This window comes from Vicugna pacos, chromosome 1 (genome assembly GCF_048564905.1).
Source record: "Vicugna pacos chromosome 1, VicPac4, whole genome shotgun sequence".
NCBI lineage: Eukaryota > Metazoa > Chordata > Mammalia > Artiodactyla > Camelidae > Vicugna > Vicugna pacos.
The window spans coordinates 32,756,559-33,044,916 of NC_132987.1; the positions used below are offsets into that span (position 1 = coordinate 32,756,559).

Sequence of the window (288,358 nt, forward strand, 5' to 3'; positions counted from 1 at the left end):
TGAGCAGGCATTCCATAAACATTGGATCAAACACTGTGGAGTGGACTGACCTGTGGGTGTGGGCATGGCTGGGAGGGGCCCCCAGGGCAGATGTCCCTCTCCCGTCCGCCGAGGTGATGGGCTGTGATGAGGCCTGCAGCTACTCTCCAGACAGCACGTCTCTGTTCGGGGACTGTGCCGCTGCCGGCTGTTGCCCGGAGCTGCTTTGTTTGGAAAGTTACTTTATTATTCCTCAAGCCTTAGGTCTGTCAGCTGCTATCCAGAGCTTAGCAAATTCTGTAGGCGGCTCTTGTGCCTTCTTTGTTTATGGAAACCACACCTCAGTACAATCCTTCATCGACATGGCAGCTCATTCAAGGGGTTCCTCTTAGCTTGTGCAAGAGGGATGGGGAGTTGGATCATTGATTGGAAACAGTAGATAAAATGAAGAGTCATTTAAAAAAACTAATACATACATACCATGGACATTTTCTTTGAGTTTAAAATATAAAACTGTGTATTCATTCAGGAATCATTTGATGTAGGAGGGAAAAAGTCTTTACTTAAAATCTGGGTCTGTTATTGGTCTTGTCTTTCACAAACCACATTTATAAAGCATCATCTACACTTCTCAGTTTTGGGTTCCTTTAAAGTTATAGCTACATTAGAGTAGATCAAGTATTTAAAGACACTCATATAATAATCTGATAGCAGAGGCCTCCAGATTGTAATTGTCATTTTTTACCTTGATTCTTATAGTTATCTCACTCACATATAATCGAACAATATTTTTAGGAGCTCCCTTTTGGCAAGCCTTCCCAAAGTAGCCACCTTCATTTTTGTAGGAATAATCCCTTCCTTTTGCACGCATCTTTCATGGCTTCAAATAACATTTAGTTAAATTGTGTAACTGTATTAAATTCAACAGGGCATACACAGGTGTTGAATCAAAAACAAGTGATTCTTAAAAGACACCTGCACCTCAATGTACACAGCAGCACTATTTACAACAGCCAAGGTATGGAAGCAACCCAAGTACCTATCAACAGGTAACTGGACTAAGAAGATGCACTCTCTCTCTCTCTCAGAATATTACTCAGCCATAAAAAATAATGAAATACTGCCATTTGCAACAATGTAGATAGACCTGGAGAATATTATGCCCATGACTTATGAAATAACTCAGAGAAAGACAAATATTATATGGTATCACTTATATGTTAAATCTAAAAGTAATACAAATGACTGTGTATGCAAGACAAAATCAGACTCACAGACACAGAAAACAAACTTTTGATTACCAAAGGGAAGAGGGCAGGGGAGAGGGGTGAATCAAGGGAGCAGGATCAAGAGATACAAACTACTATATATAAAACAGATGAGCAACAAGGATATACTGTGCAGCACAGGGAACTATACCCATTATCTTGTAATAACCTATAATGGAATATAATCTGAAAAATACTGAATCACTATGCTGTACACCCGAAACTAATACAATATTTTAAATCAACTATACTTCAATTAAAAAAAATTGATTCCTGGTGAACTTACAACTCAGCCAGTGGCAGCAGGGGGAGGCCTGTTCCCTTTTGGCCCCCCAGGCTGGGTGCCAGGAGCAAGGAGGCTTACCCAGGGCATGAGTGAGTGACCACACCTCTTCAGAACTTGTAGCTGGGGGTCACTAAGCCGCTTCTACTCTGATGTACTCTTACCATGTCAAATGCAATGTGACAATCTTTAGCTGGGGAACAAAGATTGAAGTCCAGTTGCTGCTGAGTGTTCTGTGCAGTGGAGACAGTCAGCACACAGGAAGAGAGATCACTTCTGGCTAAAATGAGCAACCAGAAGGCAGCTGTTACGTGCTGAACTGCATTCCCCCAAAGTTCGTATGTTGAAGTCCTAATTCCTAGTGCCTCGGACTGTAACTGTATTTGGAGATAGGTCTGTGAAGGTAATTAAATTAAAATGAGATCTTTAGAGTGGGCCCTCAGTCAGTATGACTGGTTTTATAAGAGGAAATTTGGACATAGACTCCAACAGAGGGGGGATGACGTGAAGACACAGGGAGAAAACGGCCATCTATAACTCAAGGAGAGAGTGTCCTCCCCTCCATGCCCTTAGAAGGAATCAACTCGGCTGATCCCTTGCCCTCAGTCTTCTAACCTTCAGAACTGTGAGAAAATAATATCTGATGTCTAAGCCACTCAGTCTGTGGTGCTTCGAATGGCAGCCCTAGCAAACTAATGCTGAAAGCTTTAAGGAAGACGGAATATTTGGTGTGGGCTTAAAAGGATGGGTAGGTTAGCAGTAGATCAAGGTAAGAGGAAGAAAATTCCAGGCAGATGGAAGAGCAAGGCTTGGAGGAGGGTAAGTATTTGAGCGCTAATGAGAAGACTGGCTAGAGGAGGGCTACTGTAGGGCAGTCGTAGAAGACTAGAAGAGGTGGGTCAGAGTCCAGAGTCTTGAGCGCCACCTGTGGGCAGTGGGACTCACTGACGGCTCTGGAGAAATGACATGATCAAAGCAGCATATCTAGTGTGGCGCTGTTGGAGAAGGCTGCTCCGCACCTGCTAAGGTCCCTGTGTCCATCAGCCGTGTGAGCCTGACCTGCTTCTAGGGGTGGCTGACGACACTGCTTGGAAGTCGGGTGAGCAGCACCGGCAGGAGAGTCAGGACTCACTGCTACATGTGAGTGAGAAGGCATTCCTGCCTTATTAACTTCCATCCCTTACTATGCCCATCACTCATGCCCCCCGCCAACACACACGCTCAAGAAAAAAAGAGGCTTGTCGGGCGTCTTGACATTATTTGCTTCTTCGTTGTGCAAAGAGTGGACAGTGTGAGTGGCAGAAGTCAGGAGGCACACTTAAGCTTGGGATTTCTGATGAAAGTCCCAGCCCAACTCAGGAGGGAGGAACTAAACTTTAGTTCATCTTTGGGTTAATGTGATGTTTCTCACATTGAGGTGTTGAAACTGAAATAGCATTTTATCTGGCTTGTAAGTCTTAAAAGCCTATTTAACTGTATATAGTAACTCCTGGAGAGCCTTTCAAATCATTGGTGCTTAGCATTTGTGAATAAATGCAGTAATGCTCATTTCCATGGTTTCTGATAATGCTCGCAGCCTGTTGCATTTGAAGAGGTTTCTCAGGCCTCCACCCATGCTAGCTGTTCCAGAGCCTCATGACATTTTAAAAAATGATTTGCTCAGGAAAGATTGTTAAGAACAAGGCCCCACCAGGAGAGAGTCTGATTCAGTAGGTCTGGGATAAGGTCTGGGTACATTTATTTATAAAAAGTTCTGCAGATGATTTTGACATATCGCTGAGGTTGAAAAATCACTGATTACATTCAACTTTTCAAACTTTTATAACAGCTTTAAGAGCAAGGTTAAATTTGATACCAAAGAATTTTAATCCTTATGCTTCTAATTTTATCAAACTGAATTAGCTTATCTAGAAAAAGTCTTTGCCAATCCAGGAACCAAAGTAGTGACTTCAAAACAGCCATGTCTGCTTTCAACCCTGATTTAAAGAGATGCCCTTCTCTTTCTCTTAACTGCCTCAAATCAAACAAGCAAAACAAAACCACCTGAACAAAAGACAGAAAATCTATTTACCTAAACAAGTCTCTTCCCAGAACCACCCCCAACTAACATCAATTAAGCTGAAATATCAGTCTTTATCAAAACTTGTCCATAAACTTGGGTGTGCAAGAAACGGGACTTGACTTTTCTATAACTCAACTCAGTTTCTATTTCAAGATCTCATTCCATAGGAAGCAAATCTCAGTTTCAGTCAATAAAGAGTATTTCCTACCTCTTTCCCAGGAGCTGCACTAAGTCACTAGGAATTTAAATGGTAGCAGGGTATGGGAGTAGATGGTCAACAGGGAGGTCTGAGTCATCATTTGCTCCTGGTGGTATCACTGAAATGTCCCCCTTTCTGTCTGGTCCTTGCTGCTATGTCATCCCTCACATCATCTGCAAGGCTTTGGGCATCCACTAATTTCCACGCTTCTCCTGCATACAAGATGAGGCTGTTGCTTCCACCCTACATTGGGCAAGGGTCAACTACGTGGTTGCCTTTGGTGAACTTATGTTGTTATAAGAGGCAGCCATTTCTACTGCTCTCCACACTCTGCCTGGGAAAGAGGGATGCGTTTCCTCCGTTTCATTGTGTTTTCAATTGCAAGTCCCCTTCCCTCAAGGGCCCCAGCATCTAAGCCTCATTGCCCCTCGTTCTGCTGTGGAGAATCCCTTCTAATCCCTGGGGCAGCAAACCTTGTATTTACACAGTCAAGAATCCGCACAAATCTGTTGTATTGTTGCTGCCCTAGCATCCTTTCAATTTTCCTTTGAAAGTTGGACTTTTGAAGGAATCAGAGAAAATGCCTCGCTCACCTCTTCAGGTACTATCACTTGTTCCCCGAGGCAATAAGCAGCCAGCTAAAAGCATCAGGAACAAGGAGGAATGGAAATAGATAGTTAGACTTTCTCTGAAATTCATTTGCTTCAGCCTTGGTTGAAATTATGACCAAAGCCAGAAGATTATAAGCTTCAGTGATTAATTTAATAAAGAACTCTGAAGAATGTTGGCACAGGGTTTGGTGAATACAATGCACCAAATTAGCTAGAACATCTTAATATATCATAGCAGGAAAATGGAAGATGTTTACCTTACACACACTGAGAATATAAACAGCAGGGTTGAGGTGAAGATCTTTTTTTCTTCATACTTGTATTTATTCTGTATCTTGTTATCATTAAACCATTCTCTGCCTGGATTGCAAGAATTTCCTTGGGGAAATATACTGACTCTAAACTTTATTGTTATATTCTGTGGACTACATCCATCCTTAATCTCAGAAACATGGTTGCTTGGAATGGGAAATTGCATTTACTCACCCTAAGTTTGTGAAAGGAAATTGAGTTTGATAGAATGTTTATTGCTAGAAACCAAGTTCACTCACCTGAAGTTGTAATGTACACACCAGCTTGGCCTCTCTAATTTCGTTCTGTTACTTTATTCTTATATAAGGGCCTTGACTTCATTTAGTTAGAAGGCATCAAGCCCTTTACTTAGATTTCTCCCTATAAGCCTGTTTGAAAAACTCCAAGACTCTCTAACAGAAGTAGTTTTAAAGAGCAATATGAACTTAAGTTTTCTTCCACAAGTGAAAAAAAGGAAATACCAAGGAAAAACCCATTAATACTTGATGCTAATACTCTGCCACAAAAGTTGGTGCTTTTCTAACATGTCTTCGTGTCAAATACACAACTTCTGAGTGATGTCACTGAAGAGGATACAGACCAGAGAAAAGTCAAGGAATTAGGACACATATATGCAGTTTCCCAGGTCACGTGCTCAGTTCTATCTTGGTATCCAAGATGCTACCACCGTAAAATAAAGTACCTTGGTAAAATTCACTCACATGAACTCACTGGTTATGTATACTATCTTTGTCTCCCCATTAGTATATATATGTCATTAGGGGAGAGATTTTGTTTATTGTATCCCCAAGATATCCTACCAGGATGGCGTAGGCAGTCGATAAATATTTGCTGAAATAAGAAAATGAATGAACGAATGAATTCTCCCAGGATTCTGTGTGGACTTTCACCCTATATTTTTGGAAGTACAGTCAGAGAGAAATGTCAGATTTTAGTACACAGGTGTTAAAACAATCAGCATGCCAACATTAGCCATGCTGCTTTTAGAGCAAGAATCCTTTCCTAAATATTCTAGACACACAACTTACTGGTGTGGTACAAGACTCTATGGAAAGCTTGTCCCGTGCCCACTTTGAGGAGGTGGGCTCAGTCCCTCTATCTGGTAGGATACACCTGTATATTTGCAAAAGGATACTTTCCTACGAGTAGTTGATACAATTTTGCTATGTGGATGATCACTGAGATTTGGAGGTGGGGCCCAGAGGGGAAGGAGCAAAAACACCCTGCCTGCTTTCATCCCTCTGGCAGTATATCCCCAAGGAATCAAGTAGTCTACAAAAGCAATTACAGCTTCTGGGGCATTCTACATGGACATGTGAAGAGTTTAAAAAAAACACAACAAACATACACAGAAATCTTCCTACTTCCCAGTTGTGTAGTGGGTGTAAAGGACTTAACATTTCGGTTGGCACATGGTGGGTCCTCAATGAAAGGTTACTATTATCATTACAAACCATAGAGGCTCCTGTTATTGGAGGCTTGTATCTTTGTCTTGACTGGTGGAGGTGCTTTGCGAGGGATATGTCACCCAATCTAGAAAGCCAGAGCTGAAAGTCATGAACCAATCAATCTCCCTCATTTCACAGGCAAGGACACTGAGGCCTCAGGAAGCTAAACGACTTAGACAAAGTCATACAGGGAGACTGGAAGGCCTGAGCCGAATCCCCAGGCCCTGAGCCTGCTGCGATTTCCACCAGCCCAGCCTGGGACTTTTCAGACAGACAGAGCCTACAGGTATATCTGAGCAAGGCCTCTGGCACTGCTCGTATCATTTACAGACACTGGGGAAGAGCAAGGGTGGGTTAAACATCTTAAAGGAAGAGAAAAACATCCCATGAGACCCAGCGAAAACTCTGTATCTGTTTGGGCCTCAATTTTAGAGCCTGAATAAAAGTATAGTCTTTTGGAATCACTTAATTTTTGGTAAGGAAAGAACAGTTCATTGATTTAGATGAATCAATTGCCAGCAGTCTCTTCTGTCTATAAATTTAAGTAAACTAAGTCATCATCAAGTGTAAACACAAGATAATGCTCCCCTATTCCATTTTCTTTTTTCCTGAGACCTTCACATCCAGCATTATTTGGGGGGAAAAATTAAATTAGCCAGCACTTTTTATGAGGAAAGCTATCCCCTCACCCCCTGTAGATCTGATCCAGAGAAACTGAGGCCCATGGAGATTATGTTCTGAAGTTGATTTTTCTTCTACTTTTGCTCTCACTGGGGTTCATTCTGAAAAACGTGATTCTTTTTAGGTTTCGGATGCTCACTAGTCACTTTATTTTTAAATCAGCGTCTTTTCAGAGTATTCTTCAACATCAAGGGAAATTGAAATGTTATATTTTCTTTGGTCTTTTAACCTTGGGATTTAGAGTTTGATTTAGTTATTCCTCTCAAGATATGTGATTAGTCCTAATCTGACTCCTCATGGGGACAGAATAGATTAAGACACAGTTAGCAGATGAACAGTAAACTTGTCTCCAACATTTCAGAGCAGCATTTCTGAAGAGTAGATGCAAAGTTTGGAGAACTTTCGACAGGGCATGGTGGGAAGACCTTGGTAAGGAAGGCTCTTGAGTGTTTTGAATTTTTAATTATTCTTATTTTGGAATGAGAATCACATAGATGTTACTTTAGAATGTTTTGCCTTGGCTTTTGAACGAAATTTTTGTAAAAAGGGAAATAAGTTTACTTTAGCTCACCAAACTGTCAGGTGGCTCAGTTTGGGGCTGTACAATAATTTGATTATGAAGTCACAATATAACAAATGGATTTCTAGGCAGAATTTCTTGAAAATAATGGATAAAAACCGCCAGCAATTCACTAACACCAGAAGATGCTATAATAGTTGGTAAATACCTTGTCTGATGCCCTGTAATGACTTACAGAGCAAATCACGTAAGTCCTTTGTTAATTTATTTTTTCTTGGTCTCACAAGATGTTAGAGAAACATATGCTTCCTATTGTTTTCTTCATCTTTTAAAACTTTGGTGTAAGTGTAAAAATAATGACTGTCACAAAAACTGGCAGAAGAACCCTAGGATTTTATTTTTATATTTTAAGAGGAGATCCTAGATTTCCCAGATTCTATCAGATTGCAGTTTCTGCCATCTCTATGATGCTTGGGAGGTCTCATGATTACAAAAATGACTGTTGGATTTATTTTGAATTTGGGTGCTATGAATCTTTCTAGTCAGTTCTTTTGCTGACATTGCAAATATTGAAAGGCTTCTACATTATCAGGAAAGGGAAATCCAGTGTTTCTTTTAAGCTGGTATCTTTTTCGTTGCTCGAAGTCTCTGCAAAGGGACTATTGTTTCTGAGTCTATCTCTCAGTCTGTTTCCTAACAGTTCATGCAAAATACTTGGGGAATGTTGCTGGTGCTTTTCTAAAACAGACTGCTGATTGAGCAACTTCTCCTTTAACACACAACTTTTGGATCCTTAAGAAAACAAACAAAACTAGGAACAATGTCTGAGAAAGGTGGTATTAAGGATCAATACCAGCGATCATTAAAATAAGCCTAGTCTGAAGTAGTCATAGAATTTTCCAAATAGTGTGTATTTGCAGTAGGAGGATAGAAATGGCCTTAATTTTCACTCAGCAGAGTGAAATTTTTTTTTTTTTTTTTTTTTTTTTTTTTTACCAAGGGCTTGTCACTCACAAGGGACTGGAAAGAATTCAAGAACATATGTCATTGCTTCTGAGCATCTCAGAGTAGGGTCTACAGAACATCAGTACTGAACCTGTATTCAAAATGCAGGTCCAAGGGCCCTACCCAGACCTATTGAATCAGAACATCTTGGGGTGAAACCCAGGAGCCTGCATTTAGCCACAGTCATATGCATTACAGTTGCAGAATGATTACGCTGGGGCCTCACATTTTCTACACGGGGAAACAGACTTGTGGGTAAATGATGCAAATTCTTGAAAGGCAGGCAAATGAACTGAGCTGTAATAAAGTTACAAAACCTTTTAGGACACAACAACTCAAGAGGAGAAGGAAGCATGGTTCTAAGTTAGCTGCTCTCAGGGAACACTGAAAGGTGAGGCTTTATCCAGGTGTAAGCGGGGTATCAAAGTCAATATTAAACCATGCTGGGAAGTTGAGTACTGTACCCCATGGAGGATAGTAGATTTCCAAAATCATCCCAGTCAGGGGACCAGCACTAGCTCTGGTCCACAGTCCCCCTTTCTGTCAGTGACACTGTCAGTCTGCTACCTCTAGCCTAAAGCTTCATCCAAACAGAATCTCCCCTTTTCAAGCCAAAATCCATGGAAGTAAGAGAGTGGGAGAATTGGAAAGGGAAAAGCAACGTACTGTGTATATTTAGGCTGGGAGGTAGCATGGTATAAGCAGAAAGAGAGCTGGTTTCTTAATCCAGCAGTAGCTGCATGATTGTTGGCGCAGTAATTCCTCAGGGTCTCAGCATCATTCCTTGTGAATGAAGTTCTTTATGATTCCTCAGCTGCATTTCAGCTGAGGCTAATTTGATTTGTGAGCCTCAGTGTCCTATCTAATTGACTTGCAAGGGACAGTGTCTTATCTAATTGCATGGTTGTTTAGACAAGCAAAGCCTAGAAAACTCACTGGCCTTAAGCCTGTCCTGTAATCCAGTCAGGAATCAGCGTCCCCTTCTGCAGGTGCAACGGTTAGGAGAACCAGCTTTACAACCAGGTCATCCACAGTGTCAGCTCCAGCTCTGTCACTCACTAGCTGTGTGACCTGGAACGGACTTCTTCCACCCTCAGCTCTTCTCTGTTTACATCAGGATAATAACACCCATCTCAGTGTACTGTTAAGAGTACTACTGTTTATGAGATGCCAGCTCCGTGCCTGATAGATACTGTTAAAAAATGACTAATTTAGGTCAAAATTAGATACAAACAAACTTTAACCCTTCATGAAGCTGACAGGCTCCATTCCAAGAACTGCAAAATGGGGCAGAAGAAGGAAAGCTTTTACAAGATAAAGAATTAAAAAATTAAGAAAGAATGGTGATCATTTTGTAATATATAGAAATATTGAATCATTATGCTGGGGTCCTGAAACTAACACAGTGTTGTAGATCAGTTATATTTCAATTAAAGAGAAAAAAAAAGAAAGAAAAGAATAAGGAAGGGAAAAACAGAAAATATCTGACTGGCTGGAGCCACAAAGTCAACTTTGTTTGGGGTGTGAAGGAGGAAGGAAATAAAGCTAGAGCCCAGAGCAGGCTTGGGTTTGTGGAATGGCTGACTGGATATATTGGGCTTCTGGTCAAGTAGAACAATTACAGGGACACTAAAGTTATTTAAGTTTTGATTTGCTGACATGGTGCCCCCAGCAGGAGTGCTCCCTCTTGGGCTTGGGCATAGAAGCTTCTTCTGTAGTTCTTCTGTATGAACGTCTATCTTAGAGGAGTGTCATATTCAAAAAGGAAGGGCCACCATTTATGTCCATCAAAAATTTAAAAAACATAATGTGTAATCCATTGCAGTGACATACCTCAAATATTTGACATCTGGAGTGGATCCTTTTTTAACATTCCCTCCTCTATGATAAAATCATTTTTATCAATGATCACATAGTAATCACCAACAATCATTATTTTCTCCATTCATTCTTTGGTTTGGAAACAAATAATTAATCCTCCCACCCCTTCCCCTTTGGTAACTATAAATTTGTTTTCTATGGGGTGGGGGAAGAGGACAGGAGGAAATAAATTGAGAGTACAGGATTAGCAGAGGATGCACACTACCATGTATAGAATAGATAAACAACAAGGATTCACTGTGTAGCACAGGGAATCATAGTCAATATCTTATAATAAACCATAATGGAAAAGAATAAAGGAAAGAATATAGATATATACATACATAGATGTATAACTGAATGACTGCTGTACACTTGAAACTAACACAATATTGTAAAGCAACAAAAAAGAAAAAATCCCAAATAATTAACAATTTTAAAAAGAGCAAATTGCAATTTTAAAGACATTCAAAGTCAGTAAAATATTTCACGTCTGACTAAAACATTACTTGACAAACAAAATTATTATACCTCCAGTTCACAGAACCTCCAAGTTGTTACACAGAAATGACAGAATTCAAGATGTAATTCAAAATCTTTGTTTCTTTGTTTTATAATCACTCAGAGACTATTATTTATTTTGAATCTATTGTTTAAATGCAGGAAGAGGTACCACCAGGTCTGGAGGCAAAACCTTGTCAACTAAAAATTGTCACTCACCTCTGCCTCTACAAGAATGAAGTTACATGCCACTGCAGTCGCTGACCTTCAACACACCCTGAAAAGAGTTCAGGGCCGAGACCAGGAATGAGACACTCCACGCTCTGGGAAAAATGAGCCGGACAGGTCTTCAGATAGATATTTTTCAGGAGAAGATTTTTATGAGCCCAATTTCTTGAACCTTCTCATACCTAGAAAAGCACCAAAATCATTAATGGAGACATCTGCTCCTTGAGACTAGCAGCAAGCCTCTGCCTAAATGTGCGCTTGCTTGCATATATCCCCTTGGCCAAAATCACACGTATACTGACCTCTCCCTACCTCTTCAGAGCAGTTCCTCAGAGCCATCTGAGAGGCTGTTTCCGGGGCTATAGTCTTCATTTTGCCCCAGAAACTCAATTCTCATATTGTGCATTTTTTTTTCAGTCAATGCTTGTACTACCATCAACTGCTCCAGTAATTTCAAAGGTTGAGAACTTGCTCTAGAACAAACTCCTGTGGTTGAGTCCACATAGTTTGAGGTTATAGGGAAGGCAAGGAGGAGACCCATTGTATAACTGGGAGTTCTTCAAATTAATTTCCATATAGAATACAATGTTGGAGGATAAGTAATTTAAAGGCTGAGATACTATGAAGCTTACATCTATATATTAGGAAAACTCAATAGGAACCACAATAGTTCTCCAGAACTTAGATGAATAAGGGATTTTGGTTGGGGGGGAAAGACACTGACATTGTTTAGATACATTATTGGCCCGTGTTGATGATAAAAAGGCAAATCAACTTTAGTCAGCTTTATTACTGTTTTTAAATCCTCTGCAGATAATACACCTCCCTACTGCCTAAGCCTGGCAGGCTCTCTCTGTTCCACACATGACACACCATGGGTCTCTTTGACCTATGAATTTGCAGAATCCACCTGGTACTGCCCTTTCACACAACAGGTACATAATTATTTGTGGACTTAACAATGCTGATAACGCCACATTTCCCCATGCACATTATTTTTAAAATGCCCAAGGGCAAGTATTATTATCTACCTTTTACCGTCAAGTTTTGAGACATCATATAACCTGTTCAAAATCACACGGCTTATTAGAGGCAGAGCTGGGATTCAAACCCAGGGCTCCCTGGCTCCTATGCAGTCAGCACAAGGCCATGTACACAGCTTCTCATCTGTGCCATAATTTGCTGACACCTGACTACTGACTAAAATTTATAATGCATAATTAATGAAGTAACCTTTGTGGGTACTATTCAAGCTTGTTTTCATCCTAAATGCAAGTTGCAAAAATATTTGGCACTGGTGACTGTCACATTCATTAGGCGCCTTAAACCCATCTGCAGCTCTATTGATATTCATCAGCCCTGCTAAATCATTTACACCATCAGGAAATTAGTCTAGAATGACACTCCTTTTCAGAGGAAGGAACCAGGAAAATCCAGAGAGGCAAGGAGCTGAGCTCTGATGGGAGGTGAATAATAGCAGGTAACTGCTCCAGGCCCCTCTGCCAGGGGGGCCTGGGAGCCACTGTCATCCATAGGTTGGAGAAATAAAAACCCAGTCGCAGTGGGATTTTCATTCATATGGCAACACAATCCAGCGCCTGGCAAGTCACCGAGCCAGCACGGCCAACCATCTGTTTCAAAGCTTCCTGCATTTCCCCATTCATGTAGCCATTTAATCTGCCCTTGGCAGGACTGGAAATAAAGTTGGGGGATTCGCTGAGAAATGCACAGCTCAGAGAAGCCCTGACTGCGATGAACTCAGGCCTGGCACACCAGGACCACTACAGGAAGCAGCATAGAGGCCCTGCTGGCCCCCTGCTTTTTTCTAATCAGAAATTATCCCATAAGATGTCACTAGGGGGAGCCCCCACAGGACACAGCTGGTCTGCAACTGCACCCAAGAGATGGTTCTTGGAACTTCACAGAACTTTCTGATTCAGGACTTTTATTTATTTATTTATTCATTCATTCATTCATTCATTCATTCATTTCTGTTGTGGTGATTGGGAGGGGAAGGGAGATTTGAACCTTTTCTTGCTCTGGCTAGAAGTGGCACCAAGAAGCAGAAGCAACTTGAACGACTGAGTTATCTTACCATATCTTCTAATTGAGGGCTCAAGAGTTAAGGGAACAACAGGTTAGAAATTTAGAGTATAACATTTATCTGATAATTTCCACTCATCAAACTTTTTTTAACAAAAACTTTAAAAAATTAAAATATGTCTAGAAATGCTTAGTTACCATTACATTTTCTTCTAGCAGAGCCCAAACCCTCATGTTTCATACATAATTATAAATCAAAAGATTCAACTTTTTATAAATTCTCTAAAGTCACCAGCTCCCAGACACTGAGGAGCAGCTCAGCAACCTATGGGGCCTTTAAGAAACATACAGAAACGGACCCGTGAATTTGAGATGAGGTCTGAGAAGCTGTATTAGAAAAATACACCAACTAGGTGACTCTAATATAAGTCAGGTTTCAGAACAACTGCTTAGAAACAGCCCCCATAACACAATTTTGTCCACCTAAACCATCGGGGACTCTGAATTCCAGTCTGCTCATGACAAATAAATGAGGCCCTTGGTTCTCTGAATGAGGCGTTCATCCCTGGATCTCTATTTCCCAGGCCTGCCTGATTTGCAAATTATCTGGGCATTGGTCATACTTGACCACTCATTGCCATCACCTGGAGCTCTTTAAAAAGCCTCCATGCCCGGGAGTCACTCATAGTGGCTCTGATTTTGTTGGTCTGGGCTGGGCCGTGGGCATTGAGATACTTGAAAGTTCCCGTGACTCTAATGTACAGCAGTTTGAGAGCCATTGACCAAGGGAGTCTGTTACAGCACAGATGCCCAGGCCTCCAGATCAACCCACTGAATCAATACCTTTAGGGCAGAATCCAGGGCATCTGAATTGTTAACATGTACAACGAGGGGGCCTTTTGGCCTGGTAAGTCTGTGAATGGAAAGGACCTCACATTTCTTTAGCAATAGACTGTGGCCTCCCCTGTCCAGTCATTTTGCTAGAGCTGTGGCTGCGGCTGCCACTGGTCCACTGGAGCAGAGATGTGCAGAGTGGCAGTGAGGTCTGGGGCCAAGCCCAAAGCTCCCTCCCTCCCTCTGCCGCCCATCCACATACATGTGGATGCTTCTATAAATCACTTCTGATATGTGGTTCGTATTCAGGAAGTGTTCTGACTGCTTACCCCTGTAATGATGGAGTGGAGGAAAGGTCTAATTTTGGAATGACTGTGGCTTAGGCAGCGCCGTGTTCCCTGCAAGTCTAAATTTCCTCAACACAGTGGCTCCACCGCCCTGACTGCTCACCACAATTACACGGGCCGTTGGAGGCACGCTATCCATCACAGCAAATTACTGGTGTGATCCGCTCGAGAACAAGGCTGGACGGCCTTGCTGATGGCAATCTTTGCAGAACCTTCTCCATAACCAAGACAAAGGCCAGGTGGGAGGAAGAGCTTTGCAGGCCAAGGCTACTGAATCAATTAACAAGATCTCTGCCTGACTCAGAGCCTGAGAGACAGGTGTTGTGAAAGCTACTAGTACACAGATAGCATTATACCAGGGTGCATGTTCTTGTCCCCTTGGCTTTGCTGGTGCAGTACAGTCAGGAAAGGGAATTAGCATTTGTGAAGCCCTTTAGTAGGGCCACACTCTGTTAGGCCTTCGTGTGCATTATTTCAGGAAATTCATTCAATAGCCTCATGAGGCACCATTTCTCTCATTTTCTAGGAAAAAAAACTGAAGCTCATCTATCTAGGATCACACAGGTAGAGGCAGAACAAGGTTTAAGCCCAGATTGCTCTGGCCTCAAAGCTCTTGTTGCCCTCCCCAATTGTCTTAGGCCAGGTGGAATTACATACACCCTGGGATCCACTACCTCAGAGATCAGCTTGGTGGAGAGCTGGGGAGGCCAGGCAGCTGATGGATCAGCATGATAACCTGTGAATGGGTTGCTGGGTTACAGTCCCAGAAGGACAGGACAGGAAGTGGAACTCCATCCACCTTTGCTTGAACACAGACACTGGCTCTTCCAATCCAGGGCCCTTGGTTTGATAAACTGGCAATGGGACAGCCATCCTGAGCCCTTCTCCAGAAGTGTCTCCCCAGCTCTCAAGGACCTTCTTTTTCAGGTACTGGAGTCTTTGCAAATCTCAGCAGCCAGTGTGTTAGGACTCCTGACATCATCCTTGGGTTCCTGGTTCTACATCTTCTGGAAAGTACTCTGTGAGTCTAACCTTTGGCGATCTGTAGGCTGGGGGGTTCTGTAATAAGAGAAAGGTCAATCAGCTTTGACCTAGGTGGGGGCCCTGCAGAAACCAACCATGAGTCGTAGGTCTGAGTGCAGGAAGTTCATTTGGGAGGTGGCTCCAGAAGCACTGGTAGAAGAGCCAGAAAGAGAGACAGAAAGGAAAAGAGAGAAGCTCATAAAGGGTACATCGTTAGTGGTTACTGGGGCTCAGTCAGGGACCTGGGGTCAGTACAGGAGAGAACACCCACCTTCGGTTCATTACCTGCCCCAGCCAGGTAGGAGAGAGCTGAGGTATTGATCCTCCAGCTCCAACCCATCACTGGCTGAGTGCTGTACCCCGGGTGAGGGGAGAACTAACTTCCTGCATGACAGGGGCCCTGGGCTGAGAGAAGCCCCTCAGCTGTTGGTGTTTCCTGGCCAGGGAATGAGTAATAGAGGAGATAGAAATGAGGCCCTCAAAATATCTGTGACAAACCCCAAATCTGCTCATAGCTGGAGAGAGTTTTGTCAGTCTGTGGCCCTGAAGACACTATCATGAAGATATCTGAGCTACGTGATGTGAACCCACTGTACGCCTAGGAGTGACATGAAATATATAGCTCCCAGTTAAATCTGAATTTCAGACGAGTCATTTTTAATAATGAGAAGGGCCTGTGCAATTATTTGTTGTTCATCTGAAATTCAGATTTAACTGGATGTCCTGTATATGTATTTGCTGAATCTGGCAATGCTCCCTATGCCTCCTCTCCGAGTCAGGGGTGGGTGTGGGGAAAGGCCACTCTGGTCTCCAGCCCTGGTGTCTCTTACACAAAGCAGAGGCTGTAAGACTCAAGGCAGCAGGGACATTCCTCAGTTCTGTGAGGAGATGGGAGTGTCTAAAGGTAAGAGAATGAGGTTTTGAAGGGAGAAAGATACTGATCTTTGGAAATAGAAAGAGAGGAATCACAGAGTTGTAGAACCTAGGAATAAGCTTTGTAGCTCATGGTACCACTTATTATTCTTTTTAGAATTCACATTCAACTAACAGTTCTTGAACACCTACTATGTACAAGGTTCTTCCCAAGGATCTTGTCAGCTCACCTTTACAACCAAGCTCATTTTACACTTGAGGAAAATGGAGTCTCCCAGAGGACTGCAATGTCCAATGTGGACCAATTCACAGTTGAACCCAAGTCCCGGGATCCTCTCTGCTGCCTCACAGCTGTTGGTGATGAGGGCATGTCTGACTGCACATCTTACACTGCCCATGGCTGTTTATGTCAAGCCTAAGGTGGAGGCTTAGCTCAGACAGTAGGATTGTGGGCCCCTTGTGCAAAACTGTATTATAGGCAGCTTTCAGCCCACTAAGTGGTTATCATCAAGACAATCCCACAGACACCATAATGCAGGTGAACTGTATTCCTCCTATTAATAAGCAACCCAAATTCCTTTGAAAACATTGGTTCTAGGAGAGACACACCCTGAATTTGAACTGGGAGTGCAGCCAACTTGCTCCTTACGTGGGCCCTGTAAAAATAAGACTTTCTCATCCCACAAGGCAGACTCATCCAGGGAGTCTCACAGGGAAGGGCTGAGGAAGAGGGGACATGCCTGGTTAAAGGCTCCTGCAAGCAGGGCTGGAGGGTGTGAGGCGAGGGGCCAAGAGGCGGTGACCTGGGCAGGGAGGTTAGAGACTCCAGACACATAGCCCCTGTGCGATGAGGCCTGGAGGAAATGCAGACCTGATGTCCAGGCTCTACTAGTAACAAGAAGGAGGCCTCTGCTGTGGGCCTTGGGGTTCTCACCTGTAACTTTCAGAATTCTATGGCTTTCCTTGGGAAGAGAAAGGGAGAGGGGGCTGAGACAGTTGAGGGTCCCTCTAGCAGTGGTTTGTTCTGGCAAAGAATAGAGGGACAGACATTTCCAGAAAAGGAAGAAGGGGTGCATGGCCTTGCAGCAGCTGCTGCACATGCTGCAGCCTGACCCACCCTATGAAGAGGAGGCAGGAATGCTGATTTGGAAAAGCAGAGGCTGTTTTTATGGCTCATTCCCAGGTGAATGCTTTTCACCTAGAAATTTGCAATGACTGACTGGATTGAATATTAAGGGTTGTTCCTGGATCCTGAATAAACAGATGGGCTCAAGGAGCCTGATGTCAAAAAAAAAAAAAAAAATCTGCAACCATTCCTAGCACCCTAAACCAAATTCTGAAATAAACAAACCAGTCAATGATGGGGTGCCTAATGGGGACAGGGACAACCCTGTGTCAGGTACTGATGAATTCAGAGAGTCACTTTACATCAGAAAAGGATGAGTCATGAGCTCAGCCTTCCAAGAAGGTTTGTGAAGAGGGAGAATGCAATTATCTAATGCAATGGCAGCTTCAATGAAGGATGACAAGGGAGTGGTCAATAAAAGAAAGATACCCAAGCATGATTAAGGCCCCAAATGTAAAAACAATAGTGATCATTCTCTAGAGAGTCACAACAAAGCTCCTTCTAGGGGAGCTGAAGTGTACAGCCCCTAGGCCTCTCTTTCTCACCCTCTTGTCTGAGACCCCCATGGACCCACCAGGAAGGAAGCTGCAATGAGTTTTAAATCCAATATCAAGGTTTGCAGGAAGGAGAGACTGGCTCAAAGTTACAGGATTCAGGGGCCAAAGATTTTTGGCTTTGACAAGTCAGGTAAAATATTTATCCTGAAGGAGGAGGTAGCACCAGATGTCTTTCTTCTCAAGGGTAATCCAGGTAAGGCTGATGACAGCTTCCTGTTCCATAAGGTGTCCTTGAGGGAGGACAGAAAATGAAAGGGAGGTCTGCCAATCTTCCTGGCACCCTCCCAGTTCTGAGACTCAGAAAACAGGCTTATTGCAAAGTAGATCAGCACCTGTGAAGGAGCAGGAGTCACAGGAGCTTAGAGATGTATCCCAGCCCTGGCTGCTCACGGACAGGCTGCTGTGGCTCTTTTTTGCCTGTTACAGGCCAGGGACTCATGTCTCTTCTGTTCTGGTGCTATAAGGACCAATGACGCACCTGAGGGGTCTGCTCCCTCACCTGCTGGGGGCTCAGAGTGTGGACTGTTTCCTGTACAGCCTGGGCCAGGAAGCGAGGGCTGCTGCAAAGTCAGTGGGAAGGACCCTGGGACACTCACTGGGCCAGTCCCTGCCTCCTTCCTCCATGAAGTAAAGTAGGCCAGCAGGCACTGGGTGGACACTGAGCTGTGGTAGGCTGTGGAAGGACTGTGGCTATTTTGGTGAGGGGGGATCTGAATCCCCCTCACTGAGGCAGGCATGAGTTCTTTTGCTAGTGAGTGGGCCCAGCTGGCTGCCCGGCATCCCGTCTGGTTCGCTTTCCCTGCTGAGCTGTAGGGCAGGCAGTAGGTAAATGTCTATCCAGGAATGTGCCATGTTCTGAGCTAGTGCCCCTCGGGCCAAGTGTCTGCTGCAACGTTCCCTAAAGATTCTAAGACTGAGACTCATTTCCCACCATTTCAGGGGGCCTAGCGAAGGCTGTGTTCTCAGCTGCCATCAAAAGCTCCTGGCACCACCCTCTATGTATTATTGTAAGTCTGAGACAGAGATTTGGGAAAAAAAATGTTCCTTATTTGATAAAGATGTGGATGATGACGATAATTGTCCTTGAAAACAATCTTCCAGAGTCATAGGTTTATTTTTTCTGTGGTTTGGGGATCAAACAGAGGGAAAGACATCCATCTAATAGCTGCCCCCTCAGGGAGTCAGCCTCGCCCACTCTGTCGTCCAGAAGCCTGTGAGCGTCAGAGCAGGGGAGCCGAGGGGCAGCTCCCGGGTCCAGGAGAGCCAGTTCTCTTGACTGTGCTTTCCTTTCCCACAGTCCCAAATCTGGCCTCCCGAGTTATCAGTGAGGGAAAAGGACTGGGAATAAAACTAAAACCGACCCTAGGACCATGTATGTTGTTTGCTATTCTAAGACTGAAACTGAATTTTAGACTGCAAGGACCCCCAGACCCCATCATTATGCAGAAGAGGATCAGGATGGGGGAATGTCTCCCCAAGAGGTACCACAAGCACTGGCAGTGCCCAGGGGCCCAACACCTTATCCCAACTCTGTGTCCAGTGGCCTTTCCATGGCTATACCACGTGGCTCTCTTATTTGATTCTATTAGAAGGAAACAGGAAGAGGAGGGATTTAAGATAATCACTGACTGTCCTTTTTTTTTTTTTTTTAAAGATCTAGAATCCAAACATTCTGAAGTGGGGAACTGACAGTCTTTCCACATGAAAACTGACCAATCCATAGATGTGAAAATGGATATTTTGGCTTTAACTATTTTCTACCCCAATCCCATTCATGAGCCACACTGAAATCATTGAACAACTACCTAAGCATTTTAAGAGACCCTCTCAAAAGACTCCTCCCTCTATCCTATAGCCATATTGGGGAGGGAGGAGACCAATAGAGAAAAGAGGATGGTCGGGCAGCTGGGAGGGGAGAGAGCTCCGGGACTGGCCACTCCTGAAGCCCTTCTCCATCTCTCATGAGGGGACTTGTCCTATCAGCCATGTCTCAGGCTCACCCACCAATCACAAGCGTGGGGAAAGGAAAGGAGGGGTCTCCTGAGACAGGCTGTCCTCAGACCAGGAGCTGGCTGCATACTGTGATCCTCACTGCATTTGGAAAGATCAGCCTGGTGCTGTACAACCCTTCATCTGAACTTGGTCTCTGAGAAGGACTTTGAGCTACACGGTCTTAGAGGGAATGAACTTGGAATTTTCATTAAATTTCTCTTGTGGAGCATTGGGCAGTGGGCATGTGAGTTCAGCTGCTGGTGATGGGGACTCCCACTGCTCCATCTGAGTAAAAGCCACACTTCAGAGGAGAAAGAGCAGGGAGTAATGGTGTCTACATCCCTGAGTCACCACCAGATCAGCCTGTCATGTGGACGCCATAACTGCCACCTGACTGGTCTCCCATCCCCCGATTTTCCTCTCTCTGTCCTTACACAAGGGCCGATTTTGTCTTAACCCAGTCCAAAGACTTCAGGGGTGGATCTCCACTGCTCATCAATTCAAACAAACTCTCACCTCTGAATTACAGGATCTCCATCCCACAGGCTCACCACTCCCTCCACAGATCTGCCCTCCTGCCAAGCCATATTTCTCTGAGTTTCCTAAGCTTATGCTTTCTCTCTTGAGCTTTCTCACCTCCTGTTTTTTCAGCTCTCTGTGCCCCACTGCCTGTGTCAGTTGTGGAGAATACAGGGAACCACAGCTTTCCAAAGTAGAGCCCAGACCTGTACCACCTGGTGGTGGAATCAGCATTCCTAGGATCACAGAGCGATCTAGACTCAAACTTGTCATTGCCACTTATAAGCCAGATGACCTCTGGCAAGTAACTGACTGATTCTGAGCCCCAGTTTCCACTTCTGTTAACACAGGTAACATCCTGCATTTCAGGGCTGAAGTCAGGGCTAGAGGAGACTATGTACACAGACCATGAGCACAGGGCCTGGCCCCCACTGCTCAGTTAACCCTGGCCACTGGCAGCTCAGTGAAGGGAGAAGATGGAGCCACATCTCAAACTCTAGGAGCCCCAGTTTACCTGGATGGGGCAAAGCACTGCCTTGTTTGCACATAGTGCCTCTCCGCTGTGAAGGACCTAGCTGGTCCCCTTCCACCCAGCACTCCCCAGCAAGCTCTCCCCTGCAAAAGGAGCACTATAAGGTGCATTATATTCCCACTGGACAGTCCTTTGCATGGCTTTAAGGGGCAGGAGATCACTCTTCTCCTGATACCCTATAATAAGAAATGATATACTTTGATAGTTCTTTGATTTGATGGGTCCTTAGTACACATGAGCTAGAATTTGGGAGCACATGACTATAATTTGGGGCTTGTGGTTAAGTACAACTCAGATGCTGGATGTAATTCACCACCAGCCTGTCCTCTTGGGTCTTCCACGTGTCCCCTTCATTCTTTCATGAAGGCTTTTTAAGGATGTTCTATTTATCTCTTTTCATCTCCTGAATTTAGGCAAAGAATAATTTCACTATAAAAATTGCTCTAAGAACCTCTGCTTTGATTTGTGTCTTCGGGCTCACCTAGAACCAAACCCTTACTCTACAGATGAGAAAAATTAAGGTCCAAAGAGATTAAGTAACACACCCAGGTAATTACAGAGGGCAGGTGGCAGATCCAGATGAGAGAGCAGGCCCAGTGTTCCCAAAGCACGGCCTGTCCTCACACTGTGGTTCCAATCATCCTGTATCCATGTCCACTCATGATTTCTCCTATATTCATATATCTCCCATAATATTATTATCATTACTATTTATCCAGCACTTCTTTTTTAAACTGATTAGCATTATTTAAATAAATTTATTTTAAAAGGGAAATTTTATATCATCACCCAATGAATTAGCAATATCTCTTGCCATTGATAGCAAGTTAACTAAAGACAATGCAAAATACAATTATATGGAATTCTAACTAGATATTACTGCCTGGGTAAAGAAAACCAGCTGAAACATGTTCTCTTTGATTATAAAGGACTATTGGCTAGCTTCAAAGATGTCCACGACCTAGTAGGACTAAATGAAAATGGATTCTGGGCCTGATTCCAACGTTATCTAATGCCACCTTTCTGTCATTAAGAAGAATATACGTCAGTAGGATCTTCTCACACTTTGAGACCATTGCAGTCCACAGTGCTGCCACGCCAGGCCTCTGTCACTCCTTAGAGATCCAAAGACTCCCTTCCTCTCCTGCACAGCAAGGCCTTTCAAGGAAAGTACACCAAGATAGCTTCAGGCACATTCTGTTTGGTCACCAGATGCCAAATAAATATCCATCTCTCCTTCATTTTCATAGTAGAATAGACAGTGAATTTAAGCATTAATTTTGGTAAAACTTTTTAAGGGACTATCTTTTTCACCCCAGAAACAACATCAAGATAATTAAATTTTAGATCATAATGAATCATGGAAGTTGATCTCAGCAGTGGAAAAAATGCTATGATTTAAATTGCCAATATATAGATACTTTTAGTTCTTGGAAGCCAATGCCAACTGTGCCTGCTGGAAGTTAAACTCTCAGTAGCTTGTTATGAGTGATGCAGGTTTTAGTCATTAAAAAAAAAAAAAACTTCAACTAAATAATTTGCATCCAAAGGATGACATCAGTTAACATTGTGAACTTGTTGTTTCAGGAATTGACCACTAGATGGAGCACTTGCAATTCAAAAATAAAAATCTTAGCCCTGGAGGTACAAGCATTTTACCAAAGGTTCTATTGTACTTATAAACCCTGCCTGTACACAAGCGAGAAGGCACTGCTTGCCCTGAAGATGGTATTCTTTTCTTTCCTCCCAGACTTTGATATGCCTCTGCCTCTTTCCTCAGGACAGGTCACTTCTCCCCACAGGCAGTTTCTCTGTATGAGTTCACCTTTTTAAACTTCTAGTGTGTCATTATTCTATTCCTAGCTCTGCGACTGAGTAGGAAAATGTGTTCCTTAAGATGTGGTTTCTTTCTTCCATCTACCTTGCGACTACTCACTTCTGAGTGCTAAGACACTGCTTCCTTAAGTCCCATTCCTAGATGCTAATCCGATGCTGCCCGCAAAAGCACCTTGATTTGGAGGACATTCATTCTTCTCCATAAATTACACCCCACTTTTATTCTCCCCCATGATGATAGCAATAAATCTTCTTTACAGTTTTTTTTAAATAAAGTCTATATCAATGGAGTAGTTGTTCTTATACCAACTCTTTAAATACGGCCATAATGAGGTATGTGAGCCCAGTTCTCAGAGTGAGGACAGGAAATGGGAGTGACACCTCTAAGCAGTAAGGTCTAAAACAAGAGAATACATTGAGACCATTGCAGCAAATCTGTGTTTATTTGCAAGTTCTAATTCAGGGCTGTACTTTCCCCAGGAGGTTAATGGCTTGTGTGTGTACATGTGCACGTATGTGTGTGTGTGTCATAAAGGGGGAAGACATCAGAAGAACTGAAATATTGACTTATTCCCTACACAAATAGGTATGCCAACAAAATCACGCACAAAAGAGCCTCTTTATGGCTGGGGTTTCCTGGCTGCCGCCCCAGAACCTAAGAACCCAGAGCTCTACTCCCAGGAGGCCCCTCCTAATTTTCTAAATAACCTTGGGCAAGTCACTTAACCTTCCCAAACCTCAGCTTCTTCGGCTATAAAAGGAGGATGCCAACAGCTGTCTCTTCACTGCTTCTCCGGGAAGTTCTGAGGATTAATGATGAGAGAAAGGCCATCAAGGGTCTGGAGTTTCTTTAAGAAAGGTGCTGCTTACTCTTGGATTGGAGTCATAAAAATAAGAGGGATAAACACACACCAGCAACCCAGGTCAAGACTGTCACGAGGGCTCTGTGTCCTGCGGGTTTCCAATTTTCCTCCCTTCAAAGAGGGTTGACAGGGACCAAACCAAACAAAAAATACCTAATAACGCCTTTGTTTGACAAAATTCTCACTGGATCTTTATCTGATTAGGCTGTGTCTGTAGATGAAATGACTTTAAACATCCGGAAAGAACTGAAAGGAAAAATCGGGTCTGCCCAAAGACGCGGGGCACTCCTGCCCACCCCTTCATGAGAGTGAAACGCATTTCTCTGCAGAGAGGAGCAAACTCCTCTGACAATTAGCCTTCCAGCTCAGTGGCAGTAATTATCACCATTAGAGGCTTTTCTTTCCCTCTTATGATGAAAAATGTATTCATGCCGCGGTGGCCCCAATCTGTGGATGGCTTGGGCAGAACCCAAAATGCAAGGAAAGGATCGATTTTAACCTATTTTAAAACATTTGATCTAATTTGATATCTCTAGTTTTCCACAGCTTACAGCAAATAGATGAAAATAAATGTCTTGTCACATGTGGTGCTGCGAACTATGCCTTTTGGTTTTCAAAGACTCCTGAAAACAGGAGGAGAATCCTCTATTAGCTATGTCTGATGCCTCGGGATTTTCCAGCTGTCATTGTTCAAAGGTCTATTTTTTGGAGCCTTGAGGAATGACCAAGTGGATTATCTGCTCTAAAATGCTGTAAGTGATCTGCTTCTCCAAGTCTTTCAGCTGGAATAATGGGAAGGGATGGAGCAGAAGGGCGAGTAGCAGGTCCTCTCAAGAATATGAGGAGTATGTATGCATTTCTATGTATTTCAGGCCTACAGAGCTAATTCTGATATTTGAAGAGGAGGAGGCACAATAAGTAATCACAGATTGTGCTGCCGTTAGCTTCCTTTTCTGAAGTCTAATTACTGAAGTGGCCCACTGCCTTGATTAAGCCTTTCCTCCCTAAATAATTAATTTGCACTTATGCAAGTGTATTTGCCTCTTCCAAATCTTAACAGATAACACTGAGAACCCAAACTCAGCAAACCTTCTTTCAAGAAGATAAATAATTGCCTTGGAATTCTCCTTGGTAAAGGTGGGCTAAACTTTAGTATACCATGTTAATTCAAAGCAGATATTAGCTATTTGGTGTTAGAAAATGTTATAAACTCATAAACATTTGTAAATGTACATGGTCTATAAGTTTAGTTAGCTGGAATATATTAACTAGTCCAAAGGAATAGTTTCAATGTAAATATTTAACCAATTTGTTTCAATCTATTTCACAAACACTGATGCCAACCAGATAATGTTTTTAAATGAAGGCTCTGGAATCAAGAAGAACTGGGATTGAGAGTGTTAAGTGGATGATCAGGGTTCTTTGCACCATCTGCAGCCAAAACTGAACACACATAGTTTATCAATGGCGGTGGGTAGCAACTTCTTCATATGTCAAGAATTCGGGTGTGAAGTACGCATGAGCATAATCCCACCCACTGGGCTGTTTGATTCTTGTTGGGCAGGGCTTTTGTAAAGGAATACAGTAAGAGAAATCATTGTTTTCTTGATGCTTATCTTTCTCTGGGTCCATTCTCATTGGGGAACATGTGTGCACCTCCTTACTACACAGGTGAGGAGATGGTTCCCATCCCTGGCACCCTTCCCATTCCCATAACCGCTCCGTATTGGGATATTACTTCCTTCCTTTTCAACCCAGTCAAGAGAGCTTGGGAAGGAGTGGGACAGGGCAAGAGGACACTCCCAAGGGGGTTGTGGAGTACCCCACCGTCCCCAGGGTCCCCAAGCCCTCAGCCAGGGTCCTGAAACTGACTCCTTCACACTGACTCTCTGTGATGTGGTGTTTGACTTCCACATTATCTCATGCTTTTGAGAAGTGTCACTGTTTTTCTGACATCTTGGGGTTCAGTTTTGGCACTGCCTTATTTCCCAGCTCAGATCTGAGGTTACAATGCCTGAAAGGCTATATCTACTGCAGGTATTCCAGGCCACTCATTCGAGGAAGAGCAGTTTCCAACCACAGCTGGACCAGCTGGTCAAGCCCAGCCCCCTCCCCACCAGTTACCAAATTTCTGGTGTTAGAAGAGTTGCACTGGTGTTGGGATTTCCACTCCAGGTGGAAGAGACTCTTCCTGCAAGTATAAAGTCAGGCCATGCCTCTGTGCATCTCAGCGTTTTTTTGTGTGCGTATGTGGTGGTGGGTTTGGTGTTTTCTTCTTTCATTTTATTATTCATGTTATTTTCATTTTGGGATGTTATCCTTATAAACTGAAATCCCAGATGAGTGTATACCAGGCAGAATCATGAGACTCATGCTATGAAAAAGCCCATGCAGCCTCTTTTTTTTTTTTCCCCCAGAGGAACTTTCTTTCCGCCCTTGGAGTCAATCCTTCAAGATAGGAGCACGAGGTAAATAATGACCTGGGGAAACATCTTGCACTGGGTGTGTTTCCCCATGCTCAAAGATTTTTCAACAGGTCAGCTTTCAGGAAACTGCCATCTTAAAATTCTTGGTAAACTCACCACTTTCTTAAATGGATTTTAGTTGGTCTGTGTCAGGAGCAGGGCAAGGAGAGAGGCTGAATGAATTTCCCATGGACAAGCTGTATCCTGAAGTAGTGTTCCCAGTAAGAGAAAGGGGCAAATGGAGAGAGCCAGGAATCATCAGCATTGATAAGCAGTATTGATTGTGTGTCTACCTGGTGCTGGACAGCTAAGGAACAGGGCTGAAGATCAGAATGCAAGAGGACAGGGTAGTTTGGAAACTTTATAAATGGCTGTGCTAAACAGAGGAAGCTCATGAGCCTGGAAATAGGAATCAAAGGGAAATGGGGCAGGCAGACTCTTTCAGGCCAAAAATTTCAAGGTATTTTTTGAATAACTGGAATGATGAAGGAAGGAATGAGTTGGGGAGTGTGGAATAATGTATTAGCTGGTGGTTCACCTACTGTAATATACAGTTCTTTTTTTGTTGTTTATTTATTTGCTTTTTTTTCCCCCACCAGATTGCATGTTTGAAATTTCCTTTTTTGATCTTTAAATAGTCCTGGGGGAAACACTTATAAGGCAGACAAGATGTTTCCAAACTTCTGTATGTTTCATTAAAAATAAATATTACAGTGGAGGTTGTAGATCAAATCAGTCTTTGTAGCATAATTAGCCAAGCAAATCCACCTTCCCTCTGCCATGATTATAGTGAGGTCATTCACCTTAGGTTTTCCACCAGTAAATTGTGGACACTACCTTTCACCAACCAGCTGAGTTGGTATTTAAAATAATTTTAAGCATATCTAGAACTCTGTTCTGTTATAATAAGATTTATAGCTCTGTACATTTTCTGCAGTGATAGAAAGTTACTGCTCTATATCATCATTATTCTGAAATCTTGAGGTCTTTGCAATAATTCAAGAGTTTGACAATGAGGGATTTAGCCAAAGAATCTGGCATATTGCTTTGCTCTTATTCTGGGTAAGGTTTTGAATGAATCCAATTGAAATTTTAAGGAAAGGTACCTATATTTTTCTGATATCAAGTGTGATTATTAAATTTTTGTGCTTCTGCTATACTTCTTAACCCTTTATGAACATTTAAAAACATTCTCTTTCTATGGTTTCTTCTCAGTAGGTTTTTGTGACTATTACTAAAGCCCTATTGGTCTCATTGACTAACTGCCATTCAATATTTGCCGATAAGTAGAGAGACATGAAAGGCCAGATTTGTTCCTATGACAGAGATGCTTGCTGTAATAAACATATGTAGCACATTGTTTTTTCAACTTGAAGGCTATTTCAATTCCACCAGAAGGAATAGCTGAGTCTCAGATATTTATTTAAATCTTACTACAGCTTTCCTATTACATCCCTAAATAAGATGAAAAAATTCTTTTTTCAGAGTTCCGGACAAATAACAGTTTTATGCCTGTATTTTAGAAATACAATCTGATGGTTATGCTAATTACAGAACAGGTCAAAGGTGCATTTTTTAAAAGGTCATATTACCAGGAGAAAGGAAGGAGCACTTATTGAATACCTACTGTGAGCTAGGCACTAAGTTAAATGCTTTCTTGAATTGTCAAAATACTAACTACAAGTCTATGGCAGGGTGTGATGAATTGAACTGCATCACCCTAAAAGGTGCATATATAATATATATATATGCAAGTCCTAACCCTCCAGCACCTGTGAGTATGGCCTTATTTGAAAATAGGGTCTTTACAGACGTAATCAAGTTAAAATAAGGCACACTAGATTAGGGAGGGCCCTAAATCCAGTGACCAGTGTCCTGGTCAGACACTGAGGATATACACAGGGGAAAATGTTCTGTGACAACAGAAGCAGAGATTGAGGTGATCCAGTTACAAGTGAAGGATGCTGAAGATTACCAGCAACCACCAAAAGCTAGGAGAGAGGCACGGACCAGATTCTACCTCAGAACCTCCAGAAGGAACCTACCCTGCCGACATCTTGATTTTGGATTTTTGGCTCCTGACCTGTGAGAGAATAAATTGCTGTTGTTTTAAGTCATCAAGTTTGTGGTAGTTTGTTACAACAGCCCTGGGAAGTGAATACATGTGCCTACTGTGATATTACCTCTACTTCACACAAGAAACTTGCCATGAACATCTTGTTAGTAAGTGATGGGTGCTGGATTCAAATCCAGGGCCATTATGCTTTTACTAACACTTGCCTGATCGCTGTGCACATGACTCTGCAAATTTGATTTCTTCTCTTGTTAGTCTAAACTCTGTGGGAATACATGTTATAGCCTCATGTCCGTAGGTGGGAAAATCATGTTGTAACACACTGAACTGTTTCCAGTACTTGAAATAACAAACACTGCAGCCGACCCCTAGCACATCATAGTGTCCCTGATGTCAGCAAAGTGATGTGAAGTTATGCATGAATCAGTTAAATATTTGAAATATGCCAACTACACTCATCAAATTGTCCACCTTTGATGAGGCCTATAAAGCTGTTTGTTACTGTCATCAATCCCTATACTGGTTGAGTTCCTAGGACAAACAGCAGATTCATAGAAAACTACTCTTACTTTTTTAGATGTCAGATATTTTGTTTTCAGTGTATCCTGCCTCTTCTAAAAGATTTAATTCTTGTTTCCTAAGGCATATTTAAACATATAAGATTCATTTAATGCATCTGTAAATGATGCATGATATGTATTCAGAAGTAGCTATACATAAAATAATACATTTAATGGGGACCTTTTTGGTATTGTCATTAACTTTCCCAAACTTGAATAAATCCAAAACATTTAATTTTGACAACTAAAGACTGACTTTCTAGTTCCAGGAGGGCTTGCTACAGCCAGTCATTTTCTAAGTGAGGGGACCCATAGATCATGAGTGAAACATAAGCAGACTTCAGTGCTTGTGGAGAAGGAGGAGGAGGACCTAGCACAGAAGGACTCTCGGGGGTGTGGTTTCTCTCTGCTTGAGCAGGGGAACAAGGCCTGCGGATGGTGTAGGAGGGCAGGTGGGGTGGAGCACTTCTGATAGCTTTGTGATCTCCAAAACAACTAGATCCTCCACCGCCCGTCAGTGAGGATCAGGGGGAACCAGGATTCTACAGCCAAAATAAATCCCAGTCCTTTAAAAGCTTATAGAAAATGCCAATCATAAGGCCAACTTTTCAAAACACAGCACTGCCAACTAGCTTCAGACTGGGGTATGATACTCAGGTTGTATCAACAAGCTGAATATTATTTCAGGTCCACAAATTTCTATGTTTCTATCACTTTAGGAAACAAAAAAGTAACCAAAAACGAAAACCTTGGAACAGAGAAGCACCTGTTTGGAGAATTTCAGGTTCCACAAAAGAGTTTCCTGAAGATCCTACCAGAACACCAGTACAGAATTTTTAATCTTTTATTCCCCAACCTCAACTCATCCTTGTGTGCGCCACAAGTCTCTATCAGACATACATTTGACCAGATAGTCCCTCTTTACAAGTTCTCCTGCAGCATCATTTTCCCCCCTACTTGCTCCACATTTCCCAGCAGGAGGGCAGGCAGGTCTACCCTCTTCTCCAGCAGTCTGTGGACCAGCCTCTGGCATTCTGTGCTGAGTATCGCTGAAGTAGCTCTAGGTCAAGCTACTCAGCTGGGCAGAGGTGGGAGCAGTGATGTCGGAGTTCCCTGGAAGAGCATTTATGAGTACACTGGCATCCTGGGGTGCGGGGGGAATGAATGTGCAAATGCTTCAACACCCTCCAGGTGCTTCTGGACTGCTTTCCCCTCTTCCACCAGCTAAGAATGATTCCTGCTCCTTTAGTAGCAAATCTTGTCAGGTAAGGAGCTCCAGAACGACAAACCCTAGCCTCTTAGTGGCTTTATAGTGCAAGGGAAAAACAGAGGAAAAATAAATCCTTTCTTGGTCAATATTTTTTTATTTGATAGTTATGAGATTATATATTGGGCAGGCAGATGGTTTGCTTAAAGAGGCATATGCATTTTCAAATGCAATTGGGGGAAACACTGCCTGTATTATCTCCCTCTTCCTGAATGTTTCTCCACATCCTCTCTCTGCTATCATTCTCCGCCCACTGGCTCCTTGACTTCTGCTTTTCGATTTAGACAAGTAATAGAGAATCTTAAAGCTAGCACTCCTTATACTTATCTCCAGGGATAAATGAACATTTTGTCATATTTCCTTCAGATCTTTCTTTAAAAGTTTTATTGAGGTATAATTCACATACTGTACAATTCACTCATTTAAAATGTACAATTCAGTGGGTTTGGGAATACTATGTTGTTAATTTTTTAAAATAGTGGTAAAATATTTGACATAAAATTTGCCATTTTAATTATTTTTCAGTATTCAATTCAGTGGCATTAGTTACGTTTACAATATTGTGCAATCCCCACCACTATCAGAAGCCCTGTAACCACTGAACAAAATCTCCCATCTCTCTCCCCCCCAAACCCTGGTAAACTCTAATCTACCTTCGATCTCTATGAATTTACCTGTTCTACATATGTCATACAAGTGGAATCATAAATATGAGCTCTTCGTGTCTGGCTTATTTTAGTTAGCAAAATGTTTTCAAGGTTGATCCATGTGGTAGCAGGTAGAAGAACACTGCTTTTTTTGGCTAAATAATATTCCCACTGTGTGGTATACACTACTTTTTTTTTTAATCCACTTGTTTGTTGATGGACACTTAGGTTATTTCCATCTTTTGCTATCGTGAATAATGCTGTAGTGAACATTGACATACAAGGATCTGTTCAAATCCCTGCTTTCAGCTCCTTTGGGTATATAACTAGGAGTGGAACTGCTGGGTCATATGGTAATTCTATGCTTAGCTTTTTGAGGAGCTGCCAAACTGTTTTCCATAGTGGGTACCACCTTACATTCCTACCAGCAAGGCATGAGGGTTCCAACTTCTCCATATCTTCACCAAAACTTAATTTTTTCCTTTTTTAAAAAAATGCTGTTCTAATAGGTGTGAAGTATCTTACTGTGGTCTTGGTTTGGCATTTCTCTTACGACTAATGATGTTGAGTATCTTTTCATGTGCTTGTGAGCCATTTGTATGTCTTCTTTGGAAAAATGTTCATTCAAGTTCTTTGTCCTTTTAAAAATTGAGTTGTTTGTCTTTTTATTGTTGAGTTGTAGGAGTCATTTATATATGCCAGATGCTAACTTTTTATCAGACATATGATTTCTAAATATTTCCTCCTATTGTCTAGGTAGGGTGTTTTTTCACTTCCTTGAAAACGTCCTTTAAAGCACAAGTTTTTAATTTCGATTAAGTCCATTATACCTATTTTTCTTTGGTTGCTCTTACTTTTGGTGTACAGATTTTTTTTAAGATAAGAAATATAGCTGATAAAGATGCTGCCTTCTCTCTACCATTCTCCAATCAAGCTCCCCTCTCTCCTCAGAGGCTATCACTATCATGAATTTGGTGTTCCATTTCTTATAGAATATAAGGAGTGCTAGCTTCAGGATTCTCTATACTTGTCTAAATGTTCAAAAGCATTTTTCTAAATCAAACAGGTTCCACCCACATTTTATACGCATATTGTATTTATATTAATTATAAATACTATAATTCATATTACATTAATAAGATATTATATTATAGACATGTATACAATAACTAGCATCCTGTTGTATGCTTTTAAAACTAAATATAAATGGAATCATTTTTCTTTTGGCAGTTTTTCCTTTGAGCCTACATTTGAGATCTATCCATGTGGATCCATATTTACGTAGTTCCTTAATTTTCACTGCTGTAACTGTACTCAATCAAATGATCAGGGAGTGATATTCAAATTACTGAACAACTGGCATGGTTCTGGCATCAAGCAGCACACACAGGTGCTCGTCATAAACAACAGCAGCCCTGGGTAGCCGTGCACATCCAGGTGCGCTTGTGCTCACCAGGCTAAATACCAAACCAGCCTCCACATTTGATCTATCTGCTCCATTATTGTGAAATTTAGATCGTTTCCAACTTTTCATTGTTATAAACAATACTGCTAGAAACATTTTGGTAGCCATATCTTCATGCACATCTGTGAGAACTTCTCTAGGATACACCCTTAGGAGCAGAACTGATGGGCAGTCTGCTAGCACATGTTCTATTTCATCTTTCCTGTTGTATCAGAATTGTGGCTAAGCCCTAAAGCTGAGGACAAAAGATGTTAAGTGCCCACATTTCATATAACCACCATGACGTCATAGCAGTTGTGAGCAGCTACCTCCCAGGAAGGCATATTGAGAGGCACCAGTGCTGAGAGTAAGTCTTTTCTCTGACACTCCATCCCAGTCAGGCTAAGGGAAAACAGACAGAGGAGAGGGTCCTTCAGAGAACACCAAGTTCACAAAGAAAGGATATTCTCTCTACACTTCCACAATATCCTCCAGAAAAGCCAAGGGAGGAAGAAAGATAGTCATGATAAAGGTTTTCTGGGCATCTGTCAGAATCATTCCCCTTCCCTACTGCACACAAACAAAGTCAGAGCCTGGTGTTCCTCTCTTATGGAAGTTGGGGTTGAAGGCTTGGACTTGCAGAGCACCTAATGCTCCAGGGGGTAGAGAAAGAGGCAGGAGAGAGAAGACAGGAATGAGAGGCAGCGGCATTCGTACTACTGGGCACACAAATACCCTACGCTGGAGACACTGAGGCATGGTGGAAGAAGCTCAGGCAGATTCAATCCCATGTCAGGCAACTTCTCAGGGCACAAGCCCCCATGGAGCCCTTCAAAGAAGACACACGCATGCCCCATGACAGCTCAGCGTGTGGATCCTTCCAAGTAGAGGCAAGATGCTGTGGGCCAGAGAAGCAGCAAAACACACCAAGCAAAGTCTACAGAGAGAAGTCTACTGTCCCCTCACCCAATCGTGCAAGAAGGAACTTTGCCATTTTCCTTTTCCTCTTCCCCATCCAACTTAAGAGGAAGAAGAGAGAGGAGAAGGTGGTGCCTGAGTCCCCACCTCCCTAACAAAAGCTTCTGCTGAGAGAGGAGGAAAAGAGCTTTGCATCAGATAAGGGATGAAAGCTTCAAAACAAGCAGAACTGAGTTTTTAAAATTTTAATTTTAAAATCTAACACTGAGTCAATGTGACTGCTCCAATAAGTGAAAGTGGCCAAAAGCTGAAGAAAACAGCCAAAGGATATTCAGGGAGCCTATTCCTCAGCTGGCAGGGAGGATCAACATGTTATCATAGGGCATTTGTTGGACAGAATAAAATCTCGCCAGGTTTATAACCCAATGAGACTAGACTGTTTGATGAACTACTGATACTCCATCAACTAGCAGTAATGGGAACTGCCAAGGTGCTCTCCAAGTGGAGAATTCATTTATACTCCCCTCAGCAGGGAATGAGAGTTCCTCTGCCAATCAGCTGGGTGTGCAATGGTATCTGTGTTGTTTCTACTTGCTTATGTTTTTTATTTCACAAAAATCATCAATTTTGAGCAAAACACACACACACACACGAAAACAACCAATTTTTTTTTAGCTGGAACTGACATCTTTATGATGTTGACCTGTCCTATCTAAGAACGAGAGATGTCTTTCCATTATGCTAGTCTATTTTTGCGTCTTTCAGAGGTGTTTTAAAGTCTTCCTCTTTAGAGTTTTGCACACTTCTTGTTAAGATTATTCCTAAAGTGGGGCTTTTTCTACTTTATATCTTCTAGTTATTATTTATGTATATTAAGGCTATTGATTTCTGTATGTTAATTTTTTAAACATTTGAGTTAGGGTTGTTACTCATTCTCTAGGGTTTTAGACATAGTATCAGATCATCTTCAAATAGAGATAGTTTTACCTCTTTTTTTCCAATTTGCCTGCCTTTAGTTGAGTTCTCCTATCTAGTTGCTTTGGCTAATGTCACCAGTAACATGTTGAATAGTGGTGGAGACAGTAGGCAACCTTGCCTTGTTCCTGATCTTAATTAGTGCCTCCAGTGTTTCCCCACCAAATGAAATACTGGCTTCAATACTGGCTTAATTCCTATTTCCTTGAATGTTTTAACAGGAAAGCATGTTCAATTTTGTCCAAACCCAAGAAAATTACCAAAAAAGCCATCACTATATAAATGGGCCTGGGCCCATTTTCACTTTCACAGTGAGAAATCACCTAGCCCCGAAATATTAACATTGAAAATAGCCCAGAAAACTTAGGTATTTTTCCTTCATCGAAATCTTGACTTCCTAGGGCCCTTAAAAGGTCCCACCCTCACTCTCTCCCTTCCCATCTCCCCCCTCTCAGTGGTGATCAGAAGCATCTGTGATATGAGCCTGTGGCCTTGGGAGGCCCAGAGGCCTGAGGAAACAGGACTACCTCCACCTCTGGCCTTTTGTTCAGAACCTTCTTGGCCTCAATCTTCCTTCCGTGTGCCTCACACCTAGGTCCTGTGTCTCAGCCCATGCTTAGCTTCTTTAGATGGTGAGGCAGTTGGAATATCAGCCTGGTTTTCAACTGCAGATTTGCCTCCACGGGGATGACTTTTCACTGATGCCCATGGGCTGAGTCTGCATCCCGCCTCCTCTGTTCCATCCCCAAACCCCGCTGTCCAGCCTCCTCCATTGGGTCTAGAGGGTTGGACACACCCTGAATCCACCGGAAGGGAGTCTGAACACACCCTGCCCACGATCCCCCTGCATTTTATTTCTATCCTAAACTTGCAGGCTAATTGTTATCCTGCCACCCTTAGCTGACAGAATGTATAAAGGGAATGGCCCTTGAAGGTAAAAGAGCATTACGACTGGATTTAAGTAATAACTCGTCTCTCACAAGCCTGCACAAGTTGCAGTTTGGTGAAAATTACAGTCAAACCCTGTGTTGTAAACTGCTGTTTACTGGAGAAAAGAGAAAGCAAGGGGAAAAAAAAGATCCTGTAAGATACAGAAACAGCAACTGAGACCACCTGGCGGGGTGCTTGGAATCATTATGATGAGTAAAGAAAGCCTTGACAGTGACAGATAACCTCGGGAAGATCTGAACAGGGCCTTTTGTTTATCTTCACTTGCCTTTGCATTTAAGTCATGTCTTTCACTTGGGGCTGAGATTTCATCTTTGAAAGCTGAAACGATTTTTAACTCAAGAAAGAGGTTTACTGAGTTTTCCATGGACTTGTTTCCCCCGTTCGCCCCCCACCCCCTACTTCTCCTTGCCTCCCTTCCTGCCTGCCCTCCTTCCCTTCCAGCTGGGGTGTGTCAGTCCTGGGTGCCAGATGCAAAATGATTAAGCCCGTGCAGTTCCCCAAGTTGGACTTGTTATTGATTAGCACTTCCTAAATCAAACAGAATCTCTGATCACTATTGCAGGGTGGCCACCACTGGCTTGGGATCCAAGAGCTGCTAGAGTGTTTGAGCCTGAGCAGGCAGAGGGGGAGTTTTGAGGTGTCCTCTCCTACTTCATCACTTCTGTAGCCTGCAAGGAGGAAGAATAGCAACTTTCATCGCCAATTCATGTTTCTTAAGCACTGACTGGGTGTGTGGCAGTGTGCAGTCACAGAGGGGATTTTGACAATTAGCAGGAGCTGCCGTCTTTACTCTCCTTGGCTGTGATAATTAATGCCTTAGGACATTTTTATGAGTTGGTATGTGCCTGGCACATGACACATAGTACTGAGAGCATCAATTACATCTGACCCTTTTCAAAGAATGGGGAATTCAACAAAGAGGCCATTTTGCCCATTTGGGTTGCAGATATTCTGGCAGGTAATTTGAAATATTAGTGAAATAAAATTAGAAGAGAGGGTCTGTTTGCAAACCAACCACTACCTAGTCATCTGTCCAAAGGCATGAGGTACAACCTCACTCTGTGTCACCTGCCCTCAATTCCTGCCCTTGCTGATGTATCAAGATACAAGTCAGTGATCTCCACATGTACACGTGTCTGTCTTTTCATCTCTACACCCAGTCCAACCTCCCTTCCTTTCTCTCTACGTATACATATAAACGTACACATGCACACACACACAAACAGAATTGCTTTTCTTAACTATTTAAGTAGGTTGTATACACCAAGCCCCCTTGCCCTTAAATACTTCAATGTGTTTACAGAAGAATATTCTTTTACATAATCATATGATTATTAAATTCAAGACATTTAACATTGTTACAATACTATTATGCAAACTTAGCCCATATTCAAATTTTATCAACTGTCCCAATAACGTCCTTTATACTGTCTACCAGCCCAAGATCTAATCATGAATCACACATTACATTTAGTTATCATGTCTCCTTAGTCTCCTCTAATCTGGGAGAATTCCTCAGCCTTTCAGTATTTCATCTTTTATGACACTGGCATTTTTGAAGACTACAGGTCAGTTGTTTTGTATATTATCTCTCAATTTGGCCTTGTCTGATATTTCTTCATGATTGGATTCAGGTTATGCATTTGGGGAAGGAATTCTACATAAGCAGAATTATTTCCATCTGAGGGCATGATATTAGGGAACACATGATATCAGTTTGTCTCCTTTTTTGCAATGTTATCTAAGACAAGTTTTTTAAAGAGTTTGTAAACTCACCTTTTTAAAAGCTGTTAGTATAGCCAGCTAGTGGGCAATATTAAAGACCTTGAGTTCCAGCTCTAAGGATTAAAGAGAAATTAGAAATATGTGTTGTAGGGGCCTGAAACTTGAGACTGGCCTAAAATATCAAAGAACAAACAAACAAACAAAACACACCTCTTTTGCTTAAGATAGCACAAATCCAAAAGCTTACAGATTGAACCCACTGAGTCTGACTAACAGTTCCCAAACATGGTTAAAGCCTAAAGAGAGAGTAACAGTCTTCTTTTTAAAAAATTTATTTATTTTGCGGGGTAATTAGGTTTATTTATTTATCTTTAGAGGAGGTACTGGGAACTGAGCCCAGGACCTTGTGTGTGCTAAGCATGTGCTCTACCACTTGAGCTATACTCTCCCCCACCAGTAATAGTCATCTTTTCTCTTTCTTGTTCACCTTTCTCTTTATCAACATGCACTGAATATTACTGTTGTTGTTGTTGTTAATTCTGGGCTTCACCTTCCTCATCTTTTAAGTAAAGAGGTTGGACTTAATGATTCATTAAGTTCTCCCAGTATCTGTGTTCTCAATAATATAGGCAAAGCACATGGAATTTATAAAACATAGAGCATGGGACTTAGGAAGTAGAAAAAAATATACCTACAAGAAAGAAATTATGGAGAAGAACTTTCCTTAATGTTCAGCAGCCAGAAAGGAAGGGCTCGAAGTCAGAGGTTGTCTCGACATAATTTGAAACTGTTCTTAACTGTCTCTCTGCTTTCTTGGTCACCAGAGTATCTAACAAGACATGAACCTTTTGCTTAAAAGGGCATGGAAGTTCTCATTTTATGAAATTTTTAAGGTAGCTACTATGAGAATCTAGAAAATAAAAATTCTAAGTTATTTTCTATTCTTATTGGAGATGACCTGATATGTCCTTTAAATCTTCTATTGTGGAAATGTTTGATGTCTGAGTTTTTTTGTTTATTTATTTGGTGTGTTAACTTTTCCCTTTGACATAAATCTTTGGTTTATTCACTTTGAACCAGAGCCTGACATGCTCTCCAAGGCTGATGCCAGGCTTTCCAGGCAGTTGTTGGGGAAGAGTTGGCCAGTGGGTGATTTCCTTATGACTGCCAGATTTCCAGATAAGGAAGAATCCCACTTTATTTTAGAACAGCCTCAGCTCAGGGGCAGAGCATGAACAACAAAGGAGAGCTACTGGGCTCAAGAGAAGTTCTGAGATATCTTCTCAGTGTGTCCTAGAGACTGGAACAGGTAGACCAAAGCTAGGAATTTGTGCAAATTCATGGCCTTTGCAGAACTTCTGAAAGGGATCTTACAAATAATCATATTATAGACAAGTAAACTGAAGTCCAGGAGGTTGTCTTGCCTAAGATCAAACAGCAAGGAATAATAGGTACTTTTCTAAGCACCTACTATGACCCCTGCACTTTACATTACATTATCTTTAATTCTCACAGTACCCTTATGATATATTGACTCTTATTTCAAGGTTAAAAGTCAGACTGAGAAAAGTTAAAAAACTTGCCCATGCTATATAGATAGTAGGTAGCAGAGCCTGGTCTTGAACCAGGCCTGTCAGATAATAAACTCCCTGCATGTTTCTACACCACGTTATGGGCAAAAGGGAGGCTGGCCAGGGTACTTGTTCCTTCCTCCTGTCTCTTACTTTTGGGTGAGAGCTGTGTGAAGCTTGAGTGGGTTGATGCTATCAGAATTCTTCAAATGTACTTCCCCTGTCAGAGTACTTATTATCTATTGTTATTACTTATAGGATTTTCTCTCTGCCCCGCCCTGGTCACAAGTTCCTCTGGGGCAGGAATCCTGCCTTTTGTTCAGAATTACAACTGATGCATCAGCACAGTGCCTGGAACATAGAAGATGTTCAATAAATGCTTATCAGGAGGCATAAAGGAAGGGAAGGAGGGAGACAGAGAAAGGAGAATGAAAAACAGAGAATGAGAGTAAGGAAGGAAAAAATAAAAAAAGAAAACTGTAGAGAAATTAAGTGGAGCTCTGACTTTATTACATCGCTAAGGCCTTCATCCCTGTCACAAATTGCAAAGGAACCTAATTGGGTGATTTTTACACACACACACACACACACACATACACAAATGATACTTCATTTTGGTTTTATCTTAGCAGAGAAAATTGCAAACAACCTAATTACTCAAAAATAAATGCATGAGTAAGTAAATTAGGTACATCCACTCAATGGAAGAATATGCAAATATTAAAAATAATTGTGTCAAATACTAGAAGGAAATGCAAGAAAATATGTTGTCTAGGATACAATTATTGGTTTAAAAAGGAAGAAGAATATTAAAATGTAGATATGTGCAGATGGATAAAGACAAAAGAATATATACACAGATATGGGAGTTTCCAGTTTTATTATATAATTTTTAAAATCCATAGGGCCTAATATAATGTTGGGTACACAGTAAAAGTTAAAAATAAGAACAACTACGGTTTGGTACAGCCATTATGGAAAACTGTATGGAGTTTCCTAAAAAAAGAAAAGAACTACCATATGATCCAGCAATTCCACTCCTAGATATACATCCAAGGAAATAAAATTGCTCTCTTAAAGAGATATCTGTCCTCCCATGTTCATTTCAGCATTATTCACAGTAGCCAAGATGCAGAAACAACCTAAGTGTTCATTCACAGGAGAATGGATAAAGAAAATGTAAGCTTTTCATTTGGAATATCATTCAGTCTGAAAAAGGAAGAAAATTCTGTCATTTGTGACAACATGGGTGATTCTGGAGAACATTATACCAAGTGAAATAAGCCAGAGACAGAAAGACAAATACTGCATAATCTCATATGTAGAGTCTAAAAAAGTCAACTGCAGAGAAACAGAGTAGAATGGTGGTTTCCAGGGGCTAGGGGTGCCGGGTAGAAGAAATGGGGAGATGTTGGTCAAAGGGTGCTTTAAGATATAAGATGAATAATATCTGAAGACCTAATGTACAGCATGGTGACTATAGTTAACAAGATAGTGTACATTTCAAGTTTGCAAGGAGAGTAGAGCTCAAGTGTTCTCACCACACACATACATACAAAGGTAACTATGTGACATGATGGATACATTAATTAGCTTGATTGTGGTAATCATTTCATAATGTATACATACATCAAAACATCACACTGTACACCTTAAAGATATGCCATTTTTTGGCTTAATGACTTAAATATAAGACAAGACACTATAAACCTCCTAGAAGAAAACATAGGCAATAGATTTTCTGACAATACATCTTAGCAATGTTCTCCTAGGGCAGTCTACCCAGACAACAGAAATAAAAGCAAAAATAAGCAAATGGGATCTAACTAAACTTGTAAGCTTTTGCATAGCAAAGGAAACCATAAACAAAACAAAATGACAACCTACAGAATGGGAGAAAATATTTGCAAATGATGTGACTGACAAATGCTTAATTTCCAGAATATATGAACAGTTCATACAACTTAAAAACAACAACAACAAAAAACACCCCACAAAACAATCCAAAAATGGGTAGAAGACCTAAACAAGCAATTCTCCAATGAAGACATACAAATGGCCTACACGCACATGAAAAATTGCTCAGTATCACTAGTTATCAGATAAATGCAAATTAAAACTACAATGAGGTATCACCTCACACCAGTCAGGATGGCTGTCATTCAAAAGTTCACAAATGACAAATGCTGGAGAGAATGTGGAGAAAAGGAAACTCTCCTACATTGCTGGTGGGAATGTAGTTTGGTGCAGCCATTATGGAAAACAGTATGAAGACTCCTCAAAAAACTAAAAATAGACTTACCATATGATCCAGCAATTCCATTCCTGTGCATACATCTGGAGGGAACTCAAATTTGAAAAGATACATGAACCCCAATGTTCATAACAGCACTATTTAGAATAGCCAAGACATGGAAACCACCTAAATGTTCATCAACAAATGACTGGATAAACAAGCTGTGATACAGTTACACAATGGAATACTACTCAGTCATAAAAAATAATAAAATAATGCCATTTGCAGCAACATGGATGGACCTGGAGATCATCGTTCTAAGTGAAGTAAGCCAGAAAGAGAAAGAAAAATGCCATAAGATATCACTCATATGTGGAATCTAAAAAAAGAAAAAAGAAGACACTAATGAACTTATCTATAAAACAGAAACAGACTCACAGAAATAGTAAACAAACTTATGGTTACTGGGGGAAAGAGGGTGGGAAGGGAAAATTGGGAGTTTGAGATTTGCTAATATTAACCACTATATATAAAATAGATGAACAGTAAGTTTCTACTGTATAGCACAGGGAACTATATTCAATAGCTGACAGTAACCTATAATGAAAAAGAATATGAAAAGGAATATACTTATGTATATGTATGACTGAAATATTATATTGTACACCAGAAACTAACACACTGTAAACTGACTATACTTTAATAAAAAAAGATACACAAGTTTTACTTGTCAAATATACTTCAGTAAAGCTGGAAAAAAACTAAACCACACACAGAAAATTGAAAACAAAAAATAATCATGGTTTACTGACCATTTACACTGATTGCCAAGATGGAATAATAGGGATTGGATTTGCCAATTGCCTTAAACAACAAATAACAAAAACAAAATGTATGAAACAATAATTTTCAGAGAATGGGCAATAGGCTGCAGAGTTCAATAATCCCTGAGAGAAGGAAAACAAACCAGATAAACCCTATAATCATCCCAGCTTACTGCCTGGAGAGTTTCAATGTCACAGTGCAGGGAGGGAGAACCAAAACAGAACCTGGAAGTCTCTCTGAGTTGAGGAGACAAAGCTGAGAAGCAAGGAATGGCAAAGCAACTAATATTTTCAGGTCAGAGTAACCAATAATAGAGAGCTACACAGAAAGAAAGCTCTGGAGATATTTCCCCTAGAGTCTCCAGCTGAGTACTGATCAGTGCATGCAAGTAAGGAAGCCACCCAAGGGCAGGGCACAGAACTACTGGAAAGAAACAGACCATGTTCTCACTGGCCAGAGTGGAGAGATATTATGATAAATGGAGCATTGGATACAGTACTCAGAAGCGTATTGTCTCAGTAGACTAGATTAAAATCTAGGCTAAAAGCTGTTCTAGTCTGCCTAAGAAATCTTAAAGGCAAGTCTTGAAAGGATCATATTGTTTCCAAGTAACTTCCTTGCATCTCAAGGGGAAAAAAAAAGCTCAAGAATGTTCAGAGAAATATTAAAATAGTTAGTACCCTACAAGGTAAGATTCACATGGTCTGGTATCCAACTAAAAATCACCAGGCATGCAAAGAGGAGGAAAATAGGACTCATAATAAGGCCAAAAAACAATCAGTAGAAAAGATTCAGAACTGACACTGATGATAGAATCAGCAGACAAGGATTTAAGAAAAATTATTATAACTCAGTCCACATATTGAAAAAGCTAGAGGAAAGCATAAGCATATTAAGTAGAGAAAGATATAAAATGATGCAATTTGAACTTCTGGACATGAAAACTGTAATGTCTGATAGGACAAATCCACTGGATAGAATTAACAGCAGACTAGACATTGCCAAAGTAAGGATTAGTGAACTTCAGGACTAGCAAGAGGAATTATCCCAAATGAAACACAGGGAGACAAAAGACTGAAATAAAATGAAAAGAGACTTGGTGGACAGTGGGACAACTTTGAGGAGCCTGATATTTATGTAATCGGAGTCCTTGAAGGAGGGGTTGGAATAAAAAAAATACTTGAAGAAATAATGGCTAAAATTTTTCAAATTGTAACCTATAAACCCGCAGATCTAAGAAGCTCATTCAATTGACCTTCAAACCCAAGACAGCTACTCGAAGCTTTCACATAATCAAAGTATTTTAAAATAGTGATAAAGAGAGAATCTTAAAACCAGCCAGAGGAAAAAAGACTATGTACAAAGGAACAAAGATAAGAATGACAGCAAACTTCTTATTAGATAAAATGCAAGCCAGAAGACAGTGGATTAACATCTACTAGCGGCAAAGAAAAGAATGATCATTCTAGAACCTTATACCCAGCAATATCTTTCATGAGTGAAGGTGAAATAAAGACTTTTCAGGCATACAAAAGCTGAAAGAACTCATTACAAACAGACCTGCTGTATAAGAAATGTTAAAGGAAGTCCATTAGGCAGAAGGAAAATCTTATTAGATGGAAATCTAGGTGCATAAAAAGGAATGAAGAGCATTGAGCATGGGAATTGGTAAATATACGGGTAAAAAGATACAAAGATTTTTTTCTTCTCTTTTCTGTCGTTTGTCTGAGCATTTACTGTGTGGCAGGTACTCTGTTAGTTGTTCTGCATACATAACTCATATCCTTATATTGCCTGTGTAAGGTGGGAATTACTATCTCAGTTGCACTGAAGGGGAAACTTTGACTTAATGAGCTCAAGGCCATAGATCCTAGCTAGTGGGGAAGTCAGGGCTGGTAGCCAAGAATGATTCCCAAACACACAGAAGGCCTTCAATAAATAGATGTTGTTTGAAAATGTGATGAAAGCCATAGCAAAAATCAAACCTGTAAGGTGACTACATCATTTGACAACCTCTAGGCAAGCCTTGAATAAAAATATTTCTAAAGGTTTTTACATAATATTTCCTGGAGAAGTAGAAGCATGTACAAAAATAACTCTTGGTTTTAGGACAAGGTGATAAACCGAGCACACTATAATATATGCCCCCGGACACCCCAAACACTGTGGGGGATGATCAATAAACCGGAATCTATGAGAATTTTTAAGAAATAATACCATGATTAGGTAGCTACAATTAAAAGTTTCCATTCTGGTGGTTAGTGGAGAAGTCTACGGAGAAAAAAATGTATATACGACCAAGAATCATTAACATTTGGGAAAGTCAATGTCTTGAAAAAGGGAATAGGCAAAACAAACAAATAAATAAAAGAACCTACATATAAGGGAAAAGAATTAATAGGGCAATCAGAACAAGATTTTTAAATAATTAGATTTAATATCCTTAGTGAGATAAAGGAAAGAATTGCATCTGTTAAACAAGAAGAGGAGGTCCTGAAACAAGAACAGATTGTTATGAAAAAGAATAAATTAGCAATCTTGGAAAGAGAAGTAACTCCAAATTTATAGGAAGTAAAAACAGTTTGAGTGTCAATGGGTAGTGTTTTTCAACTTTCCAATGGGAAAGAAACAATTTTTCTAGTAGCTATAGCCAACCTGATGGAAAATCAGAAAACTATAAAGTTTTACCAGAACCAATTAGCTAATGAGGCTCTTACCAGAGGCTGCCTTGTTAACCTTCCGTCCAATGTGCAAAAAACAGTAATTATAACAAGTCATTTTTCTAGGAGTTCTAGTTCTAGTTTCTAGCGTTCTCTTTAATAGCAGACACAAAACATGGCAAAAATCTGGCCAGTGGTGTCGTGCACCCACAGAGCTGATGTGATTCAGCAATGCATAGGAGTGAAATGCTGTGTGAAGTCGTTCCATGCTATTCTTAACCCTCTTATCATGATAAGCCATGGAAATTAATGCCCAGAAAGGAAGAAGGAAATGAAAAGAGATCCTAGAATTTTAATGAGACCTCAAATGAAGGCTTTTGAGGTTGTTTTATACCTCCAAATTAGCAAAAAGGAAAACGAACACAGCAGTGGGGGAAAGTTTGAGATTAAGTAGTTGAATTCAAACATGCTGAGACACAAGACTGTCAGGGCTTTGTATTTCTACTGGCTCTGAGGCAACAACTTGCTCTCGCCTGAGCTGAACCAACATCCCCGAGAATGCAGGGAGCTAAAGCTAGTTGTGTGATCTCAGGAATAACCCTAGAATGCTAATGACAACCTTACTCCACAGGTGGGTGGGGAGATGCGTGTGATTCACTGCAGTTCTCCTCCACAATGACGTGGCCTGAGCCTCCAAGATTTGGGGGACCTCACTTCCCACATGCTGTCCATGAAATGTGATTCTGATAAAGTTTCAGCAACTGGCTCAAAGGAGATGATCCAAATATTTGGGGAAAGCATCTTATGTAATTCAGATTGGGTTGATTTCTTATCAAAACAAAACAGAAAAAAATGTGAAGATACTTTAGGAATCCATAAACAAGTCTTCCCTATGTAGTTTTGATATTAAAATATTGTCATGTCTACATAATGGTAATTATATTCTAACTATTCCAGGTAATAGAGGTAAGAAACAATCAACCAGGAGTGGGCAAAATCCCTTTTTTCTATCTGTATTTGCAAAACACTGGTCCCTATAAAATCCTCGAAGTAAAAAAAAGAGTTTTGTAAACCAGTAATTTGGGGCAGTGCTATGTAAGTTTTTCTTAGAGAGTCAGACTGTACATTCAAATATTAAAGGCCCTGTTAAGGCCTGCAACAACAACAACAACAAAAAGTGTGAACTTTGTTAACTCAGCATTTCTGAAACTAATTTGTTCATGGATCTATTTGTTTGTCCATCCATTCATCCATCCACCCACCCAACCATCCATCCACCTATATAACAATGATTACATCTCATGAAACTAGTGTTCCATGGAGTACAATTTGGAAAGCATGGTACACTAGACACATTTCCACTGCTTTTCTCACCTCTGTGGAGCTTTCCTCAGTGCTCCAACCAGAAAGATCCACATGGTCCTCTGTGGTCCCATAGAAATTTCCACAAACCACTTAAAGAATGCCTAATGAGGTTAAACAAAGGTTGAGGAAAAAAATTTGATGACTATAATAGCTTCTCAGACTACACACTCCTCCAGGCATGAGGTATTTTCTTATTCATTTTAATATTCTCAGCACATGGTAGATGGTTAAATATTTGTGCAATCATCTGGTTACATCATCTCTCATCTTTGTTTTCCCCTGTATTTCTGCTCCATTCTCTTGATGACCGATTTCCTCTGTTGGGTTCCTAGTTTCTGCTTTCCCGTGACTTCAGCTCACGCTTTGACTTTGAGCCAGTTTTGGCCCTGTCTCTGAATGATTTTTGAAATCTAGAGTATACCACTCTTTGATTACTGGCTGTGTCTCTTGGTTCAAGTTATAAAGAAAAATCTAGTTTAACCCAACCCATGTTTTGCCTCCTCTTTTATCGGCTATCTACCCTTGGTCTAATCATCTGGATCCAGTCACGTATAATGAATGGCTGATCCTCTAAATGTCCTGTTTTCCTTACTAGGAAAATAAGAACTAGAGGATTTCAGAGGGTTAACTCAGGGCCACACCGCTATTAAGTGATGGAGCTAGGACTTGACTCAGTATCTTAGGGAAAGTCTTCATAAAGGAGGGGATGGGCCTGAGTTGAATCTTGAGGGATGGGTAGCCTAACAATAGGCGATTGCCTTCTCATCAGGAAATGTCTTCTCCTGTCTTTGCTTATTTTTTATACATATAAAATCAGCCAAAATGTGGAGAAAGTGGTGTATAGTAGGATTTAAGCACCAGCCCCCATATTCCAACTTCTGAGAATATCTTCAGTTTATATCATCGGGGAGGGGGAATTAACACTTAATAAATGGAATCTGGTAGATGAAGATGTTAAAAACATTATAGCCACTTGGAAAGAAGGGGCTTAAAAGGTGGACTTTGATGATAAAAGTTTAGAAAACACTAATCTAGTCTAATTTTTTTCATTTCTCAGACTAGAAAGCTGAGATCCAGTATACCTAAGTCAAGGTAGATCACATTTTCAGTGAGCAGCAGAGTTAGATATGGAGTCCTGATCTCTTGGCCACACTCTGTGGGGTCTCTTTACACCCCACCGGCTTGTCTCAAATCCAGCTGGTGAATTGGGTCAGGAGGATCTTGGGAACTTAACATTGTTTGAACTAATGATTCTGATCACCAGTCTACAAGAAGCAATTTGGGGGCCAGACTCCTGAACACAGTGGTTTTTAATCTTGCTTGCACATATGGTCTACTTGGGGAAATTTAAAAAATCCCAATGTCCAGGTGATATCCCAGACCAATTAAATAGAATGCAGGAGGTGGGACACAGGCACCACTAGTTTTAAAATCTCCCCAGGGGATTCCAATGTGCTGCCCAGTAGTGAAGCACTGCTCTACCACTTTCCTCAGTAAAGACAGATGCAAAGGTTTTGATTAAGAATTACTTTAACCTCAGCCAGCCAAAGGGCAATTAGGAAGCACTTAAAATTAACTCAACTCCCACCAGAACAATGCCTTGTGCATAGAGATAATCAATAAATATTTGTAGCTGTCAGAATATGTGACACTTAAACATCAGCTTTGACTTAAATAAACCACCAAAAATAAGAGTTACCCTTTATTGAAATTTTAAGAGAATTTGGATTGGTGAGGCAGACTGAAGCCTGTTCTCTTGAACACAACCTTTGTGGAGAACAAAAAACCTCATTCACTCTGTGGGAGCTCAGAATTTGTTCCTGAAATCTACAAAGACCAGACAGGAACTAAATTTGGGTGATTCTCTCTCCCTTTCTATTCTTCAAATGGTCCCTTTTTAAAACAGAGGAGACATTTTAGCTAAGTGCCCCCCTTAATCCCAAAGAAACAGATGATGGATTCACTGTATCTCCCCATAAGAGGGGTCATGGTGAGCAGATGAAAGTCAATACTGAGAAGGCTTTGGGTGAAGAGGAATAGTTATTTTCTGTCTTCTCTGGGATTGGGGTCACAGGTAGAATGGAAAAAAAACCCTGAACTGGGCACCAGAAAGTCAAAACTTTCATTTTTTTCTTTGCTGTTAAATAGCTATGTGATCATAGAAGTAAAAAAAATCTCTCTGACATCAGCTTTCTCATTTACAAAAATGGTGATACCTCTTTATCTTCCAGAGTCGTGTGTGATAATTGAATTTGCCAGAATTGTGTAAAAATGCAAATGTTGTGTGACAAGAATAATATTTTCAAAATATGTAACCAATCTGGACCTTGGAAAGGTTGATATTCAACCTAGTATTCAAGAAAACAAAAAGTACACATCCCAACAGTCACTGGACAGAACTTAATGAGGAATGACCAGTGTTGGGCACTGCTCTGGGAACTAGAGACACAAGGGTGATTGAGAGAGACATGCTCCCTGACCTCAGTTGTTTACTGTACTATGAAATAAAGGCTATTACACAGCAGCAGTCAGCCTTCACTGGGTTATCTTGCAGTAACAACTCCCAGATCTCAGGTGGCCTACAACCACAACTGCTTTTTTTTTTCCATTTATGTTATATGATATTGGCCATGACTTTGCCCACATGTCTTTTCATTCTGAGATTCAGACTGAAAGAGAAGACGTTGTCATGGGATATGCTATTCTCATGACCAAGAAAAAGCAGTTGAGCTGGTGCAGATACCCCAAGGCTCATAAAGCTTCCATCAGACACAGTGTACATTATATTCCCTTCCACTGGCTACAGCAAGTCATGCAGCCACACTTGCCATCAATAGGGCAGACAATAATACTCCTCAAAATCCTGCAAGTTACGTGGCAGCAGGCAGGGATATAAAATCCTTATGCAGAAGCAATGAATAACTCAGAGGGATAATACAATCTGTCCCAGAGCAGACAGTGTGGCCATGTCAAGATGGTGTTGATAAGCAAACGTAAGGAAAGTTTAGGGTATCATGAGAGGCCAAAGGAGGGCCATCTAACTCTGATAGATTTGGGGATTCTGAGAAGGCTTTGCAGAACGAATAGGAATTAGCCAAGTAAATGAGGTTAAAGGAGGGAAAATATTTCAGGCAAGAAAGAAAAATGCATGAATAAAGGGTCCTGGGTATATCTGTATTCTGGAGTGTGGAATTGAAGGGTGGGGTAGGGATATCTAAGGCTGGAGGGTTTGAGGCCTTATAAATAGGATGCCCACATAATTTGTCTTCCACTGTATCTTCTCAATATAATCACTTTTAGAGCAGAAGGAGACACTGTTAATAAATACACTGGGGCAACAGGCATGAATCAGGACTATCTCAGGCAAACCAGGGAGAAGGCCATCTGACTGACAAGCCATGTTACAGCTTTATCCTATGAAGAAGACTTTGAAGGGTTTTAAGCAAGGAAGAGGCAGGAAGCTCATTCTGACTATAATGTGGAGGGTGGAACAGCAGGGGGAGGAACAGAGTCAAGGAGACCACAGATCCTACTAACGATTCACATGAGAGAAGATGGAGGGATGGACATATGTGCACACACATGTGCACAAACACACACATACAGACACTAGTGTTATCTGTTATATATAAAAGATGGGATCACTTCTGCCAAATGAAACATTCATGGCCTACAAAACTCTCATAAAGTCATGTGTTTGTTTCCAGAGTCATCAGGAACAAAAGAGACTAAAATTTTCAGGTCATAGTATACAGTCTAATATACATAATATACAGTATAAGAATATTTTGGTGGCTATGGGAGTCCTTCCAGTCACTAAACATGAGAGAAGGACTCAAAAACACTTACACATGACTTTTTTGTTCCAAAATATGGTTACTATGCACATCTATTAGAAGTACTATTGTGCTTTGTGCCCGAGACAGCTCAAAACTGGGGTGGGTTCCAGCTGTCTGGATTGGTAGCACTACTGATGCATGTCTGAGATCTGCTGGGTGTTTATGCTGAGAGCCCTAAAGTGAAAGGGATCAGCATTATTGTCTGGACCCTTTCAGCTGGAGCATCTTTAAGATGAACACACTTGCTTCTCTGTGGTTTGAGGTAACCAGCCAAGACTGGGGAGGATCAGGCTGTGAGGTTGAACTGCCTTCTGGGTGAAAACCTGGAGGTGAGTAGAAATTTCTAGGTGAGCAATTCTGAATACGGAGAATTAACTCTAAGAGTGGGCAGAATGGAGCACAGAAAAGGAATGATTTAAAGGCTCCAGGAGGCCTCCCCACTACCTAGATGCTGTCATTCTTTTCATGTCAGGCTTGGCTTCCTTTCTCTGTGTCTCTGGTTTTTGGTTTTTGTTTGTTTGGTTTTTGCTTGGTTTTTTTTTTTTTTTTGCACATTTTGTTTTTAACACATATTCCATTCTAGCAGCTATATACTGAGGTCTTTGAAATCAAAGTATAGCAAGAATATCCACCCATTCATGCCAAGTGTTGACTGACGGCAGCGATTCCCATTTTTAATAATCCTAGTCCCATCAAACACCACACTGTACATGGATGGCTTCTTTTGCTTGTTTTGCAGTTTTGTGGCTCTGTGTGACATGCCCACAACGCTACACTAGGCAGCTCTCCCCCTCGCCTCTGCAGTTCTGCCCCTTCTTTTCCTCCCTGGGCCTTCCCAGTCAGGCTTTGTAGCTGTTACAATCCCATGGAGCTTCCTAGTCCACATTTCCAGCCCCCTTCTACCAGCAGCTCCATTGCTGACCCTCTTGCCCCTTTTCCTTTCCTACCAGCCAAGCTAAGCAGTTCTCCAAATATTTCAAACCAAATGCTGTTGAACAGTAATAACAGCTCCCACTCTCTGACATCTTGCATTGTGACAGAATGAGCAATGAGCTCTTTGCCCGTAATGCTCATTCCATCCTCACCGCAGTCAAAGAGGTGGGTGTTTTTACTAGCTTTGTTCTATAGAACTGAAAACTGAGGTCAGGTACAAACCCATAAAGTGCAGAACTGGGTAACCAAAGCACCATTTTCAGTGCCTGACATGGAGAATGTGTGTAAGTTAGAATTCTGTATGGCTGCAAGTAATAGGAAGAAAACACAACTCCAAAGTTTTAAATAGAAGTGTACTTTTCTCACATGACAAGAAATCCAGAGGTAGTAGTTGCCCTGATTGGTTCATGAACAAAACAATGCAAGGACTGACATCTTCCAAGATAGCTGAACGGATCCAGTGACACATCTACTTCCAGAACTGGAAGGAAAAGTATTTCCTTCTTGAGTCCTTGTCTTTAGGGAAAGGGGACTATCCTCTCAAGTCTATCCCCCCAACCCTCCACCCTCAGCCTCTACCACCACCAGCAAACTTCCCTTACTTCTCAGTGGCTAGAACTGGGCAAAACCCCCCACCACCATAGATCATCTACTGTCCAGTGGCGAGATTTCCAGGACTGATTCAGATCAATAATAATTTGTTCCATGGAGTTGGGGTGGAGAACTACACTCTGTGAGCTTAAAGTATCTCTCCTCAGTAACTGAATAAACTGGGATTATGTTGCAGGGAAGAATAGGTGGAAATGGCTGTTGGAGAGACAATTTACAGCATCTGCCAACTCAATGGCTGTTAGTTCTCAACCTCCTTTAGAGCAGAGAGGAATCAATTCCAGGTGAACTCTCCATGTGAATTTTCACTATTGCCTCTGGATTCAGGTGGATGGCCCTATGGATGACATAAAGTAAATCTAAATCCTAGGTATGGTCAGTCAAATTTTCAGAAAACACACTTACAACTTGACTCCATTCAGCCGAATATTTGAGAGTGTCTCATTCAAAGGACATTCATATATCAACATATTTTAAGAACTCTAAGTACCTTGTGGGAGTCACTGCAAGTTGATTCTCTGGTCACATGAACCACCAAAGACTAAATATATTCCCCTGGCTCATTTTGATCTCTGATTATCTGATGTTTATTAAAGAACAATCGGTCATCTTGGCAGCCAATGGACTAGCCATCCTTTTTTGTGGTTTTCCTATCCAACAGTTATTTTCTTCTTCCTTGGGAGATAAAATGCTCAACAAAAAGATTCAATTTTCCAGCCTCTGTTTGAGACTAGCAGAATGTGGATGTGAATCTTGGACATACAGTAACCATGAAACAGCAAGCGTGAAGAAGAAACCAATACTAAGGGAAGCAAAGCAAAAAACTAGAAGGAAGCTGAGACACTGGTGACATCATATATCTGCTGAACAGGCCTGGACCGTCTACCCACAGAATTTCTAACAGCTGGGAAAACAATATATGTTAAAGTTGGGTGGGTGGGTTTGCGTTCCCCGCAGCCTGATACAATTGTAATTGATGTCCTTTCCAATTGTGTTACAGTTAAAATAATTGCCATGTGGACAAGGGTGAGATTTCAGAATACCTGGGATAAAGGAAAACTTGGACCTCATCCTAAGAAGTAATTTTCATTCAATATTAGTGCCTAGCCCACAGTGGAAGTGGTCAGCCCTAAATGACCTTTGGGGCTCATCCTTTCTTTATTGGTCCCTCTTCCTTAATAAAGAGATCATCACTGAAAGTCCCTTAGCTTAGCGTCTGACCTGTAGCAACACTCAGAAAATATATCAATTTATAAGTTATTTAAGTTATTTCAGTTTTGTTTTCACTGTCTTTAAAATAATGGCACTATTATTTTGAGGAATGGTCGGGGTGAACGGAAGTGATGTATGAAGCAGCTGGAATATTCAGTCATCAATTCAAGAAACATTAACAGAGCATCCACTACAGGCCAGGCACTGTTCTCGACACTTAGGATGTAGCAGCAAGCAGGGCAGAGTGGGACCCTGTTCTCATCCTAGTTTGGGATGCAGATCACAAACTACAAATGTATGAGCCAACCAGACTGTGTCCACTGGTGATTAGTGCTACTGAGAAACCAGAACAGGTGCTGGGATAGAGAGGTATGAGCAGGAGTTTATTTCAGTCCAGGTCAGGGAAAGCCTCAGGGAGGAGGTGACATCTTTCTTGAATGATAAGAGAGTCCAAAGGGAGGCACTGAACTTAGTAAATAGTCACTCTATTATTTATTTACATCATTTTCTCCCTTAAGCCTCAAAACAACTTTATCATATTAGTCCCATTTTACAAATTGGGAAAATTGAGGTCTGAGGATGTTAAGTAACCTGCTTGAGATTACAAGGTAAATAAGTGGCAAAGCCACCTACATTCCAAAAATCCTGAAGGGAGAGCCACTTAGCCACGACATTTTTGTGCTATTGCAAGTACAAGCATAAGAGAAAGAGTCTCTTGGGCTGGTGGGCCTCAGTGAAGGTCAGGATCAAGCCTCAGAAATAATGAGTCAGAGTAGCCAGGGCACAGGGGCCTGGCCTTCTAGGAACCTCTGATCCTTGGCTGCTCCATGAACAGGATAGGGAACTTGATGAGATTATAAGACATCGCCAAGATGGCCTGCGTTCCCAGAGACTCTGGAAGGATATGCCATCCATTCTATCCCAACTGCCAACCTCATGCTAAGAGAACTTCTGTCACATCAATGGTACAACAATTCTCGGAAGATTTAAAGACCAGTCCTGCCTCATAAGCAGTTAAAGAGGAAGAATAAATCTTGAGAAGGAAATCTTGATGTCATCACCCGACTTAAAACTCTAACAGTCCTTTCTTCATTCAACAAATATTTTTTGAGCACCTACTGTGTGCCAAATAGTGTTGGAAGAACAGTCAAGTTTTCTGTTTTCATTAAGCTTTCATCTAGAATAAGGGAAGGAGCCAAGAAATAAGAAACAAACAAGAGAAGCTTGGTAATAAAGTGCTGGGGGAGGGTGGCGGGGAATACAATTGGGAAATGAGAAGGACAGGGTGGGAGGGCTACACTGGAGTGGGAGGCAGGGAAGACATGGGCACTGAGGCTTGAGGGCGGAGAGGACGAGGAGCATTCCCAGCTCTGGGAATGTTCAGGCAAGGACTGTTCCACGGTCCTGCCCAACCTCAGCCCAGCCTAGGAAAGAGAAGCCTGTCCACATTCAAGGAACGTAAACAAGAGGCCAGCGGACACGGACAGTGTGAGCAAGGGTGGAAGGAGCGAGATGAAGTGGAAGAGAGAGAGCAAGGCCAGGTCATGTGGCCTCATTAGCCTCAGTGAAAAAGCAGAATTGACTCAGCACAACAAAAGCCATTGGGGTGCTGCCATGGGGAACACTCCCATGGGCTTGAAGAGTTTGGGGGACTCCAGACCCAACCTCCACTCACCCACAAGGGGCTGCTATGAATGCCTTGGCGTCCCCTTCTGCTGTGGTCTATGAGAGATCCCTGCTAAGATAATTGGCATCAGAATGAAGCTCTCCAGATGGCGTGGGGCTCCATCTTCTCACCCTGCATGGCCATCCATCACTGGGAGGTGACAAACACTCCAGGAGGCTTGAAGCCAAGTGAAAAATATCCCTGTATTTCTTGCTGCACTTCAGCATATATACATCAAGAAATAGCCTTTTCCTCACCAGCCTGTCCCACAGCCATCCTGAGCTCCTCTGGGGTAAAAGAGCGTATTTTTTTCATGCTAAACAGATAGAATACACTGAGTACTGATAAAGCAAGTCCTTGGTACAGCCCCATGGAGTCATTTGTCGAGAATATCTTTGGGTAGAAAATGCCGTGCTGAGGTTCTTTATCTCTTATCAGAAGTTATCCCAAGGATACTCTCAAGAACCCAGAAAGGACAGATATTTTAGTTCAAGCCCCATCTCTACTTAATTGCAGTATTTCTGTTTAAATAGATCAATAGCCAAGTTCAACCTCAGTGTACAACATGAACTATGACAATATCATTGCAATGCGAAGGGAGCTGCAATCTGTGGGTCAGATGAGCCACTCATATTAAACCCAGCAATGCAGACGAGAAGCTTTTGTTCTAATAAATGCTTATTTCAGTGTTAAAAGTGGGAAGGTCGCCCTCAGGCTCCACCCCCAGCTGATTGCTGGGCCGAAAAGGAGCAGAAAAACCCAGGCGAAGCCTTGAGCTCCTCAGAGCAGAAAGATGAACTGGCGAGGTGGAACCACAGCCATGGCTCTGGGGCAGTTTGTCCTCTTGAAGAGAAAAGAAGAGAGAAAAATGAACAACTCCTTTACAACCTATACATTATTTTGTTGTATTTCACGGTTATTTTTAAAATGCCTTTTCAATGAACCATCTTTGTGAGAAAGTGGAACCCCAGCAAGGTGGGATGGGACCAAATTGAATTGAGAAGAAATGTCAGTATCCTTACAAGAATATTGACTTTGTTGGAAGGTCCCAGAGACAAGGAGCCCTACCCAAAGAAGCAGCTGGCAGGGAAGAGGGCAGCACTCAGTCTCTGGTTCTCTGTCTGAAATTGTACCTTTAAAACTCTTTACTTTGGATTTTCACTTTGGGTCTGTTTTCTGGAGACATTTACTAAGATGCAAATGTTCTTGGGGAAGAGTAATCAACTTCCACCAACTACCAGGTTATTGATGAAGAATTTAGGCAGAAAATATGACTTTATACAGGAGCAGGCACTTGTGTGCACGTGTATATCTGTGTGTTCTTGCCTGTATCCTGGTCCATGTGTACATGTGTGTATCTGTATGCATGTGTGTACATGCAGGATTCTGTATGTGTGTCCATCTGTCCCTGTGTGAATGTGTGTGGATGTGGTTAGTATATGTGTATGTTCTGAGTAGCTCTGGACTAGGAGTCCAGATAATAGGGTTTTCTAATTGGAGCAAATTACATGCATTCTCTGGACTCAGTTTTCTCATCTCTAAAATCAGGAGATCGGTAAATGTATCACTATGCTGCTGTACACCAGAAATTAACACAACATTGTAAATTGACCATACTTCAATTAAAAAAAAACAGAGAACGTCTTTTAGGTCCCTCCGTGCCCAAGTGTTCTAGGATTGTGTAAAACTATGTAAAGAGAAACAGGAGGCCCAGATCCCAGCTCCACTCTTCCCAGTTTCATCCAAAGCTAGTCTTTCTTGGCATGTGTAATAAACTTTATTGTCTGATTAGAAACTAGATCATTACTTCCATCTCCCACCAATAATGAGCACAGATCATTCAATAATTGTGGGAGGAAATCTTCATGGAGACACTAACTTTTTTAAAGGCAGAGAGCAAAATGAATGACATCCTTCTATTAATTTTAATTTCTCTTCTGCACTTCCTGGAAGTTGATGAGTCTGTTTCTGAGAAGAGATGCAAAAATCTTCCCCCCTATTCTGTTGTATCCCTTCAGGAAAGAAATACTATGTCAGCGCTCCAGGCAGATCTGTGTAGGTGAAGGCTGCTAAACAAGTTCAGAACTGACTTATGTCTGAGGAAATGGGAAGGTGGAGTGAGGTGAAACTGTCACGGCTCCCTTCCCTACAACTTACCAAGAAAAGAATATTAGCAAAATCGCTTATCCAAGACTGGCCTTTGCTTCCATTTTATTTATCATACTACCTGTATGATTCCCAGGGCTACCATTCATTAACTAGATGATCTTGGGCAAATTTCTTAGCCTTTCAGTGCCTCAGTTTCTTCATACATGAAATGTGTTTAATAATTGTACCCACCTTATAGGATTGGTATAAAGTTTCAATGAGTTATTTTATATAAAGCCTTTAGAATTTTGGCTGGAATCTACTAAACATTATATACTTATTAGCTACAGTGTCTAATTTTGGCATTCAATATATGAGTATTTTCACACTAGCAAAAATACCATTGAAAAGGGTAGACCTGGGAACCAGGAGCCAGGGAATTCCAGGGATTCCTTCTCTCAGCTTTTACATCAATAAATTGTAAATCCATATTTGCATTCCTACACTCTTAACACCAGTTGGGGGCCAAGTGCCAGCAAATCTGGCAACAGTATGGTGTTTCCTGTGGTGTTTACAATAGATTTTTGTGGCCACAAGGCACACCCATTCCAGGGAGCTCACAGCAGCCTATGATCTTAATTGCCTCCTTCACATCACCGATCTGATAAAATACAGAAATGACAGTTCCCCACAGCTTTTGAGCAAATAATGCACTTAATTTTACTAGTATAGAAACAAGTCTTTTTAATGTCACACTTTGATTTTCGATAGCCAGTGAAAGCGCTTTCTTAGAGGATGAATCTGCTCTATGCTGAACAGGGCTGTCCTGGATGAGTAGCCTCCCTCCCATACTCACTGGGTGTGCCTCCAGTCCACTTGCCGGTCTCTTCTCCACCCACTCTTTATAACCAACATAATAGTTTCAGTAGCAGGATGAAAATACAGTTATAATATAGATGTGCCTAAACAGAACATTCTTTGTTTCTCTATGGATTCAGTATAGTTCTTGATAACAGGTTTCCATGTTCAGTTAAAAACTTAATCATCTACTAACTTGGTTCTCTTTGATTGTCCCTTAGGCAAGATAATAGATCTAATTCTCCTTTCTTTCCTTAAGAGTTTATCGCTACGGACTGTTGCCCTGACTTTGGAGTGAGGCATCTCATCCTGCTGCCCTCCTCAGCCCCCTCCGCCCTGACTGAGGAAAGCACGCCTCCTCCTGTTCCACCTTCCCTCCAATGTGAGTCTTTGCTTCTGGTTCTGATGTTCCCTGCTGATGCAATTTGCAGCCTGCTATCACAAACTGTCAACACAGGGGATTTCAAATCCCTGTCACAGGAAGAGAGGGAGTTGAATGAGATCAGCTCCATGGATTCCCCCACCTATGACTTGGCCCTTTAAAGCTGCTGGTCTTCTAAGGCTCAGCCAAGTCCAGCATCAGGTGTGCAGGTCAGAGGGCTCACCGCCCAGCCCAGGACATGGGAAACCTCAACCTGCACTCAATCACCATCAAGACTGAGTATGTCACTCTCAAACCTCAGCTGCCTTCCAAGGTCATCTCCACTAGTCCTGGGAACTTTTTGGATGTTCTCCAGGCCCCAGAATTGAGAGAGCCCAGGAGTGGGGAGCAGGGTAGATAGAAGAGTGAGGGTACATCTCTATCTCAGGACATATCACACCCTCTTTGCCCAAATCCACCAGGCACTCAATTCCATTTTAAGGCTTGTGTGGAGCCAGCTGGGCCCTGCAGGATGCAACTGTAAGCAACTATTCTTTCCTCACGACGGCCCCTTCTGCCGGTTCTGTAAGGGTTTTTTTCCCCCTCCCACCTCCTTAGATGAGAAACAGGCAGGTCCATGACTTAGCTGGTCCCTCTTGGCTAATAAATCCTCTGGTCATCTTAGTCCTCAAAAAGTCTTAGATCAGTAATGAATGTGTCTCACTTGAGCTAATAATCAAGACTCTGAACTCTATTTCAGGTTACTTTCTTTTCTCCTGAAGCTGGATCTCACTGCAAGGGGAAGCCTGTGGTGGCAGAGGGGACTGAGGGCTACCTGGTCCAGGCTATTTCCCCACCCTATCCAATCTTGTGGTCTCAGTTTCTGACTCCTTGTAGGAAAGAGAGCATGAAAGATGTTACTTGACTGGCTTCTATATGGTGTTGGTTCATCCAACTGGCACAGATGGTTAAAGCTAAGTCTTTCTTTTGAGTGGCCCCCATTCCCATCTTCCATGTCACTGCCTTATCTGTGTCAGGTCACTTTCAGTGCCCCCTGCTGTCCCTGCACACTGCTTGTCCAACCAAGGTATCCTCACCTCTACAGAGGGTCTTCTTGGATAGTGTTATGGGTTGAAATGTGTACCCTTCCAAAAAAAGATATGTTGAAGTCCTAACCTCCAGTACTCAGAATTTGCCAATGTTTAAAAATAGGGCCCTTACAGATGTAATCAAGTTAAGATGGGGTCATACTGGATTGCGTGGGCCCTAAATCCGATCTGTGTCCTAATAAGAAAAGGGAAATTTGGATAATGACACACAGAGGGAGAACACCATATGACCACAGCAGAGATTGAAGTTTTGCTGCCACAAACCAAGAAACTCCAAGGACTGAGGGTAATCACCAGAAGCTAGAGACCAGATTCTGCCTCTGAGTTCCCAAAAAGGAGCCAGTCCTGCTGCCACCTTAACTTTGGAATTCTAGCCTCCAGAACTGTGAAGAATAAGCATCTGTTGTTTTAAGCTCCCTGGTTTGTGGTGTTCTGTTGTTTCCCTAGGAAACAAATACTGCAAATTCTCCCTAGACCGAGCTCCTTCTGTGCAGTGATTATACTTTCCTCATTGTGCTTCCCACAGCCCCGTCCAGCGTGGTGTCTGGAACACAGATACTGCAACATTTCTTTAAATGCCGAATGAATGAATGAGATCTACATGATTGGAGAAAACGCTCAGATATTTGGCGATGACCGGATGGCAACTCAAACAGTTTGCTTTTCACTTTGCCAATTTGGTTTCATCCAAAAGAGCCATTCAGTTATAAAACTCTTTTCAAGTCAAGAAAAAAATGCATTACTTATATAATTAAAATAAACCCTTGTTAATTAAGCTTACTGTTAGTTAAATTATCTAATAATCCAATTATTTTTTTTAGTTCCTTATATGCTGCTCCTATTTAAAGAAATCTCTCCTCTAAAAGAAGTGATACATAATATGTAAGTTCTTTAGAAAACTAAAAATAGAGTTACCATATGATCCAGCAATCCCACTCCTGGGCATAGATCTGGATCTAATTAGATCTAGATCTAATTCAAAAAGATACATGCACCCCAATGTTCATAGCAGCAGTATATACAATAGCCAAGACATGGAAGCAACCTAAATGTCCATCAATAGATGAATGGATAAAGAAATTGTGGTATATATATACAATGAAATACTACTTATCCATGAAAATGAATGGAATAATGCCATTTGCAGCAATATGGATTTGGACTTCGAGATTATTATACAAGTGAAGTAAGTCAGACAGAGAAAGACAAATATATCACTTATATACGGAATCTAAAAAAATGACATGAATAAACTCATTTACAAAACAGAAAGAGACTCAAAGACAACAAACTTATGGTTACCACAGAGAAGGGGAGAAGGATAAATTAGGAGTTTTGGATTTACAGATACTAACTACTATATATAAAATAGATAAACAGCAAGGTCTTACTGTATTGCACAGGGAACTATACTGAATGGCTTGTAACCTGTAATCACTATGCTGTACACCAGAAACTAATACAACATTGTAAATCAACTATACTTCAATTTTTTATATTTTTTTAATTTTCAGTAAAAAAAATAAGTGATACATAAAATTATCATTCATCGAATTTTGAATGCCTTTCTAAAAAGAGATGTTATGGTGTCACTAGTAGCTAGTAAAGTAGTGCTAATTCATAGAACTGCTATGAATCGCCTTCTTCCTCTTTCTTTTGTTTTTTAAAATTATTTTCAAACTAAGGCAACCTTGCAGATTGCTAGCAGTCTGAAAGCCTTGCTTGGCTGACTCTTCCAGGAAACTCACACATCTAAGCAAAATGATCATTCCCACCCCCCTGGTAACCATACTGTCCCAAAGATGGATGTGGCAGGGCTCCTTCTCTCTTTCTGGTTCCTTTGACCTCTTTTCTTGCTTCCCTCCATGGTAAACATGTTTACGTTATCAGATGCAAGAACACTGAAATCATGTGAGCCCATCATAGCAACACAGGATCAGAAAAGAAGGAGAGGAACTGAAGTCTGACTTTTTTGCTGAAATTCATCTCTATCCAGCTTGGTAGGCTGAAAAGAGCAGGACAGACAAACCAAGTGGACATATCTTCAGCCCTTTCCTCACCAGATTTCTCAAATAATGCGATTATAAATTATTAACTCCAAAGACAAAAGCTTCAACTGCTCAGAGACTTTCAAGACCCTGGGCAATCTGTCCACAGTCAGTCAACACGTAATGCAGGGAGAAAGCATCACTGTGATATCACAGAGCTAACAGGAGAGAAGATGCAAACAAACTGAGGACGGGATTTGATTGGTAGGGGAGGAAAAGGCTTGGTGGATTTTAGCTTCTCCACCAGGAGGGTGGGTCACTGATGTAACATACTTTTAATTAAGGAAGTTGGAGAGGCTTCTTTATCACATGGGTAAACAATTTCTTAGAGTAATATAGAAGTTGTCAATGATTCTTTTATGTTCAAAAACCCCTATATTGTGCTGTAGGTCAATGAGAAGCTGTGGAAGGTGAGATCTGTTCAATACTCATGGCCTAAGGTCTGCAGAAATTTCCATAATATAAAGAAGGATTCTACAGGGACAAGAATGCTAAACTGCAGATTTTTTTTTCTCCTGGCTATCTCTGCTCCTTTGCCTCATCTTCCATAAACACTGCAAACAACACAGATTGCTAAATTGCCTTCTTTAAAATAAACCCAGGAATTAAAATTAAAACTTTGGCCAATCAATCAAGCTTAATAATAATTAAAAAAAAAACCCGTATCATCCCAAGCATGCACCAAACAGTATGGGGGAAAAATTGTGTGGATAGAATGAGAATTTAAAATGAAATTACAGAAGAGACAGCTGTTTATTTGATTACCTCCTATCTTGGCATCTTGGACTTCAGCTCTATAAATGTCTGGTAGGCTATCGGGTCCTTTTACCCACTGCCAAGATTTCTCTTTGCCCTGTATTTATTTTTTGTCTCCACTGTGTTCCAAACCAATTGTTGTTGGGGCTCTAATGGGGTCAAATAAATATTCTAAGAAGAATCATATTTTCTTAGTTTTCTTTCAAATCATGGCTGCACATCCAGGTCTTTAGCATCCTGGGCCCATCAAAAGAACATGCTGTTCTTAGTTTAAAAGAAAAAAGACAAAAGCATAATAGGAAATTCTACTCAATTTCATATCTGATCAAGATCAGCTCAAAATGAAGAATTCAGACACAAAAGCAACAGATTCCATTCAGCTAAGTTTGATCAAGTACAGCATTTGGTGGGGGGGGGGGGAGAATCTCTTCCTGCATCTACCCCTACTGATGGTGATTTATCCCTTTCTTGAAGGAGGACCAGGCTGCTAGACAGTCTGTGTAGCTCCAGGGGAGGGCCTGACATGTTTCTGTAGCTATGACTGAGGGCACTGGAGGTCCTATGCTGGCAATGCTGATTTGGGGGGACATTTATCTTTTTTTTTCTGCCAAGTGCTTCATACATGTAGGGACTTCCCTGCCTTTTGAGTTTCAGAGACAGGAAGAACCCATCCCAACTCTAAAAGTAGAAACTACCATTTCTTTGCTTTTCTAGCCTCACTTGCAGAGAGGGTGTGAGATCATGAGCTAGCCACCAAGAGTCAGACTCAAGCATACCAAACAGAATCAGAAGCCAAAGATGCAGAGAAGAGAGCACTGCATGAATCCTTTCCCCGGTGGCAATGGTGGTTGATGGTTGCAGGGTCACCATGGTCTAGGATGAAGTGGCCTGAGCCTTACGTGCCATCGTCTTGTGCTTGGTGGGTGCAGCTATGCTTATTCCTATCAGGCTTGCTCTGTGGCAAGATGGTGGCTGTTGTCTCTGGCTACTTAACTGTGTTTCTCCAGCCCTTATGGTGATGTGTAAAGTACTCCATACCCTTTTCATATATGCCTCACTGCTGCAATCAGCTAGAGTTCTGTTGCTTGCAACTATGAGCACTGATGTTCATAAATAAATATCAGCACTTCCTTTGCTCTAACTGCTGTGTAGAGTATGGAAAATTTTTCATTTATATCCCCTAAGGGAATGTTGTTACTGAATGCTGATTGCGTCTCTTTAGTCTAAATTAATTAAATGACACAGTATCCATTGTAGAAAACAAAGAAAGATCATTTTACACAGTATACTGTAAATAGTGATTATAATGTGTGATCTTTCCAGAGAAATAGTAAGAAACAATGTGTTCATTCAGACAGCTCCTGTCGGAAATTGCAAGGCTGTCCTCTACGTTGTAATCCCTTTCCTCCTGAGCTCTAATGCAGCAAACTCTGCAGTGATTTAATAAGAAAGTGACAGCAGTAAAATCCAACGTGAGGATAAGAGTTGGAAATAAAGTGAGTGTACAAATCCTGCTAGTCTATGGAAAACATGTGGGAGGTACAAGCATTTTTCCACAAAAGATAATGAAGACGTGTATTCACGTGGCACCAAGCTATTGTCTCTGATTTATGGACCAAGTAAGGCTATTTTCTATGCTCAGTTCCCGCCTTGGGTCCAATCAAAAGGCAGAGACCTAGGATGCAGAGTGAGCTTGTTTTCAATGCAGTCCCATGCACTGAGACTCTGCTTTTCCTTAAAGCTGACTTGGGGAGAGGCTGTTCCTAAGGCTGACGAAACCCTCTGACCACGCTGCCATACAGAGAGCACCTTCCTCTCATCAAGCACCCTCTGCACTATTTTCATAGCATCTTGCTCACTTGTAACATTTGACTGAATGCTAGTCAGCATCTGTAGGCTCCTTGACTGTGGTCCTGTCTCTTCTACCTGTTGGTCTTCATCCGGAGCACAGCTGATCCTTAATACGCATTTATTGATTGACAAGTCAGAAGAACTCATGGATACATATTCAGAATGGAGCTGAACTTTGGTGAAAAAGACATAATGAAATAAATATCCTAGCCACATAAGGAGATTTGGATTTAGAATCATGCCAAAGGAGAAGATGCCAGCGAGGGTGTTGAGCGTGTGGGCACATACGCGGGTTCTGGGGGAAGACAGGGAGGATAGGGACTTTTGTCCTCTTCCTAAGAAAAGCTGAAGCCAGGTTTTCGGCAATTAGTTAAGTTAGCTGTTGGTTAGTTCGTTAGTTAGTTAGGTTTGATTTACTCTCTCACACAAAGCCGCAGAGCACCAGAGCTAATGCTGTCATCAGCACCTTCTATCAGCTGGCATCAATGAGCTGAGGACATGAGAAGTGGCTTTTCAACACTAGTCTACATTTATCAAATATCTATGAAGCTCCAAGCCCTACAGAATATATTAATTTATTTAATCCTAACAACCTAATGTTGTAGGTTTTCTTTTCATCCCACTTTACAGATACGAAAACTGAGGCTCAGAGATGTCAGCCTCTGCCTAAAGCCCATGGGTAGGAGGTAGCAGCGATGGAACACAGGTCACAGGCCTTCTTAAATCATTTCTTCAACTTTGTTAAATATCTCATTAAATTCCTCTTAGAATACAAAAATGAGTTATTGTGAAAGAATGATGAGAGCTTTTACTCCCTCGTGGACTTGTAATAATTTTCCATACTGGGATAAGAAGGCTTTAATGACTGGGAACTGTGTGAGGGCTAGACAGCTCAAAATACATGGGAACGAATCCAGCTATTTCAGTGTGAAAATCCTGAGGATGGTTCAGTCCTCTCTGCTCTCTTCCCAGAGAACATTCATCCTCTGAGCAGGTACTGCCTGTCTCAGCTTCATCCCAGTCTCGATAACTCTTAAATATCCATCTCCAAGCCTTTTCTGCCCTGTTTCCTTGTGTTCCAACCCTCTGGCTGCCACTCCTGCATTCACTTGGACCCTCTCCAGCCTGTGCCTTGAAAATGGCTTCCCGAGGGAAAGAGCATTTGATGGCTTCATCCTAGAACTCGTTCCTACTCTGGATCACCCCGACTCCATCTTTTGGGGAGCTGGTGGTATCTTTTGTTTAACATCATTCTGAGAAACAGCTGAGTTCCCCAAACCCAGCTTGATCCTAATATGCAGAAAACATCAGAGTAGGTTCTGAACAGGTACAGCAGAGAAAAAAATACAATCGTTATCCAGGTAGTCTCTGGGAAACCCAGCTGGAAAACTATTTAGGATCAATTTTTGTGTGTGGAATAACCTAGTTAATCCTAAAATCTGAAAGAACAGAAAGACTGTTTATTATTTATTTTAAAATAGTTATTTGCACCTACATGTACCAGGTAATTTACACCAGCTATCTTATTTGAGCCTCACAACTTCCCTAGGAGGTATTATTATTTTTATTCCCATATTTATGGATGAAGAAAATCAGGCTCAGAGGGATTTTGTGCTCAAGTGCACCCAGCAGTGAGTGGTAGTGTCAGGACTGGACCCTGGTATGACCCCCCAAAGCCATGCACGCTCCTCCCCTTATTACTGTCGCTGCCATAGTCCCACTTCATCTACTCCACCAGAGAAGAGCATTCACATTTGCCTTACAAAAGTCAAGTCAATATCCATGTAAGATTTATCACCTGAAAATTGATTATTAAACACATTCATCTCTTCCTACTTGATCTCATACCGGCATGAGCTACACTTAACTTGACAATAAGCAAACCTCTTTTCACCCCACTAATGTGTCCCAAGGTTCAAGCTCTGGCATCTCCATATAAGTGGGGAGAATTGAAGGGGTGACACAGGACAGGTCACAGGACGTCTGGACAGAGTCGCACTGAATTACTGGCTTTACTTGGTATTTGTAAATTTACATTATAAATGGGGAGTTGATTTGCCTGAATCTGGCTGATATGGTGCAATGGGATGTTTTCAATTCTGTAGACAGTCCCAGTCTTTGAGTTAGGAGGCTAAGCTACATATGTCTTTCAAAGGAACAACGAGATTCTAAAAACAGCAACATCTGCTTACAGAAAGAAATAAAACAAATAAATAAAACCTTCTGAACTCTTTTTTTGGCTTAAAAATGACAAAACAATAAAACCAATAGTCAATAAAATCAATATCTGAGTTACATATTGGAAGGACTGCTGGAAGATTTTTAAACAATTTAATGAAGTGCAAAACTTGCTGAAGACAGATGATAAAACTGCATCATGGTTCTCTAAATCTCCTCCTCCTCTAACAAATACATGTGGTCACATTTAAGAAATCAAAGAGCACCTTTTAACGAACATTTAAATCTTTCTCCTTTCAGTGTTCCTTACGCCACTTCACCAATTTTCTAAAATTCTAACATTTTAGGCATGTGGAGGCAGTAATTATTCCAGAAAGTTGATAACCCTGATGTTGATGAAGTCAATATGTAATAAGAATTAAAACATACTAGCTCATAAATACTATCAAATTTATTGGGTTTCCAGGAACTGTGCTTACATAATGAGTTCTGTGCCCAGGCTTAATTGGTCAACATTAATTTCAACTTTTCCATTTATTCCCTCTTCCAAATGATGTTTTCCATAATCTGTTTGCAGTATGCAAGAACTCCTCCCTAAGATCTCAAGCATCTCTTTTTTTCCATTGCTTTGTAAAGTTTGTATGGAAAAAGAATTAGAGCAAACATATGCAATATTTCTTTGACTGAAATCAATGAGAATAAGGATATAGCTATATGTGAGCGAAGTACAAGCATTACGTATGCAGTATACACCCTCATGCTCTGTATCCACATGGTCAAACTTCTTTCTGTGTTTCAGCACATTTCATAACATTTATGAAAGGTCTCTGTAAGATAATATATCTTTCCAGTTTATGGTTTTATAATTGTAAATATTGCAAAGCAATGTTTAACAAAAGCAGACCTTTTCAAATGAAAAGGAAAGTCATTCATAATTCCACTTCCCAACAAATCATGCTTTCATTTTTCCTTTTCCCTTCCATCTCTGTCCATGTACATATGTAGTATTTTCCTTAGTTGTAATTCTTCTCTAAGGCAAATCTTGCCAATTCATGTATTATGTAACATTGTGACATATTTTTACACATAATACTGGGCTGTTCATAATCAAATTAACCTTGCCCATTGCAACCTGAATACTTTGAGAGGCAGTTATTTTAATTGCTCCCAAAGGTTGTCATTGCTCAACAATTTTTGAGCTTCCACTTTGTAAACTACTTTCGAACTTGCTGTTACGCTTTTGATCTATCTCAGGTGTGATAAATCTTTGTATTCTGAAGGTGGGTTTGATTTTTGGACTTAAATTTTGTCAAGTCAAGTTTGATAGATAATGTTGAAGTTAGTTAGAAAAACAAGTTGAAGTAAAAAGCAATGCAGCTAGTGAGTAATATCTTGAGACACTGAGTTTTCTTACGTGACACATAGATTGGCTTCAAAGATCATTTCCAAAGAGAAGTTCAAAAGAAATGGCAGAATCAGTGCAACAATGGTGGCTTCTCACAGAACCACCCGGAAGGGTACAATGCTTATTTGGAAATCCTAACCCTTGCGTGTGATTTGTAAAAGCAGTTCTATTAATTCATAACTTGACACCCCAGCCCTCATGCCGCTGATGGCTGCCTCATGTCTGGCTCTGAAGGAACAGCTGCCTCTGAAATTCTGGGGTCCCAGTAGTACATACACCTCAAACCTCTCAGGTGTAAAGCTCAAACATCTGCTGTTAGAGAAACCAGAATCTCCCCAGATTAGCTACACTCAGCGAGAGCATTCAAAGGGTCATCTCTGACATTCTTTGCAACTCATCTTAGTCTTGGAGGGTCTGTTTATCTGTAGGTGAGAGCATGGTAGTTCGTGCATAGAACCTCAGTGTGTGAGAATCAAAAGACTAGATTCTAGTCTTAGCCCTAAACCAGCTGGCCTTTGGGATGTCATTTCTCCTCTCTCGCTGCTGAGCTGGTGATTCTCCACTGATCTCCCCCTAGCTTTGTCCTCTGGCCTGCTGTGGTCCCTGGGAGCTGACCTTTGTGGTGTGTTTCTTACCCTCTGGCTTCTCATTAGGTTTGGCAAAAAAGAATTACCTGTAGATCAAAGGGTGCGAGGAATGAGGTTGGGGTATTGATCCTATAATTTCCCCTCTCTCAATCTCTCTCTTTCCCCACCTCCCTCCTTCCCTCAGGGGCAGTGGTTTGCCAGTGGCTGTGTTCCCCTATGGTTGCTGCTCCCATTAGGTGACCTCCATCCACATCTGCTCTTGCCAGTTTCTGGTAACAGCTCTCTTTTGCCCCTTAAGCTAAGGAGTAGTTAAAGCCTTCTCTTGTTGTTAGTCCCAGAGAGCTTCAACATCCCTAACTCTGCCTAGACCTCTGAAACACTTCCGTCAAAAAATTCCCTTTAATTAAACCGCCCTGATGTACCTTCTACACCCTGTGGGAGCCCTGGCTGATGAGGTCGTCGAATATATATAATGAAAGATTCAGACATGCTGAACTTTAAGGTCCCGTTAAGCCCTTCTGTTCGCTGGCCATACTGTTTGCTGCTTGAAGCAGGGTAATTTTACAACCACAGACTTGCTCGAAGAACAGTCACCCGCTTTTCTAAGGAGGCCTTGCTTTCGATTTTATTATTTTTAAACTCAACCTAAGATGGTTGTAATAGTCAGTAGTCATCATCCATTATAGGAAACCACTTATTCAAAATATTTGGCTTAGAGTTGGCAAATAGACCCCAAAGCAAGTTCTTTCTATCCACGTCTTATTTAAGAATCTCTAAAAGCCTATAATTAATTAGGCCACTTCTTCTTTTGCCTGATTCATGAAGTCCACCTTGCCCCAGTCATGCCCCTGCTGACCTGTCTGCAAGTTTGTCAGTCTGTCTTGCTGGACCCCATCCATCTGGCCTATCTAATTGTAACCACTGGGATGTAACTAGACACCAACGGCATTCTCCTTTTTGAGTAATCACATCAATGAGTTATATTAGCTGTCATATTAAAGTAGCTCTCTGCTAACCTCTGGTAATATGAGATCATAGTCACCATTAGCCTTTTTTTTTCAGTTGAGTAACACCATCTCCCTAGTGTTTTTGCCTTCTTTATCCAAACGGATAAAATCCAAGAAAAAGAACAGAAAAATAAAGGAGTTCGGAAATGAGTCAATATTTCATTTCTGTGGGTAATATTTTTTCCTCAAAATACAAAAACAAATATGTTAAGCAGAGATCTCATGGAGCACCCACAATGGTCAATTCCTGGGAGAGTAATCACACCTTTTCTTAGGAAGTAAGGATGGGGCTTTGGGAACATCAAACTTAACTTGGAAATAATCAAACTTAACTTGGAAATAACTGGGGTGGGGAAAAACAGATGTGATCATTCCATCAATTTTACCATCTTTGCCCCTTCTCCAAAAATATTAGACCAAAATTAAAATAAATATTAGCAGTTTACTTAACTGCCATATTTTATTACTCAACCATGATGAAAAAGTAAGTGGTTTCCAGTTTTTCATCTCTTGAAACATGGATTCAAAGTCGTTTTAGTGGATTTTGAAGGCATGTTTACAAAAATGCCTGGGATCTCATTTTTTCCTATTTAAAATGGATCAAATATACTTTGTTTTCAATGTCTTGTGACTCCAATATAGTTCTCAATGAATCTGATTTGAAAATAACAAACACTGATTTCATAAGCTGATGTCACCTGTCATAAATTCAATTCTCAAACCTTGTTAAACTCAGACTTGCTATTTGGCATTGTCATTGCCCCGGCCATCTTTCTGCACTTGTCCTGAAGGCAGGAAGATGGGAAACAGGAAAGTCAAACTGATAGGAAGTGAGAAGAACTTGAGAGGACTTTGGTGTACACAATTTAAAGTAGCAGTCCTCTGTCTACATGCACAGTCACTTTCCCTCCCTGTGTGGCTCCAGCTGTGGAGAAAGACGGGTTAACCACACGCTTAAGGAGGGGAAACAACAGAAGCATTCAGTGCAGTAAAAATGCGTCTAATCAAAAGTTATAAATTTTGGTAATTCTTCTCTTCCTTTTCTTTCCCTTTCTTTTTCTTTCTTTCCGTCCTCCCTCCCCACCCTTTCCCTCTCCCCTTTCTTCCTCCCATCCATTTACATTCAGTAAAGTGGCCAGTGCCAGAACAATAAAAAAACAACAGTTATATAAACAGGAACATTGAGATAGACTTGGGCTTCTTAAAAACTTATTAATCAGATTCCAATCATAGCATCTTGGGTATTATGCCTCATTTGAATGTTGAGGAAAGGGTGACTCTATGTTTGGCGTGACCTGCTTATGTCCCTTTAATACAAATACCCAGATTGAATTTCCGCTCTCTTGGCAGACCACTTCTGCTGCTTTTAGCAGCAGCTGCTGCTCCTACCACTGCTACAATTTGCTACTGCCACCCCTGCTCTGCCGTTCTTGGTGGAAAGTCAGTTTGGTCAATTGCCAACTCCAGAGATGACTTTTATAGTAATAGGATGCCCAAGGCCACGAAATTACACACAGGATCGTCAACTTCTGTCTAAACTGAACAACTGTGATAACTACTGTAAAATAAAGCCTTTATAATTAAATGCTTAAAAAACAGAGCCAAGCAAAGAATGAGAAGAGGCAGGAAATCTCCTTAATGAATGAAATTCTAGTCACTTAATGTAGTTTTCTTACTTCCAGCAATCTATTTGTTATAAACAAGACATGGAAGTAATTCCTATTTTAGTCTTTTTCTATTTGAAAATATCTTTCTAGCCATGTGCTTGAATACACTAAGCCGTGGTTTAAACTCCTACTTTTAACCCAAATAGGATTTAGTGACATTGTAATGCCTACATTCATGGCATCACAGAACTTCAAGGAGTCTGAAGTAGTCATTTGGTTCAAGAAAATGGGACCTTCCAGAATAGAACTTTACTAGTCTCTCCTTGAAACTCTCCAAGATTTCAGATTCCATAACCTCTCTCAGTGATCTGTTTCAACATCACATGATCCTGGGACACAGTGCATCTGCTCTAATTTAAAGAGGGATCCATTTACTCTGAGAAAGAGAAGACAATGACCACATCGTATCTTGTCTTCTCCTTTTCTCCTAAATGAAAATGACTGATGAGATGGTCTACAAATCCTCCACTTCAAAGATTCAGATTCCCTTGCATTGATATTTTGGCTTCTCTTGAAGAGCAAGCAACACTCTACCTGAAGACAGAAGGAACCTGTCACATAGAAGGAGCCACTAATGTTTGTTGAATGAATGAATGAACACATGCCCCTTCTAAACCCTGTTCTCTTAACCAAGTAATTAAATTTCCCTCAATTTTTTTCTTCATTTGACTAATTTTTCATCATAAACACTATGGAGACAAGGATGCATACTGGAAAGAAAATGAGTTTCCATACCATATTGACTAAGTATATAATAAACCGGAACAAGTTGCTGGAATCCCTCTGCAGCTTTGTTTTTATCTTGGTAATATGCACTAGTGAAGCTGACCTCAGGGTTACTGTATAACATATGTAAAGAGCCCAGTGCAAGTTGAAAAAACACAACACATTCTTTCCCCCCATGCTCTAAAACTCTCGAGTTACTCCATTCTTTTTAAAGGAGAGCATGAAACTACATCCTTCCCTTCCTTCTAATAAAAAGGCCTTAATTTTGAGCTAGCCCAGCTGAAGACTACATTTGCTAGCCTTTCTTGCAGGTATGTATAGCCATATGAAAAAATCTGCCAATGAATATAAACCAAAGCATCAAGTGTCTTCTTTCAGAAGGTCTCCTCAAAAAGAGAATGAGCATCTTCCCTTCCTTCTTTCCTTCCTTGTTCGTTCGTTCCTTCCTTCCTTCCCTCCCTCCTTCTTTCTCCCTTCCTTTCCTGTTGCTTGGAACATGGATGTTATAGCTGGAACTTCTGCTTTTGTCTTCAACCCCAGGGATGCAAGTCAGGTAGGGATGTCAGAATAAAAGGCTGAAAGGGGTTTGGGTGACTTTTTGAGGTCTATGAAGGCCTCACCTGCCTGCATCCAGACTTGTTTTGTTGAAGATACAAACTTCTATCTTGTTTAGATCATTGTTACGTGGGCAGTTTCTATTACACGCAGCCAGGCCCAGAAGATAACCTCAAGTGGATAAAATACATATTAAACTTTAATCCTAGCTCATAAATGATCAGTGTATATTCCTTAACCACTTATAAATTATGTTTCTTTTCATCACTGTTATCATGTTGACTTAGACTACAGTAAAACTACAGTGATGGTTAACACTTCACTTGCAATATTTATCTTTTTCCTTTAGTATTTATAACTAGCCTCTGTTAAGTTTCATGCTTCTTTTGGTCTCTTCCTCAGCAGGTCAAGGTCATTTCTATTTGAAGTAATGTTTTCAGCATTATTAATAATATTACTAATTCATAGCAGTTTAGAAAACAATATGGTAGAGTTGAATGGCCTAGGATTTGTAGTTTGAAGGCCTACACCAACCCTGGTATTAGTACCATTAGTTGTGTGACCTTGAACAAGTCATTTAATCTCTCTGAGCCTCTGTTTTATCCACAACAAAGAGGCGTAATAATAATCCTGCCTTACTGACTTACTGGAGTTAGTGAGAATCAGGTAGGAGAATACATTTGAAAGTACTTTGTAAGAAATGAAGCACCATGTGAATGTTGCTTGTTATGAACACTACTAGAAGAGACACATTATAACATTCTTTATCTATACAGATCCTAGAATTATCAGAGAGATAATTTTAAAGATTCCAACATATGGTAGTTTCCAATCTCTTCTTTTGAGGTAAAATAAATCTTTGATTAGAGACCTTACTGTAAAATGTAAATGAATCACAATAATGATCATAGGCTATATATATTTTATATTTATATTTATAGTTGTTTAGGCAAAGAAGGAATAAAGATTTAAGATTCTTGAATTCTAAGCAATGAATCTGAGGATCTTTGTACCCTCGGTTCTCTCTGTCTCCTTTCTTCTCACACCATGCTGGTATGGATCAGTGGAATCTGAGTACATTGCCCTTGAAAAGCATGACAGAAAGGTCAAAGTACATTCTTTTATAGCTTGGCAATCATTTGGGACACAACTGAAAGTGTCAGTAAAAACCAAGATAACTTATATCTGTTACTACCTCATTGTCCAGGTGGGCAATCATAGCAAGAATTATTCAAGCTCAATTTTCCCTTCAAAAGCTGTATTGATTATGGCATAATGTTTTCTGATGGTCCAAGGATCTTATGTTAACTTCCCAAATGAACTGGGAACACCCATTTGACTCTCATCAGTTAGGTAAAAATTCCAATTACAAAGAAGGCTCTGATAATGAATATGTTTCAGTGGAAGAAATAAACTTAAAATCATACGCATTTAACTTGCACCGATTGTGATTTTACCGAATCTAGCATAGCGATGCACACTTTCAGGGTGACCACACATCTTGGTTTGTCTGGGACAGCCCTAGTTTATTATGCCTGCTGTTTCAGTCTAATTATTAATAGTGTCCCTTTTAGTTTCTAAAGCACTCAGGTTTGGATGATAAATTATATGCTCACCCTAATTTAGAGGCATTTTATTGTCCTGGTTGAATAATATGAGGCATCTTTATAAATTCTAGGCAGGAATCATTTGTGAACAATCTGCCCTGTTGTGGAGCCTTTAAAACAACACCTCTGATAAACGTTTTCTTAGACCCATGAGCAAGATCTACTGAACCTCTTCTTAGGAAAGAAAGGCTTTAAAATATCACCACCTCTGAACAAATGTATCAGGGGTTGACAAACTTTTTGTAAAGGACCAGATAGTATGTATTTCAGTCTCTGTGGGCCATACAATCTCTGTCTCAACTACTCAATCCTGCTACTGTAGCATGATAATCCACACAATACGTAAACTGAGGGGCATGGCTCTCACCCCACAAAACTGCATTTTCAAAGAGGAAGAGGAAAAGATCTGGTCTGTGGGCCGTAGAGCGCTGGCCCCCGCCCTAGTGTTTTAAGATTTTTCTCTTGATAACTGACTAAAGGGAATCCGTGTTTTCCAGATTTCTTTTCAAGTGTTAAAAGGAGCAGAAGACAAATAGTTGGCTCTGTTTAGATTGCTAACTATTATCATGGAAAGACGCTCTCATTTCTTACAAACAAAGCTCTTAAACTTTCTGTCATCGATACAACCTGTTCAGTCCAAAGAGTCACAGTCCACATTCAATCTAAAGAGATGCAATGAAGATGTTCCCTCTTCAAATGAGTCAACAGAAAGATGTGTCCTTCACGTGCTGTGGAATGGACAGGCAGCTAGATTTGATTGCCTAGGTGTCTTAACAATTGCTTGGTTTCCAACATGTATTATAGAGAAGTTTCGGGAGATTTTTGTTTTATTCTGTACCTTCTTGTGTTCTCATATAATGGGGATAAGGTATAAATCTATCCTTGAGAGAGACGTCTGAAATGCTTAGATAAACAAGCTTGCATCTGGAAAAGAGGAATTAGAGAGAGAGAGAATTGAAAACATGCCAGTAGTTAAAACACAAGAGGAAAGTCCATTGCCCTTTAAATTGAAACAGAAGGAAAGACATGAAGGAAAGCCTTGAATAAAATTAAATAAATGCTGAAACTATACTAAGAATTACATCAAAGCACAGGATTTTCTCGCTATGTTGAGAACTGTGATAGTATGATATGGTGCACAGTGGGTGTGAGTATGTGTGTGTGTGTATGTGTGGGGGTGTGTGCACGTGTGTGAACAAGAATTAAAACTAGACAGCAGCAAAATGTTAAGACCAAGACATTGGACATATTAAGCAAAGAAATGTATTCAGTCAGTGTAAATAGACAAAGTGTGACATGCTCTAAATGACGATGAGTTGATGAATTCTTTGCTGTCTGACCTGTAATATCAAGCCCCAATCAGAAATGAGTGGTCTGTCTCTCCTGGAGAGGTAGACTCTAGTTGCAGCCTGGGGAAAGAGGACACATAAAAGCAGATCTAGATTTGCCTTGCAATGACAGCTGCATATTAATCTAAAGAAATTCTAAAAAAATCAAAAAGACATTTTCCAGCAAAATACACCCCTAGAGCCTCAATCATAAGGCAGGGGAATAAACTTGAAACAGGATTGATTTCATCTTAAAGGGAATATTTCTTTGAAATGCTACCAACTGTAGTTGTCTTATTTGGTTTTCAATCCTATAACAAAATTGTGCCATATTGTGTCAAATAAGAAGATAATATAACAGCTTTAAACAAATTTTGTAATTATGGGTTCAATCAAAAGTACATTAAATTTGTGTGTATTTGGGAAGTTATGCCACTGAATACTAAGTAGCTCTAAATATCAACCTCCATTTTTCACTTTGGTTTTAAGACTTTCACTCTTAAAGAGTTAGATTTCCCCACCAGAAACTAGAGACTAGAAGAGAACCTGTACATTTCAGTGGTTTGCTGTTCTCTTTAGAAAATGCCAAGCACTGCCCTGGTAGAGATTGAGGATATTTAGGCATGAATGAGTATCCACGGTCTAATGCCTTTCATCAGATCCTAAGATCAGTTCTCACCTTTGGGCATCTTCACATTTTGCTGGAACATAGTTTCCAGACTCATGAAAAACTGGGTTGCTGTGTTAAGAGAAGACTTGATAACTGGATCCAATTTGGTTTGACTTTTATAAAACTATTTCTGTAGTATTTGGTGTCCTTTGAGTGGAGAGGGAAAGATGTGAATAGGTTAGAAAGGCCTTGTAGATTTTCAATGTGTCAGGCAGGCCTGAGTTCAAGTTCTGAGTGTCTAGTTCTTACAAACTGGGCAGGGTGTTTTATTCTCCAGGCTTCAGTTTCCTCAACTGTAAATTGGGGGAAATTTTAGTACCTCTGTTCTAGGTTGTTGTGAGAATTATCTAAGACAATGTACACAAAATACATAGCCTCAAGTCTGGCAAATAATAATGGCTCAATAAAACAGAGCTGTTGATAAAGACCTTGATGTCACAATTAACTAAAACTGTTTGGGCTTTTGAGTAAGCTTGGCAGGAAGTAAGTGTGGGAGGCAGTCTCTTTAAGGCTTTTGTTTGTTTGTTTTTACCAGCACTGAGAGCAGGATTCATAATCTCGACTGGATTTGAGAAGGCAGAGGATGTGAACACAGAGAATTGGATGACTCCATACCCTTTCACACTCTTCTTTCCAGAACCTCCTTTTGTCACTGAGCTGTTGAGTTTAAAATATTTTTTCCTGTAGTCTTTTGGTGTAAATTGGATTTGTATTCCAGCTTTCAATGCACAAATTTAGAAAGTAGTACTACATCAGTTTTTCCTCCCTGCACTAACATGTTTCCATGGAAGAAAGTAAATTTGGAGCTTTCTAGTTTCTTTTTTCTTTTTATTAAAAAAGTTCCCTGCATGCAAAGTCCCTGGCAAAGTAAAGTTTATCCTTTAGTTCTTAAGACTTGATTCACCTTAAGCAAATCTTTTTAAGGGATGCTCTGTATCATAAAGCAAACTGTGCCTGACATTCATCACATGAGCATTATGTGAACCCTGAGGAATAAATAAATCACTCAAAAGTGCCCAAGGAAATGCAGGGAGAAGTGTGAGGGAGAAAAAAAAGTGGGCTCTCCCGCACTGGACACTAGAGCATGTCACTCCTTATTCTAGGGATTTATGCAGCCTCACAGCAGTCTTGTGAAGCCCATGCCCCCATTTGATGGATGATGACACTGAGAATCACAGACCGAGTAATCAGCCCAAGGGCACAGAATGACCAAGTGGCAAAACAGGGATTTGAGCCCAGCTTTTGCATCCCTTCTACCTGAATCATGTCCATTAGCAGCTATTTCATCTAGCAAAATAAGTGTCTAAGGCTGATTCTCTCCCTTGACCTCCACTACAAAAGCTGTGCTCCTACTGCCTTAAGGAGTGGAGGTAAGAGGAGAATAAAAGAGCTTCTCTGAAGCAGTGTCCTCAAAGCATGGTCTCCAGACCAGCACCACCAGCTACATCCAAGGAACTTTGTTAGATGTGCAAGTTCTTGGGACTCATCCCAGACCTACTGAATCAGAAACTTTGGGGTAGGGCCAGCAGGCTGTTTTAACAGGCCCTCCAAGGGACTCTGATGAATGCTAAAGTTTGAGAATCACCACTCTATAGCTCCAGACAACCTGTCTTCAAAATAATGTGCAAGCCATGTATTTGTTGCTGCCCTTCCTCTTCAATCAATGGCGGACAACTGAGCCTGTCCTGGAAGGGCAGAAATGAGAGGAATCCTGTGAGTAACGCTGAAAACGTTTCCACATAGAACCCAATGTTAGCTTTCAGTTTCTCCAAAAAGTACTACAAAACATACTTTGTCTATTCCTGACAACAGCATGGAAGACTTTTAATTAGTCCACCCTGGAGGAAATAGAGATGTGCTCGTTAAGTAATTGCTCTGATGACTAGTGGGCAGGGGTGTGCATTGTTTTATGATGCATTTGTTTGGAGTGAGCAGTGCTACCAAACTGAAGGCTCCTTACAGAGGGTGTTAACATAAAAGGACTCCAACAAGCCGTGTGGGAGAGAAGGAGGTGGCATTCATGGCAGGAATAGTCACAGAGCCCAACACATACACAGACTCACAAATACCAGTTCACACTGTGCAGACTAATCAATGCCCTGTATCTCAGGAAAGTGAGCATTAATATTCCTGATACTCCCTGAAAGTTTAAAAAATATATCAAAAGTCTGGTGCTTTCTTCCAAGTTGCCATTGCATGTGGTTAAATGTCTATGCTTTACTGAAGGTGACTCAGCCAGTAACAAGATGTAGAGACCCAGGGTATAGGAATATAAGAAACTGAGGTGAATACTGTTTATAGGAATGTCCCAGCTTACAACTATGGGCATCTCATCCTAGCACACATTCAACTCCGGTAGGGAGTCTGAGTAATAGTATCCACACTCTCAGAGTTGGAGAGGAACTCTGAGACTGTCTTCTCCAACTGCTTCTCCAACTAAAGAACCCTCTCTATAAAAGCTCTGTCCCAGCATCATTCAGTATCGTTTTTGATGAGGTCACACAAATCAAATCAGGCTGTTGGAGTCACACACAGGAAGGGTGTGTGGGCCTAAGCCACAGAGGGCAGCTCCACAGATTGCGGTCCCCAAAATCACCCTATCACGAAGGAGGAAACAGGCCATACAAAGTAGCTAGACTTTTTGTCCTTTAGTTCAAAATTCCAAGAATAAGACTTTCCTGGCCCAATCAGTGGTTGACAAAGGCAGTCCCTTCAGGGGGCAGGGGGAGAGTAGATTCTCTGGGTGATATAGGATGATGGGGCTGACTGAAAATCAGGCACCACACTGACTTCAAGTTAATGGTAGATGTATCTGTCTCCTCCTCTAGATCATAAGCATCATCACAACATCTTATTTGTCTCAATAAAGCCACTTTCTAGAGGAATCTCAACCTGTTAAGAGTATAAAAATGAACTAACTTAGATTTTGCCAAGAAAAAAAAATTGGTGTAGACTCTAGAGTAAAAACAAATATTTCAAATTTCCTCCTTGCAGGTTCACAGCAGAATTTCACTCTCTGCTCTGATGAGGTTAAATGTGGCCATGTGACTTTCTTTGGCTAATAAAATGTGAGCAGAAGTAAAGATCACATCTGGGCAGAAGCCGTAAAGGGCCGGTGTTTGTTTCAGCACAGCCCTGCCCCCTGACGTGAGGATTGTGGAAGCATATTTCAAGATGGTACAACATCAACCTGGATCCTTGAGTGACTATGGTGAGTGAGTCCATGGCTGACCCACACAGCACAAGTAGCATGGGAGTACACTACATATGTGTTGTTAAGACACTGAGATTTTGAGGGTGTTTGTGTTAAAGAGAAAGTCTGTACTGGACACTTTTCTAAAATGGCAAGGCAAATTTTATCTGAACTAATGCAGTAGGGGAGAGAGACTTCAGTACAGAACTGAACTCAACCCTCAGTATAGCAAAGACAACTGAGGATTTACTGCCAATGGGTAGAGTGAGAGGAGTTAGCGGATGGAAAATTGCTAAGAAGCACTTCATTAGAGATCAAGGATGGGGTACTTCTCTATAAAGTTTCTGGGTAGGAGTCTTTGTGAAAACTGAGCCCAGGAGGCCAAGGTCAAGATCTAGTTGAGAAGAGGACTCAGAGGAACCTGACTAAAGTTCAGTCAAGGAAGGAGTCCTTGTCATGTTTCACCACAGCCTAGATTATTGATTATCTCTACCACTTTGTTAGGAAATACTTTTCTTTTCTTTTGAAACTTGTAATAGTTTGCAAGAACTATTATAGCAAAATGCCACAGACTGGATGCCTTAAACAACAGAAATTAATTTTTTCACAGTTCTGGAGGCTAGAAGTCCAAGATCAAAGTGTTGACAGGTTTGGTTTCTTCGGAGGTCTCTCTCCTTGGTTTGCAGATGGCCACTTTTCCACTGTGTCCTTACATGGTCTTTCCTCTGTGCACAGGCACCCCTGGTGTTTTCCTCTGTGTCCAAATTTCCTTTTTTATAAGTCAGACTGAATTAGGGCCCTTCCTAATGGCCCCATTTAAATTTAATCACTTCTTTACAGGACCTATCTCCAAATAAGTCACATTCTGAGGTACTGGGGGTTAGGGCTCCAACATACACATTTTGGGGAGACAGAATTCAGCCCACAACTTGCCCCAATTTTGCTCTCTCTAGTCCCCAGAATGTACTGTATGCTTCCCTGCTCATGCCACTCATCCAAATGTGGGCCCTTCTTCTGATGTGGCCTGACCAGTGCATGGGCCACACCACTCTTCCTCCCCTTGCTCCAAATTGTTCTTCTGTAAGCATGAGCTTAATGCCTGTATCACTCAGCTGGCTCTTCGTGATGCTAGAACTTCTTTGGGGTGACTTTTCTGTTAAGCTAAATTTCCCTCATTCAATTGATATTATGAACCTAAACACAGTAGTTTATATTTACATTTGTTTTTGTTTATGATTATAAAACACATTTTTATTACCATCCTCATTACATTTCCTTTTATTTTTGACTTCTTGTTTGTGGCTTTAAAGTAGCTCTTGAATCTTTATGCTGTCATCTTGTATGTCCATTGCTAGTTTCATAAAGTTGCTTTCTCTGCCTTTATCTAAGTTGGGAGATATGCTTAACAGGAAAGGTCCAACAGAGCTCTAGGTCACACCTGAACAGCCCCCTGAAGGTTCTCTGTTGACTCTGACTTAAGAATCCTGTATGTTCTGGATCCTGGTGGTTCAGCAATTACTCAGCTGGATCTGCCCAAGCAGAGCTTGCCCAAGGGGAACCCTGAAGCTCGAGTAAGCCTCAGTTCTGACAGTACGCTGGCATTCTGAAGGGATTTCCCTTCGCCAGGGGTCCCTGGTACTGTATTGTGGCCATTCTCAGATCCATGTAAATAGAATAAAAAACAGCCCCAGTTTAATCTGCTGCTCCAGCTCCTGCGAGGACACAGCTGGTGAGGGTGTACTGACTATTCACAAGCCAGTCCCTTCTCTCCTGCCTTGCAATAATGTTGTTGTCTTTGTTATTCTATATCCTGCGGTGACTTCCCTGAGTGCAGTGAGTGATTAATTTAGCTGGTGTCACAGGCTACAACATGTTGATATAAAGGGAAAAAGAGAGAGAAAATGAAAAGTGTGGAGGGGTGAAAGGCTGCTGCAGCAAACACACACAGGAACCAAGCTCCAGCCCTCACACAAGATGCTCCATTGGCCAGAGTGACCCCGCGACATTGTTTTTGTGAACACGAGTATGAACTTCTGAATGGTTGAGTTCCGAAATTCAAAGCCTGAAACTCTCCCAGGGCTCTCTCACTTCCCCCAATGCCTCAGAAACATCAATAGCTTCAGGAAATAATGAAAAACAAATCAGAAATAAAATCAGAACTTGAAAACCCATGGTTCTCTATGAAAAGGGCTTCTACTGTTCAAATGCTAGTTTACAGGAGAGTGAGATTCAGGATCTTGTGTGAAAACAAACTCTAAGATCTGTGCTGTTTTGATGTCCAATTTAACCCCTTATCCTTCTTGGCTCATGAAGTTGAAAAGGGCTAATTTGGCCATAATTTGTGAGACCTCGTAGTGTTCACCAATCCTACATGGAAGGTTGTCTGCACATATGGTTGTTGATACTGGTGATAACTGTATCTATATCCCACATGGGGCAGTTTTTAAAAAATTAATACCATGAAAAGGGTTTAATTTTATAATTGTGAAACCTCTGATGGCGGGTCTGTGAATAACACAGTTTTTCCCTATGTAGGATCCAACTCCTCCCTCGCCATTTTGTAAACTGGCTTTTAAATATTGGGTTAAGAAGTAACTTAAGAGAGAATGATTTTTTTAGTTTTCACACTAAGCCCAGATTTTGACATTTTTATCCTCAAAAATATTTTTAAGAGATAGCTGTAATAATTTTCATTAAAAAGTGATACAACCTCATTAAAAAAGTGTCTTTGAAAAAGTCACCCAAAATCCCACCACACAGAGATGATCACTTTTAATATATTTAAGCTAATACTTTTCAGGCACAAATGTATGTATGTGAATATATATTTCTATACTTTATTCTAAAAATGAGATAATGTTGGAAGTATTAGTTTGTAACCTATATTTCTTTACTTAGTAAGTCACAAACATCTTTTCTTGGCATTCAATTTTTTTCTCCATTATTTTTAATGTCTACACAGGATTTATTTCATTGAGGGGATATTCTGATCTAATTTTTAAAGATAAGAGAAAATAAAAGTTACCTAAAGTCCTCACACTCAATAAAAACCACTGTAAATGTTTGTACGAGCAACTTTCCTAAGAGCTCTCCTGCACAATATTTTGTGCTCTCCATGGTGTTTTTCAATCCGCTTTTAAGCACTTGACAATGGATCAAGGAGAAACTTGCATGTCTCTGCATGTAGTTCTATATCATTATTTTAAAGGGCTACATTGTATTCCATTGTAATAGGTGCCATTATTTACATTATGGGTACCCTATTGACGAACATTTCAATTGTTTTGTGTGTGTGTGCTATTCTAAACAACATTGTGATGGACATCACTGAGATTTTTTTCAGTGAACTTGAATGATTACCTCTTCAGAGTAAATTCTAAACGTGGGGATGCTGGAATAAATAGTACATTGTACATTTTTACTACTAAAGCGACTTTCAGAAAAGCATCAGTTTTTAATCTCCACCAAATAGTTTGTAAGAGAACTGTTTTTCAACACTGATGAATTATATTAACTCAAAAATTTTATTTCTGTCCAAAGTGAAATGGTGAAAAATGAAATTTATTGTTTTATTCACATTTTAATTAGAATGGTTGTGATGCAAGGGTATAGCTCAAGTGGTAATTAGCATGGGTGAAATCTTTTCATGTGTTGAATGAATGGTCTGTTCATGTCTTATGCTTTTTTTTGTTGGCCTTTTTTATTGATTTGTAAGAATATTTAGTCAATAATATTTTTTGTGATCTATCATTTGTCTTGCAAATATTTTTCCCATTTTGCTTGTCTTTCAATTTTGTTTATACTTTAAACTGAGTCAAAGTTTACTCTTTGTAGTCAAACTGCTCAATTTTTATGTGCTTTCATTACATGATTAGAAAATTCTTTCCCATCCAACACTATAAAAGATTATCACCATCTTCTTCAAGAACAGTAATGATTTTATTTTTTATTACTTTTAAAACTTTAATCAACCCCCAGAATTTATTTATTCTAAATGGCCATCTAGTTGTATCAATATTATCTATGGATAATTCATTGTTTCCTTATTAATTTGAAGTATTACATTTATATATTATAAATTCCCATGTATTTTTAAAAGAACTTGCTTTTAATACAAAAGTAATATGCACATATGATACCAACCCCTCCTAGTTCTTCATTTCCCATCCCTAGAGGGAATTTTTTCCAAAAGTGCTCTAGGCATACATGAGCATGAGAGGTGTATGTGTAAGTGACATACGTACAGATAAGCATACACATGTGTGCATAATACATAGATATATGTATAGATGTACACCTGTGTGTCCCATTTTATGTTTACATAGATTAAAGCTGTTTATATCTACTGCATGGCATCTAGCTTCTTTTTTTTAATTAAACAATATATCTTGGAAATTTTTATAAGATTAACAGAGCTACTTCACCCTTTTTCATAATTGCATAGTATTCTATTGTACTTAGTTACCATTATTTCTTTAGCCAAGTAGCCTGTTTGTTGACAATTTTTTCAGTCTTTTTTCCTATGATCAACAATGCTATAATGAATATTTAATCGCATAGTTCTTGCACATGTGTGTATATAATATGGGACAAATGTCCCAAAGTGTTAGCTGCTGGACCAAAAGGGTATGTGTGTCTTACATTCGGAAGATAATACAAAATTGTCCTCTAAGAGGTGCTGTCTTAGTCCATTTGGGCTGTTACAACAAAATACTGCCTGGGTGGCTTAAAACAACAGAAATTTATTGCTTATGGTTCTGGAGGGTGGGAAGTCTAAGATCAAAGTGTCATCATGATCAGGTGAGGCCCTCTTCCTAGTTACAGACTTCTCATTGTATCATCACCTGGCAGAAAGGGGCAAGGGAGCTCTCTAGGGCCTCTTCCATAAGGGTACTAATATTATTTAAGAAGGTGCCACCCTCCTGACCTAATCACCTCCCAAAGGGCACAGCTCCTAATACAATCACATTGGAGTTTAGGATTTCAACCTAAGAATTTTTGGAGACCACAAACATCCAGATCATAGCAAAGTCAAACCAATTTTGAACTCCCATCTACAGTGAAAGAGCTTGCTTAGATCCTCGTCTCATGTATTTTTTTTAATCTTTCTTTACCTGAAAATTGCAAATGTTACCTATTTATTAAAGTGGATTTCTTTTATTATTAGTGAGAGTGGAAACCTTTCCATGTATTTATAAACCTGTTTTTTTCTTTTTTTAAATGTGAACTCATGTTCCTGTTGCTTATAGAGCTGAGAGAACTTTTTATATATTGAGAAAATTAATCATTTGTCACTAATATATGTTTTAAATGTTTCTCTAGTTGGTCATTTATCTTTTGACTGTATTTATGATATTTTTGCTGTGCAGAAAATTTAATTTTTAGGTAGTGAAATTTATTAACCTTTAACTTTATGGCTTCTGGGTTTATTTTCTTGCTTAGAAAGGCTTCCATCAATTGAAAATTATAAACAAACCTCATGCTTGCTTCTAGAACTTCTGTGGTTTCTTTTTTTATGTTTAAATCTTCGATCCATCTTTCTGTTAGGAGGAATATTGAGTATATTCAGTTTTATTCTTTTCCCAGAGATCTAGATAGTTGTCCCTAAAACCGTTTATTAAAAACCCCATTTTTCCCATTGATTTTAAATCATGGGTTTATCATATATGAAATTTTCATAAAAAGTTAAGTCTACTTCTCAACTCTTCCATTGGTCTAACCTTTCTACTCTATGCTGATCCTGCACAGTTATAATTATTAAGTTTTATAATATATTTTAATGTATGGTAGGTCCCTCCAATATTCTTTTCTTACTTTTTCTCACTATTCTTGACAAGTTCCAAAATAAACAAGCAATGCACTAAAAAACAAAACAAAAACAAAAACAAAACCTCTGGTGGGCTTTTTATTGAGATTGCATCAAGTCTGCAGATTAACTTAGGAATTACTTGCATCTTTACATTGTGGAGTCCCTTTGTCTATTTAGCAGGTCTCCTTTCATGCCCTTGAGTGGTTTTAGAATTTTCTTTATATATTTCCTGCCATTTCTTATTGAGTTTAACTTCAGATGTGTAATGGTGTTTGTTGCTGTTGTGAATGGATAATTTCTTCCATTAAAGTTTCTTTCAGATAGTTTGTCTATTTAAAGCAAACTTAAATGAGACTTTTCCCTTGTCTCACTTCAATACTGATGTTCTTACTTTTATAGAGAATTCAGATATGTAACACCAGATTATCAAACAGGAGTCGTGCCTATGACCTACTCCAAACCCCAACCGGGTGTGAAGTGATGAAGAAATGATAGGAAACACTTACCAAGTAGATTGTTAAAATACAGATAATGGACAATCAATTTAATCTTCAGGTAATTGTACAGTTTTAGAGGGTTTCTATAATTTAGAACATTAAAGCAAAGGACAATGTCATTCTTAGCACAAGATAATAACTTCATATGAATCAATGCTGGTGACCAACGCACTATGAACATTTTGTCACTGACTCCTGCCCCCTCTTCCCTTTCTTCCTGTCTGTGTCAGAGATGTTTTCTCTTAATGCATTCAAAAGGGCTATTTTGGGATTTGAGTCACCTTTTCTCCTTGTGTCTCTGCAACAGACACAATCCATCAACCTCCTATCATACACAAAAGAAAAAAAAATCCACTCTCCAAGATAGCAGTGGCGGTCACTTGGTGCTGTGTGTTATCATAAGGGCTGAGCCCAGGTTCTCTGATGTTTCTGAGTGTGAATTCTCAGCCACCTCAGATGCCCACATTTGGTGCCCTGCCTGGCTCAGTTTAGAACAAAACTCTTTTCCTGACAGGTTGTGTGGTGCTAATTATATTTCAATTAGCAGTTAGACAAAACCCTGCAGAAACCCCAATAACAGCCCTTCATAGTTTTTGATAAGAAGTCATATGAACTAAGGCATAATTATTGCATCATGGATAAAGAGGTCACACCTATGTCATAGATCTTTATGTCAATAAGTGAAGTAGTAAATGCTAATTTGGCTGGGTTTGGAAGCTGACCTCACTAATCAAGAGAGAATAAAGAAAAAGAGAACATTATGGTTTCTCAACTGGGTGGGGATAACCTGCTATGAAGATGAGAAGCCCAAGAAATGCACTGGGCATGATGATTATTCTCTATGAAGTGGAAAACTAACCTTTAACCGGGGGTTAGACCCTCTTTCTTTGAGGAAGCAGCTGCCCCACTCCTAATTTACAACAGCCCTATTGCCCAATACATGGACAGACTGGAAAAGCCTGGAGGTAAACCACACATACCCTGAACTGCAGACTCGTATGACCAACCACCTACTTGACATCCCCATCCAATTTTAACAGGACTAACAATGCAAGCTTCTGTCCTCCCCCAGACCTGCTCCTCCAAGAGCCTCCCCACCGTCAAACTCCATTCATGCTTGATAACTCTTGATCTCTCACAGCCCATAGCTGATCCACCAGCAAATCGGGAAGGCTTTACCTTCAAACTCTTTCCAAAACCCCAACCACTCCTCACATCCACACTGCTACTACCTGGGTCCAAGCTGCCATCATCTCTCCCAGACTGCTACACTGGCCACATAGTGGTCTATTCTCAACAAGCAGCCAGAGTGATTCTGTAAATACTAAATTATGTCCTTTATTCTGCTCAAAATCCTTCAATAGCTCCCCATGACAGAATAAAAGCCGAAGTACTTACCATGTTCTACAGAGCCCCTGGGATCTGGCCACCAGTCACCACTCTGCCATGGCACTCACCTGTTACACTCCCCTCGCTGCCTTCACTCTAGACACCTTGCCACACTGATGTTCCTCCAGGCACCAGGCACGCTCCCACCTGAGCCTTCACACTTGCCACTTCTTATCCCCGTTATCACGTGGCTCACTCTCTCACCTCCTTAAGGTCTTTACGTAAATGTCATTTTATCAGTAAATCCTTCCCTGGATATACTGTCTAAAACTGCAATGCCACACTCTTACTTCTCCCTCTTTCCTTCTTTTTTATCCTCCTCAGTTTTCAGCACCAACATAATTCACATTTTACTTGCTCAGTTATTGCCTGCTTGAGTGTAAGGTTTTGGAGGGCAAGGGTTTTTGCCTGATTTGTATCCCTTACACTCAGAACAGAGCCTAGCACATCATAGGCTTTATATTTGTTGAATAAGAGAATGAAAGAATGGACAGTTGAGAGAAAGAGCACAATAAATTTTTAACATTAAGCTTTAACAATATACTTATATTTTTACTTTTTAGATATTTGGAAGGCTCATTGATAAAGCATATGTTAATGCCTTTTCATCACTTGAAAAAATACTATCAAAGCTTTACAGTTTTAATCATCAACTGTTACCCTTTTGTGTTGTTTTATTTTTTCCTGAAGACTCTGAAAGGCAAAGGAAAGTAGATCTGTGTGGTTCTCAGCTTAAAGTGAAGACTCCTTCATTCTCATTATAGTTATGTTGTCATTGGCAAAGACAACAGTGTCCAATGTTGTTCTTTTCAGTAGGTAGGGGACTAGGGAAGGCTATCACTGGGCCAGTTTAACCCTGAATGTAATGCTGTTAATCCTAAAAGCAAAGTCCAAGATGTTGCAAGTTAACCTGGTTCAAGTGAAGTCAGCCTAAAGAGAGACAGGTGTCAGCAGAGCCAAAAACATTTAGTGCCAATTAGCAATGATATTAAATCTAATGTAAAAAAGAGACCAGAATAATCTAACTAAAGAATGCCTGGTGGCACATCTTAGGGATCCAGAGCCTACAATGATGCATGACATGATGTTCTCAGGATCTCTGCTCATCAGATTGTGGGGTTTATCACCTCGGTCACTTGGAATTTTATCTCCTACTCTTCCTCTTGATGTAAGTCCTCTACTCATTAAGTACATATCTGAAAGTGAAGTTTTGTTAAATGAAAGCTAATTTTTTAAATACCCATGTTTTCTTTTTATTAAACATTTTTATTGAGTTATAGTCATTTTACAATGTTGTGTCAAATTCCAGTGTAGAGCACAATTTTTCAGTTATACATGAACATACATATATTCATTGTCACATTTTTTTTCACTGTGAGCTACTACAAGCTCTAGTATATATTTTCCTATGCTATATAGTATAATATTGTTTATCTATTCTGCATATGCCTGTCAATATCTACAAATTTTGAAATCCCAGTCTGTCCCGTCCCACCCCCCCACCCCCTTGGCAACCACAAGTTTGTATTCTATGTCTGCGAGTCTGTTTCTGTTTTGTATTTATGTTCTTTTTGGGGGGGGATTCCACATATGAGTGATCTCATATGGTATTTTTCTTTCTCTTTCTGGCTTACCTCACTTAGAATAACATTCTTCAGGGACATCCATGTTGCTGCAAATGGCAGTATGTTGTCATAATTATGGCTGAATAGTATTCCACTGTATAAATATACCACTTCTTCTTTATCCACTCACCTGTTGATGGACATTTAGGCTGTTTCCATGTCTTGGCGATTGTAAATAATGCTGCTATGAACATTAGGGTGCAGGTGTCTTTTTGAAGTAGGGTTCCTTCTGGATATATGCCCAGGAGCAGGATTACTGGGTCATCTGGTAAGTCTATTCCTAGTCTTTTGAGGAATCTCCATATTGTTTTCCACAGTGGCTGCACCAAACTGCATTCCCAGCAGCAGTGTAGGAGGGTTTCCTTTTCTCCACAGCCTCTCCAGCATTTGTCATTTGTGGACTTTTGAATAATGGCCATTCTGACTGGTGTGAGGTGATACCTCATTGTAGTTTTGATTTGCATTTCTCTGATAATTAGTGATATTGAGCATTTTCTCATGTGCCTATTGATCATTTGTATGTCTTCCTTGGAGAATTGCTTGTTTAGATCTTCTGACCATTTTTGGATTGGGTTGTTTATTTTTTTCTTATTAAGTCATATTAGCTGCTTATATATTCTGGAGATCAAGTTTTTGTCGGTTTCATTTGCAAAAATTTTCTCCCATTCTGTAGGTTGTCTTTTTGTTTTACTTATGGCTTCCTTTGCAGTGCAGAAGCTTGTAAGTATAATTAGGTTCCATTTGTTTATTCTTGCTTTTATTTCCATTGCTTGGGTAGACTGCCCTAGGAGAACATTTTTGAGATGTATGTCAAATAATGTTTTGCCTATATTTTCTTCTAGGAGGTTTATTATATCTTGTCTTATGTAAGTCTTTGATCCATTTTGAGTTTGTTTTTGTGTATGGCGTAAGGGAGTGTTCTAGCTTCATTGTTTTACATGCTGCTGTCCAGTCTTCCCAACACCATTTGCTGAAGAGACTGTCTTTATTCCATTGTATATTCTTGCCTCCTTTGTCGAAGATGAGTTGACCAAAAGTTTGTGGGTTCATTTCTGGGCTCTCTATTCTGTTCCAGTGGTTCATATGTCTGTTTTTGTACCAATACCATGCTGCCTTGATGACTGTAGCTCTATAGTATTGTCTGAAGTCTGGGAGAGTTATTCCTCCAGCCTCTTTTTCTTTCTTCAGTAATGCTTTGGCAATTCCAGGTCTTTTGTGGTTCCATATAAATTTTATTATGATTTGTTCTAGTTCTGTGGAATATGTCCTGGGTAATTTGATAGGGATTGCATTAAATCTGTAGATTGCCTTGGGCAGTGTGACCATTTTAACAATATTGATTCTTCCAATCCAGAAGCATGGGATATCTTCCCATTTTTTTAAGTCTTCTTTAATTTCCTTCATCAGTGTTTTGTAATTTTCCATGTATAAGTCTTTCACCTCCTTGGTTAGATTTATTCCTACATATTTTATTATTTTGGGTGCTATTTTAAAGGGGATTATTTCTTTGTTTTCTTTTTCTGTTGATTCATTGTTAGTTTAAAGAAATGCAACTGATTTTTGAACGTCAATCTTGTAACCTGCTACCTTTCTGAATTCTTTGATCAGTTCTAGTAGTTTTTGTGTGGACCTTTTAGGGTTTTCTATATATATATAGTATCATGTCATCTGTATATAGTGACACTTTTACCTCTTCTTTTCCAACTTGGATCCCTTTTTTTTCTCTCTCTTGCCTGATTGCTGTGGCTAGGACTTCCAAGATTATGTTGAATAGGAGTGGTGATAGTGGGCAGCCTTGTCTTGTCCCAGATTTTCGTGGTAAGCTTTTGAGTTTTTCACTGTTGAGTATTATGCTGGCTGTAGGTCTGTCATATATAGCTTTTATTATGTTGAGATATGTAAATGAAAGCTAATTTATCCTCATTACACACACGGCTGCTATTTTAATATAGCCAATTTAGGTTTGTTTTACATTGTCTCCCACCAAGTTGTTCATTTTGTAATGTACTTCTAAAGATTAGAAAACCAGCAACTCAAACATAAAGCCAGGTTACTGTAATATTCAACAGTAGACTACAACCACACTATGAAAAATAAACCTTATTCTAACGCTATTTGACTAGTCACTGGAGAGCAGGGAGGGTTTGGAAAGGGTATTCCCAGATTGGATGCTGCACAACTCACTTTACATGTACCATATGATTTGGAGATGTGAATGGGATTTGGTACCTAGAATTCCTCTGCACAGAGCAAAAACATACATATGAATCTTTCCATATACCTGATTTGATTTTTCCCTTCTCAACAAGTCTCTTTACCCCAATTCCCATGTAGACATTCAGTACCTCTGTCATACCAAGCAAGTTCTGTGCAATGAACTATGGAGGCCTGCCTATTTACACTGCAATGTAAATATTCAAGTACAAATAATGTACATCCATGATGCATCCTACAGGAGCAATTTTCCAGTCTCCCTGGTCCATGGGTCACTTTCTTAAAATAGTGGTATCTGAAGAATGAGATATCAATTTCTCACTTGGATGGGGGTGGGGAGATATGGGGTATGAAGTACAGCTAATGAGAAAGGCATTCTGCTTCACAACTTGTAAATGTTGGGGCAGATAAGGAGAAGCATTCACCCAGCATTGGGGCTCTATGTTTAGTTTTGTCCTGCCTTTATTTTTAACTACATTTCAAGGCTGTTGTGTTGAAAGGAAATGTTTGAACACTGTCTCATCCCCGGCTGAACCCTCTACTACACAGGTGGTGTCATGGAATTCTGCTGTCTCTGGACCCATCAATCAGAATATTTTTTTATCACAAGGCCCCCCAGAAAGTGCTTTCAGGCAACCCAGATCCTGATCATTACAGGGAGGGACTCACTCTCTATCTGCAGTAATAACTAGTGGATTATGACATTCAGGTTTATAATCCAGAATAGCAGTTTTCACTCCACCAGGTTGTGAAACTGATTTGATGTAGCACAACCAATATTTTTAAATGAAACACTGTAGAATAGAAAATACCAAATGGTATCATATGTAGTAGGAATAAGTGTTGTTTTGCAAGTTGTTTGTACATTGAATATTGATAGGAAAGTGACTGCTTAGTGTAGGTTGTAGTGAAGTTTAAAAGCCATTTATTGTAAATAATGAGTATTCACTGATATTTGTGTTTTCCCCTCCTTTGTGGTGACATAGCTACATCACTTAAGCCTCTTCTGCAGTTAGGTGAACCCATATGACTGAGTTTTGACCAAGAAAATGTGAACAGAAGTGCCATGCATTCCTTCCGAACTTTGGCCATGAAAATTTCTCAAACATGATCCTTGCTTTTTCCCCAATTGTAACTGAACTGAAAAGACCCAGAGGAAGGTGGAGCCATGAGAAGGGAGGAGTCTGGGTCCCTGAAGGTACATGTGGAAGGCTGCTTGCTCATCAGTCCACACTGAACTGTCAAGGGGGTGAAAAATAAACCATTTGTATTAAGTCACTGCAATTGGGAGTTTGTCATGACATCTAGTTTTACTGGCTCTAACCGACAGAGAACTGATAAAATGGTGAACACCATGGTGAAACGCTCTGCTCTCCTGCCTCATCTTACTCCAGCTCCTTTAAAACACAGCACCCGACAAGCACTAAGCGCCACGTCCACAGAGCATGTGAGGCTTAGTTTTCCTCACAGCCTAGCTGCACTTTTGTGTTTTAACCATGACTGAGACTCCCAGTTGGACCTTGGCTTTTTACTCCATTATGTTCAGACCCTTGGCTCAATGCCTTTTGGTCTGAGTCTCACCAAGCCCCTGGGACCTGCCCCATGGCCAGGTCATTCTTCACCAATCTCCTATGGATCCTTATCTATGGTCTGTGATCTATTTCAGCCTTAGGATGTACGTACTATCTAACAAACAAAATTTATTTCTGATAAAAATTTTAATGTATGTGAGAACATTCTTTTTCCAGGAAAAGAATTTGAATATTCCAACACTAACAATGAATAACAATAGTTAGCATGTACTGAGTGACTACCATCAGGCATATATTATCCCTCAATATCACAAAAATCCAGTAGAGTAGCTATTATTATACTCCTTAAAAGAGGGAGAGATTGAAACTCAGAGAGGTTGGGACTTGCCCCAGGTCACACAGCTAGAATGTGGACTTGAGCTCACATTTGTCTGATGACCAAACCCACACTTTCTCCTTCCTGATGACAAAAAAAAGAACAAATGTCTAATAATGAGAAGTTTAGATTTCTGTACATTGAAGAGGCTTCCTAGGAGCCCGCAGATGACCCTGCATAAGAGGGTACATGTTTGTGGAGGTCCTTCTGTGCACTGAGTCATGCTGAACTTTTATTCAGTCCACTTGTGGTCTGTGGGGGACTAGGGAGATGAGAACTAAACTGAGCAGGTCAGTGGAGGCTGCAGTCATAATTGCTGTGCACACGGCAAGGGAACGCCAAACTTCCAACTAAGTACAGGGCCCAGGACAGCTCTCTGAAGTTTGGTCAAGAAGCTGGAAACTGACAGGAACAAATGAGACCATTCGAGGCTTATTCCAGTCTAGACAGAACTGCAGGTTGTGTCTTCAGATGTAAATCTAAACCAACAGTCTTTGACGGGGACCCTCATGGCTATCCACTGGGGGATGGGAAGAGAACATGAGAGCTTCTCTTAACAGTAATTCTGTTCTAAAATAAGACAGAAATCAAGTGTTTCTAACATCTAATAAACAGGCTAATACCAGCACTCTCATCCCTTCCTTGTGTCACACCAGACAAGCGGCACTATGACAGATCTTGAGGGCAAGTGGGAGCTCCATGGCACAGCAGCCTGAGCACTGGGCTTTACTCATCATTTCACTGTGTTGTTTTGCAACCCAGTTCAGTTTACACCACCTTGTTTAAGTGCATTTATACATTATGTTATCTGGTTGTATTTGTCAGGGTTCTTCAGAGAAACAGAACCAAGAGGATATACAGAGATATATAAGGAGATTTATTACAGGGATTGGCTCATGGGGTCATGGAGGCTGAGAAGTCCTACAATCAATCGACTATCTACAAGCTGAAGAACCAGGAAAGCTGATGGTGTAATTCAGCCTGAGTCTGAAGGCCCGAGAACAAGGTGGAGCCAATGGTGTAACTCCCAGTCCAAGCTCAAAGACTTGAGAACTAGGGCACTGCTGGCGTCAGTTCCAGAGTCTGAAGGCCTGAGAACCAGGGCCTCCAATGTTCAAAGGCAGGAGAAGATGATCACCCCAGATCAAGAGAAGAGAGGAGGGAGTTCACTCTTCATCTGCCTTTTTGTTCTGTCTGATCCTCAATGGATTCGGTGATGTAGGCCCACATTGGTGGATCTCCTTACTCAGTCTACTAATCTTTCCAGAAACTCTCACAGACACACCCAGAAGTAATGTTTTACCAACTATCTGGGCATCACTTAGCCGAGTCAAACTGACACTGGTTATAACAAAACCAATTGTTACCTGGCTCTAACAACAACAATCTTCAAAAAAAAAAAGTCATACAATTTAAAATATTCCTGCCAAAGTATCTGAATGCTGAAGACAGTCCTAATAAGACAAGCACAAGTAAACAAGAAGAAAATGACAGAGCTGACTCATGTCTTACACTTTTACCTTTGTTTGGATCCCAGACACATCATAAGAAATACACGTAGATTTACTTAACTATAATAGACACCATCAAGACCCTTTAAAATAAGTGTGGACTTACTGTCATCGATGATGCACCTCAACCCAAGTATATGTTGTTCTTTGAGATATTAACAAATTACTGAACTGCATGTGGATAATTTACCAAGAAAGTGGGGGTGCTGCTCCACAATCTTTTACTGATAATAACTTCTGGCCAAAAAATGTGGAGAATACTGATAGGGAAGACATTCTGGCCCATCCTAGAGCACATCCCATAATTCAGGAGCTACCAGTAGATATTGAATGGCTAGAGCTAGAGTTTCCATGGGGAAGCCTGGGCCTCTGAAATTACACCTCTTCACCCCTTTCTTTGGGCCTCCAGAGCTGCACTAGCGCAACCCTAATTGCCTTCATAAACACAGGCAAAATCATTTTCAGCTGCCTGGGACTCTGCTGGGCAGATTTTGCTTTCATCAATCTCTTGCTGTTCTCCATCAAGCATGGTTGGAATGATTCGGTCTTGATTTGGATTCAGAAGCTTCATGCACTTACTGCTCTGAGCAAAATTTAATCAAAATATTTATCTCAATAATTTGGTCCAAAAGTTTCCTCAAATTAACTAAGGCAAACTGTTCAGCCAGGTTACTGCAGAAAGCCCTAGAGCGGGACAGAACTGCGGGGGAAAAAAAGGGTGCAGTCAGGAGGGGAGGCCACACGCTGACTAGATGCAGTCAAAAGTATATACAACATTTATTAGCTAAAGTACCATGAAAAGCATTCTAATCAGCTGGTTTCCTCTCATTAAATGTTAATTAGTTCATATAAGCTTCCTGTGTAGGAAAGTATCATGTACTTAGCAAGCATTAGGGAAGAGGCAGGTCACATAGGGAGTCTGTGGGACAACAGACACCAGAGCAATGACATTGTTCCCTCACTGGGTGACATTTTTGTTTGAGGCATATGTGAGCTTCTTGAGGAGGATTCAGAAGGTCTGCCAGGAACAAACACAGATTAGAATTTTCATTCTGGTAATGAGTCTCTGAAATACCATTTGTTGAGTTTCAAAAACACACTTTAATGAGATTAGCTCCTGGACCAAATCATATTCAGATACATTTGCTCACACCATTTAAACCCACAGAAGAGGATAATCATATCGTATTAAATGGTCTTTTATTTTGATTGTTTTAGTGTGCTGGCTTAAAAGCCACATTGTTAAAAAGTTATAAAAGTAAGAACAAAACTAAAGGGCTGTGTGGACCACAAAGTCATTAAGTGATCTGGAAATGGGTCAAGGGATCACACATGTCTGGGGCTAGAAGGAACTATAAAGACAGCTTCTCGAGGCTGTCATGCAGTCAGTTGCAATGAGCATGGCCACACCATGTTTGTGGCAGCCCCTGTTCTGACTGGCTAGTGCCTGACCCCAAGCAGTTGCTAAATATCACAAATCACAAATATCACTCCTGATAAAGTCTAAAGCACTCATTTCACAGATAAAGACACTGTGACCTAGAGAGATGAAGGGACCTGCCCACACTACACATCTTATGAAAAGAAAAACAGAACGTGGATCTGAGCTTTACTCTACAGTGCTCCTTTGGTATCTCCACACCACCATCCTCTTGCCCTAAACTTTGTTGCCATTTCTCTGTATAAATTGGTGGTGCAACAACCACCTTTTTACATAGGGTGACAAAGGTTATTAAGCAGATTGGACCAATGCTTTGATAACAGGTAAAAGAGCTATAAATTGCTATTTTTCAAAAACAGTGTCAAACATTTACTGAGTGCTCACTATGTGACAGGCACAGATACATTACTCGTTTATTAACTTTAATCTTTTTAACAATAATAATTTAATGGCCCTCTTAAGTAGTTATGACTATTAATTCCACTTAACACATGGAAGAACTGAGGTACAGAGAGGTTGAGTAACTTGCTATGGGGGCAGATTTCTAAGATAAGCCCCAACTGATATTCACTCTTTGTGTAATTCCCTCCCTGTGGTTGCTGACTGGACCTAATGACTCACTTCAAACAAATAACAGCACAAAAAGTGATGGGATGTCACTTCCATGGCTAGGTTACAAAAGCCTGTGACATCTGTCTTACTAGCAGACTCTTATTCTGCTGGCTTTGATGGATAGTATATTGGAAATGCCCACGGGGCAAAAAACTGAGGGCAGTCTCCAGCCAACAGCCAGTAGGGAATTTAGACTTCTAATCCAACATCCTCAAGGAACAGTCTTGCCAACAACCACATGAGTGAGCTTGCAAGTGAATCTTCCCCTAGTTGAGCTTCAGATGAGATCCCAGACCTTGGGCCAATGCCTTGAATGCAGTCTTTGTGAGACTATGAAGCAGAAGACACAACTAAGTCATTCTTCAACTCCTGATCCACCAAACCATGACATAATATACATTGTTTTAAGTCACTCATTTTAGGGTAATTTGTTATCAAGCAAAAGATAACTAACACACTTACCCAAGACTACATAACTACATAATTCCTGGTATAACCAGGAGTTGAACCCAAGAAGTCTAGTTCCTAAATCTATGCTCTTAACCACTGAGACCACATTACCTCTCAGAAGGTATACCACGTTCCTCACGAACATCATTATCACTATCATCATCACTGTCACCATGTATCATCATCATCACTACTACTACATGCCAAACACTGGCTAAATGCTTCATATAAATAATTTTGTGTAATCCTCAAAATGACCCTGTGGCCCCAAGTTTATAGTTTAAAAAATGAATCTTACATAATATAAGCAGCTCACCTATGAAATTCAGAACTTGATACAGCTGAGTCCAAAACCAATGCCCTTCCCACTAAACTTTGCTGCTTCTCTGTAATCAAAGAGCTGTATCTAACCAGTTAATGACACTCTGATAAATAATTCTTTGCAACATTGGAAAAAATGTGTAACAGTTTTTTAGTAAATCAATTTTTTAATAAAATAGATAAAAAATCCAACTGCTGCAGATTTTGCTAACTTTACCACAGTTAACAATTCCATGGAGACTTTCAGGATGTGGAAGTGCCAAGGAAAATGGAAGCAAAAAAAATGCTTTATGCTTTATTACATTTATATAGCACTCCTTGTTAGCAAATATAACAAAGAATGAATTGAAGTAACATCAGTTGTATGATACTAAGTTTCTTTCAAGAATAAAAATCATAAGACCTAAATCTAATAAACTAACTTGAATTGCATATAAAATCTTGAGTGATTCCTTATGGTACATTAGATGAGAGAGCTCATACTCCCCATAGCACCATAGCATTAAGGTCCAACCATCTTAGTCCAATTTAGCTTTCAGCTTAATCCTCTACACAGCCACCACCTGAGAAACTCAAATCTGCTCATATCATATCATATCATATCATATCAAGGTGTGCAATCAGAGGCCTAGATTTTTGCTTCTAGGTTGAACACATTGCTTAGCAATAGTGGAAAACAAATTTTTTTTGAGGGAGAAGAGATGGACGAGGGGAGGAAGGAAGGAAAGAGAGAAGAGGGGAAGAGAGAAAGCAAGAGAGGATTTCTCTCTTTTCATCCTAGCAATGAATCTTCAAATGCACTAAAATATTCTAATTCTATCATAAGTGAGACACAAAGTATCCTGACACACTTTGGCTTGTAACAAAGTTCTCTTGCAAGTTAAATAGAAAGAAAGCAGGAACTGTTGGGTACATGGTACATCAAGTTTCAACCTCTGCTCTTTTCCTGCATCCTGTTCATGTGGTCCTAAGATCCCTTCCAAGTTTGCCCCCATGGTTTTCAGTTTCTGAATCATAATTAAACAAAAAGTATTGTATGTACTCTTTTAGGGCAACTAAGAATTCTGCTAGGTCTGATGTGCTTTTGCTGGTGGAAACAGTAGAATAATTAACTGCAATGACTCATAGTGAACCTAATCACATTCTTGAGAATATTTGCAGGGTTAGCTAGGAAGACATAATAAGTACAAAACCATCTAAATAATAGAGGAACCAGTAAGCATCATTTTAAATAGTCCTTGAATTCACATTATAGATGGACTATTGGCATGGTCTCATTCACTGTCACTTCATTAACCATCAGTGCAGGGATTGCTTCTATTTCTGTATTAAGTCTCTGACCCGCTTTTTCGTAGGCCAGCATCACTGCTGTGGTCTTGACAGAGTCCTTCAGACTTCAGCTGTCGGCCTTCGTCTCCAAGCTCACACCCTCTTGTCCCTAATTGCGTTAGAGTGAGGGAAAAGCAAAATGACCTCAGTGGTATTTATTTGGCTCAGTGGGATGGAGACTTGGCTGGAAGAGGAAGTGGTAGGGCTGCTGCTCTTAATTTCAAGGGGAAGCCTTGAAAACCGGTACAAAGCCTGTGGACCCCTCATTTCTTAGGTCTTAAGTCAGGCAGAAAAAGTTAAACTGCAACTTTGCCACTTTTCAGCATGTGATTATACTTGTTTTCATTTTTTTTTTTGTAATTTGCCCACAACTGATTGTTTAAAACAATGTGCCTAGTTCTGTGTAAAGTTAGAGGGTGCAAATAGTACTGTTGACCACTTCGTGTTTTCATCCCCCTCTCAGACCCTCAGTGTTTTTAAATCCCTCGATGTCTCTCTCCTCCCAAGCATCCCTTCTTCTCTCCCTACGAAGCACCTTTTATGCCTTTTAGGTACAAACATTATTTAGTGGCATCTTTTAAAACTTATTTGGATGGAAAGTTGTATAAAATAGATTACGACCTTCCACCCAGGGATGCCCCAAGGACTGTTAAGGTGTGCAGAAATGTCTGCCCCTGCAATAAACAGTCCCAGACGGCTATATTTTTCTAGTTCTTTTGTCTGTTTTCCATTATTTTCTGTCTCCTGTCTGCTGCCAATTCAGTATGCCTATTTCATTTCCCACAAATTCTGATCCACAAAATATGTCTCCCAAAAAATCAATTTTTGCTTTTGGAAATCAGAAATAGCTAGGATCTTAGCCATCACTATTCACTTTCTGACCCAGGAGTTAAAAGTTCACACAATGAGATTCTTTAGTAAGTATTCCAAGGGACTGAAGAAACCTGGTAGTTTAAGATATAAAAGCCAGTCACTCTAGGACTAAAAACAAATACACATATATATACATTTATAATGATGGTCACCATCCATATTTAGCATTTTATTTCAAAAATTGATTTTTCTTTTATTCAGAGTCCTAAAACAGCCAGATTCATTGGAGGTAGTTTTTCCTAGTCACATCTGACTGCCTTTATTGAATTTCCTTTTCTTAATGAATCATGAGGGTTGAGTTAAATGTTAAATATCGGTGTTTATATAAGGAACATGCATGTTTGACTTTTCTTCAATTAAGGAAAAGCTGGTTGACCTTTGTGCCACTGAGTCTTGTGCTTGCTAACTGTGTCACTTTCCCATTTAACAAGCCCTTCTGGTAAGACCCACCACACCATCTCATACGCACAGCTGACTATCTAGTAGATGGCACCTGCAAAAGGAAATGGCGCCCCAGAAACTGAAAGCTGGAAAAGTAGGAAATGTCTTATCATGATTCTGGGAGGTGCTTCTGACTGCACAAATGTACACATTGGGAATCTGGGGGTGACAAAAGGTTACTTCCAACACTCATAGAGTTGTGAGGCAATTCAGAATAAGTTTAACTACCCAGCTGCACATAGAATCATTTGAAGAACTCTTTTTTTACACCTCTGACTCTTCTTCACCCACTTCACCCACTTCACCCACTCCCTACCCACCACCTCTGTGGCAAACACCAATCTGTTCTCTGTGTCTATGAACTTGGGTTTTGTTTGATTCCACAATTAAAAGAGATCATATAGTATTTGTCTTCTTTGTCTGACTCATTTCACTTAGCATAATCCCCTCAAGGTCCATCCATGTTGTCACAAATGGCAAGATTTCATTCTTTTACACGGCTGAGTAATACTTCATTGTATATAAATACCATAATTTTCTTTATCCATTCATGCACTGATGGACACTTAAGTTGTTTCCATATCTTAGCTATTGTAAATAGCACTTCAATGAACATGACAGTAAATAGACCTTTTCAAGTTAGTCTTTGTTTTCTTGACATAAATACCCAGAAGTGGAAACGCTAGCTAATACAGTAGTTTCATTTTTAATTTTTCTGAGAAAACTCCATGCTGTTTTAAATAATGGTTACTGCAATTTACATACCCACCAACAGTGCAAAGGGGTTCCCTTTTCTCCACATCATTAGCAACATTTGTTACTTGCTGTCTGTTTAAATGTTCATTCTGACAGGTATGAGGTGATATTTCATTCTGGTTTTGATTTACATTTTCCTAATGATTAATGATGCTGAGCATCTTTTCATGTGTCTGTGGGCCATATGTATGTCTTCTTGGGAAAAATGTCTATTCAGATCATCTGCCCATCTTTTAATTGAGTTGTTTTTATTTGTTTTGTTTTATTTGCTATTTAGTTGTATGAGTTCTTTATATATTTTGGATATTAACCTCTTATCAGATACATAATTTGCAATTATTTTCTCCTATTCACCCCAGAGGCAAAGTATATTACATTTTATTTTGTTGATGATTTTCTTTGCTGTGCAGAAGCTTTTTAGTTTAATGTAATCTCACTTGTTTATTTTTGCTTTTGTTACTTCTACTTTTGGTATCAGATTCAAAAAATTATCACTAAGACCTTAGTGTGGTCAAGGAGCCTACCACTTCTGTTTTCTTCTAAGAATTTTATGGTTTCTGGTCTTATGTTCAAGTCTTTAATCTATTTTGAGTTAATTTTTCTGTATGGTATAAGACAGTGGTCCAGTTTCATTCTTTTGCATGTGGTTATCCAATTTCCACAATTTAGAAGTTGTTCTTTTCCCATTTTATATTCTTGGCTCCTTTTTCATAAATTAATTGACCGTATATATGTGGGTTTATATCTGGGCTATTTTGTTCCATTGATTTCTGTGTCTGTTTTTAATGCTAATACCACACTGTTTTAATGATTATGGTTTGTAAATTAGGATGTAAGATGCTTCCAGTTTTGTTTTTCTTTCTCAAGATTGCTTTGGATATCCAGGGTCTTTTGTGGTTCCAAACAAATTTTAGAACTGTTTGTTCTATTTCTGTAAAACAATGTCACTGGAATTCTGATAGGGATTGCACTGAATTTATAGGTTGCAGTGGGTAGTATGGTCATTTTAATAATATTAATTCTTCCAATCCATGAACATGGAGTATCTTTCCATTTATTTGTATCTTCTTCAGTTTCTTTTCTTAAAGTCTTGTTTTAACTATACCTCCTTGGATACATTTATTCCTAGGCACTTTTATTATTTTGATACAATTATAAATATGATTGTTTTCTTAATTTCCTTGCTAGTTCATTATTAGTGTACAGCATGGAACAGATTTTTGTGTATTGCTTTTGTATCTTGTAGCAATACTGAATTTGTTTATTAGTCTAATAGTTTTTTGATGGAGGTGTTAGGGTTTTCTATATATGTCATCTGCAAATATTTTACCGAGTTCTCTGTTTCTTAAAACATATTTAGTTCAACAACAGACATTTTAATTCATTATTAACACTTAAAATGATCTCTTCATATGTTATCACATAATTTGCTTTCAAATACCTTATACTAATGGGAGGTCTAACCATACCTGCTGGATAATGTTTCATAAAGGTGAGGACAGAATCTTAAAATTGGTTGAGGAATACTAACATCAAATTTTCTTCCCATGTCGGCAGGTTTGTATTTTCTTTCTGACCTTCCTTGCTCTGGATATGGCTTTAAAGACTTAATTTTGTCATCCCTGACATTTTTACAATCATCTGCTATATATTTGCTGCCCGATATGGTAGCCACTAGCTAGATGTGGCTATTAAGCACTTGAAACGTGGCTATTAAGCACTTGAAACATGGCTAGTGCAAACTGAGATGTGCTGTAAGTCTAAAATACACCCTCAATTTTGAGGACTTGATAAAGAGAAGAATGCAAAATATCTGATTAGTGATTTTTTATACTGGTTACATGTTGAAATGATAACATGCTTGATATGTTGGGTTAAATAAAATATGCTATTACAGTTAATTATCCTTTTTCTTTTTCTTTTTTAACATGGTTACCACAAAATTTTAAATTGTAAGTGGGATTCACATTACATTTCCATTGAACAGTGTTACTCTAGGCTTTAGTCATAAAGATTGTCCTTTCAGTTTTATATTCCTTTAAAAAAAACTCTCCTTTGTAATATGTTCTTTCATGTTTTGTGAAAATCCTACTAAATAGGATTCAGTCAGGAGCTTCCACTGCTGCCACATTGAGCTCTGCACTTCCCTCCTCACTTAATGTTTTATTAGCACCCTTTGCTTAGAATTTGTCGGAAATTCATTTTTAAATGCCTCCCCAAATTCTCAAGTCATTTTTCATTGGCTTGATAATGAAACACCACTGCTACGAATCACACAGTAATGCTAATAACAGTAATCATTTGTTGAAGTATTACTATGTGTCAGGCACTGTGATAAGCGCTTTACATACATCATCTCATGTAATATTTACAAAACCAAATAAGGTAACTTATGATGTCCATCCTGCAGATGGGAAAACTGATGCTCAATGAGGTTATGGCAAAGACTGGCTAGCTATTCCCCTTTCTCTTTCCTTCTCTGCTCATAGCAAGGCTCTCTTTCCCAGTTTTGACAACCAAAAGTGTCTTCCGGAAGGCAAAATTGCTCCTCTTCTCCCTGATGAGAACCACTGGTGTAGAGTAGAAATTACCTTTGTTGTTTCCTTTATATTTGGAGGATGAAATTTTTGGCAACTCGTATGAAGGCTTTACCAGCTACATTCTTTAGGCAAATGAGACTTCTTGCATATCCTCAATAGTTGCAATCTGCCCTCTTTGTCCCTGTGCCAGCTTTAGGCTCTATCTAGTGACCACTTAATTTTTCTGGTGGGGAGTCCCTACAAATAAGCGCTCACAGACCTCGCACCACTGTTGCTCCTCTTTTCCCAAGCACTCTCCAGGGGTAATGCTAGTCCAAAAGTCATAAATGTGAATGATTTTCCTGCCACATATGTGGGCATCTCCATCCCAGGGGCTAGAACCAGCCCAGAGGTTTTTTTTGTTGACTAAAGTGCTGGATTTCTGATGAGTACAAAGAAGAAAAGAAGGTCAAGTGAAACCCTTATCAAAAAAATCTCAATGGGCATAGATGAAAATTTGTTGTATTTAGGTCAAGATTTCATCATCCAATCCTTTTATTTACGCTTGCTCTAAAGCTAGGAGGTTACAAAAGAAAAACAGTTCCAGTGCTCACTCAAATGACTTGGACACCAGCTAGAATCTATTTCTCAGTCTTTTACATAATAATTACTGTTTTGAAATGCACAGTACCTATGTCTGTTTCCCATGACACATGATTTTTTCCTTCTCCCCAGCTGTGTCCTAGAGCCCAGTGACATGACCCATGAACAGACTGCTTATTCAAGCCCCTTCCCTGAGAATCACATCCACCTGAATCCTCACTGGCATGTCCAGCACTCTTCACTGACATCATGATATCATGATCTGGTTAACATTAAGCTAAAAGTTCTACAAAGCAAGGATCATTGTGTGTATACGTGTATGTTCATGCGGATATGCATGTGTGTGTACTAAAATACTGACGTTTTAACAGCAAATTCGGAGTTATGTCTTCTTCACTATTTTTGATTTCGAAGATATATGGTGTAGACAAAGGGATCATTTTATTTCCCCCTACTCTCTTTCAAATCGGGTATAGTTTGGAAGAAAAGTAACAATTTTTTTAGTCCATTTCCTTTTCAATAATAAGGACAATATAGAAAGGTCTCCTGCTGCTTCATGTAGAATTATTTTAAGGCTGTTAAGTTGGTCTATCTAACTTTAATCAGGTACAGATGAGAGCTTGCTGATCTGTGCATTCTGAAATTTCATTGCTCTTACACAAACTCACTGCCTGGAAACAAGGAAGCCTGACACTTGGAGGGCCGTGCTGTCTGACAAACTGAATTAATAATGAATGAATCCATCTTGTATAATCAGGAAAGGGAGAAATGCTACAAATTAGAAATAAGCATGTTCTTCATTATAGGTGGCAGCCAGGATGCTGCTTAGGGTATCACTGGTGCTCAAATTAGCTGTGGGGCACACGAACCACTTGCTGCCTCTCACTGTTCCCTACTTTCCTCTTGAGAGTCTTCTTCTCAAGGGATGTGCAAAATGAGGAATTCTCAAAATTCAAACTTGGGAGATGCATTTGCACTGCATGAGACTGACAACTTATTATTCATTTGGGGTGTACAGATACTGGAAATGGTTCACATTTCCATCTTAAATTAAGTTAAAGCTCTCAAGTTGTTTAATACGAATTAGATCAAAATAATGCCAAGACGGGAATTTTTGCAAGATTTCTGGTATTCTCAAGAGATCCTTACTCTGAATATCATGTGCTTTTAAAGAAAATGAGCTGCCCATCTCAGAACCAGGGAAACATGCTGGTATTTTGTTTCGCTGAAGCTTATTTTGTTCTAAAATATGCTACCAAAGACTAGCCCTGGTATTAGTGTTGTATGCACACCAAAATCTGAACAGGTACAGAAATGTAACAAAATGAAAGATCTCAGGAAAGGTGAAACGGAAAGCCATGGAGCATCACCTCATCGACCAAACCTGAAAATGTATTTCTGCAGGGCAAAGGGCAGACAGCCTGTACATGTCAGCACCACAGATGTCACATAAAATATCACGGGCTCTAGAATGGTCCTTAAGGCTGAGATAAACTGACAACCTGCCCACAGATCTCTGGTGGAGGGTGGATATGGAAGGAAGTGCCTCTGACAAGTGCTACTTGTCATGGTTTCATAAGCACCATCTTGGTTCTCCTTTACCATGCAGGTCTCTTGTGTAAGAGTAGGTTGAGGTCAGTGTCAGTGGCCTGGAAGTGCCTAGTCTTTAATCAATGGAAAGAAAGCATGGAAGCCCCAGTTGTGCCATGTCTGCCTTTCAAGAAAGGTCTATGCTGGGTCAAGGTAGGGACCAATGTATATAACTGATGGAATAGTTCCTGGTCACAATAAAACATGCTGACCAGCTGGGGAGATATTGCTCAGATGTAAACAAAGTAGCCCCCTATTTGTCCACCTTCTGGCAACTAGCATGTGGGTGAGAGTATCAGTTTGGGTCTGGAGGCCTTGAAAAAGGTCAGCCAAAATCAGGACAACATCCACAGCAGCCGACAGATTATGGGATCAGAGGGTCTGAAGCATGGAAAATGTCAAGAAAGAAAGAGTAGATAATGTGTGTAGCAGCAGAGAGCCTTTGCAAGGACAAAAAGTGGCCGCCCTAGTTAGGATAGCCAAACTGTCATTGATGTATGCTCCAGGGACAAGGGCAGGTCTTTTCCTGGGCTTATATCAGGAAGGGCAGAGAAATCCCAAGTTGAACTGACCTACATTCACTCATGTAGTCCATCCTGCCCACTGCTCATGCACAGCGCTCATGAGCAACTATCACTGAGCTCTGCTTTCAAAAAAGTACTTGTGGTAAGTAGAAAAGTGCAAGGTGCCCATGTCCACAATCCCCGGAACCTGTGAATAAGTTATATTACATGGTAAAGAGGACTTATGATTGTAGATGGAATTAAGGATTCAGGTGATCTTGAGATGGAGGGTTATCTTGGATTATCCAGGTGGATACAATGTAATCACATGAGTCCTTATAAATGGAAAAGAGGAAGAAGAGAAAGAACCAGAAAGGTGGCATCATGAGAGACTTGACAAGCCAATGTTGGTGTTGAGGACAGAAGTGGGCCATGGGCCAAAGAATGAGGGCAGCCTCTAGAAGCTGGAGAAGAGAAGAAAAGTGAGTTTCCCCAGAGCCTCCAGAAGAACACAACCCTGCCAACACCTTGGCTCTAACCCAGTGGACCCATTTCAGACTTCTGACCTCTGGAACTATTAGTCAATAAATTTCTGTTGTTCTAAGCCATTAAGTTTACACTAATTTGTTACAGCAGCAATAAAAAACTAATTACCCCCTGTCCAAAATGACTCATAACATATTCTTAAATATGTTCAGAACTTGTGTTAGAGGGAATGATGTAGGCAAGAAGGGCCTCATGGCAAAAACCTCAGATGGGCTGGTGGTCGGGGGAGGCGAGGAAGAGTGCACACGGTGTTTGTCACTGGCTTTTGTTCCCAGTCCAGTTCCCTAGGGAAGAGCTCTTGGGCGCTACAGAGTAATGATTGAAATAACTGTTTTCCATAAAACCAGCAGAAAACAGCAGGCACAAAGAAGTATTGCTTTGGAGCCCTGCTAGCAGGGTGTAACACAGGAGGGCACAGAGACTGTCTGCTTTGTTCTCTGGCCATGGAGTGAGCTGCAGAGTGCCATGGAGCATCCAGAATGCTGCAGAGATGTCTGGCAGTGACTTGGGTCTTGGTGACCAGCGTTTGTGGGGGCATAGGTGAAAGAGCCAAGAAGAAATGGTCATTTGCATGTCAATATAGTAGGAGGCTTTACAAGAGACACTAATACACAGTGACCTGAGGTCCTGAAGCAGCAGCAATGCCCATCAGACCCCCTGTGCTACTGGTCTGATTATTTATGAACAGAGCTGAGCCCTCCTGGAAATCATCAAATGGAACAGAACTTTGCTGACAGCCGGTGGTCCTCCAAAAACAGGTGACACATAAGGTTGTCATTCCTCATATATATGACCCTCCTTTACCAGTAGACTGGGGTGGTCTGGGGTCTCAAAATTTATCTTATAGTACCCAGGACTGTATAATGGTAGGCACAAAAGAAAAGGGAGAATTCACTGGCAGTACTGGGATAAGTCAAAATTTTCCTGGGAACCTTGTGTCTGGGACTTCTAAAAAATTTCTATGTGGTATCTAAACCAGATTTAAGCCTGAGGCAAGCGAGCTGTGAGGCAGATACTCTAAATTGCTTTGTTACCAACTGTTAGCAGAGAATTTTTCATTGACTGTGCTGTCACTGATGTGGTATCAGCCCAAGAGAAACTCATATTGGCAAATAAAAGACATAACATTCTAACTTAGAACCTACATCCTGGAGAATTCAGATGTTTAACATCAAAAGACGATGTGTTCTTATTTTTGTCTGAGAGCAGTTTCCAATAAAAGAGGATTAAAACATGTTCCTAAGAAGAGTACCCTCAAAGTTCCCTCTAGCTTTACAATCTCCGTGCAAAAGAGCACACGGAGGGAGGGGGTCTTGCCTGCCCGCGCCCAAGATGGGCGCTGTGGATTCCTCTTTCTGAGTTGCGTGTTCAGGTCATTCTGCTACAAGGCACCAAGAAGCCAAAGTTTATCTCCTTCAAAGTGTTTTCTCAGTTGATACTGCCGGTGTTGCTGATGGTTTTTCCTCTGGTCCGCCATGTACAAATTGACTTCTTTGTTAGAAGCTTCTCTAGATTCATTCCTGGAGATCTCCTGCCCTTTCTGTTTGGTTTGCCTTATGTGTTAACTAAAAGACCCACCATTTACTTTGATGAGATTTAAGTGTGCCTCTCATGGAGGAAAGGAAAGCCTCTTATTTGACAAAATAAATAGGAAAGAGTACAGATTGGCTGCATATAATCAGAGCTCACACAAACCCCAACCAAAATGAAGTTGAAAATATCCTCTTTTCAACTGATTCAAAGTCAAATTCAGTTACAGGTTTAGGGAAGCTGCAAATCCCAAACCACGAACCGAGGTCCTTCCCCATGAGCTTTTCCACCAGCTTGAACCTTTGAGTTTATTTTCTTTTTGTTAGGATGTAGGCCAGTGGTTCCTTTAATTTAATTTCACAGTCCTTTACTGAAGCAGAACCAGGCAAGGGAAAATTAGAATGTGGAGTCAAAGGACTTGAACTCATGTCTAGAGACTTCAAGTTCCTGGCTGTGTGCCTGAAAGTAAATTGCTTAATCTTTCTGAACCTCAGGTTCTGCTCCTGCAAATCAGAGAAATCACTACCTGTCTACCTGTTCTACCGCCCTCACAAGACCGCTGGGAGGCACAAAGGAAGAAAGGGTATGTGGGTGCTGTGTATTATAGAATGCCATGTAACTGTTGTTGTTGTCGTTACTGTTACTATTATTATTGGCTAGATTCTGTGCCCCTGAAGGAACTTACAATCTAAGAGGAAAGTCAGAGGTGTGTACAACTGACTACAAAATACAGCTAAATGCGATCCCTGCCAAGTGAGCCCAAAGGACCAGAGGCTAGGGGATGTGGGAAGGTCATGAAAAACAGGGTATTGAGGTCAATTCTGAGTGTTGGGTGGCATTCCTGAAGGATGGGGAGATAAGCACCTTGGCAGAAGGAGCAGCATGACCAGAGGTGTCCAGTCTTGTGCTTGAGGGAGACATGCAGGGTGCCAGGCATGGAGGGGCAAGCCACCAGGGGATGGCCTAGAGCCCTAGAACTGGAGAAGCCTGGGAAATATGAGATATTTTGACTGACTACGAGTACGTGCCACAGGTCCTGATGTCCCAGCACAGAGCTTGAGTTTAAACTGGGAGGAAAGTTACTTAAAAACTTCCCTACATTCAGATTCCCTCCCATAAAGCTAATCCTTAGTTATGTTGTCTTTTTTCCTGTTAATTAGAGAGAATGAGTCTTCTCAACTAATATCCCTCTGCATTTTTGTGATTTCTTCACATCTCTCACCAGGTTCAAGCTGAGGAAAGTTTACACTTTAGGGAAAGCCCAAGGTGAATGGTAAATATTCCAGAAGTCACAGTCTATTTATTACCTTCTGTGCAGCTTCTAAACAATGCATGCTAGTTAATTTCCCTGGCCCACACGTGCTCTTTGGTACTGAGAATGCCTGTGGCCAAATGAGGCTTTGCTGCTGTCTTGTAGCTGAGCAGTGAACTGCACTGTGCTCTGTGGTAAGCTGTATTCTTCTTGCACTCCGATCACATTTCCATACACATCTGCATGCAGAACTGTACCCCAACACACACACACACAGCTCTTACTCTGGGCCCACTTCCTATGCTGGGTCGCATTCTTTGCCCCTCTCTGTAGTGTCATCATGGGGAAATTTACTGTTAAATGTTAACTTATCCAAGGTGATTACAAAATCTGAAGAAAGGTGCTACTTGTGTACATTTTAGAGACATTTCACTCCTTTCGGAATTGTTTCCTTTCTCCAACACCCATTATTTACTCTCCCTCAAATATTTTGATTTAATTTTCTATTTCTCCCATAGACAGCACTCTGATGTTTTAATGTAAATAAACCTGTTACAAACTCTAGGGTCAACTATTTTCTCCTTAACTTGTTAAAAGATGCCCCATGTGTTCTTCTAATAATTGTATGCTGACTTAAACTAAACATATTTTTTAAGTTCTCAATTATTTTCTTAAGCAGTGTTTAAAGTCTTAAGCACAACTTTTATTAAGTAATGAGAACTTTAGCTTAGATAATCTGTAACTTATATAGCAAAACTATAAATTTCCCAGGCTTTGTTTGCTTCATGTGTTAAAAATGTGGTAAATAGGGATCTAAAAAAAAGCAACGGTTATTTTTAGGTTTATGGATCAATTCAAGTAAAACACTGTAAGAATTATTAAGTGTAAGAATATTTAAATCATAGTTTAAATTTTATAAGCTTTAATATTTAGGAAATTCTTCTCAGAAAAAAAATTCTTTCATAGCCTATAATTTTTACTTCCATGGATATGTCATTTCCATAGATACAGATACACATAGTAAATTGAACAAAAAACTACAATATCACATAAAAAACTTTCAAGTGTTTGAAATAATATGTTCAACATTTTATTTTCACCAGCACATATGATGAATTTACTACAGAGTTCAGATATCCCATGCCCTCCATGACTTCATCCCCTAAAATGAGTCTATTCAATGAGAAAAAAGGTCCAACATCAAAATAGCTATCTGGCATTTAACAAAAGATTTTTTATCAGCCTTTCAATTGACAATATCAATTAACATCAAATATCTGACATTCTTGCCACTTAAAATGAAGACAAAATAATTATATTGCTTAGTGAAACACTCTCTGTAGCTTGACTGACAGGATCCACCTAAAATATTTTAATTGCTATCTAAGATGGGAAGTCTCAGCATGTGAGCCCTTCTGTTTCCATGGTACGTACATAGGGTGCATAATAGTTAAGAGAGAAATGCTGCAAATAATGACACTTAGCTCAACACATCTAGGACAAAGAGTAAAGAAAGAAACCCAAGAACGAAGCATTCTGGCTGAAACTACTTCCTGCCAAACAACATGAGAAGCATGTTTGCAAAAGAAATGCTTAACGTCTCTAGATTAGAAGCTCCATGAGGGCAATAACTGACTCTTATCTTACTCATTATTGTGTTTCCTAGAAAAGTGCCTGACACATGGCTGGTGATCAGTAAACTCTTGTTGAATGAGTTGAGTGAATGAAAAAAGAATTAGGTGAATGAAGTAACAGTATTGCTGACACATATTCCAAGAAAACATATACTTATTCATTCAACATTATCTATTGAGCTCCTATTATACGCCATGTCCTGCTACGCACTGGTGATAGAAAAGCTCACAGTCTAAAGTAAGAGACAGAGACACAAACAATCAAATGCAATGTGAAAAGTACCATGATTGGGGTTTGCAAAATACTCAATGAGAATATAGATGAGAAAAGTGTTAATTCTGCATAGGGAGAGAGGTCAAGGAATGTTTCCCAGAAAAGGTGACATTTGATTTGGAGTAGAAGGATGAGCAATTAGGTAATTAGGAGGACCCTAAGAAGAATGTTTTTGTGGGGAAAGGCATAGCCCCCAAAACATGAGAAAGCACTGAGAATTGTAATATTGCTTGACAAGGGCATATATGAGGTGGAGAGTGGACCCAGAAACACAGGCATGAACCAGTGTATAAAGGATATCACAGGCAATGCTACTCCATGTATGCCAGACCTGTCAGCAGTGGGGAGCCTTCAGAGGTTCTTAGGCAAGAAAGATAATGTGTGAATGATGTTTTTAAATCGTACTTTCCAGTGTTGGAAGACTGACTCATAGCAGATCAATCCTTTTGTCAAGAACAACTAGAAAAGATAGACTTAATTTAAACATTTAAAAAGGTTTATTTTGAACACACTGGAGAGCTACCAAATCATCCAGGACTTGAAGAACCAAGGTCAGAAAAAAGGGAAACTGTTAGAGTGAACATGATATTTTACACTTCTTTTTCCCTCAAGGTACTTCCAGTTTATAAATATCTTAGGTGGAGAGGAAAAAGAAAAAGATGAAAAAGACAAAAAAGACAAAGAAGCTAAGCAAAGTTTTCAGGAATCTTATAGGGTTGGAGAGACAAAAATTGGAGTTCAGGGATACCAAGGCAGGCAAGACTTGAAGAGTAAAGATTCTGGAGAGAAGGAATGGCAGAAAAGTAAAAACAAGAGTCTAAAATCCTTTCTTACCAAGATTATTTGATTATTTGATGATTTGTAAACTTTGTAGTTAGATAATTTTTAAAGCTTAGCAGAATCATAGTCCTAAATGTAAAACACAAAACTATAAAACTTTTGAAGATAACAGAGGGAAAAATCTACCTGATCTTGGGTTCAGGGATAATTTTTTTAGATATAATACCAAAAAGCATGAGTTATGAAGTAAAAAATTGTTAAGTTGGACTTCATTAAAATTAAAAACTATTCTGTGAAAGATACTATTAAGAGAATGAAAAGCAGAGACTGGGAGAAGATATTTGCAAAACACACATTTGATAAAGGACTGATATCCCAAATATACAAACAACCCTTAAAACTCTACAATACGAAAACAAACTACACAAACTATAAAATAAGAAATTTACCTGAAGAGAGATATAGAGATGGCAAATAAGCATATAAAAAGATGCTCAATAGTCATATGATGTACACAAATGTTTATAGTAGTTTATTGATAACTGCCAAAACTTGGAAGCCATTCTTTAATAGTGAATAGATAAACAAACTGTGTAACTATTCTGTATGATACTATAATGGTGGCTATATGGCATTATACATTTGTTAAAACCCACAGAATATACAACATAAAGAACCTAATGTAAGCTATGGATATTAGTTAATAATAATGTGTCAACATTACCTCATCAATTGTAATAAATGTACCATACTAATGCAAGACGTTAATAACAGGGGATGCTGTATATGTGTGTGAGAGTGGGTGTATATATAGGAACTCTGTACTTGCCACTCAATTTTTCTATAAACCTAAGACTGAAATATAAATTCTGTTAGCTAAAAAAAAAAAAAGCTAAACAAAGTATCAACTAAGAGGCTGATTATCAATTGTCTTATGGTGCTGGGAATATAAACATTGGGATTGAAGGTCTGCTGTGTAGAGATGGCCTGGCAAAAAGCAGGCTTTTGCCTGGGATGCTACATTGATTAAACTGTAAGAGTAAGGTTGAATCAGAAATTGGTCAGGACTTATAAAGACTGAAACTCAAGCCTTAAATCAGGTCAATCACTTAATGGGTTTAAGTTGCATGCTCCTAATGCCTGCTAGAAGCTAAAGAAAATTCTCTGGAGAAAGATAACTTCAACCATAGCTTCTACAATGCATCATACCCAATGCCTGTGATTCAATCAAACTTGTCTGGTATAGCAAGAATAAAAACAAAGGGCAAAAATAGAAAATGAAAATAAAGCCATAGGTAATCTGAAATTCAAAATAACTGTGAAAAGATATAACAAGAATTTTATCAGCGATATGGATCTACCTTTAAAAGAATCAAACAGGCATTTCAGAACTTAAAACATAGATGAGGAGAAAATTAGAGACCTGAAATATAAATTAGCAAAAAGTATGCAGCTTGAAGCAGTTTGAAGGCTAGAACATATAGAAAAGAGGAGGAGACATGAGACTCAATGAATATATCTAATACACATGTAATTATAGTCCAAGAAGAATAGGACAGAGAATATTTTTTAAAGCAATGTTTGAAAAGATAATGGCTGAAGGAAAGTCATTCCGTGCTCATGAATTGAAAGAATTAATATTGTTAAAATGTCCATACTATCTATAGCAATGTATAGATGCAGTGAAATCCCTATCAAAATACCAATGGCATCTGTCACAGAACTAGAACAAATACTCCTAAAATTAGTATGGAACCACAAAAGACACTGAAAAAATAAAGCTATCTTGAGAAAGAAGAACAACGCTGGAAGTATTGGACTTTTATAATAATCAAAGATATAATAATCAAAACAATATGGTATTGGCAAGAAAATAAACACATAGATCAATGGAACAAAATAGAGAGCTCAGAAATAAACCCACACATATACAGTCAGTTAGGCTATGGCAAATGGCAAAGGCAGCAAGGGTATACAATGGATAAAAGACAGCTTCTTCAATAAATGGTGTTGGGAAAACTGCACAGCTACACACAGAAGACTGAAATTGACCACTTTGTTACACCATATACAAAAATAAACAGAAAATTGGCTAAAGACTTAAATGTAAGACCCCAAACCATGAAACTCCTAAAAGAAATAAGTAGTAAACTTTTGAGATCAGTCCTAGTAACATTTTGGGAGATCTGTCTCCTTGGCAAGAGCAACAAAAGCAAAAATGAACAAGTGGAACTACATCAAACTAAAAAAAATCTGCACAGCAAAGGAAACAACAAAATGAAAAGGCAACCTACTCAATGAAAAGAGGCATTTACAAATGATATTTCTCATAAGGTGTTAGTATCCAAAACATATAAAAGATTTACATAACTCTATATCAAAAAACCCCCAATCAACCTAATTTAAAAATGGGTAGAAGTCCTAAATAGACCTATTTTCCAAAGAAGACATACAAATAGCCCACAGCTACATGAAAAGATGCTCAACACCATTAAACATCAGGGAAATGCAAATCAAAACCACAATGAGATATCACTTCACGCCTGTCAGAATGGCAATAATCAAAAAGACAACAAGTGACAAGTGTTGATGAGGACGTGGGAAAAAAGGAACCCTCATACACTGTTGGTAGGAATGTAAATTGCCATAGCCACTACGGAGAACAATATGGAGTTTCCTCAAAAACTTAAAAACAGAACTACCACATGATCCAGCAATTCCACTTCAGGTACTTACTCAAAGAAAACATAAACACTAATTTTAAAAGATATATACTCCCCTTCATTCATTGCAGCATTATTTATAACAGTCAAGATATGGAAGCAACCTAAGTGTCCATCAGTAGGTAAGCAGAATAAGATGTATACATATATAAACATACACACACACAATGCAATATTACTTATCCACAAAAAAGGATGAAATCTTGCCATTTGCAACAACACAGATGAATCTAGAGGGTATATGTTAAGTGGAATAGGTCAGACAGAGAAAGACAAATACTGTATGATTTCATTTGTATGTGGAATCTAAAAAACAAAAAACCAAACAGAACATACCCATAGATACAGAGAACAAACTGGTGGTTGCCAGAGGGGAGGAGGATGGGGTAAATTGGGTACCATAGGTGAAGGTGATTAGGAGGTACAACCTTTCAGTTATGAAATAAATAAGTCATAAGCATGTAATATATAGTACAAGGAATATAGTCAGTAAGACAGTAATAATTTAGAATGGTGACAGATGGTTACTACACTTATCATGGTAATATTTTCATAATGTATTTAAATGTTGAATCACTATGTTGTACACTTGAAACCAACATAATATTGTATGTCAACTATATGTCAATAAAAAGATCTAAATAAATAGACAGCTATACCACATTTATGGATTAGAAGACTCATTAAGATGTCAATTTTCCCAAAATTAATCTATAAATGCAAAACAATCCTCCCTCTTCCCCAAAGCCCTGTCAGTCCTTTGTATTTTTTTCTCCTGAAGAAATTGTCAAGCAGATTCTATAATTTACATAGAAATGCAAAGGGCCTAGAATAGTCAAAATAACCTTGTTTTAAAAAAATTAGAGAATTTGTGAGATTTCAAGACACTGCCGTGAGAAGGCAGTGTGGTACTGGCATAAGGATAAACATACTGATATGGAACAGAATAGAGAGTCTAGAAATAGACCCACATATGCATATGGTAAAGTGATTTTCAAGAAAAATGCGAGAATAATTAAATTGAAATATGAAGGCTTTTGCAATCAATGGTATAGAACATTTAGATATATATGTGCAAAAATACAAATCTTGATCCTTACTAGACATCATATACAAAAATTAGTTTGAAATGAATAAAACCTATATGTGAGAGCTGAAACTATAAAACTCATGGAAGAAAGTAAGATAACATTTAATTTAAGGATGTTCTTGAATTGAAGGTCAGAGATTTCCTAAATAAGAAACAAAAATAAACTATAAAGTAAAAATTGATAAATTGGACTTCATCAGAATTGAAATCTTTACTCTCAAATGACACTGTTAGGAAGATGCAAAGGCAGCTCAGACTGGGAGAATATATTTGCAAAACTTATATCTGATAAAGAACTTATATCCAGAATATATTAAGAAAAAGCTCTTACAATGCAATAATAACAAGATAAACAACCCCCATTCTTAAAACGGGCAAGTGACTTGAACAGATATTTTAAGCAAGAAGATATACAAATAGCAAATAAACACATGAAAAGATTCTCAGCTTCATTAGTCATCAGGAAAATGAATTTAAAGTCACAATGAGATGCCACTACATACCAACTAGAATGGCTAAAATTTAAGACTGAAAATGGAAGGTGTTAGCAAGGATATGAAACAACTGGAGCTCTCATACACCGCTGGTAGGAGGGCAAAATTGTACAGCCATTTTGGAGAGCAGCTTGGCAGTATCTTAGAAAGTTAAACATAGCAAGTACCATATAACTCAGCAATCACAGTCCTGTGTTTTCTACCCAATGAATAAAAGAATATATCCATTTATAAAAAAAGAAAAAAACTTGCATGTAAATGTTCATAGCAATTTTATTTATAATAGCCAAAATCCAGAAATAACCCAAATGTCCATCACTTGGCAAATGGTTAAACAAATTATGGTATATAAAATAATAAAAATAAAAGAATCAGTGATACACATAGTACAATTTCTAAAAAATTACTGATACAAAGCAATATGAAAAGGAGCATACTACTGATACAATAACATGGATGACTCTCAAAAGCATTATGCAAAGTGAAAGAAGGCAGATATTAGACTATATTATATGAGTCCATAAACATGAAATCCTAGAAAAGGGACAGAAAGCAGATCAATGGTTGCTAGGGAGTGGGGCTGTGGGGAGAGGATTGACTGCAGAAAGTCACTAGGGAAATGGAAATGCTTTATATTGTGGCCATGGTGGTTACACAAATGCATATATCTATCAAATCTCATTAAATTATACACTTAAAATTGGTAATTTTATTGTATGTAAATATACCTCATAAACATTTTTGAAAAAAATAAAGTGAAACAAAATTTAAAACAATGAGACAAAAACTGAGCTTATTTGTCACTACCTGGTCCCACATTAAAAGAATATATATATATATATGAAGTTCTTTAGACAAAAGGAGAGTTTTTCACAAGAAAAAGAATATAATACCATATTGGAAACACAAAAGATCAGATGGATTAATGGAGTTAAAGAGCTCTAAGGTCCTTTCATTCTTCTGGAAATGTAAAAAATATAATTTGTATTCAAGTTTATAATTTGAGGATACACATAATTTTAAGATAAACTCCAACAAATCTTTAAGAAATAAAAACACAGACAACTGAGCAAAATATCTGAAATAAGCACTTCTAAAAAGATATCCAAATGGCCAACAAGTATATGAAAAAGTGTTCACCCTGTGAGTCATCAGAGAAATACAAATTAAAAACGCAAGGAACAACAACTACCTATTTACCCACCAAAATGGCTAAAATGTAGGAAAAAGATCAAAGGTTGGCAAAGCTATGAAGTAAATGAAACTTTTCTACCGTGCTGGCTGGAGTATAAATCAGGGCAACCATTCTGGAAAAGTGGTTGGCAGCAGGGGCTAAAGTTAAACACATGCATAGCTTATGAACCAACAAGTCCACTCTAAAATACACATTCAATAGAAATGTGAACATAAAAGTCATGTTCAAGAATACTATAGAAAAAAGAAAGACTATGATAGAGCTTCAGTCATAATAGACAAAAACCAGAATGAACTAAATGCCTATTAATAGAAGAAAGGATAAGTAAATTGTGGTATACCCACAAAATGGAATACTATACAGTGATGAAAATGAATGTTCTGCTACACACATCAACATGAGTGAATCTCACAAAAGTAATGCTGAGTGAAAAACACCAGACATAATGGAGTACACACTGTATGATTTCATATGTATAAAGTTCAACAACAGGCACCAATCCAAGGTGTTAGAAGTTGGAATACTAGTTATATTTGAGGAGGCATGGGTGGATTATAACATGGAAGAGGCACAAACAGAGGTATCTGGGGGTTGGTAGTTCTATGTTTCTTATTCTGGATTGTGATTACCTGAGTATATTCACTTTGTGATAATTAATGTAATAAACACTATTGGTGTCTGACACAGATCCCCTTTACTCAGTATATCCTTCCTTAGCTCCTGTAAGTGTTGGCTACTCGCAGCTCACAGCTGCACCCTTGTTCTGAGAATCAGTCTAGACCAAAAGAAGTGGTTTCCCTTGGAAATACTCCCAAGGTTGTGCCTTCCTAACAGGGTGGTCCACAGCCAAAGGTTGAGTGATGCAGAAGTGCAAAAGCCAGTTCCCTTGGGATCACAAGACTAGACATTAGCTGAGTTGGGAGATAATTCCCCATGGGTCTTTCACATTTCTGCATATCTTGTGAGCCAGAGGCACTGACCACCTTTGTTCTGCATGATCCTTACAAGGTTGTCCATAGAGTGATCACCCTTGAAAGGTAAAAACAGTATCTCCCTGGAACAAAGGGTAAGTTTGTTTACTGTCCAGTATAATAAAGATAGTATCTCCCTCCAGGGCAAAGTTCAGACAGGTTCCTTCCCATTATAAAAGATTCAGTTTCCCTAAGTTTGGGCTCCTCTCCTATAACAACCCACTGACTGTGTGGCATTACTGGCCCCACTCTATCATCATATGGGATGTGAGGCTCAGGGAGCCAGTACAGATGCTGATCCTCTGTCTGCTACTATTGCTATTAGTAATAAAGCCCTTCATCTCTGACTCTCAAGTCTGTCGGCATCTGTGAAACTGAGGCAGGCTAATTTGTTACCTTGCAGATAAGATAAAATCTCCCAGCCTTCCCAGATCTTTATATCTTCTGCCACTTCTCCTGCTTCACTTTTCCTGTCCTCTTACAGGTTTCAGCTGCATGCACTCCCTCACTAAATCTCATAAATAAAAATCTCCGTATCAGGTTCTAGGGAATCTTTTCTAAAACAATACAGTTGTAGACTTAGGATTTGTGCACTTTTCTCTATGTACACTATACTTCTACTTTTTCACAACAGCTGATATAAATATATAAAAATAGTTCATATAAATACCTAAAAATATAAATATAAACTAGAGGGTAGAGCATGGATTAGAGTAGGAGGAGATTGGAGTAAAAACATCCAGTTGAAAGTATACTATTAGAGAAAAAAAAAGAATAACCAGCTAATAATCACCCTAAAAAATTAAAGTCTATTATTAGAGTCTGGGTTAGAGAAAACTAAAATCTGACTGAGGGCAGTAGCACGTCAGTAGAGATAAAAGAGTAGATATCCTAACATTAATATCAAAAGATACTTAAATGATAGGATGCAGGTTGATAGACAAAATATTTAACAACTTGCATGTATGGATGCTGACCCATCAGAATGCTCTGGCAGAACTGGTGCCTGCAGGCAAAATATCGCTAAGTCTGATACAACAGATAGGACTTAACTGGGTGAACTCAATGAGTGAGAAGTGAATTGAGATGCCTCTAAAGTTTTCAGCTTGGTGACAAAGAGAATAATGTTGCCTTTAACTAAGATGGGTAGCATCATTTCCATTTACATAATCTCAATTATTTGATTTTCGCACAAATGACTGCCAAATCTCTCTGACTCTTCTGAAAATCAGAATTATCTGAATATCTTATTCCACACACGCGATTTAGAATGAGATGTGTTTTTCATTTTAAAAATATTTTAAAAATCACACCAATTAGGAGCCATAAAGAAAGGAATGTAGACCAATAAAGTAAGCCACCTTGACAGATGATGTATCACTTTTAATCACACAGCACATGCGGCTGCCAATTGCTATTTTTTTCTGTTAAAGCACACTTTACAAATCATTTGACTTTTTCACAGATCTTCCTAAGGCAGCATAAAAGCAGCTGGATTTTATGGAGTGAGACTCTGAATTGCTAATTCACAGTCTTTTGCCATATATCCCCTTTTAATGCAAACAGCTCAGAATTAACTCTCCTTAAACGATTAAGAACCTATGGCTTTCCATCTTCCCTTCTCCATAATTACCAGTATCTTTTAAAGAGGAAAGTGTGTTTTCTGTTCATTAACGGTAATACTACCTAGAAAGACCAATCAGTAAGTCCATGATCCGCCAGTCACTGTGGAAGTCAAATTACCCTCTACCAGGACAAAATCAATTAACACCACCAGGGATGTCATTATTGTCACATTATGTCACCCGATAGTCTCCAGGGCCTATAAGTGATTTAAATTTTTCTTTTTTACTGCTATGATTCCTCTGTGTGTGTGTGTGTGTGTGTGTGTGTGTGTGTGAAAGAGAGAGAGAGATGTGTGTGTGGGAGGGGAGGAATAAGCTTCGTATTAACAAGGGAAATTAATTTTATGACATAAAAAATGAAGCCACTGTTTTAGATCTTTGGTAGAAAATGGTTTTACAGTAGGATAACCCTGAGGCCTAAAAGATTTCTCGTACTTAAGTATATTTCAAAGATTTGCTTAAACAAAAACCATGTTGGCTGGAGTCATGAGGCACTTTCCTCAGTGCAGAGTAAGCAACGGCTGGAAATCTATCAAACCAACGCAAACTACAAAGCAGTCAGAAGTCCAAGAGGCCAAAGCTGTGATTTCTCTTCTAGTAAAGTCAGCTTGTTTCCCATCATAAAAAATAATATAATTCTAGTTTTTCAAAGTTAGACATATGTCAGAAAAGAGGGTGAAATAAGTGTCTGGAAGAACCAGATCTCATTTAGGAGGGCCAGAACTTACGCTATGAATTCCACGGACATGTCATGAGCAGGGGGTCTAATAGTCTGCATCTTCAGAACTGTTCCAGTTGCTTCGTCTGAAGGGTGGTTGGCTCAGTAGCCAAGAAAACCACATTTGACATCATTCTCTTCTGACAGTTGTCTTATTCTTCCCCATTTCCTTAACTTCTCATCACTCATGGTGAATATTAAATGGGATCTGAGTTTTGTTTTGTTTTTTATTATTGTAGTCTCTATCAGAAAGGAATACAAAATTCCCAAGTAAATTAAGTAGAATGCTTTAAAATGGCTGGTTTCCTTTTTAAAAAGTAGATCCAACTTCTGTATTTTGGCCTCCATCAGGGGGTATTTAATTAAGTCTATTCTGTCTAACATGATCTGATGTCATTGTACAAGGATATGTTCTTTGTTAGCAGCGCTCTTAGTTTCAGACTCCTCTGTGTATTTGAAACCATGGTAACAGAGCAGTAAGCTAAAGCCAATGAGATAATGAGATATTCTCATTGTAATTGTGTTTCATGAGGGCACAAGATCCCACGGGTGGTATCTGACTGTCTTACAACTGCTAACAGAATTTAAGAAGCAGACATATATTAGCATGGTACCATTTTCCATAACAGCCATGTAAACATTTGTGACATGGCATTTTTAGCTGTTTCCAGCACATGAAAGTATGTAATGTGCATTTATGTCACCAAAAGCCACACAATTAATGAATATCAATATTTAAAAATCCTTAGAACTTCAAGGAACTCCAGATTTGAAATGCACCAAGCAGGCTGTGGGAATGCTGTTTTGCATTATAATTATGAGCTGGGCTATGGTTTATGAAGGGAGAAATCCATCAAAGCAAAGAAAAAGAGAGCAGCTAGCCCTTCCTCACCTCCCATCCAACCCACACGCACATCCTGAAGGAGGAATGAAACTAACCCTAAGCAGGGTTCCCTGTGTTTTTTAGGAGGAAAGCCAAGCTGGGGGTTTCTAAAAACATTTTACTTATAAAAGAGAAAAAAAAAACATTTGGAGAATAAAACCAAAATATTTACACGCCTTCTCTTCTTCTGAACTAAAATCCAAAAGGGGAACACCTCACTTTTGAGTTCCTTCTATTCTGTCACTGTTTGAAGTTTCCCTACAGTTTTCATTTGAGTTGCAGATTTTATGCACAAGTCACTGAATCCATGTTCTCCATCCTGATGAGGTTACCCTAAAAGGCATTGTGTCTTTTAATAAATAATTTAAAACCAAAAAGAGAAAGCACAATATAGAATGACTGGTTGATTCAAGCAGGGCTAAGACTTAGTCTTCATATCACCGGCACCTCCCACCAGGAGCTGTGCTTGAGGAAAGAACTGACCTGAGAATGTGCATTTTGTCAGCTTTGTGACACCAGTGGCTCATGGGACAGAGATGGACCAACATCACTGCAACTTTCTAGACAAGGAATTAGCTTGCTTTCCCCTTCATGGACAAGGGGTGTCACTTTTTGGTTTTTTAAATGTACTACTGCCATTTCTAAAATGCTTTGGCATAGGGAGCTAAATTGGTATGAAAATCATATTAAGAGAGAAAGGGAAGTTGGTTTTCTTGAAAGTCATTCAAGTGCCTACAGTTTGGGGGGTAAGAGTTCTCTTTCAATCTGCAGTAGCCACATTCAACTTTGAACGTCACTCAAAGACAGGCAGTTCTTTCTTCTTCTGGTGTGTGTGTGTGTGTGTGTGTGTGTGTGTGTGTCTCTGTCTGTGTGTGTGTGTGTGATGCACATGTGTAGCTGGGAAATGAAATCTATGCCATAAGTGGTTATATAGACAGAAAATGTCACAGTACTGGCGAATATGGTCTTCGTCTCTGTGAGATAAGGGTGGCCTCATCACTCACGGCTACTGCAGCAAAACTAAACCAGAAGTGGCTAATGAGGCCACCCCTACTGTGGGGAGATAACTTCTATATCTGAGCTGTCATGACCCATTAGGTCTTCACTACCTGTTCTTGGATGTGTCTCCCAGCCAGCCCTAAGGACTGTAGAGTCATTTTTATTATTATTTCTACATCTGAAAGGGGGAGACCTTGCTTTCTTTAAAACTCCTTCTTGTTCTTGAAAAACAGGAAATGGTTGTCAGGTTCGCAAAGCACCCTCTGGGCGCCATGTTGAAATGTTCAGTGAAGAGTTTGTTTAAAAATGGTTACAATTATTGCAAAATGGCTTTACTTGTGAAAGCTTGGAAATGGGCTACTGTATTTTAATCTAGATAGGGTTTATAGGAGTTTTTTAGTTAGCCTAGGCTATTACTAGTTTTAGAGGACGAGACAAGAAATAAGAGATCAAATGTTTTTAAAACATTGGAATCAAAAAAGTATTGCTTATAAAACACATTTTGTAATGTACTTTCTTCAGTTTCAAGTGTTTTAACACCAAAATTTAGCCTGAGAGTAGCAGCTGTCTACAGAAGCTGATTCTGTTTTGTTTAAATGATAGCCAGAGGCCAGCATTGATTTTTCCCCCCTTACATCCCTTGCCTTCTACCCTGACTGGAGCCAACATTTCTAGGTTAAAAAAAAAAAAAAGGCTGGAGTTGGGTGAGGAAGGAGATGGTGTGTGTGGTGGAGGGACAAAATCTACATTTTACTGAGTAGCATAGAGCAAGCAGAATGACATAAAGGAGGGAGTCAGAAATTCATAGTCCAGGCCTGTGGTTCCCAGGTGTGGGGGCAAAATGAAATGACTTTAGAGAAATGAAATCGAGGTGATGGGTGAGCGGTAAGCAATAACTGATTACACATGGGCAAAGGCAGCAAAACGTCTGCCTTTGCGAAGAGAGGCACCGACCAGCACCCTTCCGTGTCCCCATCCCAGAATTTCAGAGGCAGTGGGCGCTGTGGGTGAAACATCCTCCCAGTTCCTTATTAAGTGGGAGAATCTGCCATATTGGCCAAATATGCCTCTCAGACACTTTACAGCCATGACTTGGAACAAAGCTGCTGTTTCTGCAGACAGAGGTTAGTGGCGCTTGGAGAAGAAAGAGCCACCAGGGCCAGAACAAACAAGACCGGCCCTCAGTAGGGAGGGTGCAGGTAGGAGCAAGAGCACTGGACTTTGGGGCCCAAGAAACCAAAGCATAGGGCTTTGGGTCCTGGGTTCCCTGTTTAAAAGCTAGGTGAGTTCAACTCATAAAAACATGAATATACAAATAATACCTACTTTACAGTGCTGCTGTAAGAATGATATGAAAAATACATATTGGAATATATATGCATAGATGCACAGAATATTTTTGAGTGACTGGCACAATCCAGGGAGCACATATGTGGACCTCTTCTCCTTTCTTCTGGAGGGAAAAAGGCAATTATGGAGCTGCTCCTATAGCACTACTATGAGGGTCAAATGATGACGTATTATATGAAGGACCTTGGGAATTGTAAAATACCCCATAAATGGTGGTTAAAATAATCTTTAAATATGTTAAATTTAACATTTACATGTAGATAAATATATTTATAACATAAATGCCAATAGTATTTCAAATTTTAATTTCCTATCTTTTCATTTGAAAAAAAAACCCACAATAAATAAGCAAAACTTTATTTCCTAAACAAGGAGTGATTAGAGGAATAACCCGGGGATTCTTTTAGCCACCCTGCTTTGAGTCCATCACTGGGAGCCCAGCGACAGGGGAAGCAGTTGTTTTGCCAGTTTTAATGGTTCTTGGGGAGGCTAAAGGCAAAACTGTGAAAGAAAAGGGATGGGGGATGGGTCTCAAACTCAAAGCACTTTTCTTCCAGGGATTAGTCTAAAAAGCCATACTTTTTTGAGGCGGGAGGACCTGACAAAAACGATTACATATGAAGTGCACTTTCCCAGTTTTAGAATGAAAAACATATTTTAATTCAAGTCAGAATGTGCTTCTAAGCTGTTAGAATTTCTACTCAAAAGACTTAAGTAGTGACTTTTCATAGGTGCAGAATGAGAAGCTTCACCAGAACTGCTCCCAGATGCTTCCGCCTTCTCTCCCATCAGACACATCAGAATCTTCCCCCTCAGATTTATGCATTTTCAGAATAAGCCAAGAATTGAGGAGAGCCTAAAGCCTGTGCCTTTTTCCTGGTCCTGACTGAGTGTCCGAAATCTCCCATTACGAACTCACTTGGGCCACAGCAGCATTAACATCACTTGGTAAAGGGAGAGCTGACTCCGGCCCAGTGACTGCCAGTGACAGATCAGGATGAGTCAGTTTATTTGATGCTTCCTGCTGCCTACCAAGATTCGGAACTGAGATACAGGACAAATAAGGCTGGACTTGTGGAAAGGGTGTCTGCTCCAGGACACATACCTTATGGCACTCGGCAGAGATATTTGGAGAGTAACAGAGAGGGACTCATCACCACAGCTTACTTCCCAATTCTGGCCTGCTTTGCTCTCACTCATTCTTATATCAGAAGACTAAATATTCTGACTGTCCTACAAAATTATTCCAACTCCATGTAAGGATGTTATAAATGTCACCCTACAATTGTTCTCTCCCCAACACAAACAGGTCCGTCTAGTAGAAACAGCCATGAACTATGGCTTGCCAACAGTCTTCCAAAATGTGAAAATTGAAAAGTGCTTCCCCAAACCATAGCTTCTGCAGTGGAAGACCCCAGTGAGCAGGCCTAACAGGAGTGCCTTATGCTCAGGGAAGGGGCATTCATTACTCACAGGAATACCTTCTGGGAGGACTTGGAGGACCCACCTGGTCAGCAGAGTTTCTCTCTTCCTGAGCAAGTCTAGGCATAGAAGGAGCACCTGAATGCACTTCTGAGACTGGCTTTCCCAGGGACCATACATAAGCTCCTCAAGGGCAAGGAGGGTGCCTATTCACTGTTGTATCCACAACAACCAGCACAGTACTGAGCACAAAGCTGGTGCTCAATTTGTTGAATGAATAATCAGTGAATCAATGAGTGTCCTATCCTATGCTTCTCCTTTTTTCTTGCAATTCCAAAAACAAAGTCAAGATCTGCTGTTACTTTGCTACTTTTGCACTCTTCCCTTCCTCTTTTTTCATAGGCCCAACTTCCCTCTTCTCTCTCTGTCTCTCTCGCCTCTCTCTCCCATTCATTGTCTGTCTCTCTCCACCCCCCGTCCCTGCCCTGCCCCATCATGTCTAACCCCCCAGTAAAACTGCCGACTTGTTGTAGTTAAGAAACTGCGAGCAGAGTGGGTGAGCCCATCCGTGTTCCTACCTTGCTCAGTGCATCCTAGCATTTCCTCTCCAGCGCCACTCCTGATCCACGGGGGCTGAAACCCTGATACATGTGCAACTGATTACAGCTCTGCACACTGCACGACACATTCGTCTTGTGAGACTTCAATCCCAGTCAGCTACAACAACCTAGGAGATTACCATGGCAAAGAAAATTATTTTCTTTAAGTGAAGGCTGGTTGACCACCATAGTGTGGTCACAATCACTCCTTTCTCCCCCCATAAGAAGCACTAACTCAAATGTGACAAGGGCTTGTGCTCACATTCAGCCAGCCTTGTCATTTTCCTGCTGCCAGCCCAGTCTCTGAAGGAAACAGAGCTCTCCGAGGTGCCTATCAAGGGAAAGGGGACTTGAAAATTCACAACCCCATTTTCTTCAAGTTCAGCACCAACATCCTAATGGAAATGAGTGTCCTTTTGCTGGAAAACCCACCAAAAGGGAGTTTGGGGAACATGTTTCCTTTTCAAAGTTCAAAACTAAAATTTATAAAGATAGTTTTTACTCCAGATCTGCAACACAGAATGGAGGAACACTCAGCAAACTGAATGCATGCATTAGTAATTCAATCTTCATGGTTTGTTTGAAAGAAAAACAGAATTCTTAGGGAGAGAAAAGGCAGATTTTACCATTTAAGTTATTAACATACAAATTTTGAAAAATTGGTGAAACCCAGAAGTTCACAAATATTGAATAGATTTTGTGTTCCTCCTTGATTTTTCTTTTAGAAACAGAATTCAAGGACAACTTTTTATTGATGCAACATATTTAGTATTTTCCTGAAACATAATAGCATCTTGTCAATTAAATAATATGAATTTCTAAACGGAAGCTATTCATTAGTCAAATACTTTGGAATTGGATGCTAAAAAAAACGCTTGATTATAATGATAAAGGACTAAAATGCCTGCTGGGATTTACAGACATATTTCAGGTTATCCTAGAAAAGATTTCTAGGCCCAGTATTAAGAGTTTGTCTTGGGCATTTTACAGTCATCTATGAAGAGCTGACTATAAGTAGATTGCTTCTTACAACTCTGATTCTTAGCACACCTTGAAGAGCGAGCATAAACTAAAAGCACAGAATTTCAGAGCTAAATGGGACATCAGAGGTCCTTTAGTTAAACACATTAATTTCACAGATGAAGGGGGAAAAAGACCTAGAGAAACTAAATGGTGTGGCCAAGGTCACTCAGCTAATGAGTGGACTCTAGCCCATGTTTTCTGACTTCAGTTCCAACTAGGTTCAGAAATCACCATATCAAAACAATATGTAAACAAGTTTAGATCAACACTCAGTTATTGTTCTTAGCTTTCTTTTGCCACTTTTTAAACACTTTCCATTCTATTTTTTTAAATATATTTAGAACATGAGGGAGTACAATAAATGTTCGTATTTCATTTTACAGTTTTCAAAATTTACTCAATACATTTTCATTTAATACTTGGAATAACACTGTAGAGTACAAAATCTCTATTATACATGAGGGAAATGAGGCTCAGAGAGGCTTAGGGACCTGTCCAATGATACACAGTTAGACAGTGTTAGAAAGAGGCTGACCCTTGGACAGAGGAATTTTAGTGAGCAAAATTCAGTGCCTGGACATCTGGGGCAAAAGTGAAAATTTAGCCAGAACTGAGGGCATGAGAGGTGCTGAGGGTTGTAATTGAAAAATAGATGCACTGTGTGGAAGGAATAGTTGTAAAGATGTCCCATTCTAATCCTCTGTGCCCTTAAAAGAAGAGGAAGGCAGAAAGATGCAGCAGAGGAAATGTGAGGCAAAAGGGAAATTAGAAAGAATCAGAGTATGGATGAGAAGGATTCTACTTGCCACTGTTGCCTTGAAGATGGAAGAAGGGAGCCATGAGACAAGAAATATGGGTGGCCTCTAGAAGCTGGGAGCCTCTGCTGGATGACAGTCAGCAAGGGAACAGGGATCTCAGTCCTACAACCTTATGGAAAGAAACTCTGCCAGCAACTTGAATGAGCTTGGAAGCAGATTCATGCACACACAGAGCCTCTGTAAAGGAAGGCAATTATGCTGGTATCTTGACTTCAGTCTTGTGAGGTCCTAAGCAGAGAATCAGCTGAACCACACTGTGCCAGACTCCTGACCTACAGAACTGTGAGATAACAGATGGGTTAATGTGTGTTAATTTGGTATGGCAATAACAGTGAGCTGATATCACTGAAATGCCACTTTTAGTTTCCAAATTGCTTAAATTATTATGTTAGGAGTTTGGGGCCCTTCCCGTCTTTTCCTCTCAGGACTTCTTACTGGTAATATAGATGCCCAGGTGGTTAACAGCCACTTGAAACACGAAGTACTGCTTTATTAATTTGGCCAAATACCAATAACCTCCTAAAAGCAGGGTTCCTGGTAAACTTATATCCAAGAATATAGCTTTGGTCTGAGGCCAACTTGGAGCATCTATGTCTTCCTTCCTGAACTGGAAATGGCTGGGCCCACAGCAATTCAGAAACTGGGTACAATGGGCTGAAAATACGGCCATGTTCCTGCCTAAGTGTGCTACCAACAAAGGGGTAACTGCCCCCAAGGGCAAGAGGGACATGTGGCAACTGTGAGTACAAGGATACCACCATTAGTAAAAGGTGACCTAGTGAATGTTAGGTGGTACCAATCAGATTAGGAATTTCTGTTTCACTAAGGAAAAGTGAGTTACGGATGTGTGAGAGGAAGGATGGAAGTTTCTTCTATAAAGAAGGCTACAAAATAAGGAGAAGTAGAAAGGACTCTCCCTGCCATTTTACAGACTAAGTACTCCTTCTGGGTGGTCATGGGATGGGGAGGAGAATGTGGAAAACTGTGAATAAGTACCATTTGGCATACCGTGTCTGTATCTGGCACAGTGAGTTCCTTTAAAGCACTAAATCCCAGATGCTTTTAAAGTAATTGTGATGACAGAAACAATCACGGGATATAAGAAAAGGAATAAAGAATTAGATTTTTCTCTATAAGTCTAACATTTGATTCTCACATGTGTTTATAATTCCTGACTGATACAAAAATGGATCATTTGAGAGGAGTCCTTTAGGATGGTATCAATATTCACTATTTTTGTCTACTGAATAGGAGTGAGGGGAAATTATGTTGAGTGCTTTGACACTAGGATCATTGCAAGAGTGGGGTTGATGATTACTTCAGGCACACAGAGTTTGAAGAGTTGGACCATCAAATATTAGTCTGAGAAGTACATGAAGACTTACCACCTAAGGTCAGAGGGCACATGGAGGGAAGACAGAGGGGAAAGTGGAGAGGACTGTGAGTTCCAGGAGTAAGTTGTCAGTTTTAGGAAAAGATTTTCAGAAGTGTTATGGGCATGTGAGATTATCAAGTAGGTGAGACATGTTTCAGTATAAATACATATATATTTACAACTATTTGAAGTGTTCCTGGCCCTGGTATTTGTCCTAAATTTGAGAATATAGTACAATGGCTGCATCTCAAGAATTCACTTGAGTTTACTCTCTTTGAGAAATAAGTTAACTAAGCCCTCTCTTATCTACAGAAAGGGGTATGTCACTTGGTCCTTCTGTCTCCTTTGTAGTTCTTAGACATCCAAGTGGAGATGTTGAGTAGACAGTAGGATAAGTAATCTAGAGCTGGACTAAAGATTCATGTTTGGGATGTGCTGTTGTACATAGGCATTAACGCCGTGGAAGTGGGAGAGAGTGCAGATGGAGGAGTCTGCTGTGATCAGAGCTCTTGCCCATAACATACCTGGTAGAAAAGGAAAAACCAACAATGGAGATGAGATAGGGCTTTCCTGAGGTAGGGAAAACCAGAAGAATGGTGTCACAGAAGCCAGAGAAGAGTGTTTCAAGGAGGGCGTGCTTAAAAAAAGAGAGTGTATTCAGTAAGGTCAGCTGCTACTGACAGACAGAGTAAGATGAGAATGGAAGTTGGCAAATGGCTTTAGCAAGATACAAGTTATTGTGCATGTTATTAGTGACCTTGATAAGGGCCAATTCAATGGAATGATGTGGAGCAAAAGCCAGGATGAAGGCGGGTGGGTATGGAAAGAATGATGAGGAAGTGGAGATACAAAATATAAACAACTCTTTCCATGAGTTTTGTTGGGATAAGGCAAGGAGACATTTAGAATTATCTGAGGAGCATTATGTTGTTCTTTTTGTTTTGCTTTTCAGATGCATGTGCCAATCGGAAATTGTGTGTGTGTGTGTGTGTGTGTAAGAGAGAATGGCAGATTGATTATGGAAAAGAGATGTGCAAACATAAACCTATGCAATATTAAAGAATTTCAGAAAGCACATTAATATATAATGTTTAAGGGTAGTATTTGCTTGGCATTGTCTTTAATGGAATGAAAATACAATCAAGAGCAATCAAGGAGGTCTTCCTAATCTAAAAAGGCAAATTTTACTGTCACTCTTGCCCATGTCTTAAGTTCATTACCCTTTTCAAAAAGATAGGGTGGGGACAGCAGCAAATATAGTAACAGTAAAGGCAGCTGTTGGTTTCACTACCCTCTGCCATCCCTGAAGACAACCTTCTTATCTCGTGTTCAGAGATAGAAAGGAAGAGCACCATAAGGTGGTTTCTCCAACATGCCTCAGAAGCTATGAGCTAGAATTATAGTGCTCACACCCTCTTTTCTTAAACACACACCCTGCCAACCCCTTAAATAAGAAAGAGATGACAAACACAAGAGATTAGTGGCTTGCTAAAGTCTTTATCTTGTCAAATACTTGAAGGCATGAGTAACATGGAAAAAAACTATCCTACAATATACCAGCCACATACGAAACGTGAGAATTTTTTCTGAATTGTATTTTTTTTTTTTTTTGGTCCAAATTGAAGCGTGATGAGAAAATTGTAGGCTGACTGCTGTAGTATGAGTCTCTGCTGATCCCCACATAAACACACAGGGAGGGATTAGGAGGATCACACAAATTTGATAAAGAAATAAATGTCCAGCTTTTGTAGTCTTTGTGATATAGAAGAATTCTGATATGGTTTAATGGAAATTATAACAGAACTATTAATATAAGTAAGAAATTTTTAAAAACCCATTGACTTTGTTCCCTTGAAATGAGTGACTGGTTAATAAATGGTTAGCAAGATTATTCAATTTGAAATATTAGGTTTCTGGTTCCTGTAATTTAGGTCTTACCTATCACTGGAAATTATCTAAATTGCTACATATATATTACTGTGTCATGTCAATAACTAAACATTTTTAAACATGTATATTCAAAGGTTATATTTATTTTTCAATAAGGAAAAAGTTTAATATATTTATAATATAGTTTTGACAAGAGATTAAAAAGGGTATTTTTTTAAAAGGATATTTATCTAATTATTTTCTATCACAGGATATTGTTTATATTACATTTTGGTGAGGTTATGGATATAGATATCTTTTCAACTCTTATTTTTGTTGTTGAATTTTCTTCTTATCAAAGAAATTTTAAAAGATCATCCAGCATACTATTAAATAACTGTAATACTGGGGGTACAGAGATGTTTTAATCTGCAGTGACAGTGTGCCTTATGCCATAACCTTCCAGATCTTACTAAATCCAGATTTGACTGTAGGGAATTCATCTGATTCCATTATTTAGCTAAGTAGAATTTTATAGCCATTAAAAGCAAAGCAATAATTCCTCTCACTGAAGTCAAACATAAGACATTGTTTAATATATTTAATTATAACCTAATTGAGTCCTGGGACACTGCTGGCCCACTGATGGACTTCAAATGTTATTATTAATTTAATAATAACTTTTATTGAGTACTTATTCCTTATTCTGTGCCAGGCACTCAACTATATACTTTACATACATTATCTTGTTTAATCTTTTAAATAACCATGAGAAGTAAGCACTATTTGTGTTCCAAATTTACATCTTAGGAAAAGAGGTTCAGAAAGGTTGTGTAATTTGCCCAAGATTACACAGTTTGTTATTAAAGCCAGAATTGCATCTAGGTCCTGACTTAGGCCACATTATGGTATGTTGAAATAGAGAACTTCTCCATCCCAAAACTGATATCCCTGGAGGTAACATTTACTGTATGATAAAACCTATGCTTTTTGGCCATTCTACCTCTAACAATTTGCTGAGATAAGAGCGCTTATGGCCACTCTGTGGTATTCTTCACTGCTTTTTATTGCTCCAGGATAAAAGAGGGCCAGCACAGAACTGTCACAGCAGACATGCTTGTGGGTACACGATGCTCACTTCTCAATCCAGTCATCTGCTGTTTAGTAAGCACCACTCTACACCAGGCACTGTGCTCGAGTGTGGGACAAAACAGACCTGGGCTTTATCCTCATAGAACTTTCTATCAAATGATTGAGACACACATTAAATAAATAAATTATAGATAAATCAATACAAGAAGTACTTTAGAGGGGGAAAATCTGGTTTCTATGAAACAGAATAACCAATATTTGGTTATTTTATATTAGGAGGTCAAAGGAAGCTCTACAAAGAAGGGGCATTTGAACTAAAGCCATTATAGACATATCTTTAAAAGGGGCAGATGAAAAGGCTATAACAACTCACTCATTCAGCAAATATCTGCTGAGGACTTACTGTCTGCAAAGTACTGTGTTACATGCAAAAACTACAAGACAACAGTGGTGAACAAGGCAGAAATGGTCCTATCACCTGAGAGCTTCCAGTCTTGTGAAAACATCAAATATAAGATCTCATTGAAGCTATAGGAAATTAATATAGAAAAAAGTGAATTTAAAGAGAAAGAAGCCAGTGAATGTAAATACCTGTGTTAGTAATTTTTTTTTTTCTGGTCAATCGAGAGTATTCAAGACCTATTCAGCTCCAACACTCTGAATCATCGTGCTATGTCTAGAAGGCGTTATTATAATTAAGTTCTCAAAAAAACACAAAGGGAGTATTGAAAACGCTATAATCATTCAATTCAGAAGTTAAGGAAAATAAATGATCAGGTTTCTAAGAAAGAAACCTACACTGGGTCATGGTTTCATGCAGCACCCGCACATACCTGTCCTACAGGTGGTGCAGTGCAGCTGGATTATTTTAGGTTCACTTAAGTGGTGGATTCAGTTCAAACCACAGACACAGAAGCATGTTGGTGAATAATTTCTGCTGGCCTAGAAATTAACCATCATTGGTAACATGTCACATACTGCTAGGCTGGGCAGGAGTAGTCTTGTGATTGATGTCAAATTTATAGATCCTGAGAAAAAGCTCAGTTATCTATTCATTTGACCTGGAATTCATTATTTCAGATGTCATTTGATAGATACCATGAACTGCCTAATCTTCAAACAACAGAACACCTGTTTCCTTAATTTTTGTCTTTAAGAAAGAAAAATCCTTCCCAGGAATCCCACTCCTGGGCTTGTATCCAGAAGGAAATCTACTTCAGGATGACACCTGCACTCCAATGTTCATAGCAGCACTATTTACAATAGCCAAAACATGGAAACAGCCTAAATGTCCATCAATAGATGACTGGATAAAGAAGATGTGGTATATTTATACAATGGAATACTACTCAGCCATAAAAACTGACAACATAACGCCATTTGCAGCAACATGGATGCTCCTAGAGAATGTCATTCTAAGTGAAGTAAGCCAGAAAGAGAAAGAAAAATACCATATGAGATCGCTCATATGTGGAATCTAAAGACTCATGGACAGAGAATACAGACTTGTGGTTACCAGGGGGGTAGAGGGTGGGAAGGGATAGACTGGGATTTCAAAATTGTAGAATAGATAAACAAGATTACACTGTATAGCACAGGGAAATATACACAAAATGTTATGATAAATCACAGAGAAAAAAAATGTGACAATGAGTGTGTATATGTCCATGAATGACTGAAAAATTGTGCTGAACACTGGAATTTGACACAACATTGTAAAATGATTATAAATCAATAAAAAATGTTTAAAAAAAAAGAAAAAGAAAAATCCTTGTTTATGATGACCATATAAAGCCAAGGGTTCACTTTCTAGAGATTAAAGAGATCTGCTTCTAACAAGGTGTCTCTGACTGTTCTGTTAAGTTGAAACAATTGTTGCTCAACTCTGCCTAAGTATCTTTGTATCTTTGAAACAAATAAATCAACCAGCCAGATAAACAACAACAAACACTCTAGAAACAAAGTACCAAAGAGCTATTAGGAAGCTGCCTCCTTCCTAAGAAAACACTAGTCAGATGTTCTAATGTGGAGAGAATTCCCTCCAGCAGGGGGCAGTGTCAAGGCCCCGACACTGATTTAGATTCATCCCCTCCCCTGCTTTCCATCTTGGGTATTTCTCCCTAATTCCTGCTGCCACCATAACCCCAATCCAAGGGGCACTGCCCCTTTTATCACTCTAGACGAGCTATTGCCCAAATTTTCCCCTTAATGCCCAGCTGAGACCTGTCCAGGACATTTAAGAAAATACTAAGGATTTTTTTAAACTAAAGGAAAGAGGTTGAGAAAGAAATATGAAACTAGGTCATCCATTCAGCTTGTAAAATAGGGCCTGTTGTCCTGGGTTCAAGACCCGTCCCACTCCAGCCCTGTGTCTGCCACCTTGGACGCCACTATCACAGAGCACATTCCAAAACATCTCAGCAACTAAGAGAGGAAACCCCAGAGGGCAAACTACAGAAGAGGTAGTACCCAGTACTCTGGTGTCCAGTCTCAGGTGAGGCCTCTTCCCCGGGACTGAAGCCTGGATGACCACCTCCTACAGAGGACAAGCTGCTCCCTACTCATGGGGTGAAGCCTAAACAGGACAACCACCTATGAGTACACTCCAGTAATGCTCACACAAGTGGCAGTGGTAAAGAACAGCAGGAAGACCACTCCACAAACAAAAAAAGGGGGGGGCATGAAATGAGGAAAGAAGCAAACTGTTCGCACCACCCATTTTCTGAGTGTGCACAAAGAAGCAAGGTGAGCTTTAAGGGAATGCCCTGGGCCATTGTGGCCAATTCTTTGGTGCTGCTACTCTTTCGGTGGGGTGAGATGGAGGAGGGGGAGCCATTTAAGGGCCCCACCACTGCACAGCTTGGAGAATTAAACTTTGAATTTCAAGTAAAAGCAGAAAATCTGGAGAAGGGCTCTTTGTCTCTCTCCATGTCTGTGATGGTGGTTGACACAAGCACATATTATCTTTTTCACCACCACCCCAGCCATCATTAGGCAACCTGAAAAATCTGAGTAATATTGACTTTCAAGTATATCTCTGGACATAGCTAAAATTAACCCCAGAGAAAGGACTCTCTGAAAAAATTAGAGGTAAGTGACTCTCCAGATACATTTGGGCACATGACATTGGCTTCCTCAGGGACAGGACTTTCATAGTCAGGAAGAGAAGAGGGAAATCAGTAAGGAGCAAAAATCATCCTCTATCCCAATGTATATCCCTTCTCCCAACAATCCTGCAGGTGCTCTGTCTAGAGTACTTCAGTGGAAGGAGCTGACAGCACCTCAACTTCCCCAGTTTCCAGAGGCTACAGCATCTCTTATCAAAAGGATGTATGGGTACCACGGCAATCCCACAGATCAAGTTCCGTAAGACACTTCTGATGCTCTCCACAGACAGTGAGGATGGGCTTGCAAGAAAAAATTCAAACTCTGTATGTGGTTATTACATGTATTTCTATGAAAATTTTTTATATGAAACAATTCTTTTTTTTTTTTAAAAAAAGGTCATTCTCAGCAACTTTTTCTTTCTACTTTAGATGAAAGATGCCAGTAGGAGATATTACTGGGTTTCCCAAAATATAAAATAAGTCAACTAAACATTAACAAGACCTTAAAGGGAATAATAAAGCCAAACCACACTGGATATGGACCACAGCATGATATTCTAATAGAAAACTAACAATTACAGAGCCCAGTGGATTCTAGAAGGCAGCAAAGGAGATCATGACTTGCACTGTTTTCATTCTGTTCTGCAGCTCTCCAGTCAAAACATCTGAAGTCATTCTGCAAATCTATCATAGAAAGGGCCTCTTTTCTCCTTGATGTGCATCTGTGCAAAGTCCAGGATCTAAATACCAAATAGAATAACTATATTAACAACTGTGTTTCTAAGCCGCAGGAAAGGAAAAAGTTCTCTGATCTTGACCAAGTCCACAAATGGAATCTACATCATCCAGCTACACTCGGGACACCCTAATGGCTTTGCGCACTCCCTTTTGAACACAAGAAAAATATCAGACAGATAAACTTCATTGAAAATAGAAACTTCTCTTGTGGCTTTTCACCTAAGACAAGTGAATTCAGCATTGTTGGTATTATCAGTACTAGTATCCCATACATATAAATGTTTTCATCATCAGCTCAGAATATTGTGAAAAACGATGGCTCTCCACGTGGTCATCACAAAAAAAGCTAATTAGTGAAGTATTCTGGAAGGTTTAAGGAAGGTATCTGGGAGGTATAAGGCAACATATAAGCCAACAGATGTAAGCAGTTTTTACAGTAAACATTTTTTTATTATCATTAATAAAGTAAAACATTATTTTATTATCATTATGTATTGCTGTTACTTAAGAGCAAAACCAAATTTCCCTGGGTATGGACTCAAATTGAAGTGGACACTAATTAATAAAATATAATTTAATAGTTTCTCCAAGGGAAGTTTAAATAATAATTTTTTCAGGCCTAGGTCCAAAAGTAGCTGGAACACTATGGAAAGGGATATGGCCTACTGATAATTAATGCTACTTACTCCCTACAGATCTGTCTTCCAACTACCAACTAGCTGAAGTTCTTCTTAGCTTGTAAAAACTGAGGAGTTCACAACCTCAGGAAATATTGTTGTAAGCCGTGTGTGTGTTGAGGGTGGGTAAAGCAAAGGTGACCATTTGTCTCAAATGGTTAAAGCAGTGTGAAAAAACAAAAACTTTGGTGGCACATAGGTAACCCTTACGTATTTTCAAAGTGCTGAGTCAGACCATCACCGCTCAGACAACACTTTCAGATTCTTCCCTACAAAAATTCCCCCTCACTCGGTACCTTTTAAATTCTCATTTATATCCATACCCCTCCCTGTCTGGACACAGTTGCATTTAAGGGGGGAGTGGGGAGGCATAGGCCACAGGAATCTGTATCCACACCTTCCTATATATAAAAAAAGATGAAAGAGAAAGAAATAAGTGTCAATTTGTATTAAAAGTGTGCAGGGTCCTTCTTTCTATTTGTGTGGTGTCATTCTGGCATTCAAAGAAAGCTGATGGCTAACACCCATCACAGAGCTTAGAGCAGCCCCATTGCGACAGAAGGTGCCCTTCCTCTGCTTTTCATTCTTATACTTTAGTGTACCTTAGCTCCTAGTTGCTGGGAGTATGCAATGAAATTGGAAACTAAGAGGCCCTAAAAGGACATGCTCTTCTCATGAAAGAAGCCGTTCTCAAAGGTGCTTCACTCATTTGGCCACCTCAGCTCGGGGCAGAGGGCTACCTCCCATGAGGCAAGGGGGATATGTGGGCTTCAAGACTCAACCATGAATAGAGTTGGTGTCAGCAGGGTGAAGAACGTCAGAGTGAAGGAATGGGTCCCTGACCACAATGTGTTCATGCCATACACTGATTCTTTCTGGTTCCTGCTCCCTAAATCTTCTTTACATTCCATTTTTAATGAGCATCTTCAGTGCCCATTACCTCTGAAATGCCACATCGCATAGGAAAAAAAGCAAGACTGTGACCATGATTGTCTTAAGTTGTTTTAGTACACCAGAATTTCAGGGACTTTACAGAGCTCCACAAATAGAAAAGTGAGGCTGGACCTGTCCAGTATTGGGCATTTCCATAAGATAAAAAAATTCAGATCCCAGTTCTGCTCCAGGTTTGCACATAACCTTGAGCAAGTCCATTTGCCTCCCGGAGTCTCAGTTTTCACCTCTGGAGAAATGCATGGACTAGACTAAATTGTCTCCAGCGTTCCTTCCAGCTCTGAAATTCTATGACCTATAATTATTACATGGGTGGTATATTTCAATGCTTAGCAGAAATTAGAAATGTCAAGAAAAAAAGCCTCTTTAAACACTTCTAAAACTTGAAACTTTGATTTGCAATAATCTTAAAGGCTTAAAACCTGCCAACACTCCCAAGTTTATGTCTTTGTCAACCAAGGATGGAAGAATTGGAAGAAGTCTGGTTTGAACAAATCCCAGTTTACAATATTTTTTTGCCCAGGAGGGTTTTATTTTGCTTAATCTTTTTTACTGATGTTAATTTTGAGGAAAATATGGTCCAATTGTTTCTGAGCCATTTTGAAATTCAACAAAATACAATTTAGTTCCAGTTATTTGCTGTCTAATCCCAAACGCTATAAGCTCATTTATCTTTTCACTAGGTGTTTCTAGATACAACACTGAAAAGGCCCAAATCTGGATTTAGACATGGAACCCAAAGAGTTTGAAAAGACTCTGAAGGGAACTGTGTATAACTCAGTGGTAGGGTGCGTGCTTAGCATGCACAAAGTCCTGGGTTCAATCCCCGGAACCTCCATTTAAATAAGTAAAAAAACCTAATCCTGTGCCACACCCCACCCCACAACCCCCGTGAAAAACAAAATTAAATTAAAAAATAGCTTTTAGAAAGTTTTTAAAAAACTGAGCAATATTTATCAAAAAAAAAAAAAAGACTTTGAATGGGCCCAAACTTTGTCTCCCTTGGCAGGCTTTTATCAGGAGCGTGACTGTTGTCATGGCTGAACTATGAAGTTAATTTTAAAAACGGTTGACCTATCTGTCTTTCTTTTTTCACAGACACTCTCCTACTGGGTCTTCATCAGGACATAATGCTTTTCTTGGAAACTTAAGGCTAAACTACCATCACTTTCCAGCTTCCTTGAAACTCTGCAGAGGTGGCAACATTGGCAGCACGTAACAGATGTGTTCATCTTAAATTCCTACTGAGGGAAATTGTTAGCCAACCTTTTCCATAGCAGGAATAATATCTGTCTGGTTGCCACATGCCCTCCAATGCCAAGGCAAGAGGCTGGTACACAGAAGGTGCACAAAAATATGTGTGATTCAACACATCCTGAGACAACACACACTAAAGTGAATGAATAAGGTATATGAAAAGAATAAAATCATAATCACAAACCTCCCAGATTGGTCATCAGGAATTTTTCCAGAAACAATTATTTTCTGGAAAAGTAGGATATCTATATTCTGTAGTTGTTCCCTTTGTAAAACTTTGATGAGAATAGAGGATTCCAAGAATAATGAGCAGTTCTGGCTTATTTAACCAAAAGATTTGAATAGCTGTAGAACTCTATAGCACCTGCTGTTAATTTATCAAAAGCAAATTACTTTTTATAACTGAATTCATCCTGAACTGGTCATTTTGATTAGTGAAAAACAGTTATTTTGATTATTTTTCTCCATTGAATTGAATTTTACTAGTTGTTTCCACATACTATAAGCATACTCCAAATCACCTTATTGGAAGATTCCCTCTTCTTTTTTTTATTCTCAGTCAATAGTTTCTGCCTTTAGTTAGCACTCATTTGCTCAGCAGATAAATGAGAGCTTCTTCTGTGCCAGGCTCTGGAGAAACAGCAGAGAAAAAAATGTAAAGGCAGTCCCTCCCCTCATGGAACATATATTTGAGCAGGAAGAGATGAATGATAGATCAATAATCACATACCTAAGATAATGTCAGAAAGTAAGAGCTGAAAGCAACTATGGTAAGGGAGGCTGGGGATGTCAGGCAGAGACCAAGCCTGAGGCAGAAAGAAGCTTCAAGCATTTGAAGGATCAAAAAATAAGGCCAGCATAGGAGATGGAGATAGTACAAGTTGAGAGCAAACAGGGCTGGACCTCGTGGGATCTGGCAGGCCATGCTGAGGAACCTGCTGCAGAGTTTGAAGCTAGAGGGGACCTACCATGACTCCTAAAAGATTCCTCTGGCTCCGTGGGAGGTGGATTCTAGGAGGGCGTGAATGCTGCTGCCCAGGTGTGGCATGAGTGGTCACAGACTCAGGTGGTGGCAGTGGGGACAAAGCAAATAGGTAAGAGAGAGATCTCACTGGCAAAGGCAATAGGACTTGCTTTGCTGATTGACTATGGGAGGTGAGAGAAAAAGCCAGAGTGATACCTTATTGAAATTAATGAGATCTCCTAATTAGGATAGCATTTTACCATAAACAAATTATTAAGCACTTTTCCTGCCAGTATCACTGTCCTGCCTTTAGGAATAGGCTTAAAGATCATTAAAAAGGCATCTGACAGGAGTCAAGGGACCTCTAATACTTTATAACCATGGGGAAGGGAACTGCAGAAGTCAAGCTATAATAACATGTCACACACATAAAGCACGTTGCTGTTTACAAAGTGCTTTCATATCCATTGTCTCCCTCACACTTTTTATTCTCCTTCAATTTATATGACATTTCCATAGAATGGGGTGAATTAGTAAGCTGATGCATTCATGTAGAAAAAAAAAACAGATTCTGATGAAGAGTTTGTTGACACTCCACTGCTTATTATAAATTTTTTTTCCTAAAATCTTGCCTGATGACAAGAACACCTCTTCTAACAAAAATCTTCTTCAGTAATTTAAAAGAAATATTTTTTCATTATCTTTTGTTTCAGCACTATCCATAGATCACCCTGACCAGACTTAATAAAAATAAGATTCAATCGGAGCTTTAAGAATTTCAGCATTATGAAAGTTTTGAAATGATTACGCTTTTCCCCAAATGAAAAGGAAATTCAGATTGTTATGCATGAATTAATTAGGGCCATAACCTCCCAGGCCTGCATACAGATCAAAGCAGGCTTTTGCCCCAAAGCAGGCTGAGAGTGGGAGCTGTATGCAAACAAGGGCTATGATCTTTCCAAGTAAATGGTCGTGATGCTCTCAGCCAGACAGCATGAGGAACCCTACCCAGGAGCCTTGGACAAAGGGACTGGTGGGTTCTGCTCCGCCAGAAAAGGACCAACCAAGGTGCCCATCCTATCTAAGGCATTCTCCTGGGAGAAGATGGTGTGGCTGAGAATCATGGAGAGTGCAATGGCTTCAGGGAAGTGCCGACCATCAGAATATGCCTCAGGATAAAGTGGAAAGGGCAGGGACTTCAGGGACCAGTGGCCAGGATTAGAGTGCTAGTTCCATGATGCGAATTCATCCTCCTCTATGAGATGGAGATAATTTACTCTCTTACCAGATTCATGGTAGGATTAAAACCCATAATATAAAACAGATATACTAATGATTGTTGTGAACATGATTAAATGTATCAAAGGCAATCTTTATTAGGCATGAAAAATAAGGAGATTATTGATAAATGTTCTCACTGACCACTCTTCAAGTCAATTCAATGACCGTTTAATCAAGTATGGTCCTAGGCACAGTAAAGATTAAAAAGACATTGTTTCTGCCTTCACATTTCTGTCTCCTGAGGTGTATCTGACTATAATCCAAGATAGACTGTGAGAATACATATCAGAAACACAGGTAAGGACCTATGAAAGCACAGGACTGAGGGAGGCATTCATCCCAGTTGAGAACTGAAGGCCTCACAGAGGAGATGGGAGTGAAGAGTGAGAAGGGTTTCAATAGTATGAGATAAAAGAGAAGACCAGCAGCAAATGCATAAAGAAATCATGATTTTGGGGGGAAAGACTAAGACAGAAGGAATTAGGTGGGAGAGATGGGCTTGAATTTAGCTAAAAATCTAGTTAGGAACTAGGCTGAGCTAGAGGGCTAAAACTCCCCCACAAATCTCTTCAAGATACAAGTTAACTTACAGTAGAAATGCAGGTGGAAGAGTCCAGGCTCAAACAGAATGTTGCTCTTTGGTTTGTGTAAAAGCAGCCAAGCAATACAAGTCCACCACTGGGTTCCCAATGATGGCTCTGACTGGCTGGAGCTGAGCTGGGGTAAAAGGTAGCTGTGCTGTGTTTCAAAGGGGGCAGGGGAGCGTCTGCTCTATCCTAGGTGGGGCTTCCATAGACAGGAAACCATTCCCTAGCCATCACCCCTGCGATACTTTACACATTATGCTAAATTAAACAAGGATGCTTTGTGGTCAAAATTCTCAGATTATTTTAAAAGAGCAAAGACCCCCAAGGTCACCCATTCTACCTGCTGTCTCTCATGAATGAAAAGCACAAAAAGAGACAGAGAGGGTGGGAAGGGAGGGTAGAAAGAAGGAAAGGAGGGAGGGAGAGAGAGAGAGCATGCACTAGAAATAAAACTGCATTTGGTAATAAAAAGATAAGGAGAACCAAAAGGTAAGAAGAGACCAAGCTCTAGATACTAATAAGAAAGAACAAAAACAGGAAATAGAGGAAAGGAAAGAAAGTCAGAGGGAATAGATACCCAAGTATAGAAATAATCAGGCAAAGGAGAGCAGAGGAGAGCAGGGCAATATTGCTAATCACCACAGAAATACAAATCAAAACTACAATGAAGTATCACCTCACACCAGTCATTCAAAAGTCTATAAACAATAAATGCTGGAGGGGGTGTGAAGAAAAGGGGAACCTTCTGACTCTGATGGTAGTTTGGTGCAGTTGTTATGGAAAACAGTATGGAGATTCCTCAAAAAACTAAAAATAGACTTACCATATGATCCAGCAATCCCACTCCTGGGCATATATCCAGAGGGAACTTCAATTCGAAAAGATACATGCACCTCAATGTTCATAGCAGCACTATTTACAATAGACAAGACATGGAAACAACCTAAATGTCCATCAACAGATGACAGGATAAATAAGTTGTGGTATATTTATACAGTGGAATACTACTCATCCATGAAAAAGACTGAAATAACGCCATTTGCAGCAACATGGATGGACCTGGAGATCATCATACTAAGTGCAGTAAGCCAGAATGAGAAAGAAAAACACCATATGATATCACTTACATGTGGAATCTAAAAAAAAAATGACACAAATAAATATATTTACAAAACAGAAACAGACTCACAGACATAGAAAATAAACTATGGTTACCAGGGGGAAACAGGGTGGGAAAAGGACATACGGGGGTTCAGGATTTACAGGTACTAACTACTATATATAAAATAGATAAACAACAAGTTTCTTCTGCATAGCACAGGGAACTATATTCAATATCTTGCAGTAACCTCTAATAAAAAATGAATATGAAAAAGAATATATGTATGTACATGTATGACTGAAACATTATGCTATGCACCAGAAGTTGACACATTGTAAACCAACTATACTTCAATTAAAAAAAAAAAAAAGAAGAAGGGAGAGCAGAGTATTCAGTGGTATTGAGCCCTTGCATTTAACTCGGGGGTCTCCACAAGAAGCAGCAAAGGGAAAGGAAAAGAGATGTGAACAGACAGGAACGTGGATTGTAAGACACACAAGAGATTCAGAGCCTCCACTTAATCCTCTGCAGGTTGCCTGGCCTTTATCACCATCTTCGATCAGCCAGGCAGCAGCCTTGTCTCAAAGCTCCCAGCCACCCCAGACTGACTCCTGGACCAATCTCTTTTCCCTCAGTCCCAGCATTTGAACTCAGTTTCCATCCACCTGAGCTTCAGAGGTGACACAGCACAGTCAACTCTGCCACCTCCACTGGATTGGAAAGAGATCTGCAAGAGCCAGGAAAGCTCTGGTCACCCAGCCTCAACACTAGACCAAAAAGAGGGTGCGGGGCTGCTGCTGCCACCGTATGTCTGCCCCCATCATCTCCACCCCTCTCCCCTATACTCCATAGGATCGAAGACCTGAGCTTGAGAAAAGGGATATGGAGCCCATTTCAAAGCTCTCAGAAGGACCCCGGCAGTCAGGTTTTTCTAGAGCTTTTTCAAAATGAGCAGCAATTGTCTCAGAGAGAACTTCTCGCCTGTCATAAGCCCTTTGTCTTGACATCCTCAGGACTGCAGATATCCAGGTACTCCTTGGAGAACCACTTTCACTGTTTCCTGTGGCCTAGGCAAGCTGGTAAATTGCATTACCCAATATTCCTTCTCAAGCTCTGAAGAAAGTTCTGGATTCTCTCTCCAGAAAGGGAAAAAAAAAAAAAAGCCTGTAAAATCTTGCATGCATTTGAGGGAGGTATGTGCTTTCCTCTTGCCCCCAACAACATCCATGGAACCTAAGGAAGCCACTGACTCCAGATTTAGACTCCCCGGTCTATAACCACTTTTCAGAAATCTGTTTACTTATTTCAGACTTGGAGGATAGTTTCGGTAAATGCTCAAGATGGCAGCAGGAATGAGGCATTCCTGAGCTAGGAGGAACCAAACATTATCAGCCTCTTTCATGTTTTAACCAATTTGTAACTCTGCTTCAACCAAAATCACAAACAGAAAGCAAAGTACCATTGAGACTCAAAAAAGACAGCAACTTTCCTTTCCTTGACCCTCAGAAGAAGTGAAAAAAAATATTGCTTCAAAAATGATACAATTTGGGGTGTTTACCAGACTGGATAAAGCTTTAAAGAAAAAAAATGTGTGCGGATATAAACATAGTATATAAGCCAGATTCAGGCTATTTCGTAATTATATCTTGCCTCTGACTAATCGTATTCACTTTCTATTGGAAAACACTTAATACTTTATAACACTTCAGAACAAGAATTTGCTTTCAACATGAAGGTGTTGCTGTCACTGCCTATTTTTTCCTTGCTTTGTGATTACAAGTGCTGATCACAGCTCAGATAGTTGTAAAAAATAAACCTGCTATCATAGCTTGCATGTAATTAGTTCTAAATGTGTGGCCTATTTACAATAGCAAGCTGCACATTAGGTACCACAAACACTTAAAATGCCAGATACTGCCACACTTTTATGACAGTCATTAACTGAGTCACAGTAGCAAATATTTAATGTGACAGTTACATTAACATACAACTCTGCTGATAAAGAAGCATGTCAAGCAATTTGCATTGCATGATGCAACGCTGAGCTGTACACTCTGACAGTGATGGTCTTCTACTTGGTCCAAAAAGACTTGAGGAAACATGGAGTTCCTGAATCCTCTCCCATGTTGGCAAGCAAAGGAGTCACATTTTCAATACAACACTAACTGAACATCACCTACTTCTGAAAAATACATCTTCCACCTAAAATATATCTTGAACACTTGACACATACCTCTGGGCCTCTGATAAATCTAAATTATAGGGTCTCTCCTTCAGAACAACTGTAATATGAACAACAGAAATCCCTTTTATTTCATGATTTATTTCAAAAGGAGGTGCCAGGACCAGAGTGATGGTTTGGTGGGAGTAAACACAACTATACATAAGATTTAAAATAGATTCCTTGTCCTCCTGGATATACCAAAGATCAGCTCATCACTTCTTTAGCCTTACTGCTTCTAATTCCAGAAATGGAGACTCGATATTCAAGTACTCAAATATCCGACTTCTAAAGCTGTCCCTACAGTTGGATTCCAAATGTCTGGTTTTTATCTCTGGTATTCAAGTAAAACTATTATTTTCAGAAGAATTATATTACAAAGCCATAATAACTGAGAGTACCTGTGTTAAAACATATTTTCTATGACTCTGGAAATACCACCCTAACCTAGGCTACTCTTTTTGGTATTACTTCTTAATGGTTTCCAGCTATGGTGAACATTTTCTGATAGTAACTGCCAGCGACAGACATCAGTTTGGCATACCTGAGGTGTAGGAATCATAAATCAAGACTGGATGAACATTATCTCTTTCCAAATTATGGTGGAAATACGTATTTCTTTTCAATATGGTGGAAATGTACCATCTGCCCTGCATCTCAGCAACATTTCTCTTATATCAGTTTACAGCAGGAGTTGCGAATTCAGAGGCCGACCAAGATCAGGCAATAAGACTGATGAGTGAGGGGAGCCAGATGCAACATATTATAGGGTGGCGGGGACTGTGGAAAAGTAAAAACTGAAAGGACAGTCTAAAATGGGTAGTTCTACACAGCTGAAGCAGATGTTGCCATGTAGGAGAGCAAATTCAGAATTGTAGATCCTCCAACTGTTTGAGAGGTAGAATGTCCAGAGTTTCTTGGAAGCAGCCAAAATTTTAAATTTTGACAATGAATTTGTTTATTTTTACTTGTGTCTGTGGGCACAGTTGGGTCCATTGCTCAAGAGTATGCAAATACAGTCTATGGTATTTAAGAAACTGATAATCCTCTGTCATTCATGGGAGCCTTGGAGGAGGACTTAAAGTCCCAAGCAGCTGAGTACCTTCTGAAGACCAACTTTGGTTGCCACCTTAACCCCTGCTAATAGTTCCTAGTTCTGGTCCTAGAAATCATTCTGAGTCTGAAATTATGGTCAAGAAGCTGGAATTTAGGTTCATGGATCAGAGATCTTTGACCATGTTTTATAGATTATATAACAGTAAAGACAAGAGCTAACATTTATTGAACTCCATTATAAATGCCTTAGATGTATTGACCAAAAGCTAATAACAACAGTCACTTTTACAGGTCTTACTTGATGCCAGGCCCTGGTTTCCATGCTTTATATTTGTAACTCATTTAATCCACAGGACAACCCCATGAGGCAGGTACCATTGTTATATGCCCTCTCCAACTTTGTAATAAGGAAATAGAGGCATTAAGAAGTTAAGAGACTTGCCCAGGATGATGCTGTTAAAAAGGGTGACGCCTGGGTTCAAATCCAGTCAATCTGGTTCCAGAGGCCATGTTCTCACCACTGTGCATTCTGCCACTTACCACGGGGGACTCAATGATCAAGAGCAAGCAAACAAAACATTCACAGCTGAGACCCATGGGCCTCCATTCTGTTCCAAATTCTCTGATATGTACAGAAACATATGCAAACAGAAACAAGCACTAGGAAACAAAAGAAGTAATTCATTGTCAGTTGATGCCACGATGAGGAAGGGAACTGACATTTATTGAGGGGCTCTCCATGTGCAAGTGATTCACCCACATTAGTATCTCATTTAATCTTCACCAAAACATCCTGCAGTATATTCTCCTCCCCTTCTGCACCTCGGGAAAAGGAACCTCTTTGGTTTTGGTGTGTCTGGTCAAGGGAGTACATTAAGGAAAACCACAGAGAAGACTCCAGAGATTATCTTGCCTGGAAACACATCACTCTATTTATGACAAGCAGTCTTTTCTGATCATGTCAGGATTTGGCTTTGAATCTGTTAATCCCCACTGGGGAAGGACCAGGGTGGAACAAGAAGAGTCTATCAGAATTACCAGGGGAGTGTTTCCAAGACACACTTGACCCCACTTCCTCTGGAAGATAGGTCAGTACAGAAGGAAAAGCAACTCAAACCCCTCTCTCCCCGGAGAAAGGATAAATTCCAAAGACAGCATGCCTCCAACAAGAAAGGTGCTGTATGCTTTTGTCCAGGTGATGTTTTTGAAAGTTCAGATGCACGAATGTTTTCACTTCGTCTACCCTAAGGGTGGGCTCCAGTCCAACAATTTAGACTGCTGGGACATCTCATGTCATGCTTCCCCCTTCCATCATGACATCCTAGTTTTCCTAATCTAGCCACATCCCTATACACTTAAAATACTCATCCTCCCATGGTGTTTACACATTTTAAATATTTGTAGCCCATTAAAAAGATATTGAGCACAGAGAAATAGAGGTCCACATTTGGAAAACATAAATCTGAGGCACTGGGGATTGCAGGCTCTCTTTTCAAATTTTTTTTTAAAGATGAGAAAGGTTTTCTTTGATATTAAGCAGAACTCGAAACCCAGCAAGCTGTGCATTCTTTGTAGGACAGCCCTCCCAAAGAGGTTTACCAGCCCTCAGGGAACTTTTAGGAGTGAATGCTATGTCTTCTTATCTCCCCCACTTTGTCTTACATAAGATGGCACTGACTCTGTTCATTCCATCTCTCTGTTGCCTGAAGGTGCCAGAGACTTCTTCCTCCAGGCCCGGAGGGAGCGTGTGCCTTTCCTATACCTCTTCTGTGGTTTCTAACCTTTGCCTCCCAAAGGACCAAATGCAGACACACTTCAAAGTGTAAGCAAACTTTGACAGCACACAGAATATCCAAGTGATCTATGGGAAAAAAATGTCTTACTATCCTCTGAAGCCCATCCAGGCCCAGGCACTCCATTTGGGAACCTGGAAGGTGGGCGTAAGTAGTTGAGAAACCATTTATCTTCAGAGCTCCAGCAATTCACTTTTCCATCCCCCAATGTAGCCCCTTGTCCTACCCTCCTCACCCTCATGCTCCCCCTTACTCCTTCACCAGTAATATTTTTCCCAGAAGAGGAGCTGACCCATCCACACAAAGGCTGGCATCACTTGCTATACCCGCTTCTTGAGGTAGCTACCTTCACAGAAGGCAGACCTTTTTTGAAGGAAAGACCTAGTCGCAATATTGGGGGAGGTATTATTGAACTAGGGGGGTTTTGTAGAGAATTATAAGATGGATGTCCTTGTTGGGAACTCATGAAATCAGCCTCAGACAAAATTAGGTCTTTCCTTCTTTCCTACATAAAAATCACTTCCGCACTGAAAAGGAGAGTAAAAACTCTCATTCTCTCCTCTTCTTCCAAATCCTTACTCCTCAACATGCCCACCTCTGCTCCTGCTCCTGGGCTGCTGAGCATTTGGTAAGAGAAAGACATGTATAACACAACTGTAAAGTGTGGCAGCAGGAAGGTTTTAACCTCACCAGGCTGCCCCTCTCTCCCCACCATTCTGCACGTGGGCTATTTTGAAGCTTACCTCACTTATTTTCCGTTGATGAACTCCCCTCCTTCTCCACAGAGAAACAGAGAAGCCATCAAGCTAAGATGCCTGCATGTCCTTCTACCTGTGCCCAAATATCACCATTCCCTACCACTGCCATCATCTCCACCATCACCACCACAGCCACCATTTTGTTCACAGATACACCAGAAATTGTGTGATACTCTCCCTGCCAACACATCCCCCTCATCCCACAGGCCAAAACCCACCCCTTCTCCTACTTGCTCTGATACACAGTTCGAACAAGTATCTACTTTTTATCCTAAATTTTTAAAATGTGCTCAGCTCTGGCTCCTTCTTTCCAACTATACAACCTTTACTCCACAGGTGCTTTGAAAAATGAACAAAATTGTATTTACTGTCTTAGGGTAAACCCCAAACCTCTGTTGCTTTTGCCATTACAAGCCTCCTAATTCATCTCTCTGCTTTCAGCCTTACCCCTTAATAATCCAGACTCTCTATGGTCAACACAGAGATTTCACACAGACAGCAAGTCTGGTCCTGCCCAAACTCTGAGGAAAATCTTTCAGTGCCACCTGTATGAGTTTACAGTTGCTGCTTTAACAAATTACCACAAATTAGGTGGCATAAAAACGACACAAATTTATTAGCTTACTGTTCTGTAGGTTAGAAGTCTGACACAGGTCTCACTAGGCTAAAACCAGACGTCAGCAAGATTGTTTTCCTTTAGGGAGGCTCTAGGGGAAAAACCATTTCCTTACAGTGGTTAAGGGCACAAACTCTAAGGTGGGATTTCCTGGGTTAAACGCTTAACTCTTGTTAGTTTTTTGATCTTTGCACAAGTTAACATATCTATTTCTCATCTATAAAATGGGAATGATAATGTGCTAAGTAATATACTTCATGAATACAGGTATTCAACAGCCCTGTGGTATAAAAGCAAAATTTCTATGCCCCTCTACTTATTCACATATTTTTCATGCCTTCATAAATGAATGAAAAACAACAACACAGGCTTTGTGGGCAGACAGCCAGGATTCAAATTATTCATTTAACCTTTATGAACATGACTTCTGGCTTTACCCCCATCAGCTTTGGTTTCACCATGAGGCCAATAATATTAACACAAATCTCACAGAGTAGTTTTAAGAAGTATATGACCTAGGTGAATGATCTAGCAATAAATAAATGTTAGATATTATTATTGAGAAGAAACACAAGAGAACCAACGGTATTAAAGGACACAAGGTAAATATGTTCTCAATGTCTGCACAAGAATGACACACACCTGAAAATAAGGGTCAGTATTTTCCTCCCTCTTCATTCCAGGAAGCTCACCTCCCTGGACCCAGAGAAGGTTAGCTGCAAAAGTGGCCCTCCTTGCCTTGCCAGTGAGCTCTGCTAATGAAAAGCCATTATATTCATATCTTAAAAAGTCAAATTTTCTCTCTAAAACTACATCAAACTGTGATTATTAAGAACTCAGGATACAGAACAAGTTCTATCAAAGACTCTGGATTTCATCGTAAAGCGCCAGAGGAAATGGGGTTATAAAAGTTAGGCTGCATTTTTATGCTACTATTACTCTCTGGAATTAGTTTCCTACTATGTAGAAAAATGGCAGTGTGAACGTGAATGAATTCATCCCTTCCTGTTTATTGCTCTGGTGGAACCCAGCCTGGGCAGCCTGTTTGGACGGCTCCATAAGTCGCATTTTGTGGTTTTAGCCTGTCAGGGAGGTCACTCACTGATGACTCAGATATGCTGGCCTGAAGGTATTTATGTGATCTCCCGAAAGCCTGCCCTCAGAACAAGGCAAATATATCCCTGCTCTTGAGGGCTTCAAGCTCTGCAATGGGGGTCTGACCTGACAGCTGCTTGTCCTGGGGGAGAAATAAAGGAAACTGGTGAAACACATGCTATTTCCGTGAATTCCCACTCATCTGCTGTTAGAAAATTCAGCGGAGACCCTGACAATAAAGGTTAGACTTGCAGTGTCACAACAGAAAGGAAAGGAACTTTAACTTGCCTTCAGCATACCAAACAGGCTGCACTTCATGCGATCTGTAACTCATGTAACTCATGGAACTCATGGAAAGCACACCACGGAAAAACTATCAATGGGCATTTGTCTGAATTCATATTTATGGCATCTGTTTGACATGCGGTTTTCATTTAGATGGCAATCCAGATACCGCTTTGCATAAAGTTCTGGCTTTTTGAGCTGTCCATATCAATTGTCTTTTACCAAATATCGAGTTTTCAGATGTTTACAGATGCGCCAAAAGAATATTTTCAAATCGTTCAAAAGAATGGCATCCAAGAAAAAATCTGAAGCAAATGCTAATGAAAAATCTTATGTTTCTTGTAGAGAAATGCTCTAAAATGGAAAAAAAAAATCATCCTATCCAAACTTACTGCAAAAGAATAATTTGTCTGTCTTTGGGAAATGAGTTATATCATTGCCCTTCTCTCCCTCTTCTTAATTTAGGCAAAAGGCCCATATCAAATGCATTAAATCAGAGTTTCATCATTTTTATAACTAGATGTAGTTTGAAAAAAAGCTGTAAAAAAAATTCCTAATGCAATGACACAACAGTCTCTGTGAGTCAACTGGTATTTCAGGGATTTATGATAATTCCTCATCTCGAGGAAAAATGAAGCTAATTGAAACAAACTCCGTGCTTTATATTAATGCCATTTGAATGCAGTGTGCACTGCCAGTTACAAAGTGACATGGAAAACGAGGCCGTTCTCAACAACACCATGGTTTCTCAGTTTTATGTATTTTTTAATTTCCTCTATGGAAAATCTGTTCTTCATAAAAGAACTGCTAGAGAAAAATGTGGAAAAAGTTGATTCATTCCATATTTACATTCTTTCTGGTACCTGGAAATGAACCAATTGCAAAAGTATGCCAAAAAAGAAGTTAGTTAAGTCATTTAGAAAACTCATCTTCCCCCTGGCAAAAGGACAAACTGCCTTGAGAAAGTCTTGCTTTGATAATGTAAAACACCTTCCCGCCTAATGAGTTCTGTCCTCCTAACCTTTTACCCAAGCCTCAGCAAGGCCAACCTTAAGAAATGGCTGATTTTCTTTAACACACAACCTACCCTGCAAACTGCCCACCAACCTGGGACAGTCACTACTCTCCAAATCCAAAAATTCCCCATCTGAGATCTGAACAGATTGGGGCACTTAACACACAAATGCCTCCAACAGCAAAGAAACACCAAGTTTTACTACAAAGCCAACTTAAGTCCTCCCGACCTGATCTGCTAATGCTATTTGCCATTTCACTTTGAAGAGCTGAGCAAAATAAAAGCAAGGTGTTGCTCTCACGGAGTAGAGGGCAGCCTGATGCATACTTCACAAAGCTGCCAGATGCATTTCCCATTCAGCTTGTCATTAACAGCTTCATTTCATTTCATCTAGGATAAAAAACAATTTAGAAGCATGGAAATGACATTACAGTTAGGTTGCCCTGAAACATCACAGCAGTTGAGAAAGCTATTACACAATTGCATCTTTCTTTTTTGAAAGTCCATAGTTTTTCCTGGGTCACAGAGCAATAGAAGTCATGGCTTTTGACTCCAACAGGTGACAACATTTCTCCCAGAACAAAGCAACCCTTCATAACTTTCACATAAAGGCAAAATAAACCCTAACCTAAGGAAAAAGGGAGAAAATCTGGGCTCCAAGATGGTGACCATGCAAATTTGAGTGACTGCTTTCTAGGAAGGCGGGGAGTGAGGATCAGGGACAGTAGCCTCATTTATCATTTAGTGGCAAACTCCTGCTTCTTGCTCTAGTTAATACAGTTTTCTCTTTCATGTTTTTCCTCATTCAGTTCTCTTTTCTACCTCCACTCCAGTACCAATATAGAGCAGAAAGAACACTGGACATAAATTCATAAAGTCTAGGTTTCAGAATCTAACTTGTGTCATTGGGTAAATTTCTTTTCTCTGACTTCAGTATTCTTACCTACTCATTGGTAATCTTATAAATTAGATAGTCCCTGAAGTTCTCTCCAATTCCAAAGAATCCATTGATGTTATTCCTCCATTCATACATTGATATACCTAAACTTACATCTGCATCTTATATGTGCCACACACAAAACAGCATGGACTCATCCTTCAACAGCCAGCTCCAATTTTAGCCCCCTCATTTGAGACATCTTAGCCCACATCCCTCATTCAAACTCCCAACCAGTAAATATCACCACCTACAAGACATTTCCATCACATGGCTCTCCCAGAGACTCCTTTAACTCAATGTACTGAAACTGAATTTACCATCTTCCCACCCACGCCTGTTCCTCCTCCTATTTTTCCCTCTGTAAGTTTAAAAAGTTAAAGCTCTAAACTGTTCTTAGAAACAATGATTAGTACACATATATAAACTAAAAAAAAAGTGCAGTATATTGTATATATGTAGTTACATGCAATATATTGTATATGTGCAGTCAAACTATAACAATTCTACCTAATAACACTGAAAAATGAAAAAAAAGACTCACTGCAGACACCATTTCCTCTGAGAAGCCCCCACTGTCCCTATATGTTCCCTTAGTAAAGATCCATGACCTTACTAATCATGCTGTAGAATAATTGCCTGTTTACTCTTCATCTCCTGCACCAAACTCTAAGATCCCCGACAACGCGGAATATTTTTATTCTTTTTATGTATCATCAGCACATGGTGCTGGCATATAGAGATTGTTCAAAAAAATAGGTTTTATAATCCAAGCAAATTTCATCTACCCTCTTTTTTTTTTCTTGTGCTTTATTCATATTCTGAGTTTTCAGGAAATTCCCTGGCTGACTATGATCTTCAAAAGTATGTAGATAATTGATATACTAATACAAATATTCGGAGGAAAGTGCTAGAAGTTAGTTATGAAAATACTGCTTCTTTAAAGACAAGCAAAAAAGAACAATGATCATATTATCATAATCATTCACCTGGAAGTTTACAAGCTTTTTCTCATATGATATCTCATTAATTTTTAATATTTTATACAAATACTATAATAGAAGTCATTTTTTATAAAATTAACAAAATCTCATGACATTACAAATTCTTTTTGAGAAGAAGCTGGATATGAATAATTAAATTTAAAAAGAACCCACTATGTTAACAAATATGCTATGTTTAATTTTTTCCATTTCCCCTTCTTATATTTATCCATTTCAAACATAATTTTACATAGTTAAAATCACAAAATAGATATAATTTTGTATCCTGCTCTTCTCATGTTCTCATGTTGCTGCTTAGTTTTAATTATTATAATTTAAGCACTGAATAATATTCTACCACAATATACAGGTGCCAGTGACAATTCATAGACCTACAGCTTTAGCCTTCTCTCTCATCCTTTCCGCCACCTCCTGAGCTGCTACACCTGGATTCCTCATAGGAGCCTCCAACTCAAGATGCATCTGATTTAAATCTACTATCGCCCCATTAACTCCTCTTAAACCTGATCCTCCCCCTGGGTTCTCAGTTACAGGGAGTATGGGGCCACCTCCCACCAAGTTCCCTTAGCTTCTCTGTTTCCCATTCCTCAATTTGAATATCCAAGTCAACAATTCTCAACAACGTTATCTTTTAAAATCTTTCCCTTTTTCATCCTCTCTACTGTTATCTTTGTTCTTCAATTCCCTCTTGAGCATGGACACAAGCTTTGAGTATTGACACAGCTTCCTAACTGTTCTCCATGCCTTGTCCATTTTCTACCAAAGCATCATGGTCATCTTTCTAAAATGGATATTGATCTTCTCACTACACTCTTTAAAATCATCCAGTTGCTCACCATGCCTATGGATAGACTTTAAATACCTTAAACTAACAAGCAAGGATCTCAGTAATCTGGCCCTTTCTCACCACTTGTTTTACTTCCTGGGTATTGGATCCCCATCCCAGTCGTACAAAGGGTGAGGTCTGGGACAGAGCTCAGGACAGCTGATGTCACTTGCCTGAAGGCTGCCCCAAAGGAAATTCAATGAAAGCAGAGATTGTTTGGGGGAAAGCCTGAATCAAAATCCTGGCAGACTTCCATGCTAGCAGTTGTCCCCAAGGCTGCACAAGAGGAATGAACTCATCTGAAAGCAAAGGAACAAAATTCAGGAAACCCACATGGAAGTGAAGGCAGGTTTAATACATAAAATGAACAGCAGAGACCAAAGCAATTCTCTGAATTCTCTTTTCAAGCAAGGGACTACCTCACTTGTTTACAGAGATAAACCTGCAGGCTGAGATCTTCCAAGGCTGAGCTTGGAATTATAATGTGCTCAGGTCTTAAAGCACCACTTAAAGTGCCCCAAGGTGTCAGGCTCTCTCCCACCTACATATAAATGCTGTTTCTTCTGGCAGAATACTCTCTGACCCCTTATCTGCCTGGCAAAGCCATTCTTCAAGTATCTGTGAAGTCATCCTTGAATCCTAAGGCAATATTAAGTCTAGATAACATCCTAGAATCAGCAGAGTGTAAAGTATGTATTGCATTTGGTAATGGGCATCCAATTTATATTAGAACCACAGAAAACCATTAGAAATGACTATAAACAGAAGGCCTTTCTTGTGCTACTTAAAAATGGAATTTGCTTTGCCCACTATGATTTTCGTTGTGGTGTGTTGACAAATGCTCTAAAGAAACTTTAAAAGGCTAGATAAACATCAGATGGCATGCCTAACTGATAGTTCTTGTGTATGAATCAAAAGTCATTGATAAACCAATAAATAAATGCTACAAAATATTTAAAATTATTCTTCATTTTTTTTCTATTTAGTTATACTGAATATGGTCCTGATTAGTGGTAAAAATTAAGCCTAAAGCCTACCCACTCCTCTTAGAGAATAACAGATTGGGAAATTCAGACCTGTAGTTGGTTGAGAATAAAGTTAATTTAGAACTTTGAGTAGTTACTCAGAAGCCAATGGATGACTTTATCATCAGTTATTGCTCCTTGTAAATTAGGTTGACTGTTTTTGTTGTCCATTCTACTTTAACTATATCTGAAGATTTAAACCAGTTGGGCCACCACTCAGAAAGGGGTTAAAATCATTCCATGGCTAAAAATCTCTGTATCAAGAGCTTTTTTCAACCTGGGGGAGATTAATAAAAGTGCTACACTGAGTAGGGTTACCTAGTTCTAAAGAAGTAAATCAGGAAAAGACATTTATCTCATTATCAAGGGGATTTTGCTTACATGATCCCTCTCATGAAAGCCATGCTAGGAACACCACAGGACCTACACACAGGTTTACCAAGTGGACTCACCTGGGGAAAGTGTATTGAGTAAGGGGATGTGATTACTTTTTACAATATCTAAACTGTCTTTCTCCTACAGACAGATGGGAAGCCACCAGTTATTTTGATACCAGTAGCCCCTTCATTAGAATACTGTTGAAGTTCCCCTTAGACTAACCCCATGGGTTACTATTTAACACTCTTAAGTTGCAGTTGTAGATTAATTTGATCAAATGTTTTCATCTCTGTCTCCAGAGATCAGTTTTGTGTTGAACCAATCTTTCTAGTTCAGATCTCCTACAGATGAATCTTTAGATTCGACTGCAATTCAGATTCCTAAATGCGCACCTCAAAAGTTCTATAGTTCTAAAGGAGAGAACCAGCCTATACTTCCTATCATTAGAATTATAGTTGTGAGGAAACAAGAGTTGCAGTGAGTGGCCAGATAAAAATGGAGCCCAACACCTTGAACATGAAGGAATTAATTCTTGAAAATTCAGCTTTCTTACAAAGGAATCATTTTGAAGGGTTGTCAGAAGACTATCAGCATAGGGTGTTGAACTTCATTCCTCATCCACCCATGTTCTGAGGAAGAAGGCTGAGTCACTGTGGGCACTGCTCCAGAGAGCCCTGGACATCAAGGGAAATGCAGGTATTGGCCTCATGAGATCTGGCAGCACATGTTTCTTGTACCTGCTAATTTTGCTAACCCTATTTGAGTTGCGTAAGTCCAGCATGCTAAGCCAAGATACAACACTGCCGACTTCATAAGTCTTTGGTCCCTCTTCCCTAGGAAGAGGAGGAATCTGAGCAGGAAGCAAGCCACGATGCTGACATTCTGCAACAGATGAGAATGGCCTGCACATGGGTCAGCAACCCTGCAATCAGAAAATCACCTTACAGACAATTTTCAGACATGGAGGAGAACAAACTAGATAGCAAAGGTGTACTGAAGACCTACATTTATGACACCCTTGCAACAGCCAGCTTAAGAGAAAACAGTTTAAATAGATCCACAATCTCATTCTAGAGGTGAACTGTTTATCTGAAGCAAGAACATCAATTGCCTACAGACCAATGAAATACAACCAGCCTTTTGTTTCTCCCAGAATATTAAAAATAACCAATAAATTATTCCAAAAGAATTCAGCAATATTCTAGGATCAATTCTATGCCAGTTACCTCTGAGAGCCTACAGGAGCTTATAATCTATCTGAGCAGAGAGCAGCCACACAGGAAGTACTAGGAAAGCATCTGGTGCTTACCTGTACCAAACAAACAGGAAATGCACAGTACTTTCCAAAGAAGGTGTATTAGTTTCCTGTGGCTGCTGTGACAGATTACTACAAATTTCATGGCTCAAAACAACAGAAATTTATTCTCTCATAGTTCTGGAGGCCAGTAGTCCAAAGCCGCGGTGTCAGCAGCTGGCACTCCCTATGGAGGCTCTAGGGAGAAGTTATTCCTCACCCCTTCCAACTTCTGGTGACTGTCTATATTCTTCAGTTTGTGCCCACATCACTTCAATCTCTGCCTCTATGGTCATACTGCTTCCTTCTCTCCTGTGTCTCAAACTTTCCTCTCCCTTTCTCTTATAAAGATGCTTGTAATGGCATTGGTCCCACCCAGATAATCCAGGATAATCTCTTCATCTCGACACCATTAAATGCATCAGCAAAGACGTTTTTCCAAATAAGATTATATTCACATGTATGGAAAAATGGAGGCCACTTTTCAGCCTATCACAGAAGCAAACATTTACCATGGGAAGGAACAGAGTTTGCTTCTTATTGCTGAGATGATGGTTCTTGAGCAGCACCTGTAAAGATGGCTAAGATTTAAAGTGGCAGGCAAAAGAAGTTGGGCACTTAATGTGGAGAGATCAGCAGGTGCAAAGGCCATCATGTGTTTTCAGCAAATGAGGCATGAGGCCATATGTGGGGACGGGGAGTGATTATTATCACTGTTTATCAGTCCCTGATGGAGGGCATGTAGTAATGAGCAGGGTCAAATCAGGCTGGGCAGTTGGGATGGAGCCAGATTATGCAACCTCTTGAAACACAAGTAAAGAAGCCCAAACTTGATGTAATAGGCAACAGGGAATCATGGATTTCTAAATGAGGAAGTACCTTGATGGCTAATTTTCTAGGATCTTACTCCATCTTCCCAGCATGTGCTCTTTTATTTCTCCTATTTCATTAGCAAAATCTAAGCCAAAATATTTATCATTTCCCTAAGTTATCTTTTTTTGGGAAACAGAAATTCAGTATAATTCCCATACTGATAGGTTCTGCTACTAGAGTTATCTATCCATTAGGGGGAAAATATACATATATTTATAATCTCTATTACTTTGCTTGAAGAAAAGGCTCTCTTCATGAACAATTATTTATACATCTGGCTTATAATAAAATCATATCATGCAAATAAGCTAGATTGACTCAAAGATGAAATTCTGATTGTAACAATATGAGACTTCGCAGTGTTCCACTGGGGAGAAAGGAAATGCTAGTCAGCAACCCAACCAGGAAAAACTATGTTGGTCCATAAATCATGCAGCTTTGTGTTTATTCAATTAGTCTAATCCTAAATGAATCCTTCTGTGAAAACTCTGCGTAAACACTGCAACACACAACAGGAAAGCAATGCTGAAGGGATGCCTGCAAGAAGGGTTCCCGACTGGACCTGCCGCACCGTTGCTCACTCATTTGACTCCACAGACATCTCCAACAGTGTGAGATCAGGGTTAATAAAAACTCCGTCTGGCTCTGGGGCCGTGCAAATCCAGGTGAGGCCTCACAAGTCCTTAAAATTTGATTGTTTGGGGCTCCAGCAACACCAAAATCTGATGGAACTTTTATTAAACCTGTGAGAGCCTTAAGAATACATATTTTAAAAACCAACATGGAATATAGGGAGGGCTGCCCTTGTGGACATATATTGAAAGCTCCCTTGTATGTGGGAATTGGATGGGCAATTGTCCCTTTTCCTGACTCTACACTGAGTAAAGCAGGCAATGTTGGAATCCTGTACCCATCTGCATTTGCTACAATTCCATTTCTACATTAATAATAAATAATTAACTTAGCCTGGTTAAAACTAAATGTATGAGAGCTTTTACATTTCAGGAAAGAACCTTTACTTCTCTACAATTTGTTTAGTGGCTGGTATCTTCCTCCGGGCCTTAATGACAAGCACCTTGATGCTCACAGATGATGTCTAATTGATAGAGAGGCTCTGTATTATAAACTCAGTCTATTCTTTGTTATCTAGTGATATAGTCAACACTGATTTAACTACCTGGTTACATTGAAAAGCAAGTGGTGTCCCAAATAAGAGAAATAAGGAAGAGGTGGTAACAGAACAGCTGGAAAACATTAACTCTCTCAAGAAAACAACGCTGGTGGTCAGTGAACAGTGTGGAGTTTGGAGATAACAGTAAGTGAAAACCCTTTATGACATTCCCCCCACCACTACCCAAATGTGGGTTATGTTAAAATTCCACAAAACTAAGATTTTAATCTGATGCCTTTGGATACCAAAAGAAACATTTTCAAAATGGTATTCACTGTAGTAATTTAACCCCTCTAAGCCATCTGCAAGACACAACAATTTGGAAATCACCAATGGTAAACACAATATCTTGTTTTTCTTTCTGCCACTACCATTTAAGTTAGTTAGAAAGCCTCTCACAGCCTCTTAAAGATGATATATTTCTGTTAGGATGTAAGAAAAGAGGAAACAACAAATGCATAGTGGTCCCACAGGGAGATAGATCCAATATTTTTGGATGACTCATCAAAGCTCTAAACTCCAACAAACTTTGGAAGCACCAATGGTCCATCTGAAGATGCTATGCTGAAGATCACTAAGTTACTAAACTCAGGAAGTATTTCTGGGTTACTCTGAATAGAATATTGTGCAATTGTAAACCTTTAACTAATGTTTGTAGGTCTCATAAAATAACTACATAGTGCCAGAAATTCCATGTCTCAGGCCCACTGTCAGTTCAGTATTTTGCTACCACAAGATTTGTCCAATTTTTTATAGCACAGAATAAGTGAATGATAATAGAACTGATTTTCATGGTCGTTTAAAATTAGGTATTTGTAGGTGTATAGCTGTCAGATTTTTAATGAACAATTCTGGCAATAGCTCAAACTAAAATTATGTTGTTCTCCTGCTCAGTAACATAAAAGAAAACATCCCATAGTAATTCAGACCAAAGTTCCTGAGGCTCAAGTTGCCTATTATAGTTCTAAGACTGCTCGTTTTCAGGAATTGCTTATCCAGCTAATCAATTCTTGAGTATTTCAGAAATTAAATCATTTAGAAATGAAATGGTGAAGCTGATGATTAGGGACTAGGGTACCATTATGGCCTTGGTCAAATATGGACACTGAAATTTTTCTGACATGAGAAGAATGCTAAAAAACTTCAACATCTTCTTATCCCGGCACACACCCCATTACTTGCTCTGTCTCTTCTCTGTATGTTGATGTGATGTGTGTTTGTGTGCGCATGTGTGTTGCGCACATGCACGTGTGTTGATGTGGTGAATGAGCTGAATGTCTCTCTCTGATGTAAGTGTTCTCAATTAGAGGATGAAAAAGAAGATAGACATGGTGAACTCCAATGCACCAGTTCTTTGTTTAAAAAAAAATTTATGGATATTAACACTGTAGGTCAACCAAGAGGCCATAAGCTCCTCATTCACGTGCTGCATCTTATTCAAAATTCAGAAAGGCAGAATTGTTTCATGTTTGAAGTAAATGGCCCTCTCCCCAGGACAGCCTGTGATCTGGGAGATATGAACACTGATGGGGACCATTCAGAAGTGGACTCTGCGTGGTCTTGCTCCTCCATCCCCTGAAGCATTTTAAGAACACAGACAGAGACCACCGTAAAAGCTTTCTTGCCTTTGCAAATGTTTTTGTTACAAACTTATAAAGCAGTAGAAAAAGTTATCTAAAGCCCTTCATTTGTTTATTCAACAAATACTAATATTTCATTGTGCTGTGCTGTAAATAAAACAAAATCAAGGATGTATAAAATACAGTGCCAGTCCACAAGGCAAACATCAATAAACAGCAAAGAAGCCCAGTGAATTGCCTCCTCTCCTTTGTTGACAATGTTATCAGTTATTCCTTGTGAACTTTTGGCAGAGAACACAATGCTATGGCCCATGGAAAACAAGTCTTCCATGCCCTATGTGGTTATGATCTCTGTTAGAAAGACAAATCTGCTTAGACAACACCCAGAAGGATGGCAATGAACTCTCGGAAAAGCTGTAAACAGCATCATTGGCCATTATTTTGATCAATACTATTGATTCATTCGACCTGACTATAGCAAGCACGATGTCTATCTCCTTTACCATATTCACCCACAACGTTATGTTTTACCATTTTCTATGGTTCCAATTTAAAACTGAAATATAAATATTAACATGCACTTTTTAAAGTTCTTTGAGGGCACAGAACAAGTTTTATTTTCTCTATGTCCTCGCACATCTAAGGAGTGCTTTACACAGAGTATTCATTTAACAAGTAGTTACATTGACTTGGATCTGTTCACAGTTTTCCAAAACACCTAAACAATGACTAAAAATACAGTATAAATCTTAGGAAGAAAGCTCTGGTTTGATAAGGTGAACTACTCATTTCTAATTTAAGAAAAAAAACTGTGGGTAAAAAAATGTAACTCCTCAAAATCAACCCATTTGTGAATAAAACTAATTTTTGTCTGATAAAAATCATCTATAAACTTAGTTATTCTTTCATTGGGTTAACACATTTTTTACTGAACACCTACTATGTACAGATCTTTCACTAAGGTGTAGAGTTCTCAAATTGTCACACATAGGGATAGACAGCTTGTCTGACATACAACCAATCTCCAGGTGATCTTTATGCTTTTTGCACTGGGGTCAGAAGTCAAAATGTCATGTATAAGATGCGGCTGTGAACTTCATTACTGTAGACTTCCTTGCCTTCTCCTCACTGACCTCATCCCTTAATTCACATTCAGTTTCTTTTTCTCTAGCTTTAGGTATATGCCCAGAGGTTAATATTACATTTCGCCTTGGAAGTATCTATATCTGTAAAGAAAGCTAAAGAATCTGTTTATAAAATGTTCAAATTGTTCCCAAAAAAATTGCTCCCCAACACGTCTGGCCTATCACTCTGGTTTCTCTCATCTTCTCAGTCTTAGACTGCTATGACATGGGAGACTCAGAAAGATTACTAGTGACGTGATGGTTACCCTAAATTCTGATCACCTTTGGCTTCTTCAAAAGAGAAAAGATATTCCCAATTATTTTGCCCTCTTCTGTGAACCTTCCCACCCTGCCTTCTCCAAAATACCACCATAAACCCTTTCCCCTAGTTCCATCAGTGCATGGCTCCTCACCAGTTCCCGGGCTCATGGGCCTCTACTGCCTCTTCCCTCAACTCTGACTCCAGCCAGATCACTTTTGGTATGAACTGAAGTATGAGACCAGGTAAATTTATTAATCTCTAAGATGACACTCTTCACTAATTCCTAGTGGCTAATATAAATCTTCTATTCTCTCCTCAGCAGCTTCTAAAACAGGTTTGATAAGCTCGTAATTTAGGCAGCTTTCATGACCACAGTCAGATCTTCCCTGGGCTAATAATTATCTCCCATAGGTAATTTTTTTAGGCTACTGATCATTTGTCTTACTAATCTCTCTATTTGTTCTTGCAACTAATAGCAGATCCCCAAATACCCTCTGTAATTTTCTAACAAGCAGAATTTCAATTCCCCATAAAGAAATCCTGCTTTAAAGTGTAATTAAAGATCATCTAAGAAAAACAGAGCCAATTTTGAACAGCCCAAGAGCAATTTTTTCCCTCTGCCAGGAGGAAGGGTGTTTAGGGGGAATTAAAAATCACTTTGCAAAATTATAAACAGGTTTAATGTAACCATTTTGATCAACGGTCTCATTATCAAGTAATATATCTAAAATTAAGGTAATGGATTTTAAAAGGAGTAGATTGAATAAAAATCATCTGCTATTCAACAGGCATATCAACCATGCAATTACTAATTCTGTTTATAACTACAGCCCTTTACTCTTCTTAAAAGGGCAATGAAAGCAAAACTTGGTTTGTGAGCTCCTATTAAATTAGCATTGATTTTGTTTTACTGCCAAGCCAAAGAAATTTCAACATCAAGGAGTTCTTTAACCCTATTTAAAGTATGCATTTACACAGAATTTAGTCCACACATTGTTTATCTTGCTATTTACAATGAACTAAAAGAAAATTCAGTCCCAGCATAGCTGTTTTATGCATTGGCTATTTGAGAAATTGCTAGAAAACAGCAGTATACTATTAAGCAGAACGTAAGATGGTTGACACTTCAGATATAAACTCACTGAAGTGCAATCCAAAGCTAAATGTTAAGAACTGCCTGCTTTTGATCCATTACAGAAAGGAAGGCTCATTTAAGACAAAGAGTGACAAGTGCTAAAGCTACTTTCTCAATAGTTCTTATGTTTGTAAATATTTAAGGTTGTTTGGAGGAAAATCTAAAAGACAGAGAAAAATATATCTATTAGATTAAATAGTAAATAAAGTACAGCTTTTCTGGTTAAAAAAAATGTCAGTTCAAGTGAGAAATAAAAGCAATGAAACTTTGAAACAAAAATTCCAAAAGCTATGGGGAAATACGGCACAGTGTTGACAGAGGTGTCAAAACCACTCAAGGAAGTCAGCATTTGGTGCAGGCCCCGTGGAAAACACTATGGAGGCTCCTCAAAAAATCAGAATGACCATATGATACAACAATCCCAATTCTGAATATATATCCAAAGGAAATAAAATCACTATCTTGAAGAAATATTTGCACTCTTATGTTGCATGCAACATTACTCACAATAGCCAAGACATGAAACAACTTCAGTGTCCATTGACAGATGAATAAAGAAAATGTGAGATACATATATATATATATATATATACACATATATTTTAATATTATTCAGTCATAAAAAAAGAAGGAAACCCTCCCATTTATAACAACATGGATGGACCCTGAGGGCATTATGCTAAGAGACATAAGTCAGACAGAGAAAGACAAATGCTGTACGATCTCACTTACAGGTGAAATCTAAAAATGTCAGAGTCAAGAAACAAAGTAAACTGATGGTTACCAGGGGCAGGGGGATAGGGGAAAAGGGGGGATGTTACTCAAAGGATACAAACTTTCAGCTGTAAGATGAATAAATTCCCAGAATCTAATGTCCTGCACGATGACTATAGTCAACAGTACTGTATTGTACACTTGGTTGCTATTAGAGTAGATCTTAAATGTTCTCACTATAACAACAGTAACAAAAAAATTAGTAATTATGTGAGAAGAAGGATGTTTTAATTAGCCCTACTGTGGTAAACAATTCACAATTTTTACATGTATCAAATTATTACATGGTATACCTTACCTTACACAATGTTATATGTCAGTTATATCTCAATAAAGCTGGGGGTGGGGCAAGGAAGCCAGCACACTGCAGCTGTCTCGCTGATATCTACAAAGACATCTTGCATGAGGTTTGCTACAAATATAATAGCAATATATTGAACTCTCCTACTTTGCAAGAACATGATCTTTTTCTGATTATGTGAATCTAAAATTGATTCAAAGAAGGACAGCTTTAGACTTATGTCAAAAGGCCTTTCCATAACAGAAATGTACTACTCATTTTGAAATTTAATCATAATGCTTCAGATCTCTCTAAGTCCCTAGAAACAATTTTTTTTAAAGTATGGTAAAACTTTAAATGAGTTCTCCATATTCTGTTTTTCGCTTACATACTATGTTAGGATATGCTGAGCATCTCAGGAGTTTCTTTTATAAGTAAAAACAAGAGAATTGGAGAGTAGAAACAAATTCTATGATCAAGATAACTCAGAGAACTCTCAGTCATTAAAAGGCTCCTTTCCAGAGCCTGTCTGGGCAACCCAAGAAATCAGAGAATGGAAACCATTAACTTGTTTACCAAGTTCTTCCTCAAACATTGTAAGTTCTTCTAGTGATAAAAAAAAAAAAGGGTGGGGGAGCTCAAATTTATCACACCTTTACCATGTCACTGGCATTGTGCTAAGCGTGTTCCATGCATTAACGTAGTCAATCTTCACAACAACTCTATACATATTTCCATTTGACAGAGACTTACACAAAGAGAACCAAACTTAAGGTAATTTCAGTCAGGACAAAAAGCTGTATACTTGTCTATCAGAGAGCAAGATCAGCAGAGATCAAGAAATGTGAGACACTGGAAAATCTTTCCTTATCAGCTACAAAAATTCACTATTGCAGTAAATGATCTCCAAGTTTTCTTAATTGCTTATTGCTCTCGGAAAATAGAAAAATTCTTGTGCATGCACCCACAATACATATATATTCATTTATTATAAATTATATACTATATAGTATATATTGCTGTCAATAGTTAATACCTCAAGATACATTATCGACTGAGGGCAAGTTTCATGATTTTAAAACACGAGATGTAAATCCACATGACAAACAGCCTTCCTGATAATTTTGAATATTTTTGGCTGAACTTGTCAGAGTTTGATTAGCTCAACATTGATCCTACTGTGTGAAGTGGCTGAAGACAAGTCCACCTGGCAGGAAGAAGGTAAGGATTAGCTCCATAGCCTTCTGGTGAGTTACTTGTTCTGCACTGTTAGTACTAGGTTAAAACCAATTCCTTTACAGGAATCTTGTTAAAGTTTGTCTATGTCCTAACTTTTTTAAACAAGACAACATTCATAAACACACTTGACATAAAAAGCAGTGCATCTAAAGACCAATGCGGGGATCAGGAACCCCTACAGGCCCTGCATCCGCCCCCTCCACTTTGAAATGCCTTCTTCAGGTCCAGCCCCAGGAGTCACGTGCTTGTTAGCTATGCGGGGCGGGGAGTGAGCAACAGTGCCAATCCATATCTCAGGTACAAATGAGTGGTTTGATTCTTTTTTTATATAAATTAATACATGTGTTAATATATCCTTTGTACATCTTAATGCCTCATCTGACTCAGCCAGTGTTGGTCTCTGATTTAAGTACTTCAGCTCCAGCAAAGAGGGGTAGACGTCAACATGGACGCATACACACTGCTTTCAACACAAGGTCTTCCTGATTGATTTTCACTAAGTTCCCAACACCCATCCGCCTAAATTCTCAAGACAGGGAGGAGATAGGGATAACATTAGAAAATAGAAGCTTCAGCCCTGCTATATACTAAAGACAAGTTACTGCGCCCATAGGAGGCGTGATACCTACCTTATTTACAATTGTGAGGATTAGTCCATTGCGTACAAAGTATTTAGCTCAGGAGGCATCCAGTAATCACAGTAAATATCAACTGAATTATTACCAAATGTTTAATGCTAAGGAATAATTTAATGGGTAGGCTACTATAGGAAATTTTCTTCCCAGGAATTAGGAAAGCCATATGAAATTACAGTTATTCACATTCTGAGAAAGTCTTTCCACAGGTAAAGCCTGCTTACATCAGCATCATTATGCCAACTGAAGTCCTAAATCTGAGTCCCAACCCTTGACCTGGATTCATAAGAGACAGGTTCAAACAATAATGATTTGATATTTTAAAAAAATAAACAATAATCAAATAACATCTCTCTTTTTTTGCGGGGAGAAGGAGTTAGAATAAATCAGTGGTCCCCAGACCAGCATCATCAGCATCACCAGGGAGCTCGTTAAAAATACAAATTCTCATCCCAACCCTGGACCTTCTAAATCAGAAATTCCAAAGATGGGTCTTGTCTATTAAGTCCTCCAGGTGATTCTTATATATGCTAAAGTTTGAGAACTGCTGGTATAGCTTGAATCTGTGTTCTAAATCAAGGAGGTAAGTAAGATTTAATCTCAACTAACAGGTGCACTATCTTCATCTGTATAACTTCCCCTTTATGAAGTAAGTTTTCTCCCCATGTGAACATTATTTACAACATTAGAACAATGATAGGGATATCCATACTTGTTAAATGTGGTTTGGTTTGGAAAAACTACTCAGAGTTAACTACAAACATTTGACTACAATTCAGAACTGTTATAAATTCAAGATTGTTGCTGTTCATGAGGCATTTTTAAACAAAATTGTATCCCTGAGTTATAATTTCCAATTTGGTACAATAAATAAATAAAGTTCAATATCTATTTTTTCACTGTTCCATGTCCTTGGTAATACATGTATGACTATCTCATAAACCTTTTTGGAATAAAGAAACAAAAAACTCCTCTATTTAACTTTCTCAATATTACATTTGTTAAAAAACATTTTCCCCTTATCTTTTTACTTTTTTCAGTCATTTTAATTTACTGTATATCACTGGGTTTTTTTTAATTTGGCTAATTTAGTTATTCCAGATAGCTGTTTGTTTGTCTTTTATTGCATTCTGTCCATAACAACGTCTACAGCCCCACGGACAAATTCTGTTCTTAAGCATTTGAAAGAAGCGTGAAAGCCCAACAAAATCATAATTGTCCCCTAATGTGGAAAGGAAGACTTGTGCATTTTTCAATAATAAAAATAGACTTCTAGCTAGAGAATTCTGGATAATGTATAGAGCTGGGTCTCCTACATGCACTACCTTCCCTCAATACACATGACCCTCCCTTTGGATCAACCACTATTTATTAATGAGCTGCTCTTTCATTTATTCATGGTTTGGGGCCTGCTGGCAGAGACTTTGGCCCACTCACATGATACTACTTATAAGACAGAATGTGGGTAATTTCAAGGCTTAGATGGCCTTTCAGTATTAGGACTGACAGATGAGATGTTGTAATACATTTGCAAAATTTGATGAAAGCCGAAAAGAACATTCTCAGATAATAAAGTATGGCCCAAGTCCAGACAGCCAGCTGTGAACTTGATTCTTTAAAAATGATTTACATGGTCCAATTGCACTGTCTCTACAATTTTCTTTTTACACATCAGTCTGGATCTAGATTATATATACGTAAGATTTATTTGGTGTTTTTTCTTCATTTTGATTTATTATTACACTATTTGGACTCAACTTTCTCTGAAATGTCTTCTATGAAAAATGATGTAACACTTATTGCATTTATTATACTTAATGATAAACCTTTCAGTAAATTCACCAGTGTAAAAAAATGATCAAAATAACATATACTCAATTTAATACAACACATGCTTTTTCTATAAGAAATTTTACATGCACAAAAATCCCCAAGATTTTGGCCTTTATCTAGGGCAACTTGCTTTCAGCAGGAGACTAGTTTGAATCGATTCTTTTCCCTTTTACATTAGCATCAAAATTCTTACATGAACCTCATGGTTATCTGTGAGTCATGATAGAGAAAGACAAATTCTAACCATTATTTTTAGTTAGAAGGTTTAGATACTTTTCCTTATTTGATTCTACCTCTTCTGCATAGGATTTAAGTGTTTTATTTCTCTTACCAAAAAAACAGTTTATAAATCTAATTCTAAACTGACTTTTTGTGGTCAGATATATACTCCTAAATGTTGTGGAATGGCTTAATCAATTTAAAATGCTTCCCAAATCCCTGGTCATGCCGTAAGACATGTAGTTCTCAGTTGGGGACAGATTAAAAGGGTTAACATATCTTTTCAAGTTAATCAAGACTCAATTTGAACTAACTCAATTCTTTCCCAGCAATTTAATGCTTCCATTTTTTACCAGTGACCTGAAAATATTTGATTTCATAGATGCCAATGTAGACAAAAAGCTTAAAACACCAAAGAATTGGTTTTCATTGCAATGGCAGCTTGTTCATCTTGTTTAAGCTGGTTAGTAAAGTTCACATTTCCATGTCTAACATTCCAAATTTTATACTCATGCAATTTACGTTGCCATGGAATGTTTAAGTTTATTTTCTTGACCTGTGATTAAATTTAAAATTTTGATTATTTCTCCTATAATTTATTTTGAAACCAAAAGTCCCACATTTTCATAAATCTTTTAAGGGTTTGGAAATATGCTACCATAAAATTACCTACTTATATATTTTACAGTTCAACAAACAAAGCAAAAACAATCCATAGCATTAAAAACAAATGAATCTGAAGATGCTTAATTTAGGTGAGGAGGCATCCTAAACTAAGGGCTTTTAAAAGCCCTTACCAAATAAATGGTATCATTTGTATGTGATTGAGAATGTAATTGTTATTCAGAAGACGACAAATTGTGTTTTTAAAGGAAACGAACCTTCCCATATTTTTTGTAAAAGAGAACATCACTTAAACTCAACCCTATCCCAATACATCACCTTCATTTTGACCTTCACCATGGAAAGTTAGACTAACTGACAAATAAATGTTCAGCAGAAAAGGGAGGAAGCAGTGGCAGAGGGGAGAGGGTGGGTAGGGGGAGCTAAGGAGCCTTCAGTGGGTAAAACACTAAGGTCACACAAATGAACCACTGAGCCAAAACAGCTGAGCTCAAAATGGAGGGTATTTCACATTAACTCATCACATCGTAGCGTTGAGTTTTGGTTCAGGTTCCTTTTTTATTTCTGTTCCCCTTTGAAAGCTGAAACTTATTCAGAACTGCAATTTTTACAATAAGTCAGGGAAATATTAAATGGTCAATTTACTTAACTTTGAAAATATCAATGATTTAAAATTTGTTAACCACCCTATTGGCTTTGTTTTGTATATGGACGCCTTCATTTTCATGTTTCTTACTCATTAGCGGAAAGTCCATTTATCATGATTCCAATATTATTGTTACAATGTAACAGAAATTCACTGAACAATTACAGAGTTTCAGATCCCACTCACTGCTGGCAGCTGCACTCTAATCGCCAACCGTTAAACCTGCGTTTGGTCAATAATACACTGAAACATTGCTAATGACATGGAGGTATGACAAGATAAGACCAGCCTCATAATGAATGACTCCACAAAAGCAAAGTGGCAAAAGTAATTATAGAATCACATGGACTGTTGGCCTTGAATTGTCATGGACATCCCATTTCATGTTCAGCTAAAACAACTCAGAGATAACCTTATGTTCAGCAGGAGCAGAGGTTGTATCACAGATGTACTTCAACTGACACATGCTTCTGTCTCAAGAACTAATTGTTCTATAGGAAAACATCTTTAATTTCTTTATTACTGAGACAAATTAAACTGTTTTCCACATTCATATTGCATCCTGACTACACAACAAGCCCTGTGGAAATAGGAGTAAATTATTTTTAAATGTTTTAATAATCTTTAAAAAAATTATACTGGGTTTTGTTAAATACTACCGAGTATGACCAACATCCAATGCATTCTGTAAAACTTTGCAAGAAGCTTTAACTTATACATGATGTGTAACTAGCATAATCACAAAAAACCATTGGGTGTATTTAAATATGTCAAATGTTTATTCTGATACAATTATAGTCAGGAAAAATTTAATCAACAAGTTGAATAAAGATGCTGATAAGCTGTATATAAATATTTTAAATTACTTAATGTTTTAAATATATATTTCAATGCAAATAAAAATCAAGTGAGCAAAATAATAAAATTAGTCCATAATTCTATTAGTCTTAACATGGAAAACTGAAATTTTATTTTTTAACTAAGCAAAAAAAGAACTGCTTCACTGAGGCAGCAGTGCAACAGCCCAGTTGGTCCATCATAAAACTGAGCCCCACAATCCAGCACATGATATTGTCACTTTACTCCAGATGGACATTTTTCTCCACAGCCCATTAATAGACAGTGTCAAGGTGTTGATAAACACCAGAATCTAGGCATATATAGTCTGTTCTGTGATGGGAGGGGAAAAAAAACTGAAATAACCACAAATTCTAAATAGACTTACTGCTATGATAATCTCTACAACAAATGCAACACGTCAAGGCATTTCTAAACATTAACCATTTGTTTGAGTTCTAGTCCTAAAATAGCATCATCCTAATCTTATCAATTTGAGGCTGAGAAAAAAACCATAAAGTCATGGATTTGTTTGCTCTTGTAGCACATGCAATTCCAATTACTAGTTCATCACTGAAAAACACTATTTTTTTTAAGTTAAAATTAATAGGAAGTGACAAATGAGACATAGTAGAGTCAGGGTAAGAAATTTATAAAGGAAAGAAAAATGTTGCCAAGGCATAGGAAAGGGTAAAAGGAAGTTGCTGAGTTCTGGAAAAAAACTTGATATAGGAAACTGTTTTGTATAGAGCATATTTATTGTGTATTAAAGAATTTTACACAGACCTGCACGTTAAGCTTTTGCTAGGAAGAAAGTATCATTCTTTTTTCTTATTTTGCCTCAGACAGCAAGAAAAACAGAGCCAAAATTGGAGCCCACAGCTGCAAACTGACAAGATCTTGTAATATGTTTGTTTAATTTTTAATTCACCTTTCCTTGGTTTCATTTTACTTTTTCATATTATATCTATTTATTTTACCTTATCCTATGTACTTTGATAAACTGCTTCAAATTCCTCTTAGAAAGAAGTGGCCATAAGTTCCCTATCTCAATGAATCTAAGTCTCCCTTTATTGTCAAATGCACCATTTGTGTATGTGCCACTAAGAGGGGGGTAAAAACCAACAAGGAGCACAATGCCTATTGAACTCTGACACGTCGTCAATTATAAGATGCATCCTGATTTCAGAGATGATAAAAGTGAAACAAAAAGTCCATCTTTCATGAGATCTGGTGCGTTCAGGGTGGTATGACCGTGGACAAAAGTCCATCTTTGAATCAGTGAAATACAGAAACCTCATTCTCATTCGTGTATTTGTAAGCATTCATTGACAGTTTAATTTTGCTCCAGCCTTTAGAGGACAAAGCCAAGAATTCAAAATGTGTAGATGAGCAACACGTTAGCCATCATCATGTCCTACCCTCTTGTTTTACAGATGATGATATGCAGAAGAGAAGATGTCATCTGAATCCTTAAGAAACTTATTATCTCATTGCAACTTCAGTGATCACAAGACAATGTAATGTGCATTGACTGTCCATCAGTTACTCAGAGAACGGGGTATATTTACCACAAATGTGTATATTGAGACTAAAACTAAACCTAAACTTACAAAGCTTTTTTCTATGAAAAAAGACATCAACTGAGTATTCTCTTAGATCTCATTTTTTTCTGCAAAATATAAGCTATTTTTATTTCTGGTATCTCAATTATTATTAAAAAGCCCAAATCATTATTATTTAAATGATTAAACTCTGTTGCGTAGTTAGTTAATTAGTTAATGTTAGTGAAACATCTAAGCAGAAAGTGGGAAAAGCAATCTCATGTAGGAGAATCCCATGTTGTAGAGAGAATTTGGCTCCTTAGGTTTTTCATATCGAGAATAAAATTAATTTTACATGGATTTTGTGACACTCTAGTACAAGTGAAGAATAAAATTTCTCTTGAACTTACAGTGTTATGTATGGATACAGAGAAAAGGAGTCTTTTGAGTCAGAATTTCTGATTTTTGTTAAATGGTGGGTATGAAAAGATTTTCATTTTTCCTCACTTAAGGATTATGATACATTATCTTTATCCATGTAACATTTTTAACTGAATGATAAATGTTATAAACATATCTTTAAAACTTCAAGCTACACTAGTCATAATAGAGACAATCCAGTATCATTCATATATATATTGAAAGACTTCCATACTGAAATAAAATCTGAATGTAAGATAATTGGCAATAAGAATATTTGGAAGTGAATAGTGACTTTGCCTGAACACACAACATTTAAACATTAATGATGGTAGAAAACTAATTAGTAAAATTTAATTGGATATATGCAAAGTGGTATAATGAGAAGAGTTAAAGCATACTTAATTTTTAATCCAAATCCAAATTCTGAAGTGGAAAACCAACTAAAACCAATCATTGTAAAAGGTAGAGACTGACACATTTTAAAGATTGCCCTATTAGCACACAGAATGAATTGATGTCTAAAATTAAATACAATATATTCTCTTGGGCTTTAAAACACACACACACACACACACACACACACAAAATGCAATTATCTAAATTGCTTAAAGACAAAAATTTGAAATGGAAGAGTAGACAAATGTATATGGAAAATGACTGCATGGAATATAGTTTGAAATATTAATTTTATTATATGCAGATAAGCACCCACAACAAGCCATTCAGGGGACCAGAGAAACCTAGAAAGCAGCAAAGGTAAAAGGAGACATGTCAGGAGTAGTGCCCAATTTCACAGAATCTGATATCGGGGCAATATGATATGGAAGTCAAAAAGGTCGGTGCTATTTCAAGGAATATATGTTACAGACAAGTCGATAGTCTCTCTCTGTACACATGATACTGAAACCACACCCAGAGCTCAGAGCAAAGAAAAAGGTCCTCTTCAGAGGATCACAATCCTCGCTGCATAGTATGATCATTGGGGAACTTTAAAATACTGATGCCTGGGCCCCCACACCAGGGACTCTCACTGATCTGGGGGTGGGCCCTGGGCATGAGGACTTTTTGAAGGTACCCCAGGGGATTCTAATGGGCATCGAGTGTTGAGAACCTTGGTTTGGAAAGACCTTGAAGCACTTTTTTCTTGCCCTTAATTGGTTCTGCCTTTTGCTGATTGGTAAGTGCGTATCTTTTTCTTGCAAGTGAATGTAATTTTTCATTCGTGCCTGGTATTGTTCAAAGCGGAAATGTGGAGTTCGTGCACAACATGAGTAAAAGACAATGTCACGATTATAAGTCTGACTGGGACACTGTGCTGTACACCAGAGATTGACATATTGTAACTGACTGTACTTCAATTAAAAAAGAAAAAGAAAAAAAAAAGATTATAAGTCACGGATGTGTTATCTTAAGCACCACGATCAAGTCTGCAATGTTTCCCAATATCTTCTCTGTATGATGGACAATTATGCTAAGTATTGAGCATTAAAAATGTCTAGCTTTATGGCTTCTCAGCAGGGAACTTAAAATACAACATAATAAAATATGTGTTGTATTTCTCAGGTTGTTAGTGGCAACAGAAACAACTCTAATTTAGACAGAAAAGAAATTCTTCAAAGGTTTCTCTCCACAGCAAAGGAAACCATAAACAAAATCTATGGAATGGGAGAAAATATTTGCAAATGATGCAACCAATAAGGGATTAATTTCCAAAATACACAAACAGCTCTTACATCTTAATATCAAAAAAAATCTAAAAATGGGCAGAAGACCTAAATAAACATTTCTCCAAAGAAGACATACAGATGGCCAGTAAGTACATGAAAAGATGTTCAACATCACTAATTATTAAACAAATGCAAATCAAAACTAAAATGAGTTAACTATCACCTTACACCTGTCAGAATGGCTATCATCAAAAAGTCTACAAATAATGAATTCTAGAGAGGGTGTGGTGAAAAGGGAACCCTCCTATACTGTTGGTGGGAATGTAAACTGGTGCAGCCACTATGGAGAACAACATGGAAGTTCCTTAAAAAAAACAAAAATAGACTTAACATATGATCCAGCAATCTCACTCCTAGGCATATATCTGGAGAAAACACTGATTCAAAAAGATATATGCACCCCAGTGATCACAGCAGCACTATATACAATAGCCAAGACATGGAAGCAACCTAAATGTCCATGGGCAGATGAATGGATAAAGATGATATGGTATATGTACAATGGAATACTACTCAGCCATAAAAAAGAATGAAATAATGCCATTTACAGCAACATGGATGGACCTAAACATTATCATACTAAGTGAAGTAAGTCAGACAAAGATAAATATCATATCACCTATATATGGAATCTTTAAAAATGATGCAAATGGGGAGGAGCCCAAGATGGCAGAGTAGAAGGACGCTCATAGCTCACCCTCTCCCACAAATGCACCAAGATTCACATCCACAGACCCACTCAGCCAACCAGGGCACCTGCGGAACTCCGACAGAACATCATCCTCTTCAAAAGATAGAGACACCAAAAACCTGGTAGGAGAAAAGGAAAAAAGAAAGAAGAAAAGGCAAAACAGAGCGGGACGGGTCCCACGGGGAGGGAGAGGCAAAGGAGGACTTACGCTCGCTCGCTGGGTCTCCCCTCTCCAACCGAGAGGCCAGTGGGATGGAGAGGCAGCCTCCGAGGCTCGGATCTGTACAGAGCAGCCCTTGACCAATAGAACTAAATTAAACAGGCACAGAGGGTCCCTGCGACACCCAGCCCGAGATGCAGCCCAGAAGCTGGGGGCAGGGCCAGGCTGCCCAAGCCGGGCAGAGGACGGGGGCGGCTGCACTGAGGCAGCCCCAGGAGACTGCAGGGGGCTGCGGCGCCATGGCTGTGGGTGCACAGGGCAGAACAACCTGGGCCCTCCATAAAACAACACGGCTGATGTGCCCTTGGGGGAAGGGTGCATACCCCCATCTCTGAAAACCCGCAGAAAGTTTTCGTGTGAAGAGAGGTGGGGCTCAGGCACAGCCGCCATATCCTCCGGCACTTAGCACCTGGGCGGGGGCGGGGGCGAAAACTGCATCCCCACCTAAGGACTTAGCAGCCTCAAGGGCCAGACAGAGACTTGTCTACAGCCCAAGGCAGATAGGATCCTTCTGTCCTGGTTCCTCAGAGAACTTGCTCTGCCAAGACAAACAAGGAGCTGGGTTCTGGCCCGGAGCAGGGACAAGGCTGCTTCTCGGTCTTCCCCGAGCCCGCCTGTGGAGCACCGACCTGAGGCGGAGCACGCAGCAGAGCAACCGGTGCCGGGAGAGGGTGGGTGGACCCCTGTCTTTTGGGCAGGAACGCAGACCCTGACCACAGTGCTGGGAGGGGGCGTGACCCGCCCTCCTGCCTGGCCAGTCTGCAACATCTGACTGCGGCATCAGGAGGGGCAGTGACCCGCCCACCCAGAGCAAAGAAGAGCTGCACCTGACCCAGTGTTGGGAGGAGGTGCGATCTGCTTGCCAACTGGAACTGAGAGCAGCATAGAAGAGGGCGCCAATGCAGGGCCTCTGGAAATAGCAAGGTGAGCTTCCAAAACAGGACGAAGAGAGAAAGACTTCACATTAAAAGCACACAGTCTCCAGGAGAACACTGACCCCCCCCTTTCTTTTTAATCTGTTTAACCTGTTCTATTTTCTATTACCCTTTTAATTTTTACTTCTTAAACAATAATATATACTCCCAGTTTTAATCCCTTTAAAATTTTTCTAAAATATTATTATTATTATTATTTTTAAATTCTGCTTCAACTTGCTCTTCTATTATTCATTATACACTGTTTTCAAACATTTTTTTCTCCCTTCTTTTAAAAGTCTTTCTCTCTCTCTTTTTTCTTCTCTAAGTTTCATTCCTACATAGGCATTAGATAGATAAACTCCTCAAGGACCACAATAGATAACTGATACTCCATAAACCACAGTGCCAGAGAGGTAGGAGCAAGATGAAGAAGCAGAGAAACCATTCCCAATTAAAAGAACAAGAGAAATCTCCTGAAAGAACGATCAATGAAGTAGATATCAATAGCCTACTAGATCAAGATTTCAAAAAAGAAGTGATCAAAGTACTGAAGGAACTAAAAGAGATAGTGTTTAGAGATATAAAATATGTCAAAAATGAAATTGAAGCTGTAAAGAAGAACCAAGTAGAATTGGTAAACTCATTGGCTGAGATGAGGAATGATCTAAAGGCTGTGCAAAGCCAACTAGACAATGCAGAGGAACAAATTAGTGACCTAGAAGACAGGAAAATAGAAAGCACCCAGTCAGAAGAGCTACAAGATAAACTAATAAAAACAAATGAAAATAGCATAAGGGACCTATGGGATAATATAAAGTGTGCCAATCTTCACATAATAGGGGTCCCAGAAGGGGAAGAAAGATCAAAGGGGATTGAAAAGGTTTTTGAAGAAATCATGACTGAAAACTTCCCAAACTTAAAGAAGGAATCAGATATCCAAGTACAGGAAGCTCAGAGAGTCCCAAACAGGAAGAACCCAAATAGACCCACACCAAGACTTAAATCATAATCAAGATGGCCAGAGTCAAAGATAAAGAAATGATCCTAAAGGCAGCAAGAGAAAAACAAAGAGTCAGTTACTAGGGAACCCCCATAAGGCACTCAGCTGATTTCTACACAAACACTAAAGGCCAGAAGTGAGTGGCAAGATATATTCAAAGCCCTGAATGAAAAAAAGATGCAGCCTAGGATACTTTATCCAGCAAGGCTATCCTTTAGGATAGAAGGAGAGATAAAGAATTTCACAGACAAGAAAAATCTACAAGAGTTTAGCAACACTAAACCCATGCTAAAAGAAATACTGAAACGTCTACTCTAAATAGAAAAGTAGCAGGATGCTACAGAAATGAGAAACTCACAACTGGAAAGGTGATAACTCATGAATTACAAATAAACTAAACACGAAATTATAAAAGAAGACATACAAATCATTGAGAGTGGGAGAGGGAGATAGGATAACATAGAATTTTTTTTTCTTTTTTAAATTTTTTGTTCTCGGTAGGATGGGTTTGAGATCATGATACTATCAGTTTAATACAAACAGTTATACTAATGGGCTAATAGACTTACAAAAAAGGGTAACCACAAGCCAAAAACTTACAAAGGAGTCACAAAAAATAAATAAAATCCATGATAACACAAAGGAAAATTACCAAACCATAAAAGGAAGAAGAAAGGAACAAAGAGGAAATACCAAATCAACTGCAAGGTAAGTTCAAAATGGCAATAAACACACATCCATCATTAATTACTGTAAATGTTAATGGACTAAATGCTCCAGTCAAAAGACGTACAGTGGCAGACTGGATAATAAAGCAAGAACCTTCAATATGCTGCATATAAGAGACCCACTACAGGGAGAAGGACACATATTGATTAAGAGTGAAAGGATTGAGAAGGATATTCCATGCAAATGGAAAAGCCAAAAAAGCAGGTGTTGCAGTACTGATTTCAGACAAAATAGACTTTAAAACAAAGGCCATAAAGAAAGATAAAGAAGGACATTTTATAATGATTAAAGGAGTGATACAAGATGAGATTATTACACTAGTTAATATATATGCACCCAATATAGGAGCATCTAAGTACATAAAACAACTACTAACAGAGATAAAGGGCGATATTGATGAGAATACAATCATAGTTGGAGATTTTAACGCCACATTAACATCACTAGACAGATCTTCCAGACAGAAAATAAATAAGGCAACAGAGAAATTAAATAATACAATAGAAAAATTAGATTTGGTGGATATTTTCAGAGCATTACATCCCCCCAAAATAGAATATACATTCTTTTCAAGTGCACATGGAACATTTTCCAAGATTGATCATGTACTTGGGCACAAAAGAAATCTCAGCAATTTTAAGAAGATAGAAATTATCTCAAGCATCTTTACTGACCACAATGCCATGAAACTAGAAATCAACAACAGAGAAACAAAGGAGAACGAAAGGAAAGCACGGAGATTAAACAATATGTTATTAAAAAACCAATGGGTCAGTGAGGAAGTCAAAGCTGAAATTAAAAAATACCTTGAGACAAATAACAATGAAAGCACAACCACACAAAATTTATGGGACACAGCAAAGGCAGTGTTAACAGGGAAGTTTATAGCGATACAGGCCTTCCTCAAAAAAGAATAACAATCTCAAATAAACAATTTAACCCACCAGCTGAATGAACTAGAAAAAAAAGAACAAAAATCCCCAAAAGGCAGCAGAAGGAAGGAAATTATAAAGATTAGGGAGGAAGTAAATAAAATACAGGTTTAAAAGACCATAGAAAAAATCAACCAAACCAAAAGCTGGTTTTTTGAAAAAGTAAATAAAATTGACAAACCTCTGGCAAAACTCACAAAGAAGAAAAAAGAGAGAGCACAAATTAGCAAAATAAGAAAGGAGAATGGAGAAATTACAACAAATAAAATAGAAATACAGAATATCATATGAGAATATTATGAAAAACTATATGGAACCAAACTGGATAACCTAGAGGAGATGGATAAGTTTCTGGAAACATACTGTCCACTAAGACTGAATCAAGAAGAAACTGCCCACTTGAACAAACCGATCACTAGAAATGAAATCGAATGAGCAAGAAAAAACCTCCCTACAAATAAAAGTCCAGAACCGGACGCCTTCACCAGGGAATTCTACCAAACATACAAAGAAGAACTCATACCAGTCCTTCTCAAACTCTTCCAGACGATTGAAAAGGAGGGAATACTCCCAAACTCATTCTATGAAGCCACCATCACCCTGATACCAAAACCAGGCAAAAACACTACAAAAAAAAGAGAATTATAGGCCAATATCACTGATGAACATAGACACCAAAATCCTCACCAAAATTTTAGCAAATAGAATCCAACAACACATAAAAAAGATTATACATCATGACCAAGTGGGGTTCATCCCAGGGACACAAGGGTGGTTCAACATATGCAAATCAATCAATGTAATACATCACGTCAACAAGAGACAGGACAAAAACCAAATGATCATCTCAATCGATGCAGAAAAAGCATTTGATAAAATTCAACACCCATTTATGATAAAAACTCTCACCAAAGTGGGTATAGAGGGAACATATCCCAACATAATAAAAGCTATATATGACAAACCTACAGCCAGCATAGTACTCAACAGTGAAAAACTCAAAAGCTTCCCACTAAAATCTGGGACAAGACAAGGATGCCCACTCTCACCACTCTTATTCAACATAGTCCTGGGAAGTCCTAGCCACAGCAATCAGGCAAGAGAGAGAAATAAAAGGGATCCAAATTGGAAAAGAAGAGGTAAAAGTGTCACTATATGCCGACAACATGTTACTATATATAGAAAACCCTAAAAGGTCCACACAAAAACTACTAGAGCTGATTGAAGAATTCAGAAAGGTAGCAGGTTACAAGATTAATGTTCAAAAATCAATGCCATTTCTTTACACTAATGATGAATAAACAGAAAAAGAAAGTAAAGAAACAATCCCCTTTAAAACAGCACCCAAAGTAATAAAATATCTAGGAATAAACCTAACCAAGGAGGTGAAAGAACTGTACACAGAAAACTATAAACCACTGATGAAGGAAATTGAAGAAGACTTTAAAAAATGGAAAGATATCCCATGCTCTTGGATTGGAAGAATCAATATTGTTAAAATGGTCACAATGCCCAAGGCAATCTACAGATTTAATGCAATCCCTATCAAATTACCCAGGACATATTTCACAGAACTAGAACAAATCATAATAAAATTTATATGGAACTATCAAAGACCTAGAATTGCCAAAGCATTACTGAAGAGAAAGAAAGAGGCTGGAGGAATAACTCTCCCAGACTTCAGACAATACTATAGAGCTACAGTCATCAAGACAGCATGGTATTGGTACAAAAACATACTTATAGACGAATGGAACAGAATAGAGAGCCCAGAAATGAACCCACAAACTTTTGGTCAACTCATCTTCAACAAAGGAGGCAAGAATATACAATGGAATAAACACAGTCTCTTCAGCAAATGGTGTTGGGAAGACTGGACAGCAGCATGTAAAACAATGAAGCTAGAACACTCCCTTACACCATACACAAAAATCAACTCAAAATGGATTAAAGACTTAAACATAAGACAAGATACAATAAACCTCCTAGAGGAAAATATAGGCAAAACATTATCTGACATACATCTCAAAAATTTTCTCCTAGAAGAAATAAAAGCAAGAATAAACAAATGGGACCTAATGAAACTTACAACCTTCTGCACAGTAAAGGAAACCATAAGTAAAACAAAAAGACAACCTACAGAATGGGAGAAAACTTTTGCAAATGAAACCGACAAAGTCTTGTTCTCCAGAATATATAAGCAGCTCATACGACTCAATCCAAAAATGGGCAGAAGACCTAAACAAGCAATTCTCCAAGGAAGACATACAAATGATCAAAAAGCACATGAAAAAATGTTCAATATCACTAATTATCAGAGAAATGCAAATCAAAACTACAATGAGGTATCACCTCACACCAGTCAGAATGGCCGTCATTCAAAAATCCACAAATGACAAATGCTGGAGAGGCTGTGGAGAAAGGGGAACCCTCCTTCACTGCTGGTGGGAATGCAGTTTGGTGCAGTCACTGTGGAAAACAGTATGGAGATTCCTCAAAAGACTAGGAATACACTTCCCATATGACCCAGGAATCCCACTCCTGGGTATATATCCAGAAGGAACCCTACTTCAAAATGACACCTGCACCCCAATGTTCATAGCAGCACTATTTACAACGGCCAAGACATGGAAGCAGCCTAGATGTCCATCAACAGATGACTGGATAAAGACATTGTGGTATATTTATACAATGGAATACTACTCGGCCATAAAAACTGACAACATAACGCCATTTGCAGCAACCTGGATGCTCCTGGAGAATGACATTCTAAGTGAAGTAAGCCAGAAAGAGAAAGAAAAATACCATATGAGATCGCTCATATGTGGAATTTTAAAAAAAAAAGCATAAATACAAAACAGAAACAGACTTATAGACATAGAATACAAACTTGTGTTTGCCAAGGGGGCAGGGGGTGGGAAGAGATAGACTGGGATTTCAAAATTGTAGAATAGATAAACAAGATTATACTGTATAGCACAGGGAAATAGATACAAGATCTTATGGTAGCTCACAGAGAAAAAAATGTGACAATGAATATATACATGTTCATGTATAACTGAAAAATTGTGCTCTACTCTGGAATTTGACACAACATTGTAAAATGATTATAAATCAATTTTAAAAAAGTTAAAAATGATGCAAATGAATTTATCTACAAATGAAAAACAGACTCACAGGCATAGAAAACAAACTTATGGGTGCCAAAGGGGAAAGGAGGGAGGGATAAATTAGCAATTTGGGATTAATAGACATGCACTACATATCTACATAAGATAGTAAAAAACAAGGACCTACTATATAGCACAGGAAACTATATTCAATATCTTGTAATAACCTATAATGGAAAAGGATCTGAAAAATTATATACATAACTGAATCACTTTGCTGTAAACCTGAAAACTGTAAGTTAGCTATACTTTAATTTTTTTAAATAATAAATATATTTTTTAAAAGGTTTCTCTCTAGAAAGCTAAGAACCAGCTTTGAGGCTGCAAACTGATAGCAGTGCCCCAAATAATACCTCAGCACTGTCCCGTGAGAACCTTGCTGCTCTTGGGCACAGACCTGGCCAGCCACCCGCCACCCTCTTGATCTGCTGGCATTCCAATGCAGGCTGCAGGACCCTGTAGCTAGACCCCCACGCACACCAGAATGGAGTCCTAGCTCCACTGAATGGAGTCCTACTAAATGGAGTCTGTCTACCACCCACAACAGAGTGGAATCCTAGCAGCCCCTGCTTCCATGTCTGCACCTACTGAATCTAAGTCAGTGAAGCCACATGCCCGCTCCTGGCTCTCAGGAGGCTGGCAGAGCCCTCAGCTGGCATTTCCACTCCCATAGTGGAATATGTTCTCTCTTTCTCACTAAGACTCACAAGGTGGGAATTCTTCAAACAGAAAGGGAGTTCACTTACTGAGGAGCCAAAAAAGAATAATAAATGGCCTCCATGAGAATCTTTCACTTTTCCTGGAATTAAGCAAAGCTAAAGGAAATTATTTGGTCTGCATTTTTATTCTGTGTCTATAGTTTGCCGTATTCTGAGACTAGACTTAATTGAAGCTCCCAAGTTCATTTCCATGTGTCTTGGATTCATCAGTCTCTCCAACACAAAAATATTTTATTAAGTACTAAAGTAAAGTTGCTCAGTTCATACCTAGGATACCGAGTTTTTATGCTGGTTTCCCACATTGTGCTATGGTACATTCCTATATCTAAAATTTGCCAAGTGTGGGCAGGTATTATGCATTGCAAAATACTGATGTATCCTTAATTACATGTAGAATGTGAAACAACCATGACAATTACCGTACTCTGGACATTTATCCTAAGTTTTCCATTTTATGTCATGAGTAGATCTTATTTTTAGAGGGCACAAACATTAGGTATATGCCAGGAACTATGAGGTTTAACATGTTTTTGTGGCCCTGACATCCTAACTTGCTCAGGAAAGGAAAGTTTGTGCTGGCTCAAAGACATCTCTAAAATTTCTTTTCCCTGCATGTGATGCTTTGATTATTTCTAAAACATTTTCTGGTCTTATAAATTACAGCTCCTCCTGCCATTAGTTGGCAGATACTTTGAAAGGGGTGGTAATATATACTTTTTCAGAAGTAACTGAATGGTATGATTTCAATCCTACATAGTCAGTGTTTAGCAGTCTTGTTCTGACAGGTGAATCCAAATTTTCTCTTTGGGAATATATTAGGTTATTATCTCAAATAGAAAATCAAGTGAATCCTCAACCAAAGATTTCTCAAGGTCATTTTTTCAACGGGAAACTTTCTTTCCCCATGAGAAGGAAAGAGGACATCTTTACCCAAGAGCAAGCATTCAGCTCAAATCAGAAAAGATAGGAAGTAGTCAATTCCAACATACAGTTAACAGAAACAACTTTGGAGGAGGGACCCCAGTATTCCCATAACCTATCTTCCTAATGCAAAACTCTAAATCTCCTTTTGGGAAAACAAAACAAGAGTCAGGTTAGTTTTGAAACACAGAGTATTTCCAAATGCAAAGGGTCCCACCTGAGTCATCATGAACAAGGCTTTTATGTGTTACCAGGTTCCACCGCCTCTATGCATTTTTCTACGGAGAACGTGCATGGCTTTCAAGAAAATCAAAAAGGGACACATTTCAAAAAATAAAAGTTAAGAAACAATGTTCTGAGAATAAAACAAAGAGCCTCTTACTCCTTCCAAGGGTGAAAGCCACCACCATCTAATTGAAACAGTGAAGGTAAAATCGATTTTCAAAATTCAAAATTTTTCTGGAGTTCTAGTTTCTATATTTCTTAGATACGAGGACACACACTGCAAACATCCTTATTCTAAACGGATTTCTTTATGGGAGTGAATTACTCTTCCATTACTTCCAAAGCAGTGAGTCCTAAGCGGCTACTCCATCCAGTATTTATAGGCATGGCCACCCTCACCATCATTCCCAACCAGAGCCACCACATGGTGGCAGGTGACAGTACTGTTCAAGATGCATAGCTGTCCCACTGCAGTAGGAGATATCGCCATATAGAACGAAGTAATAACCATGAGTGAGGCATTCAAGCCATAAAAATGGCATTTTTTTAATTTTGAAATGCTCCTTGGCAGTTTAAAATTCTAAAGCATAGTCTCTTCTGATGCTTTCCATTGTGTTTCCACAAAACTCAAAGGACATAGCTATCAGGTATGGCTAATTGGTCCTTTTTAACATACTAAAAATATTCTGATTTGTAATCCAGATAGTCCAGTCCTCATCAGTTTGTGATTACAAAATGTCACGACTAAATTAATCATTAGCCTTTTTTTTTTTTCAGAAAGTCATCTGTCTCAAAGTGTCCTCCCTTATTTTCAGGAGTCCCCTACTAACCCCAGTGCACTTTGTTCATCATGGCATTACACCAAACAGTTCCCAAAGTGTGTTCCATGGAACTCTAGACCCAGAAGATGCCCCAGGAAGAAGAAGACTCAAGGTCTCCACGTCCCTCCTTGGAGAGAGGCCATGCACGTTCAGTCAGTACAGGTGCTAAGTCCCATTTTGCCTTCTCTAATCTAAAGTCACTTAACTGATGACCCAGAACAAGAAGAGTTTGTGGTTGAAGTAGATGCTTACTTTCAGCTGTAACCTTCTGCAACTTTTATGACGTCATCCTTGTTAAGTGGGTAGGACGAATATCAACTGCTCCATGTTGGAGATGAGAACGTTGAGGCATGAAAAGGTTAAATGATTTGTTCAATGTTACCCAGGGTATGTGTGACAAAGCTGAGACTCAAGTACAATGCTCTTTCTATTACCCTGATGGTCTGGAGCTTCCAAATAGTCACAAGAGGCTGGGACAGTCACTTACTCAATGCCATCTATACACAGAAAAGCCATTGTAGGAATGATTTCCTGGGTCACAGGATTTTCCTCAAATTCTTGATCTTATTATCCTACCTAATACCTTAGCAAGGTCAGGAAATTCCTACTGATTTCTCTCACCAACCCACAAGCAAACTTTGTCAGCCTTTCTCTATTCACACCGATTAGGAATGATAAACCTGAAAATTTCAAGAAATTATGAAATTTAATGAATTGGAGAGAGAAAATATACAAAAACTTTATATTTAAGGTTTGAAAGACTCTTTTAAACCTTTACAAATATAATATTACTCATTAGTTTATGGAATGGGAAATATATCAGTTGTATTTGATTTGCTCACAAAATCGTTAGGTATCGCTGCAGTTCAAATAAACCATTTAATGGATTAATTGAAATTTACATTTAAATGTATTATATTTTCATATAAATGGAACATTATATTGCAAAACTTTAAACAATTTGGCTGGTTTTTATATTTTTGAATTTTTGAGAAGCAGAACTCTTGGGAATAAGTGAAACATCCCACATTAGTAAAACAGAAGGTTATATTTTCTGGGCAGAGTCTTCCAATATAGGAAAGGAGGCCATAGTTTTTAACAAAAGAATTCAGATTAAAAAAAATTTTTTTGAATGGTGATGTTATCACAACCTGTCAGTCTCTGCTGTCCAGAAACTTCTATAATTTCTGCCTTTCAAAAGTTTCCTTTGCATCGTTTTGTGGACTTCTGAGAATTAGAATTTTGTCCTGAGTGAAACAAGTTTCTTCTTGTCTGTTCTCCAACACAGCTCACTTTCTTCCACCAGAGGCAGCCCTGTGTGGATGTACCTGACTTAGCTACAAAGAAGAACCTGCTCCATGAAAATTCTGTAAGATCGATGCCTCCCTGGCATGCCATGCAGGAGTCCAAAAAACACTAACCAGTCCCCTCTGCCTCCCAGACCCCACCCTCACCAGCCTCTGGGTAGCTCCTTTTCCTGAAACTCCTCAGCTGCATCATCACTTGGGTTCTTTATCTCTTCTCACCTAATCCTCACCCCACAGCTGCCGCTTGTTTTTCAACACAGGTGGGTCTTAAAAACAAAATTGATCAACTATGTGTTTAAGAAGAATCCAAGTGTGTATAACGTCTTTTCCCTGCCATTTCATTCATCCACTCAACAGACTTTTCTTAAGAGCCTGCTCTGGCTAATTTGTGCTGGGTGCCAAGGATACAGAAAGTATTAAAACAGGACCCCTGACCTAGAAGAGCTCCATCTAGCAGAAAAGACACTGTGTCCAAAATAAATTATGACACCACAGAGTACACATAGCATCAAGGGCTGAAGAAATAGAGAAGGAAGCAAATTACTCTACTGGGGGAGTTAGGGAAAAGAGGTGCCTTACAACTAGGTCCTTGAATGTAGAGAGGAGTTTATCAGTCTGAAAATATGATCACAAGTGTATCTGAGGTAATGGCATATTTTAATTGGAATAAATGGGATGGCTACATACATTTTAACACACACATCAATAGAGTTTTGGAAGTACAAATGCTGTCAACCTCCAAACCTCTGTGACAGAAATTTATGCTTTCTGACCCAAAGGAGGGACATCAATCAACTTTTGGCATTCCCTCCACCTTTCCTCACAGTCCTGTCAGGAACCTCTCCACACCTTCACCAACCATGATTTAAGTAAGTTATCCCTTCTCCCAAGTTTTCAGGCCTACCTGTTAACATCCCCTCCATCACACCTGATAAATGAACCAGCAATTCATTCTCGTGGAAATACAGCTGTAAAGGTTCATAAATAATAAATTAAAACTTGCAGTTTCCATCTAGGTAAAAATAATTTTTAGGCTGACTATTGGCAGAGCATTTAGTCATAGCTCAGGGTGGAATATGGTTCTACCACATTCAGATCTAATTTGTCCCTAAGGGGAACTATCCAGGTAAAGGTGGACAGGACAATGTCAAAAGTATCTGAATGTCTGGCATTTTATAGGTCTAATAGCTAACTATAATTTGAGGGTATTTATTAATGGTTTACCCATGATCCTGATTTTCCTCATCTCAAAAACAAATTTTTTTTAATGGACAAAACTTCTGCTCACTGTCTCCTCCATATCTCCTTTATTTCCCCACCAAATTTGGGGTACAAATTATCCCTCCACTGCCATCTCATTACCACCCATTCCCTTCTCCAACCCCTCCTCACCTGCAAACAGTGAGATCTCCATCAGGGCACTCCAATCCTATTCTGATTCTGCTCTTGAAGATCTACAATGACCCCTAATCTGGAATCAAACATTTCCATCAAAGCTTAATATTTTATAATATGTGATGTATTATTCCTGCCCACAGTCCCTCTTTCTCAAAGCCACCTTTTCTCTTAGGTCTGAATGTAGTCATTCATCAAACATCTACTGATGGACCCAAGTTTGTGCCAGGCACTGGGGTTAGCACCATCTCTGCCTTCAAGAAATTTATAATCCAATAGGGAAGTCAGAAAAGAACCCTATAGTTATAAACAGGCAGGGAATGTTATTAGAAGACTCACTGGGTGTATCCTTTTACCCAACAAACCAAAGCCTGGAGAAATGTCCTGGAGAATGTGAACTGGGTTAAGAAGGTCAGGGTTGAGTTCACAAGGAAGGAAAAGCAGGCATAGCATTCCAGGAAAAAAGTACATCTATGCTTCTCCTGTCTTGTTTTCCTCCCTGTCATTCTGTCTACCTCTCTCCTGTTTTCATTCTGGGTATAAACAGAGGCTCAGTCCTCATTCCTCAGGTGCTTTCTCTATCCACTTCAGCTCATCAACAGAGCCTACTTCATAGTTTAACCATCTGCAATATGGGATGATAGTCAAATCTGAGCCTCCCACCCAAGATCCCCAGTTTCCTCAGCCCCACAAGGAGAGCATGCCATCTCCTGGTTATCAGTGTTTTCAGACTCTGGCTCATTACCTACCCATGAACAGTGGCCCTTTCACACCTTAAGAATTTCCAGCAATAGTATCACTCTTTTTCGAGGGACTAAAATTCAAAATCTTGAGAATAATCTTTTCCTTTTCTCTTCCTCCCTACTCAGTTTTTCATGTGTTCATGAATGAATGGAACTACCATTTATCATGGCTTCCCCCTCTTTTAAAACCTCTAATGGACACTGCAGCCTGAGGAAAAACCCATGTTGGTGTAAGGTACAGGAGTGAAGAGCTGAGTGCTGGAAGAAGCTATTTTGAGCCTCAACATTTTCCTCTCTGAGGGAAGCACTTGATGAAAGGAGAATCTTGGATGGACAGTCATGGATAGACTATGAAACTTACTCCCACATCTTGAGAAGCATGTAAAATGTGAAGGGGCTGGCAGCCAGGACGGCAAAGTAGGAGACAGAGCTCACCTCCTCTCCTAAGCACACCAAAATCACAACTGACTACAGAACAATAACAGATGAACACAATTATATATAAAATACTTCAACAACAAGGACCTACTGCATAGCACAGGGAATTATATTCAGTTTCTTATAATAAGCTATAATGGAAAAGAATTTGAAAATATATGTATTTATGTGCATGTATATGTATAACTGAATCGCTTTGCTGTAAACCTGAAACTAACATTGTAAATCAACTACACTTCAGTGAAAAAATAAAACTAAAACAAAAAAGACTGGGAGAGAGAAGCAAGATGGCAGAGCAGAAGGACGCTTGTAGCTCACCCTCTCCCACAAATACACCAAAACTCACATCTACGGACCTACTCAGCCAACCAGAGCACCTGCCGAACTCTGACAGAACATCGTCCTCTTCAAAAGACAAAGACACCAAAAATCTGGTAGAAGAAAAGGAAAAAAGAAGTAAAAGCAAAACAGTGCAGGACCGATCCCGTGGGGAGGGAGCAGCAAAGGAGGACTGGTGCTAATTCACTAGGTCTCCCCTCTCCAACGGAGAGGCCAGTGGGATGGAGGGGGAGCCTCCGAGGCTCAGATCTGCCCTGAGCACCCCTTGACCGAAAGAACTGAGTTAAACGGGCACAAAGGGTCCCTGCAACATCCAGCCCGAGAAGCGAGCCAGCAGCTGAGGCCTGGACAGGCTGCCTGAGCCAGGCGGAGGACTGAGGCGGCTGCACTGAGGCAGCCCCAGGGGACTGCAGGGGGCTGCACGCCGTGGCGGGGAGGGGATACGGAGCAGAACAACCTCGGTCCCCCATAAATAGTGAAAAAAGCAAAGCAACACGGCTGCTGTGCTCTGGGGGGGAGGGGCGCTGTAGCCTTTGTCTCCTTAGACCTGTGCCCCCATTACTGGAGCTTCTCACGAGAAGAGAGGCAGGGCTCAGGCACAGCTGCCATCTCCTCCTGTGCACAGCGCCGGGGCAGGGGTGGGGCCGAGCCCTGAATCCACACCCGGGGGCTCCGCAACCTCCTAGGCAGGACTGAGACTTGTTTATAGCCCAAGGCAGATAGGATCTTTCTGCCCTGGCACCTCAGAAAACTTGCAACACCAAGACAAACAAGGAGCTGAGATTTGGCATGGAGCAGGGGTGGGGCCGTTCCGCGGTCTTCCCCAAGCCTGCCTTCAGAGTGCCGACCCAAGGCGGAGCAGGCTGCTGCATAGAGCAGCAGAGAGACGAGTGCTGGGAGAGGGCCAGCGGCCACCCCCCTTCCTGGCAGGAATGCAGCACCTGACTATGGTGCTGGGAGGGGGCGCAATCCACCCACCTGCCTCCCCAAGCGCAGCATCTGACTGCAGCATCGGGAGGGGGAGTGACCTGCCCGCCCACCGGCTAAGAACTCAGCTCCTGACCCAGTGTTAGGAGGGGGTGCGATCTGCTAGCTGACAGCCAATGGGAGCAGCACAGATGAGGGTGCCAACAGAGGGCCTCTGGAAACAGCAAGCTGAGTTCGTGAAACAGGGCAAAGACAAAAAGACCTCTCGATAAAATCATTAAGAGTACACCGTCTCCAGGAGAACTATATAACTGATACTCCTTAAGCTACACTGCCAGAGAGATATGAGCAATATGAAGGAGCAGAGGAACCACTCCCAATTAAAAGATCAAGAGAAATCTGAAAGCATGATCAAGGAAATAGACATTGATGGCCTACTAGATCAAGATTTCAAAAAAGGAGTGATCAAAGTACTGAAGGAACTAAAAGAAGTAGTGTTTAGAGATATAAAATATGTCAAAAATGAAATAGAAGCTATAAAGAAGAACTAAGTAGAATTAGTAAACTTATTTGCTGAGAGGAGAGCTGAACTACAGACTGTACAAAGCAGGCTACATAATGCAAAGGAACGAATAAGTGACCTAGAAGACAAGACAACAGAAAGCACCCAATCAGAACAGCTGAGAGAAAAACAAATAAAAAACAATGAAAACAATATAAGGGACCTATGGGATAATATAAACCATGTCAAGCTACACATAATAGGAGTTCCAGAAGGGGAAGGAAGAACAAAGGGGATTAAAAAGGTATTTGAAGAAATTATGACTGAAAACTTCCCAAACCTAAAGAAAGAATCAGATATCCAAGTGCGGGAGGCTCAGAGGGTCCCAAACAAGAAGAACCCAAACAGACCCACACCAAGACATATCATAATCAAGACGGCGAGAGTCAAGGATAAAGAAATGATCCTAAAGGCAGCAAGAGAAAAACAGAGTCAGTTACAAGGGAACCCCCATAAGGCTCTCAACTGATTTCTCTACACAAACACTACAGGCCAGAAGAGAGTGGCAAGACATATTCAAAGTCCTGAATGAAAAAAAAGATGCAGCCCAGGATATTCTATCCAGCAAGGCTATCCCTTAGAATAGAAGGAGAGATAAAGAACTTCACAGACAAGCAAAAACGAGAAGAGTTTAGTTACACTAAACCTATGCTAAAAGAAATATTGACAGGTCTACTCTAAATAGAAAAGAAGCAGGATGCTACAAAAACGAGAAACTTATAACTGGAAAGGAGATAACTGCCATGAATTATAAAAAGGATAAACACAAAATTGTAAAAGAAGACATCTAAATCATTAAGAGTGGGAGAGGGAAGCAAAGAAAGCCACTGTGGAAAACAGTATGGAGATTCCTCAAAAGACTAGGAATACACTTCCCATATGACCCAGGAATCCCACTCCTGGGTATATATCCAGAAGGAACCCTACTTCAAAATGACACCTGCACCCCAATGTTCATAGCAGCACTATTTACAACGGCCAAGACATGGAAGCAGCCTAGATGTCCATCAACAGATGAGTGGATAAAAAAGATGTGGTATATTTATACAATGGAATATTACTCAGCCATAAAAACCGAAAACATAACACCATTTGCAGCAACATGGATGTTCCTGGAGAATGTCATTCAAAGTGAAGTAAGCCAGAAAAAGAAAGAAAAATACCACATCAGATCGCTTATATGAGGAATCTAAAACAAACAAACAAACAAACAAACAAAGCATAAATACAAAACAGAAACAGACTTATAGGCATAGAATACAAACTAGTGGTTGCCAAGGGGGTGGGGGTTGGGAAGGGACAGACTGGGATTTTAAAATGCAGAATAGATAAACAAGATATAGCACAGAGAAAAATATACAAGATCTTGTGGTAGCTCATAGTGAAAAAAATGTGACAATGAATATATACATGTTCATGTATGACTGAAAAATTTTGCTCTACACTAGAATTTGACACAACATTGTAAAATAACTATTACTCAATAAAATACATAAAAATAAATTAAATAAATAAATAAATAAAAGAGGTGAACATAAAAAAAAAAAAAAAAGACTGGAATCTACCAGGAAAAAATCTTCCATTATTAAAGACATAAAGGAACCACAATGAGACAGGTAGGAGGAACAGACTCATGATAATCAAATCCTCCCTGGGTGGGTGACCCACAAACTGGAAAATAACTTTATTGGAGAGGTTCTCCCACAGGACTGAGAGTTCTGATTCCCATGTCAGGCTCCAGCCTTAGAGCCTGGCACTGGGAAGATGAGCCCCCAAAGTATTTGGATTTAAAGGCCACTGGGGCTTAATTGCAGGAGCTCAATAAGACTGGGGGAAATAGAGACTTCACTCTTAACAGATGCATGCAAAAATCTCATGCTCACTGGGCCCAAGAGCCAAAGCAGTAATTTTATAGGAGCCTGGGCCAGATCTACCTGCTGGCCTTGGAGGGTCTCCTGGGGACCCTCAGGGAGAGGCTGTGGCTTACCCTGGGGACACACACACGATGGTGGACGTACAGGGGAGTATTTATCTGCATGAACTCTCTTGGAGGCTGACATCTTATTTGGGTCATTAGCACAAGACCTGGCCCCACCCAACAGCCTATAAAATCCAGTTTGGGGACACCTCAGACCAAACAACTAACTAGATGGGGACACATTCACACCCATCAACAGACAGGTTGCCTAAAGACTTCCTGAGCCCACAGCCACCTCTAGACATCCCCTAAACACAGTCCTGCCCACCAGAAAGCCAAGACCCAGCTCTATCCACCGGTGGGCAGGCACCAAAAGCAAGAAAACCATTATCACTGTGAAATGAGTCCCCAAAGCAGGCCAGACACTACCTGGGACCAGCTGACTCCTGACCCCTGGATGATGAGAGGGAAGTGCACTGCTGGGATGCGTAGGACGTCTCATACAAAGGGCTTGTTCTCCAAGATCAAGAAATTTAACTAGCCTACCACATACATAAAAATACAAATAGAAAATTAGACAAAATGAGGGAGCAAAGGAATATATTCCAGACAAAGGAACAAGATAAAATTCTAAAAGAACTGAGTGATGTGGAGATAGGCAATCTACCCAAGAAAGAATTCAGAACAATGATTGTAAAGATGATCAAAGAACTCAGGAGGAGAATGGATGCACAGAGTGAGAAGTTAGAAGTTTTTAATGAAGAGTTAGAAAACATAAAGAACAACCAAACAGAATTGAAGAATACAATAACTAAATGAAAAATACACTCAAAGGAATCAGTAGTAGACTAATGAGGAATAATAACAGATCAGTGAGCTGGAAGACAGAGTAGTGGAAATCACTACCTCTGAACAGAAAAAAGAAAAAAAAAAAGAAATGAGTTTAAGAGACTTTGGGGACAACATCAAGTACACTAATATTGGTGTTATAGGGGTCCCAGAGGAAGAAGAGAGAGAGAAGGGGCCTGAAATAATATTTGAAGAGATAATAGCTGAAGACTTTCTTAACCTGAGAAAGGAAATAGTCACCCAAGTCCAAAAAGCACACAGGGTCCCAAACAGGATTAACCCTAAGAGAAACCCACCAAGACACATTATAATTAAATGACAAAAATTAAAGATAAAGAGAGAATAATAAAAGCAACAAATGAAAAACAGCAAATAACATATAGGGAATTCTCATAAGACTATCAGCTGATTTTTCAGCACAAACTCTGCAGGCCAAAAGGGAGGGGCATGATATATTTTAAATGATGAAAAGGAAAAATCTACAACCAAGAATACTGTACCCAGCTCTCATTCAGATTTGACAGAGAAACAAAAATCTTTACAGACAATTAAAAGCTAAAAGAATTCAGCACCACCAAACTAGCTTTACAACAAATGTTAAAAGAACTTCTCTAGGCAAAAAAGAAAAGGCCACAACTAGAAACAAAAAAGTTACAAAACAGCAAAGCTCACCAGTAAAAGTAAATGTATAGCAAAGATAGGATATTATCCAAACACAAACTAGTAGGAAGGTTAAAAGACAAAAGTAGTAAAATTATCTGTATCCATAATAAGCAGTTAAGGAACACATAAAACAATTAAATGTAAAATATGATATTAAAAACAATAATCATGAGGGGAGGAGAGTACAAATGCAAGATATTCAAAATGCATTTGAAATTAAGAGATCAGCAACTTAAAGCATTCACGTATATACACAGCCTGCTATACCAAAACTTCATGGTAACCACAAATCAAAAATCTATACTAGATATACACACATAAAAGGAAAAAGAATCCAAACATAACACTAAAGATAGTCACCAAAACACAAGAGAAAGGGAAAAAGACCTATAAAGTCAAATCCAAAACAAGTAACAAAATACCAGTAAAAACATACACATTGATAATTACCTTAAATGTAAGTGGACTAAATGCTCCAACGGAAAGACACAGACTAGCTGAATGGATACAAAAATAAGACCCATATATTTGCCACCTACAAGAGATCCACTTCAGACCTAGAGCACACACAGGCTGAATATGAAAGAATGGAAAAAAGTATTCCACCCAAATGGAAATTAGAATGGACTTTAAAATAAAAACTATTACAAGAGACAAAAAACACTACATAATGATCAAGGGATCCATCCAACAAGATAAAACAATTGTAAATATTTGCACACAACATAGGAGCACCTCAATATATAAGGCAAATATTAAGAGACATAAAGAGAGAAATTGATAGTAACACAATAACAGTGAGAACTTTAAAATCCCACTTACATCAATGGACAGATCATCCAGACAAAGAATCAATAAGGAAACATAGGCCTTAAATGGGACATTAGACTAGATGGACTTAACTGGTATTTATAGAGCATTCCATCCAAAAACAGCAGAATACACATTCTTCTCAAGTGAACATGAAATATTCTCCAGGATACATCATATGCTGGGCTATCAAGCAAGTCTGGGTAAATTTAAGAAAACTGAAATTAAATCAAGAATCTTTTCTGAACACAATGCTGTGAGATTAGAAATCAACTACAAGGGAAAAAAAACTGCAAAAAAAAAAATGGAGGCTAAACAACATGCTTTTAAACAACCAATGGATTACTGAAGAAATCAAAGAAAAAAAAATACTCAGAGACAAATGAAAATGAAAACACAATGACCCAAAACCTATGGGACACAGCAAAAGCAGTTCTAAGAGGAAAGTTTATAGTGATATGAGCTTACCTCAGGAAACAAGAAAAATCTCAAACAACCTTATCTTATACCTAAAGCAACTGGAGAAAGAACAACAACAACAACAACAACAAACCCCAAAGTTTGTTTGGGAAAGAAAGAAATCATAAAGATCACAGCAGAAATAAATGAAATAGAGACTAAAAAACAATAGAAAAGATTACTGGAACTAAAAGCTGGTTCTTTGAAAAGATAAACAAACTAGATAAACTTTTACACAGACTCATGAAATAAAAAAAGAGAGAGAGAGAGAAGCCTAATCAATACAATCAGAAATGAAAGAGAAGTTACAGCTGAAACCACAGAAACTTACAGGATTATAAAAGGCTACTATGAGCAACTACACACCAACAAAATGGACAACCTAGAAGAAATGGACAAATTCTTAGAAAGCTACAATCCCCCAAACCTGAACCAGGAAGAAATAGAAAATATAAACAGATCAATTACAAGTAATGAAATTGAATCAGTAATTTAAAAACTCCCAACAAACAGAAGTCCTGGACCATGGCTTCAAAGGTGAACTACCAAACATTTAGAGAAGAGTTAACATCTGTCTTTCTGAAACTATTCCCAAAAAGTGCTGAGGAAGGAACGCTTCTGAATTCATCCTATGAGACCATTATCACCCTGATAGCAAAACCAAACAAAGATAACACACAAAAAAGAAAATTACAGGACAATATCACTGATGAACATAGATGCAAAAATCCCCAACAAAATTCTAACAAATTGAATCCAACAATACATTAAAAGTATCATATACCATAATCAAGTGGGATTTATCCCAGGGGTGCAAGGATTTTCATTCCATGTGATACACCATATTAACAAATTGAAGAATAAAAACCATGTGATATCTCAATTGATGTGGAAAAAGCTTTTAACAATATTTAATATCCATTTATGAAAAAAACTCTCCAGAAAGTGGGCTTAGAGGGAACATAACTCAACATAATAAAGGCCATATATGACAAACCCACAACTAATATCATACTCAATGGTGAAAAACCAAAAACATTTCCTCTAAGATCAGGAACAAGACAAGGACACCCATTCTAGCCACTTTTATTCAACATAGTTTGGAAAAAGAAATAGAAGGAATCCAAATTGTTAAAGAAGAAATAAAACGGTCACTGATTTGCAGATGAAATAATACTACACATAGAAAATTCTAAAGACACTATCTGAAAACTACTAAAGGTCATCAGTGAATTCAGTAAAGTTGCAGGATACAAAATTAATATGCAGAAATTTGTTGCATTTCTGTACACTAACAACAAAATATCAGAACAAGAATTAAGGAAACAGTCCCATTTACCATCACATCAAAAATAATAAAATACCTAAGAAAAAACCTACCTAAGGAGGCAAAAGACCTATACTCTGAAAACTGCAAAATGCTAATGAAAGAAACTGAAGATAGCACAGAAAAATATGCCATGTTCTTGGATTAGAAGAATCAATATTAGTAAAATGGCCATACTACCCAAGGCAATATACAGATTCAATGCAATGTCTATCAAGTTACCAATGGAATTTTTTTCACAGAACTGGAACAAAAAATGTTAAAATTTGTATGGAAACACAAAAAACCTGAAATAACCAAAATAATATCTAGAAAGAAGAACATAGCTGGAGGAATCACACTCCCTGACTTCAGACTATACTACAAAGCTACAGTAATCAAGAGTATAGTACTGGTCCAAAATCAAACACATAGATCAATGGAACAGGATAAAAAGTCCAGAAATAAACCCATGCCCATATGGTCAATTAATTTATGACAAAGGATGCAAGAAATACAATGGAGGAAAGACAGTCTCTTCAATAAGTGGTGCTGGGAAAACTGAACAGCTACATGTAAAAGACTGATATTAGAACATTCTCTAGCACCATATACAAAAATAAACTCAAAATGGATTAAAGACCTAAATGTAAGACCAGATACTATAAAACTCCTAGAGGAAAGCATAGGCAGGACACTCTGACATATATCACAGCAATAATTTTTTTGGATCTGTCTCCTGGAGTAATTGAAACAAAAGTAAAAATAAACAACTGGGACCTAATTAAACTTAAAAGCTTTTGCACAGTAAAGGAAACCATAAACAGAACAGAAAGACAACCTATGGAATGGGAGAAAATATTTGCAAGTGATGTGATCAACATGGGATTAATTTCCAAAATATACAAACAGCCCATACAGTTTAATAAAAAATAAAATCCAATCAAAAAAATGGGCAGAAGATCTAAATAGATATTTCTCCAAAGAAGACATACAGATGGCCAATAAGTACATGAAAAGATGCTCTACATTGCTAATTATTAGAAAAACACAAATCAAAACTACAAGGAGGTATTACCTCACACCAGTTAGAATGGCTGTCATCAAGAAGTCTATATACAAGAAATGCTGGAGAGGGTGTGGAGAAAAGGGAACACACCTACACTGCTGGCAAGAATACAAATTAGTGCAGCCACTATTGAGAATAGTATGGAGTTTCCTTTAAAAAGCTAAAAATAGACTTACCATATGATCCAGCAATCCCACCCCTAGGCATTTATCAGGAGAAAACTCTAACTTGAAAAGACATATGCATTCCAGTGTTTACAGCAGCACTACTCACAGTAGGTAGATAGTGCTATTCACAGCACTACCCACAAGATGTGGATGCAACCTAAATGTCCATTGATAGATGAATGGATAAAGAAGCTGTGGTATGTATATACAATGGAATACTACTCAGCCATAAAAAGAATGAAATAATGCATTTGCAGTTGCATGGACGGACCTAGAGTTACCATACTAAGGAAGAAAGTCACAGAGAAAAACAAATATCATATGATATCACTTCTATATGGAATCTAAAAAAAAGACACAAATGAACTCATTTACAAACAGAAACACACTCACAGATATAGAAAACAAACCTATGGTTATGAGGGGGAAGAGAGGGTGAGAAGGGATAAATTGGGAGTTTGGGATTAACATATACACAATACTATATATTAAATAGATAAAAAACAAGAACCTACTGAAAAAGAATATATATTTATACATACATATGCACGTATATGTATAACTGAATCACTTTTGTACACCTGAAACTATAACACAACACTGTAAATCTACTATACTTTAATTTCAAAAATTTGAAAAAAAAACCTCTGATGAACTCTGTTGCCCTCAAAATAAAATAAGTTCTTAATCTAGATTTTAAATTCTCCATAATCTAGTCCCTCATCCAATGCGAGCACCAATATCATATACTCTCACCACAATAATATAACATCTGATGATTTTGGAAGTGTCTTCCCAAAGTACTTTTGGAAAAATGATCTCTTCTAATCTACCAAAAGCTCCAATAAAATAGGCAAGACAGGCATTATTATTTCTCTTTTTTCAGAAGACAAAACCAAGACTCCAAGAAGCAGATTTAATCAGGTCTATTAATTCTTAACTCAGTGTACCTTCGCATTGTCTCACATCGTTTCATGTTTTCTTACATAAGCGTGACATCAATCATTTATTTCATTTGTGTGTCTTATATTCTCTCCAAGTTGTGGGCTTCTAAAAAGAAGTGTCTGAAATTTTTTTCTGTAACTCCTCAGCACACAGCATGTGGCACTGCACTGTGCATCAAAAAGACACTCAATAAATGCTATTTGAATAAATATTCCAAACAATGTGATTCCGCTTAGGGATGTCACAGTCTTACTCCTTTGCTTAAAACTCATTACACTCAGCTCTTCTGAATTAGATTCTCTTAATCTATACGTGTGACCACAGCTGACAAGGTGTTCGTCATCTTGCTATGGCCAATCACTCTAATTACATCCTTTCCCCTCCCACTTGCTCACCAGGCTCCAAACACCTGGCCTTCTTTCTGTTACTAAGGTTTGTTGAGCTCATTCCCACCTTGGAGCTTTTTCTTTTTTCTTTTTTTTTTTTTTTTTTTTTTGCAATATGTCTGAAACACCACCTTGGAGCTTTGTGTTAGCTGCTCCTTCTAGCAGGAATGCTGGGTGGCTGGCTCCTGCTCATCATTCAGGTCTTAGCACAAATGTTACCACCTCAGGAAGCCTTCCCTGATCACCCAACCTAGGGCTAGCCCCTAGTCATTCTCATCCTGATAAATTTTCTTTCCAGCACGTATCACAATGTGATTAACTATTTATGTGTTTCATTGTTTGTTTCCCACCAGAAGGAATGAAGAGTGAATAAACCTCAATTTCATCTATAAAATCAAGGTGTTGGCATACATAATCTCTAAGGTCTCTCCCATGTTCTTTAGGGAATCAAAGCTCTTGTCTTTTCACAGAATCAGCCAAGGTTCCTTAGTGGTTATCATTAGGTCATGTTTTATTTTTCTCTTGACTTTAATTCTCTCACTGAAGAGACTCCCATGAGTAGAGGAACAATATTAAGAAAAGAACAAGGTCAAACAGTATCATTCAGGTAAAGAACACCTTGCTTCATGTTGTGACGCAGCTGCTGATCCTGTCACAGCTTTGTAACAGGCTGCAGTTCCTACAATCACATTTGCTATCTACTTTTTGTTTTTTAATATGTTTGCATTATTCTCCCAAGACCCCCTCTCTTGGATTTCTGCTTAGCATCTGCTTAAACCTCAGTTATTTGATTACAAAGATAAGATAAATTGGTCCCCAAGGACTACATCAATTAAATTAATAACCTAGAATTTCAAGGACAAAAATTCCTAAGTCAAAAGATTCAGAAAAATGGAATATTTACAGGAAAACTGTGAAAAACCTCTCTTCCAGCCATGAACTTTATAAAATCAAGCCTCCTCAAATGTGTCAGATTTAATTGATAATCATAAAAAATGTTACAAAGCACATAATTATTAATCTTTTCCTCCTTTAAAAGGGCTGGACAGAAAGAATAAAAAATTATCAAGTCAATTTCAAGCTAAGATGTAAACATCATAATTAGTTTTGCTCTAGGTCTTTTTATTTTTCATGAAAGATTCTCTATTGAATTGATAGAAAAATAATTTACAAAAACAGAAGAAATATTTATTGCATCCTGCCTCATGGTCATTATTGATCATTTAATTTATAGCCTGAATAGATTATTTCTACCTTTAAGAACATTTTAGGATCTGTTTTCAAATCTCAGTACTATATCTTATTTCATGTTATCTAAATATATAATCCAAAAAAAGGCTTAAATTATTCTCATCACTTTAGAAAAGTAACCTTGTTTCTTAATCACATCTTTATCCTAGATATTAACATACTTTTCCTCCCATCATTATTTAACTCATTTAAAAATAAATGCATAATAAGTCAGTCAGAAAAAGACAAAGATCATATGATATTACTTATATGTGGAATCTAAAAAAGAATGATACAATCTTATTTATTAACCAAAAATAGACTCACAGACATAGAAAATAAACTATGGTTACCAAGGGGGAAAGGGGAGAGGAGGGATAAATTAGGAGTTTGGGTTTAACAGATACACATTACTATATATAAAATAGATAAAACAACAAGGACATACTGCATAGCATAGGGAAATACATTCAATTTATTGTAATAACATAATAGAAAAGAATCTAAAAATATATATATAGGTATAACAGAATGGCCTTGCTGTACACCTGAAACTAACATTGTAAATCAATTACATTTCAATTAAAAAAAAAAGCTGAGCACAGATAGTAGCAACTACAGAAAGGGTAACCCAGAAAAAAATTTTAAAAATAAAATAAACATTTTTTGACTCTCAAAAAATTGTAAATAAAAAAATTTTAATGTGTGTTTCCGAGTGCTGCGACAAAGACTAAGGTACACATCTCCTACTTCCCCATTACTGCTAACTTAACTCAAGGAAAGGTCTCCTTATATAATATAGGAAATCACTTCAGCTCTGTTATTTATTTAAAATAAAAATCAAATACTAAAAACTAAACAAGAAAAAAGTCTCATTTGGTATTACAGATAGATAGTTTTTAAAAAGATGTGAGTAACAAAAAGACAATTTTACATTTATAAAGGAAAAAATCCCCCAAAATGATTCAAAAGCAATGTTTAGCCTCCTATCTATTACACTCTAAACCCATAAAAGATAATAATTAGCCATGTTTTTCCCCATTTTCCCCTCAAAAGCTATTTATTGTCTAGTACAAGTTAAAAACAGAGTTTTAAAAGCCAATATTCACAGTTATTTTACAATAGAAATACCAAAAGTAGAAGAGAAATGAGTTGCCCAGCTTATTTCTGCTGCAGTGGCCAAGCCTCAGCCAGAATTCTGGACTCCCCGGGACCACTGAGCATGACCCCACAGGTAGTGGCCTGCTCATCTCCACCATGTACCATTTGTGTAGAATGCAGCATTCAGTGGCAGCCCTCGGCACTGGGCAGTGCACCACCAGCCTAGCTGCACATGGGCTGCTTCCAGTGGATCACACTGATGTTACTTCAGTCTGTATTCTCTAGCAAACATTTTCCAACCGTCCTTATTCCACTTCCACAGTCCTCCCTGGCATGTAACTTTTTTACTTCCTTTGTTACAAGAAGGTTCTGGATGTTTTTATTGACCTAAAACTATCAGTTTTATTCCAAAAAACAGCTATGTTTAAGTCTACCAATTACATATCACAAATAAATTTCAGAGAGGATGTTATCTTTCCTCTTAGGCTATGTGGTATAGAAAAAGAACATGAGATTTAATGTCAAACAGATTTTCCTAGAAATGTGACCTTGGGCCATTTTCTTAACCTCTCAGAGCCTCAGTTCCTTCTTCTTGAGATGGAAGAGATAAAAATCACTTTCACGTCTTCTTGTAAGGATGAAAATGATACATATCAAAGAGCCTAGCACAGTATTTGGCATAATCTGTGCTCAGTATGTCTTAGCTTTATAATTTTCAGCAAGTGTCAACACTATTGTGGTATTGAGTTTTCAGACATTTTACCCATTTTTTCAATTCATGACACACTAGTGCTCATTCATGATAGGACACAGGAAATAATGAGATATTCTGAGACTTGGGCCTGGCCTCATCTCCCCACAATCAATGCCTCTTAGGAAGCCACTGTTTCTATGCCATGTGTTATGGACTGAATGTTTGGGTCCCCCCAAAATTCATATGTTGAAGCCCTAATCCCCAGTGTAATGGTCTTTGGAGATGAGGCCTTTGGGAGGTAATCAGGTTAGGTTAGGTCATGAGGGTGGGGCCCTCATAATGGGAGCAGTGGCCTTATAAGAAGAGGAAGAGATCTTTCCCTCTCTCCCTACACACATACAAAAGGAAAGGCCATGTGCATTCACAGCAAGAAGTGAGCTGTCTGCAGGTAAGGAAGAAAGCTCTCACCAGGAGCCAAACTGGTGGGCACATTGCTCTTGGGCTTACCAGCCTCCAGAACTATGAGAAATACATGTCTGTTGTTTAAGCTACCCAGTCTTTGGTATTTTGTTATGGCAGCCTGAGCTGGCTAATACAACATGATTACAATCTGAGAGCACACTCTACTCTGCTGGGGAGCACTGTGTAGGTCTATGGCATTTTGATGCAGAACATTCAAGAAAAGTATGTATCAGCAATAAGAGACCAATGCAGAAATTGATGGTGCAAGTTTGAAACTTGACAAGGCATTCCACACAGAATTTTAAATCTTCAAGTTCATTCTGCCCAAGGGGCTCACAGTTAGCAAATAAATGGCCTCAGTGTTTGCTTTTCCCTGGTTCAGTATAAATAGGCCCTTTTTCTGGATGAGCAGTAATTTCCCTGGGTAGAATAACATATTCAACCTTCCAAGGCATGCAAAATCTCTGCTTCACCTACAGGAAGAGCTGTGAATGATGAAGAAGGTGAGGGATCAGGCGGTTTCATACACATGTGTTTTTTCTATAAAGCAGCATATGTTTTTCAGGTTGATGTTGGCCAGATTAGATTGATCAGGTCTTTGCTTGCTGAGAGTAAAAGAAATTTCTGGGCTATCTCAAAGTGAAGCGACAATCAGACAGGCGATAGCCCTGCACTGGAAGAATATTAGCCATGTGGATATTTCTAGATAGATGATGGGGTGTGGGTGTATTTTTTCTGCCAGGATGGGAAGATGGCAAAGAAGATTGTTGGATGTGTGTGATCGTTTTGTATCCAGAAATGAGATACTAGTGCTATTCAAATAGGGATGGAAAATCTATCACTTCTGAGACAACTCCTTGAATGATTGCAGCCCTTTATTCTGAAATGAAGTGTCACAGATAATCATCCAAGCTTCCTTTCCTTTTTTCTGATGATGAGAAAGAAAGAGTAACTCTAGAGCTAACGGCCATGCAGGTGAGGTCAAATGTGGTGCTTCAAGCAGTTCCCCCAACTAAATATCGTGCCCTTTTCCTATGGGAAGCCACACCTCAAACAAACGGAGCCCCTCACCCCAACACTCTGCATTTCCCCACCTGCTTACCATGCCTTTGCTCCTGCCCTCCCTCCTACTTCCCCTCACTACCTGGTGAAACTCTACCACCTCCCAAGGCTCAGCTCAAATTCCATCTTCTCTGTGAAATTGCCAATGTCTCCCTTGCTAAAAGCAATACCTTCCCACCCTTAGCGCCCAGAGGGCCTCATGTGTTTGCCTCCTACACTAGGCATATGCTTCCACATGCTTTGTTGTGTATTTCACCCCATCCTTTGCCCTCAGAGCACATCATAGTAGGAACTTTATAAATATTTATTGAGTGACTAGTATGTCTTCTCTTAATTTTCTCTGTCAAATGATCAAAACTACAATCAGCTCAAACCATACAGAATTTAGGACCAGCTGCATCACACAGTTCCAAGGGGCCCCGTTTTCATTGCCCACATGTAAACTGTCCCCTGAAGTCACGCAATATGGCTTCATCAGAGCATCAGCCCTTCCACATGCACAAAGACTTGAAACACTTAGAATTCAGAACAAAGCTTGCTGCTAGGTGGGAATCTCAGCGCTTCCTGACTATTCATTTGCAGGAATAAACACTGATATTGTTTAACATCTTTTCACATTGCTTTTAAATGTGGGTCAGTATGAAGGCTCAGAGGGCGGAGGATTGAGGGGATGACAGAATGGGAGAAAAGGTAAAGCAAGAACCAAACAAAAAGGGGCACATTTTTGAGAGGCCCAACAGAGAGATGAGCCAGAAGGTGTCAGCCCCCTTCTCTGTCTTGTCCAGGCCTTTGGGCTACACCGAGCGGACCTGTTTTCACTCTACAAGAAGGCTCTTTATTGGTCACAGCTGTACCTCATCCATAATGTATTAGCCCGAAGAAGAGGCAGGAATCTAAACCCAGAAGCCGCTCCAAGAAATGACGAAAAACCATGTGAAACAGCATATTGCTATGATATGACTGTTTTCTTCAAATTTAATCAAGTTTATCCCAGGAGGACACCCCAAAAATTGTATCTTCAGAACTAAGGGCCTGGGATGGGGTGGGGGAAGGAAGGTAGCCAAGGGAAACAGTATTTATTGAGAGGGGTGGGGTGGGGATATGGAGTCTTGGCTCTCCAAATAAGACTGCAGGATGTAAAACATGAGCAGCTCAAGGCTCAAAGAACTAAAGGGGCTTACCCGCGTCACACAGCAGATCTAGGAAGATGACAGCTCAGGGCTCCTGCTTCCCCAGCCTGGTGTCTCACCACAACTTCCCAGTGTCACATGATTACCTTGAGGGGTTTACCCTGTCTCAATGCACTGCACCTTCTCAGGGCAAAATAAATACAATAGCCATGGCTTCTTCCTTGTGAACTTTGATCTAAAATAGTTAACTGCATTTATGCCCGTTACAGGTTTTTGTGTGCTATTATTGTTAACACCTGTTTCAGATAACAATCATTAGAATCAGGGGTTTTACAGTTCGTATAAACATTGCAAGAGTAAAAGTAAATCTTGTTGGTGACAAGATTCTGTATGTATAAAATTTAGGACACTTCAAGACAAAAAAAAATGAGAATTAATCAAAGAATTATATACAAAATTAACACACAAAATACATACCAATTTTCTACATAACAATTTTTCTATGCTGGTATTAAATAGCTAAAAACGGATATTGGGGAACTGTTTAATTCATAATAGGGATGTCTATAAGATAGTAAAAAAAAAAATCCCTAAGAAATATTGTTCAGGCCATGTGAAGAAAATTATAAAACCTTATCAAAGGGCATAAAACAAAGTCTGAACAAAGGGGAAAAGGAGAAGATTCAATATTATAAATTGTCAATCATCCAAGAATTAATATAACATTAAAAAAAGTACAATTTGAATCCTATTGGATTTGGGAGGGATGTGGCTTGAATAAAGTTTATATGGAAAAATAAATAACCAAAGAGAGCAAAAAAAAATTAAAAATTAAAAATATAATAATAAAGTCAGGGGTTTTAGAGCAGGGGGTGGTCAACTTTTCCTGTACAGGCCCAGAAAGTAAATATTTCAGGTTTTCTGGGTGAAGAGGCAAAATTAAGAATATTATGTAGGCAATCTGTCTAACAATTTAAAGCAGCATCATTTAAAAATGTAAAAACCATTCTAAGCCGGAGGGCAGTACAAAGCAGGGGCTGCCCAGGTTTGGTCCACAGGCCATAATTTGCTAACCCCTGGTTTAGCGGGTCAAATCCTAAGCAATACATGTTCTTTCAATGGAAACCCTGGTTGTACTGAACTCATCATTATTTCTGAAGGAAATGAAATGCTAAAAGAAACCACTGAGTTATGTGTGCTTTGAGGTCTTTTCAGTAACAAAATCTCCATTATGGGGCAGATGATTCCCTCAGAGCAAAACACTCCAGTGGACTGGACAGCTCACCCATGCCTACAGATGAGTCACAGAGTCAAGGTGTTCTAAGCCAAGACCCTAGGAGCTACTCAGGACCGGTAGCGCTTTCCATCCTAGCATTGCTCTGGCTCTTACATTCATTTCACACCTTTCTACCACAAAAGCACCATTAAATTATTTTTTCCTTTAAAAATAAATAGTAATAAAACTTTCAGGTAAAGAAAAGAAGAGTTCTCCATTCTATTCAATAGACAGAATAGCAGTTGTGCCTGAAGTTTCCAGGGGTCTAAGATTTCTCTGGTAAAACTCAAGGGAGACAAATACAAACACATCTACTATCAACCCAGTAAGATAAAAGGTACGCTATCACTGGCAGGTCAGGATGCTGAGATCTCTGAAATGCATTTGCTCCAGTGACCAAATTCAGTCTATGTCCATGATGCAAACTTACATCCCTGGTGGAAGGGAACCCTCTGAAGCTAGGATCTATTTACATTCCTTCACTTGTTTATTCATCCTAAACAAGTAAACACCAGAAAGTTTATCAAATACTCACCCACCCCATCTAAATATGGATCAGACTTGCCACATCATTGTAGCCCCTTTGTAGCTCTCAGGCACTGAATCCTTCAAACAGCTGTTTGAAAAACAGTTGCTGATTAGAATACCCATTAAAACTTAAGTCAGAGAGTAATTCTGGTCCTGGTTTCCCTATTAGAAATAATAGCAAATTATTAACCATTATCTCACAAAACCTTTAGAAGAGAACAGGTCACTTAATCTGCTCTCATTAGAGAAAGTGAATGATTCTCAAATTTGAGAGTCACAAAAGCATCTTCAGGTTGGAAAGGACCGTTGGCATCTATGCCAAAACAGAAACCCCACCTCTTTGTTTTTCAAGGATTCCATAGTTTCAAGCATTTACAGAATCCCTCTTAATTCATGCATTAAGATTTCTTTCCTGGTAAATTTTATTCATTGGTACTCATGCTTAGCTTCAACTGGATTTCAAGACTGACCCACCTATTGTACTTCTATATCCAAGAGGACTAAAGGTTGCTTCTTGGGGCACAAAGCCTTGGGAATTGTGAAGGATGGCCTTTACCTGTGGACTAGCACTTGTCCCTAAATGAACCAAAGTCTTTCTTAGTCCTGCCTGAGACTAAATTAGGACCAACTGAGATGACTTAGCCAATATGAGTGAAAAGAGAGTGTTTCTCAGAGAAGGGGTGGCCAACTTCCCTGCTGAATGGTAGGAGATGCCCCAGGAATAAGATGGAATTTCCATCATCTTCTCTGCAGATCTTCAAAGGGGCTGGCTTTCTTGGAGTACAGAGCAAAAACTGAGTCCTAAAGGGACCCAGACAGATTGACATTATGAGAAAGCAACTCTTAGAAAGGCTGTGGCCAACTTACTTGCATGTGGAGTAGTTTGATCCTTCAGACATCCATCTACCCACCTAACCAACCCCTACTATCCATCCCTGAATAAAGACACTTTTTTATAGATTTCTCAGAGCCTGCAGCACTATGCTTTGCAGGCACCATCTACTCAGGACTTTCCAATGCTATGGTAGCCACATGGGCATCTGTGGGTCTGCTGGTCCTCTCTCCACTGCTGTCTATTCAGGACACCCACAGCACTTTGAGGTATCCCTAGCTTGCAGCACGGTAACTCTCATAGCTCCCTTCCTGATCTGGTGATGATTACCATTCTTCTAACAACACCTGCTGCAGGACATCCTGGTGGCCCATCAGGTGAACTAAAGACTCCCTCAGGACCTGCAGTGGTTACCAAGGGTGCTACTAAATGCCAGATGATGGGATAAAGTCATAAGGATGCAAGAGGTGCCTCCTCCATCTCCAAATAATGAAAATGTTTAAAAACTCACTTTACTAGCTAATGGAATATAGCAAAAGTAAAATGGGATTGCCATTTAATATACGTTAAGTTGCTACCACTGTGACCTGGATGGTCTTAAGGTATGACAGCAGTAGTCTTAGTTACTGCTGCACTTCCCCAGTTTCTACTAACCCAGCTGAGTCACAGCCTTCAATATCAGGCACTGAATTAGACTCTGGGGGCACAGAAGAAGCTAAGCCATGGTCTTACTCCTAAGGAGTTCTCAGACTTGGGACAGCAAAGGATGATTACAATACAACATGATAGAGGAACATCTGGATCATAGCAGGCAAGCAAGTTCATTGTGATACTGCTTTGCATGGTGCATGCTTTAAATGAAGTCAAGCTTCACTTGACTAAGGCCTCCTGAGCCTTCAGTTCTCATTTTGACAGTAGTTTCCTCTAGGACTCCTTCCCCAATTAGCAAGAGACCTAACAAGACTGATGCTCTTGAGTGACAAGTAATGGATCATCCTGTTGTTCATCATTGCCCTCTACCCTGGGGCTCAGCTCAGTGCCTGACACTGCTTAATCACTCTTCTTAATCAGGAAAAGGCTCCATGGAAGAGGAAGCATTTGAACCAAAGTCTTGAAAAATGAGGTAGAAACAGCCAAGAGGAGGAGAAAGTTCGTAGAAGTTAAGAATCAGTATACATGCTCAAGGCATGCAAAGGATCCAAAGGTCTGGCAGCCTACTACCATGGTAGGCTCACGTGCAGAGATGGGCAGAGAAAAAACAATAGGAGATCAGGCAAAGATTTCAGTTGGAATCAGCATACAAAGAGCTTTGTATGCCAGGATGTTATCCTGAAGGCCGCAGGAAATCAGCCTCAGGCCACTGATTTCTGTAAATAAGACAGAACAAAGTTAGCCTGTTTTATTTTTTTCCAAACTATAACCAACAGCAGTGTGGAAAGTGAACTGAAGACCACCTGGGCCCAGGCAGAGCACTCCCAACGCCTTCTCCCCGTGCTCTAAACTCAACCCTTGCTCTCTTTTTAATACTTCCCCAATGAATATTTTATATTTTTCTGGCAAATTTGCTATTATTTTAAGTCTAATGAGTTTTCATGTCATAACCTCCCTCTGAGATCCTGGATGCATTGCTCTGCCTATATTCTTTCCATCTCATAGAATGAAGATTCTAACCAAGGAATGTGACCAGAATGCTGCCTCTTTGTTGGTGGGGGTTTCTCTCATCCTTCGTATGACAAAACCTTGTGACGCCTCCACCGTGTCAGTCAGTGCAGCGGAATAGAGGCAGGCATGCTTCCACCAGCCTGAGTACAGCTACCTGGTCAAATCCTGATGCCTGTGCACGGCAATGCCAGGCCTGCATGTTTCCCACAAAACTGAAGACAGCTGTGCCACAGAAGTTATTCCAGCTCTAACAGCATCGCTGTGGGTGAGCTAGCCTCCTGCCATCCGCAGGGCTCCTCAGTGTTTGGGAGGTCGTTGTGTTGCGGGGGGGGGGGGGGGGGGCGGGGCTGCTCCAGCGTATTCAATATAAACAGCCAAACCTCTTACATCAACACCTTCCTCAAACCCTTCCTGTGAGGAGTCTGCAACCTCTGCCTGCTGTTCTGTCCGAGCGCGTGCTTTGGAGAAGAACAGTGACAACATCCCCTTGAAAGAGAAACCAGAAAGAGAGAGTCCCGAACAGCAAGGAAAAAGAGAAGGGTGAGCTGGCCAAGATTTTAAAAGAGCCACATCTCCATAGGCTTCAAGATAAAAACCATTTCCCCTAATAAAGGGATTATCCTGGAGTATTTATGTATGGATTTATGGTTAAAAGACAGGCAACTTCCTTCTACTCAGTAGGAAATAAACACAAAGTTCCTCTCTGCAAACAAACAGAAAGGTGCATAACAAACTTTAAAGAAGCAGAGCAGAGCAGACTGCAGTGCGAGCACCCCAGCCTTCAGCCCCACCGCTGCCCTCTAGTGCAGCCCGTTCCCCTTCTTCCTGCTGCCCCTGGCAACCCATCTCTCCTTCAGCCCTGCAGATCTACCCTTAACCTCTGTGAGCTTTACCTGCTTTAGCCCTTTGGAACCCAAGCTTTCCACCTGTCCTCTCATTATAAAAAAAAAAAAAAGAAGAAGAAGAAGAATTATCATCATCTGTGTCCTCCTTGTTTTGCTGAGAAAATTCTTAGCTTCAGTACCTTAAAAATAAGAGAATGGGTATCCAGGAATGATACACAGCCCATTGGAACTAAAAGAATTTCTGTGGCAGCCTTAATCCAAATCAACTGGGGACAGGCAATATAAACATATTTTTCAGCCCCTTAGTAATAAAAAAAAAATCTAGCAATGCTTTGAATGCTTACAGGGCACACAACATAGGCAATTCTGGTTCTTTTTTTTTCTTCTTCTTCTTCTTTTTTTCAGCTTTATTTGTTCTTTTTTGTACTAATGAAAATCAGGCACTGGAAGTAATACTGCTTTGTGTTTATAATAAAACCTCATTAATTCAAATGCAACTAATTTATAACTTGTGATAATTTTACCACAACAGAGCTGAATTTGCCAATGTGCAATATGTGATTTTGCTAAGTAAATTAATAGTTTAAATCAAATTTTAGAAAGACTATTTAACTTCCCCAAACAAATTATCCTTAAGGACATTAGTAGGTATTTGCATACAGAAAAAGGAACATTAAGACTCATTTGTGGTTACAGCTCCACAGTCTTTCTCCCTTATCTAAAAAACCCTTGAATACAGATGGGTTTCAGAATTTAGAATTTTTGAAGTTTTAGGAAGTTAATAAAGTGTGTATATCATGTATTATATCCCATCCTGAGTAGAATCTAAGGCATCAATCTGGTAATCAAAATGAATGAATATTTACACTAGGTTAGACAAAGGCTTTCCATAGCTTTCCATAACTTCAGGTCAGCTTGTTCTATCAAATCAGTTCAGATTGGGTTAGATTTGCCAAGAACTAAATTATGGAAAAAACTCCCACTTTCCAGAGCTCTGGAGTATCTGAACTGTGGATAAGGGCCCAAGGACCTGTGCTGAATTATCCCTCCATGAGAGAAGCAGCCCCTGGTTAATAAATCTGGGATCCTTGCTCAAAGGACAACTTTGAGAATGATAACACTGCTTATTCAATAACTGAAGGTTTCCAACTCACGACCAGGTTTCCCATCAGATGGACCAACTCAGTGGTCAGTTAGCCTGCAGATAACTTCTTGGATCTAAAGAAACCTCCTTTGTGATCCTCCAAATTAGAACAGGACTTAAGCATTGCATTGAGGAATCTGACTGCCTCCAGAGATGACCACAGCTATGCTGAAAAACCAAGGTCCCAGTGCCCAAAATAGACCTCACATTCCACAAACATTTGTCACAAGTGGATAACCCCAAACGTCTTCATTCTTCCAATCTTGGGCTACCGGTTCTTGAAGAACAGCTGTGGATTTCAATCTATACACATGCCTGATCTAATCTTTATAAACTGCAATGAACAATCAGATGAAAGTCAAAGTCAACCATCCAACATTCCCTTGAAAAGATTTTTTTAAAGAGGTGAATCGAATAGTCATTAGAACTTAGCTTCGGGAGAAAAGTCACTCTTGATCCGATGATGAAAAGTTGGTGGGAATTCACACCACACACCATTTAGTATGAACTGAAGGCCTCTTGAAGTCTTTTGTTTACACTGTTCTACCTATTGGTTTATCTATCCAACAAACTTTCCAGAGCTGAAAAGAATTAAGCTAAATATAAAGTTATGACAAAGTGCCATTGTTTCTCTTGAACAATTTCCTACTAATTCTCTGAAAGAGAGGCTTGTAGAAATTATTTGGTGTGTGTTGTTTATCTGTTTATCCATTCCTTTTGGGTTTCTAATTTTATATTCTGTACTTGCCAGTAAGGCAGCATTTCGTGTGAATTTTTAATCTGTTTTTTTTTTTTAAATTGTGCAGAGATTTTTCAATAACCTGTTCTTAGTAAGTGAGTTTCTCCCTTTCAGGTAGGTCCTTGTCAAATATCATTCTCTTAAAAGTCTTTGGAAAATATTTGCTTTATTACTTTTCTCTTCCCTGGCAATACAGTGTAACCTTAAAATAATTTGTTTAATGTCAGTTTTTAAAGGATCAGAGATTGCACTAGAAATTTTCATAAAGCCAGGAATTAGAGACTATTTTTCCCTTATTGTCCATGTATATATATCAGCCCTAATTCACCAGTGGAACTGGAGGTCATTATTTCTGAATTTGCACATTAAAAATAACATCTTCCCATAAGGGAATATCTTTAAACCACAAATGCCAGAAATAACAATTGTATTAAACGCATTTCATGAATACATAATAAAGTTCAATTTACCACTATTTATCATGTTACTTAAATTAAATCTATAATGGAAAAGAGATTTAGTTCTGTTCTGAAAATAACAAATTCCTTTATGCCAATTGCACAGGATTTATATTAGCCCCAATGCATCCATGTCAATTTATTTGTTTTTTGCTTAATTAATATTGCATTCTATTGTTGGGATCCTAGGGGACAATTCACATTCTTTCATGTACTTTTTTAAAGATTAAAGAGACACATAAACATATAATACATTAAAATTTACTATAATTCAGCTGTATTTATTTATAAAATCTGAGGCTTTTAAAAAATGGCATTGTAACTTATACATACATTCTCACCCCCTCATAAAACCTCCAACTTATATTTGTATACTTCACTGGGGCTTTGACAGTTGCCTGGAGTTGCTAGAAAAAGTCACTGCGAATGCAGACAGCAGTATTTTCAGAGCTAATATTTGTATGGTACCACACACACTCATACATGGAGAACTGAAGAAATCCACCAAAAAATTCAAGATAAGCACACACCCACTTTCAACTACCTGCACATCTTGGCAGAGGAAGAAGACAAGTGCTGAAAGGCCTTGAATTATTGTGTTATTAGGTATTTTTGAAGAAGAAAGAATTTACTGTTAATCCTATATTGAATTCATTAATATTCTTTATATGAGCTTATCCAATAGTTTCAACTGTGTCTCCATCTTAGTAAATGGTTCCATGATCTACCCAACCACCCAGACCAGAAATCTTGGGACTTCTAGTCCCTCTCCTGCAATCAGTTGGTCACCAAGACAAGCCCTATCTATGCATTCTATTCTATGACATCTCTCCAACCAATCTTCTCCCCCACCTCCCCGTACTCTGCAGTGGCCTAGGTACCAGCTCTCACAGTCTCTCTTCTGGGCTGGTGCGTTGGTCTCCTAACTGATTTCCTAAAAGCTGCCCCCCTTCTCTTAAAGAAAAAAATGCAAAATCATAGCGCTACTCCCTTACTTAAACTCCATCACCAACTAGACAAACTACAGACTGTTACCATGGCTTACCAAGTCCTCCATGATCTTGCTCCTGCCTTTGTCTCCAGCTTTATCTCTCATCAAATTCTCCTCAGAATGACTCCACAGCCTTATCGATCTGTGAGCCACTGGCCCTGGCACAGCCCTTACCAAATGTTCTCCTTTTGGGTGCCCACACCATGCATTTGTCAGGGTTCAGCTCAAGTCTGACGCTTCCCCAAATCTTTCCCACTTCCCCTCTTGCTCCAAATGTAACAACTGAGCCCTCTTCATTACACTCTCACTCCCCATACATTCTCCTAACCTAATATCTGACCATTTTTATCACACTCATTTGCTTACATGTCTTTTCCTTCTTGTGTCGAAATCTTTGCAGACAGAGGCTGTGACTTATTTATCATTGCATCCCTACACCTAGCACAGTTTATGCATATAGTAAATGTCTAATCAATAGTTATTTAACAAATTCAGGAGAACCTGGCCTGCGTGTTTATTCGTAACTCCTCAAGCTAAGAGAGGAATCTTTTCTGGTAGAAACAGGCTAACTGTTATGAAATATTCTCTAGCACCCCTAAAGCATGTTTCCTAATAAACATTCTATCTAAAACCCCAAGCCAAATGCATTTTCTCTGGTGGTATATAATGACCACTTTTTACTGTGGCATTATCTTGAAAATGTACAGTTACTACTTAGTGCTTATCAGGTGGCAGGTTTATCACCAGAGCAGGACTCAAAAAATTCTTGAAGAAATAGCTTCCCAGCAGCTAATGTCTCCAAAGTCTCCTTTAAATCCCGAGTGAGGCTAGCTGACTCAGCAGTTCCAGTAACACTCTCTTCCCCAAATGAACTCTGCAACAAACCATCATTGCTACTGACAGGCATCTGAAACTCAGGACTGCTTTGCCCAGAGAGGATGCAATGGTTTACCTGAGGGCAGGGGAAGCTTTCCCTCCAAGAACAGCCATGTGAGGCATCAGGAGTCCCCTTAACAGGTTAGGAAATGAGGTACAAAGCACAAAGAAAACTGACCCAGTTTCTGCCATGATCACATTGAGATGGAGAAAGTAAGCTTAGAACACTGTCTCCAATATTTTCTGAATCCAAATTCAAATTTCCTATTATATACATAGAAGTATTCATTGGGAGATAATTAAGCCAAATATTTTGATTAGGAAATATGGACAACCATGATACAGAGAGTTTAGGATTAAATAACACTAAAATGTCCTTGGAAAGACACAATTCTTTCACAGTACATGCCTGGTGGGGAAGGGTGGGGGGAGAAGAAGGAAAGATAGTAGAGAAACCATATTCAGATTAGACTGTACTCTGAAACAAACAGAAAAGAAAAATCCTAAATCAAGTTATTTTCCATCTCAGAACCCACATTTCACCAAAATGTAAAGAAGGAAATTACTGCATGTTATATATTTGGTCAGATCAGTTTTAAAATCGCTGTAACTAAATTAGACTTTTCTCCTAAATGAATCAAACAGAAAACCAGCAAAAATTTCTTGAGCACAGAAAAACCTATTCAAATCTGCAAAGTATAATCTAAAAGAGAAAACACTGATACAAATTATCTTCTTATAGTTCATAATATTTGCATGATTTGCATAAAGAAGGTTGGATACAGTAGCTGTAAATGCTACCCAATTTATACGAAGCAAATGGATCTTTTTCCTTGAAATAAATACTCACTCAGCAGGCTACTTTCTCACCTCAAGGGTGAAACTCAATGGCAGGTTTCAAGATAGCTTTGACATGAACTTGTGTATCAGAAAAGCAGAGAAATACCATTATAATCATGTTTAATCCTTTAAAGCTGTGATTGAGAAGTGGCATTTGGACAGGATTTAAACTTGGCTTTGGCCAGGAAAAAGATTAAACCAACTCCAGTTCTCTCCTAGCCTTATTTTTTTTTCTCATTAGTTAGATGTCACATAGGAAATGAAATTATTATAAACATATTTAACTTGTTTAAATAACTTTAAAAACATAACTTACAATCAGTGGGTTTCAAAATTCAATAAATCCCCTCACTTATTAGTTACAGAATATAGTTGCCTTTAACCTAATAAACTTAAAAACATGTCTTTAAGGAATACTCTTTCTTGGCAAGAATTAAATTGGCTTGGCTAATTTACATTGTTTTAAATTTAGAGAGAACTCTGTATTGACTCATGATTACAATACATAAACCATTTCCATGAAACCGTCTGAATTAACCTCCATGCTATTTATATAAACAGCGCATATCACTAGATGCATTGCAGTGTACTAGATGGGAATTTTTTTTTCAATCAGCAAATTAAGCTTGTAATTTAATCCTCAGCTAACTATGAGAGTAAGGGAAGTTTAGTATTTTGTTATGTTCTAAATGACAGGAGCTCATTGTTTCTGTATGTTTTGACATACCAAAAGTAGTTGTTAGTGTCTAAAGTTAATGCAAAATCATATAGTATTTGAGTGTGTATTTATAAAACTTATGTAATAAAAGAAAACACAGCTAAACTATAGATGAAGTGATGACTGCTAAGTTAGTTAATAGATACGTGTAATGAATGAGTTGGACCCTAAAACTCCTTGAGCTTATTAATTAGAAGGGTATCCAATGATAACATTTACCCTAAAGACCATTATGGAGATAGAACTATTACAAAATTTTCACAGTCAGTTAGGGACCATATCCTTACACTGTTAGTACCCACTGCTATCTAATCATGAGGAATCTACATTAACTCAAAATAGGATAAAAAATATTCAGAATTAAATTTGTTAATAAAATCTGACAACCACAAAAGACTTGAAGAACAATAGGTATGTGAAAGTGGGCAGGTAAAACAGTGACAGGATCAAGGATTACAACTTCTACAAAAAGGTACATTATTTTTAAACCACTGGTAAGAACGTGACAATTTGATTTTAAACTCTCTTTATATTCCCCAAAAATCAAAGAGAGATTTTTAATGGAATGTTTTTTTGTCCATATTGTCTTTTTTCATATTATGTTTTAAAATGGAGTTTTTAATATCTAAGTTATTAGTTATTCATATATTCTTCACCCTAAATCACCCCATCTACTGCAGATAAGTTTAGCAAAAGTACTATTTTTAATCACTGGTATGTCAGTAGAACAGAAGCAAGATACCTGATACGATACCTGGTCCACAGGATTCCAAAAATAACTGGATCAAAATAAAGCATTTGATTTTACTCCCAGACTTTCATGTCTCTCCAGCCACAGAGCATTTTTGTTTCCTCCAGTAGACCATGCTTATTCCCACTTCAAGGCATTTGCTTGAATATGATGTGCTCTCTGTTTAAGCTCATCAATCCCCAAGTCTTCACATGGCTGGCTCCTTCTTTTCTTCTCAATTACTCTATCTGAAGTAGTGCCCAGTCCACTCGTTCCATCACTCACCATCACATAACCATCTTTTCTGGTCTTCATTGCACCACTTCCCCCTTTAGAATGTCAGAGTGGAGAGGAGACTAACCTAACCTGCCTTATTCATGACTGAACCAGAGCTGGACACTGCCTAAGATCGAGTAGGTGCTCAGTAAGCACTTGCCAAATGAATCATTTCTATAGAATTTTATAACTCACCACTCTAGGTGTTGTTTAGTTAAGATCAGATCCTAATACTTTAGAAGTAGAAATGTCAGAACAGAAGCAGGATAGCTTATATCATTAGTCAGGATCTTGGGTCTTGTCTGATTGCATCCATCCAGAGGATCGAATTAGCTGTTAGTTTAGGTAATATACCAGCTTTTTTGGAGATTTGTGCTTCTATTTTCTAATTCTTTTCTCACAAGAACAAATACTATTATTGTTTGGCTGAGGAAGTTCAAGGGAATTAGAAAGAATGTAAAATAGCATATCAGGATATCTCTATGGCTTCACTTTTCATTGCAAACAAAAATGAAAATAACTGTACATAGCTATTCAAAAGAAAATGTAATCTACAATTTTATTAAATAAGTAATTGAAATCAAATCTAAACAAAATAACTTTAACAAATAAAGAATGATATTTTATGTACTTACACTTCCAAAAAACATTGACCTAAGATAGGAATGATAATAGCCAACATTTATTAAGCTTTTCTCTGCACCAGTACTCTTATATGCACATTCCCTGTTTTAAATCATTTAGTCATTGAAAAACTCTATATAATAGGCACTATTACTGTCCTCAGTTGACAGATAAAAAAAGTGAAGCACAAAGAGTTTATGGAACTTGCTCAATGTCACACAGTTAATAAGTGTGACCAGAATTCAAATCTATGGATCCAAATTTTACAGTTTGCACTCTTACTATTCTACAATACAGCTCCATTGGCTAGAGTTATCACATGAGTAGAGATAACATATATAAAATTCCTATCACAAAGTCTGAACTATTACAGGTACTTGATTCTGTCCTTAGCAACATTTTATTTCTACATTATCTGAAAAAAGGCAATTCAGAGGACACTGGCCTCTACCAGGGGACAGGCCTCAGATCCTTGATCCTGAGTTTGTTAGGAAGAATTTATCAGAGCTGAAGCCAGGCTGTCAGCCTGGAGTCACAAACTTAGAAGTAAAGATTTAGGAAGCAATTGAAGCATCAAACAGGAAGTCAAGTAAGGAATGTAAGAGATAAGAATCACCTTGTCAAGTCAACATCAAGTACACTGTAAGCCTGATAGATAAAGTCAAGGTCAGGAACAAGAGAAAGCAGGATGTGGATGATAAAGGAAGCTGTTGAACCCAATGGTATTAAGAGAGCAGAACAGGACCAGACAAAAGTGGAAGAACTGTGGGCCTTTGTATTCAGTTGGTTGGGTGGGGGAATTTCCTCCCACACCACACTCTGACTCATACACTAACCCCATGTTCCCAGAACCCTCCGCAACCCGACAGGTCCTGACAACTCCATCTCATAGTGTAAGAAACTGATTTGTGTACCTACCTAAACAATGTCAGTAACTTTTCAGAGAACCCATCTATAATCAATGATAGAAATGAAATTTACACTTCAGTGCTTTTCCAACAAAAATCTTAGATGACTGAGAGCTATCCCAACACTGGGAACAATCACATCATCTATAATTTTGCTTCATAGTTTCCTTTCTTACTGAAGGATAAACCTTAAGAAAAAGAATGAAGGAGGAAAAAGCCAAGAATAGGATAGATAGTATCAGTCCCAACCCAATCTTGTTGATCAATGGCTGAGGGTGACGTTTTCCTCTCATCACCAACATCCGGCTATATATGGCTGGTCCCAAGGAGAGACAATGACTTTAATCAAAGCTTTCAGAGAGCCAGGAACATGTCATTAAGCTTCCAGGTATATTTTTAGTAAGGAGTCAGAAGCAGGATTCACAAAATACATCTTCATTAAATACAATCTAAAATTATGTCAGAAGCATAAACATATATATGATTTTAATATAAAAAACAGTTTTCACCTAAAGATCACTATTTTGAATATTGTCAGAATGTATTTCTCTGGGTGAACAATTAAAAGAGGATTTGTTGGAAGTAACAATTCTTTTGATTCACTTCTTCCATCCCATTTTGTATAAAGTTTCTGTGAAACTGAGAAAGAACAAGGAATCATTTCTGAGTTAGACCTTAGAAGAAGGAAGAAGGCATGGAAAGTTCTTTTTTTTAAACTGGGGGGTTATTTCTCAGAAATGACCACAAAGGGAATCAAAGATGTCACTGAAATAATATGTCAGACTTCTGAGCAACAGAGGGATTTTCTGAATTGTGAACCTAATTTTATATTTTCCCTTAACTTCTTCTGGAATAAGCTTCCAATTTAGAGTCCCATCTGTAAAGTAATAGAAATTATCTACTTATAAGCACCAAGTGAAGGGAATTTCCTGGTATGGCAATCTGGTACCTCATTATCTGGTGAAAAATGTCTACATATTCAGGATTATGAATGTCACTAATACATCTAAAATCAGCACGTGTCAGTCATCAATATTCATATTGCTCAAACAAAACAGCTCATCCTGTAGCTGTTCATAAATCTGGCAGAAATGGGGGCAGGGGAAGAAAAGGGAGAAGTGAAGAGATAAAGAAAGAAAGAGCTCAGGGATATATTGAACACAAGAGGGGTCTCCATTCATTCAGTCTAACATCTGCTCAGCCTGAAGTGGAACCACCTGTTAGTTTATTAAATTGTAGAATTAATTTATGTGGAAATAAGAGAGGAGGGAGAAAGGAGGCTTTAATTCATACCAAAGGGGGAGGGAGAAATATATATATATGTGTGTGTGCATGTGTATGTGTGTGTGTATCCTCTATCTATCCCCATCTTTTAAAAACAGCCTTTCATGGGCATAATCAGTGCCATGAATGACTAGCTTCATCATATAATTAATGGAAGAAATGAAATGTCTCCCATGACTGTTATGTAGGCATATCATCTGTAATGTATTCATCAGCTATTTCTTTGGTCCTCCTTGAAGAAAAAAGACCACTGATCCCTCAGCAATTGCACAACAGCAGTAGTAGCAGCAAAAAGAGCAAAGAGAGACCAAAGAGATTTTAGCAATACCAAAAAAGGTCTTACCTCCTAAACACGTGTTTATTTACCCATGTTTGTGGGGCATATTTTCATTTCTCTGCAGCAGAGCAGATGAGAGTAAGACAGCTTCAGCTAAGGGAGCACAAGAAGCCTGGCCCTGAGTAATGCAGAAGTCTCCATTAACCTCTCTGCCTCCTTTAATGAAAGACATACTGCTTTGCTTCCTCCAATAGTCTCAAATCTCAGGATCTCAAATTTGCTGAATTAAAGTGATGGATATTATATCTACAGTTGACTTCCTCCTAAGTTTGCCAAGAATGTCAGATGGTCATCGAGGAGCACAAATATGAAAAGAGATGAGAAGAGCTGTATAAACTTTTCCATGAATGTAGATAGAGATTTCCCAGTATCTCCCACATGCCAACATGTCATTTTTGTCTTTTTATAACCTGTGGACTAGTTATCTAAGTTGATCGCAGTTACCTGAGGCACTGTATATGACAGCCTCTCCCAAGGCCTGTTTACCAACCGCAGTCATTTAGGATTTTATTTTCTTTCTTTTTTTTTCTTTTTTCTTCTTTTTATTTTTTGAGGAGGGGGTGGATTTCTCTTTGAGTTGCATTTTACTCTTTTTCAAACAACTAATGCTGTCCTTTCCTAAAGACTATTTCTTTCATGTAGCCTAGACCTTTTAAGGCAGCTTCTTTAAGCAGTGCTTTTTGTCTGATTAAGGTTCATAAACTTCCCTGGGTAAAAATGAGAAGAGATTATTTCAAGTTGCATCCTTTTTGTCTCTTGAAAAAGTCACCCCAAAAACTGAGGCCAACTTTCCATCAAGGTTTTTATAAAATGCAGTTGGAGAAGCCAGCTTTCCCTGGAGACTTATCCAATTACCTGGACTGTGTCGTCTTGCCCTGAGAGAGAGAAGCATTCAAAATTGTGTTTTTCTGATCATGGCAGTGAGTGTAAAGAGAGAAATCTAAGAAATTCAATTACCTCCCTAGGTGTCACTCAGCTCTGAGACTAATATAATTGGCTATAAATAATATGAGTACATTTCGGGCAGAACCTCTGTGGGTTTCATTACAAATCCCCTTGCCACTGAGTTGCTAACAATTGGGCTTTCCATGTGGGTTAGTTGGGGTTGCAACTGCAAAGAGGTTACTTTGCCAACCACTGGTTTCCCTCATTTTCATGGCCTTCTTTATTTATTTTAATTAGCGTCCCCAATGTAACATTTAAAGTATGTATTGTCTTTTCAACACACACCAAAATGACAATTTAAAGTAATGGTTTAAAAACCCAAAGCAATGCTTGATTACGATCTCAGTGCCATATAACATAACTTTTCTCTTTTTCATGCTCCTGAAATTGAAAGGAATTCTACAATAACGAAGGATATAAATAGGAATGGCTGATGTAATAGAATTCTAATTCACAAAGGACCATGCTAGTAGCCCACTCTGACTTCGTATGGGGATTTCCCTTGACCACAGTCTAACCAAGACTTCCCAGCTGTGAAATGGGGAAAACTGTGGCTCTCTACTTTATTGATTGCACATAGCACGCAATCAATAAAATTTGTTGATTTTATCCTAATTAAGCCTTTTGAAAACTGAAGTATGTTGATAGAATGTTTGAATGGTGCCACGAAGGATGAGGCTTTTGTAACCATGCCCATATGGACAGGCAAACCCAGATGTATTTCGAAGTCATCCAGTGTTCCAAAGAGTTTTTCAAATGTTTTGAGTTTAACCAAATCCTAAACACATTGTGCCAAGTACTATTTTCCTTTAAGTCTCAAACCCATGTGAATTTTAAGGGAAATTAAATCCACATGTTTCTGATTCATTTTTACTTAAATCATTAAAATGTTGTTTTGGATGAGCCATTTGACTTCCAAGAAGCTTTTCTTCACAAACTCTTTTACGCCTTTTTGGTGTGGGGTCAAAAGCAGGAAGTCATACTTTGACAATGATAAATTAATTGTGACATCAAACACTGCAAGTCCAAACCCCAGCACTCGAGCAATACTTCAGCAGTTGACAAGTTCATTTGCCTAATTTTCTGTCAGGAAGTGTTTACATTTTTCTTTATTTTGCCAGCATAACCTAAGAAGCAAAATGTCTCACCTACCAGCACTATATCACATAGAATCCAGATACCGGGTTTTTACTGTTTTTGCAAAAAGAGGCAACAGCACCATTTTGCAGCTCTGTTCTACTTGGACAATCTTACCCAAGGAAGAGTTGGAAAATACGTAGTATAAAACTCTTTCTTCTTCCAACTTAAGTTATCCTGAGCAAGATGTCTTATAAATGCCATTCAAAGCCTGATAGGAAGTTACTCAGGACCCTGCAAGGGAAATAGTCATCACATCACGGGCTCCCTCTCATCATTCTCTTGATTTCATAGTTCACATTAAGGCCCCCTCTCTACAAAATTTCACTCTTAAACACTTTTAATTTCTCCCCATTATTTCTAATATCAAATGCTCACAAGCCTTCCCCATCTTTTGGAAAAAAGAGAAGGAACACTTGATTTGTTTGTTCCTCCCTTTAGCTAGCTTCCTGTATCATTCCTTCCTTCCATCTCTAAATCTCTAAAACTTCATCTCACTAACCATTCTTCCCCTACCACCAACTTCTTGGTGACAATGTTCAAATCTACATTTTTAGTCTTGATCTTGAAGTTTACTGAACAACACCACATAGATATTTGGCCACCATTTCAAATTTCAAGTTGATAAAAATTTAACCAGCACTAACTCTCTGCTGCTGACTTCCCCATTTCTGTAACTGGTAGTGCGTTTTATCACATTTCCAGTCAGTAACCAATTTTTTTGGCAATTTGGCATGATAATGCACCCTACATTCTCCCATCTTTTTCCTTTTCACCACTCAGCCCCTCACTACCTCATAATTGTGCCTACAAAATGATCTGTTTATCACTAGTTTTCCCCCAGATTTCAGGCTAAATTTGACCAACAGATACAATCTTTTTAAAATACCACTTGGCTGAATTTACTCCCCAAATTGATAACTTCACTGGCTCTTCTCACTGTCAAAAAAAGCCAAAAAAACAAACAAAATTTATACTCCCAAACCTTGTGTACTTAAAGTAGATGAAAGCTCTTCATAATCTGCCTTCAACCTAAATTTTCATGAATTCTCTCTTCTAGGCCAATTGGTCAACTAATGTTCCCTAACGTAATTTCTGCCTTCCTACACCTTCGCCTCCCCTCCCTTCCACCCCAAATTCTTCCCACTGTGATCCAGCTCTCATCGATCCTCATCTACAAGCCTTTTCCAGATTAGGCTTTGCCAGTCAAAAAGTTCTCCCTTCTTTTATATCATAGCTCTTATTTTCCTTTGCCTTATCATACCTTTTGTATGCTCTGAATGTGTTGTCCTTTTCACATGGTTATGACTTGTATCTTAACTACTTTAAACGTCTTAAAGGCAGGGACCATGTATTGCTCACATGTTTCAGTAACTATTTGATTGAGTAATTAGAACATTAATAACAAAGAAATAATATTAAACATCAACTTTAAAATGAAATAGTTACGAGTTCCAAGTCTTCTAAATATACCTAGATGTTTTAGTGATTGTCCTTTACATACCTTGGCACTATAAATCTTAACAGCATATTTTAATACCATGAAGTAACAATCTGAGGAGAAGGAAAACTACTTCCATCACACCATAATATGATATGCTGATACTAGCAAGTGATTTTACTATATTTGAGAAGTGCAGGTACACAAAAACATCTAAAGATGGAGAAAAGGTACACAAAAAATGGGACTACACAAGTCAATGGCAATGGTCCGTATTTAACAATTTAATAGCCAACAATTACAGGGAATTTACTATATTCCAGGACCTATGTTAATCCTTTTACATGTATTATCTCATTTAATCTTCACAATAACCCGATAATGTAGGTATTACTATCCCATTTTACCAAGAAAGACCAAGGCTCAGAGAGGGTAAAAACTAGCTTTTCTCTCAAGTCACAGAATCTGTAAATGGAATAGCTAGGTTAGAATCCAAAGCCAGAGACTGTAACCCTTACATAATCCATGCCAGTCAACTACATCATCTATTTGGAGTATATATCAGGTATGATTCAGTTTGAATTCATTCACCAAAGATTAACCTTTCAGTTTTCATTTTATTTCAGAAAAGCTTCCTGCCTAGAAGATACACACACATACACACACACACATACAAACACACACACACACATATACACACACATATATATACATATAGATAGATATTCTGAAAACCGAACAATAATATTTTATGATGTCTTAAAACTGAAGCCCAAAAAAATCACTGATCTAAAGAAAATAAATCACTGGCTTCAACATCACTTGAGGAAGAGTAAATTACATGTGTTATAATGAAAGATGTTCTAGATGAAGAGACTGGAGACAAGTAATTTCACATCACAGCGTTTACACAGATTACTCAGTTGGCCAAAGCACACAGCCTCTCTGGGCCTCTCTTCATCTGTAGAATGAACTAGGTGATCTCTAATTATCCCTTTCAAATTTAAAGTTCTGTGATCCAATCAATATTCACAAGTCTGAAGCAGTGAGGAATATCAAACATTTTCTGGATATATTTCAAACTCTCAGTAGCATTATATCTAAAATTCAAGCCCTGATTTGAATTTCCCATTACTGGTATAATCATACCATTTAATCATGGTTCACACTCAGGAATTCTGAATCACAATCATTCACTACTTGTGGGACTCCCTAACTAGACAATAAGCTCCTTGAAGAAAGGGACTGAGCGTTACTTAATTCTACATCCTCAGTGCCTGACATACAATACAAGCTTCATACATACCAGCTGAATGATTAAGTGGAAGTTTAGGGATCTATAGAAAATACAGGTAGCCACAGTAACCTGTGCAATTCAGGAAAGGAAGAGCAGCAATAAATAATGTAAGTTTTTTCCATAACAGAGAATAATTGTAAAATAGATACAAATTATTTTGTTACAAGCAGGGCATTGCAAGTACAAGAGGGAGTATGGAGACAACGGTACTACTTAATAATTACTACTGAGAATTAAAAGTATAAAAGAAGTGCTTTTAAATCCTGGAGCAGTAAAGGCCTTCCTATACAACATACAAAATTTATAAACCATAAGAAATATTAGTTTTGAGTGCCTAAAAATTTAAATTTCCATGCAAAGATGCCATAAACAAAATTAAAAGATAAGCAATATTCATCAAAAGACACCATTAAGTGAGTAAACAGCAAGCTAAAAAGTGGGAGAAGATATTTGCAGTATATATATGTAACAAAGAACTAAAATCCAGATAATGTAAATAATTGCTACAGATAATCTTGGTGAAAAAATATTTTGAAAGCAAATGATCTTTTAGAAAAAACAATCAAGAAATTTAAATGATACGCCTCATGTGAGATATTTCACAGAAGAGAATATCCAAATGGAAAATAAACATGAGGAAACGTTCAGCCTCACCAATCATCAGGGAAATACAAAGTAAAACCACACTGTGATCTCTACATATCCACCAGAATAGCTGAAATTTTTTTAAAAACTGACAATATTAAGTGTTGGTAAGGATGTGGAACTAGTGAAACTCTCATATACTTCTGGTGTGAATTTAAGATTGGTATCATCTCTTTAGCAAACAGTTATCTACTAAAATCTAACATATACACACCCTATAAACATACACACTCTTTCTTTTGCATTCCCAGCAAAAATGCAATTCACCAGAAACTATACAGCAGTGAAAAAAAAATTTTTTTTCCAGCAGTGAAAAATTTTTGTGTGTCTGTTTAAGTTCCTCTAATCTTATATTTCATTCTGTGATTGGCCCCAAGACACATTCTGGCACCTAACCTAATTATGTGTATAGAGACAATGGATGGAAAAGGGCATGATAAGCACTGGTATCCTTTTATAAAGCATCTTCTTCAGGTGAAAATGTTATCATAGCCTCATCTGACCATAAAGAACAGGCTGTTTGATATGGAGAGCAAGGGAGCTTTATTGCGAGTTGGGAGCTCAGCATAGTCCCAACTCTTCTGAAACCTCCTATATACACCTATTTCAGTCCTCTGACTTTCCTTTGTCTTGATCAATTACTTAACTTTCACATAAGAAAACCCAAGGAGGCTATAAATTCAACTGATAGGGTAATTTTGGCAGCTCATAGGATCAAACCTTGATTTGATATTGAGCTATATCAGTCCTTGGATTTTAAGAGATAAGAGTCTTTTAGCCTGATTCTAGTTAAGTCCTTCTGTTTCAATTCAATGCTTTGAGTCAAAAGTTTAGGGACTTGTGATTCCTTTTCTCTAAGCTAGCTTCCCAGGGCTCTAGAGCAATGATCCTACTCACAACCTTGAATGTTCTTTCATACTGTCTTACAGCAATAACAGAATGGTTTTCCTCATTTTCCCCCCATTTATGATTCATGTTTTTATTGAGGTTAAAAAGAAATTTGTAACCAGACATAAAGAATAAAGTGGACAAGAATGTTATAATCTAACTATGTAATATTCTCTCATTCTTAGTGGATAACTAAAATATAGCAAAAGAGTATTCTCGGTATTAATTCTAAGATTGTCTAGTTAAACAATTATTTGGTATCTTTTCAATAGACCTCTTAACTACTTAAGAGTTTCTTCTCAGAAACATTCGGGTATTACATAGGAAACATTCATAGTTTGAAAAACATTCATTTTTTATACAGGATATACAAATTTGAGACAGGATATTTATTTTAAAAAACCCCACAATTGTAGCTGCACTGCTATCCTAACTGCATTGTGGTGATTGTTGTTCAGTCAGTTGTCCATTGCGTACAACTGGATTTTAATATTGTAATTTACCAAGGTGCCAAAAGCCACTCAACAGACAATGTCTATCGTCAACAGACACTTCATTCCAGGTCACCACAAACAATAATTTAAATAATTTTCCATAATAATTATTATTTTACCATCCCTTCCAGGCACTGCCAGATTCAAATTTTTGAATATCAATAGAATTTTCATTGCCTTTAGCCCCATTCATGCTGCATAACCAATTCCAGATCTTCCTTATCTTCTTGACAATCTTTTGACTGTGATCCACTCTCTTGCTGATGACTGTAACTTCTGGAGTCTTTTTTCACAATCAACAGAAATCATCTCTGGCTAAGTTAAGCAAAAGGGATTTTGGGGAAGGCCACCAGATATCTCATCGTATCAATGGAAAGCTTGGGGCTTGAGCAGGAACAAAGGGAGGTTAGACAGCACAAAATCGGCCAAGGTTCCATCACAAAAAACAGTCTGGTGAAGACACAGCTACTGACACTACCAGAGCTGCCTCAGATAATTAATCAACTATTGCTGTGGTTTTGCAGCTTCAGCGATTTAAGCAAGAGCAACCAACTGGCCAGGCCAGGGTGCTTAGATGTTTCAATGGCCATAAAAAAGGACAAAGCTCTATTAAATAATCCAACAGAAGAATGATCAAAGTCTGTGAAAGTTACTTTACAAAAAGATAAACAAGGCCAATTAACATATAAAAGCTATTTTACCTCACTATTAAAATGACAGTTATAAGCATAATAAGAAGTCATTTCTTATCAAAAACTGACAGAAAAACTAAGAGACTAATATATCCTATGTTTGTGAATATGGAAGAAAACTAGCACATTCTATAATATACAGATTCTATGTTAAGTGTAAATTGGTACAGTCTTTCGGATGGGGAATTTTTCATTACTTATCAAAATTTACAATGTGCATATCCTCTGCCCCAGAAATTTGACTTCTAGAAATACAACCTAGAGAAATGTTCACGTATGTCCACAAAAATAGATGTATATAGATGTTCTCTGCAGCACTGACTTGTACAATTGGAAATGACTTAAATGCCCCAAAGTAAGAGGCAGGTTAAATAAATTTTGATATATTTCTACACTGGAAGTTTGCAAAGTCATTATAAAGAAATAGATGGATTTATATAAACTGCTTGAAATCTCTCTTAGGTATACTCTTAAGGAAAAAGAGACAAATTGCAGAATAAAATGTAAAATCCCATTATACGTAAAATTAAAAATAATGCACATGCAAAGAGAAGGGTGTAAAAAAATACACACCAAACTTAAGTTGCTATATGTAGGGATCTAAGAGTTGGGGGCTTCCAAGACAGGGGGCCTCTACATTTTGTTCTGTGAACATACATATTATATGAATTTTTACAATAAGAATGTATCCATCTTTCACTTCTATATTAAGAAATGTATGATGCATGAGGCTGGTAGATGAAGTCAAAAAAAAAAAAAAAGAGACTAGGTTTAAGTAGTAGAGGTGCAAGTCTGGAAGTACAGTCTCTTCCTGGATCAAAAAGGAGCACAGATTTTACAGTTAGTGGGGACCTGAGTTCAAATCTTTACTCCACCACTTCTGGTTGTGTATCAGTGGGAAAATTACTCTCTCTGAGCTTCAGTTTCCCCAACTGTTTATAAAATGAGAATGATAATAGTATCTTTCACAGAGTGGTTGTGAGGATTAAATAACACAACTAAAATGCTCGATGCTGTGCCCAACTCATTGCATGATAATGAATGGTGACCATCTCTTGCTCTCCCTCTTTTTTTAATAAAATGAGAGAAGAATAAAGCCTCACCTTCTCTTTTGACAATCTCCTCTATTCAAGAGTCCCACTACATAAGAAACAACTTACATGAGAATTGTTGTTGTTGTTGTTATTATGTCCTTAGTTTTCGGTTCACCCTCATATGGAGGGACTAAGTGCCCCAGAGACCAAAGGCCTGGCATAGATCCTCAGCCTCACTGCTAAAGAGAGGATGCCCAACTCCTGCACCAGGTCCCAGTCCCCAGAGCTCACCCCTTTTCTAATCAGACCTTAATACATGCTGCTTCAGAGCATATAGCAGAAGACCTTTAGCAGAAGAAAAACCGAAGCATTTGTTTGAAATATTTCCACACAGAAAATCACATGTAGCTTTGGGTTTTACACTTAAAAGCCTCTTTTTTTTTTTAAGAGTCCAAAATCTGATCAATAGCAGGGAAGCTGTAATACTGATCCCTTTCACCAGAGAAATTTACAACCTAATAGGGCTTTAGAGCCAAGATTTTCACAGCAATGAAAATGATGTGGCCAGAGGGAGGGGGTAAAGGAAGACATGGGCGATAACATCCTTGGGCTATCTCTAAGCTCCATTACACTATCCCAAAGAAATATAATAGGATTTGAGGCCCAATTATTACTTCCTCCATCTAACCCCCTTCATTTAACATATCATTAGTATTTTTAGACAAGTCCCTTGGGGCTCTGACACTTTCCTAGGTGAGTCAGACAGCAAGAACCGTGGCAGCGATCCAAGGAAACTGATCCCCCTTTTAATGCTCCTTTCTGGTTACCTGCTATAATGCAATTACCATGTACTGAAGCAATTTTCGGGAAAATGACTTGACAAGAAGAACTCTGTCATTTTGTAAACAAGAACAAACGTTGTAATTGGATCTTAATTACACAATGCTCTGAGAGGTTATTTTTATTTCTTTGTTTGTTAATACAATTATCTAGCTTCCCTATTTTAGCCTTGACCTTGCAGGAAGAGGGTATTTTCCAGTCAGCATAATGCTTTATCTTTGAAAGCTACAATCAATAAGGATAATTAATGATGCCGGCTGCAATGATAGCCTCAGCAATCATTATCCCACATTAATCCCTGCAGTCAGACTGGGGTCAAGGCCATCTAAATCATTCACCTAGGGGTGGAGAAATTCAAATCATTTACCAATTTAAATCCTTGCAAACAAATCCCACTTTAGTTTCAAAGCAGTTTGAATGCGGACCGGGTTTTGTTGTGTGTGTTTTCACTAGACGCTTTTTTTTTTTAACGACCAAATAGATACTTTATATTAGCATTGCAGTTTTGTTGCTTGTGTTTTGATAAATTAATGTAAAAACACGAAGCACATGAAATGTCGTTGTGCCTGGAGGTACAGGACACATTTAGCATTTCACACACTGTCCCTGGTTTTAAAAGAGGAAGGGGGAGGGTAGGAAAGGGGAGAAGAAGGGGAGGGGGAGGGAGGAAAAGAGGATGGGGGACAGAATGAGAGTCAGTGGCCTCAGGCTGGCAGAGACCTGGGGAAGAAGGTAAAAAACTACCAGCTGGAAAAATCTTTGAGATGGAACTGTGGGCTCACTCAGCATTATCAAAAGGGCTGTTGGATGTGGAACTTTATACTGGATCTTGCAAAACATTCTCTGCCGAGGTCTGTTCCTCCCTCATTTTGGCCCTTTTTTCCCTGCCTTTCCCTTACATGCAAGCTGGATGACTTGATGTATGCTTCTAATTGTCTGCTATAGATCACACTCTGTTATAAAGAATTCCACTGGGCTCCCAAATATTTTTCAATGATTTCATTTTAATTAGTGTTTTGCTATAAATCATATTCTTAGTCTGCATACACTGGAGATGATATCAAATTGACGCCTGATCTCTCTCCCTCCTTCTTCCCCCCCACCATTCCTCTTTCTTTCCAGAAATGAATTAGCAAATAAAGAGAAGTCTGTAGTGCACTGGGTCTCAATAAATATTTGTTGATATTATATAGCCAAGTTTACCTCAATCCTCTTTTTTTTTTTTTCAAGTCATGTAACATATGAGAAGGAATTATAGCAGCTAAGTGAGCTTTCCTGGCGTGGTAATTAGGGACTGGGATATTTACGGGTGTTTGGGGACGATGGAGGACTTGGGGATAACTGCTAGGAGCAGAGTAAAAGATCTGTAAAACACTCAGACGGAGTCCCCCTATCCTCTCACCATGAGAAATTCTCTGCAAAGACTGTATTGAAACTCCGAGAATTCATCATCCGTTGCTTTTTCATTATGAATAGTGACTCCTAAAGAGAAAGCACTTAACAAGTCTAAGCATAGTTATTATATTCATGATAAGGAACCCTTTCTAATGAGATTTTATCACTACTTCGCCATCTCCCAAAAGTAGACCCTTGTTTCATCCCTGCAAAAGAAAAACAAGATATTTGGGGGGTCCTGGAATAGATCTGAGTGGAGGGGAAGAGTATAACTGAATTAAGAAGGAGAAAATGTGTTTGAACGTGGAAAGCACATGCCATTCTAGGCTGGACGGTGGGACTTCCAGCTCCCAGCCATCTAAGAGCCTGCCACTGTCTAGGCTTGTGATCTTCCATGAACATGCAGATACTGTCTTCTTCTATTTCACTCTACCCTATCTGGCCTCTTACCTTGCAGTCCAATAAGCGTATTTTGTAAAGTATCTACAAGCAGGGCTGGCTATATAATTTGTAGGCCCAGTACAAAATGAACATGTGAGACCTCACCCAGGACAATAAAGTCAATCTCCCCTTCCCGTGGGTCAGTCATGTCAATCCACAGTGGAGGGCACTCCTCCCACTATGGGACTACAGCCTTTGTTCTGGAGGCAGTGGGACCTGGATTAGTAGTAGGATCTAGAGAGGCCCCTACTGAGTTACCCACCTAATGCGCCATGGAGCTGCCAGCCTGGGGAAGGGATGGCCACTACCTTGCCCCACAGAGATACCATGGGACACACAGCCAAACTGAACCCTCCCCACACCCACACCCAGAACTCCAATGGGGTTCAGAGCAACAGTGGAATGTGAGCATCCCCCTATCTTAGAAATGTGACCTGGTCATCATTCCCCAGGGGAGGGGAGCAGCTGGCTTGGAGAAGGCAGGGAAGGGGAGGCGAGGTGAGGCAGGGTACCAGAGGGCACAGAGCAGGAAGCTAAGAACACATCCTGGAGGGGCAGGGAGGTGATGCGAGCCCAGGCTCCAAGCCCTCTGACACTCTCTATTGTCCCATTCACTTACACAAACTCAAAGACAAATTACAAATCCAAAGATAAACTTGTTAAGAAATTCAAGAATGCAATTGCAGAACACTAAACCTCAAGCACAGGACATTTCTGAACAAAGGGTCCTATTCATGGGCGCTGGTCACTCGCCCATGTAGCCAGCCTTCCTATCATGTACCCAAAGGGGAAGACCCAAAGAAGAGTAAGACTTAACTCCCTTCTAGGAGCTCAGTATCTAGTAGAGGACACAGGCAGGTAGGATAAAAAAAAAACAAGTTACATAATAGTGTGAGTGTGGTTCCCTGAACAACTAGTATGTACCAGGCATTGTCCTCAACATCTTACTATATCATCATCGTAATCCTCACAATGACCCACCCCATGAGGTATTATTATTATTATTATTATCATTATTATTATTATTATTATTATCATTATCATCATCATCATTATCCACTTTTTAAAATAATGAACCTGAGGCTTCAGAAGTTAATTAGCTTCATCAAATTCATATAGCTAAAAAGAGGCAGAGCCAAGATTTGAATGCAAAATAAATGCTCCTAAGTATGGTATCCTGCTGCTTCTCTTGTCAGAGATTTGTGCAAAGTCCTCTATAAAGACTCCAGAGGTCATGAGCACTGCTTTACAGGAACTGAGAAAGGCACTACAAAGGTGATGAACTTGAGCTAGGTTTTGAAAAATTAGGGCATCAGAAAAGGAGGAATGGTGTAGTTATGGAAGGACCTGGAAAATTTGAGAAGTTCATTTTAGATAAAGCAAGAGATTCACGGCAGAGAGCCGAAGGGAATAAAGCCAGGGAGGCAGGGTAAAAGAAGTGTGTCATGTTAAGGCCTTGGGCTTTACTCTAGGTAGTGGGGACCTAACAGTAACCAGTGAGCTGAATGGTAACATGATCGGATGACTAACCCTTCAAGAAGTCAGGCCAAATTTATGTGGAACACGCCCAAAGCAACAAGGACAAAATGACTATCTTTTGGAAACCATTTTCAGTGTATGTCAAGGATTTTGCAAAGGTTCTTCAACAGCAAAGTCATTCTTCCAGAACAGCTACTAACTCAGCAAGTGCGGCCAAAGAACAAGTGGAGATGTGCTAGTCAATGGGAAAGGCCCCTAAACAGGTGATCAGAAAACGCTGGCCCATTCTCATGGCAGTACGAGGAGAGGGGCCATGGAATAAGGCCTCCTTTGGTAGCTACTGCACTGAGGTACCATTACTGTCTGGATCAGCGTTTGAAATGTACTCATATAATGGAGACAAGTACAGAATCCTCAAAGGTTATTTCATTTACAACCAATCAGTGTCCCCAACCTGGACTGGAGTCATGAGATGTCAGGTTGAATTCTGGCCCGGGCTCTGTTTCTAACAAGCTCTGCAATCTCAGGCCTAAATGTTTACTTACCTCGAAGCATCTTGCCAGGACTCAGGTGGGTGAGACCAGGTGAACCTGTGCCTTAGAAGCAGAGACATCTGGGTTCAGATCTCAGCTCTGACACTTGACAGCTGCATGACCTTGAAGTTACTTATCCTCCATGAGGCTTGGTCTCCTGATCTGTACTGGCAAAAAAATTTTAACCATAAAAGCATACTAGGAGTATAAAATGATATAACAAAGAAATATGTGACTGGACTAGTTCACATGGTGGTGCCAAGAAATGTCAATTCCCTTTACCTTTCTGTCTTCAGTCTGCTCATCTGTAGTGTGAGGGAGTATTAGACAGGTTCCAAATGGCCTCCTAGCTCCACCTTTCCCTGACTCTAAAACCTTCCTCCATTTCCCTCTTGGAGCACATTTTACATGCCATGCACTGTGTTGTATCCTGGGGACATAATGGTGGGCACTATCCTTGTCACGAAGAAGTGTATTACTCCAGCAAGGCAGCATTTTGACAGTAATTATTTATCAGCAATAGCAGGAGAGTGAGTTGCCCAACAATCACCTTTATGTGAGGAATGGATGGTCAAGGTTCCCCATCTCAGAATATTTTCCCTAAAACCTGAAAATTTTCTGAAATGCAATTTTTTGAAGTTTGAATTATTGAATGGGAGAGGAAATATATCAAGCTATTTTTGGCTAATGCTTTCATGAAATTAGTTAATGGTGAGGTAAGAGCTGTAAGGAAACGAAGGGGAGAGGGATAGATGCCTAGAATGATGGCAGAGGTGGGAAGGAAGCAGAGAGGAGATGAAGTATGCCAAACACCAGGCTCCAAATTTGTAGTATCTGTGCTGAGGTGGACTCCCCTCTTCCCAGGACTCACCTAACCAGCCTCTGTGGGCCAAGTTCTAGAATACAACTTTGGATTCTGGAAGCTTCCTCAAGAGGGAAGAGTTGACTATATGGCACACTCTAGCATCCTAGACTTCCCATGATAACTCTTTTTAAACAAGCTCCATAACCTAAGTAATTTTAGTTTCCAGCTTTATCTGGGCTTTTGCTGACTCTATTAACTCCCAAATGAAGCTGAGAGGATGAGCACACACTTAATTTTCTTTGTTCTTTTATGGAAAAAAAATTTAATTAGTCTAGAGGCTTTTGATTTTTTTTCTTTACAATTATACCCTCTCCTCCTACTTAGATTCATTAGTTTGGAATGTGAAAATGGCTGTGGTAAAACATGTCAATTGTTGGGATTTTCTTGTCTTAAGAAATTCAGAGGAGATGCACAGGAATGGGTCTCCTGAACCAAAAAGTGAGCAGTGATGACCAAATCAAATTAGTCCAGGAGCTGCCTCCAAATCCACATGTCCATTTCTTTTCCATGTTTGCTATCTGAGGAAGACAATGTCTTGACATCTCTCTGTAAGAAGTAAAAAGACCTCCCTCACACTCTTCTGTCCTAAATATGAAATTTGGGATTTTGCCAGCTTCTCAGTCACTTCCTGATGACTCTCAATGCTGAATTGGCATTTCTTTGGCCTTGAGAAGGGAACAGAGAGAGGACTGGCCACTTTCCAAAGGAGACATAGGAGCAGAAGGAGGATATGGAGGATGCTCCCCTTGGCATTGAATTTTTAGGAACAGTGAATCTTGTCCTTAAGGCATTTGGGGTTCCTCCCCTAATTCTTTCAGGAGCATGATCTGCTTTGTGAGGGGTACCTCTGCACATCCTGGTGACAGAAATGGAGGCATCCATAGAGGGAGCTAGTTTGGGAAAAGGGGGAAAAGACTGTTTTAAGCATATTAAGTAAACCTTGTAGTATAGTAGGACATACTAACGGAAATGCCCTATAGTGAGGGATGAGATATCTGAGATTGGAGTCTAGAACTTGGATCAGGATTATGAGACATTGATATTGAGGGTCATCTATAGGGAGCTGAGAACTGAAGTGAAAGTTTGTTAGGGATAAGGATAGCCAGAGATGAGCAGATGTGACGCTCGCCCTGGAAGAGGCATCTGCTATAGATGTTCCCTATTTATGACCATCCTCCACAAGAGTCCTTAGCCCTGACCATTCAAATTCTGCCTCCAAACCAAGCATGATAACAGTATTAGAATCACCTGGAAGCTTTGTGACGCTACCAATGCCTGATACCCACCCCCAGTTATTTACTTACATGGTCTTGGGTCCAGGCATTTGGAATTCTACAAATTCACCACTGTGTGGTGACAGTATTGCGGTTTTGTTTCAAAAGTGGAGACTTCATCTTTTAGAGATATAAAATGAAATATTTATAGATGAAATGTTATTATGTCTGGGATTTACTTCAATATAATGAGGCAGGTTCAGGGAGTGGGTAAGGTATAGAAGAAGCAAGATCGGCCATAAGCTGACAACAGTTGAAGTTGAGTGAAGAGTACATGGGGGTCCTCTGTGTTTTGCCTTCTATTTTAACTAAGATTTTAAAGTCTACATAATAAAAAATTTAAGAATAAATATAAACTCTTTCTAGGTAATTCCACACTGTGCCATGTTGAAGGACCCCCCCACCCCCGGACACAGGTTCTTCATAAGTACAGCCCCTCTCCTGATTCCTCAGCACCATCAGCTGTGACTGTCAGACTTCAGTGAAGATCCCATCCCAGGCTGAGAGCTTTCTTGCTCCTTCTAACTCTTCTAGCCTAGAACTGAGAGCTCTAATAGCAATCTGTACCCCCATCCTAAATTTCCCAGCAATAAAATTGACAGTTCCAGGAGAAACACTCATGAAGATGGCAGAATTACCCAGAGCAATTATAGTGCATTTCTTAACCCCTGATTACAGGTAACCAGACAACATGCCTGATGCATGTACTCCAAATTCTTTGACTGAAAACTAAGCACCTCTTAAAGTTGTTCTACTCTAGACACATACTTTCAAAAGAGATACATTGGGGGATTCTCCTTCCCAATCCACCCATGGTAGGTAAAAGAAGAGGAGACAATTCACAAACAACTGAAATGCTGATAAATTTCAGTTACTTTTATAAACAAGTTCAGTTTTGTTCCACTTATAACACAAAGCTTTCCTCAGATCAGCATTTTCAAACAGCTAATTAACCTCCTTCAAACAATCAGGAGCACCTGGTGGGTCAGGAGCGGTGACTTATTTTAAATATGAAATAGAACTGAACAGAAAATATCACAGTGCCTCACATGTGCTGGTGGTAAATATTGTTTTTGTGAATATTCGTTTCAGTAATTGTGTATGTGTATATAAATGTGTGTGTGTTTAATATGTCTTAATGTAAAATAGTCAAATCACTTAAAATCTACTTTCTTTGAACCTGACTTTTTATGCTCAGTTCCATGGCAAACTCCCTTTCCCTTCACCTGAAGGTGAATCAGGAAGGTCTGGAGCTTGCAGCCGACCACAGGTGAGTGAAGAAGTCAGGGGTCTGAAAGATGAATTAGATCAAGATCTAGGAACAGGCAGTCCCCGGAGGGGAAACAAGTAGCAGAGCTGGATCCAGCAAGCAGAGTAGGTCAAATCAGGCACTGAGAATGTCAGGCAGATCCAGGTGCAGAACTAGATGGCATGGCTCTGGAATCCCTACCTTCCAAGGAGCTCAAGAATGGCAATCTCATTAGAAGGGGTGTTGAAGCATAAAGCTGTATTCGCTTGGCAGACTTGGACTGTACCTTTTTGGGGTGGGTCTAGTGGGTTGTGACGGAAATAATGGGGACACTAAAACCCATTAACACATGCCACCAAGTCACCCCCTTGACATGACCAATAGGGCTAAGGCAGCAGAAGTCAGTAAAAATCAAAGTGGATTCTGAGACTCAGGACTCCAAGGAACTCTTACTCCAGCCCTGTTGTTTCTCCAGCTGCCTGTTGGGTGCAGGAGCATCAGCGCCCTCCTGCTGGTGGGGGGCCTTCCAGCCTCTGAGGAGGCCTGTTGGTGACACCCACAGCAGGTGTCTGGGTGAGACCTAACAGCCACCTGAGATAGGCCAATAACAAAGAAGAGGGGTGGAAATAAATTCAAGAGGTATTACAAAGGTGGAATTGACAGATTTTCTCAATTTGCTGGAAGTTGGGGGTGGTGGGAGAGAGGGAGCACTCAGAGACTGTTGGCTAGCAATCTGGAGACTGAGTTACTGGGTGGTCTCTCTTTGGGCAGTCTGTGCCCCAAGGTCACAGGGTTACACTGAGTTGCTTACCCCAGGACTGCCTGAGTGAGTCTATTAGAAACAACTCAGGAAGACATAATGGGATTGGAGGTCTCCACTGTGAGGGTCAAGGAACTAGAGCAGGGCATTTGCTGCACAATAATCAAAGACTGTCAGAACAGTCATGCTGATAATAATAATATCCGAACCCTGCACTTGACCACATGAGCAAAGGTCTGTAAATACACTCGGCCCTGCATGGTTCCTAACAGAGGTTCTGTCACTGCTAGTTCCATTTAAACTGTAGAGGGTGTTTTCCCAAACATGGACATCGTCCCATTTGAGTCTCACACCAACGTGTAAAGGAGAAAAATGGTGTTAACTCCATTTCAGAGACTATAAAACTAAATCTTCACCCAATTAAAAGTGAATTTGACAAACCCAGTGAGAAGGGTTTGGGCTTAAAACTTAAGTCTTCTACTGCCTCACCTTTGGAAAACCAGCACAGGGGATTTCTGCCAGCATTCAGGACCAAGGGAACAGGGATCTGTTCCTGAGAAATAAGAAAGAATCAAAACAGTTAAATTCTGGTAAGCAGTTCCAGGTAAGTGACTAAGTAAACGGGATTATTTAAGCACTGAGACATTACTTATCAGCTGACAATAAATTTGAGAGCAAGAAGCCCCGAAAAGAGACAACCCAAGGTGAAAACAACCTGGTTAAATATAATTAAATTTTTTTAAAAGAGTGTTATCTTTTGAACTCAAGAATGTTTTATACATACATAACATATATAACATATATATAATTTATATCAATACATTTATATATATTTGGTATTGCATTATTCTGTTTGCTATTTGAATTGGTTATGATGAAAATGAAATTAAATAATTTCTATTCCATTATTACAATTACAGGAGGCCCTCCTTCTCTAAGGTTAATTGGTATCTAGAAAGGCTTTAAGTTCTCTTAAAATAGAGAGATAATAAGTAGTGGAAGACAAAAGCTTCTAGTGTAAGTTTAAACCTAAAAAAATGAAACTAAAATAATGAAAGTAAGTTTTATACTATAGTTAACAAAGTGTAGATCATAACTGCAACTAATCACTAATTCTTAGAAGGAAAAAAGAATGTATCAAGTACTAATTGGTTTGACTGGAATTTATATAACTTTTCAATCACAATAATAGCAATCTTCACTTTACACATGCCCAGAGGATCCTAGGAAAGGTCATTTTCACAAATAGACCCAAGAGCTTCAGAAATTTTTCCAAGAAAAAAATTGAGATGTCAATGATTCTCTTTTGAATGTCTACGCTGAAGCTATCCCTCTTGACTTTTTGTTAACCCGGACAGATTCTCATTTGTCATTGATTCTGCATATGATTGAAGTAATTCTCCAACAACACTTTTATCAACTTCATGAAATCCTGCACCTTTTGCAGAACTTCCCATTTCCCCCTGCAATCAATTTCCCTTGTGTTTGCATTTTATTGTCAGATGTTTGCCACCTCAGAAACCCAGCAGGAGCCAGCAGACAAACACACTGATGTTGAAAGGGAGCTAATTTTATAGAAGGTCACGCTAGTAATGTTTTATGATACAATAACTTTCACTCAGAAACTAAGGAAACTGAGATATTGAACACTCAAATGATGAAAACCTCCTGTAATGACTTTTTCTTGTACCCACATGGTAAGTGTGGATTGATACAGCTCATGTGTGAAAAATCTAAGTTATCTATGCCCAAAGGCTGCCCCTTCCCTCCATCAACTCTTTCCACCAGAAGTCAGAACTCTCATCACTTGGGGGCAGCACCATAGGTAAATTCAGGGTGTGCTCAACAGCCCCAGTAAGGAAATCCCTGACATCTCAGGTCAAGAGCGACACATCACAGACATAGAGCCAAACTGAACTCTTGATACCAGTCTCCAAGATCTAAGGATATCAGCACTTTTCTCAGGCCTGCTCTGGTTGCCACTCCCCCTGGTGCTGTCCCTTAGAGTCACAAAAACCTAGCTTCTCTTAGCAGCTGAACAGAGAGGAAAGATGGTAGCTCACTGGAATTAGCAGATCAGAGGAAGAGAAATCACCAGTCCCATCTGCTATGATCCATAAATAGAGACAGTTTTACATGTGTGTCTGTGGAAGGCAGTTTAGTGGAAAGGAATGTACATCTTCAGATAAGGCCAATTGCATTAGCAATACTGCTGGAATTCTTGACAACCAGCGATGTCAGTAGAGTTAGAGTTCCAGGCTTGAGGTCAGGAAGCAATTACTTGGATGAGGGTCTTCCTTTTGGCCACCACATCAGCAATAGTCTCTCCTGTGACTTTTTTCACTCAAGAAAAGATTCTGGTTGAGTGAGTCATCTTCTTTCTAGGCCAAGAAATAAAATTTCTGAAATCCTTAGGGTAATACTTTGGAGAAGTGGTTCAAAACTAAAAACTTGTGATCCTAGCCAATCACATTCTCTGCAAGGCTCACTAAGACCAAGTTTTTCACTTGATAAATATGGTGAGAGTTTAAAATAGACAGTGCTTTGGAGGTAATGAAATCTCTCACACTCATATATGGCATTTCTAGCTGATTCCAAAAATGGCAAGGATGTAAAAACTAGAGTCTGTTTCCAGGACACATAGATGTGAGGAGAAGTCTGCCCAGCATTGGTTATATGTAAACTAAGTTTGGCCCCTCAATGCTAGGCAACATTATTATGAGAAGGACAAAGTGGTACCTATTAATGGTGAATAGGAGACATGCAATTTTTGGAGCAGGATATGTACTAGAATAGAGAGGTAAGTTAAGACCCATTGAAATAACAGTAACTGAGTAAGAACCCATGTGAAAAGACTGAGAATGGCTACCTGCAAGAATAGGCCATTTCCACTAAGTGGAAGTTCACTAATCACATGCCCAGTCTACCTGCAGAGAGGCTGGAAGATATAAGTGAGCACATGGAATATTTAGATTTACTAAATCTGCCACAATCCACCTGTCTTATCACCAAGCATTTCTTTGTTTCCTTCTTCCCACACAGAATACACTTAACTCCTTTGCAAGGGAGACAAGTCAAAGTTCCATCCAGCCACTGCCTTCAATTAAAAGTTGATCTTTCTGGGTGATGTCCCATTGTCTCTCCATCAGATTCCATTAAATGTGATTTTTCAAGCCCTGGAGTCCTGATTTTACAAAAGATGAGTTGCCTGTTCTCTCTCCACATATAGGCAAGTGTACACACACACATCCACTAAGATGTCTGTAAATAATTCCATCTGGAAAGAGAAGAATGGGGGAAACAGCAACCACTGAGCTGTAGCAATTCTGGAATCCAGCTGGCCAGACCAGGAAGATCTCCTACCCGGGAGATGGAAGGCTCCTTGGTTAGGCTATGATTCTGCTTCTCCGAGAAGCAGCTCCCTTTTTCATTGTTCTCGATGGCTCTTAGAATCTTCCTCTAGAAGATTCTTCTTTCCCCTTATTTCTTGGCCACATCTGAAGTAAGCTTTATGGAATCTGGATTCTTGGGGCTATTTGGCTTTCTCAACTTGCTTCCTACTCATTGACTATTAGGGGTCCCTGGATTATTTTAAGTTCTGAATATTCAGATACCTTTTTATGGTTGCTTCAGTTGTGTAGTTGCCTAAAAACCCTTTGTTCTTCACTTCACTGGAAGTCCCTTTTACTGTGAAATGAAGAGCAGAGTTCATTGAATCCTTTTCTTTTCCACTTTATAAACCAATTAACCCCTTCTTAGCTTATCTCTTTCTTGTAACATCTTGCCAAACACTGCCAATAATATCACACAAAACTAAAGTCCTATTTCTCACTGTCAGAGCACCACACATTTATTAGGTAAGGGATCTGCCTGCCTGGTTATTAGAAGCAACAGTTTACTGGAATATTTTGCCACAACATATCAGCGATCATTATCTTTCCAGCTTCTGTAATAGTTTCCTCACAACTCACCCCTGATGACTAAGACAATGCCATGTATTTTAGGTTTTTTAATGGCAGCACCCCACTGCAACACAAGAAGTTTTATAATGGCACAAGTTTCCACAACAGACCAATCCCCACATCTCGGTGACTTAGCTCAACAAAAACTCCACTTGCTCACGTAAAGTCTTATACAAAACAGCAGGAGCCCTCTTGCATTCAGTGACTGAGGAAGCTTCCTCCATCACTAGAGCCTGATCAACCTTGGGCCAGCTTATAAAATTTAAGTACTGAACTTTTAAAGGGACTGGCCAGTCCCCTGCACATGGTGACAATCAAGGGACAAGCCCAGCCTCAATGGACGTAGACACCTTCTGTCTCTTCTTGGTCCTTTGTGGGGACACCATATGCTTTTGTACCTATACCTTTTTAAAGTATTGGTTTGTAAGTCTTTGTCAGTTATAGAGCAACCAACTATCTTGGTCTACTCGAGACCCAGAGGGTTCCTGGGACATGGAACCTTTAGTGCTAAAACTAGGAGAGTCCCAGGCAAACTGGGACAAGCTGGTCACCCTAGTCATTGTTCTCAAAAAAAAGCAGAAAAAAATAAAAAGATGCCCATATCTGAAGAAACTGCCTTGGAAGTCATCATCTTCATACTCCTACCACCATGAACACACATGACCTACTTTCCAAAAGAGGACAGAAGCTCCTGGACAAACAGCCTGGCTCACATTTTTGTGTGACTTTGATTAAGTAAGAAACCTTTGTTGTGCTCTTTTAAAAGTTAAAATATGTGCAAACCCACCCACAATACAAAGCATGTAGATGAAGTCATAACAGGATTCAGAGAGGGAAATATTTAACAGAACATCCATAGGCAAAACGTCTCAGCCCCAAAAGAGACCAGGGTCATGGTCTCTGCATTCAGCAAGAGTTCATTGTGAGCCTGAAGAAAGACTCGCTTAGGACCCTGGAGTTATGATGAAGTAGGTCAATTTTCAAAATAAACGTTCATTATATTTTACTCTTTGAAGAAAAATGCTGCTTGGCCTTAAACAAATTAAGAGTGTTCAGGCTTTTTATTTGGGGCGTTTTTTAGTGGAATATTATTAAAAATAATTACAGGCTGTGGATTTAATCTAAAACACAATCAGCACCCCCAAAGTCCCCTACAGTGAGTTAAAGCATCCTCCTTCTCAAAATTCAAAATTAAGTGGAAATTCAGATTAGTTTTGATTTATAACCACATTATGAACTATTTAATATTTTCAAGAAGTCATTCCCCGTGCCCATATTAAATTAATTTACAACAGAATATTATATAATTTATACATGCATACATATAATAAATTATAGCCCGACTATATAATTCTACATGTATAATTAATTACATTAACCATCTACATTTTAAGCCCACAATTAGATAACCCTTAAAGACAACCCCGTTAGCATTTTTTAATAAATACTTGTGTTTGGAGCTGTTTAACAGAGCACCTGATAGCTGATAGAGCAGTGTTAACATCTGTTCCATTATTTCCAGAGGACGTTGGTTGAACGCAATACTATTCACATAAAATATGCATTTGTTCTAGACTGTCAAGTACCTCTATTATTTTATTAAAAAGTCAAAAAAGAATATAATCAGACTTCATAATTTATGTGTGACATTTTCATTACAGAAAACTTTATGCAAAATTGAATTCCAAAATTTAATTTCCTGTGATGTTTAAATTACTTACTATCTGGCTCCTCTCCAAACATCGTGATCATTGAAAGCCCCATATGAATTCTATTAAGGATACATTTTGCTGTTGCCAGAATATACAGGGTATTTTTCTAAGTAACACTAAGAGTATGCTTCTTAAATATATTTTGTGCCAGTTTAAATAGTTTTTCTCACACAGGAAAGAAAAGCAGGAACTTTTCTTTCTTTAAAAAAAAAAATCCACCGACAGATTTTCTCTGCTTCTCTCCTTCCCACCTGGCCTGTGACCTCTTATTCCTGATACTTTAACCCAAAAGAAGCCAGGCTGGTCCAGCCTTGTCAGTTAGGGCTCACCACATCACAGGAGAATAACCAGGTTCCCTCTGGCTTTCTTTTTCTTTGAGACAGTCCGCAAAAGAAGCTTTGTCCTGGGTAGAGCCCACGGTGGGGACATCTGACCCTCTCTCTCATCACCCACTTGATATGATGGTGGGTAACTCCTTCCCCATTCCCTTGCTGCACGTCAGTGGGAGGAACCTGACTTAACATCACTCCCAAGGTGCTTTAAGAAACCTGAAGATGGCATGGCACCTCCCAGCTGCAGGGGGAAATAGGGCTGCTTTCTACCATTGAGCAATAATTTAAGTAATGAGCCTTTGCGGGAAGGAGGGTACCACCAGCAGAGTTACCCTGATGTATTCTCTGGCAGAAGACAGACTTCCAAAATGGCATTTTAAGTGGGGAAATCATGGAACTGTCAGCAGTGAGGGAGGAGGAAAAAGTGTAAACCATTGTCCGTCAGTCAAGGGGTGGCAGGCTTCCCAGCTGAGGGCTGCCCTACACAGCCAGCCAGTAGTCCTGGGATTCGCCAGCCATCCATTCCACCAAAGGGAGTTCCAAGGCCAGGCACCACAAGATAGGCTTGGAATACAATGAGGTATCGGACAGGCTTCTTGCCTCGAAGAGTTTGTAGTTCAGAAGAAGGGTAAACATCTTACACATTTATGTAAAACTCTACAGCTTACAAAGTGATTTGACACACTGTTTCATTGGATGGTCATTTGCCTCTGAGGCAGGGGGCCTGGCATGAATCCATCTAATGAGAGAAATGTCTCACTCCAGTAATTTTTCAGAGGTTACACCACAAGTAAGTGACCAGGCCTGGACAATCCACTAGAGCCCAGACAATCCACTTTAGTCAAATCCTAAGCTGGACTTCAATGGAGGAAGTCAGGAAGCCATGACATGCATGTGTCCTGATGCTGGGCAAGGAGGAGGACCAGCTCATGCTTTCACTCAGGCACCTTCCCGTGGCCCTCTGCAGTGTTAAAGCAGTAACCTCAACTAAGATATTCATCCTTACAGCTCTTCTCATCCGTCTACTACCACAAATGTCTAGCTGGTCCCATTTGGGGCATCTTGAGGAGGTTACCCTGCCAATCTTATTCTCCCAGGAATGTTGTTACCAGGCTGTCACTCAGATACCTGAAATTCCACCCCTGTGAGTCCTTTTTCCTCTTCAGGCATCCTCTTTGAAAAGATTGCCCTAGGAGGGCTCATACAGTTAAGCCATAATGAGCTAGTTAGACTCTTTTGGGGATGAATTCATCAGATGCCTTTCTCTCAACCACCCAACACCCTCAGAATCATTAACGATGCACTGCAAACACCCCACCAGGGCTTGAGAAAGTGTCTCCAGGATAGTTGCTGCATCCCTACCTGCACCCCCTCCCACTCACAGTCCTGCTTTTTGTTGTTTAGACTCAGCTTTCCCAGCTGGTCTCTCAAGATGATTGCCTTCATCTTCCCAATATAAGCTCTGCTCAGGCCTCCATTTGCCAAAACCTATCTGCCTAGTAGTCAGAACATCCATTATACCATTGGTTCTTTGGGCCCCAGCCTCCTATCCAGTGCCCTGAGAAACCAAGGGGAGGAGATTTTACATAAGGAAAGAGAGAGACTTGGGTAATAAGTAGTGTTGTGCATCATAAAGCCTGGGCTCATGGGGCCTGTGCAAACGGCCTGTGGTCTGAGTGGGAAGGGAAGACTGGAAGGAGAGGAGGAAAAAGAGAAAAGGGATGTTTCCAGACTTGCTAACCCTGCAAAGTCAACTCATCCACTCCTCTGCCTTAGCAACACAGGAATTTGGAGTAAGGCTCTTACAAAAGGCAGTCCAAGGGAATGTATCTGGCAGATGTTCATGGGTGCTCAATAAGTAGAATCTATCAGTGACAGTTACAAGGTGCGAATATCTTCAGTTCAGTTGCTAAGAAGTTGATAAAAGTCTCTATTTTTGTTCACTAGGTAGATGAATGAGGATTAGAAGATGAGGAGAGACAAAAGTAAGAATTCTAGAGAGAGGGCACCACTGTGTAAAGACACAGAGGCCTCACTTGATGTAGTGATGGTGTGTATGGGAACAAGTCAGCTCAGCTTTGCCCTATCCAAATGTGTCAAGTATAAAATTATAAAGTGAGAATGACAAGGGGAAAAGCTGGGTAACTTGCAGAGGCCACTTTTTTAGTAGCACGGAGCAAAAGGAAGGTAACATCGACCAATAAGCAAGCCTTTAATTACTACCTGATTGTGGCCAAATGTTCCAAAAGTCTAAATTAAGTGGACATGGTCACTCAGCAGAACTTATCGCCTTCTTACAGTCGTCCTCCTTGGCTTGGCTCGAAGGTCACCTCCTCTGGGAAGCTTTCCCCAGCCTGTCAGGATGCACCCCTACAGCATCTCAGTGTGGCTAGCACAGCCTCCTGGGCCTGCCCCTTTATAGCACTTACACTCTGAGTCTTCATGGCCAGGGGCATGCTTGCCCCACTCCCCCAGCTGTAGGCACCATGAGGGTGGAACTGATGATTGACCTGAGGTAGGTGCTCAACATTTGTTGAAGAAAACTTTCCCTTGCCCTCCCAGATCTCATCTACTATCCAGGGTGTCTCCTTTGCTCTACAGAAAATCCTCTTGAAAAGAGCTGTCCATATCCACTGTCTCCACCTCTTCTCGTTCCACTTTCCTCTAATGCTTTCTTGAAATCACATCAGTAAGGCTCCCTCAGCTCCTCTACAATGACACTGCTTTTGTCCAGTGACCTCCACCTTGGCCTCCATATTGCCAAATTCAATGGGACTTTATCGGTGTTTATCTTACTCTCAGCAACACGTTGGACCACCTCCTCCCCTTGAACATCTTCTCTTGGCTGCTGAGACACCTTTCTTGGTTCTTCTACTACACACAGTAGCTCTTCTCAGGTCCCTCCACTGGCTACTCCTCATCTCCTTAACTCATAAATGTTAGAATGCCAGCAGCATTCTCTATCCTCTCTCACTCCCTCAGTGACCTCTAGTCCCATGACTTGAAAGACCCCTCTTTATGCTGGAAGCCCCCAAATCAATACCTCTAGCCTCAAACTTCCCCTTGAATTCCAAACTCGTCTATCCAACTTCCCACTCAATATCTTCACTTAGAAGTCTATGAGGTATCTCAAACTTAATATATCTAAGACCAGACAACACGCACCCAAAATGTTGCTCTTTTTCATCTTCTCCACGTCAATAAATGGCATTTACATTTGGCCAGATGCTTAGGCTAAACACCCAGCAACATCCTTGCATCCTTTCTTTCTCATGCACCCACATCTAATTCATCATCAAATTCTGCGACTCTCACTTTGAAATGTATCCAGAATCCAGCCACTCTTAACCACCTCCACCAAATCACAGACCCCAGGCTGCCATCATCTCTCACCTAGATTATTACAACAGCCTCCTATTCAGCTCTACCCTTAATCTTCCCTCCTCAACCTCACACAACAGCCAGAAGGAACGTTTTAAAACATCAGAAACATCATGTCACTCGACTGCTCAAAGCCTCCCAAAGGTGCCATCTCCTCCTCTGTAACCACCTTTCTCTCACTCTCCCTCCTGTGCCCACGCCAGGCCAGCTACTCTGGCCTCCTTGCTGTTCTTTAATATACCAAAGACCATCCCACCCACCTTAATTACTCATACTTTACCATTTCCTCTGCCTGGAAAGCTCCTCCCCTAAAAATCCACAGGATTCATTCCCTTCCTCCCTTCAGGCCTCTCCTTAAATGTCCTGTCTTCAGAGAGGTCCTCCCCAACCTCTGTAAGAAAGCTTCCCCCATCACTTTCTACCTCCTTTGCTTTACTTGGGGCTTCTTTATAGTGCTAATCATAGCCTGACATGTTTGTTTCCTTTTTAAAAATTACTTTTCTCTCTCCATTAGAATAAGGATTTTGCTGTTTTGTTCACAATGAAATCCTCAGCACCTAAAATTCAATAAACACGTGAATAAAAGGATGAATGGGAGGGGGAAAGTTTCTGTCTTCAAACAAGGTGTGAAGACGCTAACGTAAGGGCACCATTTCAAAAATATAAAAGGCAGTTTTCTTAATGAACCTGGGTAAGTTTCTGTTGCGGTGGTGGCAGTGGTTTCTTTTTGTTTGTAATCTTTGTATTAAACTCAGAACTATGCACTGTTTAACCCTGCCAGCAAATATGAGATTCCCCTCCTGGTGCTGTGATCACTGGTGGCATCAACCAGGAAATGAAATCTTAATCATAGCATCTGCCACACACCCTTCACTTACAAGGCCACAAATGAAACTCCAGCTAGGCAATCTCCTTTCACTAAAATGTGGTTGGACCCAATAACTGGAGGCTGGCGCTCACAGCACATCGTTCTGCCCAATGCTGCTTATTCTTGACAAGCTTCAAGGTTTATACCGCCCTAACCTCTAACGTAAACAGAAAAGCACGTGCTGGGCTACTTACTTAGCAACCCATAAGCATTTGTGTTATACAAGTCTACCTGTGGGCTTTTCAGTGTTACTCCCTCAGTTCCTTGCCAGGCTAAAGGAGAAAAGATTTTTTAAATCTTTTAGGACTGCTGGTTACCACTGTCACTACCAGTTTATAACCTAATGGTACTTAATGTTGATGGAGAGGAAAAAAGGGACAAGTCATGTCAGATCCAGCTTGACCTACACATGAACAGGAGGGTGAGAGAGAAAGGGGCAGTTTTCTTCACTTCCCAGAGGACTGAGAAGGAGGGACCAGGGAACTCTGGGGACTTGGCGGAAACAGCATTCGATCAGATGGCCATATGTCAACAACAGCCCAAGAACGTCTCAGAACTCCTGACCTGCTTCCTGTTGCAACCTGACAGGGCTGCAGTGTGATTTCCAGGTACCTGATGGGAGCCAGGCTGATCCAAATGTTGAGCCCTGTGAAAAGCGATTAACATTCCAGAACAAATGTGTTACCCGCAAGAAAGGCCACTTCCAGGAGCACCTGGCCACTGAGCCAGGTGCAGTTTGGTCCCCGTGACCTCAGGGAGACGCCTGCAGATCGGATGTCAACAGGTGAGAGGAGCAGTCACTGGGGCAGGCAATTTTATTGATGGAATTGGGTTTACAAATTACCCTCAAAACACACTAAAGCGAAATATTAAATTCCCCATTCCCTAGTGGACTCCTTTTGGATTTGAAAGAAGGAAAGGCAAAATGCCACCTTTCCTAACAGCCATATTCCCACTACAGTAATACCTACTCAGAAGTAGACTGAAGGTTGTCAGAATCCACTATTATGAAGATTTGCTGGACAGATGCAATCTAAAAATCCTGGGAGCAAATAAGTTAATCAAATAAAATCACGAAGTGATTACTACAAGTTGGAAGATCCAGAACACATCTATAGGCTGGCTCTTAATGTGCTGGGAACTTCTTTTAAAGAATAAAGAATAAGAATCGAGTGTACTTTAAAAGCTACAACACTACAAATATCTTTTAACATCCACATCCTGGTGGTAATTTGGGGTAGAGGTGCTCCCCTTGATTTCAGAGGAAGCAACTGTCCCCAGATAGGCTTGAGTCCCTGAATGGGCTACAAACAATGGCCCTCAACTCTGGATGCACACTGGAATTACAAATTACACATTCCAGTCTCTACCAGCATTCCAGGCAATGGTAACTGTAAATATCCCCTTCAATGATTCAGTGAAGTCAGGGTTGAGAAACACTGCACTAAAAGAAGAGACCTTGGGGCTCATTTAGTCCAGGGTTTCTCAAACTTGTCTAGTCATAAGAATCACTGGGTGACTCATGTTACACATACAGACTACAAGACACATTGCCCTGGACAGTCTGATTCAGTAAGGAATGGGGGAGGGTCCTGGAATCAATATGGTTTTACAAAGACCCCACAGAACTTTTATGACCAGGCAAACTTGTGACCCTGATTTAATGCACCTCCCCATTATAGAGGCACTGTGCTGTGATTTCTAATTGTAAGCTCCTCATGGGTGGAGCTCCTCCTGATGTGCCTTGATATTGAGCTCAGAGCCTCATACACATAGTAGGTGATCAATAAATAATTTTTGAATGAATGAATAGGATAATGGGAAAAGCAGGCAACCTAGTTTCACATTTTTGACTTGGCCTCCACAGAGATCATATAAGATATTGTTTTCAAATAATTTCCATTTAAAATTTCAGACATATAGTAGTCTCAACATAAAGAAATTAAGGGCCAGAAAGGAATAGTGAGAAAGCCCACTTTCAGAGTTAAGGAACAGCAGAACCAGACCTAACGCAAAGCTACCTAGCTCCTAGCCAAGTCTACTCGCCATTCTGCCACTGGGCAGGGGATTTTCTGGTAAGTGGCCCAGCTGAAACCCTTCACCCAAACTAGTGTGGTAGCACTACCTCTTCAGGGAAGATATTTTTCTTCAAGTTGTCCCAGAAGCCTTTAGTATTTAGAATTCTGAGCTTCAAGCCCCTTGGTGAGAAACCAATGGAAAACCTAGGTTCCAGCATTCTTCTACTAGAGCAGGACCGAGGAGGGGAAAGTGGGGTTGTACACCTGCTACTGCCTGCACCCAGCCAGGCCCAGCCAGGAGGGGAGGGGACACCAAGTGGGAATGGTCTGTGAGCTGAGGACTTGGTCATTATGCCCTCTCAGAGATGGATGTCCAAGGCAACTACATGAAAGAAATGCACTGGAGCAGGAATCAAAACGGTCAAGGCAATTTCAAGTACTCTAATTAGACTTTTTATTTTTGGAAAACTCTCTCAATGTATGCTAACTGTTCACACACTGCAAACTGAGTCATGGGAAAATTATCATATTAATGAGTTTTGGGGAAGACACTGAGACCAAAGCTCTCTCTTCATGATCCACTATTGCAGCCTTACTACCTTCCAAGGCACCTGAAAGTACTTTTGGTTTTGCTAGATCCATCTCTTCTACTTTTTTAAGGGAGAAAAAAAAAGTTATGAACTGCAGAGCAAGAACCAGGGCATAGTAAGTCTATGGGTTGCCTGTGAAGCTTGGCACACTGTCACGAAGCCTCAGGGAAGTTAGTGAAGAACTGGCATCCTTAAAAGGTAAGTTCAGATACTTCCAATCCAGAATGTTAAGGTGGCTGAGGATGCTGACATAGTTCCTCAGAGTGATGAGAGAAGCACAGTGTCAGTGCAGGCAGACTTTGATGAGATGAAGAGTCCAGACAGTGCAAAGGCATTCTACTTGCACTTCATGAGCGTGCTGTATGGGCTGAGAGCTGGTATCAGGCTAGGTTCATTTTTTTCCCTTTAATGATCTCATGTTATTTTGGGGAATATTAATATGTCAAACTCAGGGAGAATGTAGTACTTAGATATTTAAATATATATATATATATATATACACACACACACACACAAACATACACACCCATGTTTGCAAAATCCATTGACTAATAATTGTGCTAAGATGCTAGGAAGGCCTTACTTTGTTCTTCTGAGTTCTGTTCCCTTCTTTGGCTTTCATGTTGCACACAGGTAGGGTATTCAAGAGTGGTAGAGGCAAACTAAGGAGTAGGAATAGGGCAAAGTGACCTTCCACCACTAGAAAAAGAAGCAGAGCCCATGCCAGCCAATGGCATGTTAGGCTATTGTATCAGAGGTTTCTGTATCAGAGGTCTAGACTCTATAAATTCACTCTCTGGCTTCACTTCACTTGGCTATTAGGTAAAATACCAACTTGAAATACATGATCATATCCTTTGCAGGCTTATTAACCTCATCACCTAGTGCAGAGCTTTTCTCTTTAGCCTAGAATATAAGGCTCTGGCTTCATGCCTCGTGTCCTCTCCGTACTAAATAGTTTTCCCCTCCTTTTTTCCCTGGTGATCTCTTACTGTTCCTTCAAGATCAAGATGAAATACCATTTCAGTTAACTATCTTGATTGTGGTGGTAGTTTCATTGGTATATACATCTATCAAAATTCACCAAATTGTACATCTTAAATATGTGTAATTTATTGTACAGGAATCGTATCATAATAAAGGTGTAAATACATACATACATACATACATACATACATACATATTTCAATGTGGTCCCTACTCCTGGTCCCCATTTAAACAAGTTTCTTTCTGTGGGACTCATGAGAGGCAGTGGGACACGGTGGGTGGGCGGGACATGGAGGAATAACAACTTTCAGAGACAGAGACAGAGACAGCTCTGCAATGTACCTTGGACAAATTATTAACCTTCATGAGAATCAGTCTGCTGCAATCTAGTGATCTATAAAAATATACACTGTGATCTATAAAAAGATACAATGATTTTTACCTGGGAAGATGGTGACAGTTAAATGAGATGATATGAAGTACCTAGCATAGTTTCCAGTACATATCAAGGTATCAATAAATGTTTCATCTCTTATGCTTGGCATAAAATACATATACAATACATTTATAGAATGAAGAAATTCCCATCCAAGCCCTTAACACAGCTCTAAAGCTTTTGTCACATTCCAAAGAGATATTAGAAGTCAATATTACTTCTGAGTGTTTACCAGTCTGTCTCTTCCAATACATTTCCTTTTCTCTCTTTATCCTTTTTGCTCTCAAGCTTAAGTCATGGAACATAAATGGCACATGCATTCCAAATCTGACCTAGACCACAAGACCATTCCCAATAAGTCTGAAAACACAAATTTCCAACTTTGCAAATTCATGCAGGTCCTAGTGATCTCTTCCTTTTCTCAAAGTGCTAGTAAAGTATGCACTTAATAACCTACCTTGGACCAATATCAGATTTGCTGGTCCAGAGTTTAGAGACTCCTCTCTTCTCCTTGATTTCCCCAAAATGCAGGACACCTTAGGAAAAATAACACAACTAAAATCCTATTTCTGATCCACACAAACCAAAAGATTAGGCTGTATAAAAGCTATTATACAGGGAATCTTACATAAAAATCCGACTATATTTCAAATGAAACATTGATTATTTACCCAGATCTATTTACAATTTAGTATTCTAGAAGATACATACTATTTGAGGAGATTAATATACTGCTTTACCTGAGATTCCACAGGTACCCAACGATGCCCAGAGAAAAGGCCTACAGAGCACTGACGCATTTAATGTTGTTAATGAAATGTGAGTCTCACATTTGAAACCAGGGTTGGCCCTCTACTGATAAGGAACACTATCAGAATAGTAAAAGAAGCACCATATTGCCACTTGGCCTCAGTCTGGATCGTCTAACATGGTGAACATTTGACACACATTTGGGCTATCTAGAACCATTTCCAGATTAGGAATTTCCCACCTTAGGAAACCCACCTTGCCAAGACAGAGGTCAGAAACTGATTTTTCTGGCCTTCTTTAGTGTTAGGCCCAGGCCCATGGCCTAGGCTTGGGACCAGTAAATATCCTTTATTCAAATGAGTTACATTTCAAATGGGATGAGAGCAATGAGAAGAAACAAGTCTCCATGTGAAAAGCATCGTGACAGCTGATGGAGCATGGCAGGAGGTTGCCCAACTCCCAGAGATAGCAGTAGGGCATGCCCAGTGCTGGGTCCTGTGTGGTGAGCTGTAACGCCTATGGCCAGTGGCAGTAGCAGCCGGGTCCCCCACGGAACTCCCCACAAGTGCAATCTGGGTATTGCTCCTGGTCATACAGCCTTTTAAGCCTGAGTCTCTGGCCCTTCTAGAGGCTTTATTTGCCACCTAATTTGATTGAGAAATTTCTTTTTCTATTTGAACTACCTAATGATGATTCTGCTATTTGTTAACAAGGTACCCCAACTGATAAACAGATGTAACCAACTTGGGCAAGTCATTCACATCTACAGCCCGGAATTTTCTCAGCTTAAAAATGAGGGCTCTTGGCTAAATTACCTCTCAAGTGTCTTCCAGTCCTAAAAATCTGTATTTATTTAACACTACAAGCTGATTTTTCAGGGTGACTTTTCAGGTCAATTCACGACGAGCCTTCAGAGGCCTTGCAATTTGGAGAAGAAAACCAGCACACACCGTGTTTCAAAGTGTAGTTTTTGCCTACTAAAAATGATTGTGTTGGAAGGACACAGGGTGGGGGTGTATAGTTCAGTGACAGAGCACATGGTTAGCATGCACAAGGTCCTGGGTTCAATCCCCAGTACCTTTATTTTAAAAAAATGATAGTGTTTCAGTAGCATCATGGTCCCTCTCACTCAACAGGCATTTTGAACAGTGTGTTAGGCCAACATTGTCCCCGTTAAGGAGGGACACTGTATCACTATGGGAGACAAACGAGATAGGAGGAAATTAATATTTTCAGATATTATGCCCATGAAATAAGCACTATGCTAGGCACCATCATGTATGTGAATTGTCTGATGTTAATCTGCAGAATAATCCGAGGTAAGAATAATCATTTTGATTTTACACAAGAGAAAACTGAGACCCAAAGCCATTAAGATATTTGTCCAAGTTCACACAGCAAGTGAGCTTGGTAAGACTTAGTAAGTTAGAAGTAATACTTTAAAATACTGAAAGTATTTATAGTAAAGTAGTAAGATTATAGGCAATTTTAAAAATTCTTTCTCTATTTTTCAAAATTTCTATTACTCAAAATTTTGTTTGCTCAGTCAAAGAGGGCCTGCAAGTTGAAAGTGTTTGTTTTAAAATGAAGAACAAGTTGATTTTGTCTGAGTAACCTAGAAAATTCCTAATAAGGCTCATGATGAACTTCCCAAGAGAATGGGATCTTGAAGAGGGTTTCAAAGATGGGAAGAAAGACAGTCAGATGCATACCAAGAATGCAAAGATTCAATAAGGAAAATATACATTCTCATTTCCCTGTGCCCTTCCCCTTTTTAAAATAATTTCTCCTATTAACTCAATTCGTTTACTAAAAACAGAAAACAAAATGAAAGCCTCACATCCTAATGTATGAGATGCTCTTGCAGGAAACTACTAAGCGTTTATTAAGGCCATACCATACATGAAAGGGAGAAGGGAAGCATGAAGCCTGTTTCACATATTGTTACAAATCTGTAATGTTAGAATAAAAGGGAAAACTGATTCCTACCAATTATGAAAATGTACAGGATTAAATCAATTGCTCTGCCAGATCTGACCACCATCTGGTCTGCAGCAGGGGCCAAATAGATCTCATTTGGGATATTTATGAAAAGTAACTTCTAAAACATAAATCAGGACTATAAAATCATCATCTGATTACCCCAAAATTTTAAAGCAGAGAAGAAAGTATATTCAAGTGTGAAATATGGTTTGGGAGAAGGGAGAAGGCAGGCAGCTTTAGCACAGAACAAGAAGCAAAAATCAAAGAGCAAGAAGAGGGAGGGATGAGTGTCTAATGCAGAAAATTTAGGCTGGGCCTTTCTGGACATGGAGCGTGGTGAGGAGTCAAAGCAACAGCTGCTTCATTTCAGCCCTTCTGCAACCCAACACTTTCATTTCAACTGATGTTTTAGGCCAGCTGAGAAGAGGCTTGGGGCCTGACTTATCCAAACAGTCATTTAAATTTGTTTTTTCTATTTAGATGTGGTCTTAAACCCAAGGAAACCTAAAGGAGAATTTATGAACCCAAGTACAAGAGAAAGAAAATACTGGTATAGAGACACAGAGGTTTGGTTTAAACACAGTTGTAATTTGTAACACAAAGATGGACTAACTGCCCTGAAACTGCCCTGGGATCCATATCAGGAAAACTACATGAGTTCTTTGAACTTCATGTGCCTCATCCTCTGTGATAAACTTGAATAGACAAATTCAAATCATAACCAGACCCCATTCTCCCAATTTCAAGGCCTAATTTTAGACTCAGCCTTGACAGATTTCTATGGTTATATTATTTTTTAATTAGATAATTTCAAAATTCTGCTCCTTTATCTCTTCCAAAATCATAAAGAGGTTTACAACAATCATGTCTTTAATGGGAGGGGCGAGGTGGGCGGGATGGTGGGGGCAGGCTCTGAAGGGAAAAGAAAAAAAAAATCACTGAAAATAACTGCATTTGCAGAAATCTTTTCACTGACTGGAAAAGACTGAGCACTCCAAAACCATTATTAAAAATAAAAAAGATTGTTCTAAAGATTTTTGCAATTTCAAGATATAAAATTAAATTAAGAATTAATTCATTTGACAAGTATTTTCGGCAGGTGCTACACATCATGTGCTGTTGTAGAAATGACAGACACAGAATGAGAAACATAATGTTATCCTCTTTGAAGGAATATACAGTTCAGTCAAGAGTATAAAGGTATAAGAAATTATTTCAATGTACTGCAGTAATAGAAATGCGAGACTTATGCTCAGAGAGCTGAGGGGGCACAGAGAATGTGGGAGATGAAGAACGGCTTCTTGGGAGAAGAGGTGCCTAAACTAAACCCTGAAGAGTAATCTGGAGTAAGCCAGGGGAGGAAAGGGGCCTGTGCTGAGGGTGGCGATGGAGGCCTCTAGGAGGGGAAACAGCCTGAGCAAAATCATAGAGGATCCCAGAAGCCTGGGGCGGGGGGGTCGAGAGAACCAAAGGCCATTCAGTGCTTCTGAAGTTTAAAGTGAAAAGTGCGAAGTGGCAGAAGATGATTCCAGAAGGGCCAGATCAGAGGGAGCCCTGTTAAAGGGGAGACATATCTTTTCTCAGAGAAGTTCATTCCCCACACCAAGGACTAAATGTCACTGTTATTTAGGAAGTCTAGAAGATGCTAAAAGATTCTATTTTCCACCAGCAAAAACAGCAAGGCAGATTCAGTTGCTAGTCATACTTACCCGCTTATATACAGCTACAGACCAAAGTGCTTAAAAGGTACCCAGAGTCCAGAGGGCCTAAGAGGCCAGATGATGCCAGTTGCATTTCTTTACACTAACAATGAAATATCAAAAAACGAATGTAAAGAAACAATCCCTTCTAAAACTGCATCCCCCAAAATAAAATACTTAGGAATAAATCTGACCAAGGAAGTAAAAGTCTTGTAACCGGAAACATTAATTAAGGAAATTAAAAACAATTTAAAGAAATGGAAAGATATCCTATGTGTTTGTATTGAAAGAGTTAATATTGTTAAAATGGCCATACTACCCAAAGCAATCTACATATTTAATGAGATTCCTACCAAATTACCCAGGACATTTTTCACAGAACTAGAATAATCCTAAAATTTATATGGAATCACAAAAGACCCAGAATTGCCAAAGCAATATTGAAGAAAAAGAACAAAGCTGGAGGAATAATCCTTTCTGACTTTAGACAATACTACAGAGCTACAGTAACCAAAACAGCGCAGTATTGGCACAAAAACAGACATATGGATCAATGGAACAGAATAGAGAGCCTGAAATAAACCCACAGATTTACAGCCAATTAATTTTTGACAAAGGAAGCAAGAACATACAATGGAGAAAAGACAGTCTCTTCAGCAAGTGATGCTGAGAAAACTGGACAGGCACATGTAAATCTACGAAGTTAGAACACTCCCTCATAGCACACACAAAAATAAACTCAAAATAGCGTAAGAACTTAAATATAAGATAAGACACTATAAACCTCTTAGAAGAAAACATAGCCAAAATATTTTCTGACATAAATCTTAGCAAATGTTCCCCTAGGGCAGTTTACCCAGGCAATAGAAATAAAAACAAAAATAAACAAATGGGACCTAATTAAACTTACAAGTTTTTGCACAGCAAAGGAAACCATAAGCAAAACAAAATGACAACCTACAGAATGGGACAAAACATTTACAAATGATGTGACTGATAAGGGCTTAATTTCGAGAATATATAGAAAGCTCATACACTTAATAACAAAAAGACAAACAATCCAATCCAAAAATGGGTAGAAGACCTAAACAAGCAATTCTCCAACAGAGACATACAAATAGCTAATAGGCACATGGAAAAAAGATGTTCAGTATCACTAATTATCAGAGAAATGTAAATCAAAACTACAGTGAGGTATCACCTCACACCAGTCAGAATGACCATCATTAAAAAGTCCACTAACTATCAATTCTAGGGAGAGTGTGGAGAAAAGAGAACCCTCCTAAACTGTTGGTAGAAATGTAGTTTGGTGCAGTCATTATGGAAAACAGTATGGGGATTCCTTAAAAAAACTAAAAATAGACTTACCATTTGATTCAGCAATCCCACTCCTGGGTATATATCTGGAGGGAACACTAATTCAAAAAGATACATGCACCCCAATGTTCATAGCAGCACAATTTGCAATAGTCAAGACATGGAAACAACCCAAATGTCCATCGACAGATGACTGGATAAAGACCTTGTGGTATATTTATACAATGGAATACTACTCAGTCATAAAAAGGAATAAAATAATGCCATTTGCAACAACATGGATGGAACTTGAGGTCGTCATACTAAGTGAAGTAAGCCAGAAACAGAAAGAAAAATACCATATGATATCACTGATATGTGGAATATTAAAAAAAAAGACACAAATGAACTTATTTTCAAAACAGAAACAGACTCACAGACATAGAAAACAAATTTATGGTTACCAGTGGGGAAAAGGGGTGGGAAAGGATAAACTGGGAGCCTGAGGTTTGCAGATACTAACTACTATATATAAAATAGATAAAGAACAAGTTTATACTGTATAGCACAGGGAACTATATTCAATATCTTGTAGTAACCTATAATAAAAAAGAATATATGTATGTATATATATATGACTGAAACATGCTTTACATCAGAAATTGACACAACATTGCAAACTGACTATACTTCAATTTTTTTAATGCTTTAAAAAAAGAAAAGAAAATGAAAAATATTTTGATAGAGTATCTGGTATGGAGTAAGTATTAAGTCAATGGTGGCTACCAGGAATATGACCATTATTCTGCACCAATTTTCACTCTTTGTTTCAAAGGATAAAACTCTTTGAGTAAGTATACAGAAAGTTTTGCCCCATGTACACTATAAAAGGTTTCAAAATATCAAAATATCACTTTTAGCTGCACTCTCTGAGCACCCAGTAACCGGAATAATGTCTTAATGCCTCTGTGAACTAGTTTACTATTAATTTCCCTCTGCTGATCAAGACAGAAAGGATACAAATCATTGATCGCCAAGCAATTGTTTTTCCATACTTGCAATATGATTAAATGGTCTGCAATGTTGAAAAAGAGATGATTAAGGGGAGAAAAGTGATAAAACAGATGTTGAATAAAAAAAATACAATTTCCCATTAAATAAAGTAGTAGTTGTGCCCATGAGAATTGGCTACACAATACAGTCTTCCCTCAAGGGCTAGAGAGGTATTCTGTTGCTATTCATTTGCCCCCTGGAAAAAAAGCCCAACTCCCTCAGGGAGTCATGAATTATTCTGTTTATTACCTTAGCCTGTAATGTACTCTGTATCTTTACTTAAGTGTATGGACTTTAAGGTTAAAATTCAGTGTGTTTCTTAATGCTTACTTCAGTCTAGGCATTCTAACAAGAGGCACCATGCCTTTCATGAACTTTAACGACAACTTCAGCAAGCTGGTTTGTTCTCACACGCAAAGAACCAAGAGTGAAATGTAATACCTCCATGCACCTCTCGAGCTATTGCTCAAGGAAAGGCACCAACAGCTCTTTTCAAGTGGCTTCTTGCTAAAGACCCTCTACAGCCTAGTAAGCAGAAGAGCACCAAACAGTTTGCCAACATTTTCCTTCCTAAGAATAAAGATAAATAAAATTTAAAAGGAATAAAGGGATAAGCGGGTAAAAATAAAACCAGAGACCTGAAATAACACTATTAATCAAATGATCTAATGCATTCTAAGTGAGAAAAAAAGACGTGTAAATATCACCAGTGTGACCAGAAGCATAAAGAAGACATAGAACAAATTATTTGCTATGGGTTTCTGTTTAATATTCATAAAAAGCTTTTCAATGGTTCCCTCATTACCCCTATTCTCAAAAATATAAAGATGTTGAGTGTTACTACCTAAGATTAATATGCTTCATTTTTAGGATTTTTGTGTGGAAAAGAGTTAAGATATTTCTGTAGAAAAGGATGAGGTATGAATGATGATTAGGATATAGAAAGGAAAATTTTTTAAGAACAGCCTTCTCATATCCTATGGAGTACTACTGCTAAGTTAAGCTCCTTGTTGCCAGGTATCAACATTCTGAATTAATTAGATTCCAATCAGAATTTTTCAGGTCATTTCAAATTAAGCCATCTGCCATTTTCTTTCAAATGAAGCCACAGTCACTAATCTATTCATCAAATATTTTTACCTGACTTCTGAGCACATGGTAGGATTGTAGTTCCTGGTCCCTTGTGTTGGGTGGAGCCAGTAACTAGTTCTGATCAATAACTTCTGAGCAGAAATGACGTATGTCATATCTGAGTTGTGCATTTAATTCCTGGTGTAATTCTCCAGAGATTTCATTTTCTGATTAATTGGCAATTTTCCAGATGATTATTCTGTCATCTTGGGTCCATAAATGAGGTCAATTATGCCCAGAAGGGTCTTGATAAGTAGCTGAGATTTGAGAGTTTTGTTACAGCAGCATAACCTAACCTATGCTGATTGATACACTTTACTTTTCATAACTGCACAAGCTCTAACTCACTTAGGTAACTTCCCTCATTCCGGAATACTGTTCCCTCTCACACCATCTCTTTTCTCTCCTATTAATTCAGCCACAGCACTAATTCATCTAAAAATCTTCCCTGCTGTACTGTGGTTAACAAATTTGATGTTGACAGAATACAGTTATTTATGGCCAGTATCTTAATTTATTTATTGGGCACTTTATTAACCTATACTCTTTGTATCCTGTGTATTTTTAATCGGTTTGTAGTGGGATTATTTATTTATCCTTGGGTGTGAAATAGGTCCTTCATAATTCACCTATGGCATTACCAGATATTAATTATCAGGATCAGTAACTCACTTAATAGTGAGACCACTAATTGTGGAGATAAAATACATTCTCCTGTACTTTGCAAAATCCCTTGCTATTCCCCCAGCAGTAGTGACAGCACATTTTATTAAATTTAGATTACTGAGTTTGAATCTAATTTAGATCACTAACTTGGCTAACACTTTTCCAACACTGTAAGTGTGGGGTAGGAAGGAGGAGTATGAATATAAATAAATATTTTATTCTTCCTATTGATAAAATAATTTAAAGATGTATTTTTCTAGGATGTTCAGTGTTCTAAAAATAAAATTTAGAATGCCTATTTTAGACTATTTCCAGATTAGGCATATATCAGAGTTCTTTGATTACAAGCATGAGAGTCCATCTTCGGATAACAAGTAAAAATGAGTGTTACTGTGATGATATGGAAAAGCTCACAGGACCTAAAAGAAAACCGAATAAAATGGCTTAAAATGTACAGGAAACAAGCAGTTCTAAAAGGTCTTGGCAAAAAAGAATGGCTAGTTTATCTTTTTTTTTTTAAATCTCCTTCCATTGATACTATCTATAATCTCTCCTTGTGATCCCTGTATCAGTTCTCAGAACTTATTTTTGAGAGATCATATTGTACACAATTTCTTTGAAATATGGAGACATATTTAAAATCTTCCTTTATTTTCCGTGAATAATTCCTCATGTGGAAGTAATTCTTCATTTTCGTTTTGTTTATGTTCCTTTCCTCATTTTCTTTTGCAGATTTTCATACATAGTTCCCATCTTTCTGCTTATTTTTCATAGGAGTCACTACCTATGAGAATATCACAGGATTGATTTCGTGGAAGACAGAGAAGAAACTGGGGAGTTCAGAGTCCTCACTTAATTTTATGGTTGTATTACTCAGCTATCACACCATTAAAGATGTTCAATAAAACTCAGTGTCTTACAAAACATTTGTTCATGTGTTTGTGAGTTGGCTGGAAAAGCTTTGCTTCAGCTAGGCTTGCCTAGAAGTTCCCTGTAAGGTTAATGTCCTCTCCATCTCACTCTGAGACCAACTGAAGAAGAATTAGCTACCTGGTGTTTACTTTTCTCATGGCAATCACAGGAACACAAGAGGGCTAGCCAAACTATAAAAGCACTTTCAAGCCTCTGTTTGTTATCATATTTTCTATCTTCCCATTGGCCACAGCAAGTCACATGACCAAGCCCAAAGTCAAGGAATGAGAAATATATTCTGCCACCATGAACCATGGAAGAGCATGGATATATATAATTGCATTGAAGGAGGAAGTAAATACCACTGTTTGCCTTCAGCAAACTGCTGTCCTGAGGCCATTTCTTCTCATTGTTTCAGGCTTCAAGTGGTCAGTAAGATTCACAGTAAAACCATTAGGTGACAAGTTCGCTGGCTTCAGATCTGGCAATTATTGGTTTCTTCTCTTCTTCTTTTACCCTTCACTCGTTACCTCCAGCATTTTCTCTCTCAGTGAACGGCATTATGGACAGTAGAAATAGCATGCCGGTAAGGTCTCTCCTTCAATGCTACCTTCCCCACCTTTCAGTGGTTGGAATGAGGGCTTCCTAGAGGCATTCCCAACCTCTCCTTTGACCTGTTTTTGCCCCCTGATGCATCTTTGTCAGATTTATAGCACATTAATCTCAGATCCCTATCTAAGGATAATCAAGGACCCATATTGCTACTCTCAGCAAGCTCCCACATCTCAGCCCAGAAGCCACAGCATTTGCCATGTGTGCTTCCTGCCTTATGGTTTGGGATGTGTCATTTTCCTTTGGTTTCATTCAATAAAAAGATTTTTTTCTTTTTAAGTTTTGGGTAGGTTCTGAGGGTTAAAATGTTTTACTTTGCTGTTTTTAAATGGAAGCCACAAGATTATATATTCAGCATACAATCAAATTAGAAACCCCAGGATTTTTTTGTATTTTGTTCTACTCAGTCATGTCATCTGATACCATAGTTATACAGTGAGTTTCTAGATTTAAGAGCATAACTCTAAATTTATCCTTGTTAAATGATGTCTTGTTAAATTCAACCTTGTCTGAGATTTTGAAGGATCCTGATTCTGGCATCTAGTATATTTATCTAGCCCTTTCATCTTCCCATCATCCATAAATTCAATCAACTGACTGCTAATTGCTCATCCAATCACTGCTAAAATTGTTGAATCAGGTAGGGTTGGATCAGGTTGAATCAGCAGCCATCCCAACCTCCCTCACAGTCTGTCAGTTACCATGATCCATTTAACCCACACTTATCTATCTTCTGTCCAGAGATAATGTGATATGTTTTGTCAAATGGTTACTGAAATTCAGATGCTTTTTGTCTGCAGCATTCTCTGATCAGCTAGAGTAGGAAGCTGTTATGATCTGAATGTGTCCCCTCAAAAGTCATATTTTGAAATCCTTTTTTTAATTAACTGAAGTACAGTCAGTTACAATGCATCAATTTCTGGTGTACAGCACAATGTCCCAGTCATGAATATACATACACATATTCGTTTTCATATTTTTTCATTAAAGCATATTACAAGATATTGAACATAGTTCCCTGTGCTATACAGAAGAAACTTTTTAAAAATCTATCTTTATATATAGTGGCTAACATTTATAAATCTCAAACTCACAAATTTATCCCTTCCCACCCCTTTTCCCAGTAACCATAAGATCATATGTTGAAATCCTAATGCCTATTTTGATGGTATTAGGAGGTGGGGCCACTGGAAGGTGGTCAGTCATGAGAGCAGAGCCCTCATGAATAGGATTCATTCCCTTATAAAAGAGGCCTGAGGGAGCTCCTTAGCCCTTTCCACCATGTGACGATACAATGAGAACCTGGCTACTCAGAAGAGGGCCCTCAACAAACCATGCTGGTACCCTGATCTCAGACTTCTAGTCTCCAGAACTGTGAGCAGTTAATTCCTATTGTTTATAAGCTACCCAGCCTGTGGCCTTTTACTATAGCAGCCAAATGGACTAAGATGGGAACTAATAATTTCAGAAGATGACAAAAACAACAATCACAAAGCAGAAGAAGCAAAAGAAGAAAGAGGAAAAGGGGGAGAAGAAAAAGGGGAGGAAGTAGGGAGAAAAAGGAAAAAAGAGGAAATGGAACAGGAAGAGCATAGAAATTTAAAGAATAATTAAGAAAAATAGAGAAACTGATAATAAATATAATGCACCCATAACAAAAGAGAACTGGAAAATATTTTTAATCCCATTCCCTGTATTAAGGGAGGTAAATATCTAAACCAGAGCTATCAAAACTATGTTCTACAGAATGAAATATTTAAAAATTAAATATTCACAGTACAGAATAGATGCTTTAACTGCAGAAGTTTTTCAGAGCCTACAATGTGTTAATGTATACTGCTAATCTCCAAAAGGGACATAATATCCAGAACTGATCAGAAGTATTTGATCAGAATTACTTTTTATACTAATCATCTCTCAGGATCAGGGTTACCAGACTACAGTTTATAAAATACTGGCATAAACAACCCGTTCAATTATTTGACCTATTTGGGAAGCACATGGAAATGTTCACCAAATTTACCTTGACTTTACAAAAAGTAATTGCTTGAGTTTGACTTTCTTCATTGGAAAAAAAGGAAGGTAAAGCACTGCTTTGTGATGTTTAGTTCCAGAGGCTGAAGTCACAATGAAACTCATATAGAAAATCAGACCTGAGTTAGAAAAAGGCAGCAGGAGAAAGACATAAAAGAATTAAACTTGAAGGCAAGTCCATGCTCTGCCATTTACTGACCAGAGAACACTGTTTGGGCAAAGAATCTACCTCGCATGTGTTTCAGTTTTCTCCTCTGTAAAATGGGGATAATACTCATCCTTCCTAGATCACAGAACTGTTGTGGGTATCAAGTAAGATAATGTCTGCAAAAACATATTATACAGGTAAAGCACTTTGCAACTGTAACACGTATGACTCACAGGATGCTAACAGCTATACCAAGAAAATATCAGTAGCTTAACGAAAAAAGACCTTTTTCATGTTCAAGTTACAGTCCATCGCAGGCCATGGTGATGGGTAGTTGTGCTGGCACATTCCACTTAGTCATGCAGATACCCGCTTCCATCTAGTGGTGTTTCCATCTTTATCACATGACTTCCAAGGTACTGTGGCACTGGACCAGAAAGTGGAGGAAAGGAGTACACAGAAGTTCTGAATGGGCCATCCCATGAGCCAGAAAACAGATACGTGGGCCCAATATACCTGTCAGTGACTGGAAAAGTAATTTATGCATGTTCCCAGGAAGAGAAGAGAAGCATATGTACTGGCATTCACTGATACAAGGTATCGATAGTATCTGAGTAAGAATAGAAAGATGTTAACCTACAGTGCCTTGCATCCCACCAGCCCAAAAGCTGTTCTCTCTGAACCCACCTAAATCTATGATCTAACTTAACTAAGATTGACTCAAAAGGAGGATTTCATATTTCAAGCTGACAAAGTGTAATTTAAGTCTATTCACTAAACAGAAAAAAATTCTTTAGTATTGAAAACCAGACAAATGAGATCCTCATTAGAACCTTCTAATAATTAAGTAAAAGCTAATGCTCTCAGATAAAAAAAAAAAAAAAAACCCTGCCTTCTTCTTCACAGTATGAGGTGCAGCATGCCTTAGGGTAATACGCCATTTACAGAACAGCTAAATAAGAAGCCCATTAACTGTTTTCAATAATATTTGATCTTGTTACAGAGACAGTAAATGTTCATTGTACAAATGTTTAATATAGATAAGCAGCCATTATCCCAAAATAACTGCTATTAACACTTTCCTTTAACTATTTGGTATCACATGAAGGTTAAAGATTTGACGACTGCTTCTCCATAAAGAAAAACTTGAACGAAACATGCCTTCTCCTCTCATTTGCCGTCTGAGTAACTTAATTCTTGCTCACTCTCTGCAATTGTGGAGAAAGCCTTTTCTTGATCCAACTCCATCGACAGTAAGAAACCCAACTTGTAAACTGGTTATCTGTTGCTGTGTAACAAACTAACCCCCAAATTAGTGTCTTTAAGGAACAATCCCTTGTTATTACTCTAATTGTGTGGGTTCATGGGGCTCAGCTGGATGATTCTTCGCTCCAGGTGGTATTGGTTGTGGCTACAATCCTGTAGAAATTCAAATGGGCTGGAGCATTAAGCTGGCTGATTCCCACAGCTAGTAGTTGGTGCTGAGTGTCAGCCGAAAGCTCAGTGTGAACTATTAATGGAGCACCTCAGTCTTCTTCTGCATGAGCACCTCCATGTGACTTGTACTTCTCACAGGAGGCTGGGTAAACATACAAGCTTCAGGTGAAGTTGGTAAGCCCAGCCCAAAAGTTACATGGTGTCCATTTTGTCACATTCTTTGAGTCGAACTAGATCACAGTTCAGCCCAGGTTCAAGCAGAAGATAAATAGACAAATGACAAGGTCACGTTGCAAAAGAACATAGGAAGGAAGCTATTACTGTGGAATATTCTTTAGAAACCCGCTTTCCCTGTTTAGCAGGTGTATCCTGCTCTGACCAGTGCTTTTAAGGACCCCTCCACACAAATCAGGCCTATGGCCACAAGGCATCCATACAAAATTACAGCTACCACCTCTTACACCCAGAGACTTTCTTTAAGCCCTACATTCTACCCTCTATTTCAAGCCTTCCCACTCTTTAAGGTGGCTTTCCAGGATCTGTAGCTAAATACTTCCTCTCTTCCTGCTCCCTGTAGTTAATAACTCATTGTAAGAACAGAAGCCACTATGGCACATTTCTATGAGAGGAGCTTAGAGACTGCAGGCATGATTGGAAGTGAAAGTCAAAAGCATGCTTTTATACATGGGGTGTAGGTTTATTTGGATAATGGCAGGGAGAATGCATGACATTGCTCACGAGGGAGTTAACTCATGTGGAGCTGCCACTGCAGAAGACTGTGTCAGGAAAACAACTGGAGGTGGAGAGAGTTTCTTCTCAAGACACCGTATCTCCAAACTCACACACACACACACAAAAGTACACACACCCACACACCACTGACACAATACATGCACAAACACAAATACATACACATACATTCACATAAACACATATACCTACAAACAAGTTCACACATTCTCACAAATCCACATATGCTTTCACATAAACACACATACGGACACTCATAAACCTAGACACGCACATTCCCCTACACTCACCCAGTCACTTACCCAAAGTCCAGTCTCCCAGTTCCTTAGCAGCTCTAGAGGGGTGCAAGGGGGTCAGTGAGCCCTTGAGCTCATTCTCCAAAAGTGGTACCTTTTCAACAATTTTTAGCTTATAGGTGTCCATGGTGCTTATCAACTGTGATCCAGAGATGAAATAGTGTGAAAGAAACAAAGAGAATGTAGACAAAAGCAGGGGCTGTCTTTGTGCTTTCCTCCACACCACCAACTGGTGTGCCCCGCCACCTCACCCCAGGCCCACCTTCCTGCCCTTAGAACCTGATGTGCCTCTGCTCAAAGCCCCACTTTTTTGGGGTCAGAAGAGGCAGACCAGGGTTCCTGGAGACCTTTCTGCTGGCAGCTTTCTCCACAAAGATGTTAATCAATGATTAGATCAAGCCCACCCAGCCCCAGGGGACTGGATTCCAAGAAAAGATCATGCAGCAGAGGCTTTTACATTGTGCAGATGTAAATTGTGGGCTTCAGAAAGCAGAAGGAAGCCAATTCAGGGAAGTATTTGCAGAGGTGAGAGGAAGACAAGGTCAAGGTTACACTAGGGCAACAGGATGGAAAGTGAGTGGGAACTGATAGCTTTTCTAAAAATTCGCCACCTCTACCATTTTTAATATTTCTTTAGTATTGTGAAAATAAAAGGGTCAAAGGGAGATAAAGGTGAGCTTTTATCCAATTGAGGATACATACTGTTTTTGTGCCTTTGCACATTCATTTCATTTTAGAGTCAAAGAAAAACCAGCACGTCAAAATCCCATGCACACAGTCCATTTGTTTTATTGGGAAGGTTGAAGCAAAATCATTTGAAAAGACCACTACTTTATATCATGATGCATATGTCAACCTTTCATCTTCAAACCTAGCCTCCAAAAACATCAAAGTTGACTTTTTTTTTCTTTTTTGGTTAAGTGTACAATGATAAATGTACCGATTTTAGGTTCCAAAAGAAAATCTCCACGTCAGATTGACTTCTCATCATTGAAGGCTGATAAGTCAAAGGTAAGAAAAGCAAGGAATCTGTAGAGTCAGGTCTGGTCAGCCCACCAAGTATTTGCTGAGAATCTCCCATATGTCAGGTACTATGCTGGATGCCGGAGATAACAGGATGAATAAAAAAGATCTCTTTCCTTAAATGGTGTATAGCCTGGTAAGGCTGGCAGAAGGGCAAGGAGATATTTTTAAATAGTTGAGAGATACATATGGTGCCATGGGACCCGAGAGGAGGAGCACTTAGCCCTACCTAGAGGAGAAGGCATAAGAGCTGAAAGTTACTCAGACAAAGAAAAAAGAAAAAAGCGGTTTACAAGGGGACAATCCAGCTTAAGAAGAGGTCAAGATTCGAAACAGCAAGGTGTGTGCAGAGAACAAACCCTAAACCATCCAAAGACTCTAGGATAGTCAGTATTAGTCAAGGAGCAGCAGGAGATGACGTAGGGAAGATGGCAGAGGGGGAAAGACCTCTGTGTGTTTGTAAGGAGCTTACACTTATCTGGAGGTAACCAGAGACAGGGGACTCACATGGCCAGATTTGCATCTTAAATAGAGTCCCTCTGGCAGCAGCTGAAAGGATAGATAGGAAGAGGGTAAGACCTGAGGCAGGGGACCAGGTGGTAGGCTGGTGTGACAGTACCAGCAAGAGATGACAAGGTCGGAGCCAGAACAGTGTTTGCAGGCTTAGTGAAGAGGAAATGGATTCAGACAATATTTAGGGCAAAAAAATTGACAGCATGTTTTTAATTAGACATGGGAAGGGGAAAGAAAAGAGAAGGTATCTCAGGGGATTGATGCAATTAATTAAGAGAGGGGCTCTGGAAGGAGGAGCGAGACTTGGGGAATTTTGAGGAGGTGGATTTTGGAAATATTGATGATAAGGAGTCTGGAAGATGCCAGCTAGAGAAACCTAAAACAGAGAGAGGTCAGGAGGAAATAAAGAGTCTTAAGATTTAGAATCCAGGATGGAGTGAAATCTCCCAGGGTCTCTAGTGAGAAAATTAGTAGATGAGACAGAAAACAGTATAATTATAACGGAGTCCTTATTGAAGCAATTTGTGTTACAAGTGTATGCTTGTTATAGAATGTTGTCTCTGCCTAGAAGCTTGGCACCGAACAGTCTGACCTATGTATTGGGTGAAAGTCCAGAAATTACATTCTAACCAGAGAAATCTTCGTGCCTGAGATCAGGTGGCCAATCCAATCTTACAGCTCCTTTTCTTGCCAGCTGCCCTCCTCCCCTCCTCTGATCATCCCACAGATGGTACAACAATGGCAGCTGAATGTTTTCATTCTCTATGAAGCACTCATCATGCGCTGGGCTCTGGGTTGGGCCCTAAAGTTACCAGATTGTGAAAGTGTGTCCCTGCCCTGGTGTTCCTGAGCTTTCTGTTGTTGGCTAGTTGCTATTTTATCCCTTTGCCTGCCTATCCACTATAGCCAGGCTAGTTCTAAGTCTTTTATTTTCCTGCCTCCTGAAAACAAGTCATAATTTCTGCCTAGCCTACTAGAATCAAGATGCCCCCTCTTTTGGCTTTACTCTAAAATGTTTTATGCTTTATTCCTGTGGCCTGGCAGTTTCTACGGGCCTTACAGGAGAGCCAGTTGTGGTGAGGCGAGACAGACACTACAAGACACTTGCTACTTAGTGGCAGAACAAAGAGCAGATGTCCTCAGCCCTCTCTTTAGCCTCCGTGTCCCCCTGCCTCCAAGCTGAGTTTCCATGGCTACTTCTCCTCTTCACTCCCATCCTTCAAGGTCACCCCTCCCACCTGCTAAAGGAAAAGAAGCTGTAAGTTTTCTATTTACATTCTAAACTCAGACTCATTAGAGGCCGTGGTTGTCCCAAAAGTAGAACTCCTTGCTTTTACCTTCATTCATTCATTTATTCATTCATTCAGTTTATTCATATTGATGAATGCACCATCATTGATGGTGATGAATCCACCACGCACCAGCATTTGATTATAGTGCAGGGAATATGGCAATGAACACAGCAGAGTTTATATCTGGGTAAACTTTAGCTCTCTGTCTGGTAGAGCAGCACTAGTATATATATATATATTCACACACACAAGGGGTACAAAGCAGAGTCTAAGACCCTGACATTCACTCATTCTCCCTTCTGAGTGTGAGGGCCCTCCCTGTCCTTTCTGCCTCGCTTCAGATTGGCTGCAGCTACATCTTTATTACCTCTGGTTTGTCAGGCTTGGCTCAAGGGAAACAAATATGAGACATATCTGGGACAGCAAAGGCACTCACTAGGGTGACTTATGCAGTAAAAAGTGTCAGGAGTGCAAAGTTTTTATTCTAAAAATTGAGTTCCATTTACAAGCCATGTTGATTTATATGCTGCAATATAACTGACTCACCACCACCTGAAGAAGATCAGGATTAAAGAACAAGGCCGGCTTCTGGAGACAAGGGATCAACAGTGGCATTGCCCGGTAGTGGGGCAAAGAAAGAGGGGAGAAGTATCCAAACTCAGCCTCAACTACAGAAAGTGCCATGTAGCAAAGAAGACAGTGTAGAGTGGATTAGATTGTTGATCACATTTCTTCACTCCCCTCTAATAAAATTACACATTCACAGCCTTGCTGTGGGCTCAGTATGCTTCGCCACCCTGGACGTTAGCTTGACTGTGGGACTTCCTTTGACCAATGGGGTGTGGGTGGACATAACTCTAGCAGAGGCTGAAATGTGCCTACAGGGTTCAACTTGGATTTGCCAAAGCCAGGAGAAGAATGTGCTCTGGCTAGCCACCACCCTGCCCACCTGGGCACAAGAGTGACACACAGGGGGTGAATTCAAACCTCCCTGTAGCTGAGTCAAGATCAGCTGAGCCCCCAATGACCCACAGACCCAAGAAAGATAAGCATTTGTTGTTTAAGCCACTAAGATTTTGAGGTTGTGTTTAATGCAGCTAGTGTTGACACTAGCATAGTGAGATACACCGCTGAGACACTTTCACACCAAAGGGTTCCTGTAAGAATCCCATGAACATCAACTGCAAAAGGCATCCAAATTCTTGTGAGTTTAGCTGCCTCTCCCCGCCTAAGAGGCCCCTACACAGGACATATCAGAGCCCAGGGTCCTCCAGCTCTCTCGTCCAATCACTGGCTTCATTCAGGTTTAATGAACTGCTCTTCTATTTGTCTAATGTCACTATTTTCCCCAACTCAGCTGTACAGTACCTGGACTGTCTAGGAAAACCCATTACCTCTATTAGCTTGCCAATAGGAAATCAGTAGAATTGCTTGTTCCTTAATTGATAGAATACACTCCCCTCCTCCTGATAGATTACCCTGGTCTAACAGTTCCAAGACTGATTCCCCAGTGTCCGACTACCATGCAATCTGGAGCAATTGGTTTATAGTTTCAGTAATAAATCCTAACCTATCAATATATAATAGCTCTTCATAATCAACATCCACAGATTCCGTCTGGGTTCAGAAGCAACCACCAGCCATTTTTTACATGCCTATAATTAGCAGTGGCCAGAGGATGTTTGTGCATCTGAGCACAATACTCCCTTCTCATCCAATAATGATAACACATTTTACATAAATTCAAGCTGATTTAATTCCCTTTTGGAGTATAGAGATATAAATATATTTATGCATGTGTAAATGTTCTTTAAATAAAATAGTTCAGCTGACCTGAGTGCTGTGGTGAGAGAATCTAGCCCAACCTATTCAAGAGGCTGACTGTGGGCAGGTGCAAAGAACTGGCTCATCCAGATCAGCAAAGATTTCCAGCTGGAAGAGGCAACGCACATCATTTATTAAACACTCATTGACCTTAATGTGTTCTGCGAGCTAATGAAGATCTCATCTCTGTCTAAGAACAACCAGTCTTACACCAAAATGCACGGTCCACTGGTGTTTAACACCGAAAGGGTACACAGGGACAAGCTCTGGGGAGGGGAAAACAATTTATGTTAATGGGGAGAAGAGAGGGTGGTGGGATGGGCACGAAATAGCTAAATGCACATCCCTCAAATGCCTCCTGCTGGGAAGTTCACCAACCATGAGGACAAGACTGTCCCCTTGCTTCTTACAAATTAAATGTCACAAAAGAAAGCTGGTGAGAGGAAGGGAAGAAAAAGTGCCCTAAACAAGGTAATAAAACTATAAACTTAATGAGGGCGAGTTTAGCGCTTTGCAATCTCTCTACTTTATAACATGCCTGTATGAGCCAGCCTGTCAGGATAATGTAATTGAGAACTTGCTATAAAACTTATGTTTAATGGAGCCAGGGGCCAAGGAAAACACTGTGTAATTGTAATAAGCAGTCTGGTAAGTAAAATGATACCTTTTAAAGGTTAAAATAGAGTTGCTTTCAGAACTGGGCCAGTCTGCTTCTTCAAATATTGCTTCGCTAATGATTTCTTCACTTCACTTACAAAATGCATCTCTGAGGAGATTTGTTACAAATGTGATCCCTGCCTGGGAAGTAAACTGCTCAACATACAGAAGGCTTGGGCATTTATTCTCCAGTTTTATATAACTTGGAGAATGATGTTAAAATTGGCAAATGCATCTGAGGCACACCAGGCCATAGGATTTTTTTTAATCCACTCATTGTCCAATGCAGTTCAACTTGAAAGAGATACAACAGAGAAAAGATTGATCCTTTGTGGCCTATTCTCTTTCCAGAAGGTAAAAGCAATTCCGATCAACAGAGCCCAGTGCTCCGTAGGGTCATCTCTATTCTGCTCTGGGGAATTCGTTGCTCATCAGGGCTTGAATATTTTTAAAAATAAGAAATAAAGGGGGGGAATAAAAACTGACTGCGGGAGCTGGAAGACCCCACCTGTTAAAGGCCCATCCCTGGTCTAAACCTAGTACTTTCTGACCATGACCTCAAAGATCCTCTTTTGGGGAACTAATAAATGAGTTTTCTCAATAGTAACGTTTTAGATTAGTGCTTCTTATGCTTTTGAGGTTGGCATTTAAAAAACACTCAAAACAGCTCGTTCCACCCAATTCTACTGGCTATTGCTGTGTGAGGGAGTAGAGGGTTAGGGCCTGCATGACTAGTTAGAGTAACAGTCTGGCTCCTGCTAAAAAGACCCAAGGAAGCAACATGCTCCCCTCAGTGGAGCTGCTGACTCTCCAGGAGACTCTGCATGCTTCATGTTAATTTCTGGAGCTCAGTTAAAGCAACTGTATAAATGGTACCACAGGAGGAGTTGATCTAGCAGATCTCTAAGTCACTTCCAGCTTTAATGAACTGTGATTGAAGTTTTTTTTTTTTTGAAGTATAGTCAGTTTACAATGTTGTGTTAGTTTCTGGTGTACAGCATAGTGGTTTAGTTATATATATTCCTTTTCATATTCTTTCATATCCTGTTTTTGAAACACAAATTATATGGCAGAGAGATTGCTAAATGGCCCTCACTATCTGCCTTCCCTCTTCTACAACAGTAATACTCCTGAGTTTTAGCTCACAGAGTTGCCCAGAATAAAGACTACATTTCTCAGCCATCTTTACAGTTAATTATGACAATATGACTAAGTTTTGGCCAATCAGATGTAAGCAGAGGTGTCATATGTCAGCTTCCAAGACAATCTGCATATATTCTTTCCCACTTCAGCTACCATGCTGCCTGGAACACAGATGCAATGGCTGGAGCTCTTGCTGCTATTTTGAACCATAAGGATGAAGTCTACACTTAGGGATAGTGGACCAGGGATTTGAAAGGCGGGTTGTGCTCTGAGTTTTTCATCCAGCAAAATCCACATATCAGCTCTGGAATTACCAACCTCCATGCTTCTATGCACAAGAGAAACAAACTACTTCATTTAAGTCACTGGTATTTGGGGTTCTCTTACTTGATCTATGCATTGTATGCAACATGTAATTAAATAACTAAATTATTCATTCCAGAAATACTGACAACACATATGTATAGTCATTCAACAGCATATTTTGAAAACATAAAACCACTATGTCACTTCCTTGCTTAAAATCCTCCAACAGTTCCTATTACATGTAGAATAAAATCCAAACATCTTCCCTGCTCCAAAAGGACTATGAAATCATGTCTGACCGCATCTTTCACCGTTTTCCATCAGAGTTCAATATTGCCCCAACCACATAAGTCTTCTTTCCACTTCTGGAAACTGTCAAGCTCATTCTGGCCTTGGAGATTTTATAGTTACTATTTGCTCTTCCTGAAACACTCTTGCCCAGCTCACTGCATGGCTGATTTGCTCTAATCGTTCAGGTTTCCATCCAAATGTCACCTCTCAAAGAGGTCTTCTTTAACCAGCCTGTCTAAAGTGACTTACACAAACACACACACACACACACACACACACACACAGACACACACACACAGCATGCAGGATAATTCCCCACTCCATCACTGTATTTATTATAAAAGACACTGAAATGCTCTTATTTCTTTATTGAATCTCTTCTCCAGGCAGAGTATAAAACTCATGAACACAAGGACGAAAACTACACTGTATCTGAGAGCCTATAACAGTGTCTGGTACTTAGCAATCACTCAGTAAATACTGATTAAATGAATGGGTGATGCAGAGTACTGTGGTTGGCATGGGAGGGAGATGAGTGAGTTAAAAATAAGATAGTGTTTCCCTGGTCCAAGCAAGAGTACAGATATAATTGCAGAGGTCCACAAACCTTTGGACAGATTGCTTTGGAATTTAGAATTTTTCAGATTTTAGAAAGATAACATGCATATATTATATGTCATATAACACCCAGAGTAGAGTTTGAGACAGCACCTCATAATTAAATATATTAATATTTTTGCAGAAAATTTAGAATATTCACCCTACATGAGATAAAGACTGAAAATAGCTTTTTGCCAGCTCAGGGTAGATCTAACCAACAAATGCAGGTCCTATCTTGCTACCAAAGACTGAAAAGAAAAAAATTACTTTTCACAGCTTTTTGAGTTTTCAGATTGCAAATAAAGGACTCTAATCCTGTACTTAAAACATCACTGGAGAGACTTCTAGAAGACCCTGATATATTACCACTAACGCCTGGACAACCCTTTGTACATAAATATGAAGATGCATAGTTTTCTTTCATTCTTTTGATTTAATCCAGCTTTACATTTTCTCTTCAAATAATATGTTTTATTATGCTCAAAGATCCTAAAAATATCTGGGAAAGAAAAGTCTGTGTAACTGGTGATTCGGTGATCATGGAACCAACCAAAGGGCTTGGGAATGAGGGTAAACAAATGACTAAGATGTAACAGATGACATCTATTGAGTATTTAGTATATGCCAGCAACTGTTCTAGGCACTGCACCTTTATTTACTCATTCAATCTTCACAATGACATTATAAGTCACACTATTATTACCTTCATTTTACAAATGAGAACACTGAGGTCAGCAAGGTTAAACAGTTTACTCAAGGTCACAGAACTAATAAGAGGCAGAGTCAGAACACAAACCCAAGAAGTCTGGCACCTGAATCTGTACTTCTGATGACCTCCCCCAAACAGCCTTTTTGGTGATGGGTTTTGTTCAGGAATTATGAACAGAACACTGAAGGTATATGGACAATTCCAGTTCCTTCTTCTCCACTCCCCATCATTACTACCTATTCTCTGCTTTAAATCCTAGGCAAACATGTGGCAGAAAAGTGTAAAGTTGGGCACCATCAATTTGGAGATGGCTAAGTAGGAAAATGAAGAGATGAGTAATCAGACTCAAAGGAGAGGCAAATGAAGGGTAAAAAGTGAATCATAATTTAAAGGGAAAGCAGAAGGGGTCCAGAGGCAGATCAAGTTGGGTCAAGATCAATTAAATCAAAGGCAGGAGAGGCAACCAAAGAGGGCAAAAGGTAGGGCTTTCAGAAGCTTTCTCTGACAGCCTGAGAGCTAACAGAGCCAATGTCCAAATGAGATTAGCGTATTTGGCACCCAGGCCTGAGCTGTGTGCTCTTGCTTGGCTTACTGTGGCCACCAGTTTAGCAAACCTACTGTCTCCCATCTCTCAATTGTAATAATAGCCTTTCTCTATATAAGGAGAGCAACTACTTGGCCTCACAATATGTGTGCAGTGTCTATTAAATATTTACTTTGCTGTGTTGACACTGAAGATACAAAGATGAATAAGACAGTCTTTACCCTACTAGATCTCACAATCTCCCATGGAGAATAGACCTGCGTGTACATAATACAACAAGGTGTTATCTTCCATTCATTCTACAAATATTTATTGATCATCAACTATCTGCAGGGTATTAGGTGTGGAGCAGAAGAAGGAGTTGCAAAGTTACATAGCTACAGGAGCCAAGCAGGAGTATGCTCACCTGCCCAAAGGAACTAGATGTATTAATATAAGGAGCTGGGTTTGCAGGGTGGGGAGGGGACTGTGGCAACCTGGAGAGGCTTAGTCCTGTAAAGGGGTCAGACACTCCTCCGCTCCATTTACTTGCTTCATCCAGGAATGCAGATCCAGTGTTGCCAGATCTGATTTTGCAGAAGTATCCAAAACTTAGAACTTTTCTGAGAAGATTCAATGTATAAATGTTGCAGCTAATTCAAAATATTTTTAATACTGTACAGCCTAACAAAACAGATCTGCAGGCCACCATGGTGTAATCTTCTAAAAACATTCACTGCACAGAACCTCATTAGGTGTGGCTAAGCCTGTCACGCACTGCAACTTCTTCTCAGCCCATTGGAAAGTCACCTCTTCTGTCATTCTCCACTCTCTTGGCCCTTCATCCCTCCTCAGACCCTCCCCAGTGGCTTTTCTCCAGTCCAGTCGTCTCCTCTCAACCACCTCTCTGCTCCACTCTTTCACTCCTTATCCTTTATTCCTAGCCAACCTATCTCTGTTTCCTTCCAAAGAACATGGTGCCTTAACCACAGCCTCCTATAAATCCTTCCTGCATTTCATCATCCCAACCTTTTCTATTACTGTTTTCTCACTCACATGAGGGAAGTCAAAAACTAATTTTTCAGAACTCAACCCAGCTGATTAGGGAGAAATGAAACCATGTAATCCACATATTAGTCCTTCATAAGATGAGGCTAATGACTCTGTATGTGTTCACCTCTCTCCACCGGTGATTTTATTGCCCCATGAAGCCAGGTCTATTCTTCTTGCAGAAATTTATGGATATTTTTTAACAGCTTTTTACAGTTTTCTTCCATAGGTCTGATGTCTTATTCCTTTGAAGTTGGGAGACCCTGAAGACAACTTCTTTCTAGGACTGGGATACATTACAAACTAAAAGGTCAGTGATCATTGTAAGCAATAGCAAAATATATATTATAAATTATATATGTGCATGAGTGTGCATGTGTGTGCATATATATATACATATGTATGTATATATGTACATAAAGAGAGAAAAAGAATCTTGTAAGTGTTACTTCTAAAAAAGATCTGTTGGAAAAAAAATAACTTCCATAGGTTTGTTATCAAAATCCCAAAAGATGTTTTCATTTTTTAGAAAACCTTAAGCCTTTGTTGCAAAGATATGAAACATCATAAAAACGATTGCAGGTGACTAGCTAGTCTTTTGTTATATCTCTAAACATAAGACAAACAATAATGTGGGGTTTTTTTCTCTTAAGAAGAAAAAGAACTCAATATTAGTCACAGTAAGCCCTCAACATATGGGAATAGGTGCAGGGCAGGGGGGGAGGGGAAGCCCACTCTTCACAGTTTTTTGAACCTTTAAAATTGAAAAAAAAAATGTATCCCTGCTTTCTGTATATGCACATAATGTAAAATTTCATCAACCACAATATTTTAAAAGACAGAAATCATGAGATATATCACATCTAAATGGAAATATCATCTAAGGAAGGCACCATTTATCAACATCACTTTGAAATGCAGCGGAGGATGTGATGGCATTATGTAGATCTCAAATATCTATGGGTGAATGAAATTGGGTAACCTTAGCAACCCCAGGTACATCCATGCAGCTATAAATCAAATGTCAGCACTCTGAGCTATGCACAAAATAAAGAAATAATTCTTTGAAATATTCATAACGCTATGCAGTGTATTATTTTGTAAGTCTGTCCCCATTACGCGTTTTTGAATCTAAGTAAAAAAAAAAATAAACATTTGCATAACGCACCACCCTCTCCCACCCTCCCACCCACCCACTAACCTACATCTGCAGGAGCTTCTAGAAACAAGCAGACCTGCACTATATACTAATGGCCACAGCAGAACTCCAGTTCTTGTGTGTGAGAAGGAAAGGGAATTTTATACACAGGCAGCTAGTCTGACAGCAACCCAAATGGCTTCATATTGATTATTCCATTAAAAAAATAACAACTAAATAAGATATGAGAATTTTGGTAAAAGTGTCATGATATAGGTACATTTTTGTATGTGTAAAAGTAATGTATTCAATATTTCACCCTCTGAAACTGGAAGACATTTGCTTTAAAAATAAATAAATTCTTGCTGGTGAGAAAATATACTAGTTTTCTAATCGGGGGTACTTTGTCGATACAGAATTGTAACAGGCATCCCAAACTAAGGTCTTTTATTTTGTTTATACTTAAGATTTTTCTTTGATAATTTAGTTTGGAGGGGTATGTTTTTTGTATAAACACATTTGTAGCACCTCATTTTTAAAATTCTGTCTCTGCCTGTTCCTGGAACTGACACTGCAGTGCCTGAATATCATAATACCTGTGATGGATTCCAAGGGCCATCAAACGAAAATAGCTGTGACATAGGACTCAGTACACTTCTAAATCATACACATGTAAATAGCTGATGCTACATAAAGAAGACCAAAATACTCAGGTTGACTAATTGTTCTGCTGTAAAAGTTTTATAAGCACATTCAGCTTAAAATATCCAATACAGCTAACCAAGTGAGTCATCTTGATACATTTAAGTGGCTGCTATAGGAAGTAACAGGGCTTTTCATACACAATTAGAAAAGCGTCATTTTGCAAATGAGTTCTGTTCACTTTAAACGCTGCCTCGAAAGTGGCACCAAAAGGACAAGGGGTTTAAACCAAGAATTATACAAGCCATTCTAAGGGAAATAATCTTGTTTATCCTCGATCTATTTTTTTTTCCAAGTTACTAACCTCTTCAAGCTGTATTAATTGTTCTGGACCTATAGCACATGCTTCAATGAAAATAAATTACTTTATTTCTATTACACCACTAATGGCTGTGTGACTTAATTTCATTAGCTCGAACCTGTTGAGAGTATTCAGATTTCCATAGCAGGACGCACTTAAAATGAAAAGATTCTTTCGATTCTCAATTAACGGAATCGTTCTCTTTCAACTGAAATGAATGTTATTGAAACCAATTAGCATAGACTGGAAAATCTCTCACTAATGAGGGGAGTGTGGGTGAGTAAACAGCAATGAAAAGATGAAATTAGAGGAGAGCCTCTTCTCGTTGGCCTGAATAATTACATGCTTAGTTGCCTAATTGTCTGGTGAAAAGCACCGCGGTGATAGTAACAGATTGCCATGTTCATTAGGCAGCAAAAGGCCACCTGCTGCTAAGCTTCATTTTCCTGCAGTCGATATACATGTGTTTATCCCTGGGGATTGGTATTTGGACACAACACTAGCTGGGAAAAGCAAATGAGCTTGCCAATATGCTGCAATATTGTGTCCTTTATGCCAAGATACAGAAGCTTAATATGTCAAATAGAATGAATAAAACCAACAGTGATAACGAAGTTTATGAAGAAACTGACCTTAGAATGGGCCCAATGTAGGACTCTAAACTGTGCTGAGTTCAACCTTTCAATACAGATGTTCCTTTCTGGCCTGAACGGTTCCAAATTATATAGTACAAAAGATAAATTACAATGGTTAGGGCCTCAGCAATATTTTAGACAATGGTGTAATGAAAGCGTGCAATGTAACCGTTAAAATTGAAAACAAATGTTCAATCCTAAAGGCAAAAGAAGTGTGTGAGAGGAAAGGCATTATTTCTATCACCTCTCTGCAGACAGAAGATCAAAGAGGGGCCCTTTCATTCATGATCTACCCTTCCTTCAAATCCCCTTCATTTCTTCAGAATGTCCATCTTCAGTTGTTTTCACATGTCCTCTAGCCAGCCAGTATTTTATTTTACACACCATCCACTTTCCCTCTACCATCATACCAGTTCTGATTGTTTATGATTCTGAGACTCAAGGAAAACATAAGACTTTTTTTTTCCTAATGTCAAGCATCTTTTATAGGCATTATTGTTTCCTCCTTGGAAATGTTGAAAGGAGTTTCAATATCTTAAATAATGCTCTTGATAAAATGAGCATTTTCTTATAAATCAGTTCAGGGAAATTGGTAAGGAGCCTGTCCAAGTTCACGTAACAGCGTTTCCGGTCAGACGGAGTAGAATAATTGAGCAATAAGGCTCCTAGACAGTCTTGAGTACAGAAATGCAAGCGTTCAGCCCTCAAACTGGATGGGGTCTACAGATGTGTTTACCTTCCACTGTTTTCAATCTATTTACATTACTTGCCAGCATGCAAGAATCAGGAGATTTAACATAAACAGCTACATATTGGGCTTCTCTTAAAAACTCAAGGACCTGGAAAGCCTGGCCCCCAATCCAACATGGTAACAATCAACATGACAACACCAGTCACGAGCATTCAGTTTGCTACAGTCCCCACCACTCCCTGTATATCCCCAATATGGAGGCAGAGCACCAGTTGCCATTTGTTATTGTTATTTCACTATTGTTTCTCTTATAAAAATACAGTAAGTTCTGAGTACCCATATGTTTCTCAAATGTAGGAAAAATAGGTCAAGAAGGCCATATATCTTTTGAGAAGTAGTCTTCTTATAGCTGGCCTGCTTCAGTCATGCTGTTACACCTTGCTTTTAGCAGCACTTTAGAATTCAGTTTGTGATTTTAAATGCAGTCCTATGCCTTATTTTCTTAAAAAGAAGAAGAAGAAAGGAAGGGAGGGAGGAAGGGAGAGACAGAGAGAGAGAGAAAGGAAGGAAGGAAAGCAAAGGAAAGCAAAGGAAAGGAAAGCAAAGGAAAGGAAAAATCGAAACTGAAAAGGAAGGTGAGTGTTCAAGGTTCACTCAGTAACAGAGCTGGGAGTAGAATTCATGGCCTCCAACAATAACCTTCCCCTCCTATATAGGGCTACCTCTGTTGTACAAGAATACAGAATAATTTCTGAGCATTTAAAGGCATGTATCCTATCCTCAAGGAGCATGTCAAGATGCACACATTGAAAAATAACAAGAAACACAAGACGACCCAACGCACTGTCAGTGGATAGAATGCCGTGATAAGACAGACATACAGGCATCACAAGAGGTATGAAAGCTGGCCGGGGAAGAGGCGGGCAGGGAGGTCGGTGTGAACTGGGGACTCGCCATCTCCCCCTTGGATTTGAGAGTGAAAGGAAAATTGAAACTTCGCTGATGGTTGAAGTGCCAGTCATCTTAACAGAAGCAAGAGCCCCTTGCAGGGACCAACTGAACCATCCAGTTCAAAAATGGATGACATCAGGGAGGTGGGCCTGAGGAAGCATTCTTGTGATACATTCTTCATCCTGGGGACTGGATAAAGCTAAGCTCCCTCATGAAAGGACACCGAAACCCAGAGCAGAGACAAAAGCCCACACTCCATAGTCCCTGGGATCCCAAATTTAAAAATCCCTTTGGACCCATCAATCAAGACTCACTTTGCAATTCCAAGTACTGATGCATGTGAGCCTGTGTGGGTGACAGCAAACTAAGGGCATGGACTAGAAAGAAAAACCACATTTTGGTGAGCAACAAGGATGCCCAGCCTCTGCGTGTGTCACTCCATGTTGTCCTAAATTATGTCAGGGGGGCTAAAATTTTTCACAATAACTTTTCCCTTTGAGAAACTAAACACACATTATTTTGTTTTTTGGTTCCAGGTTTCTTATTTATACTTAAGAATTTTTTTTAATAAAGGTAAATCACACTAGTTAAAATTTTAAAGGGGCTTTATGCCATAATTTTGTTACTCTACAAGTAATTCATGTATTTTTAATTAATAAATGCATATAAATAAAAGAAAGCTTTTAAATCATTTATCACCATCCAGAAATAAACAGTATTACAACTTTGAAGTATAATATTCCAGACTTTTCATGTATGTGTGTGTGCACATATTCATATACAGATTTTACCTGCTTCCTTTTTAATTTTTTATTTTCTGAATATAAGAGTAATACAACTATTTTTGAGCATCTTGGAGTAACAGAAATTTTGGAAAACAAAATTTTTAAATCACCTAATAATCTTACAACCTTACTATAAATGCTTTTAGTATTTTAAGGTATTAGTTCTAACTTACTAAGTCTTACAATTATAATTTGTAAAAATTTTATTTGAAAATCCGAAAACACAAAAAAAGTAAAACTTTATTGCTAATGTAATCCCAACTCTAGGAGTAACCCCTATTAAAAATTAGATGATTACCCTTCCTAACTTCTTCCTAAGTTTACACAAGTATTTTTTATTTTTTACAAAAAAAAAAAGAATTGTACTTTATATACTGTGTTTTCATTTGCTTTTTTGGGTGGGTGGGAACCTCAATAATAGGTATTATTGAATAATCTCTATTCAATAAATTTATAGCCATATTAGCATTCTTAAATGTCTACATTTATGTCTGTTGTATGTAAATGTCTGTTGTAGAACTCTGCCAATTCCCTCTTGCCAAGTATTTAAGCTGTTTCCAATTTTTCACTATTATTTTAAAATTCCAATGTAAACATCTTTGTACATATATTGTACATATACACAGTCATTTTCTTTAAGATACACTTTTTAAAAAAGACTTGCCAAGTTGAAAGATATGTTCTCCTTATAATCTGGGTCATTTTCTCTAAAATACAGTTTTAAAAATAAATTTGCCAAGTTGAAAGATATGTTCTCCTATAATCTAGGTCTGGCAATGCCTTTTTCCCCATCCCCTGACTACATTGGATATTGGCAGTCCTACAAAATTGACACCATTTGTTTTTGCTTTTAACTTGCATTTCTTTGATAACAAGTAACACTGAACATTTTAAAGTTGTTTCTTGGCCATTTGTACTGCTTTACTGAATTGCTTGCTTAAGTCTCTAGCACATTTTTCTAAGAGAAAAATTACCATTTTGTTATTTACTTGAAAGAGCTCCTTATCTTTACGTTTTGTCATATGCAGCAACACGTCTCAGTTTAGCATTCGTGTTTTTACCTTAGTTTGTAGTCTATTTTGTCATTCCACAGTTTTAAATGTACAGATATCCATTTTCCCTTTATGATTTCAGCCTTCAGTCATGCTTTGAAAGTCCTTCTCTACCCTGAGATTTCACTGCTTTCATCCACAATTTCTTCTAAATGTTTTTATCATTTTACCTTTTATTGTTAAATTTTTAATCTACATGGAATTTCTTTTGTATAAAATATAAGGTAAGAATATAACTTTATTTTTTATAAATGGTAGGTCAATCTTCCCAGCACAATTTGTTTAATATTGTGACTAGCAATTATCATCAATTTTATCATATTATTACATATACAGAGTCCCACTGCCGGTTTACTACTGTGCCAACACCATTCAGTTTTAATTTATTGAGTCATTATAATTCATAATGATTCCTGATTAGGTACCCTATTCCCAATCATAATAATTCTTTTCTAAAAATTTTCCCATCTATTTTGGGATGTTCACTTTTCTGGAAGAAATTTTGAAAATTTTTTCAACATCCTGTTTAAAAAAAAGCCCAATTTAGGTTTTGACATAAATTATATTAAATGTATAGATTAGTTTGAGAATACAAATTTATTTTTAAAATAAAAATACACCACAGCAAAACTCCTAGGAGTAATTAAGACATTAAAGGAAAAACAAAAGAACTGTGCATTTTATCAAAGATTTTAATAGTTGGACAGAATTTTCTTACTAGATTAGTGGAGTATTTGTACTTTATGGTTGAGAAAACTTAAGGTATTGTTATGATGTTTCTAGTGAGATGAGAAAACTGACCTAGAATAAGGCAACCCTACAACCACCAGAGTAGCTAACTTTTAAGGAATAGTCACCATATGGCAGGCACTGGGTGTTTTACACACATTATCCCACTTTTTCCTTTTATTTGAATAGAAGACTTGATTCCCTTTACCTTCAGAACTGCTGGAAGCAATTTAGTGTATAGCAGGTAGGTACCAACTTTACTGGAGGGTCTTGTCAGAAACTAGCAGCAGTTTAGGCCTGCTCAGAATTTCAAAACAAACTCTTTGAGAAGATGCATTCTCTACCTCTGCTGGCTTAAAATTATGTAAACAGAATTTATGTGCTCAGTGACCCTTCATTGATTTAACAGGGGTAATTTCTGCATAAGAATGAACTATTTCTCTAATGTACTGAGTGTATGCTTCCATGACAGTGTATTTTCTCCATTCCTTTAATTAAATGGACAGTGAATTGAAATGCAAAAGAATTTCTCTCCGATAGATGATCCATCCTCAACTCTTTACATGTTTTGTTTAAAAAAAAAAATTAGCAACAGTGAAAGAGCAAGCTAACAGTATCCCACCCTAAAACTCCCCTGAAAATGTGCCTGGTGAGATGGGAGGAGGGGAAGGCGACCTACAGAAAGAGACCTAGCCAGCCCTTTCCAACAGCATTCATTCTCAACAGTTTGGGCTGCATTTTGGGGTCACAAAAAGTGCCCCATCTCGAGGACTCACTGAGCAGTGCTCACACTGCCTGCACCTATCAAGGATGAATCCTCTTTCGTCTAGGAAGGACATTTCTATTGTTTGAACTGGCAACTTGAAGCCTGACGGACACACACGGAGGTGAGAGAGAAAGAAGACACCGGGCCACCACATCAGTCTAATGGGCCTTGGCAATCAATGGTGTGGCAGGGTCACAACTAGGTTGCCCTCACATTCAACTCCCTGGGCTGGTCTCTCCTGACGCAGAGGTTAGCCGGTGCTTATTTAATTGATGGAAGGCCACAGAGGGCAGAGGGTGTGCATGGGGGCCTTGGGAGTCAGCCAGGCCAGTTTGAGTCCTGCCTGCCCTGATGTACCTTCTCCAAGCTTCCATTTACTCACTGGGGCAATGAAGGTAATAACCCTACCTTGTAGGGCCATCATAAGATTCAGAGAAAAACTTGTCTGCAAAGTGCCTGGCACACACACAGTCTAAGTACTAAGTAGATGATAGCTTTATTGTGTTTATCTGTAAGAAGTAAGGCTTATCTTTTATCACTTTCATGTAAAAAGTAAATCTCTACTGCTCTCAAGTCTACTTCTCAAGGAATTACAGAATCTCAGAATTGAAAAGGAACTTAAGAATTATTTAGTCTTCCTCTTACACTGCGTCCTCAAAACTTTAAGGTAGAGTTACATATTTTTGTAGGTAACAAGCAAGCAGCTCTGAAGAAGGTAGCTCAAGGGAATCCTCACTTTGTACAAAATGCCTGTATCAACTCTGAGGATTTTCACAAACTTGTCAGGCTCGATGCTAGTTAACTTTTTGTAAATTTCTTTACCTTCATATTACTGCCTTCAACAAATAATCCCTGACCCATATAATACTATAAAGAAGGAAGCCTGCTTTCAGAAGACACAGCTGCCTGTGCCAAAGAACTTAAGGAAAAGAAAAAAAGAGAGGGAAGACCTCACACCAGGCCCATTCAATGGCTTAACCGATTCCGTAAACGTATATGTGAGTGGAGGCACCCAGGAAGAGCTGGAAGCCATGTAATTTGTAGGACCCAGTGCAAAATAAAAATGTGAGACACCTACACAAAAATTATTAAGAATTTCAAGACCACAACAGAGCATTACACCAAAAGCAGGGTCCTTGAAGTTGGCCCTGGCTGCACCCTACCTGTCTGCACACTCATATAGCCCTGGGAGTCAGAATGGGCCTACTGTGCCAAAGATCCCCACCACCAATCAGAAGATTATTGCAACTGGAACAATCTTCCTATGTGTCAACTGCTAATAATAAAACTAGAAACATTGACTTTGGCCAAATTGAAACTGGCTTTAGTTCAGAATTGAATCAAGCCAAGAGTAACTGCAGTTGATTAAGTCTCATTCTAATTTCTACCAAGAAGCTAACTGTGACCCTCCAGCCTCAGAATAAAATGATATACAGGTAAAGCAAATGCCCTGTCACCTATTTGGGGCAACACTATAATACTGACACACACAAAAAATGTCATTAACCTCTGAAGGAATTTTATGGCTTTAGCCAAACTGAATACCCAAAGTACCTTATAAGTCTTAAACCAAGGCCCAAGTTGTTTAAGGCCCAATTAGTAAATTAATTACTAAGTTCAGTTTTACTATGACTGGTGAGCAGGTGATTAGGTGGTTTACTATTTTCCTAATAGTCTAGTCTGATTTATGGACTGTTGACTACTAATGTTGGCTTTGGGGAGACATATGCTAAATACAGTTCACTGAAATTCCCCAGTTCACATGCAGGAAGACATCGAAAAATTCAATGCAAGTGAGCCGAATTTAAAACTTAGTTAAAGCTATTCTGAGTAATGAAAACAAGTGATACATCCAAATGAGAAAGGTATGTATTCTATTAAGTCTAACCTGATACAAGGGCAGGTATTTTTATTTGATTTTGTTTGGAGAAATTCTACTTTGGATATGATCATTCTGAAAATGGAGAAATTATACTAATTTATGGAGTAGTAAATTACATGAATTAGTCTAAGAAAGTAGAGAAATAGAAATAGTGCTATCAATGTAAGTCCAATCATACATTCCATACCACAAGCCATGAATAATCATTTACCATGTGCTTAACTCCTAATACTTTTACTCCAGGAGATGCTGATATCCTCTGCCAAGACTACCCAATGCATTTAATACCAACCTCAAAGAATTTTCTCTCTGGCTGCAATTCCTCAAATTTTAGACTTTAAGTGGTAGAATCTACAATGTGTTTTATCATAAGACCAAAGTACCTGAGTGCTTTGGTCTCTTTTCTGAGTGCTCTAAAATCTAAATTGAGTCCTTGCATTTTGAGAGGGAGTTTTAAACTGTGCTTGATTTTGGCAAGTTATGGGAGCTTTCAAGATTAAGTCCAAACCTAAAGATTCCCCACAACTAGACAGACATTACAGGCTCCAACATACTACCATTAAATGCCTCGTCTAGAGCAAACTGAGCTTAACTGTTGAACTGGTGTAGACTCACTATGTGATGGACATAACTGTGAGGGCAGGGTCTTTGTCTTGTTAAGCAGTCAGAAAACTGTTAACAAAAATGAAACATGCATTGAGTTCTTATTCTAGGTCAGATCTATGCTATGCACTTTTTAGATAGATACCTTTTCACATTTAATGCTTACCACCCCTCGAGAGGTAGGTTAGAGATGTTTCAGATGAACCGAGGGTCAGCAGGGCAAAGCAGTTTGTCCAAGAACGTAGTAAGTAATCAAGATGGTACTGGAGCCAAAGTCTTGTCCCCAAGACCATGCTCTTTTGATGATGCCACAGAAGAAATCTCTAAGATGGTTTTGCCTTTAGACCATCTCATCCCACTTGTAAGCTTCTGAAGTACAACCTTTCCAAGTTTTTGTGTCTAATGCTGGAAATATAAAAAATTCAGACTGCCAATTATGAAATCTGTTTGGATAAGAAAAGCTTTCAACCCAATATTTTCCTACCATGTTGAGCAACTAACAGTCAAAGATCAAGGTGAAAAGAAAAATGAGAGTGAGGCTTATTGACAGCTCCCTTGTACAACAGTTATCTGTTGAATGAAGAATAAGAATTATAATAAAGCAAACTGAACAGAATTCCTCCTAACCAAAAAAAAAAAAATTACAGGCTTCAAATTTGAAAGTTCAGTTTCATAGCTTCAACAATAAACTATAAAACACACATGTAATATCTGTCCAAAGTCAAGTGTTTAAGACCAGTTTGTGGAAAGAAGTTACAATCTGATTTTCCAGAAAAGGAGAGATTGCTGTCCCTTTAAATAGATATCCAATCATTTAGTCAAAAGATAGTCCCAAAATCAATGTCAAGGCAACTGCCTACCTATGCCTACATTCTCACACAAGTACACTCAGCCAACTAGAGTGGGAGAGCAAATAATTACCATGTAACTAATTACCATCTGTCCTTACATTCTTTTTGTAACTTAAACATTTTTCTTTAAGAAGTCTACGTCTGAGAAAAGGGCTATTTGAGCAGCTGCATTTCCTTCTCCCTGCCCCATTGTGTATGTGTGTGTGTGTGCACACACCTATATACATGTGTATATATACACACATTATTTTTTCTAAACCATCTTAGAGTAAGTTGTATACATAATTCCCCTTTACTTCCTAAAACTTCACTATTTCCCATGAACAGGAATGTTATCATCCGTAACTACAGTACAGTTATCAAAATCAGGAATTCAATACCATTGTCTTCATGCCATATTCCATTTTCACTAATTGTCCCAACAATGTCTTTTATAGGAATTTCCCCCTTTGGTTCAGGATCTCACTTTGAATTTAGTTCTCATGTCTCTTTAGTCTCATTTAGTCCAAATCAGTTATTCAGCTCTTCCTTGTCTTTCCTGGTCTTGACATTTTTTTAAAGAGCAGGCTGGTTATTATGTAGCATGCTCCTGACCTTGGATTTCTCTGGTGTTTCCTCATGATTAGATTAGATTCCGATTATGCATTTTTGGCAGGAATATCACAAAAGTGATACTATGTCCTTCCCTGGGGATCATATCAGGAGGCTCATGATGTTGGTTTGTCCCATTAACGGTGATGCTCACTTTGATCACTTGGTAAAGGTGGCATCTGCCAGTTTCTCCACTGTAATGTTACCATTTTATTTATATAATTAATGAATAATTTAGGGAGATACTTTGAAACCGTCCTTTGAAACTTTCAAACCTATTCCTCATCAAATTTTTAGCCACTACTTTAGCATCTATTAATGACTCTTTCCTGATGATTACAAAATGGTGATTTTAACTTCATCCGTCCTCATTCTGTCTACACATATTAGTTTGATTCCTACTGTAAGGAAGAGCTTTCTCTCTCCCTTGTTTGTGTGTCTGTTTGTTAGTAATAGTATATACTAACAAATTCTTGGTTTATTCATTGCTTATAATCCACTAATATCTTACTTGTTTTTATATTCCAATCCACAAATACTTTAAATATGGTGACTAAAAACAAGGACGATTTCTCATATGTCAAGAAACTAAGACAGCTTTGAATGTAAAAGAAATTGCCAACAGAGCAAACAAATTTGTTCCTGATTTCCTGACTTTCAAAAGGACCCAGATGTCAATAGAGAAAACTTAGTAGTAAGAATAAGAAAATAAAAACTTATCATGAATTGGATTTTAATAAGGGGAAAGCCCTGAAATTATATACAAGCATACATTATTGCTTGTACCTTCATAAAAAAAAACTTCCACTTCTGCATTTCGTATTTCTGGACTCTGTTTAAAGGAGGCACAAGGTGCACACACCCTGTAATCAGACCAGTCACTCTCCCACGGACCAGTTGCCATGTGCATTTACTGAATTGCTGCTGGATACCACACAGTTACAATCACTTTTGTTTAATTTCATTTCATTTCATTTAGAAAGACATTTTGCTCAAGGTCATCAGTCTGAGAAAACATTTAAGACACTCTTATTGTGCAGCTTCCCTCTAATATGACCAGACCTCCACTTATAAAAGAGAGCATCTCATTTGGATCAGTGCTTCCGGCGTATCCAAAGAAATGCCACATTCAGAGACTGCTGAGTATCCCATCTGCTCAGAGTACTACAAATATCCGATGGGCATACAAATACAATTTCCTTAAATTAATCCTCTGATCTTGAGAAATATGAATATCATGAAGAAAATAATACACATTAAATACAATGTCTGACAAGTCTGCAATGTATACCTTCACATTAAACCTTGAAGGAGGTAGACGGGGATAGCATGGAACAGGGGAAGCCTTCTGATACCATCTCAGGTGAGACAACTAAGTCTATTAATAGCTCATTTTTTCAAAATTTTTTATGGACACAGCATAGCTTAGGTTTTTATTCTTTGTTTCTAAATCAGATTTCTTTGCAGCCCTATGATTTTATTTTTAGGTTATTATACTTCAGTCCTTGAGCTTAACATGGGGGCTATTGCTTTTCTTATTTCTCAAAAATAGCCACAAAATATTCACCACTATCAATTACATATAGCATTTACCGAGCACTTACTATCTGCCAATTGCTCTGCTCAGCATCTGCATTCATTATTTCACTTAATTCCTAAAACCACACAGGAAGTGAGTTCAGATGAGGACGATAAGGCTGTGAGGGCTTGAGGACACTAACCAGTGTCCCTCAGTTTAGAGCATGTCTTGAGCCAATAACTGTGATTGAAGCTCCAGCCAATCAGTCTCCAGAGTCTTGACCAATGTGCTGTACACCCCTGTGAGGAGTGGAGAGGAGGGGCTCTTCCTGTGATGTCAGCACCAGAATTTGATTCTGCCCTCTGTGTTAGGTTTATAACCCAGGTATACCCCTGAGCCATACTAATGAAAACACACTCCCTGGGATGGAATGTATAAGCAAGACAGCTTGAACTGCTCAGGCTCCAAACTTCAGTTTATCTGGGATTCATCTTTCTCCCTCTCCTTCCCTTCCTCCTGTCCATTTCCACTAGCCACCACATCTTAGCAATTCTGCCTCCAGACTGTCCCTGAGTCATATTCTCTCCCTTCTACTGTCCCTCCTCTAGGTACAATACTCACTCCTCTCACCTCCCAGAGGTGTTCCTCACCTCCAGTCTCCTCCTCCCATTCATTCTTCATCCCTGCAACAGGGAAGTTGTCTCGAACAGCTCAGACCATGGAACTCATCTGCTCAGAAACCCTAATCCTAGCTTATCAGCCTGAACATACAGAGATGCCTACCATTTGGTCCTCATCTGCCTCTCCAGTTGACTCATCCCCACCCCAGGTTCTCCATCCTAACTCTGTGCACTGATACACTTGCAGTTTTTAGCCATCCCTGCATATTCCAGCTTCCTGCTTTTATCAAGCTGTCCTTCTACCTGGAATTTCCTTCTCCTTCCACTGCTCTCTTCCCCACTCCACCCACAACCCTTACCACTGTCACTGGTCCCAATTTCTCCTTGTCAAAAACCTACCAGTTCAAAGAGGGTCAGGCCAGGTTTAAAGGGGTCAAGCCAGGCTAAAACTTAGCTATTATATAAGAGATATTTCCAACCTAAGTGTCAATCAACAGATGAATGGATAAAGAAGATATGCGCTCTCTCTCTCTCTCTATATATATATATATATACACATATATACATACATACATACGTATACATACACATATATATACATACACACAATAGAATAACACTCAGCCATAAAAAAGAATGAAATTTTGCCATCTGTAGCAACATGGATGGACTTAGAGGGCATTAAGCTTAAATCAAACAGAGAAAGACAAATACTGTATGATATCACTTATATGTGAAATCTAAAAAATACAACAAACTAGTAAATAAAAGAAAAAGAAGCAGACTCAC

General features: G+C 39.3%; 1 long non-coding RNA gene across 1 annotated transcript; it reads right to left on the reverse strand.

The window, feature by feature from the left end:
* Nucleotides 1-10,949: 10,949 nt before the first annotated feature.
* On the reverse strand, nucleotides 10,950-235,324 carry LOC140696120 (uncharacterized). The gene is made up of 3 exons (XR_012072165.1): nucleotides 235,258-235,324; nucleotides 230,633-230,782; nucleotides 10,950-11,139 (listed from the first exon to the last, which is right to left on the reverse strand). It is a non-coding gene; the product is annotated as an uncharacterized lncRNA (long non-coding RNA).
* Nucleotides 235,325-288,358: the final 53,034 nt, after the last annotated feature.